The sequence below is a fragment of the Castor canadensis genome, chromosome 6 (genome assembly GCF_047511655.1).
Source record: "Castor canadensis chromosome 6, mCasCan1.hap1v2, whole genome shotgun sequence".
Classification (NCBI taxonomy): domain Eukaryota; kingdom Metazoa; phylum Chordata; class Mammalia; order Rodentia; family Castoridae; genus Castor; species Castor canadensis.
Window position 1 is genome coordinate 141,423,910 of NC_133391.1, and position 255,723 is coordinate 141,679,632.

The 255,723-nt window shown below is 36.3% G+C and overlaps 1 protein-coding gene, 1 long non-coding RNA gene and 1 pseudogene across 6 annotated transcripts; 1 reads left to right on the forward strand and 2 right to left on the reverse strand.

The window, feature by feature from the left end:
• Positions 1 to 2,652: 2,652 nt before the first annotated feature.
• On the reverse strand, positions 2,653 to 87,133 carry LOC141423933 (uncharacterized). Of its 2 annotated transcripts, XR_012448700.1 has the most exons (5): positions 86,997 to 87,133; positions 50,455 to 50,570; positions 5,336 to 5,394; positions 4,534 to 4,615; positions 2,653 to 3,740 (listed from the first exon to the last, which is right to left on the reverse strand). It is a non-coding gene; the product is annotated as an uncharacterized lncRNA (long non-coding RNA). The 2 variants fall into 2 exon arrangements; XR_012448699.1 differs by having other exon boundaries at positions 2,653 to 4,615.
• Positions 87,134 to 108,213: 21,080 nt separating this feature from the next.
• Positions 108,214 to 108,679, reverse strand: LOC109680203 (calmodulin-1-like; annotated as a pseudogene).
• Positions 108,680 to 110,548: 1,869 nt separating this feature from the next.
• Positions 110,549 to 170,730, forward strand: C6 (complement C6). Of its 4 annotated transcripts, none has more exons than XM_074077546.1 (19): positions 110,549 to 111,099; positions 114,676 to 114,764; positions 115,122 to 115,283; positions 116,606 to 116,762; positions 118,045 to 118,189; positions 123,357 to 123,498; positions 130,400 to 130,538; positions 134,676 to 134,876; positions 139,307 to 139,547; positions 143,943 to 144,065; positions 149,200 to 149,366; positions 150,827 to 151,052; positions 152,000 to 152,171; positions 152,434 to 152,545; positions 156,573 to 156,705; positions 157,627 to 157,815; positions 161,150 to 161,240; positions 164,636 to 164,877; positions 169,998 to 170,730. In XM_074077546.1, exons 3-19 carry the CDS (start codon positions 115,141 to 115,143, stop codon positions 170,177 to 170,179), a joined length of 2,805 nt encoding a protein of 934 aa, XP_073933647.1. In that variant the 5' UTR covers positions 110,549 to 111,099; positions 114,676 to 114,764; positions 115,122 to 115,140; the 3' UTR covers positions 170,180 to 170,730. The 4 variants fall into 4 exon arrangements, with proteins under 4 accessions (XP_073933647.1, XP_073933648.1, XP_073933646.1 ...); XM_074077547.1 differs by having other exon boundaries at positions 114,679 to 114,764; XM_074077545.1 differs by lacking the exon at positions 114,676 to 114,764 and having other exon boundaries at positions 110,551 to 111,099.
• The last annotated feature ends 84,993 nt before the right edge of the window (positions 170,731 to 255,723 follow it).

The following is a 255,723-nucleotide window of genomic DNA, read 5'->3' on the forward strand; positions in this document are numbered from 1 at the left end:
AAGGGGTTATGAGACCCTAGAGCTTCAGCATGCCATTGTCAGAGAGCATTTTCTCCTAGCTGTTTCTATTATTCCAACATGGTGAATGCCCTTCCAGATTTTACTTGGTCTGAGATATTTTTAGTTTATTCAGTTTATGAGTGCAGAAATCCAATTCAAATTAATTTGAGCCAAAAACAGAGGGCAGGGTTACTTTGCATACTTATTGGAACTAAAAGAAATGTAGCTTTGGGCATAGCTACACCTGGAGCCTCAAACAGTATCATCAGAGTTTGATTTTTTTCTATCTCTCATATGACTATATTTTGGTAGGATATTTCCATACTGAGTCAAGATGAATAAATATTTTTCCCAATACTTTCAACCTAGTAACAGAATCAGTGGTCTGATTTGGGTCCAAAGCCAATTTCCCAAACAAGAACCACATGTGAGAATAGTCTAATCAGGATACCTTTCATGTCCGCAGTTTCTAGAATCTGTGGGTTCTGGTTTCCGTGCATTCAACCAACCACAGATTGTAAAGATTTGAAAAAAGAAATGCATCTACACTGAACATGCACATACTTTTCTCTTGTCACTATTTAATGGTAGATAAGAAGCAGTGAGAGTGGGGAAGGGGGAGGCCAGGGATTTGGGGTGGTTCTGGAAATTTTTAGAGGTGGAGCCTAGTTAGAGGAAGTAGATCACTGAGGGTAAGTCCTTGGGGTATCTTGTCCCTAGCCTCTCTGTCCCCCACCCTGCTTCCTATCTACCATTAGGTGAACAACTCTACTCCATCATGTGTTCCTGTTTCTATGATGTTCTGCCCAAGCAAGCATGGACTAAACCGTTTAAAATTGCAAGCCAAACAAAATCTTTCTTTCTTTTAGTTGTGTATCTTAGACATCATGTCACAGCAGTGAGAAAGCTCACTAATACACATTGGCTCAACCAAATCTGCCTGATACCTGATGTAAGACATGTCTGAGTTATGGCACTGTGTGTAGGGGATGTGTGTGTATACACTTATGTTTAGGAGTTCTATAGGATTTTCTGAAGGATGTCCTTTTCAAAATATTTTTTAAAATATAATTTAAATGCTCCAATCTAAACAGGTCCAACCCAGGCCCCAAATTTTGGCTACTGTTAAAGCAACTGTAATTTATACAATTGTTAGAAGAAGAAAAAGGTCTTCCAAGTCAAAAATATACCAAGTAGAAATGAGTTTTTAAACTAATACTGAAAAATACCAGAAGATGATCAGTAGCCCTATGAATACAGGAGGAGTTTTTTTGGTCTTATTTACAAGTGAATTCCCAGAACCTAGTTTAGTAACTGCGTATCAGTTTCCTAGGGTTAGTGTAACCATCTGGATAGCATAAAACAACACAAATGGATTTTTGCACAGATCTGGAGACTGGAAGTCTGAAATTAAGGTGTTATTGTTTTAATATAAAATATCCCCACAGGCTAGTGTGTTGAAAGGTTTGGTCTCCAACTGGTGATACTATTTTGGGAAGTAGTAAAATTTAAGAGGCAGGCCTACTTAGCGAAAGTAGGTTCAGTTGCTGTGTGTCCTAGGAAAGTATATCTTGTCCCCAGTCCCTTCCCCTCTCTCTCTTTCTGCTTCCCGGCCACTATGAAGTGAGCAGCTCTGCTCCAACTGCCCTAACGCAGTAATATTCTGCCTCAGCAGAGGCCCAGAAACCATGGAGCCAGCCAACTATGGACTGAGACCACTGAGACATGATTCAAAATAAGTTTTTCCTCCTTTTAAATTGTTTCTCTCAGGTATTTTGTCACAATGATGAAAATCTGACTAACACACAAGTGTTGGCAGGGTGGGTTCATTCAGGAGGCAAGAAACTGTACCATGGACACTCCTCTCTCTGATCCCATCTTCAGATCGCACATTCCTCCATGTTTATTTTTGTGTCTTCTTCTCTTATAAGTCGTTAGGGCACATGCTAGTGCAGTATGACTTCATCCTAAATAAGTATATCCACAAAGACCCTATTATATCTGCAAAGACCCTATTTCTGCACTACATCATACTCTGGGGGGGAGCTGTGTGGAGGTTTCATTATTCAATCTACTAAAAATTGGTACGTAGCTTTAAAAAAATGCTATAATAGCCACTGGTGTAACAATATATTATATAATCTACTTTGCTTTTGGCAGATCCTTGTGCATTGAGTCAGCTAGTTGTTCTTTGAAATTAATTCAAAATAATATAAAATGAAATTCAAATTACAAGACCATAAGAAACAATTTGGAGCTGACAATGTAAAAAAGAAACACAGGACCTGGGCACCATTAACAACATCTTCATATTTGTATAATTTTGAAGAATAATGTCTATAGCACACTCTGCTCAAATAGTGTCTTTTACCCCACAACTTCTTCATTACATTTTTCTACATACTTCTCAAGTAGAATGATTACATGATTGATATCATTTTTATTTATTTTTACCAATTTTTGAAATGCTTTACTTCAAGAGATATAATAGAATGGGCCCTGGATTAAAAACTTTACAGAGTGAAATCCAAACAGAACAGGTGTGTTGTGTCATTGTCCCACATAAATAATGATAGACTCTGGTATCTATCAGAATCAAATACAAAGGCACATTAATTTGCATTTATTAATTCAAATAATACACACATTTATTTGAATGGGAAAAATTTGATACGTAATTATTAAACATAACAGGGAATTGAAGTAATGAAGTGTTTGTTAGCATGAAGTAAGGACTCAAAGTACAAAGAATTTAAGAACAGGAGAAACAAGAACCACTCCCCACGCCAAGGCTGAGACAGAGCACCCAAACAAGAGGCTGTCTCAGGGCTGAGATCTGCACTTGGTTGGAAGGGCACAGCTGTGGCTCACTGGATATTAGAGAAATCACTGAAATGCTTTGCCATTAGAACTTGATGAAATCTACCCTCTGGAGAAAGCCATCCCGAGAAAGATGTCATGCTTCAGCATTCACTGCAGTGCTGCACAAGAGGAATCAGTGGAAATCTTGACCCCTGGGATGCTCTGATGCAAAACTATTTAAGGGGCTCCTGGTGGCACTGCTCACCACTGAGTTCTTCTGGACACTATGTACTGCAGGATGCAGGACCTGGAGAAGCAGGCCATTGAGAAGCCCATCACTAAAGAAATCTTGCCTAACAAGAGAAACAATCAGGAACCAGGAAGACAATAGTTCTTTCTTCTAACTTTCCTCGAAAGCCCTCCACTTATAAAACCGAACATTGTGCCAGATGACAAACAAAATCTATTTAAAGAGCCCAGCTATATTTTCACAAAGCAGGCAATGAAATGTAATATGGGACAGAAACAAGGCAATAAATTGATAGCTGCCACATCTATCTGCCAATTTCTGAAGTTTTCAATTGGAATTATTAATGATATTCTAGACTTCTAGAACCCTAAAGTTTTTGGAAAAGAGAAAAATTTCTTTAAATTATGTAAGGGCTAAGTAAATAAGCACCATAAGACTAGAATGAAATATGTCATCTGATATCTTGCATTTGTGTAACACTTAAACTTTGTGACCTTCGGTGCTTACCCCAGCACAAAGCTTTTTAACTTTGGTTTGAATAAAATTGCAATTATCATTATGTAGAATTATTTTAAATAAAAAGCCTTTGGCTGGGCATGGTTGGACACACATGTAATATCAGCATTCAGGAAGCAGAAGCAGGAGGATCAGAAGTTCAAGTTCAACTGGAGCTGTATGTAGCAAGATTCTGTCACAAGAAAAAAACCAAAAATTAAATTTAAAAAGAAAGAAAAATTCTTCCTCATATCTATTTTAAATTACTTTTTTCTTACCTTATGCTTTTTTTGCCATTTTTTTACATTTGTCATTTCATGATAAATATAAACACCAGAAGGATATAACCTAAATCAAAAACATTTTATTTACTTCTGTTTTCTTTATATCTTCTTATTTATTTGTCCAATATTTACCCTTGAGATTAAGTTGTCATACTTCTTTTACAAATAAAGAAACCAAAGCTTAGATGTCTAAATTCAATACAAGCTCACTGAAATCCATACAAGCTAACAAGCAGTTGAACCAGGATGCACCAGACATAGGTATATCTAGTTCAATGACTCATCAGTACTGAAGAAAAATAATTGTACCATTTCTTTCTTTCTTTCTTTCTTTTTTCTTTTTTGCATTACTGGGGTTTGAACTCAGGGCCTTCATCTTGAGCCACTCCATCAGCCTTTTTTTTTTTTTGAGATAAGGTCTTGTGAACTATTTGCCTGGGCTGGCTTCCAACCTTGATTCTCCTGATCTCTGCCTCCTGAGTAGCTAGGAGTACAGGCATGAACCACAAGCACCCAGCAAGTGGTACATTTCTACTTGCAGAGAATATTGTTGATTCTTAAAGAATTGGAATAGGTAAAGCAGATCAGTAATAATTTTAACAGCATACATCATAATTTAGGATGCTTATGCATATTTATGGGTTTTAACAATATTTTTTTTCATTTCACTTTACTGTTTCCACATTTCATTTTTTACAGAACCTGGTATTCATAAGCCATCTTCTGCTATCATAAGCCATCTTCTGCTATCACTCTCTGATTTACTGGGGCCGATTGTTAACATCTGGAAGAGGACAGAACAAAGAATGAGCTTGTTGACAAGTCTTGTGATTGCTTCCATAGAGATTTAATGAAACAGGTCAATAAAGTAAATTACAAAAGGCAATTTGGAAGAATAAAGAAGCTGTGCAAATAAACATCCCATGGATTGGTGGGCATGAGCAAATCTTCTTATTTAGTAATTTGCTTTAGGAACTACTTAGGAAATACTGCACTCAATCATGTCCTGCTTAAAATATTTGATCATTTGACAAAATAATCACATGATCTATACATTGATTAGAATGTTCCATGCAGGCTTAACATGCAGCATGAAATTTCGTGGTCCTAGTTTCAAAAACTGTTATGAATAATTCAGCAACCAAATAACTATCAAATGCACACTATAGAGTAGCATAGGCATACAACTATGAATAAGACAGGCCAAAATCACAGATCTTGGAGTGCTTAAAGTCTGGTGAGGGAGATTGGCAATAAACAAAATAAGTACATACGGTGAGGAAAGGAAATAGGGAAAATATAGGAGAATATAATTTTTAAAGGGAGGATTAGGAAAGACCTCACTGAGAAAGTGGCACTTGGAAAGAACACTTGGAACTATGGATCCAAGTAAAGTGAGCCATAGCAACATCTGGAGAACATTCCTGTATTAGTCAGTTTTTCATTTCTGTGGCAAAATACCTAAGAAAGACAACTTAGGCAGGAAAGATTTATTTCGGCTCACCGTTTCAGAGATTTCAGCTCAGTAAGCAGTTGTCCTTGCTAGGAACACAGACATCTCATCTACAAGAAGGAAGTAGAATATAAGGGTACAAATGCTGACTGGTAAGTAGATATGGTGTGAGAACTTGTAGACCTTGTCTTCTGATTGCTACAGTTTACTCACTGAAATGGAAAGCAACTTAAATCAGCTGATGAAAAAAATGAGTAAGTAGATATTGAAAGTAAGAAGAGAGATGATAGGGCCTTAAGTAGTCACCTCATTCTGTTTTCTGCATTTCTTTAACCTGAGACATCTACCCCACATTTCAGTTACTCTAGTTACCAGTGTTGAATGATAACTAGAGAATTCAGAAAGTGGTCTCACAGTGAGCAGAACCTAAAGAGGCAAGTGACTGCCCAGTCTATTTTACTATGTTCTATGGGGCCACCGGGATGGGGCTAAGTATGGACTTTGTTCCTATTAATTGAAATATTTCTAGCACCAATTTATCCATCTCCATGTCCAACCCCAGTGGCCCAATAGACATCAAATCAGTTTCGAGGTAAAAGTGGAGTAGAGCCTCTTCTCTTGTTTGGAAAACCTGCCTGAGAAAAAGCTGGACCAATTTGTTCTTGTAGACTTCCAGGGGATTCTGGATGTTTTAATGATGAAGGATGTACATAAAATTCTGGATGTTTTAATGATGAAGGATATACAAGAAACCAGTATACAGGATAAGCATGAGTTGGAGTTTTTGTGCCCATGAAATTCAAATACATGAATAAATATTGCTTTTCTTCTTCTCTTCCTGCTTTCATTTGGCTATTTTTTATTATATTCTTTCCCAGATACATAACCAGACCCTTTTTGCTATGCAAAAAGGCCTTTGGAATTGTAAACTACACTTAACTTTCTCTTGTGACAATGTAAATTACAATATTTAGAGTGCTTTATCTTAAAAGAAACTACAAATGCATTATCTCACTTAACACAAAAATCTAACCTGAAATATACCCAAGATTATGAATGAAGGAACTGAGATTCAGAAGTTTTAAATGATCTATTCAAGTTTACATAACTGATGAGCAAAGGATGGTTTTAACACAGATTCTTTGACTATGGATTCCATGATCCTTTCATGCTACATTAGAATTGCCCATCTTTCTCTTTCTCTATGCCATTTCCCTTCTTCCCCATTATAACTATAACTCTATGTTGGACCAATATAATTCTAAATGAATTCAACCAATGTAAGCTCACAATATCCAACTAACAATAATCAAGTATGAAAACATGGTATATTGAAGAAAGATTCTAAACTCTTTGGCTCATAGAAATAGACCCTTCATCAATAGAAATAGAAAAACAGATTTTTTTTACTAGTTTCTAATATATTTAAAGAAAGTTTTCATTTTCGTGAGTTTTAGGATTCTGGAAAATCTGCAAACCAATATTTTCACAAGGCAATATGCTGAAAATTAAAGAAAATCATTAAGAGCCTCATAGATCAGGAAAATTGTGACAAAGGAGTTCATGAGGTTAGTAAAGGGGAAAATTACAGTGTGATGTGTTGGAAGAGAAGCTAACATTTATCTAGTTTCTGTTATCTGCATTTTATACATGTTAATTTTGTTAAATGTGGTGACCTTGAAGTAGAAAGAGGACCTCCTGAAGGATAATAATGATTTTGGCCTTACAAAGTACATGTGAGTAGGATTTATCCCTGAACTGTATGATTCTAAACCTCATGCTTTTTGCACTAAAATAGAAGGGAGAAAGGGAGGGAGGGAGGGAGGGAAGGAGGAAGGAAGGAAAGACAGAAGGAAGGAAGGAAGGAAGGGAGGAAGGGAAGGTTATTGTGTCTGAGGAGTCCTAAAACACTTACCAATTACAACAGTTTTAAAGTAAATGTATTTAAGCCTAAAACACAACTAAAGTGGCCTGAAACTGTCAGACAATATGAAATCTATATCACCTTTTCTTGGAATTGCTCTCAGTCATGCTTATTGATTTGAATTGATTGGTCTGCATTTTCCGTTGATAGTTGCCTAGTTATGGCTCTCGGCGATTAACTGCAGCATGTGTCTGCACAACAATATATAAACACATTTATTGAAGCACTTAAAAAAATAAGGTCTGACTTCCAGTGATGTGCCAATGTAGGCAATTAACTAACACAAGTTCAGAATCACAAGACCTTTTCTTGAAAGGTCCTGAGTAGAGCATGCTGTCTTCTTATTTATGCTACTTTCAAGTGTGAAGAGCTTCTTACCAAGGCAGGTAAAAGGAAGGCAATTTTACCAAAATGATTAATGTGTAGCCCATGTTTCATTCTTTCATTAATTTAGCCGTGGTGTTGTTAATTGCTCACCTAAGCCTAAGTTAAAATTTCAGTCTCAAGTAATAACTGAAAGACTGGAGGTTTGGCTCAAGTGGTAGAGTGACTGCTTTGCAAGCTTGAAGCCCTGAGTTCAAACCCCAGTTCCACCAAAAAATTCAAGTAATAACTGAAGTCTCACAGAGAATATATATTCATTCATTCATTGAATGAACATGTTAATTGAATACCAGTATTTGTCAGGTACCCCCATATCCTATAGACACAGAGGAGAAGAAGATATAAACATATTTTCCAATTGGCTTTTGGTTATGATTTGGATGAATGAACCAGATTAGCCTGATTAAAAGACATGGAGATGGGGGAGCTCTCAGATAGGGAGACTTGGTGATTATTAACCAAAGGGATAAAATAATCAGATTAGTATTTTAGAAAGAACATAACTGGGTTGTGGTGAAAGAGTATATATATATTGTGAACAAGTGTTGAGGGGGGCATTTTTTCTTTTTTCTTTTTTTTGTGAAAGTGTAAGAAAGAGAGCGTTGGTAAAATTTCCAGCTAGTGTAATGCCCTGGACTGGCATAATCTCATTAGGAAGGGAAAGATAATAGGATTCCAGAGAGAAAAGCAAACCTTTTTCAAGTTCATAGGCAGAACAACTAGAATTTAGCTTGGTGCTGAGGAATGAGAAAAGGACTCCACATTGGAAGGAAGAGCCAGCAGAACGTTTTATGGGATAGCAGGTTTTTCAGTCTCCCAATTCCGGCCCCATCTGACATTTTAAAAAATTGCACTTGCTTCTGGGATGAGCTCCAAGTCTTGGAAAGAATTTGTAAGTGGGTGTCAATATCATGTAGGTTACAATTAAGAGTCCTGTAGCTTTCTACCTTAATCATTTCTATAAGTTCCAGAACAAAGGCCTAGCATTGGAAAGCAATACAGTAAGAGCTGGTCTGTGACCTTGAAATTAAACAAGAATCTACTGAGAAATTTTCAAAGCCTATACCTATTATACCTCCTCAATATGAAACCTTCTCAAATGTGACTGCTATTTTGCCCAGTAGTATATACTATTGGTTAGTGTAACGAACAGACAGAGCCATGTGTTTGCTAAACAACCAATGAAAATCATCTTGCAACTGGAAAAGATGGCTGTTTGTCAAAACAAAAACTGATTGGCTTCAGTATCTCCACACGGAGCTGCAGTGGTTTCAACCTAGACATTCTTCAGGCTGGGAACTGCTTTTTAATGATTCCATTGATGTCAGCTGGCATCTATTGCAACCAGCTATCAATCAATTGAAAATGCAGCAACTATCTTTCCTCTGAATTAGATCACAGAGCAACAATGAAATGTGTGCCTCAGCCATAAGGTAGATGAACAGGCACTCTAAGTTATGTTAAAGGGAACATGACTTTTCCTCAATCTGGCTGGGAGCAATAGTTGCAGTAGTCAATTGTACAAATCACTGGGTGCTTTCACTTGGAGTATTTGTGAGGAAGGAAGAAAGGAAATATCTTGCTTTGCTGATCTGAGAGTAACTGCAAGAAAGTTGAGCATAATAATATGCAGCTGATCTTTATGAGAGGAATGGAATTGTCAATGCCAGATAATAAAAGGAGTGACCATAAAATCACTGCTAACAGTTTCATTTCTCAATCATAATGCTGATTTCCTTGATGAAAAATGGGCTGAGGTACAGCCAAGAGATAATTGGGGTCCCAGGCTCTGTAGGACACTTTTGAGGTTCGATTTCTAAATAATTCCTAAACTTTGACATATTCTGATGCAGTTTTACTGAAAATAACTCTTGATAATACCAGATACAAGTTCCTGACCAGAAAATCATATATAAGCACACAACAGCATCATAATTATTTTTTATATTCTAAGCAGAATCTTGAGTAGCACTGACTTTCATATTTTTATAATGTTCCAATTTTTTATTTTATATTATGTCTTGACAGTTTTTATTTTTAACTGACACATCCAAACATAAAAACTGTACATATTAATGTGGTACCTTGTAATGTTTCAACACATGAATACATTATTTAATGTTCAAATCAGGGTAAACATATCTGTCTCCTCAATCATCTATCACTTCTTCATGGTGAACACAGCCAATATCCTTTCTTCTAATGTTCTGAAATATACAGTACATAACTGTTATCTATGGTCACCCTACTGTTGACTATCACACCAGAATTTCTTATTCTTATCTGACTGCATCATAGTACCCATTGATCAACCTTTTCTCATCCTCCCTCTTCCCCTCTCTCATCAGTTTGATTAAAAATAAAGCAATTAGGTACCAGTAAACATCACATGGTACATGTTCAAGGGAAGTCTCTTAACAATGGGGAAAGATCATGTAATTGATTTTTAAATCCTCCTATATAAAGTCAACTTTTTGTATATTCAGTTTTATTTGTGCAGAAGGCAAAAACTCATTCACTATTTTATAAAACTTGAGTATGAAATGGGGAAGAGTAAGCATTAAAATCCAAAACTGTCAACTTTTTGTGACTGTGTTCTTTTCCCAGATAAGTACATATATTTCAATGAGGCTTTCGATTGTGCTTCATCATTTCTTAATTTTAAAATGCAAATGATAATATCAGCTTCCAAATGTCAGCCATCGTGATGAATTGACTTTTCACCTTTTTAAGTCATTTGGTTTTCTTGCTTCTAAAATGTCAAACCTAAAATCTCATGATAACAAAACTGTGCAAAGCATGTTTTTGTTTCCCTCAGCAACCATAACACTTCATAGATAATTCTCAAGCTTGTTTCAGATGCAAAATCCTGTGGTCTTTGTTTGGTCTTCTAACTGTACAGATTAAGTCATCTTTTAACTAAATTAATCAATAAAATCTAACCCTCCAATATAACACATTAGAAATGACTGATTTCACACCTCTACAGTGCTAAAACCTACATTTTAAAATGTCCACTAAATGCTTAATGAATCTCTGGTTTTAGTTTGTCTTTTGTACCAGATAGCATGGATGCTCTTGCACCATTTCAGAAAATAAAGGTAGAGCAACTGAAAAAAATAGGAACTTTAAGTCTTATAAATTTTTCTTCACTTACAACTTAATCTAGAAAAACTGATATGACTCACCATCCTGAATGTTATGGAATGATGCCATAGAACAGTACTAAAAACTGGACTGTTAGTCTTTTTCTCAATTTCAATCAAAGCGCAAATGGAAATAGTCATTGTTGAAAAACAGAAATCAAATCATTGGCTGTTTGATGAGTTGGTTGATTTATTTCTAAATGAATTTGTTTAGTCATTCATTCAACACATATTAGGAAGCATCTATTATACCCTCAGCATTAGACAATACAATGATAAATAAAGCATAGTTTGTCACATTCAGGAATTAGAATATAAGTGAGGAACAGGTTATATCATAGTCATAGATATTAAGAATTTAATAGGTCAAAGTAACTTTGAAATTAAGTTCCTGAAGCTCCAAAAATGAATATTACACAATAATTCTTGAAAAACTTACTTCAATTACAATCCAACATAGCATTAAAGGATAGTCCTTCTAGCCTTATGTCACATGGTTATTATGGTATTATCTTTTTTACTCAGCTAGGCCTCCTCTATTTTATTGTATATCCAATCACAGGCAGGGAACAATACCTTTATATATTCCATGGTACAAACAAACACAGATACCTAACAGTGAATGTATTTTCATTCTAATCTCTCAGGAAAATGAGTTGGAATAATGCCAATTCTGATGGTCTAACTTGTCTCTTATCCAGAAGAAGCATATCACTTTCAGTTGGCTTAGTGATAAAGATGTCAACACTAAAGACTCAAAAACTCTTCCTCTATATGAAGAGAAAAAATGTAGTTATATACATGTATAACGTATCTCTGAAAGTGTTAACGGCAATGGTGCAGTTTGTGATCAAAAGACCTACAAAGTCTTTGCATCCCGTGTGGAAGAATTTCTAGCAGGACATGTGAGTATAAATGGAATTTATTAAAAGGTAGGGAAGGGAAATACAGATGGAAGCCAGGAAGCAGAAAAAGTATACTTCTCTTCTTTGGGTGCTTTTAAAACTTATACTAACCTATGAGAAGGGAGGAACCAGGTGATTCCCATCCAAAGATCAATGAGTGGGGAGGGCCACATGAGTGTTTCCTGTCTGGGTGAGGGCCATCTGAGCCACCCCTGAGCCAGGTGCTCAGGGGTGCCACCCCTGAGCCCCCACACACCTGAGCCAGGTGCCACCCCTGAGCCCCCACACACATACAATATTATGTCATATATTTTCTATGAATCCCAAACTTTCCCTTATTCTAGCCTGCCTCAAAAATATACATAAGAAATCTGTGACACCAGTTGCTTCTGGAGTTAGAATTGGTGGTTAAGAGGCAGTGATTGGAGGAATGTTTTTATTGTGTATCTTTATGATAAATAAAGATAAAACTTTTAAATGTTTGATATTCTTTTTGGCAGTAATGGGGTTTGAACCCAGGGCTTCATGCTTGCTAGGCAGGTGCTCTACCACTTTAGCTACTCTACCTGATCTGAACCTTTTAAATATTTGAAACATGCATATGTTATCTATTTAAATTCATACGTGATACTGTGGGGTGGTATATGCCCATCATCCCAACTACTCAGTTAGGGCAAAAGCACAAGACACTATCAGATAAATAAACTAAAGGCAAAAGGACTAGCGACATGGCTCAAGCAATGGAGCACTTGCCTACCAAGCTTAAGGCCCTGAGTTCAATCCCCAGTACCACAAACACACACATCCCAATTCAAGATTGGAAACTTCTACAGACTGCTAAATAGTTTATCTTCTTAGTTTCAAGTGCCTTCCTTGCTGTAGCTCTGTGTAAACTAGAGGTCCCAAAATTCTCAGTTATTTTCTTCCCCAGTCAAGCCAGTATTCTGTTCCTCATGACACTTCTTTCTACTATCCCATTGTTCCCAACATGTCAAATGCCTACAATTTTCAACTTTCCATCTGTCGCATCCACTTAATCATTTCTTTACTTATATCCACAGTAGTTCAAATGCTCTGGGAAGCTGCCTTTTCCAGAGGAGTGCAGCTTTTGAGAAACTGCAGGTGGTATAGGAACAATGACTTTTACTTTCCTGCCTCTGTACCTCCATATAGAAAGATAATGCTTTATAGAAAAAAATTAAAATCCAAGTGGATGTGAAAAAGAGATGAAACTTTTCCAATCCTTATCTGGTTCCTTCCAAATTAACCTGTGATCTGTGTGAACAGATCCCTGAGCAAGTATGACAACAAAACAAATATCATCTGTGAAGGGTGTCAGCCTCTCTCATGTGTCCCCAGGATGCCAATAAAGAAGGCTGCCTTTTTTTCCTGGTTAAGGATTTCTCAAGGTTATGTAATTTATTCCCCATCCCAACCTAAGTAACCTAAGAAGGTATCTTTTGCTTCTCCTGCACAAACAGTAGCTCCTTTTCCCTGCCTTCATTTTCTTTTATAAAGAATCTTGCTACCTTTGGCTCTTAGGAATCTGACTATTACATCTTAAAATGACATTTTAAGTGAAATATTAGTCATCTATATCAGGAAAGAAATGCCTTTCTTTTAAGTGATACTCTTATTTTGAGTGACTACCAAAGTCAGTGAATCTAGGATATGGGGTAAAAATCTATTATAATAACCTTCAAAAAGAGAAAATATCGCTGCTTAATAGGATTCAGGTTTATCACCTTGTGAGTCTCATTCTAAAAGAAAGTGAATCTAAGGACTGGTGGAGTGGCTTGAGTGGTAGAGAACCTGCCTAGCAAGCCTGGCAAAGGTGAGGCCTTGAGTTCAAACCCCAGTATTGTCAAAAAAAAAAAGAGTGAATCTACTGTTGCTTTCCTTTCAAAAAACATAAGAAGATGCCTTTCATTCAAATACTAATAAGAAATTAGGGATAGCACAATTGTCTCATTACATTACGTCTGATATATTTACCTTTTTAAACCTTTTAACAGGCCATGCAGTAGGGAGTTTATGTGTATTTTGAACCATGATTTAAATTGTGTGTTGTGAATTTTATGTCCTGTCTTTCCAAATATACTACATGCTTCTTGAGGAAGGAAACCAAATCTTATTTAATCCACAGCATCTGTCTCAGTGTCTGACATATAATAAATCTTCTAAAATTGTTGTTGAGAGAAACCTTAGGGATGTAGTAATATACAACCTGGAAGATAAATGTTTTGGCTCATATGAATAAGCCATTTCAATTAAATATTGATATCTTTAAAAGGAAAATCAAGTGAGGTTCAAAAATGAGAAGGTAGAGGAAATTATTAAGTCCATCTGATTTTAAAAGTAAAAATGATCTCTTTCTAGATATATGTAATAAATTCTAAGAAACAGGGGACTACTATAGTTCTCAAATCATGATCAATTAAAGTAACAGATCTAAAAAGGTAGAAGAGAAGAAAAGAAGGGTGAGTTAATGATGAAATGAATGAAAGGAATAAGAGATAGAGTATTATACTTTTAATTAAGTTTTATTTAATTAAGTATGTATTTAATTAAGTATTGTACTTTTAATTAAGGTGAGCATAAAGTGTGGCAGAGATTTCCAGGACATGGTTAGTAGTACATTTTTATTGTTCATTTAGCTTGTGAAGCTCAGAGTAAATTATTATCAACCAGAATCCTGAGCTATTTCACATTTTAAGAGAAAGAATGCCAGCTTTCCTTTGTGTTGAATTAGTTAATTCACTACTGTTCAGTATTAATCTGCTTGACTTCTGCAAGGTTAGCTGCTGCCTTCTGACAGCACAGAGCTAACTGACCTATCCCACAAAGAAGCTGTACTATCTCTGCCTTTCCCTCAATACCTTCAGTTCTGAAGGCTTCTGCATTCAGATGAAAAACATTATTCAACAAAGGAATATTTTCAACAAGAAAAGCAGTATCAATTGAAGAATTTTAATAACAACACCTAACACTTTTTAAATGACTGCTACATACTGATTAGCAGGCACTGTGCTTTGTCTTTTACATTCATCATTTATTTTCATCCTTCCAAGGGCTCGTGTGTGTGTGTGTGTGTGTGTGTGTGTGTGTGTGTGTGTGTATGTGTGTATGTGTCTGTGTCTGTGTGTCTGTGTTTAGAATCTGTTTTTATATTATTGTTGTACTGAGGGTACATTGTGACATTACAAAAGTTCTTATAATGTATCATAGTTGAATTCACCCTCTCCATCATTCTCCTTCCACAAACCCCATTCCTGGAATAGTTTCAACATGCCTCATTTTTCTGTTTTCATACATGAATCCAGAGTATTTCTGCCACATTCAGCCTCCTTAACCCTTTCCTTATATCCTCTCCCATCCCACTGGTACCAACCCCACCAGACTTGATTTCATTGTTACAATCCCAAAAACAGGCTTTAGACCAAAGATAAGCCAGTGAAGTCATGCATCCACATATGATATTAACTGTTATCCAGCTGTGCAGGTCAACACACTATGAATAAGCTGCAGAGGTAGGGGACAAGAACACATTATTACACAGTGTTTGAACACAGAGAAGCCAGTAAAGTTAATAGGGGCTGAGAAGGAATTAGTGAGAATAGAAGTGAGAATAACAATGCCAAGAAAATATCCCCAGAGGTATGGTGGCTAATGGACTTTTCACCCAAAGGATGTATACTACTTAATTTAAATTTTGTCCATATGTATGTGATATACTCTGATATAGTTCAGGAAAGTCTGACTCGCAAAACTACCTCATTCTTTTATATTTGGTTTGCATTTCTCTCTCCCTCTCTCTCTCTCTCTCTCTATCTCTTTGTGTGTGTGTATGTGTATAGAAAATAAGAAAAATATTCAAGTCCTATCTCAGGTTCCTTAAAACACAAGAGGGGAACAAAATGAGCAAATCAATCCATAAAGACAGAGCCAACTGATGCAAACAGGAGTCCAAATCCAGAGGAGAACATGAGAACACAGGTCCACCTAAGCTCACGGCAGTATTGGAAGGGATTCTGCCCTTCCACAGTCCAGAGAATGGGGTTCAAACCAATCATTAAAGCTAAAGGGTTAGACCTCCTGACGTCTGCATTACACATTTGCTTTGAACAAAAGACTGTCTCCACAACTAACTCATTAGAAACTACAGGCAAAAGCTCTGTGTCTCTATTTCCTGTGGGATGGTCAAAGGAATATATGACCATAGTCAGATTTTGATTAAATCTACTGAATAAGTAGATTTCTTTTTTTTGAGATAGGGTCCCACTTGTAGCCCAGGCTTGCCTTGAGCACTTTATCCTCCTGCCTCAACCTCCAGAGTGCTGAGATTATAGGCATGCATTACCACATTCAGCAATTTATATCTTCTCTATGAGAACTTTCTTTTTAAATAGTAAGTTATTCTCTAGAGAAGTGAACCATAGCCAACATGTTAAGTGTATAATTTTTTCTCTGGAGCTGCCACATTCACTTCTCTTGGAGAAAACCCTGAAACATAAGGCAGTACAGGTGCACCAATATTTGGTGATCACAGGACTTTTTTCTCTTGATCTGCTAATACGTTTCTATAAAAGCTACACTTAAATATTCTCTAAAACTGTAAATACATTGTCCATTTTAATATTTCCTGTCTGTACAGAGACTATCAGTTGCCTATCAAATACTTGTAGATTTATACACTACAACCAATCCAGGAAAGAACTACATTTCTCAGACAACCCTACAACCTTACATAATGTAGTCCTGTGACCAAATTGTAACAATACAACAGATGCTGATATGTTACATGAGACTTTTGGAAATTTTTCTTAAGTGGAAGGGACATATAACTGTGATGGCTAGTATCCCATCAACCATGTTGGTCTCCAAAACACATTGAGAATCAGTCAAAGTTTCACAAATCTTGAAGAGGATGGATCAGAACACAGGAGAGCCTGGGTCATGGATTACACAATGAAGATTCCCCAAGCTAGTGTAGAATTCCCTAGTTTCCATTAAAGGCAGCAAGTCAACATCTTACATAAAAATATGCATTATAAGTTTTTTGTACAGTTTAGTATTAGATAAAATAACTTCTTTAATAGATGTACATTTACATTATATCTCACTGCCTTTTGTTTTTCTGGTTGTTTCTTTTACTGAAAACCAAAGTTAAATTTTGTGGTGGCTACTCTTACTCTAGGTTACTGGTATATTGACTTCCATCTGTTACTTCCACCTCTGCATGGTTGTCCCATATCTTCTGATAGTTTATTTATACTTGGATACTCCATTGCATATTTTCATAAGCTTCTAGGAAAACTTTTAAATATAATCACAAGAGTTTGTATGATGTACTGGTTAGGTGGCATATTGCATTTCATAATGGAATTGCAGGAAAAGGGAGCTGTAACTCATGTCAATGATATTTATGTATTTATTTTTGGGTGCTTACTAGGGTTTTAACTTGGTTGGGAAGGTATTCTACAACTTGAGCCACACTGCAAGGTTCTTTTTGCTCTAATTATTTTTTGAATAAGATCTTGCTTTTATGTCCTGGCCAACCTGAACCTGAACCTATTTATGCTTCCCAAGTAGCTGGTATTACATGTATACACCACCACCATACCTAGCTTTTCATTAGTTTTGGTAGGGTCTCACTAACTGTGAGACTGGGCTGGCCTCAGACCATGATGCTCCTGATCTCTGCCTACAAAGAAGGTAGGATTATAGGCATGAGCCACTGTGCCTGGCACATCATTGATATTCAAATTCTAAAACAACTTCATCTCCCATAACTTAAGGTCATTTTCTCTCTGACCAACCAAAATATCAGCACCCATTGAAATCTACACATATTTTCTAAAAACAATTTAGACTATAAGTAAATATAGTTCTACTACTGTTTCTTCCTTTATATATACAGAACTTAGGACACTGAGACATGGCTATTTATCCATATTAAATCAATTGATGTTGGCTAATGATTTTTTATCAGACCAACTAGTAAGTGGCAGAGCCAGGATCCAAACCTACTTGTGTGCACTCAAATTATCTGCTCTCTATCCTATTCTGATTCCTCTATGCAGGAAATAATTATTTATTATGAATTATCTATTTAAAAAAGACCTAGTAACAGCCACCATCTCTTTTCTTTTCTGGAGTATTTTTAATTAGAAAGATCTGATAACAGAAAATAGACATATACCAGTTCCACAGCTGTGTCTCTGCATCTGGTTTGAGGTCTTGGCATCTTGAAACCAGTGACCTCAGATCCACACACCTCCTCTCCTTCCTGGTCTCTTTCTTCCTGCAAGATGCCATGGAAACATCTCAGAGACTTGCTTTGAGTAGAAATACATGAGAGAAAAGAGTGGAGTGATTTTTACTGCATTATATAAATAAATTCAGAAAATAGAAACCTTGTCTTTTACTAGAACTTAGGTATGACTCTAATATCTTTATGGGTAGATAAAATTGTGTTCCCAGTAGATGATTTTGGTAAACCTGCTGTCAATAGGGAGATAAAGTTGTATTTCCTTCAGGCAATCTCCTACTGAAACATGAAAAAATTTTAAACCAGATTACTTGGGAAAAAGTAACTCAATAGAGCAATGTATAAATACTTTTTCCTAATATCCTGAAATAGCCTTTGAAAAGCCTAAACAGAAATGGCTTAACTTCTCTAGGCACAGGTCCCAGTTTCCAGAATTGCATTGACCCTCCCATCCACTCCTCTGTCAGTATTGGTCTTAGGGTAGAGATGCTATGTTTGTTTTCATAGGTATTCCCTACTGTCGATTCTTCTGGGGTAGGCAGTATAACACAGTGCCAGAAATCCATACAGTGGGGATTCAGCAAGTGCTGAAATGAAACAAGTTTCTAATTTTGGTCCTTCTTGCTGTTTCCCTAGAAGTTTTTGTTGTTGGGGTTTTTTGGGGGAAAATGGGTAGTGGGGATTGAACCCAGAGCTCCTGCATACCAGGCAAACAACCACTGAGCTACATTCCTAGTCCTGCCATTTCTTTGCTCTGAACAAAATAAAAGATTTTATTAAGATTACAATCCTTTCTTTTACTTGAAATTTTATAACCTCCTCCTACATTCTTTTCTCCAAGTCACTAGTGTATGTTTAATTACATTATTCTATCCTAGTTTCATGTGGTTCTTAGTCCTCTGAGTTGATCCCCTGTGAATGAGTGGAAAGCTAATTCCCTCCTTCATTGACAAGCTAAAATCAGTTCCAACAGCTACAAAAATAGATCATGAGAAGTAAAATGTCCAAGAAGTTTTAGTAGACTGGCACGAATGGCAATCTCCCACAAGACCTGATCTCATTACAGAGCACTCAAGATCTAAACATGATTCTACAGTGTTCTGGACTCCCTGGTACATGGAGAGTACAAAATGAGTTTTCATTATTAATCAAATATTCTAATTAAGAAGCATTAGTCTAATTAGTCTAATTAGTTCTTAAATGGACTGCCAGTTTCCAAAATATGTAAACACAAGAAAAAACACAATATAAAAAGGATACACTGTGTAGAAAAAGTTTCAAAATCCAGGAAGCATTTCAGGATTTCAGGTAGAGCATTATGTATAGCCCCCGGAACAAACTGGGTCCTCAACCTTACATGAAATAACTTTCTACAGCAAAATGGCATTGTTACATATGGACATGTAGGTAAACAAAAGGGTTCAGATAAGAAAGCAGTTATTACAGTTAACCAGATTTGAAAAGTCATTTTGACAACCTCTTCAAGTCAGATTGGATGCAAAATAAGTTATAACGTAGAAGGCCCAGGCTAAGGAATGAAGGCATGATAAGGCAGATATCTAGTTTTAAGAAACTCCATCCATAACAATTTACAATATGGAACTATTAAGATATCCAAGATACTGAGCTAGAAACTCTGAAAGAATTATTGTGGACTAATATCGGACTCTAAGTTATCTTGAGTGATAATCTACATATAAAAAAACAGTAAGCAAGCTGTATAAGGCAAAACATAACAGCAAAATTACAGGAACAACCACAAAACTCTTTATAGGTCAGAAGCCCAAAAGATTTCCTCTCAGATCACCTAAACATTTAAATAATTCTATCTATGGGAAGACAAAGTTCCCAAGAGTCAGTCTATCTTCTGTCTCATGTTCCAGTTCCTACTTCCATCCTAAACTTAACTTTATCTTTTGTCCTTGTCACTGAAAAACCATATTTAACTTCCCAATTCTATCATCTAGAATTCAGAGATTGTATTACAGATTCTGAAATGGAGAGTAACAGGTAAGAAAGGCTTAAGGGGTAAGGCTAATATATACACTGTGGGGAGAGAAAGGAAGCACCATTGGACAGAAGGTAAATGTATGCTTCATTGTGTTCAAATCTAGGCCTCAGTTTACCCTACAGGAAGCTCCAAATTTTGCCAGAAGTTTATAAGAATTGTCTCAAGTTGGGTTAAAACAGTTATATCCTCAAGCCAACCAGTTAGTGGAGCAAGCTACCCTGAGAAGAAGTTTTGACTTTGGGCAGATTGACTTTCTAGCCAAGCAATCCCAAAAGAGGGCAGACAGCATACCACAGCTAGGAGAATCAATCTTTCAGTGCTGGAAGGGATTAGAGTAGTATTAACTGGCAACCACACAGGTATACATTTTTTCCAATTAAATCTTCCAAAGTAAATTGATATTTTTAGAAATGTCCCTACTGGCTTTATGTGCCTACTCAATATAGATGTCTCCTGATTAGCATTATAATTGCCAAGTCTAAGTAATAAAAAGTATAATAACTTTATAGATAATGAATCTCAAAAGTATCAAATTGGTTGTCATGTTCGTACCTCTTTTTTCAGAGTAGGTCTCCTGTTCCTCTTGTCAGCTGTTGTCAAGCAATTTACAGCTCATAAAAGGGTACTAGAGGTATAAACAATGCACAGATTCGCTCTGATTTCCTTTATTGTGTTCCTGTGGAAGGTGTTATGGAAATCACTTCTTGGTTTATCCAGAGTTTGTTGAAAAGGTTGATCAGATGAAACAAGTGTGTTGCAAACAAAGAGAAGTGTTATTTTTCCCATCAGATAAAGTGATTATAGAAACTATGTCAAGATTCCATCAGAAGCTGTACTTTGGAGCAAATGTTTCTATAGAGTATTTACCTTGGACACATAAATAATCATCGGTATCTCAGAGTAATCAGAAACATAGCAGTGCCTGACTGAGTTTCTTACCTAATAACCATTTATTCACCAACTAATTTCTGTACACCCACTTAGAACCTTGGAGACATAGCAGTAAATCCATCTGAGAGAGTTGAGGAGACAGCAGAAGAGTGGAGTAAATAAACACTTTAGCCAAGAAAATAAAATAAAGTGTAAAATGTCACAGAAGCAGAAGCAGTGATTCTTTCTTTTTCTGTTTTCTTTTATTTATTTTTTCTTTCTTTATTATTGTGCTGGCTAGGGGTACATTATAACATTTATAAAGGTTCTTTCAGTGCATCAAGTATATCATACAGTTTCAACGGGTATCATTTTTGCATTTACATGCATGTGTACACATTATTTGCACCATATTAACCATCTTACCCCTTTCAATGCCAACTCCCCACTCCCACTGGTGCCCCCACACACAGAAGCTGTTCTGCCCTCCTGTTCTCAAATTTTATAGAAAAAAACCCATAAAAAATAGAAAGAGAAATATGACATTTTTGCTAGTTTTAGATAAAGACAGCTACACAAGGAGATTCCTTGTGTTGTTTCCATATGTATATGAGTTACAACCACAATTGGTTTATCTCTTCTAGTCCTCTTCACTCCTCCCTAGTCCCTTTCCCATGGTGGCCCCAGGCTATTTAAGATTTCTACATTCATTCCTGAACAGTGAGCTCACCAACCATATTCAAGTTTTTAGTTTCTTTCCCTTGCCTTATCCCTCCCATGAGAGACCACCCCTTAGTGTGACCCCTGTCCCATGATATTGCTGCATTTGTTGTAGGTCTATAATCTGCATGTGAGGGAGAAAATGCTGTTTCTGGCCTTCTGAACCTAGCTAACTTCACTTAAGATGATGTTCTCTAGTTCCGTCATTTACCTGCGAATGACAAAATTTCATTCTTCTTGTGGCTGAGTAAAATTCCATTGTGTATAAATACCACATTTTCTTAATCCATTCATCAGTAGTGGGGCATCTTGGCTGTTTCCATAGCTTGGCTATTGTGAATAGTGCTACAATAAACATGGGTGTGCAGGTGCTTTTGTAGTAACCTGAGTTGCATTCCTTTGGGCATATCCCTAGGAGTGGGATTGCTGGATCATATGGCAGGTCTATTTTTTAGTTTTTTATTGAGCTCCATATTGTTAGTCATAGCCGTTGTACTAGTTTACATTCCCACCAGCAGTGTATGAGGGTTACTTTGTCTCACGTCCCCCTCACAAATATTTGTTGTTGGTGGTGTTTTTTTTTCTTTTATTATTCATATGTGCATACAAGGCTTGGGTCACTTCTCCCCCCTGCCCCCAACCCCTCCCTTACCACCCACTCCGCCCCCTCCCTCTCTCCCCCACCCCCTCAATACCCAGCAGAAACTATTTTGCCCTTATTTCTAATTTTGTTGTAGAGAGAGTATAAGCAATAATAGGAAGAAACAAGGGTTTTTGCTGGTTGAGATAAGGATAGCTATACAGGGCACTGACTCACATTGATTTCCTGTGCGTGTGTGTTACCTTCTATGTTAATTCTTTTTGATCTAACCTTTTCTCTAGTTCCTGGTCCCCCTTTCCTACTGGCCTCAGTTGCTTTTAAGGTATCTGCTTTAGTTTCTCTGCGTTAAGGGCAACAAATGCTAGCTAATTTTTTAGGTGTCTTACCTATCCTCAACCCCTCCCTTGTGTGCTCTCGCTTTTGTCATGTGCTCATAGTCCAATCCCATTGTTGTGTTTGCCCTTGATCTAATGTCCACATATGAGGGAGAACATATGATTTTTGGTCTTTTGGGCCAGGCTAACCTCACTCAGAATGATGTTCTCCAATTCCATCCATTTACCAGCAAATGATAACATTTCGTTCTTCTTCATGGCTGCATAAAATTCCATTGTGTATAGATACCACATTTTCTTAATCCATTTGTCAGTGGTGGGGCATCTTGGCTGTTCCCATAACTTGGCTATTGTAAATAGTGCCACAATAAACATGGGTGTGCAGGTGTAACCTGTGTCACAGTCTTTTGGGTATATCCCCAAGAGTGGTATTGCTGGATCAAATGGTAGATCAATGTCTAGCTTTTTAAGTAGCCTCCAAATTTTTTTTCCAGAGTGGTTGTACTAGTTTACATTCCCACCAACAGTGTATGAGGGTTCCTTTTTCCCCGCATCCTCGCCAACACCTGTTGTTGGTGGTGTTGCTGATGATGGCTATTCTAACAGGGGTGAGGTGGAATCTTAGCGTGGTTTTAATTTGCGTTTCCTTTATGACCAGAGATGGTGAGCATTTTTTCATGTGTTTTTTAGCCATTTGGATATCTTTCTTTGAAAAAGTTCTGTTTAGTTCAGTTGCTCATTTCTTCATTGAGTCATTGATTTGAGGGGAGCTTAGTTTTTTGAACTCCCTATATATTCTCGTTATTAGTTCTTTGTCAGATGTATAGATAGCAAAGATTTTTCTCCCATTCTGTGGGTGGCCTCTTCAATTTATAGATCATTTCTTTTGCTGTGCAGAAGCTTTTTAATTTCATGTAGTCCCATTTGTCCATCCTTTCTCTTGGTTGCTGGGCTGCTGGAGTTCTACTGAGGAAGTTCTTGCCTGTGCCTATTGCTTCTAGTGTATTCTCTGCTCTTTCCTATACTAGATTCAAGGTTTTGGGTCTAATATTAAGGTCCTTTATCCACTTTGAGTTGATACTAGTACAGCGTGACAAACATGGATCTAGTTTCAGTTTTCTTCAGGCAAATATTCAGTTTTCCAAGCAACATTTGTTGAAAAGACTGTCTTTCTCCATCATATGTTTTTGTCACCTTTGTCAAAAATTAGGTGGGCATAGTTGTATGGATTTATATCTCTATTCTGTTCCACCTGTCTTCATATCTGCTTTTGTACCAGTACCATGATGTTTTTATTGCTATGGCTCTGTAGCATAGTTTGAAGTCGAGTATTGTGAAACCTCCAACGTTGCTCTTTTTGTTCAGTATTCCCTTGGCTATTCACAGTCTTTTGTATTTCCAAACAAACTTTAGGTTAGATTTTTCAATTTCCATGATGAATGTCATTAGAATTTTGATAGGAACTGTGTTGAGCATGTAGACTGATAAGCAGCACTTCTAATCTGAACTAAGGGATTCTTACAGGTTTCCAGAAGGAAATGACATTGAAGCTGAGATGTGAAAAAATGAATAGGATTTAGATTTTCAAAGAGGTCAGAGAAACAAGATCTAAATAAATGAAAGAGCATGTGCAGAGATCTAGAGAAAATAGAGAGAATGGCATACTTGAGAAACTAATCAAGAGAACATTGTATGTTGAAAGAAAATAGTGATAGCTGGGCATGACAGTGCATGCCTATAGTCACAGCACTTGGGAAGCTGAGGTAGGAAAATATCAAGTTCCCAGCCAGCCTGGGCTTCATTGCTAAACCTTGCTTCACAAAATGTGAGAGTGTAGAGGGGATAGTGAAGGAAGAAGTTGGAAGGAAGGAGTGAAGAAGAGGGAGAGACTGACGACAGAGGGATCAAAACATGAAAGATGCTGTAAGTCCTGTTAAGAAGCTTGGACTTTATTGTAATGACATGGGAAAGCCATTGAAAGATTTAAAACAAATCAAAGATATTGTTATTTAATTTTATTAAAAAATTACTTTGGAGGCAGAATGGAAATAGATTGAAGGGAAAGGAACAAGACTATGGGCAGAAAGCACAAAAGGGGAAAGCAATGATAATGAACCTTAGTAGGATAGCAGAGATGGACAAAAAGAGAAATGAGATTTAAGAAAGATTTTGCCATTAGAATCACCAGAGATTAATGATTGAATGATGAAGGAAAGTTGTAGGAGTTAAAGGAAACCATCTGGGTTTCTAATTTGGGGATGACTAGAAGGAGAGGAGATTCAGGATGGAGTTAAGAGTTCATTTTTGTACATTTGAGGGGACATAACCTTGAGACATTGGAGGTTAGAGGTTCAGTGCAATTGAACTTTGCTTTTGGGGTCTTCTGGGCTAGGGATGCACCGTAAAGCCATGTGGAAGAATGAGACTGCCCCAGGTATGTGTGAAGGCCAAATAGAGAGGAGACTTTAGAACACAGCCATGAGGAAAATCAATGTTTTAGGGTTGGATTAGAGAACAAAAGTCACAAACAAATCTGAACAAGAGCAAGAAAAGAGTTAGATACAAGAAGGAGGACTTGTTAGGCAGAGTGTTAGCTGAGTGTCAACCTGCTTACTTTCTTTCTAGACTGTTTTCTAGCCTCCTAGGCAGTTAGGTATTGCCTTTGATTGAGCTCTATTTAATGAGATGGGAGAGCAGTGATAAAGAACACTTTCAAAGCTGATACATAAAATTCTCCCTTAACAATCTCTCTCTTCCTCCTCTAGTGGCTCAATGTCAATTTACCAGAGGAAGCCAGAAACCTTCCTCATTCCCTGGAGGAAAACACTGTTGGACTTTACATGAGAGAAAAATAACCTTCTCTTGTATTAAGCTGCAATATTACCTTCCCTTGGACAGTGTAGAATCACAGAAGCCAAGAGAGGGACTCTTTCAAAAAGGAATGAATATTTACCAACATCAAAAAAGCTGCTGAAAAAGTCAAGCAACTTAAATACTGAAAAGAGTCTCTTAGGTTAAACAACACATAGGTCCTGAGTGGCCTGCATGTATCAGTACTTCATTTAGAGGTTTCCTTTTCTGCAAGTGGAGATTGTAGGCTAAACCCAAGCCTACGTTTGATCTTGGCAGGGTTCGTGCACTCACAAATCAATTTGACTATCTTGACAAATTTTATATATGGATTGTTTTAAATGTCATTTTCTCAGTCAAACAAGACTTCTGAGATTAATTACACAACCAGATTTTGATTTATTGATTTATTCACCAGTTTTTCACTGATCTAGTAGATAACTTGATTCTCTTGACTCAGTTTGGATAAGGAAACAAATCTTATCCAATATGTAATAAAAAAAAGCCCTGTATCTATAGTAAACAGTCAATGGCTTTTTTGCCTGCCATGGTTTCTGTGAATTTTCTGAACTTTCTACATCAGTGATTTAGCCTACATTTTACACACACTAAACTTTAGTATGTATAAAAGTAATGAAGACATTGCTACTAATTTAGAGATCTAGACCCTCACATCCAAATATTCTAATTTATCACATAAGTCTGGAGCCCAAGAATTCACATTAAAAAAAACGAGAAGAAGAAGAAGTGCAGCTGTTACAAGCATGATCATAAGCCCATATTTTGCTAAATACTGATATGCATCTACTGGAATGCTTTAAAAACCAACTTCGTTCTCAGAACAGGAACTATAACTCTCTGGTACTTGACATCAGAAGGAAAAATTAAGTAATCAGAAAAGCATTTTGTTATAAAAGAATGAAAGGGAGAACTATAAAAAGTAATGCCATGGATTTTTTTTTATCTTTTAAACATACATTATTTTCAAAGTTTTTATATTCTCTCTTCATTATGAAATTTCAAATAGAATGCTAATTCAGTGATGAAATTTCTCATTCCAGAGCCCCAGAATACAATCAGAGGGGGGTGGCAAGCTCTTATAATTTTTTTGTTGCATTATAGACTCATTATGAAAGCAAGAGTGTTTTTCACTAATCTTCAGATTCACATAAAGTCGCCTACCACATTCTGCTAGTGCTTAAAGCCTGTGCTATAGTCAGATCACACACAATGCCTGCTTCCCACTAAAATTTCATTTGCTCCCATTAAAGCAGTTGAAAGAATTTCTCTATATGAAATAATTTCATATGGAGCTTTTTAGAAGCTATAATACAATAGGTTTATGGGGTTCTCATATTACACGCCTGGTCTGATTTTATGCTGAGCTAATCTCAGAAGCTAATCTACTTTGGGAAGGAGAAAGGAAAAATGGAAATTGTAGTTAATTAAACCCAAGTGACCAGAGCAATCAGCTTTAGGATAGCACTGACAATAGTCCATTGCACATAGCATGGCTTTGTATGTAGTATCTATTGATAACTTCATCAAAAGCTTGAGAAAAGTACTAAGTGCCTCACTGAGTTAAAAAAGGGAATGGGTTATACATGTAAATTTGTGCAGAAAAGCTTAAAACCAGTTCCATCAAGTAAGGTTGCATGCTGTCTTCTACATGATAGCATCATTCTGATGGAATCTTATTTCCCAGCAAACTCGCATTTTAAGATTGCTCTCTGCTGACCTTCCTTCCACCTCTCACCCCATCCAGATTCTTGGCCTCTTAAAACACTCATTTTTCTATTGTTAACTTCTTCTCTGGTCTAGTTTTCTCATTTGTAAAAAGGAGCTAATAGAAAAACCAACCTCCTTAAGTTGTTCTGAAGATTAAATGAGTTAACTTATGTATAATATTGAGAAGATGACATATTATAAGAACTTCTGTAAATGTCTCAATGTAACCCCAGCATAACAATAATATGATAATAAAAGAGATGTTACTTTTGAAAAGAAAAATGTCTTGTATTTATAAGTGTATGCAGATGTTACTTAAGAAAAAATACTGGGCACAGGTGTTTCTGCCACACCACTATAGATACACATTCCTACATTGTGTAAAATCATACTACTAAACATAACAGGGATCCTGGGGAAAAATAAGCTTAGAAACAGATCCTTCAAAACATAGGTCAATAGGTCACTTTTTAACTAGTCAACAGTCCGATAGCTGATAGCAGCAGTTTTTTCTAATTAGCCTTTGCCCCTAAAACCTAAATCTGTTTACCTTTGATGTCTGGAATCTTTGGAGATGTAGGTCTTTAAAAACATTCACTTTAATACAGGCAAGCTACATCCCAAATGAAAATGTGATTCTGGAATTAATTCTTTTTATTGTTATCATTTTGTTTCCATACAGGAAAATGATTTGCCAGGTTCTAATCTGCACTTGCAGTTTCCTTGGACAATTTAGCATAATAGGCAGTTATTTAGCGGGTCTTATAGAAGTTAACCAGATATTTTCCTAAACTAAACACAAGACATTTGGAGACATTTTAGCTTTATAAAAATATAAGGCAAATATCATTAATGGTTTGTTTAACTGAAATGTTGAAAAGTTCACCTTTGATCACTAAAACAAATTATGAGGATCTTGGGAAAAGTCATGTTTGAATCAATCTATTTTATTAGTGATGCTGATATCCTTACCCTAATAACTAGTTGCATGTGAATTGATTTTCATTAAAATATGTATCATAGCAGAACAGATTATAGATATAAAGAAAAAGTCACAGGATTTGAAAATTGTGCTATAGTATACATTTACTTATAGGTTCAACATCTCTGAGCAGTTTTTCCAGAGGTCACTAGAACCCAATTATTAAGGTCTAATAACCCTGATATTGTTTGAAATTCAGAATAGTAGATGTGTTGATGCACACTGATCAAAAGCAAAGGACAATTAGACACTGTGTACCTGGTTAATATATTAACTAGAGAAGGCAGCTCTACTGTTCCTAATGCCTTTACATCTCATCCAATAATAAAGAAAAAAACTCAACTCCGAGCTCCTCAGAGGACAAGTTGTTGTTTTCCTTTCTCCAGTCATTGCTTGTTTTTTGTCTACTCATTTCTTCTGAATGGTGATAGAAAATAAGCAAAATTTTCTAATATTCTTATAGAGGCAAGAACTGTTCTTGTGGAAGGGTGCATGGCCTTGGCTCCTTGGTGCAGAACTAATGGGAATGTGTTGCTACAATAAGCAGTGGTTCCATGCAGCGTGTAGAGCCATTAATGATGACTGTGTCACACACAGTACTCCTGTTCATCAGTATACCAAGTAAAGGACAAACCAAGCATTGTTATGAGTGAGAGAACAACTGCTGCCCACCAAGGAAAGAAGTCCTGCTACGTGTGAGTTATTTGTTCTATTAGACATGTGGCCACAACCTGCATAGAAGACTCTCAAGTAAAGACACTCTGAGGTTCTTAAGGGTAGATGAAAATCACATTGCAACATCTAGCTTACTTCACTCCACCTTTCCACAGATGGATGGCTACATTTATTACTTTGAAAAGTAAAATTTCCTGAATTCCTGTGTCCAATCGTTTTAATACATGAACAGTAGTAAGACTAAAATAAGGACTTGCTGAGTTTTAAATACATGAAGTCAATGGAATATTACCACCATTAGTCGTGGTCATTACAGAAAGAGAAAACAACAAATCTAATTTTAGAAGAGTGGATTGGTTAACTTGCTTCTCACATTAGCAGTTGAATAGAGGAAAAGGGAGATCATCTCGCCATGATCTACTTAGAAAAAAGCAGCTCTTTGAACATTTGGAATTTCCTCATTCTTGCAGTCATTTCTCATCGTCTTGCCAATTGATAGAATGTCATCCCTACCAAATAAGCTTCAAATGCTTTTTTTTCACAGACATTTCATGTAGCCTCAGAACTCCCAATAATAGCATCTGTACTCTGGCCACAGGGGGCTTAAGAAGCATTCTTTCTAATGTCAGTAATGACTGACACATCCAAGTCCCTGCCTGTTGATGTCTTTACAGAATTTACCCTGATTGTCTATTCCCACATCCTCTTCCTAGAAATGGTTTTCTCCCCTGTGATTCTTTTAATGGGTTGCCTACACTCAAATTTTCACCTGATTGCATGGTCCTTCCTTTCTGTCAGCATATCCTATCCACAGACTCATCAAGGTTTACAGCATTTCTGCTATGCAGTGTTATTAATTTCCTTCTGATTCTGGTTGACCATGAAGATAGAATTGACCCTGGTCTAGATGATCATTTGATCCAAGTTACCAAGCTATGACCCAGCACAGTCACTGAACATATCTCTTAAGGCAAATGTCTGAGGTAGCCATATATCCTAAGGAATATAAGCAAGCATACAATGAGACACCTGCATACCCATGTTTATAGCAGCCCTATAAATATTAGCCAAATTATAGAATCAGCCTAAGTGCCCATCAAGAAAAAGTGAATAAAGAAAATGTGTACATATAGTCAATGGAGTTTTCTTCACTCATAAAGAAGAATGAAATTATGTTACTTGCAGGAAATGGAATTACAGCTCACCATGGTAGCAAAATAAGCCACATTGAGAAAGACAAATATCACATGTTTTTTCTCATACATGGAATCTAAACCTAAAAAATGAAAAGAAGAATAACATAAGTACAAAACAGGGACTGTTTGAAGATAGCAACCAGTGAGATGGGCGATGGTAAAGCAAGAAGGTGAAGGGTGGTGAATATGATCAAAGTACTTTATATGCATGTATGTAAATAGAATAATTAAACCCATTGAAATTGTTTAAAAGGGAGTAAAATAAAGAGGAATATGGGGGTAATTTGATCAAGGTACATTAAATGTATGTATGGTAATATATCACAATGAAGCCTCTTTGTACCATTAATATAAGCTAATAAAAATAAATTTAGAACAGAATCTGTTTGGTTATGATCAACCAAAAGATGAGCTGGCTGTTGCCAGGTACCTTCTTCCTCTGGTCTGAGTGGTTGTGAACAGTAGTGAGCATGTTACCCACCAAGTAGGCCTTCAGGAAGTACTAGCAAAGGTCAGTTCACAACATAAGAGTTCTCTCTGTGTCCCCAACCATTTATACCACAATCCATTACTTATCTCTCATTATTCCCTGTTCTTCCCTTTCAATCCTTTGCTATATCCGCAATAGAAATATTGCAAATTTTCCCTTACTTTTTAATGTCTTTGCAGATGTCATTCTCTCTGCCTAAAATGACCTAATTCCTTTCTTTTTAAAAATTTATTTCTTTTTTAAAAATGTTTTTATTAGTATATGATAGTTATACAGGGTTTTTTTTTTTTGAGCATGTAAAATGGTATACTTATTTTATTTTTTATTTGTTTTATTATTCATATGTGCATACAAAGCTTGGGTCAGGGGTACAGGACTTTTCATTGTGACATTTCCATATATACATATATTATACCCTGGTTTGGTTCATCCCCTCCTTTATTCTCCCTCTTCCCTGAGCCCCTTCTTAAAGTGACTTTGCCAGGTTTCAGTGTTCCATATTCATACATGTATAGAAAGTACCTCAACCATATTCACCTCCTTTACCCTCTTCATCGCCCTCCTGCTATTAACTCCTGTTACCATCACCTGTTTTATATTCCTGTCCTCATTGTTTAGTGGGGCTTTGACTTGGTGTTTTACCTATAAATTTACTTTCCTTTAATCACTCTAACCCCCTCTATTACTCTTCCTTATCTTTTTTGCCCTACCCTGTACTGTTGTGTCTCGTTTGCACACAGATGTAATGTATTTCAATGTTATTCACTCTATCATTCTTTTCTTCTTTTTTTTCCCTCCCTTAGTCTGCCACTTTTGGAAACATGTTCTATATATAGGTGTATATATGATAATGCTTGTATTTGTATTTGCACTATCTTCCACATGTGAGAGAACGCATGCAACCTTTGTCTTAGGGAAACTGCTTACTTAACATGATGTTCTTCAGTTTCAACCATTTACCTGCAAATGAGAAAATTTCATTATACTTTGTGGCCAAATAAAATTCCATTATGTGTGTGTATATGTATATATAATCACATTTTGTTAATCCATTCATTAGTTGTAGGGCATCTGGGCAATTTCCATAGCTTGGCTATTGTGAATAATGATGCAATAACATGGGTGTGTGTCTTTATTATATACTGACTGTCCTTCAGATGTATGCCTAGGATTGGTATTTCTAGATCATATGGCAGTTCTATTCTTAGTTTTTTGAAGAACCTCCATACCGCTCTCCATAATGGCGTACTAATTTACATTCCCACCAACAGTGTGTAAGTGTTCCTTTTTCCCTCATCCTTGCCAACACTTGTTGTTTATGTTCATAGTCATTCTAACAGGAAGGAGGTAGAGTCTTAATGTAGTTTTGATTTGCACTTCTTCTATGGATAGGAATATTGACCATTTCTTTATATGTTTTTTGGCCATTTATATTTTTTCTTTTGAAAAAGCTCTGTTCAGTTCATTTGCCCATTTTGTCATTGGGTTATTGATTCTTTGAGAGATTAGTTTTTTGAGCTCTCTATAAATTCTTGTTATTAATGCCTTGTCAGATGTCTAACTGCCAAAGATTTTCTCCCATTCTGTGGGCTGTCTCTTCAGTCCGGTGACCATATTCTTTGCTGCTGTCCCATTTGTCAATCCTTTCTCTTATTTGCTGAGTCACTGGAGTTCTTTTTAGGAAGTTATTGCCTAGGCCTATATGTTCCAATGTAGTCACTACTTTTCCTGCAGTAGTTTCAAAGTTTTAGGTTTTATATTAAGTTCTTTGATCCACTTTGATATTTGTGCATGGTAAAAGACATAAACCCAGTATCAGTTTTTAAGATGCAGATATCCTGCTTTCCTAGAAATATTTGTCGAAGAGTCTGCCTTTTCTCCATGATAAGTTTTGGGTGCCTTTGTCAAAACTGAGGTGGCCATAGCTGAATGGATTTATGTATGGATCTGTTATTCAGTTCCATTGGTCTTTGGTTGTGTTTTTGTGCCAGTACCATGCAGTTTTTATTGCTATTGCTCTGTAGTATAGTTTGAAGTCAGGTATTGTGATACCTCCAACATTGTTCGTTTGGCTCAGTTTTGCCTTGACTATTCGAAATCTTTCATGTTTCCATATGAACTTTAGGGTTGAATTTTCAATCTCTTTGGGGAATGTCATTGGAATTTTGATGGAAATTTCATCAAGCAACTAGATTGCTCTTGGTAGTATAGCCACTTTCATAATGTTATTTCAGCTGATCCACAAGCATGGGAGACCTTTCAATCCTTGGATGTCTTCAATTTCTTTCTTTAGTGGTCTGTAGTTTTCCTTATAGAGGTCTTTTGAGGATCCAAGATGGCAGACAGGGTAGGGAATTGGAATTCCTGAGCTCTGTGACCCCAGAAACCACTTTGAGATGTGGCAGACCCACAGGTAATTCTGATTGTTTCTAGCCAAAAAAATAACCACCAATTAGGTGCACATAAAATTCAAAGACTAACCATTAAAAGAGCTTTTTTAAAAAATTGTTTTATTCATTTATTCACATGTTCATACATTGTTTGGTCCATTTCTCCCCCATGCCCCTGCCACCTCCATTTTCCTCTCCAGCTCCCTTGCAACCGGGCAGAACCTTTTCTGCCCTTTTCTCCAATTTTGTTGAAGAGAAGACATAAGCAATAATAAGAGACACAAAGCATTTTTGCTAGTTGAGATAAGGATAGCTATACAGAGAGATTCCTAGCATTGCTTCCATGTACAAATGTGTTACAACCCAAGTTGATTCATCTCTACCTGACATTTTCATTGGTTCCTGATTCCCTTCCCATATTGACCTCTGTCACTTTAAGGTTTCTGTATTAGCTCTTCTGCAGTGGGGACATCAGACACCTTCATGTTTTGAGTTTCACATCTATCCCCATTCCTCCTGTATGTGCTCTCCCCTTGTCATATGACCCAAGTCCAACAACATTGCTGTATTCGCCCTAGATCTTAAGTCTGCATTTGAAAGAGAACATACGGTTCTTGGATGTCTGAGCCTGGCTAACCTTGCTCAGAATGATGTTCTCCAGTTCTATCCATTTACTTGAGAATAATATTTCATTCTTTTTCATGGCTGAGTAAAACTCCATTGTATATAAGCGCCACATTTTCTTAATCCATTCATCTGTAGTGGAGTACCTTGGCTGTTTCCATAACTTGACTATTGTGAATAGTGCTGCAATAAACACGGGTGTGCCGGTGCCTCTGGAGTAACCTGTGTCACATTCCTTCAGGTATATCTCCAGGAGTGGGATTGCTGGATCATATGGCAGATCTATGTTTAGATTTTTAAATATCCTCCATGTTGCTTTCCATAGTGGTTGCACTAGTTGCATTCCCACCATCAGTGTACAAGGGTTCCTTTTTTCCCACATCCTTGCCAACACCTGCTGTTGGTGGTGTTTTTGATGATGGCTATTCTACCAGGGGTGAGGTGGAATCTTAGTGTGTTTTGATTTGCACTTCCTTTGTGGCTAGAGATGGTGAGCATTTTTTCATGTGTTTTTTTGGCCATTTCAATTTCTTCTTTTGAGAAAATTCTGTTTAGTTCAGCAGCCCATTTTATTATTGGTTCATTAATTTTAGAAGAATTTAGTTTATTAAGTTCCCTATATATTCTGTTTATCAGTCATTTGTCTGATGTATAGCTGGCAAATATTTTCTCCCACTCTGTGGGTGGTCTCTTCAGTTTAGAGACCATTTCTTTTGTTGTGCAGAAGCTTTTTAATATTTTTAAATCCCATTTGTCCAACCTTTCTCTTAATAGCTGTGCTTCTGGGGTTCTATTGAGGAAGTTCTTGCCTATACCTATTACTTCCAGAGTATTCCCTGCTCTTTCCTATACTAACTTCAGAGTTTGGGGTCTGATATTAAGGTCCTTGATCCACTTTGAGTTGATACTAGTATAGGGTCATAAACATGTATCTAGTTTCAGTTTTTTGCAGATGGATAACCATTTTTTCCAGCAACATTTGTTGAAGAGTCTGTCTTTTCTCCATCATATATTTTTGGTGACTTTGTCAAAAATAAGATGGGCATAGCTGTGTGGATTCATATCCGGGTCTTCTATTCTGTTCCACTGGTCTTCATGTCTGTTTTTGTGCCAGTATCATGCTGTTTTTATTGTTATTGCTTTGTAATATAGCTTGAAGTTGGGTATTGTGATACCTCCAGCACTGCTCTTCATGCTGAGTATTGTCTTAGCTATTCTCAGTCTCTTGTGTTTCCAAATTAATTTTAGGGTAGATTTTTCAATATCTGTAATGAATGTCATCAGGATTTTGATGGGAATTGCATTAAATATGTAGGGTTTTTTTGTTGTTTTTCTGTTTCATTCTTTTTACTGAGGTTTTCCATATCATGGGTCATTTATTCATCTCTCTATGATGTTCTCTGTTTCACTTTGGTGTTTATTTAGGGCTCCTGTGCATTCATTTATTATTTTTGTGTCTTCTCATATTCTTTATTTTTGCTGTCCTGGAATTTTTTGAGTGCCTCTTGCACATTTTGGTTGACCATGTCTAGTAACATCTCCATGAAATTCTCAGTGATTACTTGCTGGATTTCTTCTTTCCGAAAGTTCTTGTGGGCTGCATTGGGTTCCTTAGCATAGTTTATCTTTGTTTTGTTGGAGTCTGGAAGTGGGTATCATGGTCTTCATTTCCTTCTGAATGCTGTATTAATTTATTTTGGGGGAAGAATTGTTTCCATCCCTTTTTCATCTTCCCATTGCTCTTCTTGGTGGTGTTTCTGTCCCTGGTCTGTGTGTAATTTAGTAGTAGCTAACTTACAATGGTAAAACTAACAAAACAAAGAAAGCAAGAGAAAAAGAGAAAGAAAATGAAAGAAATCAATAGAGAGAGATGGTGGACAAACAAACAGGGAACAAAACAAACAAGCAAACAAACACATAAAAAAATTCTGGGTTCATGAACAACAGAATTTCAGTCTTAGTAGTTCTGGTGTTACACCTTCAGCATCCATTCCTGGTGTTGGTATTTAAGCAGAAGCTCTGTCTTAGTCTTGCCAGGTGGTTTGAGAGACTTGCCAGCTTTTTTTCCCCCATTTTGCAGCAGCAGCTACTTAGTCAGCTCCTCCCTCATTGAGGTGTGGCTTGTCCTCAGGTTCTGCAGATCAGCTCTGTGGTTCACCAGCCATCCTGCTTTTACCTTGCCCCCTTCTTCTGCAGCAAGGTCAGAGGTCTGTTGGCTGGCTCCTTGCTGTCAGCATGTTATGCTGGTTTGCTGATTATTTTTCAGTTTTGCAATGTCATTTGACTTTGGATGTTGCTCACTGTCTCAGGATATGAGCTTTGTGGACCGCTATCTGCCCTATTTCAGGCAGCAGCTTATCACCCACCCACTGTCAGCCCTTCTGCCTTTCCAGTCTTTGTTTACTGAAAGTTCATGTGGAGATCAGCTCCTTGTTTCTTCCCCCTTCTCCAACTCACTTAGAGCACCCCACCCCCTCTGGTGAGTGTTCCTTTTCAGTTCCTTGTTTATTATTCACTTTTTTTTTGTTTTTTTTTTTGCAGGGCAGGGGGTCAGTCTGTCTAGGGGACTATGCTGGTTTATCACAGGGGTGACTGTGGGAATACCATGTGCTGCTTATTTGCTCACCTGTTGGTCTGCTTGTTGTCTCCCATGCAGGTTTGAAGCCAGTGTCTGGTGGTGCAGGAGCCCTCCTGATTTCTCAGTGTAACATGGTGTGGAGAAGCTTTGGGTGGACTGGGTGTTCAGGGTGTCGAAGCCTTGATTCCTCTTGGTGCATTTTTTTCTGCCAAGTGTAGCTCCAGAGTCCCAGCAAAATTTTTGATTTATGGAGCTCACACTGTCTGTTTCTGCATTCTAGACACCATCATGGATCTTCCTAAAACAGCTTTTAATTGCACCTTAGAGCCAGAAAAATCCCAGTATGACACAGCCAATAAGGCATGTTGGCCCTGGGGAAAGAAAGGCCACTGACTATTTCTCCCTTTTCTTTTTTTTTTTTTTAATAAGAAGATAAAGCATCAAACTCTGTGACATCCTAGACCCCTAACCCATAGAAAGCCTACAGGTTTCTATGCCACACTGAACCCAGTCCCAATAAGTGTCTGCATTTCTCCCTACCAGCCAGTTTCAAAGCTGCCTGCATAAGTCTGCAGACCCAACAGATGAGCAACACATACCACACATGACTCTCCTACCCACCCTGTGGAAATATAATCCAGTGCAGCCCTGGGAAAATTAAACCATGTCTCCCCCAGAACAAAACTGAAATGTATAAACAGTGAATTGTAATCTAGCACCAACAGTGGGTGTGGGGTGGAACACTGAACCTGCCGTGGAGAATATGGGAGTGGGAAAAGGAGCTGAACTCTCAGCCAATGAATGCAGAACAAGTAACAAAGGCTGAGGATGGGTGGAGTGACAAGCCGACTTACAAGTAGAGCCAAACTAACAGTGAGCAGAGTTGGGTGAAGCTACAAACACTGAGAGTGGGGGTGGAGCAACAAGCCAGCCTCCCCAAGAGGGGCCATGGTGGATCTCTGAGCTAGTCTCATGGGACTGAGGGTGGTACTCAAAACTGAATTGCCCCACCTTGCTGGGGGAGGAGCTGACCATACAGAGTTGCAGCTGTAGGAAATGCAGCTCCCACCTGGTGTAAACAACATCAGATCTGACCACCTTGTACAAACTGGCAGTGACTTACCTCAGGTCCCAATTGCAGCCTGCCCTGTGGAGAGAAGGAATCAAATACTGCTCACAAGCCAGTCACCTGGTGAAACCACTTCAGAGCTCCAGCTTGCAATGGACAGCCCATAAGACCAAGGAAAGTGGGAAAAAAATCCCTCCAGCTGTCTTCCTCCCTCCAAGCTGTCCAACAAGAGGGGCAGCACCATCCACCACAAAGTCCAGAACACCAAATGCCAATACCAAGATTGGATGCCAAAGGAATAAGTCCAGAACTTTTACCAAGCAGAATGAACATTTTGTTGTTGTTATATTTGGTTTTCTATTTGTATTATTAACTTTCCATCACTATTTTCTTATCCTTGTTCTTACTCCAATCATTTCCTTCCTTTTCTTGTACTAAAATCCATTGTTCAGCTACTCGTTCTGCCCCTTCTTATTCACTCTCTCTCCCTGTCTTCATCTCCCCCTCCTATCATTCCCCAACCTGTCACTATCCCTCCCTCCTACACACTCACTACCCATTGAATAGCCTACTGTACCACCCATAAACACTCCCAACCCCCTGAAATCCCTGATACAAGCACCCTCCACTACAACAGCGGAAATACACCCAAACACACACAAGGGCCACAGAACCTAGGAGCCTCCACACCTCTTTCCCCAACCACAACCCCTTTCTGTCCTCCTTTTAGCAACACCATTACCAATTACCAAAGTTTCTATCTCTAGCCAAACAAACATTACCCTGCCAACTCCCATGGTCTACAGATATTCTCACCAAGGAGTTTTCAATATAATATGTAAACAACTGGTTGACATTGGACCCATTGCTAATTTATGCCTCCAGGCCAGTGACAGAAATAGTACATCAACATAGCTAAGAACTAAGCCAGTCACAATACAAATCAAATCAAGGGAAAGAAAACAGGCAATTAAAACCACCAACTAGCCAATGAAGAACATAGTTGCACAGCACCAGTTGGAGCAACAGGGAGAAGAAAGGAAGGAAACCACAATCCTCAAAAAAAAAAGAAAAGAAAAAAAACAATTCAGTGGAGGATTTAGTGAGAAATGAAGAAAATGGATACCCAGTTCCTTATCCCACAAAACAATGATAAATGTCTTTAATGAGAAACTCATGGAGAAGCTACAAGACAAGGTTACCAGAAAGTACAAAATGCATTCAAGAAATTTCTTGACACCACAAATAAAAACCTTGAAAAGACACAGAAACAACTAAATGAACACAGAGAGGACTTCAACAAACAACAAAGTGAAACAAAGGAGACTATATATAAAAAAGAGACATATGAAATAAAGAAAAGAATACTAAGGTATGGAAAACCTCAGAAAAAAAGATCCCAACAGAAATCCTAGAAATAAAAAGTCCCTTTAGTCAAACAAAAAACACAGTGGAAGACCACTTCAGCAGACTAGAACAAGTAGATGATAGAGTCTCAGAGCTCAAAGATAAAATAGACATTAAAGGAAAAACAGAAGAAATCTTAGTCAAACACCTCAAGAGCTGTTAAAGGAACATGTAAGAACTCAGTGACTGCATCAAAAGATCAAACCTGAGAATCATGGGCATTGAAGAAAGAGAAAAGGTGAAAGCCAAAGAGATATGTAATATATTCAATAAAATAATAACAGAAAATTTCCCAAATCTTGAGAAAAATTTTCACATTCAGATACAGAAAGCCTCGAGGACACCAAACAGACTTGACTAATATAGAACCTCTCCACAACATGTTATCATTAAAGCAACTAGCACAAAGAACAGAGAAAAAAATATTGAAGACAACAAGAGAAAATAATCAAGTAATTTATAAAGGTAAACCCATCAAAATAACAGCAGATTTGTCAACAGAAACCCTCAAAGAAAAAAGGCATAGAATGAGGTATTTCAGGCATGGAATGAAAATAATTTCAGCCCTACAATACTCTACCCAGCAGTGCTATCATTCAAAATTGATGATGGAATAAAATTCTTCCACACTAAACAGAAACTAAAACAATATGTGAACACCAAGCCACCACTGAAGAAAATTCTATAAGGAATTCTGCACACAGAAGATGATACAAAACAAAACCATGAGAGGACAGGCAGTATTAAACCACAGGAGAAAAAAAGACAAGGAATTAGAGAGTAACATTGATTCATCTGCACACACTCAAATCCTTAAGCAACAAAAACAACTAAATGGCAGGAATCACCACATACCTATCAATATTAACACTGAATGTCAATGTGTTCAAGTCCTTTATCAAAAGACACCATTCAGCAAGCTGAATTAAAAAGAAGATCTGACAACCTGTTGTTTACAAGAGACCCACTTTATTGACAGAAATAAACACTGCATTGGGGTGAAGGGCTGGAAGAAGATTTACCAATGTAATGGCCCCCAAAACAGGCAGGTATAGCAATACTTACTTCAAAAAAAGTAGACTTCAAATCTACATTAGTAAAATAAGACAAAGAAGGTTACTTCCTACTAGTAAAAAGGGTAATTCATAAAAAGGAAATAATAATTATCAACCCATATCAATCCAATGTCAGCGCACCCAACTTCATCAAACATACACTAAAAGATTTAAAAGCACGTATAGACTCCAACACAGTGGTAGTGGGAGACTTTAATACCTCTCTATCACCAATAGATAGATCATTTAGAAAAAAAATCAATGAAGAAATCCTAGAACTAAAGGACACCATAGATCAAATGGTCCTAACTGATGTCTACAGAATATTTCACCCTGCAACAGCACAATATACATTCTTCTCAGCAGCCCATGGAACTTTCACCAAAATAGGCCATATTGTATAGCACAAAACAAGCCTCAACAAATATAAGAAAAATGAAATAATCCCCTGCATACTGTCTAATTACAATGCAATGAAACTAGAACTCAACAATAAAAACAACAGCAGAAAATACACCAACAATTGGAGGCATAACAACACATTGCTCAACCATCAGTTGGTCATAGAAGAAACAAGAGAGGAAACCAAAAATTTCCTGAAATTTAATAAAAATGAAAACACAACATATCAGGACCTAGAGGCCATGGGAAAGGCAGTTCTAAGAGGAATGTTTAGAGCCATGAGTGCTTATATTAAACACATGGAAAGATCTCAAATAAATGACCTAATGCTACATCTTAAACTACTAGAAAAAGAAGAACAACCTAAACCCAAAACAAGCAGAAGGAGAGAGATAATAAAAATATGGGCTGAAATTAATGAAATAGAGACCAAAAAAAAAAAAATACAAAGAACAAACAAAACAAAAAACTGGTTCTTTGAAAAACTAAATGTGATTGACAAGCCCCTGGCAAATCTGACTAAAATAAGGAAGGAAAAGACCCAAATTAGTAAAATCAGAAACAAAAACTGGGAGGTAACAACAAACACCAAGGAAATCCAGGGAATCATCAGGGACTATTTTGAAAACCTATGTCCCAATAACTTAGCAAATCTTGAAGAAGTGGAAAAATTTCTAGATACTTATGATCATCCAAAACTGAACCAAGAGGATCTTATGCACCTAAACAGATCTATAACATTTAATGAACTTGAAGCAGCAAAAGAGTATCCCAAAATAAAAGTCCAGGACCTGATGGATTCTCAGATGAATGCTACCAGACCTTCAAAGAAGAGCTAATACCAAGACTCCTTAAGCTTTTCCATGAAATAGAAAGGAAAGGAACTCTACCCAACTCATTCTATGGAGCCAGTATTATACTCCTCCCAAAACTGGACAAGGACACATCCAAAAAGGAGAACTACAGGCCAATCTGAACATTGATGCAAAAATTGTCAATAAAATATGGCAAACTGAATCCAACAACATATCAGAAAGATCACTCACCATGACAAAATCTGATTCATTCTAGGGATGCAAGGATGGTTCAACATATGAAAATCAAAAAATGTAATACAGCACATTAATAGAAGCAAAGAAAAAAACCATTTGATCATCTCAACAGATGCAGAAAAAAGCCTTGGATAAGATCCAACACCACTTCATGATAAAAGTTCTGAACTAATTAGGAATTGAAGAAATGTACCTCAACATTATAAAGGCTATATATGAAAAATCTATAGCCAACATTATACTTACTGGAGGAAAACTGCAACAATTTCCCCAAAGTCAAGAACAAGACAAGGGTGCCCACTTTCCCCACTCCTATTCAACAAAGTCCTAGAATTCCTAGCCAGAATAATAAGGCAGGAAGAAGAAATAAAAGGAATACAAATAGGTTAAGAAGTAGACAAAATATGCCTATTCGCAGATAACATGATCTTATACCTTAAAGACCTGAAAAATTCCACCCAAAAACTCCTAGACACCATAAACAACTTCAGCAAAGTAGCAGGATACAAAATCAATGTATAAAAACTAGTAGCCTTTCTATAAACCAACATTGAACAGACTGAGAAAGAATATAGGAAAACAATTCCATTTAGAATAGCCTGAAAAAAATCAAATGCCTAGGAATTAACTTAACAAGGGATGTAAATGACCTCTACAAGGAATACTAAAAGCCATTGAAGAAAGAGATTGACAGCCAGCCTGGGTAAAAAGTTAGCAAGACTGACATTCTCAATAGGTAAGCCAGGTGTGTGGCAAATGCCTCTGATCCCAGCCACACAAGAGGCTATACATAGGAGGATCATGGTACAGCCTTAGGCAAAAATGTGAGACCTTACCTGAAAAATAACTGATGCAGAAAGGGTTGGGAGCATGGCTCAAGTGGTAGAGCACCTTCCAAACAAATGTGAGTCCCTGAGTTTAAACCACAGAACCACAAAAAAGATGATAGAGAGATGATACATGATAGATAGATAGATAGATAGATAAAGTCCTACTATTCCACAGCACAGTGGGTGAATATACTTCACAATTGCCTATTATATGTTTTTTTGAAGAAACAGAGTAGAGGAGCTCAAAGTCTCCAAACATAAAGAAATAATAAGGAGATGGAGATTCTGGTTACCCTAATTGACCAGTATCCACTGTGTACATGTGCTCACATTGTACCCCATAAATATGTATAATTTTTACACATTAATAAAAATAAATAATAAAAGAAAGAAATGAAAAACACTACATAAAATATTGAAAATAGATATGAAATGATTCCTTCTTAAAATAAAATAATTTTAAGTAGTTTATGAGTAAGATTTTGGAAAATGCACTAAGACAGATCCAAGAAAAATGAGGTATCAATAATACTGCCTTTACCAAAAGGGTGAATGATGAAACTATGGGATTTCTATTTAATTTTGTATGTTAAAAGAAAAGGCAGACAAATATATGTGCACCTTACAATACTGACCACATCCATAAGTATAGAAGGGATACAGTATGATGGGAGAGAGGTGCAAAATAAAATTTGAGAATTAATTTATCTGTTGGACTAGAGACACTTCCCTGGTTGGTCAACGCTAACTCAGCCAAAATGGATTATTGTATCTAATTTATCAGTGGACCCACACAAAGTGGAGGCCGAACATAGATTAAAGACAATGGGCCAGACCCATCTTTGTGTCACAGTGACCAAACGGGCCCCTCCCTCTAAAGAAAACACACCCTTTGTGACATTGTATTAGGACTCTGAAAAAGAGAATGTTACTCTGAAGGGCTGACTTATGTGAACCTTATTTTTTAAATTCTTTCAGAATTCATTTTGAAAATAGCTACAGATTAGCTTCCATGGCTCTGAAGTCTTCAATAAAAATTTCTAAAATTAAAAAAGAAAAAACAAAGAGACTGACAAAGACTGCAGAATGTGGAAAGCTCTTCCATGCTCATGGATTGGCAGAATCAACATGGTAAAAATGGCTATACTACCAAAAGCAATCTACATGTTCAATGCAATTCCCATCAAAATCCCAATGACATTCATCACAGAGATTGAAAAATCTACCCTAAAATTCATTTGGAAACACAAGAGACCATGAATAGCCAAGACAATACTGAGCAAAAAGAACAATGCTGGAGGTATTACAATACTCCACTTCAAACTATACCACAGAGCCATAGTAATGAAAACAGCATGGTACTGGCACACAAAGACATATGAAGACAAGTGAAACAGAATAGAGGACCCAGATATGAATCCACACAACTCTGTGCATCTCATGGTAGACAAAGTTGCCAAAAACATATGTTGGAGAAGACAGTCTCTTCATGAAATGTTGCTGGGAAAAGTGATTATCTGCCTGCCGAAAACTGAGACTAGAACCATACCTGTCACCCTGCACTAGTATGAACTCAAAGTGGATTAATGACCTTAATATCAGACATGAAAACTTGAGCTAGTACAGAAAAGAGCAGGGTATACACTGGGAGCAGTAGGTATAGGCAAATACTCTCTCAATGGAACCCAAGTAGCTCAGCAACTAAGAGAAAGGATTGACAAATGGGACTATATGGAATTTAAATCTTCTGCACAACAAAAGAAATGGTCTCTAAATTGAAGAGAACACCCACAGAACGGGAGAAAATCTTTGCCATATTATACATCAGACAAGGGACTAATAACCAGAATACATAGGGAGCACAAAAAACTAAACTCCCCCAACACCAATGTCTAAATGGCAGAAAAAGAAAAAAAAAAAAAAACACATGAAAACATTCTCATCATCCCTGGTCATAAATGAAATGCAAATCAAAACCACACTAAGATTCCACCTCACTCCTGTTACAACAAATTCTGGTGAGGATGTGAGGAAAAAGGAACCTTAACACACTGTTGGTGGGAATGAAACCTAGTACAACAACTATGGAAAACAATATGATGTTTCTTAAAAACTAAACATAGAGCTGCCATATGATCCAGCAATACCGCTCCTAGAGATACACCCGAAGGAAAGTGACTCAGGTTACTACAAAGGCACCCACACAGCCATGTTTACTGCAGTACCATTCACAATACCCAAGCTATGGAAACAGCCAAGATGCCCCACTACCAATGAATGGATTAAGAAAATGTGGTATTTTATTCAGCCATAAAGAAGGTAAATGATGGAACTGGAGAACATCATCTTAAGCAAAGTTAGTCAGGCTCAGAAAGCCAAAAAATCATGTTCTCCCTCATATGCAGATTATAGACCTACAACAAATGCATTAATATTATTGGACATGGGTCACACACTAAGGGGAGAACATGCACAGGTGGGATGGGGAAAAGTGAGAAAACTAAAAACTTGAATGTGGTTGATGTGCTCACTGTATAGGAAGTAATAAACTGGCAGAGAAAGGGGTGGAAAGGGGACTGGGAAGTAGTAAACAGGTCTGGTAGAGATGAACCAGTTTGGCTTGTAATACACATGTGCATGGAAACAAGATTCTCCCTGCATAAGCTATCCTTATCTCAAACAAGCAAAAACGTTCTTCAATAAAATGGAAGAACACAAGAGGGCAGAACAGGTTCTGCCAGGAGGTGTTGGGGGGGGAAGTGGTCCAAATAATGTATACACATGTAAGTAAATATAAAAGTGATAAAATAAAAAATTTTTAAATGTCATTTTTTTCTTTTACAAAATCAGAAAACAGGAATGTGGAATAAGTCCTACCTGGGGTGTTTGGTACCAGTGGAAGGGGGAGGAGGTAGAAGAAAGAATGTAAATGGAAAAATGATACCTGTTGAAACTATTCCAGGAATGGGGGAAGGGTAGGATAAAGGAGAATAATTGAGGGAAATAATTCAAGTATGATATATTTGATACATTATAAGAACTTTTGTAAATGCCACAATGTACCCCCACCCAGCACAATAAAAAAAATATTTCCTTTGTTAAGCTTATTCCTAGGTATTTTATTTTTTCAAGGCTATCATATATAAAATTGTTTTCTTAAATTCTTTCTCAGCCTATTCATTGTTGGTGTACACAAAGGATGCTGATTTTCATAAATTGATTTTGTATCCTGCTATTTTGCTGAAGTTATTTATGATGTCTAGGAGTTTTTATGGTTTTTAGAGTCTTTTAGGTTTAAAATCACATCATCTGCTAATAAGGGTAATTTGACTCCTTCTTTTCCTATTTGAATTCCTATTTCTTCTTCCTGTCTTACTGCTCTGCTTAGGATTCCCAAAACTATGTTGAATAAGAGTGGAGAGAATGGACACCCTTATACCATCTGTGACTTTAAAAGAAATGGTTTCAGCTTTTCCTCATTTCTCTCTACCCTTTCTTTGTCTGAAAATTTACTTTTTAAGCCCCAACTTCATCTTCTTTGGAATAACTTTCCTTTAAGTGCTGTTTTTCATCTATAAGTTTCCACTCACCTTTGCACTTATTTTCATTTTAGTAATTATTTTATCTTATGACCCCCATTTATTCATGTTTGTCTTCCATAAAAGAATACATGTTCCTTGAAGGACAAGTCTGTCTCATAGTCATCACAGTCTCATTGGCAGTGCCTAAGTTTAAGTCAGGCAGCAAGGACCATGAAGATTTCCTTAAACAGCCCATACATAAGTGAATGAGGCATTGGACATGACCATGCAAACAGTAAATCAGCAATTAGGAAAAGAAGAGAACAATAATGGGATTCAGTCTGCGTGGAGCATTCTCTCAAGATTTGTGACTAACACCTAGGCTAGCCAAAATTTTGCTGCTTTGATCAAATACCCTATAAAATGTAGGGCTAGATTTATGGAGAAAGAAGTTGATACTACAGCTTATATACCAGGAATTACATTTAAACTTCCTTTATATAAAATAAAGAACTTTGTTAAGATTTTCTTAATGTTTATACCCTGGGAAAATTCTTCACATAGAGAAACTATTATATCTCATATTTTATCTGCCATGAATTCAAACAGAGGCCAATTGTGTGATTCTTTTTGGCTACACATGGCATCCCCAGACATGTGGTCACTTGTGATATTTAGCTTGAAGGTGAGCTAGTCTGGAAAGTTTAAGATAGTATTCTTCACATGCTTGTACCTGGGCAAGACAACTCAGAGTGTGGTCTCAGCTGTGCTTCTCTCCCTCAGCAGGTATTCTCAGGACCTCTTCAACATTAAGGGCAAACTATATATGGAAGTCTGGCCTCCAAGACCAAAGCTGCTATACTACATATTAAAATCTGGCTAATAATATAGAGTGACAATTGGTGAAAGTAGTGGCAAGCTTAGCTATATTCAAAGGGGTGGAGGAGGAGACTTCATCTTTTCCTGGGGGAGTAGCATGTGCTATCAGCAGAGGAAAAACATAGTTATTTTGGGGAGAGCTACCACAGAAATATAATTTTATTACTTTTATCCACTCAATTCTATTTAGCCTACCTTAAAGTCCTAAGAAGTTCAATTTTCATAAATAGATGTCATTGTTAATGACACTTTTTAGTAAAACTATCTCAGTTTGGTTCTAAAGAACCAGATCTCCTTGGATTGGGTCTCAGAAGAGAAGCTCCATTCTATTTACCTATGTGACTTTGACTTTGAGCACTGTAGCAGACCTTTTCAGGTTTCTTTTTTATCTGAAAATGTGCTTAATTAATCTTTATTTACTACATATTCTATAGCTGTACTGGTCTAAGCACTAATGATATAAGGCTATTATGTCCCCAGTGAACTTTCAAGGAACGGGCACATTCTCAAGTACATTATGCAACAGATCCACAGTGACCATCTTTTTATGACTAATGTTAAATGACTTTATGAGTTTTAGCTATTAAATAATTCATATGTAATTGAATGCCTTTGAAGAACTTATTCACTTAAGGATTTAAAATGTATCTATATAATTTGTTTATATTATTAACTTATAATTAACAATATTTTAATTTGTTCTTACACTCATAAAACTTTACAACTGAAAGTAGTTCAGGAGGTATCCACCTTAATCTCTTCTTTTATATACAAGGGAACTGGGACACAGAGAGGCTAAGGAACTTGCTTATATCACAGAGCTTGTTACTGACAAAGCAGGCCCAAGCATTGTGTTCTCATTTTTCTCAAAGACCAGCTTACCTGCAAAGACTGTTTAGTGCAGCATCTCCTTGCTTACTGATGTGCTAAAACTCAAGAAACTTGTAACTTTTATTGCATTTTGTTCACCTACTCCATAATTCTTGTGCTATGTTGATGAAGAGAACTTCAATCTCTGTACTTCACACTGGTGGAAATTTTAAGCAGCTTTTTGGCACACACAATTATTTGGTCATAGAGGAAGGATCCTAGCGATATATACACTAAGACACATCACCATAAATTCTACTTGTTCTCTGGAATTCTAACCAGACATTAGATAAGAAAGCATAATTGTTCACAAACACAAAAATTCTGTGATCACCCAAACCATGGTTTCATCCTTACTGTATATTACCCATAATCAATAAACATGGTTACTGGGAGTCTCTCCTTTCTTTCTTTGCACTGTCAGAGAAATACATATTTCCAGAATTTTGGCACTGGAAGGGATTTTAGAATACCTGTATGTTTTACAGATGTGGAAGTTGAAGGCAACGGTTAGCAATCTTTCCTAAGATTCTATAGTCACTAAGGCTTAAACCATAGTCCAGCCTTACAATTGCCAGATGGCCCTCTTGTCTAATGAAAGAGCGTTAATAGTATATCCTAAGAAAACTGCTGTATTCCTGCTGGGTGTGGTAGTGCATGCCTGTAATCTCAGCACTTAGGAGGCTGAAGCAGGAGGATCATGAATTATAGGTCAGCTTGAGCTACATAGTGACCTCCAGGCCAGACTGGGCTACATTACAAAATCCTATCTCAAAAAGCAAAACCTGGGCCCTAGATTTCCAAAACAAACAAACAACAACAAAAAATACTCCCCAAAACATTATATTCTAACTTTGGATGAATGTAAGAATGTAATTAAACATATTCTCCTCCAAAGAGAAGAACCGCTAGGGCTTGCTATGCATCAGAGAAAATCTTTCAAAATCCCCCCGCCCTCACAAAACACAGACACGCTCTGAATAATACGTAAATATTCACTTTGTCTTAATGAAAGTAAGACAAAGTAGATGATACATTCATGTTTGTCTCAATGATGGATTGCCAATAGCAAAATGACTTGCTGTAAAAGTCCCTTGAGCTATTATTTTCTGCCCCCAGATGCTTTCCTCAATTGTTCCAGATTTGGGAATTTTTGACATTATATTTTAAAGATTAATGTTTGTGCAAACCAGATCTTCTTTTTACTTCAGCCAAGACTAATGGGTGCAAGAACAGAAATTGGTGGGAGACAGCCATTCCTCACAGCGTTTGTAAGTATATTAGCAGTCAGAAGTGGCATAACCAGGCTTTTCCTTATTTCTTAGTATTTAGTCCTACATGACCTAAGTCTCCTCTTATTCACTCTTCTCTCTAAATATCCATCCATTATTTTAACAAAGCTTTTTTCATATTTTCTTTCTATTCAAGATAGAGCAACTTCAGGAATGACAAGTGTCTGTATCATTTAAATAAACCTTGTAAGATAAAAAGTGAATGCTTTAAGTTTCTTCTTTATTGCCTGAGTTTACTTGTGTTTTAAGTTTGATAGGAAGCCTAAGGTGACTGAAAGCATGAGATCCCAGAGAGTAGAGCTTATCTCTTTTAAACTAATTATGAAGAAATCATCTATAATTTAACAAAATATTCTGATTCTGACTCCCAGGCAGAAGTGCTATTGGGATGACAACACCTAAAGCTGTCACTCACTCTTCTCATTGCAGTTTGTTGATATTTTCCTCTGTTACTAAAGTAAACTAAAAGAAGTCTTTAAGATAGTTTTTAAAAATTACACAGTAAAAACAAAAAGCTAGCCTCAAGAAGATAAGCAAACAGAGGCCAGACACATCCTTTTGGGAGGCCAAGAAATCTCCATTTGCTTGTGGCATTAGGCCTAATGAGAAGAAAGCCATTAATTAAATAAACAGAACATTGCAGTTTGATAACAGGAAGCAGTACAGACAGCAGCACATCAGTCAACTCTGCCCTTTCAAGAATGGAATTGTACATGTACTAAGAAGCAGCTTGGCTCAAACTCTTGAGCACTTTCTGAGAAGGAACTTCAGAGTATGTGTTTCTGAATGCTCCAGCTCACCCTGAATATTGGCTCTACCTTAGAGCTCTAGGCTTACTGAGATATTTGACTGTATTCTAATTTTCCATAGTAACATGGTGGGTGACTAAAAGATAGAACTGTGCCCATCTCTGGGTTTTAGGGGATGTATAACCTAGAAAAGTTCTCTGGGGCCTTTTCCTTAGATGACTTGCCCTACTGGTTGCCACAATCCGGTGTCTCATAGTTGAGCCAGAGAAGTTGAGTCTACCTCATTCTAGGTCTTCTCTCCACTGCATTTTCATAGTGGAAATGGATGATGTGAAAAGCCCCAAATACTGTTGATTCTCTATTATCTGGTCCCTAGCACAGCTGTGGTGCCTTACTGGACTCTGGCCTAATGGTTTTTATGGAGTCAGATAATTATTCACAGGACTTATCTTCATTGAACACATGCTAGAGGGAAAAATAATAGCTGGATACAGGAAACATTTTCTGCCTCAGATTGAAAATTGGCTTCCAAGTATTTGAATCTGTTTCATGTTATGAAAGGGAAGTGAATAGTCTGCTTTTTGTTGCTATGAATGCTTTTTCTTAACCCCTAAAACTTCATAATCAGACATCAGAAAAAGTGTCTCATGCTATTTTCCAATGATGAGAATAAGTAATAGGACCATCCACAGTATCTCTGTTGGTTGGTACCAATGGCATATAGTTGTGCCAAAATATTAAGGGAATAAGGTCCAGTATTATGTCAGCATAGATTATATGTTCTGTCTCCATCTTACCTCTGTGAAAATGTGTGTTACCAGAGGAGAACCTGCCGACCCATTGATACCCCAAAGGGCACTCTAACAGGTTTGGTGAAAATTAGGTCATCTGAGTTCAAACCCACAAAGAGAGGCAAGATTTTATGAGAGAAGAGCAAACTAAGAAAGATTTGTTAGCAGTTCAGATTTCTGTAAGTTATAAAAATAGGAACACCATACACTTGGGGGCTGTCATAGAGATGCTGAGTACCTAAGCAATGTTTAGAAAGAAACAACAGAGAAGCCCAGAAGGAGGGGAACCAGAGGCAAAGTTGGGAGGAATGAAAAGTGGCAATGAGAATAAAGTAAGAAAGATCCAAGGGCAAATCTTCACTGAAGCTCAGCTTTGGTTTGAATTTGAACTTTGAACTTTGAAGGAAATCAAATAATAAAAAAGTAAATCAATCTTAAAAGCAGCAAACATCTTGGAACAAACTTACTTGAAGTTTTGACTCATCCTTCTCAAATGGGAACATTGGGAAATTCAGCCTATAAATCACCAAAACATGGTCACTTATTTTGTGGTTCACTTTAAGACATCAATACCTTCCATGGTAAATGTTGGGGAGGTTCCACTGTGAAATATGCTCCTGCTTCATGGTTTATTTCCATTTTGGTCACTCTGCACCCATCAGTGACTTCATGCTATAATTTAGTCCCGACTACAAAAACAAAGACAAAATTCACTAAGCTATATACTCCAGTATTTCATATTGTAATAACTTTTTTCTTAGATTGTAGCTAAGAAAAGATGAAAACACTTTATCTAATATGAAAAAGAAAGCTATTTATTTTACCACATGACCCATGAGTAAAAGCACCAAGTGCATAGGAAATCCCTCTCTTTGAAGGAATGCTTTTCAGATAGTGGGTAAAACTAATTTATTTTGCAACCTAAACCTTGCATTGGAAGTTCAAACATATTTCCTACTTAATTAAATCTTTTTATAACATTGTATTACTTGTTTTCAAAGTGACTCCAAACAGCACTGTCAAATGAAGTTCTGTCATAACCAAATGGATCACAGTACACAGAAAAGCAAAATTCCTAATAATCTCAGTTTTTGTAAATGAATTTTTACTAGAAATGCAAGCACAGTAAAAGATTAAATTGCAACCCTAAAATTGGGAGATGAGTTATATAGCCCCTGTCCCCAGACATATTTATAAAGTCTTGGAAATGGTCTTTAAAATCATCCCAGGAAACACAGACTTCCTGGTCACTGGAGATGCTCTAAGAGAGCTAAACAGTGGAATCAATAGCCCTTCTTGATGAGGTAGGAGTCAGAATATGGACCGAGAAGACAGAATAGTCTCAGGTGATGAAGTTCTCCCTGATTATCGCACCACAGTACAAGCCTGAACTCCCACCCACTGTAAATTACTTCAAAAACTATTGCTGCCTTGTAGTGTGACTGGAGGCTGGATGAACTATCTGTATGCTACAATTTTATCTCCGCTCATGTTCACACTTCCCCTCTCCTCCCTGTCCACCTTAGTTCTTCAATTCTAATTTTGTGGAACATACCTTAAGAAAAATGGATTTGGAAGGAAGGAAAGATGAAGAAAAAGAGGAAGGAGAGAGGGAGAGAGAAATAAAAAGAGGAGAAAGAACTTGCTTGTTCACTTATTGTATATAGACAGGGTTGTTATTATTTTCTGAGAACAGTTTTCCATCCCGTAGGAAGGTATCTTGCATATTACAGCATTTAGTATGCTTCAATCAGTAGAATGATTTTAATTCAATCCCTGTGTATTCCAAAAGTCTGTCAGAAACATGATTTGAAAGGAATTTTGAAAGCAAGAAAAATTATCAAATTCTGGTATAGTGATATTACTATTTTAAAAAGACAACCACATTAAAATAAAAATAAAACATGCTAAAAATTTTGGGTTGATAAGTGACAAGCAGTTCTTAAAATTTTTATTTTATTTTTGAATTAGCATGCATTAGTAATATGAGAGTATTTCATTGCAATAATTCCATGCACACATACGATGTACTTAGAACACATTCACCCCTCCATTGTATAGCCTTTCTCTCTATTTTTTCAAAAATGCTTGTTTGGTTTCATTATGCTCTCTTCATGTGTATATATGTAGCATACTTTGATCCTCTTCACCCTTCAATATCTGTTTTGTCATTTCAAAAATTCATGTTAAGTGAAGTAAGCCAGAAACACAAAGGACACGTGTTTTCTCTCATACATGGAAGAGAGATCCAAAAGATAAACATATATACAAAAATAAACACAATCATATATAAATATGTAGTAGTGGATCTATTCTATGGAACTCAGGAAAAGAGGAAAAGAAAAAGAGAATGACAGAACATCAGTAATATCATAAAACATAACATCTGTGAAGGTAGAGGATATAAGGATATGTATTGAAAGCTGTTAAAAATAGAGGGTTGGGAGGTAAATTGGTAAGAGAAAGTAATGGAAGGAGTTGAACAAACCATAATAAAGTATAGCCACAGCAAGGATACATTAACAAACCCTTTTGAACATCAACTAAAGTATTAATAACAAGATACAGGACTGTAAAATAAGTATAGTGTGTAGGGGGTACTAGTGAGAGGGGGGAAGGTGAATGAAGGAGATTAAGGTGAGAGTATATGGTTGATGGACTTCATATACCTATGTGAAATAGAACAAAAAAACCTCTGCAATTACTTGAAGTGGGGCAGGGAGGAGGTCGAGAGTGTGGAGATGATGGGGGCAAAATAGCTAATGTAGCATATAAACCTAATCATAATCATCACTATGAATCCCCCCTGATAACAAATATATCCCAATAAAAATTTATAAAATAAAAAAATTTAAATTTAAATTTAAATTTAAGATAGACCTTATATATTTAAATGAAACTCCATTCTTTTCATAAATTCATTGTTTTTAAATATTGAAGTAGAAATTTTTTCATGATTGATTTATATTTGTTTAATAAACTCTACAATTATTAGAATTTAGTAATTATTAATAATTATCAACTTATTAATGAACTTAGCAAAGTTTCAGGACACAAAATCATCATACAAAAATCAGTACCAGGGCTAGCAAAGCAGTTCAAGTGGTAAAGCACCTGCCTGGCAAGCATGAGGCCCCTAAGTTTAAACCCTAGTACCACAAAAACAAAACCAGTAGTATCACTATATGTCAATATCCAATTATCTGAAGTAAAAAATGAGAAGGCAATCCCATTTATGATAGCTACAAAATAATACCTAGGAATAATTTTAAAATGAAAATTATACAATGAAATTTTCTACACTTAAAATTATAAGACATTGATGAATGGCTGGGTATGGTGGTGAATATCTGTCATCCCAGATACTTGGAAGGCAAACAGAGGGAAGACTGTGGCTCAAAACCAGCCCAGGCAAAAAGTTAGTAAGGTCCCATCTCAATAAACAAGTCAAGTGGCTGGTGGAGTGGCTCAGTGGTAGAATGCTTGCCTAGCAAGCATGAGGCCCTGAGTTCAAGCCCTCGTATCACCAAAAAAAAAAAAAGAAGAAGTCAAGCATGGCGATGCATACCTGTAATCTCAGCTACATGGAAGATGATGTAGGTAGGATGATTACAATCTGAGGCTAGTCCCAGGCAAGAAAATATGAGACCCTATCCAAAAATAATTAAGTAAATAAAAGGCTGGAGGAGTTACTTGAGTGGTAAAGCACCTGCCGAGCAACCATGAGTTCAAGCCCCAATATTGCGGCCAGAAAGGGAAAAAGGGAAAATGACATTGATGAAGGCATAAGAAAGTGGAAGGCCATCCCATGCTCATGAATTAAGAATTAATATTGTTGAGGAGAATCCAAGATGGTGAGTAGAGGGAGGAAGCAGACAGCATGAACTCCAATAATCAAAAATCTTACTGAGATGCTGGAGTCACACTTGGCAGAAAAAAACCACCAAGAAGAAGCAAAACTCCCACACCCTGAACCCCAGGCTGCACAAAGCTTCTCCACACCACATTACACTGAGAAACCAGGAGGGCTCCTCCGCTGCCAGATGCTGGCTCCAAACCTGCTTGGGAGACGCAGACCAACAGGTGAACAAATGAGCAGCACGCAGTATCCCACAGCCAGCCCTGGGATAAACCAGCATAGGCCCTGGACAGACCAACCCCTGCCCTGCAAAAAAATAAATAAATAAATAACTGAATAATAAACAAGGAACTGAAAAGGACACGCAGCAAAGAGGGCAGGGTGCCTTGAATCCACTGGAGAAGGGGGAGAGGCAAGGAGCTGCTCTCCACATGAACTTTCAGTTAACAAAGCCTGCAACTGTAGACGCCTGGCAGTAGGCAGCAGATGAGGCACAGCCTGAAACAGGGCAGACAGAGGTTCACAAAGCTGCTCCTGACCCAACCACCTGGCGAGACTATGACAGAGCTACTGCTTAAATACCAACACCAGGACTGGATGCTGAAGGAGCAACACCAGAACTACCAAGAGTGGAACTTCATTGTTTTCCTTTTTTTTCTTCTTTCTTTTTGCTCTTCCTAAGTGCATGTCTTGGTCACTATTGCTTTGTACACCATCTCTTGCTGTTGATTTCTTTGTTTCTCTATTTTTTTCTTTCCTTTCCTTTTCTTATTTCTCTTTCTTTCTTGGTTTCATAACTTTTACTATTGTAAGTTAGCTAATACTAAATTACACACGGAAGAGGGACAGAAACAGCACCAAGTGGAATAATGGGAAGAAGAAAAAGGGATGGAAACCATTATCCCCCCAAAAAATAAATTAGTACAAGATTCAGAGGGAAATGAAGAAAATGGATACCCAGTTCCAGACTCTAACAAAACAAAGATAGACTATCCCAAGGAACCCAAAGAAGCCCAAAGAACACCCTGACAGAAGAAATCCTGCAAGAAATCACTGAGAATCTTATGGAGATGTTACTAGATAAGGTCAACCAAAACACACAGGAGGCACTCAAGAAATTTCAAGACAATAAAAATAAAGAATATGAGAAGAAACAAAAACAAATAAGTGAACTCATAAGATCCCTAAATAAGTACCAAAGTGAAAGAGAGAACACCATAAATAAAGAGATCAATGAATTAAGGATGAAAATTGACAATATTAAGGAGGAAGTGACCCATGATATGGAAAATCTCAGAAAAAAAAATGAAACAGAAATACAAAACACAATGGAAGGCCACTCCAGCAGACTAGAACATCAGAAGGCAGAATCTCAGTACTTGAAGATGAAATGGAAATTAAAGGAAAAACTGAGAACTACTAGTCAAACAACTCAAGACCTGTGAAAGGAATGTGCAAAAACTCAAGGACTCCATCAAAAGATCAAACATGAGAATTATGGGGATTGAAGAAGGAGAAGAGGTGTAAGCAAAAGGAATTCATAAAATTTCAACAAAGCAATAACAGAAAATTTCCCAAATCTAGAGAAAACTGTGCTCATTCAGGTATAGGAAGCCTCCAGAACCCAGAGTTGACCAAAATAGAACTACCCCATGACATATTATCATTAAAACAACAAGCACAGAGAATAGAGAAAGATTATTGAAAGCTGTAAGAGAGAAAAAACAAATAACCTACAAAGGTAAACCCACCAAAATCACACCAGATTTCTTAACAGAAATGTTAAAACAAGAAGGGCAAGGAGGACTGCAAAAGCAGTCCTAAGAGGAAAGTTTATAGGCATGAGTGCATATATTAAAAGGACAGAAAGATCTCAAATCAATGACCTAACAATACATCTCAAACTTCTAGAAGAACAAGAACAAGTAAATCCAAAAACAAACAGGAGAGAAATAATAAAAATAAGGGTTGAAATCAGTGAAGTAGAAACAAATAAAGCCATACAATGAAAAGAAACATACATGAAACAAAAAGTTGGTTCTTTGAAAAAATAATAAGATTGACAGACCCCTGGCAAACCAGACTAAAATGAGGAGAGAAACAACCCATATTAGTAAAAACAGAAATGCAAAAGGGAAGATAACAACAAACACCATGGAAATCCAGGGAATCATCAGAGACTATTTTGAGAACCTATATTCTAATAAATTTAAAAATCTTGAATAAATGGACAGATTTCTAGATACTTCTGACCATTCAAAATTGACCAAGAGGGTATTAATCACCTGAATAGATCTATAACATGAAATGAAATTGAAACAGCAATAAAGAATCTCCCAAAAAAGAAAAGTCCAGGACCTGAGGAATTCTATGCTGAATTTTATCAGACCTTTAAAGAAGAACTAATACCAATTCTCCTTAAACTGTTCCATGAAATAGAAAGGGAAGGAACACTGCCTAACTCATTTTATGCACCCAGTATTACACTCATCTCAAAACCAGACAAAGACACCTCCAAAAAGGAGAACTATAGGCCAATCTCCTTAATGAACATCGATGCAAAAATCCTCAATAAAATAATGGCAAACTGAATCCAACAACACATCAGAAAGATCATTCACCACAACCAACTCAGCTTCATCCTAGGGATTAATAGAAGCACATTAATAGAAGCAAAGACAAAAACCACTTGATCATCTCAATAGATGCAGAAAAAGCCTTCAACAAGATCCAACACCACTTCATGATAAAAGCTGTAAGAAAACTAGGAATAAAAAGAATGTACCTCAATATTGTAAAGTCTATATATGACAAACCTATAGTCAACATCATACTTAACAGTGAAAAACTGAAACCATTTCCCCTAAAATCAGGAACAAGACAAGGGTGCACACTATCCCCACTCCTACTCAACATAGTACTGGAATTCCTAGCCAAAGCAATTAGGCAAGAAGAAGAAATAACAGGAATACAAATAGGTAAAGAAACTATCAAAATATTCCTCTTTACAGATGATATGATCCTATACCATAAAGATACAAAAAACTCTACCCAAAACTCCTAGACATGACAAACAGCTACAGCAATTGGCAGGATAAAAAAATCAACCAACAAAAATCATTAGCTTTTCTATACACCAATAATGAACAAACTGAGGAAGAATATATGGAAACAATTCCATTTACAATAGCCTCAAAAAAAAAATCAAATACCTAGGAATAAATTTAACAAAGGTTGTGAGCGACCTGTACAGGGAGAACTACAAACCCCTGAAGAGATCGAGGAAGACTACAGAAAGTGGACAGATCTCCTGTGCTCATGGATTGGTAGAATAAACATAGTAAAAATGGCTATATTACCAAAAGCAATCTACATGTTTAATTCAATTCCCATCAAAATCCCAATGACATTCATTACAGAGATTGAAAAATCTACCCTAAAATTCATTTGGAAACACAAGAGACCACGAATTAGCAAGGCAATACTCAGCAAAAAAGAGCAATGCTGGAGGTATCACAATACCTGACTTCAAACTATATTACAAAGCAATAGCAATAAAAACAGCATGGTATTGGCACAAAAATAGACATGAAAACCAGTGGAACAGAATAGAGGACCCGGATATGAATCTACACAACTATGCCCACCTTATTTTTGAGAAAGGCGTCAAAAATATATGAGGGAGAAAAGACAGCCTCTTCAACAAGTGTTGTTGGGAAAACTGGATATCCATCTGCAAAAAACTGAAACTAGATCCATATTTATCACCCTGTACTAGTATCAACTCAAAATGGATCATGGACCTTAATATCAGACCTGAAACTCTGAAGTTGGTACTATACGCCAATAACGAACTAACTGAGAAAGAATATATGGAAAAAATTCCATTTATAATAGCCTCAAAAAAAATCAGGATAGAGCAGGAAACACCCTGGAAGTAATAGGTATAGGCAAGGACTTCCTCAACAGAATCCCAGTAGCTCAGCAACTAAGAGAAAGGTTGGACAAATAGGACTTCATAAAATTAAAAAGCTTCTGCACAACAAAAGAAATGGTCTCTAAACTGAAAAGACCACCCACAGAGTGGGAGAAAATCTTTGCTAGCTTTATATCAGACAAGGGACTGATAACCAGAATATATGGGGAGCTCAAAAAACTAAACTCTCCCAAAATCAATGAACCAATAACAAAATGGGCAACTGAACTAAACAGATCTTTCTCAAAAGGAGAAATTCAAATGGCTAAAAAACACATGAAAAAAATGTTCACCATCATCTCTAGCCATAAAGGAAATGCAAATCAAAACCACACTAAGATTCCACCTCACTCTTTTTAGAATAGCCATCATTAGCAACACCACTAACAGGTGGTGAGGATGTGGGGAACCCTCATACGCTGCTGGTGGGAATGCAAACTAGTGCAACCACTCTGGAAAAAATTTGGAGTCTTCTTAAAAATTTAAACATATGCCATATGATACAGCAATACCATTCCTGGGGATATACCCAAAGGAATGCAACTCAGGTTACTCCAGAGTCACCTGCACACCCATGTTTATTGCAGCACTATACTTCACAATAGCCAAGTTATGGAAACAACCAAGATGCCCCGCTACTGATGAATGGATTAAGAAAATGTGGTATTTATACACAATGGAATTTTATGCAGCTCTGAAGAAGAACAAAATGTTATCATTCACTGGTAAATGGATGGAACTAGAGAGCATCATTCTGAGCAAGGTTAGCTAGGCTCAGAAAACCAAATATTGTATGTTCTCCCTCATATGTGGACTTTAGATCTAGGGCAAATGCAGCAATGTGGTTGAACTTGGGTTACATAATAAGGGGAGAGCACACATGGGAGGTATGGGGATAGGTAAGAAACCCAAAACATGGTAGTATTTGATGTCCTCACAGCAGAGGAGCTAATACAGAACCTTAAAGCGGCAGAGGTCAATATGAGAATGAGATCAGGAACTAGTGAAAAGGTCAGGTAGAGATGAATCAATTTGGGTTGTAACATATTTGTACATGGAAGCAATGCTAGGAATCTCTCTGTATAGCTCTTCTTATCTCAACTAGCAAAAATGTTTTGTCATTCTATTATTGCTTATACTTTCTCTTCAACCAAACTAGAGATAAGGGCAGAACAGATTCTGACTGAAAGTGAGGGGGTTTGGAGGGCAGAGGGAGGAGGTGGGGGGATAGGGAGGAGAAATGGCCCAAACAATGTATGCACATATGAATAAACAAATAAAAAAATTAACGTTGTTAAAACATTCTTACTACCCAATTATTTATAGATTCAGTGAAATTCCTCCCAAAATATGGCATTATTCACAGAACTAGAAAATGTTCTAAAATTTATATGGAACTACAAAAACCCCAAGTAGCCAAGGACATTATAAGCATAAAGAACAAAGTAGGAAGCATTACGGTATGGACATAAAAATGAACACACAGACCAATGAAACTGACTGGAGAGCCTGGAAGGAAACCCACACTCCCATAGCCAAATGATTCCAGCAATGATAAGAATATTTATTGGAGAGAGGACCATCTTTTCAATCAATGATGCTAATAAAATTATAATCATATGCAGAGGAGTAGAACTGGATCCTACATATCACCAGTTACAAAAATCAACTGAAAAATGAATAAAAGACTAAACTATAAGAGTTGAAACTGTGAAAGTACAAGAAGAAATGGATGTACTTAAATTCACCCCCTCCATCATTCTCCTTCATCCTCCCTCCATTTCTGGAAGAGTTCCAACAGGTATCATTTTTCCATTTACAAACATCTGTATACAGTATTTGCACCATATTCACCCTCCTACACAATCCCCCCCCCCCCACATCACTACCAACAGCCCCAGGCAAGTCCTGTTCCGCCCTCCTGTTCTCTGATTTATAGAAGAAAAAACTGACATGTATGCATATTTAAGATAGATACACAGGGAGTTTCCTTGTGGCACTTCCATGTATATATGTATTACAGTCCAAATTCGTTCATCTCCTCTATTTTTCTTCTTTCTTATGGTCGTTTCCAGCAGTTTAAAAATTCTCTATGTAGCATCTTTTCATTACTAATTGAAAGGAAATCTTGTCAATCTAACTCATTCATGCTTTTATTCATTCATTCCATTGTTCTCATTCACTTAGTTCATGTGTAGTATTTAAGACTACAGAAATTGGGGTTGTGGTTATTGGTTTTATTGAACAATTATACAGCATGGGGTGGGAGAGTATGAAGGTATTTGATATTGTAGAAGAAAGAGAAAGCAATGACATTTTGGTTGTTTAAGATAAAGATAGTTGGCGGGTTCACTACCAGCAGAAAAGGGGAGATGGTGGAGAAAGAGGGTGAATATAGTGCAAATACCATGTACACATGTATGTAAACGCAAAAATGGTACCTGTTGAAACTGTTCCAGGAATGGGGGCAGATGAGGATAAAGGAGAGCAGTGGAGGGGGCGAATTCAAGTATGATATATTTGATTCATTGTAAGAAATTTTGTAAATGCCATAGTGTACCCCCAGCACAACAGTTAAAAAAAAGAAAGTTCCTCAAAACACATTATATGCAAAGGAAGAAAAGTTTTGATATTACGTGTTTGAAATTCAGTGTCTCAAATATTTGCAGTTTATTCTTTCTCTGAAGAAATTTAGGTAGCACACACAAAGCCTGTGTGTGTGTGTGTCTGTGTGCATGCACACATGTACATACTCGTTTAGGTTACTAGTAGGTCCTTACTTCATTTGCCCAGACATTGTTATTTTGAAAAACATCAACTTATATTTTTAGAGCTTTTAATATGACTGTGTTAGTAATATTAGCCTAAATTACTTCAGAAAAAACAACTAAAGGAAACTTTGGCTTTAATTTATGTTTAACATAGAAATCCCCACCTGTAAGTGTGTAATAAGGATACACTGAAAAATTACTTCTTCTGTCTCAGAAGTTAAGGTTTCCAGCTGGGAGTGTTTTGCTCTCTTGAGGACATTTGGAAGTGTGTGGAGGATTTTTATTATCATAATAACTGGTGACAGCTTCAGATTTTTGGTATGTTTAAGCCAAAAATGCCAAATAAGCACTTTGATTCCTATGCCATTCCTTACGCCATTCTGGCATAAAGAAGAGCCTATCACCACAATGCCAACAGCTTCTCTGTTGAGAACTGATGGTGTCCTTATCCTTAACGGGTATCACGAATGAACAATATCAGGAAAATAAAAAAAGCTAATTAGGAAACTACCACCCACTCTAAGCAATTAGTGATTCAGATTCTCAATATATGTGTTCAGGGGTTTTCTGGCTTTATGTAAGGTGTTGATATGCTAGATAGTGTTTAAATGTTATTACAGGAAAAAAGTACCAGAAAACCAAACATCAAAGATTTTCTGTAATTCTGAGAATTCCAAATTGGGACAATTCTGGAGTTTTTAAGGGAATTGAATCTGACCTAAAAAAAGTAAGATTTTAAAATCCAGAGTAACTCGTGAAGATGCCAGACATCATTGTTTATATCCATGATGGATTTAAAACTTATCAGGAAACAGAAGATAAAATAAGACATGTATTTCGTTCACTCTAAGTTAAATATTTTACCCTTTGTTTTCTCCATTAAGAAGGTTGGATTCATATCATTTTTATCTCATTAAATGTTTAATGATTTTTAAATCAAAGAATTATCTTTCTTTCAAGTCCATTAGAGAAAAATACCCTAAAGGCAACACCAATTTATTATGTTCTTTTAAAAAGCTTCTTAAATTTAATTTCTCATCTATGATGACCCAGAGTTAGTTCTTTATTACTGAACTTAAAGCCTGTGACATTTCACTGTTTATATATTAGATGTGGTTACTTTCATTCAACCAATCTCTAGTTTCATGACCTACTTAAGGTAAATATGTCTTTTCAGAGCCTTCAAAAATAGGGGATTAGGTGGGTTTTTCTTGATATTTTGTTTTTGCTGGGGTTTTTTGTTTGTTTCTTTTCATATGGAAATAGCATCTGAACACTTAAATGACTGGGTCCTGGGGTGTATCATCTAGAAAGGGACAAATCTGCCTTCTAAATTGAAGCTTTTCCTCTGTTAACAAATAACCTTCCTAGCTTCATTTTAAAGTTGTTTCCTCATATTTTGGCCAATAAAATCACTAAATAAAATAATGAAATTACTATAATACAGTGTCATGAACCTATAAATGTTGAGTAATGGTTAGAATCTTTCTTCTTCATTCCATGTATAATGACGTTTATAAAATTCAATTTCATGAGTCTCCTTTGGGTCTTTAGATCTGTGTGGCAATACAATAATGATTTTTAGATTTGTTTTTTACAAAATATATTAATAAGATCTTTAAATCAAGATTCAGATGATGTCTGAGAATCACTCCTGGTGTTTTTCTTCATTTTTTTGAAAGTCATAAAAAACCAAGTTTTTTATGGTGGAAACATAATGCTTTACATAAAAAGTTAATACTTATGTTAAAATATATTCTATATGCAGTTTTAAATTTTATTTAAGTTTTTTATGCTAATAGTTTTTAACCTTTTCTTTAAAAAAAAAATCAGATAGAGATGGGAGTAATCCATCAGCAAAGACAGAAAATTTGATGATGAATAAAAGAGAAGTGAGGTATGCCAGAGGAATCTTTCTAATCCAGTAACATGACTCTGGTGTTCTTGTTGGCCTTGGAAGAGAAAACAAATAGTTAAAACTATCAACAGCTGAAAGGGCAGAACATGTACACACAGGTGCAGTTAGTTGAGTGGATGTAGTAGTAGCTGTTTGTGTATATGCTATCCTGATGGTTTCTATTTTCTTAGTAGTAGCTATATGTTAAACTTAAAGAAGGCTGCTTTCTGACACTTCACTCACGTGAAAGTGTAACAACCGATAAAGGACTGAAGTTTTACACACTGATATTTATAGTAAAACAAGATGAAAGCCACCATTTAAATGGTGGAAAGCCCTGGTCAGACACCAAAAATAACCAAAGTGGACTTTGGGGTAAAAGGTGCTAAAACTTCCCACTGATATAAGATAATGAGGCAATTGTTCTTTCACCCATTTGTTAAACCTATTCCATTTTATCAAGGAGCTGGTTAGTCATCACTGTCCCTAATAAGAGGTCAACCTGCATATAAAGAGCAGTCTTTTAAGAAAACAGGCTGTTTTAAAACAGGCTGTAGTCATTAAGATTATTGTCACTAGAAATTTAAAACCAGGAAAGCTTCATACCAATATTTAACACAATACTTAAGCTTCATACAGATATTTAAGACATCTTTCACAAAGGTTTTTACCTTCTCTGGAAATGGCTCCCTCTGAAAATGCTAACTGTAGGGGCCCCTGGTTCCCTCTGCTTTCTTTCTGTGCTCTGATCAAAAATCACAGAATACCTTGTTCCATTCTTTGGTTGAGTCACCTGAATCTTTTCCTAGAGCCTTGACTATTCCCAGGCATTGGTAAAGGTATGCAGGTTGTTGTCCAAAATGCTGAAAGAAACTTGTACTGGCCTTGAGCCAGATTCCTTAAGCCATCAAAAAACTCCATAGTCTGACTCTATTGCTGTGTATATATGTAGCCTGAACCACCCTTTCCTCCCCACCCACCATGACAATGTGCTGTAGCTCTCAGTAAATGCTTCCAACTAATCTCCCTGACATTTAGTGCTTTTTTCTTTGAAATACCAAACCAGTTTCATCAGGCCACTTCATTCTACCAAGAATATAAAATAAGCAAAGTAAATCTGATGGCAGTATCTCAAGTTATCGATGCCTTTTTAAAAGTAATTTCTGGCCCCTAAAAGCATTCATTCTCTAGGAAGACAATGTGGATGACCAGGGGTCAAACATGATACTTGCATTGAACAATAGGTTTTCCCCAGTTTCCTGCAAAATTTGGAGAGACTTAGTATTTCTATACCTGGCTACTCATTTGTAAAATTATTTTAAAAAACTAAGATGCAGTAGCAGAAATTATACAATCCAAGACAGGACAAGTCACCATGTGCTCTCTACAAAGCTTGCTTTCAGGGTTGCTGCTGTTCTTCAGTCAAAGATTCTTAAAAATTAAACCTTATCAGGGTGATTAAAATCTATTGCAACACTGTGTTATGATTTCCTAACCAAAGGAAAGTTCTTAACTTTTGCATTGAACTAAAATACACAGTGATTATCTCTGATCCATCAAACAATGATTAAAATAAGTTTGAAATTGCCATAGAGTAATCAATTTTCTCTCTCCTTGATAGCAAAACAAAGTTGGTGCCATAATCTATGAGTAGTATTTTAGTTAACTTTAGGAAATGGAAGCTATAGGTGTAAGTACTTCTATGGGATCTTGATTTTACTAGCTGAGAGACATGCTATTCTTTCTCCTCTATGTTTCATATATGTTTCTATGTTTCATATAGAGTATAGCTAGAGACTTACTTTCATACACAAAGCAACTCCATAAATATGTACTAAATAGAGTCAACTGTCTGAAATTTGCTCATATTTGCTACTTTTTAAGATTGGGAGTATTGGATCTATGCTTAGAGAATTTAAAATGTTATCAAATCCTAAATTACATATTACTTTTTTGGGCACAATCAAGAATTACATTTTTTTTCACTGCAATATACAATGCATTTTCCAAAGTGCCATTAGGAAGCACTATCAGTTTAATTTCAGGTTTGGAGAAACAACAACAAAAACGCTTTACTTGAATAATACAATTTTTGTTGTTGATGTTGTTATAGACAACAGAACAAATTATTTAATTACATCCTGGTTTGGGCCAAGAAGGAGTAACAGAGAATACCTGAAATAATGTTAAAACAAACTGAGTGAAATGATGGATTTTCAGATATTGAGCCTCTGACAACCCAGGACAGTGACCCTGAGAGACAGAAAGCAAATGAGGTGATCCCCACAATTGTTCCAGCTGACAACATAGATAAAGTTTTCTAATCCTCAACATAGGCAAGGAAAACTCATGCAGAGTCAGAGTCCCGGAACTGAGAAAACAGAGGAGGGAGTCCAGGGTCATCAAGACCACACTAGTTTCACAGAACTGCCTACCAAAGAGGAGAAGGCTATGCAGAGAGAACGCTAGGGTGATCTGTCCAGGATGCTCCTCTTGTCTTCAGCTACATACTGATATGAGAGAACACTACTCAAGTCCAAGCGAAGAACTGCACAGGAAGATGAAAGAGCTAATCTGAGCACTCACACCAGGCTGGGATTATCTGTACTCCTCCCAGCCAGAAAGGAAAATCCCAAGCAAATAATTAATAAAGAAAAATACACCATATCAATTCATGGGCAAATACTTATAACAATTACATATAACTCATAACATAAGTATATTTTATTCCAAGCCCATACTTTCTTTCCATTGCAGAATCTTTGTCAACCAAAAACCTAACACATGCCTTTGACTACCCTGTGTTCATGTTTTCCAATACTTTAGGGATATTCATTTATAATGTGTAAAACAGGACTAAGTTTGAAGGTCAATCACAGAATATTTAAAAACCACCTTTAAACGGTCATGGGTATCTGTATTTGCATATTACCAAAAATCTAAGATAAATGCAGTGGTTCGTTTCTATAATCCTAGCAGCTAGGAAGGTTGAAATCAAGAGGCTTGTGGTTCCAGTCCAGCCTGAACAAAAAAGTTTTCTGTGGTAGTAAATAGTTACCTTCCAGCATACTCTCCTTACTCCTCTATGTAGTTTTAAGTCTACAGTTAAAAATTGCTGTCAGGGTGGCTTGACCTCTACTTCCGATTTACAAATTTCACCGGATAGTCAAAACAGGTCTTTTGTCACAAAAAGCAGTGTTTAACTAAAACACAATAATTGATTTGTGGCTTTTACATAATTGAATAAAAGCTTACAGTAAAAAAATTACATTTTTCTCTGGTGTTCTAGTAAAATAAATGACTAACTTCTACTATTTAAAAACCTTTAGAGTTGTGAATTAAAACTGAATCATCACATTTCATAATTGAAAACATAGGCTGTTTGTATTGAGCTGCTTAAAAATACCACGTGATAACTGGAATGGGAATAAGGCATATATAGATATCACAGAGAGACTTGGAAAGTTGCCTGAGAGTGTCTGATCTGATGTCATACATGGTCTTGTTATATTCAGTCCAGTGAGTCACAGTCCCTGGTTACAAACAGCTGGTGCCTGAGGAGCAACACCATCTCTAGTGTGACAGTTTCACCATGAACTTTAATACTGAAAAATATCAAAGAAAGAGTAACTTTGTAAGAGGTGAATTTTCCAAAATGTTCTATCATGGTGAGCCTAGACTGGCCAAAGCTACCATTCTCAGATTTTTGGGCTGTCCTCTCTGAATTTCAAGTTTTTCAGCTATAAAGTAAAGAAAAAAGCCTGACAGAATTACTGGGGAGTAACTACAATAATGTAGCAGTATATTAGTTCACATTTAGAACTTTATGAGTTTTAAACATGGACTCTTTCTATATTACATTAAAATTATTTGTGAAAAGATGACTTTTTTCCTTACTAGATTATAAAGCATGTATTAGATAGTTTTTGATACAGGCAAAAGCAAACACAAAATCTCATTGGCATACAACACCAAGTAGATTTCTTACTCATAGTTCTGAAGGCTGACTATGGCCTGGCTGAACTCAGGTGGGCTGGACTCAGGTTCAGGTTTGCTCCATCTGCTCTCATTCTAGGACCAGGTAGAGGGCCAGTGGCCCAGAGGCACTTGAAGGAAGATTCATGTATAGTGAATGGTAACAGTAAAGAAGACAAGTCAAACCTTATTAGAACATTTATAGCCCACTCAGATGTGATGTACTTTAAGTCAATTTTCATTCCATTGACTGGTCCCAAAATGGATGGGACAAGGAAGCATTCTCCTTACACAAAGGAGATAAATGAAAAGCGAATATTAGCTGAACCAGAATACAACCTACCACAACTACTGATAGGTGTAGGCACTATTTCTATTTATTCATCTCAGAGTCTAAAATGTAAGTTGGCACAAATTAAATCTTAAAAGGCTTTTGCTGAGTGGAATCATGGATTCCAGGACTATCGATAGATAGGCAATAGGACTAGAAGAGATCTTAGAAATCATTCAATCCTTCCAGCTAATTTTTAAAAACTGAAAGCCAAGACTCATGAGGCTATGTGATATATATAAATTCTCAGGTAGTCAAATGACTACCTAATGATTATGTTTGTGATCAAATATCAAGTGAATTATTAAATGTCTCTTATAATTAACTATAGATAATTAGCCCCTAGTTAAAAGTTGTTGACCATAAGGTATAAAAGATGGCTCCCTCCACAGAGGGACAGGAGTTGAATAAATTTGTCCTTCAAGAATCTACCCTTACTTCAAGAATTAAGAACATACAAGTTTTTCCATTTAAGATGGTAATACATGCTTTACTGAAAGCTGACTTCCATGATTTCCCTACTTCTTATTTTTTCCTTTTTGTTAGCATGACTCTTTGAAAGACATACTTGTCAGTTTACTTACTAGTACTTTTGGGGTAAGAAAAAGAGAGGAAGGGCACTGGGAACCTTGAAAGAGGGATAGGACATCTGAAAATCACAGAGAAAGAGAAAGGTGGTAGGGAAATTAGGAAACAGTCTGCAGCTCCAACCCTAGTTCCTCCCACCCACCCACCCAGGCAGGAAAGAAAGCCAAAGCCTCTACCACAAGATAAGCAAGGTGGCTCTGGCACCAGACTGGCATAAGTAGCTGTGGGACAAACACACACCTTCCTCAGGCCTTAAATCCAGTGTTGGCATTTGATAGGACCATGACTCCCCTGCATCAGACAAGAAAAATATTCCTTTATTTCCCATATATCAGAGAACTATAATAAGGCACCATCTTCAGAGAGGGCCTATTGCCCAACATGAGTTAATCAAGGGACAAGAAAACAGAAACAATCATGGCTCAGGAATTCTTGGGACATACAGAAATGGGGTCTGGGAGGAACACAGCCACGAGAGTCAATCGTAGAGAGATGGAGATGGTCTGACATGAACCTATGAAGAAATTTAAGTATCCAGAAGATTGGGTAGTAAAGGGCCTGGTGGTTGGTGGCCCTTTCCTCCCTGGTGAGAGCAACTCCTACTGCCTAAGGATCACATAATCAGTTGATTACAGCTTGGCCTCAAATGTGCAAATCCCAAAGCAAAAACTCAAGAAATGTGAGAAACAAAAAACCCCAAAGTAATTGACGTTAGTGACAGTGAAGTAAATAAAACCTTAGATAAAAACTCAAAAGAATGATTATAACATGACCAATGAAATAAAAGAGGTTACATAAAAACACATGAATGAATTCTAAGAGACTGGCAATGGACAGCTGAATATGATAAGGAAGATATTGTAGGACAAGAAGGAGGAATTTAATAAAGGTATAGAAATCCTCAACTAACATCAATGCTTCTCAAGTTACTCCATAAAAAAAGAAGGAAAAGGAATGCTACCAAAATTCTTTCCATGAAGTCAGTATTACCCTGATACCAAAGCCAGGTAAGGACTCAACAAAAAAGAAAACTATAAGCCAATTTCCTAGATGAACATGATGCAAAAATTCTTAATAAAATCTTACAAACCAAATTGAATACATTATAAAAATGATACACCATAATCAGGTTGGTCTCATTTCAGGGGTGCAAGGATAGTTCAATACACAGAAATCAATATGCATAATACTGCACATAACAGAATAAAGGCCAAAAAACATCATATGAATATCTCTGTAGGTAAAAAAATTCAGCATCCCTTCATTATAAAAGCCATGAGTAAACTAGGAAAAGAAGAATGAGCCTCGATGTAATAAGCAATACATACAACCCTATAGCCAATATTGTGTTAAAGAGGAAATATCAAAGCCATTTCTTTAAAAATACTTAGAAATACATGTAACTAAGGAGGTGAAAGACCTTACAATTATGAAACCTTGAAGTCAGAAATTGAAGGCGACACTAGGAAATGGAAAGATATCCTGTTCATGGATCAGCAGTATGAAAACTGAGAAAATGGTTAGATTACCAAAAGCAATCTATAGAGTCAATGTATTCCACATCAAAATCTCAATGTCATTTTCACAGAAACAGAAAGATCAATTCTAAAATTCATATGGAAGTATAAAAGACCTAGAATAGCCACAAAAAAAAAATCTGGAGCAAAAAGAGCAATACTAGAGCTACCACAATACCTGACTTTAAATTATACTACAGAGCCACAGAAACAAAAACAGCTTAGAACTGGCACAAAATGGATACTTTAACCAATGGAATAGAACAGAGGACTAAAAAATAAACCCACAGAGCTATCTGATTTTTAACAAAGGAGTAAAAACATAAACTGGAGAAAAGACAAATGGTGTTAGATAAAATGGATATTGACATGTAGAAGTCTGAAACTAGATCCCTATCCTAGTCCAGTACAAGAATCGATTCAAAATGGAGTAAAGATCTTAATGTAAAACCTGAAATTTTGAAACTACTACAGGAACATACAGGGAAAATACTTGAATACTATAAGCAATGACTTTCTGAATAGGACTCCAATTGCTCAGGAAATAAAAACAAGGATTGACAAATGGGATTGAATCAAATAAAAATGCCTCTGCACATCAAATGATATAATTACCAGTATGACAAGCCAACCCATACACTGAGAGAAAATTTTTGCAAGTTATTGATCAAAAGTTGGCATCTATAATATATAAAAATCTCCAAAGATTAAACACCAAAAGAACAAATAATCCAATCAATAAGTGGGAAAATGAATTAAATGAACAGTTCTCAAAGAAGAACAAATGACCAATAAATACAGTTCAACATTTTTAATCATAAAGGAAATGCATTAATTCAAAATGGCATAGATATTCTATTTCACTCCAGTCAGAAAGACTATCATCAAGTAAAGAAACAACAAATGCTGGCAAGGAAGCAGGGGGAAAGGTACGCTTATACATTGTTAGTGGGAGTATAAATTAGTACAGCCACTATGAAACTCAGTATGGAGGTCCTCACAAAGCTAAAAATAAAAAAGGAACTGGGAACATGGCTCAGAAAATAGAAGAGTGCTTGCTTAGCCCTGTGAGGTCCTTGGTTCAAATCCAAGTACTACAAAAAAAAAACTGGAACTAGCATATGATCATGCTATATCATTCTTGGGTACATAACTAAAGAAATTTAAGTTAACATAGAACACCCATATTTTTTTCAGGCACTATTCACCATAGCCAAGTTATGGAATTTGCCTAGGTGCCCAATAACAAATGAATTGTTAAAGAAAATTTGGTACATATAGACAATGGAGTATTACTCAGCAATGAAGAATGAAATTATGTTATGTGCAAGAAAATGGATGGAACTGAAGATTATCATGTTGAGCAAGATAAGTCAAGCTCAGAAAATGAATATCACAATTTTGCTTGTATGTGGAATTTAGACTTAAAAATAATAAGACATGGCTATTAAACAGGAACATTAGGGGAGAAAAACTGATGTGAGGGGGTGGGAAAGGAGGGGTGTTGGGGTAAAGTACCTTTCATATGTGTATTAAAATAGCATAATTAAACCCACTAAAAGCTGTTTAAACAGTGAGGGGAGAAGAAAAGGAGTCTAAGAAAAACTAATAGAATAGGTTAATCTGATCAAAATACATATGCATGTGTGTAAATACCACAATGAAACTCCTTTGTACAGTTAATTTACACTAAGAGAAAACAAACTCTAGAAACAAAAAATATGAGTTCTCTTGTAAGTTCATCATTCTATCCATACTATCAGTTGAAGTTCAGATGAGCACATTTGCTCTAAAACTTCTGATGACTGGAGTAAACAATATGCATAGTTCTATTCAATTCGACTCCTTGCACTAATACAAAATATACATTTTCCTCAAATGTAAAGCTTCATTCAGTCCATCAGCAAGGAATAAAGCAGAAGGAATGATAAATCAAGTAATGAAAACAGTGTATCTGGGATATGAAACACATCTGGCTAATCTGTAGCACTAGTATCTCACTAGCATTTTTGCTGGAGGGTATAGTGGAAAGACTTGGATAAAGGAAAATTCTCTGACTGGGCTCTCAAAATCAGAACTTTAAAATGCAGTGTTTTACCACAGCAAATCAAAGATTGGATTTATATTACACTATAATTATTGTATAACAGAAAATATGAATGTGATAGTTCTAACTTTTCCAGTGTTATCAAGCAGTTGACTTTATTATCTTACTGTAAGGAAAAATAATACTAAAATATTTTTGTTTTGTTTTAAAAAAATGCCTTCTTTAGAGAAGAAGAATCAACATAAATCTGATCCATGGCAAGATAAGGTGAGGATGTGAAGGACCAAGTTCCCAAGGAGAGGCAAAGTGTAGACATGATCCTGCTTTTGGCCTTAAGGTATTTGTTGATTTATAAGCAGTAGCCCAGAGATTGATATGCACAAAATCAAGAGCAGAGAAGAGCACCACCAAGCAATGAGAGTTTCAGCTGATTTTCCACTTGGAGAGAGGAGAGAACAAAGGTGAAGTTCATAGTTGCCAAGGAGGAGGACCTTGGCGAACATAACAGGAGTCAGGTTAACTAAGCCAAAGACTAATTCTTCAAATCATCTCTATCTTGCAAAGGTTTAAGATTTACTATTACCTTTGCTACCTTTCTAGAAGGGAAGTTAAGCCCTGTTCAGAAAAAAAATGTTCTTTCCCCATTCATTTAGGAGGCCAGAATAAATTTGACAGAAAAACTACAATGAGTATGTTACCAAAAAATGGAAAATTACAAGTCAATGCTTTCTCAAGCGTAAAAGTATGAAACTCTTAAATAAAATATTATCAACCAGGATCTGCAAAAGTTTGAAAAGATAGTACACTCAACCAAACTGGGTTTACTTCAGTTTTCTAAGTTTGATATAAAGTTCAAAAATTGTCAATCAGACAAGGGACTGATAACCAGAATACACAGGGAGCTCAAAAAACTAAACTCTCAAAAAATCAATGATCCAATAAAGAAATGGTCAAATGAACTGAGCAGAGCTTTGTCAAAGGAAGAAGTCCAAATGGCTAAAAAACAGATTTAAAAAAAATGCTCACCATCCCTGGTCATGAAGGAAATGCAAATCAAAGCCACACTAAGATTCTATCTCATTCCTGTTAGAATAGGTACCATCAAGAACACTAACAACAATAAATGCTGGGGAGGACGTGGAGGGAAAAAGGAACTCTCATACACTGCTGGTGGGAATGTAAATTAGTACAACCACTATAGAAAACAGTATGGAGGCTCCTTAAAAGTCTAAAAATAGACCTGCCATATGATCCAGCAATCCTACTCCTAGAGATATACCCCAAGGAATGTGAGTCAGATTACTACAAAGGCACATGAACACCCATGTTTATTGCAGCACAATTCACAATATCTAAGCTATGGAAACACTAAGATGTTCCACTACCAACGAATGCATTAAGAAAATGTGGTATTGATACACAACGGAATTTTACTCAGCCACAAAGAATGAAATCTTGTCATTTGTAGGTAAATAGATGGAACTGGAGAACATCATCTTAAGTGAAGTTAGTCAGGCTCAGAATGCCAAAAACCTCATGTTCTCCCTCATATGTGGATTATAGACCTAGAACAAATGCAGCAATATTATGGGACTTGGGTCACACTAAAGGGAGGTCACACAAGGGAGGGATAAGGTAAGGGAAGGAAACTAAAATTGAATGTGGTTGATGTGCTCACTATACAGGAAAGAATATAGAACTCTTAAACTGAATGGGGCCACCATGGGAAGGGGACTAGGGAGCAGTGGAGAGGATTAGAAGAGATAAACCAGTTAGTGTTGTAATACACATATGCACGGAAACAACACAAGGAAACTAGCAAAAATGTCATGTTTCTCTTTTTATCTTTTGTTTTTTCTTCTACAGAATCAGAGAACAGGAGGGTGGAATAGGTTCTGCCTGGAAGGGGTGGGGAGGGTTGACATCAGTGGGAGTGGGAAGGTGGCGGGGAAAGGAGTAGGAGGGTGAATATGGTGCAAATAATGTATACACATGTATGTGAATGCAAAAATGATAGCTGTTGAAACTGTTCCAGGAATCAGGGGAGGGAGGATGAGAGAGCAGTGGAGGAGGTGAATTCAAGTAAAATATATTTAATATATTGTAAGAACCTTTGTAAATGCTACACTGTACCTCTACCCAGCACAGCAATAATAAAATAAGTAAATGAAACAAAAGAAAGAAAAAATAATGGCAGAACCTATTAAAGTACATGGAAGAATGGAGTGCTATACGTTGAGAGAAAACTCTGGAATTAGGTAACTTGGGTTTAATACAGGACTAGCTGAAGGCTTATGTGTTATAATGAGAGCTATAGTTTGTGTGCCTTTTCTCCAGGGGTTCATGTGTTGCAAGTTAGGACCCCAGAGTGGGAAGCTGGGTATTGGGACCTTTAAGAGATGGGGCCTACCAGAAAGTTGCCAGATTTGTCCCACTTTGCACTCTAGCTTCTTGTCTGGCAATGCGATCGCTCCCTCTTATACCCACTACTGACATTGTGATACTATACCCCATGAGATGAGGTGGCCAGTGGAACCCTTTTCAGAGCCAGAACAATGCTATTTATATTTAGACTTGCAGCCTCCAGCAATGGGAGCTAAATACATCTCTTTTCTCTGAAAGTGCTCAGCTCCGGGTATTTCATTATAGTAGCAGAAAAGAGATTAATATGGTGGGCAAGTTTTTAACCTTACCAAGACTCAATTTCTTCATTTGCAAACATAGAATAATTTTAGTCATTATCAGAATCAAATGTACTTTAAAAATATAATGTTTGGCTGTGACTTCTTTTTTGTTTTCCTGCTCCTATCTCTGACTAAAGAAAAATCTCAAACTTTTCAATTAATGTTGTTCAAGGTAACTATTAAGTTAACTCAAAATTTAAACTTCCACTGAAGACAATTTTTATCTTGTTACAGAGTTTCTACTCTATCTTATTTTTAAGAATCTACCATAAAAAGAGAGACTCATCCAAATACTCTCGGAGGTGTTAGGGGGGTGGAGCTCTGATCTACAGACTGTCATTTCACACCATGCTGGCTGCCATGCTATGCTTTGTACTACCTCGTTACTATACATCCTTAACAAGTATTCATCTTAAAGTCTTGCCATCTGGTATTTTAAGGTTTTATAGTAACACTCATTATGAAACCTGTGCTCTCTGTCATAACATCTAGTCAAGGCCTCTTCTATTTTATCAGTCTTCTCAACATTTTCTTACTACCCCATCTGGTCACACAAAGTTTGAGAATACAACATGTAATTGATAAAACTATCCCAGATCCACTCACTTCCTCCACCACAGCTGCTTCCTCCCTCCCTAGCTATGTTGTTTATGATGCCATTTAGGATTCAGGGTTTTTCTGCAAGGTCTGCAGTCTCCTCAGTATACATCCAGGGAGTCAAGAGTTTAAGGTCCAAAATTTTATGACTCCTCCAAATTTGTTTGAATGTGTTTTTCTTCCTTCTAGGGATTCTCTGAAAAAAAAAGAATGAAGACAAGATCCAGTGGGGTGCTGAAGCCATTTTGAACCAGCTCATAGAGGTTGATCATTACATTTTTAGGATTTTTTACAACCAGATTGCAAACACATATATTATTTTAGGTTAAATTATACAAATTTATTTTTTTAACAAATTATACAGAAAAGTGTAATGACTACTCCAGTTCATCATATCCTGATAATTTTAACCCATCTTTACTAATGTTATTGGTATCTTATTAATAAAATGGATTTCACTATTATCTATGACCTTCAAGTTATTTGTGTATATTGTATCTTTCCACTACATTCAATGACATCAAATCTGTAACTTGAAATTATCCATGATAAGGAAATTTACACCACAGAAATTAACAAATGCTGTAATTGTTAAAACATTGACCAGTACATCATTGCTCAAGTCTTGTCTCTTGTCCATCACTTCCTTGATGTCTTTGTCTCTTTTTTTCTCCTCTTTTATCTAGGGACCTAAGCGTTTTATTATTTCTGCTTCATGTGTGAAAAGACTGCCCTCCATGATCCTCTTTCTCTGTGTCCAAAAAAGACAAGAGTGGCATTTGTTATTTAATAATAAGGAAAGACAGCAGAGAATATGAGGTTTAAAATTATTATCCTCATTGCTGGAACACTAATGTGCTTTACAAGTCTCATCTTCAGAGTAAATAGAAGGATAGATCTCAGACAAGACTCCAAATCATCCCAAACTTCAAATTAACAGGGCTCCATTAGTGAGGATTTATTAAATCAACAAGATGTAATACATTGTTTAAATTGACTTCTGAATAATTCACAATTGCAAATGTGCCTCCATATTTTGCCACCTTGGCATTTTTGCTCCTCATGACTTTCTTAGTTTCTGATGGTAATAAAGTGATTAGCAATTACTGAACATGAGTAAGTGTGTTTCCTCGACATCTTTAGCAGTTGGACCATCAGTTTGAGGCTGCTATACTTTGTCTTAAGGGCAGAGAATTTTGTGCTTTTCTGTTTCCACAAATGGTACTGAGGAGGTAGGTGATTGCTTCATTAGCCACTAATGATCATTTATAAAATTGCAGAAACCACAGACTAATGCTTCTTCTAGTTCCTACACTCAGTACCAGTCCAATTAAGCTATAGAGTAAATCTCTATTTTCTCTCTGTTGATTAAATGGAAAATTTGCCAGATAAAATTTAAAACAAGCACGTGGGAAATATATTTATGGCAAAAATCTCTGATGAAATGACTTCAGTTCCCCAAGTTATGCAACTTTTTCCAAGCCAAAAAAGAAAAAAAAGTAGAACAACAAAAATTTCTTTATTGGAGAATGTTAGGTTTTTTTGCTTGAACATTATGAGGGAGTGAAATTTCTCTTGTTAGAACAAGAAATCTGGTTAGTCAGGGAAGGATCAACATTGGTATCTTGCAATTAGGCAGTACTTTCTACTTTTTCCCTCCAAAAGAAATAATGTGAAGTCCTCCTAGGAAAAATGATTCTGTGGAAAGTATTCCATAGATGATACTATGTAACTAGATTTGCAAATTTTGGCTACTGAAACTTTGGCTGGACTATTTAAGCAAAATCCTCCCATCCATGTATGATTTATATAGCAACACTTAAAGGTTTCATTTTAATCCCAGGAATTTGTCATGGGGCCAGAAACATTTATGAAAATTATTGAAACAATCTTTGATACTGAAAATACTTCCATATACCTAAAAGATCAAAGTCTAATAATAAAAATGTTTAGTGAAAGAATTAAATGAATTAAATGCAAACAAAGATGAGGTTCTCTTGGCACCTGACAATGATCCAGTATAGCTAGAAGAAATTATCTGTTCTCATCTGTGTTTTTCTGTTTGTCTCATAGTGCTATCCTCTCAAATATTCTAAGATGGACAGCTCTTTGTTTTCCTTGTCAGCCCTTATTAATCATTTCAATTATTTTTTCTCATGCATTTACTTAGAAGCAACTGAGTGTATTTCAGCAGATGTGTCTACCTCCCTCCCAAGTGCTCTATAGAAGCTAATTGCCTACTTTGCTGTAACAGGAATAACTACATCTTGTTTTAGCTCTCTATGTTTTTCTCACTTGATTGCTCCATGATAGTTATCCCTTGCTATACTATAAATTCCCTATGCATTAAGAACTTCTAAAAAAAATCCAGTGGGAAAAGTCACCCACTGCTATCATTGTAAATGGTCCACAGAGTTTTCCCACTGAGTCTTCTTTATCTTTGCTATTCCTTTTATTTACTTATTTTTCACTTGAGGATGGTCAATCACATAAGCTTTTATAATGATCACACCATTCCTAACTTCAGTTTTACAGCCAGTTTGCTTTGTGATTTTATGCAAAATCAATATTATTGTTTCTTACATGATTAATATTACTAAAGAGGATTGAAAAGTGGAAAAAAAGAAATGCATCTATTGTGAGAAAGGAATGTTACACCTCCCTTAAAAATCTGAGAAAACTGTGGATTCCACATCATGTAGCTTAATTATACTTCTGTGGACCTTTATTAATGCAATAATAGTAGCAGTTTAACGTATAGCCGTTAACAACTTTATGTCTAAATCTGTTCCCACTACAAGTTCCTTGCAGATCTGTGGTCTCATCTGATTATCTGAAAATGATCAGAAACAGTAGTTACAGCAGTTATATGCCTATTTTAGAGTGAAGGAAGATGACTATTAAACTGTTAGTTGACATTTCTAAGGTCAAATAATTAGTGACTGATTTTGTATTAGAAGCAAAATGGATAAACATGATATGGTGTCAATTTTTTTAAAAGTACAGAACTACAAAAATTGCATATGAAGATTATATAGTAATAAAATCTTTACTGAAAATGTATATGTACAAAGAAGAAATGCTGGTAGTCACATACTTTTTAAAGTCACACCCATTTCTTAGATGTCATAAAAACTACTAGCTTTACAGAGATGTGAAAACTTGGTTCTTGCCATAGTAGAGCTAATAATTTAATGAGAGAGACAAATGCTAACCAAATAAACCCAAGTGCACATATAACAGCACATGGTACAAAGCAGGAACAAAAAAAGGTATTATGAATAGTATCTAAGTATAAGTGATAACTGATTCAACACTCTGTGCAAGTTAATTGAGGCTAAAAACAGGAAAGTGGATAAGAATTAACCAGATGAAGATAGTGAAGAAAAAGACCATGATATTTTTTTTCCCTTTCTCCTTTCTGACTTTCCAAAATTTCTGCAAAACATGTTACTTTACTAATCGGAAACAACGCACGATAGCCATTTGATAAAACACCCTGGTGGACTTCTGGTTCTGTCAGAGCACTTTCTATCAGACCAAACCTTTTACTTATACCATGCAACTATAAAGGCTGAAACCAAATCAAGAATTGCTTTAGCAACCAAGAAACCTGAAAAAAGAAAAACCCATTACTCTAAAACAAATTCTTGTCATTTTTCTTTCAAGGAATTTTCTAATGTATAAGTGAAGTGGACAAGAAGACCTAGCAAAAAACAGCAGGACAGAGCCTTCCACTTTCTGTAGTGGGAGAAAGACAAAAGGTAAGAAGGATTACTGTGAAACCAGAACTTGAAAAATAAATGGAAAAAGCAAAACAGAGAACAGGGTCCATATTTGACTGAAATTTTTCTCTTCAGACTTTTCCTCTAGTCTGAAGTATTCATGGTAAGAGTTGAAGAAATCAAGCAGAGAACAGTAAATATATCAAAAACCTAAGAAAATACTTTAGAAATTTCATGATTCTGAGGCTATAAAAAGAAAAACAGTGAATTGCTTAATAAACAGAATGGACTTTTAATCAAGACTCTTAAAAGACTAGACCCTAGGAAAACAGGAAACCAAATATAAACCACTCCCACAGACAGAAAAATTCAGCTCAAATCATCTCCATCACTTACTGTAAATTCATGCCAAGAACAAAACTTATCTGGAACAAAATTATGTCCTTTAGAGAATATGAATTTTTATGCACAATATCTAGAATTTGATTTAAAATAGCAGACAAGGGTCCCAATGTGGGAATGATCAGACACAGACTTTAAAATAGTCCTGAATATTAGTGTGCTCAAAAAAATAATTGTCAAGCAGCCAAGGATGCAGCTCAGTGGTAGAGTGCTTGCCTATCAGACATGATGTCCTGGGTGCAATTCCTTATGCCATAAAATAAATAAATAAGTATTTTGTCTCCCAAAAAAGAATTTATGGAAAAATACTCAAGCCAAAAAAGTAGTTTGTTAATAACAAAATAGATGGCTTTCACAACATATTAGCTAACATATACATATCATCATTGTAAAAAGATAGAGGGAAAGCAAAAGTGTAGAGATTTTGTAGGTGACTAAAATTAAGCTGTTATCAGCTTAACATAGGCTGAGATAACTATAAAATGTTTTCTGTGATTCTCATAGAAACCAGGAATCAAAAGTCTATAGTAGGTGCCCAAAAGAATGTAAAACAAAATAAAAAACCTGAAGAGAGAAATAGATAACAATATAGTAATGATAAGGGACTTTAATAACCCACTTTCAACAAGGAAGAGATCATCCTGACCACAGAGAGCATTAGTAAGGAAACAGTTACTCTGAGCACTACTATAGTCCAAATGGAACCAGAAGACACATACAGAATATTCCACTCAATGGCAACAGGTTATACATTCTCAAGCACATCAGAATTTTCTTCAGCATTGATCATATGATAAACCATAAAATAAATCATAAAAATGTAAGAAGACTGAATCATTTCAAGTATATTTTCCAGCCACAAGAGTGTGAAAAGAAAGAAACAACATAAGGAATATTGGAGAACTCATGAGCATGTGGAAATAAAACAAAACCTGAATAAACAATGGATCAAACAAAAAATCAAAAGGTAAGTAAACCATTTTGAGACAAATGAAAACAAAAACACAGCATACAAAAAATTTTGGAGTGCAGCAAAAACAATTCCAAGAGGAAAGTTTATAGTGATAAATATCTACATTAAGAAAAATAAAAGTCCTCAAATAGATATCATAAGTTTAACTCTCAAGAAACTAGAAATAGAAGAAAAATTGAGCCCAAAGTTAGCACAAGGAAAGAAATGAGCAGAAATACATAAAAAAGTCATTAGAAAAATAATTTTCAAAGGTCATGAAAACTAAGAGTTGGTTTTGTGAAATGATAAACAAAATTGACAAATATTAAGTGACTAAGAAAAAAGAGATAAAATTAGAAATGAAAGAGGTGATATTATAGGCAATATCACAAAAATAAAAATATCATAACAGATTACTATGAAAATTAGATGCCAAAAAATTCTAGAAGAAATGGGTAAACTTCTAGTAACATAAAATTTACTAAGGCTAGATCATGGAGAAATGACAAAATCTGGATAGATAAAAGCAACCGAATCAGTATCAAAACTTGCCAACAAAGAACTCAGACAATGTGACTTTACAGTGAATTCTATTATAAATTTAAGAATTATTATTTTTTTCAAGTAATTGAAGCTAAGGAAAGCCTTTCAAATTCGTTTTATGAGGCCAGAATTACCCTGAAGCCAAAAGCAGACCAGACTGCAAGGAAATAAAACAACCAATCAATATACATGATGAAGGTAGATGCAAAAACTCCTCAGCTACATACTAACAAATCAAATTCAGCAGCACATTAAAGGATCATAATCCATAATCAAATAGGATTTCCTTTAAGAAACAATGAAAGTTCAATGTTTATAAATCAATAAATGCAATGCACTATATTAACAGAAGGAAGGACAAAAATTATACTTACTTGTCATTGATGCAGAAAAAAATATGACAAAATTCAGCATTCTCTCACAAAAACTCTCAAAAATTTTAATGGATTTCATTATGCCCTTTTCATGAATGCCTACTGTGTACTCTGATCATATTCTCCCCTGACCGCCACTCTCCCTCTTTCTCTTTCCCACCAAATTGTAAGAAATATTTTTTTAAAGGAAGTAGATGGGAGTATAGGAAAGGACTAGAGAGAGTGAATCTGATCAAGGTGTATTATATCCATTTATCAAAATACTGCACTGAAACCCACATTGTATAATTAATATGTGCTAATAAAACATGTAAAACAACCAAAAAAAAAAACAAAAAATTAAAAAATAAAATCATAATTGCTCAGAAGTATGTAGAGACAGAAGGTAGATTAGTGGTTGCCCAGGGCTGAGGTTGGCAGGGTAAGTGAGGACTGGGGATTGATGGTTAAGTGGTACAAGGCTTCTTTGGGGGAGTAATGAAAATGACCTAAAATTATGGTAATGGATGTAACTTTATAAACTAAAAGCAGTGAGTTGTACACTTTAAATGGGTAAATAGAATGGAATATAAATTATATTTTGATAAAGTTGTTAAAAGAACTAATTTTAAAACTTTAGTTTCCATAAAATATCAAAACTGAAAGCTAGACTAAAAATATTTGGAAATCACAGACTATCTTACTTGTGTTTCTTAAAAACTTACAATAAAGCTCACACACACTCTATGTCTGATAAATATTTAATTTCATAAATTTAATAAAAAATAGCTGAAAAAGCAAAAACAAAACCCTATTTAATAAAAATATATATAACATAATCCTAGCTACTTGTAAGGATAGTAGTTAGAAGACAACCTCAGGGAAAATCCTTTCTGCCAAGTAGGCAAAGTAATATTGTGAAGGTAGAACAAGGCTGGAGACACCACTCTATGACGTCTATGCCTATTTTACAGCTATAGAACTCAAAATAGTATCATACTGTTATAAAAACAAATGCCTAGACACAACAGAAAGCTCAGAGATAAGCTCATGCATATATATAGTGAAATAATCTTTAACAAATGTGTCAGGAATGCACAATGGGGATAGGACAGTCTCTTCAATAAATAGTGTTTGGAAAACTGGATGTTCACATGTAATAAAATGAAATTGGGCCTCACCTTACACCATGCACAAAAATAAACTCCAAATGGAACAACTTAAATGTAAAATTTGAAATCATAAAACATCTGGAAGAAAACATAGATGGAAAGCTTTTTGACATTGATCTTAGCAATAATTTTATGGCTATAACTGTAAAAGCAAAACATCAAAAACAAATATAATTAGTAGGACTACATTAAACTAAAAAGTTTCTACACAACAAAGGAAACAATCAAAAGAGTGAGAAGACAATCTACAAAACAGGAGAAAACAGTAGCATACCCTCCACCTGGAAGATAAGAAGGTGACTATATAAGAATGAATATAGAATTTTTAAACTTGTTGAAATCACCATAAGAAGGGGATTAAAGGTAGAAAGAAGAAAAATAGAGAGGATGAACCAATTTGGGTTATAATACACATACACATGGAAATGTCACAATGAAACTCCCTGTATAGCTATCTTAAACAAACAAAAATGCTTCTTCTTTTTTTTCAAAAACAGAGAAGGGAAAGGTAAAACGGGTCCTGTCCAGTGGTTGGTACTAGTGGGAGGATACAAGGAAAGGGTGAAGGAGGGTAAATGTGATGGAAATATTATCTACTCGTGTATGAAAGTGGAAAACTGAGACATGTTGAAATTATTCCAGGAATGGGGTAAGAAAGGGATAGAGAGTAAAGGAGGGGGTGAATTTAACTCTGATATATTATAAGAATGTTTGTAAATGTCACAATGTACCCCCAGTACAGCATTAATATGATAATAAAAAACAAAGAGAAAACATACAAGGAACTTACACAACTCAATTACATCTCAAATTGAAGGCTACTTTTTAAAGGAACTGAACAGACTTTTCTCAAAAAAAATACCAATGCCAAACTAGTTATCATCACTAAATATCAGGGAAATATAAGTTAAAACCGAAATGAGATATCACCTCAAACCTGGTATGGTGATCACTATCAAAAAGTTGAATGATAGAACTGGTGGGAGTACACTGTTGGTGGAAGTATAAATTGGTACAGCCATTGTGGAAAACAGTATGAAGTTTCCTCCAAAAAACTAAAAGTGGAGAACCACCATAGAATCCAACAATTCTACTTCTGGGTATACATCCAGAAGAACTTAATTTAGTGTCCCAAATGGATAATTGTACTCCTATGTTCATTGCACCATTATTCATAGTAGCTGAAATATGGAAACAATCCAAGTTTCTGCTGACAAATGAATAAAGAAAATGTGGTATAAAAATATATAATGGGATACTATTCCATTTTCAAAAGAAGTAAACTCTACCTTTAATAACATGGATTAAACTAGACAAGATTATGTTAACAGAAATTAGACACAAAAAACAAATTCTGAAGGATCTCATTTGCATGTGCAATCTAGTGAATTTGAACTCAAGAAGGCAGAGAGTAGAAAGGTGGTTGTCAGAGGAGAGGGCATGGGGAAGATGGTTGGAGGGAGGGGAATTTGGTTGATGAGTAAAGGAACACTTATACCCTAAACTGAAAAATGTAAATTATTAAGCTGGGTGCCAGTGTCTCATGCTACCTGGGAGGCAGAGCTCAGAAGGATCATGATTTGAGGCCAGATAGGTCAAATAGTCCACAAGACCCCATCTCAACTAATAGTGAAGTACAGTGGTGTGTGTCTGTCATCCTAAACTATAAGGGAATTTGAGATCAGGAGGATCACAGTTCCAGCCAGTCTGGGCAAAGAAAAATTGGTTCCTGAGTCCCTCATATCAACAGAAAAAAAGCTGGGCATGGTAGTGAGTGCCTGTCATCTGAGATATAGTAGGAAATGGTCCAAGGTAGCCTGAGCCAAAAAGCAAGACTTTATCTCCAAAATAACAAGAGCAAAAAGGGCTGGAGGAGTGGCTCAAATTGTAGAGCATCTATTCTTCAAGCACCAAGCCCTGAGTTCAAACCCTGGTACCACTGCTAAAACAAGCACACAAAGAACAAGAGAAAACAATCCTTATAAAATTTTAAGAACAAAATTAATCAGCATTTTAAACAAATCAGGAGCAAGTACTAATGAACTGAAAGACAGACAACTGAAATTGAGAGGCACAAAATGAAAAAGGAAGGTGTACACATGCAAGAGAGCTAGGGTATATTTGATTAAGGTTGCAGAAAATGAAGGGATAGAGAGAGAAAGAATGGAACAGAATCAGTAGTGTAAGTTATAATCACTAAAGAATGTACCAAATTAAAGACATTAAATTAGTAAAACCACAAATTCAAAATGAGGTTACAGACTATCATTAAAAGAAATACTAAAAACTAATTTTAGGTGAAAGAAAATTATTCCACATAAAAACATAAAAAGGAGGGATGGAATAGAGAAGACTGAAAAAGGTAAATGTGTATGTAAATTTAAGTTACTATTGACTGTCTAAAGCAACAACATAATAATAGTTATATCTCTCAGGCCTAAAATCAATGTAAAAGTGAAATAAAATATAATATTATAGAAATGCTAAATTAAATAAGACAATAGGGCATGCTGCTATTTTCAGAGTAACCATTGAAAGACTAGGATAAGGATGTATAATTAAAAACTGAGAAAAAGCAGAAAAATAAAAACATTTGAAGTATTCAAAAGAAGTTTTTTTAACAAAGGAGAAAAATAGATGGTACAAATAGAAATTAAAGAGTAAGACAGTAGATTTAAGCCAAAATTGTGTAAGTGATTGTACTAGATGTAAGTTGGATATAAAAATCCCATTAAAATATAAGAACTGTCAAACTGAATAAAAGTGAACAACTTTACACTGCTTTCAAGAGACATAACAAATATAAGAGTTCAAACGAGGCATGAAGTAAATGAGTGGATAAAGATACACGACAGTTACTTAAAGAAAGACTGAAGAAGGACTCACTAAATATTTTACTTTCATTATGATACAAGAGTGATCCTAATGCAGTAAGCTCTTACAATAATAGCTACCAACTATGACAATGACAATGTAGTACAGCCTCCAAAAAAAAGGGGCGGGGGGGAGAAAGGCACAACTCACACACAAACATGTTTGAAGTTTTTTGAGGCACTTATCACAGTAACTTATAGAACAAGCAAACAAAAACCAACAGAGATGCTAAGATTGAAAAATGCTATATAGAGGTTTGGCCTAGTTGAAATAGGTAAGAAACCACAGCTAAAACTTTTTAATAAATTCTTTTTTAGGCAAAAACTTTCCTTTATGTGATTCAAAACCCAAAAGCAATTAAAAGAAGACAGTAATATATTACATGGTAAAATCATAAGCAAGGTCAAAATACTGAGCAAATTGGGAAAGGTTTTTACAACCTACCACAGATAAAGTACAATAAATACTGATTTGTAAAGAGAAAAACTTAAAGAAAAAGATTAAATAAGCAGATAGAAAAAAAGTCAAAGATATGGACAGATAGTTCAAAGAATACTAATTACAAAAGGCTCTTAATCATAAGAAAACATGTTCAATTCTCAATAAAATTTAAATATAATGAAATAGCAGACTGGCAAAAATCCAGAAGTTTAATAACATTCTTTGCAATCAAAAATTCAAGAAAATAAGTATAGCTGGCTGTCCAATATCTGCACAATTCAACCAACCATAAACCAAAAATGAAAAACAAAATGCTTCTATACCGAATATGTACAGGTTTTTTTCCTATCATTATTCTTTTTTCCCCTTATTGTTGTGCTGAGTAGGAGATGCATTGTGGCATTTACAAAGGTTCTTACAATGTATCTAATGTATCATAACTGAGTTCACCCCTCCACTGCTCTCCAACATCCTTCCTCCCCTAATGCCTGGAATAGTTTCAACAGACATCCCTTTGACACTTACATACACTGGACACATTATTCGCACCACATTTATCCTCCTTTCCCTTTTCCTCACCACCTCCCCCTCCCACAAGCGCCACTTCCACCACTCAGAACCTGTTTCGCTTTCCTGTTGTCAGATTTTGTAAATGGAAAAAGATAAAGATATAAAGAATTTCAAGTGTATGTGAAACATTTGCCGTGTTTGGGGGTCATAGTGCAAGTCGTAATAGTTTAAAGGGAGATGGGCATATATGTGTTCTCAAACAGCAATGGAGTTTTGCTGTACGTATATTCCAAAATGTTTGGAAACTAAGTGATACACTTCTAAATTAGTTATGGATCAAAGAGATAATAAAACTGTAAATCAGAAAACATATTAGTTTGAAAAACAAATCTCAAATCCTAGAATACAACTAAGTCAGTGCTTACAGGGGTATTTAAAACCTAAAATATATGCATTAGGGGGATAAAGGCTGAAAACAAAATGATCAAAGTATATAATATTTTTTCAATAATTAATCTTAAACTAAATAAAAAGGAAATAAAGAAAAGAGCAGAATTAATAAAGCACAAAAAATATGCTAAAAGAGAAAATCAACAAAACATAAAGATGAAGCTTTAAAGAGACTAAAAAATTGAGACACCTTAAGCAAGACCGAGAGAACAACTATTGGCAGTAAATTTTTCACATCAAGAATAATTACAGAAACATACTTTGAGCAACTCTGTGCCACAAAATAGGGGAAGAGAAAAATAAACAAAACACTTACAAAAATGACTCAAGAAAATAAATAGAAAATCAGTATAGTCCTGCTTCTAGGATCTAATTTGATTAAATCTTAAACTCTTCCACAATCCAGATAAGGAAGAAAGTAAATACTGACAAATATATTTAAATATTGGAAAAGTACTGGCCAATCTTTCTCATAAAGACAGACACACAAAAAAATATATATTTCAAATTAAACACAGATGTTGCCAAACTCCCCTTTTTCTCAAAATGTGTTGGTTACTGACATTCAAAAATCTGTTGATGTTTTCTACAGATGGAATAAACTTGTACAAACATAAAGTGAAAATATTCTAAAAACACGTATCTTTATTCTTCAAAATCATCAGTGCCTTGAATGACAATGAAAATTTAGGAAGTTCCCCTATATTTTATAAAGATGTAGAACAACATAATAACTAAATGAAACATGTGATCCTAAGCTTATTCTGTACTGGAGAGAAAAAAATCAGTAAAAGATATTATTAAAACATATAATGCTGAAATATGAACTATAGAAACTATAATAAATTAAAGTACTCTGCCAGTTCTAAATTTGAACTGCTTTTGGACCAAGAGATGGTTGCATAAACTGAAATTTCTTGCAGTGAGATATATCTTTTTTGTCTTCCATACATCTATCTAAAGAAAAAATTATAACAAATTTAGTTACAGGTCTAATTAGCTTGTGTTTATGATTCATGAATGGAGTCAGCCTCCATTCTACAAAACAATGGGAGCTCCCACTGGGTGTGAGCAGAACAGCCAGAGTTTTGTAAGGTGGAAACAAGGAAATGGAACAATAGGAGGAGATGGGAACCTGATTGACATCAATTTACTTCAGGCTATTTCTTTGTGAGGATTTAGCAGAAAGGACTGCCTTATTACTTAACTCAGGTAGACATGAATTTTGTGTTTTCAGAGGCAGAAAATCTGTTTTGGGATCAATCTGCTTTCTTAATTATGTGGCATTTAATATGAGCAACTCCACTTTGGTTTGATCTGGTCTATTGAGGCCTTTTACAGGAGTTCAATCCCAAAATGAGAGCCTCTCATAGTTTTTGTTTATCACTTCTAAGCCTAAGAGAACATTGCTTTTATTAAAATAAAGCACCTCCCATCCACCCTAAACTTACCAATTAGCAAAGTTTGAGCCAATCCAATCAAAAGGTCAATTAGGCATAATCCACAGATCAAGAAAAGAAACCACGTGGCAGGGCTGTGAAAGTATCCTGTCCAACCAATCTTGAGAGTTTTGAAGGATGAGCTGCCACCTGGGTTTTCTGCCCAATCAGTCTGTTGTGTAATTGTTTTTCCCTGTTGGTTTTCTCATGAATTACTCAATTATTCAAGCACAGTTTCACTCAACCATCTAGTCCTTGTAGAATCATTAATGAAATAACAATTTTGTGACTCTAATTCTCTTGTGCTTTCTTTGTTTTCCTGCCTCCTCTGACATATATCTCTCTAGTGCCCAGTGTGGTAACAATACCTGCCAATCCCTAAATGTGAGCTATAGGAGAAACCATAAAAATCAAAGCATTTGCTCATTGCAGTAGTGCCTGGGAGAAGTTCAGCTTCAAGCTGAATACATGTCTTTCCTACACAGTAACATAAATAGTGTTCTTTATATCTGTGATAAAAACAGATTAGAATGTTAACTTTAGATATTTAAAAGTTTCCTAAGGTGGGAGAGGGGACAGGGAAAGTAGTAAAACAGATAAAGTTATTCTTAAATTTTATTTTATCATTTTTATATCTACTTACATGTGTATACATTATTGGGGCCATGTCTCCCCTGTCCCCACTCCCCACCCCTCCAACCTCACCCCTGCCTCCAGGTAGAAACTGTTCTACCCTCTTGATGTCTGATATTGTTAAAGAAAAAACACAAAAGATAATAAGAAAAACATACAATTTTTGCTAGTTTGAGATGAAGATAGCTGTACAGGGAGATTCCTTGTATGGTTTCCATGCATATGTGTATTACAACCCAAATTGGTTCACCTCTACCAGACTTCTTCACTACTTCCTAGTCCCTTTTCCTTAGTGCCCTCTGCAAGGTTAAGATTACTATATTCACTCCTATACAGTGAGCACATCAAACACATTTAAGTTTTTGGTTTCCTTCCCTTCCCCTATCCCTCCCATGTGAGGGCTCCCTTTAGTGTCCAATAATACTACTGATTTTGTTTTAGGTCTGTAATCCACATATGAGGAAGAACATGTGATTTTTGGCCTTCTGAGCCCAATTAACATCACTTAAGATGATGTTTTCCAATTCCATCTATTTTCCTGCAAATGACAAAATTTCATTCTCCTTTGTGGCAGAATAAAATTCCAATGTGTATAAATAACACATTTTCTTAATCCATTCTTTGGTAGTGGGGTATCTTGGCTGTTTCCATAGCTTGGCAATTGTGAATAGTGCTGCAATAAACATGGGTGTGCAAGTGTCTTTATAGTAACCTGAGTCATGTTCCTTCTGACATATCCCTGGGAGTTTTGATTTGCATTTCATTTATGGCCAGGGATGGTGTTCATTGTTTCATGTGTTTTCAGCTATTTGGACTTCTTTCTTTGAAAAAGTTCCATTTAGTTCAGTTGCCCATTTTTTATCAGGTCATTGCTTTTGTGGGGGAGTTTAGTTTTTTGAGCTCCTGGTATATTCTGTCTGATATATAGCTAGCAAAGATTTTCACCCATTCTGTGGGTGGTCACTTAAATTTAGAGACCATTAATTTTGTTGTACAGAAGTTCTTTAATTTCATGTAGTCCAATTCATCGATCCTTTCTCTTAGTTGCTGAGCCACTTGAGTTCTACTGAAGAAGTCCTTGCCTTTTCCTATTGCTTCCGGTAAATACCCTGCTCTTTCCTGTACTAACCTCAAGGTTTTGGGTCTGATATTAAAGTCCTTAATCCACTTTGAGCTCATTCTAGTACAGGGTGACAAGCATGGATCTAGTTTCGTTTTCTGAAGTCAGATAACCACTTTTCAGAGCAACATTCACTGAAAAGGCTGTCTTTACTCCATTGTATGTTTTTGGCACCTTTGTCAAAAATTAGGTGAATGTAGCTGTGTGGATTCATATCTGGGTCCTATGTTCTGTTCCACTGGTCTTAATATCTGTTTTTGTGCCAGTACCATGCTGTTTTTATTGCTATGGCTCTGTGGTGTAGTTTGAAGTCAGGTATTGCCATACCTCCAGTGTTGCTCTTTTTGAGCAGTATTGCCTTGGCTATTCGTGGTCTTTTCTGTTTCCAGATAATGTTTAGGGTAGATTTTATAATCTCTGTGTTTAATGTCATTGGGGTTTTGATGGGAATTGCACTGAACATGTAGATTGCTTTTGGTAGAATAACCATTTTTACTATGTTGGTTCTGCCAATCCATGAGCATAGGAGATATTTCTACCTCTGTACTCTTCTTCCATCTCTTTCTTCAATAGTTTGTAGTTCTCCTTGTAAAGGTCATTTACATTCTTTGTTAAGTTTATTCCCAGGTATTTGATTTTTTTGAGACTATCATAAATGGAATTGTTTTCCTATATTCTTTCTCAATTTGTTCTTGTTGGTGTATAGAAAGGCTATTGATTTTTATAAGTTGATTTTGTATCCTACTTTGCTGAAGTTGTTTATGGTGTCTAGGAGTTTTTGGGTCTTTAAGGTATAAGATCATGTCATCTGTGAATAGGGATAGTTTGACTACTTCTTTACCTATCTGTATTCCTTTCATTTTTTTTTTTTTTTGCATTATTGCTCTGGCTAGGAATTATTGCAGGACTATGTTGAATAGGAGTGGAGAGAGTTGGCACCCTTATCTCATTCGGGGCTTCAGGGGAAATGGTTTCAGTTTTTCCCCATTAAGTATGATGTTGGCTATAGGTTTTTCATATATAGCCTTTACAATGTGGAGGTGCATTTCTTCTATTCCTAATTTCCTAAGAGCTTTTATCATGAAATGGTGTTGAATCTTATTGAATGCTTTTTCTGCATCTATTGAGATGATCAAGTGGTTTTTGTCTTTGCTTCTATTAATGTGCTATATTATGTTTATAGATTTGCATATGTTGAACCATTCCTGAATCCTTGGGATGAGGCCAGCTTGGTCATGATGAATGATCTTTCTGATGTGTTGTTAAATTCAGTTTGCCATTATTTTATCGAGGATTTTTGTACCCTTGTTCATTAAGAAGTTTGGACTATAGTTCTCCTTTTCGGAGAATGTTGGACAAGGATGTATCCTTGTCTGGTTTTAGGATGAGTGTAATACTGACTTCATAGAGTGAGTTAGGCAGTGTTCCTTCCCTTTCTTTAAAGGTCTAGTACAATTCAGCAGAGAATCCTTCATGTCCTGAACTTTTCTTTTTGGAAGACTATTTATTGCTGCTTCAATTTCATTATAAGTTATAGCTCTGTGTAGATGGTTAATATCCTCATGGTTCAGTTTTGGATGGTCATAAGTGTCTAGAAATTTGTCCATTTCTTTAAGATATTCCCACTTATTGGAATATAGATTCTCAAAGTAGTCCCTGATGATTCCCTGGATTCCCATGGTGGTTTTTGTTACCTCCCCTTTTGCATTTCTGATTTTACTGATTTGGGTTTTTTCCCTCCTCATTTTAGTCATATTTGCCAGGGGTTTGTCAATCTTGTTTATTTTTTCAAAGGTCCAGCTTTACATTTCATTGATTCTTTGTATGGTTTTTTTGGACTCTATTTCATTAATTTCAGCCCTTATTTTATAATTTGTCCTCTTCTGCTTGTTTTGGGTTTGCTTGTTTTTGATTTTCTAAGAGTTTGAGATGTAGCATTAGGTCATTTATGTGAAACCTTTCTGTCCTTTTCATCTATGTACTTATGGCTATAAACTTTCCTCTTAGGAATGCCTTTGTTGTGTCCCATAGGTTCTGATAGGTTGTGTTTGCATTTTCATTAAATTCCAGGAACTTTCTGACTTCTTCTCTTATTTCTTCTATGAGCCACTGATTGTTGAGCAATGTGTTGTTTAGCCTCCAATTATTTGTGTATCTTCTGCTGCTACTTTTGTTGTTGAGTTCTGGTTTTATTGCACTGTGATCAGATAGAATGCAGGGGATCATTTCAATTTTTTTAATATTTGTTGAGGTTTGCTTGCACCTTAAGATACTATCTATTCTGGAGAAAGTTCCATGAGCTGCTGAGAAGAATGTATATTGTGCTGTTGCCGGATGAAATGTTCTGTAGACATTAGTTAGATCCACTTGATCTATGCTGTCATTTAGGTCTAGGATTTCTTTGTTGATTTTTTTTGTCTATTTTTTTATCTATTGGTGATAGAAGGATATTAAAATCTCCCACTACAACTGTGTTGGAGTCTACATGTGCTTTTAAGTCCTTTAGTATATGTTTGATGAAGTTGGGTACACTAACATTGGATACATATAGGTTGATAATTATTTGTTTGACCAATGTAAGTTTGAAGCCTACTTTATCTGATATAAGTATTGCTACTCCTGCCTGTTTTGGGAGCCCATTAGTTTGGTAAATCTCCTTCCAGCCTTTCTCCCTAAGCCAGTGTTTATTTCTGTCAATGGGGTTGGTCTCCTGTAAGCAACAGATAGTTGGATCTTCCTTTTTAATACAGTTTACCAAACCATGTCTTTTGATGGGGGAGTTGAATCCACTGACTTTCAGTGTTAAAATTAATAGGTATGTGGTGATTCCTGCCATTTAGTTGTTTTTGTTGTTTAAGAATTTGAGTATGTGCAGCCAAATTAATGGTACTCTCTGATTACTTGTCTTTTCTCCTCCTGAAGTTTACTACTTCCCATCCTTTTGTGGTTTTGTTTGCTTTCATCTTCTGTGTGCAGAATTCCTTGTAGAATCTTCAGTAGTGGTAGCTTGGTGATCACATATTATTTTAGCTTCTGCTTATCATGGAAGACTTTTCTTCCTCCATCAATTTTGAGTGATAATTTTGCTGGATAGAGTACCATAGGGCTGAAATTACTTACATTCAGTGCCCAAAATACCTCATTCCATGCCATTCTTGCTTTTAAGGTTTCCATTGAGAAATCTGCTGTTATTTTGATGGGTTTACCTTATATATTATCTTTTTTTCTCTCTTATAGCCTTCAATATTCTTTCTCCTTTCTCTGTGCTAATTGTTTTAATGATAATATGCTGTGGAGAGGTTATATTTTGGTCAAGTCTGTTTGGTGTCTTGGAGGCTTTATGTACCTAAATGGGCAAATCTTTCTCAAGATTTGGGAAATTTTCTGTCATTATTTTATTACATATCCCTTTGGCTTTCATCTCTTTTCCTTCAATGTCTATGATTCTCAGGTTTGGTCTTTTTTTGATGGAGTCACTGAGTTCTTGCATATTCCTTTTACAGTTCTCTATTTTTTCTTTAACATCTATTTTATCCTCAAGCTTTGAGATTCTGTCTTCCACCTGTTCTAGTCTGCTGGAGTGGTCTTCCACTGTGTTTTTTGTTTGCATAAAGGGACTTTTTACTCACAGGATTTCTGTTTGATTCTCTTTCTCCATATCTTTGTTCAACTCTTCTTTTGTTTTTTATGTTGTCATCTTTATTTCATGTATCTTTTTTTATATTGTCCTTTGTTTCACTTCAGTGTTTGTTGAAATCCTCTCTGAGTTTATTTATTTCTATGTCTTTGTAAATTCATTATTTGTGGTTTCTTGATATTTCTTGAGTGCCTGGTTAACTTTCTAGTTAACTTTTTATAAGTTTCTCAGTGATCTTTTCCATGATTTCCTCTTTGAGAGATTTTTTGTAAGTCTCACCAGGCTCATTAATGATATTTATCATTATTTTGTTGGAATTAGGAACTGTGGATCCATTTTCTTCATTTCCCACTAAATCCTCTATTGAATTTTTTTTTGAGTAATATAATTTCCTTCCTTTCTTTTTCTCTCCATTGCTCCAATTGGTGCTGCATCACTGTGTTCTTGATTGACTAGTTGGTGGTTTTAATCGTCTATGCTCTTTCCCTTGACTTAATTTCTGTGTTGTGACTGACTTAGTTGTTACACAGGTTGATGGACTATTTCTGTCCCTGACCCGGAGGTATAAATTAGCACTAACAAATCCACAGGTTCAATGCCAGACCAGTTGTTTACATATTATAAAGATACCCCATTGTGATAATACCTCTAAACTGTGGGAGCTGGTGGGGTAATGGTTGTTTGGCTAGAGAAAGAAAGTTGGGTAATAGGTAAAGGTGACACTAAAGAGGGGGTGATATGGGGGTGTTAGGGGGAATAGGTATGGGAACTGGTTGTTTTTGTGGCCTCTATGTGTGTTAGGGTTTATTTTGAATGTTGTAGTGGAGGGCGCTTGTGTCAGGGATTGCAGGGGGCTGGGGGTGTGTACAGTTGGTACAGTAGGTTAGTCAGTAGGTGGTAAGTGTGTAGGAGGTAACAACTATAGTGTTGTGACAGGTTGGGGAAGAGGTGAAGAGAGGGGGAGAGAGTGGATGAGAAGGAGCAGAAAGAGTAGTTGGGAGGGAGAACAATGGATTGTAGCACAAGAAAAGCAGGGAAAGTGAAAGGGGTGAGAATAAGGAAAACCATAATGAAAAAACCATAATTAAGAAAACCATAATGGTAAAGTTAATGATACAAAAAAAAAAAACAGGGACAGCAACCACAAAAATTCAGTCTGCTGAATAGGTTCTGGACTTATTCCTTTGTCATCCAATCCTGGTATTTGTGGTTGGTATTCTGGGCTTTGTGGAAAGAGTGCTGCCCCTCTTGTCAGACAGCTTGGTGGGGTGATGGCTGGAGGGTTTTTTTTCTTTTTTTCTGCTTTCCTTGATCTTATGAGCCATCCATTATAAGTGGGATTTCTGAAGTGGTCTTACCAGGAGACTGGCTTATGAACAGTTCCTTCTGTCCACAGGACAGGTTGCATTTGGGATCTGAGGTAATTCTGCCAGTTCATGCAAAGTGGTCAGATCTATTGCTTTTGCCAGGCAGCAGCAGCAACTTTGGCTAGTCAGCTCTTCCTCCAGCAGATGGGTCGATTCAGTTTTGAGTATCATCCTAAGTCCTGGGATACTAGCTCAGGGATCCACCACACCCTACTTTGGGAGATTGGCTTGTCACCCCACCCCTGCAGTCAGCCTTTGTTATTTTTCCCATCTTCATTCACTGAGAGTTCAGCTCCTTGCCCCATTCACCATTCTCTGGAGCAGATTCAGCATTCCACCCTACCCTTGCTGTCAGTGTGAGATTATAAACATACTTTGGTGTTTATGCTTTTCAGTTTTGTTGGGGAGGGGCTTCAACTTGCCCAGGGGCTGTGCTGGATAATGTTGCTGGGGGTTGGGTAAGGGAGTCACATGTGGCATGTGCTGCTCACCTGTTGGGTCTGCAGGTTTACACAAGAAGCTTTGAAATCAGCTGGTGGGGAGAAATGGTGTGCCATATCTCAAAGTAAACACTTACTGAGACTGGGTTCAGTGAGGTGGGGCATAGGAAGGCTTTTCAGTTAGGGGTCCAGGATGTTGCACAGGTCAATTCAGTTTGATGCTCTATCTCCCAAGGGTGACTCCTGTGTCTTGAGATTGTTTCTGGAGTCATAGAGCTCAGGAATTCTTATTCCCTACCCTAGCCACCATCTTGGATCTCCCAGATGCAGTTCTGAGATTAAATTTATTCCCCATTTAAAAGATTATATGAATTTCTATTGAACATGGTTACTGAGCATATGGGTTTATTTAGTCATCCTCCAATTATGACTGGAAAGAACAAAATGTTATAAACCAAAGGACAAGGAAAATAGAAGCGATCTCAATAGGCATAAGTGTTCAATAACTTTTGGAAAATAGAAAGAAGTTGGAGGAGTGGTATCTGACTCAACAAAGCAGGGGAAACTATACACTGAAAAGGCATATGGAGGTGAATAATGAAGGAAGAGATCCAGTTTCCACTGGCAGATACCTGTAGAGACAAAGGACTTGGAGATAGCAGGTTACCTCACTCAGACAGTCAGCCACCTCCCCATCAATGAAGATTACTCAAAAAAATAAAAATAGAACTACTGTCTGATCCTGCTTTGCAACTCAGGTATATTCTGAAGGTGCATAATAGACATATCTATATATCCATAGTTTTTGCAGCACTATTCACAAAAGCCAAGCTATTAAACCAGCATAGGTGCTCAACAAAGGATGAATGGAAAAGAAAATATAGTACAAATACAAACCTACAAGTCATGGTTATAGTAGGAGAAGAGATACCGGCTAAAAGCATAGAAAATATTTTCAACAAAATAATAGCAGAAAACTGCCCAATATTGAGAAAGAGTTATCCAAATACAAGAAGGTTTCAGAACATCAAATAGGAAATATCAGAAATATACACAACAACAAAGAAAGAATGTTGAAAGCTGCAAAAGAGAAGAAACAAGTAACATATAAAGACAAATCCACAAAGCCAGGTGTCAGTGGGTCACACTAACCCAGGCTGGTGGAGTAGTTCAAGTGGCATAACACCTGCCTAGCAAGCATGAGGCCCTGAGTTTAAACCTCAGCACTACAAAAAAAAAGACAAACCCACCAGAATTACAACAGATTTTTCCCCAGAAACTCAAAAAGCTAGTAGGAAATGGAATGATATATTCCAAGCTCAGAAAGAAATAACTGTCAACTTCAGATTAGTGTATCCAACAAAGCTATCTTTCATAATTAAAGAAGAAATAAAACCTTCCATGGTAAACAAAAACTTAAGGAATTCATCACCATTAAGCCAGCATTACAGAAGATACTTAAAGGAATAATACACACAAAAGAAGAAAAGAAATGCTACCAGAAAAATATAAGGAAAAATTCCAAAACTGGATGAGAATATATTTAAAAAAAAAGAATTATAGACCAATCTCTTTAATAAATATAGACACAAAAATTCTCAGTAAAATACTTGCAAATGAAATTTAACAATGCATTAAAAATGATTATACACCATGATCAGGTTGTTTTCATTCTGTGGATGCAAGGATGGTTCAACATATGTAAATCAATAGATGTAATACAAAACAGAAACAAAATCAAGGATGAACGTCACATGATCATGGTGATTGATGCAGAAAAGCCTCTAACAAAATTCAGCATCCTTTGTGATTAAAACTCTGAAGATACTAGGAACAAAGGAATGTGACTCAACATAATAGGTTATATATGACAAATCTATACCAAACATCATATTAAAAGAGGAAAAACTGAAATCATTTCCTTTAAAGTCAGGAATGAGACAAGGGTGTCCACTCTCCCCACCCTTATTCAATATAGTACTAGAATTCCTAGCCAGAGCAATAAGGAAAAGAAAGAAATGAAAGAATTCAAATAGGGAAGAAATCAAATTTTCCATATTTGCAGATGATAGGATCTTATATCTAAAAGACCCTGGAGATTCCACAAAAAACCCTAGATATAATAAACACTTTTTGTAACAGATCAGGATATAAAATCAACATACAAAAATCAGAAGCTTTTCTATATACCAACAATTAATAGACTAAGTAAGAAATCAAGAAAGCAATTCCACTCACAATAGCCTCAAAAAAGAAAACCTGGGTATAAACCAACGAGGTGAATGACCTCTACAATAAAACCTGCAAAATTGTGAAGAAAGATATAGTATACACCAGAAGATGGAAAGACTTCATGGATTGGCAGAGTTAATACAGCAAAAATGGCTCTACTACCAAAAGCAATCTACAGATTCAATCTAATGCCCACCAAAGTTCCTGTGTCATTCTTTGCAGAAGCATAATAAAGCAGTCTTAAAACTTATATTGGAACATGAAAGACCCTGAGTAGCAAAAGACCCCGAGCAAAAAGAGCATCACTGGAGGACTCATAATGCTAGAATTCAAACTATTCTCCAGAACCACAGTAACAAAAGCAGCATGGAATAGGCACAAAATACAGACATGAAGAGCAAAGAACAGGACAACCATAAATAAACCCACACAGCTTTAGCTGTCTTATACGAAAAGATAGCCTCTTCAACAAATGGTCCTGGGAAACATGATTATTTACTCACAGAAGACTAAAATGGGGCCCTATCTCACCCTCTGAGAGAAAAAACTCCAAATGGATAAAATATCTTAATGTAAGATCTGAAACACTCATAATACGTGATCTTTTACAGTTTTAGCCTTGAGAGAGCATTGCATATAGGAGGGAATGGGTAAGAAACATGACTTTTTAAATCCAAAATTTGGAATTACATATTTTAAATGAATTGTTAATAAATAAGGTGTTTCATACTCTAGCTCTGAGCTAAGGAAAATGTCTACACTCCCTCTGTTTTCATTTCTGAACCAAAAATGACAAATTGACAATTCAGATTTCAGCCCATTTTATTTCATTGATAAACTGCTAAAATTCAGCTTTAAAATATGTTTGCTTTCTGACTGTTTGAATGTTGCTTGAAATGTTTGAAAAATTGACACCAGATTTGCTTCTAAATGTCTTGATATAAATGTGTTTGGGGAAAACAACTGAGTGATTATACTAAAATGTGAAAAGATGAAAAAAAAAAGATCTGAAACACTAAAACTACTCTAGAAAAACACTGAAAACATGAGCATAGGTAATTATTTTCTGAATAGGACTTCAATCATCCAGAGAATACAAGCAAGACTGGGCAAATGGGACTGCCTCAAGTTAGAAAATGTTTGTACATCAAAGGAAACAATTACCAGGATCAAAAGACTAAAAACAAAATGGGAGAAGATGTCCACCAGCAATTCAATCAGTGATGAATTAATATCCAGAACATGCAATGAGATAAAAAATCAAGTAGTGAAAGAACAAATAATTCAATTAAAGTAGTCAAATAAACTGAACAGACAGTACTGAGAAGTTTAAATGATGAATAAATACATGAAGAAATGTTAAAAATCCTTAGCCATAAAGGAAATGTAAATCAAAATTACATTAATATTCCATCTCATTAGAGTCAGAATGGCCATCATCAAGACAAGAAAACACAACTAATGTTGGTACGGATGAAGGGATAAAGAAATCCTCATACACAGCTACTAGGAATACAAACTAGTACCACCACTATGGAGATCAGTATGGAAATTCCTCAGAAACTAAAAATACACCTACAGCATGATCTTCCCCATACAATTCTTGTGCATAAGGAGTATAAATCAATATACAAGAGAGATACATGCATACCCAGGTTTATTGTTAGCATCATTCATAATAGCCAAGCTGTGGAATCAGCCGAGGTACCCAACAACCAATGAATGGATAAAGAAAAAATATATACATGTATACAATAGAGAATTACTTAACCATAAAGAAAAATGAAATTATGTCATTTACAGGAAAATGGATAAAAGTGGAGATCATGATGTTGAATGGGTTAAGCCACACTTTAAAAGCCAAATATCATGTCTTTGCTCATCTGTGCAATCTAGACCTACAACGATTCATGAGACATGAATTTAAAAGGAGAACTGTCAGAGGTGGATCAACATGAGGGAAAAGGGGGAAAGGAAAGGCTACTTAGCAGAGAAGAAGACTGAGTACCATACACGTGTATATATATGAAGACAGCATAATGAAACCCACCAAACTGTTTAAAAATGGAGGAAGGAGCAGTACGGGAATATAGTAGAATGGATTTCTTCAAAGTATACTGTATGCATGCATCTATGGACTTACTGTAATGAAAACCCCTTGTACCATCAATGTATGCTAACTAAAAATAAAATAAAACTAAGAGAAGTTTTAAATATTTAAAAATATTATATATAGTAGAATATTAGTCATAAAGAAAATGAAATTATATCATCTACAGGAAAAGGATGGAACTGGAGATCTTCATGTTGACTGAGATAAGTCAAGCCCCCAAAGCCAAATATTGCATATTCTCACTCAGTTGTGAATCTAACCCTAAACTGATGATGATGGTGATGGTGATAGGACATGAATGTGAAAGAGGCACAGTCTGAAGGGGATCAGTGGGAAGGAGGCTGTGGAAAAAGGATATGGAGGGATGAAGAGGATCAAAGGTAGCAAGTGAAACCCACCAACACTGTTTGAAAAGTGGGAGGAGGTGAATGGGAATGTAATGAAGGGATGAGCTTGTTCCAAGTACACTGTGTGCACGTATGAAATTATCACAATAAGCGCCCTTGCATTATCAATGCATTAACAGTACAATTAATAATAATGTATTATTAATGAAAGCTAATTGAAAATATAATAAAAATATTTTTAAAAAGAAAAACTGTAGCCCTGATTTGAAAGTGACTGGTACTGGAGAGAAGACTAGCATGGTAAGAAAAGAGTAAAATAGTAGCTTTAGTTTGCTCCTTTCAGTTCCTCTTTAAAAATTATATTAATAGATTAGTTTAATAAAATAAAGAAAATATTTTAATGAAATATTAAAATTAAGCTACCAAGAATGCATATTGGATTCTTGTTCTTTTTTAAATCTACTATATAAAAGGTCTTATCATGAATATAGAATTTTTAAACATGTTGAAATCTCCATAAAAAGTGGACTAAGGTAGAAAGGATAAAAATAGAAGGCATGAACAAATTCAGGTTATAATGCATGTATACATGGAAATGTCACAATGAAACACCCTGTAAAGCTATCTTAAACAAACAAAAATGTCAGTTTTTTGTTTTTTGTTTTTTTTACAAAAACAGAGAACAAGAAGTTAAAACAAACCTTATCAGGGAATGGGGGATGGTACCGGCAGAAGGGGGGAGGATATAAGGAAAGAGGGTAGTAGGGTGAATATGGTGGAAATATTCTGTACACATATATGTAAATAGGAAAATGAGACCTATTGAAAGTACTCCAGGAGTGGGGGAGGCAGGGATAAAGAAGAATGATGGAGAGGGTGAATTCAAGTATATATATATTGTGAGAACTATTGTAACTGTCACAATGTACCTCCAGCACAACAATAATAAAAAGGAAATAAAAAATAGAAAAGGAAAGAGTGAAAAAAAAGCCTTATTTCTGATTCTACAGAACTAAGTCTACTGAAGGAAAATAAGTATAATAGGACAGTTTAGGTGGTCAGCAAGTATCAAAGACAATACAGAACAAATTAGAAGAAGTCCTGCCAAAAAGCAAAAGACCTCTAATTCCTTTCTACCATTTCTTTATTGCATTGATCTGGATAATTGCTTAAGTATCCAGGGACTTAAATTCTCCTTTATTAGTAATATCTCACCTACATAAAAATGGAACTGTCACAGTGAAGGTTTCAAAGTCCTTTCTAGTTTGAAGAAAATAATTCTGTCACTCCCACTCCTTACCTGACTCACTCTACATCCTAAACCATTTTTACCTGTTATATCTCAATCAGATGTTTGTCTTCTACTCTTTCCTGACATACAACCCTAATTTCATCTTTCCACTTTCTCATAGCTCCCGATTACTTTTTGCAACTATCAAATTTATTCTACAATTTTTGTAGTTGTTTAGTAATACCAGTTTTGGCTAGAAGACTGCAAGATGCTTATGAGAGCAAGGGTAATATTTATTTTATTCATAATTATATTCATGGTTTAAAAGAAACCTGAAAAACAGGCTTTCCAATTTGAGAGTGCTTGGGAAATAGTTTGAGCTCATTTTCAACTTTAAGATCAAATGTTGAAAGATTAGGAAGGAAATGTGGCTTCTTTATCAAGTCAGAGAAAGAAAAAATACAGGTAAAATGATCAGCTCCATTTTTGTAAGTGTTGGGAAAGCATGTCAAGATATCAGGAAACTCATTCCTATATCACACATCATCCCTTGTCTACAGAAGTTGAGTTTTTTGTTATTGTAAGATTAGTTTTTGTCATCATTTATAAAAAAAATACTATTCAACACAGTTGGTTCTTTTAAAATGTCCTCCTCAGACATTTTTTAATTTGTTTCTTTTCTTTCATTTTCCTCTCTTCTCTGGCTGCAGGACTGCTAATTTGTATAAGGGTGATTGGAAACTGCCATCTTTCACTGACAGAATAAATATAAGGTAATGAGGTTGTCAGATTTCAAGTGTTTGACCTTAACAATCTTCCTCCTTGGAGAACTTGAAAACAATTGAAATTTATTCATGTAACTCATGTCTTAGAGAAAGAGAGCACATTTTACCTCTCATTGCCTTTCACCTATGGACTACTGTTAAAACTTGGAGCTGTTCTATGAACCAACATAACATTTCTTCCTTTGCCTTATGGTAACAAACTTAGCTTAAACCCAGTAATCTCTGATCTGGACTTATTTCCATGCTTCAGAGATTGCCCTCTGCCCAGAGGATCACATTACTTGTTATCATTAGCTTTCAGTGGTTTTCCAGTTTCAAAATTCAGAATAAAAATTTTCCTTCAAAACACTTTGTCAGAGCTTTTGTAGGAACTTCACATTTCCTTTCATTGATCTTATTACCTCACTTATTAGCTGCTCATAGCCCAGAGAATAAACTGCTCTACTCAGCCCACTCCAGGCTGTCTCAAGAGCCACACCTGAATCTAGAATGGCCTTTCTTTCTCAGCTTGTTCTCTCTCACTCTGTGTACTTATCATAGATGCCTCGTCTCAAGGAAGCTGTCCTGATTTGCAGGCATGATTTTAGCTTTCTCTTTCCATGCCACTGAAGGAGGTCAAGCATTTTTAGGAATAGTTAACATTAATTTCTACAACTTCTGGTCCCTATATATAGCTCATCATATGTACACAATTGACATAATTGCACACAGGGTTCAGGGTTGACATCAGCCAGGACACATGGCTTAGCTGAACTGGACAGCATCCATTCTGAATGAGCAGAGCTCTGTCAGTGTTTGATTTCTTTTTTCTCTTTGTTTTTTCTTTCTTTCTTTCTTTCTTTCTTCCTTTCTTTTCTTTCTTTTGTTTTTGTTGGTGGTGGTGGTCCTGGGGTTTGAACTCAGAGTTTCATGTTAGCTAGACAGGCACTCTATGACATGAGCCTCTAGCCCATTTTGTTCTGGCTATTTGGGGGAGAACACTTTTTGTTCAAGCTAGCCTGGACAGCTATCCTCCAGTTTTATGTGTTCCACCCACATAGGGAGGACAGGCAAGTGCCAAATCTGCCCAGCTTTTTGCCATTTCAAATGGGGTCTTACAAACGTTTTTGCATGGGCTGGCTTCAAACCAGGATCCTCCTGATCTCAGCAAACCAATTAGCTAAAATTACAAGCATGAGCCACCAGCATCTGGCTGAATATTTCTTCTGAAATTACTTGCAGTTGTTTGAAAATCACAGAGCAAATCTTAGGGATCACTTGTTGGTAAAATAGTGAAACAAATTCAAAATATCATAAACAAAAATTAATTTAGTGAAAGGAAAATATATATCTAATGGGAAAAAGAGAAAGGGGTGCTCCTGGGCCTTATGAGGGAAAGCAGTTATATTCTCTGTAGCCATGTGGTCACATATCTATCCATTTATTCATGTCCCCACCTCATTCTTCTTTCTCTCTGCAGAATGGCACTCTGCTCCTCCTTGCATGTGGCTTAAGCAGGCTTCACATTGTATTTAACTAGAGTCTCTGAGTTCCACTCCTGAAAACCAAATGAACCACACCAATTCTGGCCCATCAGCCTTGACCAAGGGGCAGAATCATGAGATCTGAAACCAGCTGAGAAAGCCCTGTTGGATGAAATTTTCTGAAATCAGATTGGACAGATTTTCTCCAAGAAAGCACAGAGCTAGAAGGAAATAGAGCCAGAGAGAATGACCTCCTTTTTAGATAACACAATGTTTAAATAAATATTAAGAAATACTTTTAAAAATCAACAATTGCTTATTTCATTCATTTTTTCTCTTCTCAATTCAATAAATTGTAAATTCCACAAAAGCAGGATTTTTTTTGACAGTGTTTTGTTTACTAGTAAAGCGGATAGTGGTTGAAGTACAGTTTTACAAAGTGAGTCAAAAAAAACCTTTGGATAATAATGGTGGCAATTATAGTGAATATGACCTAAAGATAAGAGAATAAGTGACTGCATGAACAAAAGAGGCTGTGATTTCTGTGATAAATTTCTTACAATTTTCAGTACTTCTGAAATGTTCAACATCCCTGACCAAAAAGGAAATACAAATCAAAACCACATTAAGATTCCACCTTACTCCTGTTAGAATACCTATCATCAAGAACACAAGCGACAACAAATGTTGGCAACGATGTGGGGAAAAAGGAACCTCATACACTGCTGATGGGAATGTAAATTAGTAAACCACTATGGAAAACAGTATGAGGCTCCTCAAAAAACTAAAACTGCTGTATGATCCATGATATATATGAAGGAATGTAAGTCAGGATACAATTAAAATACCTGCATACCAACTTTTATTGCAGAATTATTTGCAATAGCTAACCTATGGAAAAAACCCAGATGCTCTACAACTGGTAAATGGATTAAGAAAATGTGCTATTTTGATACAATGGAGTGTTATTAAACCATAAGGAAGAATGAAACCATTGGTTTGAAGGTAAATGGATGCAACTAGAGGATATCAGGCTAAGTGAAGTAAGCCAGGCTCAGAAAGTCAAAGGGTACATATTTTCTATCATATGTGGGAGATAGACACAATACAAATACAAGCAATATTATGAAAAAACAGGTTACACTAAGGGGAAGTCACAAATGGGAGAGAGAGTATAAAGGAAGTTAAGAAGGTGAATATGGTCAATGTACTTTCTATGAAAGAATGAATGTAGAAATTTTACACCTGTTGAAATCACCATAAGAAGATGACTAAGGTAGAAAGAAGAAAAATAGAGGGCATGAACCAATTTGAGTTATAATACATAAAATGTCACAATGAAGTTCCCTGCATAGCTACCTCAAACAAACAAAAATGCCTTTTTTCAAAAACAGAGAACAGGAGGGTAAAGCAGGTCCTGTCTAGGGGTTGGTACCAGTGGGAGGGGACAATATAAGGAAAGAGTATAGGAGTGTATTGTGTGAACAATGTGGAAACATTATGTACTTGTGTATAAAAATGGGAAAATGAGACCTGATGAAACTATTCCAGGCATGGGAGGGTAAAAGAAAACGATGGAGGGGGTGAATTCAATTATGATATATTGTAACAATTTTTATAAATGTTACAATGTACCTCAGTATAACAATAATATGATAATAAAAGAATAAAAAATAAAATTTAACTCCTATATGATCTACAATAAATAGGAAAAAGAGAGAGAGAGGAAGGAAGGAGGAAGGAAGGAAGGAAGAAAGGAAGAAAGAGAAAGAAAGAAAGAAAGAAAGAAAGAAAGAAAGAAAGAAAGAAAGAAAGAAAGAAAGAAAGAAAGAGAAAGAAACTAGACCAGATTTAGAGTAGAAGCCTGTTGTAGTTTGGATGTTGTTCTCCAGGATCATGAAAAATAGTTAGGTCATTGAGAGGCAAAGCCTTGTAGAAAGTCCTTAGGTCATAGGGAGTGCATTCTCTTTTCCTTTTTTCTCCCCCCACTCCACTGGCTCATGATGAAGTGATTTTACACCATCACATATGTTCTCTGACCACGATGCACACTGTCTCATTACCGGTTCAAAACAACAGAACCAATGAACCAAGGAGTGGACTCTCAAAAAGTATGAGCCAAAATAAACCTTCTCTTGTTATAAATTATCTCAAGTATTTTGTTATAGTAACAAAAAGTTGACTAGCACAGAGCCTACAGAGTACTTTATTTTCTTTTAATTCTTAAGATTTACCATTAAGTTTATAAAATGTAATATAATCATCATGCATCATAGAAAATTCAACACACATAGGAATAATTCTTAGAGTATTTTGCTGCAGGAAAGGTCATTGCCTGTTTTTTTGAAATGAAGATTACAGAAATGTTTATTGAATACAGTGCCAGGTTCATAAATAAAACTTATTTATAATTTTCTTAGAGTTAGGCCCCCATCAGAGAGGTAGTCAAATCTCCAAACAGTTTATCTCAAGATTTGCAGAAATGTTCAAGTGCATCTCCTTTTCAAATAGCCATTGTGAAGGGAAGCTTCAGTAACAAAAGAACCACCACCATCTTTGCTACAGAAGTGTTTAATGAATATTATAATAGATTTGGAGAAAGAACACACACTCCACCCAAACCACTTACTCTGAGGGATAGACAGCAAAGAACTCTGTCTTCTACATGACAACTTCCAGGGATTAAAAAAAACAAGAGTAACTGCCAGCTGAGGGGCAAGATTAAGACATGCTAGTAGAAACCCAGTCACTGTTAAAAGGAGAAAAATATTTGGGATATACAGTAAATAATTCAAATGGTTAAAAGAACTGAATAAACTAAAGTAGACTTGACCAAATTTACATTCTTTATTCAGGAAGAACTTCCCAAGATGCTAAAGGGATAATAATACGCTATCCCTTTGATGTGACAGTAGCATTAGGCTTACTGGACAGCTACTCATTGCAATCTTGTTACAAGTATAGTTGGACATTTATAAACAGAATATAAAAATATGTACAATAGCTCATCTTCAATGTGTTTAAACTCACCGAAAGATACCAATTAAAGTGTGCAAAAATGTGTTGAAATAATCAGAAAAAGCCTTCCCTGGCAACAGTCCATCAAAAGCCCATCTGAAGTATGGAGATCCATTTGCCCAGCTCAACACCTACCCCAAACAGATGGAGAACGAAACTGTGAAAGGGTTTGCCAAGGACTGAGTGTTTCTTATGGCAAGTCTCAGGCTAAAGCACAATGTCAGTTAAACTAGTCACTTTATTCATATAAATATACTTATATATTTATAGAGTAGTGAGAAGTAGGGGCAAGAGTTTGCAGGAAGGTGCTACTCAACTTCAAGGGTATGGCCAGGACAACCAGGTCTTTCCATTCACAAACTCACACAGACTGCTAATGCCAAGCCCTGGGCTGGTGTGGTTCCCAAATGCCAGGGGGAAAGCTGCAGTGGACTCTGCCTCACTCCTACTCCAACACGGAACATGGCATTCCCTGGAGGGAGGAGAGGGGTCGAGGGGTTCTGGTTCCCATGCAGGATCCTGGCCACACAAGAATACTGTTTCATTCAGTCTTGTAGGACAGGCTGTGGGACTGCTAACAGAGTCCACCCAGCTTCTAGAAAGACTTGGTAAAAGGGTAAGCTAGGAGGTTAAGTTTTTTAAAACAAGTCATCTGGCCATCAACCCCCTTTGAAACTACCAAGAGGTCACTGAGTACAAGCCTAAGGCCAAGTCAACAACTTGGCTATTCAACCACGCCCTACAACAAACCCCTAGGCCATTCACTTATGGGAACCAGGAGAACTCAGAACTCCCTATCTCACCAGAAGAGGAACCCCTAGGTATTCTTAGGTGTTCCTTGAAGATTCAGGGAATTACAAAACCAACCCTTAGTTCATGGTGTCATCCTTTCCTCTAGCAAGCACCCAGTCCAAGGACTAGTAGCAGAAGCACATGGGCAATGCCTCCTCTCCACTGCTCTGCTCTCCCCTCTGGAAGAAAATCTAACAAACTACAAAATGCCAGAAAGACAGGGAGTAGGAGAGGGAAGAGAAGCCAAGGGTCTCTGTAAATCAGCCCTGAACACACCCGTTTGGCTGCCAAGAGAGTCTCACTGCCTTGATAGCTACCTGCCACCGTCCCCTGGCAAATTAAAACCACCCACATGAACTCAGAACCCAAATCTCCTTGCTAATAAGATAGAACCAGTTAACACTATGAAAAATGCACATCCAGCCTTCCTTTCAAAACAGCTCCTTGCTAAAATGCAATATGCTTTTAACAGGCTTTTTAAATGGATCCGTGCCACTGCAAAGACCAGCATGTCTGAGCTAGGGTTAGGGGTTTATGATTAGATATGAAATTCACTCTGGGTTAGGATTTTACTTTCAAGCCTGAGGCTCCATATTAGTTCTACTTGAGGGCTGGAGAGCAAAGTCAAGTCAACTTAGGAAAAAAATGCAAAAGGAGGCTAAGGTTAACTATAATAATAAATTAAGAACTGTGAATCAAAAGCTGGCTGGTAGTATCTTTTAGTCATGAAGAGACTGGCTTAGAAAAGGACTATTGCTTCTACCACACATAGCAAGGATTGAATTACATACACACTAAATCATGTCTGTTGCACAGTTGGTCTCAAGTAGATACATAAAATAGGTAATCAGCAGCACAGTTGAGAAGAACCCCTAAATACATGCTCAAGAAAGTGGATTTTGTCCTTTGTTAAGTGCTTGACTGCCTGAATGATTTGCCTCCCCCTCCTCCAAGAGAAAATGAAACTAGACTTTCATGGCCCTAAGTGATAAAGCCATCAGTACCTGCTGTTTTTAGGCAAGGTCTTAGGTTCAGAGGTTGGTTCTGGCACCTCAGGAGGGAAGGAGACCCAATACTGGGCTGTGAGCATTTAACTGTACAGTGACCTCCCCTCCAACTGCCTTGTCCCCCTTCACATCTCAGCTTTACAAAGCATTTAACACCAGTTTAAGTTAATGGTCTTTTTATTGAAAAAAAATTTAAAAGACTAGCATTTACAACTTGGAATAGACGTAAATTATACTTTCGTGAACAGCAATGTTGATAGTTGTGCTGAAGTCCACAGCCACAGCCTACTCTGCTGGTTCTGAGTCATGGTTCAGAAGATTTTAAAAACAGAGAGTCCAAAAATGCTCTCTTGGTAAAGACTTCTTATTAAAAATTTGTGTGATTGGTGACAACCTGACACCCATTTCACACTAGCACAATGCAGACAATGCTAAAAACCAAGATACCCAGGTATGCACCAGGGTGTGTCATTGTCGCTATGGGTCGGAGCACATGGAAGTACAAGAGGACCATCCCTACTGTTGGAGCTACATCTCAAGTTTATCCTTCACCCATTTTCTGAACATCATCCTGAGGTAAACCAATTTTAAATGTGTTTGCTTTCAGTAAACCAGCTATGACAATTTATACTAACAAATAAAATTAGAACCCTCCTGAATAGGTTTTGAGTGTTTTTTCATTTTTCGGTTTTAATATAAATGCCTGACTGAGCTCAATCATCAAGCTGCATACATGAAAAACTGGACCAGCCCAAACACTGTATTAATCATTACCAAATGGAACTTCAAGGAATTCACTAAGTGCTTCCTTATCATTAAGGTAGTACAAATATTTATATGTAAAACTGATGTGTAACTTGATCTTTAGAGGACAGGACCACCAACCGGATTTTGGGTGCGTGGACAGAAGGTGCTTTTGACATTCAGTTTTGCTATACAGAAACAGAATGAATAAATGAATTTTTTCCTTTTTTTTTTTTTTTTTTTTGCAAGAGGTAAGTAAAAGATTCAGTTTATTCTTCTACTGGGGAGAAAAGCTGAAAGTAGGTCTTCATTTTGCAGCCATCAAGTGCACGAATTCTTCATAGTGGACTTGTCCATCTCCATCAATATCTGCTTCTCTCATCATTTCATCTACTTCTTCATCTGTTAGTTTTTCTCCTAAGGTGGTCAAGACGTGACGTAGCTCTGCTGCACTGATGTAACCATTTCCATCCTTGTCAAAGACTCGGAATGCCTCACGATTTCTTCTTCGCTATCTGTCTCTTTCATTTTTCTAGCCATCATAGTCACGAATCCTGGAAAGTCAACGGTGCCATTACCGTCAGCGTCCACTTCATTGATCATATCCTGCAACTCGGCTTGTGTTGGGTTTTGTCCCAGTGACCTCATGACAGTCCCAAGTTCCTTTGTTGTGATGGTGCCATCGCCATCTTTATCGAATAGGGAGAAAGCTTCCTTGAATTCAGCAATCTGTTCCTCTGTCAGCTGATCAGCCATGGTGCAAGCAAAGGGAGACAGAGCAGAGGGAGCGAGGGTGGCCGCACCAGTGCAGGGGCTGTGACAGCGGGGGTGCCTCGGCTGCTGCGCCTAACGCGCGGTCACCCACTGGCCGCGAGTAACGGCCCCGCGTCCACGAGACGCCAAGCGCCGCTGCCTCCACCCTTGCCGTGTATGCTAAATGGATGAGAACCTACATAGTGGAATTTACCTAAAGGCACATAAGCGTTGACATAATGTAAAATTCAGAGATTTTCGCACAAATTCATTATGTGCACACAACTCACTAGTATTTAATTTCTATGTTGATCAAATATAAAGATGAATATTCTGGTCAATTCATGAAGGGCCTTCGAATATACGAGGTGAAGCAAAAGAGAGTGGTCAGTAATGAAGGATCCTAACAGTAGTCATAATACCTGGCGGTATTAGGTGTGTTCCCTGTGAGAGGTTCCATAAAGAACCATGTAGGGTTAAAGATACAAAAGAGGCGTGTAGTATTTGACCTAAAGCATAAAGGTCATTATGAAACACAGAAAAGGCTTAAGAAGGAAACAATTTGGAATGACCCATGAGAAAGAAATATGCATTTGGAATTGGGGAAGAAAAAGATTCAAGTAAAATACAATGGCAAGGGATTGGTGGTGTGGCTCAAGTGGTAGACTACCTGCTTTGCAAACACCAAGACCTGAGTTCAAACCCCAGTGCCACCCCAAAAAAACATACAGTGACAGAGAAACTGTAGTTTATTATAGTCAACAAAGGGGCTAGTGGTGGAGTACATAAAAGAAAGAAGTGAAAATATGTCTAAAGAGGTAATGTACTATCAAATTGCTCAGGGTAAAAGAAAACAGACAACAAATCAGATAATTTGACTTAATCTAGCCTTGGGAAAGTTGCTACCAAGTCTGTTTATTTCCTTTGAGTGGTGGTTTTCCAGCTATGCATCAACAAGCCTTTTTACCTGTTAAGATCACTTCCCACTGCTTGGTAGAAATTTCAGTATTTTAGAGGAATGTTTGTTTTAGCTATTATCCATATTGAAGACACAATAATTTTTAAAGTTTTCCAGTGTTTTGAACAAAGTTTGGAAAACTGTTATTTTACAAATGAGGAAACAATTTCAATGAGGTAAAGTACCTTGTTAAAGATCACATAGCCAGTCAGTGCAGAGTCAAGATGATATAACTCTCCACACTCTCAATCACTGTTTGTTCTGCTTCAACTTAGTATAATATCCACATCAGTCAATCTCAACACATACGGTGAGTCTTTTAGAAAAGTATAATCATCTTTATTATAAAGAGCTCATTGGATAATTATTTCAATGTTTTCCACATTAAATGTTCTATTTTATTTTGCTTTTATATATATAGAAACATTTTTCTACAATAAACTTGCACCTAGCAATCTTACTAAACTCATTTATTATTTCCAGTGCTTTTCTATAGATTCTTTTGAGTTTTCTGCATACACAATTGTGTTGTCTCAAATCCTGTTTGATCACTCTTTCTTAATAAGTATTCCATAATCAGAAAAAGCATATATATATATATGGACACATATATATATAAATTAAATGGACACATTCCTAAGGGGGAAAGAAATTTAAAGCCATTATTCTGTGGGTTTTTTAAAAAAGGAATCAGATATTTGTTTAACAACCTTGAATGGGAAAAATCACTGAAAATTCAAGATACAGAGTGAAATCTCATGCTTAGAGTTTCTGCTGATTGGAGTAATCATTTGCAAAGTCCAAGTTTACACATGATGTTTATTTTGACAACACTAGGTTACTTTAAGAATAGGATTGCATTGCCTTGTGTTAGCTAACAATAGGGAGAGGTGGCTGATTTTAGCTGTCATATATAAACCCTTTTCACTATGTGAACCCATTGTTTCTTCAGTCCTTTACAGATTAAGTCTGATTAAGTCAGATTAAGTGTGAAGTGAGTGACATAATAATTTCATTTTCAATCTTAGTATTTCAAAATTATAGAATGTTTCCTGTTGAGGAAACATTCCTTTTGATGCATGAAAATACATCACTCAGAGTATAGCCCTTTCTTTTAAACTAAAAAATAACTACTTCATTCAAATTTCAAAAGAACTGAAGGGTCATTTTTTTTTTAAAGAAATGTCCTTTCAGAGGATATTTGAGATGAACTTTCTCCATGAGTTAAACTACAGTTAAAAGTAAAGCAAACATACTCTTTAGCCACAGTCAATCATTTGTCTGGACTGCCTGGCCTACTCTAGCAATAATAAACATCATATTTGAGCCTCTGGGGCATGGACAGAAGAAAAACTAAGAAATAAGAAATTTACAAGTTGATGGAAAGGAAGAACTTACAGTTGAGAATAAACTACAGTATCCTCTGAAGCCTGTTGGGTCAGATGTGCTGAACTGCCTTGCAGACTATTGTTCATGTGAGTAAAGCACACTGGGAGGTGACAGAATAAGATAAACTTCCCTTTTAACTAGAATTCTCTAATGCTGTAAGTCATCTTCAGTGGTTCACTGAGTTTTAGCTAGTTCATGATGGAATAGTAATTATGAGAGAACTACAGTGTTGCTTCTTCTATTGTGGCCCTGAAGTGGAAGATTTTCCCCAACTAGCTCCCTCTATTCACTGAGCATTCTGTTGTTCTATGCTTCTGTGAAAAGTGTATGATAATGTGTTAAATTACATGTGTATGTAATATTTGTTCCTTCCAAAGTATCTAGAGACATTGGAAATTAATAAGGAACTATAAAATATTATAGTCTGGGCCATGGTAACAAAAAATTAAGTGATTTTCTTTATTTGAATGAAAATTATCTTTTTAATGTAAAACAATTTTTCTTCATAACAATAAAATGTTATAAAAGAAGCTACCAACTAGCTCTTTTATTAGCAGTTTGTCAAATAAGTTTTGATGTTAACCATTTTAATTTACATAGTTTTCCAAACTGCCTTAAAAGAATTATAGCCAAAGAAGGGATCAGAATATTTTATAAGGATTATGTTCTTGCAGTTTTGGATGCTAATTGGAATAAAATTCACTTATACTTTCAAGCTATTGTAAATTAAAGCAAATAGTGTCTGCTGAGAACTGATAATCTCTTTCTATTCTACTTCTTCTAATCATTTACGTGCTATGACTACACAGATGACTTAGGAATTTTTTTCTTTCTATTCTAGAAGATATCTGTCTCCTCCAATATTTAATTTTAAAAAGCCATAAGATAAGCAACAACAGCAAACATCTATTTAGATTTTCTTGCTGAAAGAGTACCTGTATGAGATCAGTTTTGGCAGCAGGGCATGACAGATGGGAGTGGGTTTCCAATCTGTCTGTGGTTAACAGAGAAGTTTCACATTGTTTAAGAGACTCAGATTCCAAAGATCCCCCAAAGCCAGTGAAAACTCACCTAATCTAGAATTTAAGGATAGTTAGGACTCATGCCAGTTAATGTGATGCAGAGGAAAACCAGGAATTAAGAATTGCATACCAGGGAACTGTAATTGAGTAGGCAAGTGGAGCAATCTTTAAAGGAAAATCTCATTTTTATGACTGAAATAGCCTAGGGTTGTAGCAGCTTATCTATGAGTTGTATAAACAAAAACCTTGGATAAAAAGCATGAGTAATATCTTCAATAACTGTCTGCCCTCCCCAGACAGTGATAATGATTTCTATTTCCTTATTTCTTACTCAATGCTCACTCTTGGCTTCAACCAAGATTATAAAACGACTAACCCTATTTTATTTTTCCTGAAGTATTCTTTCATCACAACTAAGATACAAAACCCAACTACATTAACATATAATGAGAAGCTCACCCTCTGAGACACATAAGAGCGTTATAGTTCAATAGGGCAGGTAATATTAAAATTGTTAAATTTATGAATCATTTGACAAAGCCATTTTACTGCTAGAAATATACTGCCAACTCCATGAATATGCTACAAAAACAAGCTAAGATATAAATGTAGTTAATGCAGTACATTTACTAAATGTCTACAAGAAGGAAAGTGGTTAAACCCAGTGGAGTACATCCATATGGTGTAAAACTATTCGGTCATTAAAACAAACGAGGTAGATATGCATCTATCATTATGATAAGATCTTCAAAGCATATTATGACTAGAAAAATTACTATGTCCAAAGTGTTATGTATCATGTGTTCTCTTTCACCTGTATTTATTGAACATGCATACATGCATATAGTAATGCAATGGATGGAAGAATTTTCCCTTCATTGAATACCTATAAAAAAGAGAAAATATCAATTATTTGTGGGGAGAGCAATCTGGTGGCAGGTAGACAAAACCCAAGATATTTATATTTCATGTTATTCTGTTTAAGTTTTCAAATAGAAACTTACATCATTTGTTTTAATGCCATCAGAGGTTTTCTATTTGGTTACATTATAAGCTATCTCAATTTTCTTTGTAAATTTCTATATTTTTAGAACACAATAAATGTTATCAAATAAATGAAAAATGGACTAAATAAATTATGTTTTAAAAATAAATCTGAATTTTAAGAGATCTAGTTTTTTATTTCAATCAGCTCTTACAATAAACTAGAGATAAGCAAGTTATGCTATAATATTTACTCTTGCAAAAATAACAGATGACAATTGGGCAAAAAAGTCCAATTCTAAAGTCTACGAAATATACGTAACCTGACTAGAGGCACGGTTCATGCAGTAAAGTGCCTGCCTAGAAGTTTGAGGACCTGAGCTCAAATCCAAAAACATGCATAATATGGCAGAAATTTTAAGAATACTACTACATTGAAGTGGCAGTAAGGACAATTCCAAATAATATTATTCAGATTTCATTAAAACCAACTTTTAAAATGTATCCTGGCTCAAAAAAATGTAACATTTATTCAATGTATACTGTCTTTGCCTTCATTTTTCTAAATGCTGAAGTGAAGAAAACTGACAAGAAAAGATCAGTCATCATGGATATTTATATTCTAGTAAAACAAGATAAAGGGAAAAGAGAACATGTGTATTTAAGTTTTAAATAATATATATGTATATATGTACATATGTATTACATACGCATATACATGTATGTTATAAGATGTATAACAGACAAAAAAACAGTGAAGGGAGATAGAAACACTTTCAAATGTGATGGTCAGAAGTTGGTTTTATTTATAATATGCAAAGTGATGAAGACCATATTGCTAAGTATTTTGTATATAAATAGCTTTATTTAATATCAAAACATATTTTAATCTTGTAATTTAGAGAAAGCCTAATTTTTTAAAAATGGCATGAATATTACTAATAAATTTACAATACTCTTAAAAGTTATTCAGTGAAAAGCTTGTATTTATCAAGTGATGATTCTATGCTAAGGATTATTCTAAGCATTTTGCATCAACTTTTTTACTGAATCCTAGCAAAAGCATAATGATGTAGGTAACTATTATAATAATTTTATAAATAATGAAACTGAAGAAGAGAAGTGAATGGGATTTTTTAAATGAAAGTTAGTATATTAATTGCAGCAGCATTGTGTGTACATATATATACATATATAAATATATATATAAACTTATAAGTTGCAATTTCATGATAGGAATCCTGTATTTATGAATATATATATGACTGTGCTGCAGGTTTTTTTAGAGATATAAAGGTCAAATTGTCAGTACTAGTGGTAGGTAAGTGGTGATTTTACAAATGATTCATGGATGCTCACAAGTGGGAAGACTGGTCAATGTTTTTGCTGGCATTATCTAGACAAAACCCCCTGTGGCCTGGCACCCTTATGCTTCAGTAACACAATAATTAGTGTTATTAGAAACTCAGCAAAGGGATGAACTTCATCTCAAGAACCTGCTGTTGTCATGCAGCCTGAATGCCATTGCATCTCCTCAAGCCTCATTTCTATTAACATAACATGAAGGAGTTTGAACTGGAGATTTCAAAGAGCCATTCCAGTTCTAACTCTATGACTCTGTGTATGGAGGAGTAGGACAGTAAATTCTCTCTTTAGCAGGTTGCTGGGATGTCAGGGGATTGAAAGAATAGCCCAAAATCCTTCCCTAGGACCAGAAAAGGATGAAAAACTGGAATATGCTTAAGGTAACTGCCCACACAAAATGAGTAGTTGTGAGAAGTATATGATTATATAAATCTCAATATTTTGCAGAATGAAATGACTTGCAAACACATACTATAAACTTTATCTTGTTCCTACTACTACCGTTCATAGAAAGTTAGTATACTAAACTAGGAGCTATTACATGGTAATCTCCACCCTAAAAAAAAACTTTTAAACTCAGACATATGTGCATGAGCATATGAATTTATGTGTTAGTTTGTCTTAAGAAAGGTACAGAGATGCGGATGTTTCCTAAATCATATTTGAGTCTGACTCATAATGACTTGTAAAGTTTTGTCTCAAAGAAGCATCAGATACATATCGTCATTCCGTCTTAGGACCTGGAGGCCCTCAGGCATGCCTGGACAACCAATCTTATATTTCATTCTGCTGAGTACTCTGATCAACAAGGGCCAACCTTGTTTCTGTGATCACTTCCCATGGACTCAGTGGTCCAGCTGCTCAAAAACATGCAATTCTGGAACTCAGAACAGACAGAGGTAGGTATGAGCTATGTAGCTTTTCTTTGTGTCCTGGAAAATCTCAATAATAGAGTTAGCAATATCAGAAGTAATAGGGAAAACTATATCTCAAATAAGAACTTGTAAGAATTTGTATGAAATTTAAGATCTTTTCCACATAATGTTGAAGTCTACTTTTGTTGTCTCTATGAAAACAGAGTTTCAAAGAAACTGAATTAAGAATCTTTGCAATGTTTTCAGTTGACTGACTTACTTAGAATCACTACTCAAGCTTCTTTTCAATCAGCATAGAACTTCTTGCCCACAGTTAGTGAGCAAATTATAGACAATTTTCTACTCATTAAATGAAGTCTAACAGGATCTCCAATTGAGCAGGACTGCTAGCTATTAGCTTGATTGTTGGTATATCCAAGATGACAAGAAAAGCATGTTTACTTGATAGCATTTATTAAGTCAGTCTTTTCACCAGTTCAGACCACTCATCTCCTGCACTTTCTGTCTGTTAGATTTTTTATGTACCATGGAGGTGCTCACATAACTTGAGGAAGAAATGCATATAGTTACTGTGTTTTGATTATTTTAGCTTTTTCAAGAGATTTATTTTAGAAAACTATTTTTACATGTGTAGTGTGAAACTCATTAAAATTACCAATTGAATTCCAATAAACTATTCACTAAGTGTGAAAACAGATTTATTTATAACACTCGTCTACTCAAGAGTCCCTCAGTAGCTCTGTACCGTGCAACAAATAAAACAAAACAGATTCAACCATGCACTCCCTGGCCAGTCAAGTCACACAAGCTCCTCCCTGGGCAGCTCATGTCCTCTTCTACCTACAATTTTTGTCATTCCCCTTGAATGCCCTTCCCTATTTACCTAGGAAATCCACATGAAATTCTCAGAACATCTCTTCCCTGTCACTTTGCCTTTGAATCTTTGACGTCCCATCATCCTAACACAATGTAGTCATAGTACTTATAAATTATGCTTTCATCTTTTAAGCAATTTACAGGAATTTCCCTTTTTCTTCTGATCCATTCAGGAGCACCATCAGGGAAAATTTTCACCTAGCACGACTGCAGGCTTAGTTTAGCAATCTGCTGTTGCTGGCTTTTAAGTCTTCATTTTGGAATCCCATGTTTATTTTGGCCTAGACCCCATATGTTGTTGGTCCTGAGTTCCATTAAGTTGTATAGATTGTATATATGACAACATGTCGAACTTTTCCATGAAAATATTCTTTTCTTTATTCTCTGTAGTTAATATTTTATGATATTTATTGAGAGGGTTGGAGCCACAGTGAATACATTTCTTCTAAGCTACATTTTTCCTATTATAGACAAATAGTCATGGATAATTACTATTGGGATAACTCATGTGACCAACTTTGCACCAAGCAAGAGACCAGAGAGTGCAACTGGCAGACATGTCCCATCAACTGCCTCCTAGGAGACTACGGGCCATGGTCTGACTGTGACCCCTGTGTTAAAAAACAGGTAGGTAAGCTGGGTGCTGGTGGCTCACACCAGGATACCTGAATCACTATTAAGTCTCTGATTCCCTGACAGTGCCAGTCCAACAACACAGAAATGATTAATTTCTTTAATTTCTGAAAATAAACTGTCCCAGTTGTCACTAAGGGAAAATTTCATTTAACAATGTTTTGTGGGGAAGAAGATTCATTTTACATGCTTTACTGTCATATGAACACAAAAAGAAAATTCTTCCTCCAATATCAGTATTATCCTTATCCATATCTAAATTCAGCTGCCTGTGCCTTCCCAGAATTCTGAAAGCAAAAACAAGTACTAAAAACTGGAGATTTCAGTCCAATGTTTAAAACTAAACAGAAATGAGGGAAATAAATCAAAAACATGACTCCTTGCCCTTCCTCTGAATTCCCTCTCTCCATGGGAAAGTGCCTTAATTTGTTTGTTGTTCCCAGCTGCAATATTTACCTACCTCATGCTCATTCCTGTAAGGGCACTGACCCATGTGAACCCCAGTCAGGGTGGTGTCTTCTAAGGATGCACGCATTAGAGAAGAAAATGAAACTCATTTGTAAAACACCCACACTCTGAGGGGGACTGTTGTTGGCCTCTTACATACTTCATTTCACTGAAAATTCACATCATATTGTGCTCTTTTACACAATTAATAGATGAGGAAGTAACAGCTTATTTGGGGTAAATAATTTCCCCAAGAATATACCACTAATTCATATAGTAGTTACATTTTGAACTGAATTTTTCTGACTTCAAAGTCAGTATGTGTTAGTCATGTCATACTTCTATCCTTCCACGACTCTCCATTTTACTACTTACCAAAATCTTTCCAAATGTAGAGAATATGTCAACCTTGGTTTCCATGGTGACATCCTTATGCAAAAGAAACTTGAAATCTTTTTACATTCTCCAACTTCACACTGTCTTTGAGATATAGAAGGGCTAGTGTTATTGCCCAGAAGAATTTATTGCACTCACAAAACTCTCCATAAACATTTGTGGATTTGATGTTGATAGAATTCAAAACCATATGATTTCAAGAATTAGAAAAGAGGCCTTAGAAATCTTTTTGCTTCACTTCCTTATTTTGCAGCTTGGGAAACTGAGGTCCAGGAAGGTGTGGCTTTCCTAAATATACACAGTAATGAAATTGAAAGAAATTTCAGTACAGATTAGGAGACACCACCATTGGACAATCACCACTGTGACTGGGAAGTACAGTTTTCTTAGACCTTACCTTGGAGTTACTCATCTTTCTCTTCTTTCCTTTCAGTCTAAGGTTAGATCTGTCTTGCGCCCTAGTCAATTTGGAGGACAACCATGTACTGAGCCCCTGGTGACCTTTCAACCATGCATTCCATCTAAGCTCTGCAAAATTGAAGAGGCTGATTGCAAGAATAAATTCCACTGTGACAGTGGTAATGTGCTTTTGAAAAATGTTCAGTCTCCACTAAAAGTTACTTGACTAAATCAAGCTATTCTAATTGTGTACAATAAAATCTAGGATAGAGAAGTTCCAGCCCTTCTTAGCATGGGGAATAGAACTGCTACAGTATAAATTACTAAAGAATTCATGTGTGAAATTACAGCTTTCGAGATATAGCCATCTTGACCACTTACCTAATTCATTTGCTCATCAAAGAATGGTGCTCAGATCCCCACATTGTTATAAAGTAGGAAGAGACAAGAGGAAGAAGAAAATATGTTGGCAAATATTTTTTTGAAATTGTCTATAAATAAGCACAAGTTTATAATGAGACTAATTAAAAATGTATTGATTTAAAAGATTTTCAATGTAGTTTATTAAGAGAAGTTTATTAAGAATATTGAGATATTATGTCAGGGAAATGACTAGAAATTATGAAGCAAATTTTCTTTATTGGCTCCAAAGGTAATTCCAAAAGACAAGATCTAAAATGCTGGTAATACCTTCAAGACCAATATTTACTCAAATGTTAAAACCTGGTATTTAGGTTTCATTAGAACATAATCAAATATTGAATATATTAATCATATGTACCTTCTTATTAGTTGACAGATCTTTAATACTCACCTTTTTAAGAGCCTAGATCTGAGTTCTGTAAATTTTTAGTCAAGGTCCAGATGACAAATATTTAGCTTTTGTAAGATGTAGTAGTCTGTCTCACTACTACTCAAATCTAGCATTATGGTACCAAAGTTGCCATAGATAGTGTATAAACAAACAAGCATGGTGTGTTTCAATAAAATTTTATTTGCAAAAACCAGGCACAAGTCAATTTTGGAACATGAGCCATAGTTCACTAACTTCCTATCTAAATAGTCCAACAGATGTTATAATAAAATTAAACTTCAGATAAACTCCACATCATTTTTGTGTACTCTGAGGTATTTTGAAAAGTATTACATTAGCAAATTTCAAATGTCATAGGAAACTGACCCAAGATGTTAGAACCAAAGTTTTTTCCCCTTTTATACTCTGACTCTTGCATTCATTTTTACATTTTCTGAACATCAGATAGGAATGCTGGTGTTGGGGGTTTTTCCCTCTATGCTGCACCAGCCCTGGGAAAGGAGGATGGGATTTGTGGAAGAAGATATGCATTGTTCCTATATGAGTAAGGTCATATTACAAATTGACTAAAGAGAAATATGAATAAAATCTTGACAACACTGGCTCAGGATGATACAGCATTACATTCAGAATAATAAAATCAGCCAGGCACTAGTATCTCAGGCTTGTAATCCTAACTACTCAGGAAGCAGAGATCAGGAGGATCACAGTTCAAAGCCAGCTCAGGCAAACAGTTCATGAGACCCTATCTTGAAAAAAAGCCATCACAAAAAGGGAGGCTAGAAAAGTGGCTCAAGATGTAGGCCCTGAGTTCGAACTCCAGTATTGCAAAAAAAAAGAAGATTAAAATCAAGATTTAAAACAGAAGTGCAACTTTTTGAAGGTTGAATGATGTTTTCTACAGCTCCTTGATTCAGTAAATGATAAACCTATGAAATTAATTACAAAAGACCTCTAATTACTTTTGACTTCTAACTGTAGAGGTCAAAAATATTCACAAGTTTTGGATTCATCCGTGGGTTGTCAATACATAATGAGTGATTTCAGAAAAGTTAGCAGTGCAAGCATAGCTGATTTTCAATTCATCAGCAATATGTCCATAGCCATAGATAAAAAAACTGAATTATAACAATGAGTCTGTAATGGTTTCTAAGCAGATGTGACCCAAAAGCTCCCTGCTCCCCAGGCCACTTCACCCAAACCCCTAGATGTTCCCGTAATCCAGTCACTGACTGAAAAATCCCTGGCCCAGATTGTTTGGATTCCTGTTTGATAGGGTGATTCCATAGACTTCTGGTTGTTAAATATTCCTTTGAAGATGATATGCTTGTACTTTCTGAAAAACATCCACTAATGCCATGGTGAATGAGAATGAGAGGTTGAATGGACAATTGATTTGCCTGACTCAGGATGATATTTAGCCCTCATTTGTAGAATTAGAACTAATAATCTGTGCTAAATAGACTCACCTTCTTTTATTTCCTCCTTCATGATTGCTATTCAGAGTTTCTCAAGAGTTCCCCAAACTAAATATATTATTTTAATGTATACATGGATTTTTGAGAATTACCTGTGAGACTAATTCTATTGCACTCTGCCAACTTATCTTTTGAAGTCCTAACTTTCAGTATAGAAGACTAGAGAATTTGTAAGTGGCTATAAAAACAATATGTTAATATAGTAACACAAGTCAGTTAAAGTAGACAGGAAAGACATGCACAATTTCTAAATAATGGCATAGCAGCAAGCATTAGTATACATAGTAATCCTCCCCTTAGCTACAGTTTCAATTCCATGGTTTCAGTTACTCATGGTCAACCACAGTTTAAAAATATTAAATGAAAAATTTCAGAAAAAATATAAGTTTTAGATTGTATGTCAGAGCCTAGCAGTAAAATCTCATGTCATCCCACACTGCCCTACTCAGGGCATGAATCATCCCTTTGTCTAGCGTATCCACACTACATACACTACCTGCCAGACAGTCTCAGTTGCAGGTGAACTGTATGTGATGACAGTGCTTATGTGTACAAGTATTTAGTTTACTTGCTAATGGCCCCAAAGCACAACAGCAGTCATGAAGCAACTTTCATAAGTTAAAGAGAAGCCATAATATGTTTTCTTTAAACAAAAATGTGGAAGTTCTTGACTTAAGGAAATTTTAAAAATACTGTGCTGAGATCACTAAGATCTAGCATAAGAAGGAATATTTTTCCACAAAATTATGAAGTGGTAAAACTAAGTCTATGCTAGTTTTGCTATCTCAACTTAAACTGCAAAGTTATGACCACAGTGTGACAGGCACTTCATTAAGCCAGAAAACCATTAAGGTATAGGTTTTGGTGTTATAAGAAGTTTCAACCATCTCTTGGGGGGTCTCTGAAACTGTCCCTCGCAGATAAGGTGAACTACTGCTTATGCACATGCTATATACCTCTACAAATCCTGCAGTATTCACCCTGCCCTTCATCATTTCCCCTCTTCTTTCATATAGGATATACTTATGACTTGCAGTAGCCTATCTGTTGTGTTTCTATGGCTTATAGTCTTTCTCAGTCATGTCTCCTCAGGCTATGTCACTCCTATCACCTATTCCTAAACATCACTCAAGAAATGTCCTCTTTTTTCACCCCTGTGATTGAGAATAAGCTCCTCCCAATGTCTACAAGCACCAGATGGATGGAACTGTTTATATTCTCACATATCTGATAACCTGCTCACGTGTTTGGCTAACAAGAATGGTACCCTGAATGACTATCCCTACCTCTAGCTAATAAAACAGGTTGTTCTAAAATGAAACTAAAAATTTCATTTAGCTTCTAAAATGAAACTAGTATTTTTCTTAAAATTTAAGTACCAGGTTTAGAACTTTTTTAAATGCAATATGTCAAATGAAAATATTCTCTATTTCAAATGAAATTACTCATTCTCTCTGTCTTTTAAAAGATATATTGTTTAAAAAAAACAGCACAGCATCTTCAGTTTATATCTTGAGATTGAAAGAAATTCAATTTCATCTTATCACTCTTATGTGATGTTAGTGCTCATAGGTATAATTACAATAATGATCTGGACATAATGAAAAATCTTGAATAATCAAAGGAAGACAATCATTTTCATTACACTCTAAGTGTTATATTCTAAGTGAAAGTTATAATCAAAAGACTTGAAATAAGTATTTGGGGGAGCATTGTATTAATAAAAAAAATTTAATTCAGCAGAATACCAATTTCCCCCAGGCATTTTAGTCAAAAGAGAAATACATGGCTATAATGAGATGCTGATCACAACTTAACCTAGTGGACCAGATGATCTTAAGTAAGTCATTTAATTTTTGTCAGTGAGACATACACATAACAGCACAGATGCCAACATCCCTGAACACAAGCAAGAGACTGGGCCACAGAAGAAGGAATATCTGTCTTGTATCCAATGCATTTCAATTTCTACAATATAGATTACACACTGATTCTAGGAGTCCTTAGCAAATTCAGCAAGACAAAAACTAGGAGGACTTATTTGAGTCCATGGAGTCTGTATAATTTTCCAAATTCATTTACTTAACATGCTGCCTCAGCACCTAACTTATCCAAAATATAATCAGATATTACAAATTATTTGTAGTAAAAACAATTATGGACAGTAATTATATGTAGGAAAATATATGGAAAATATATTTAATAAAATTAATGGTAGTTATATCACAGTTAAATAATTATGTATGCAAAACGCACAGCTCCACAGGCTGTAAGTAGAGTACCTCCTTAGCAGGCATGAAGCCCTCAGTTAAAACCCCAGTGTGACAATATAATAATAATAATTTTAAAGCAAAATGTGCAGATCCTAAGTGTGCAATTTGATATTCACAAATGTATATCTAACAACGTAAACAACCACCAATGAAGATACAGAAAATTTTCATAAACACAAATTATTTCCTTGTTTTCCTTTCCATATAACTTCCTGCCTTATTCTTATGCTTGAACACACTATAAAGGAATCCCACGGCGTGACTCTTGCATGTCTGGCTTTTTTCACTCAACATAAAATTTTAGGGATTCAGCATGTTATTGCTTGTAACAGTAGAGTGCATATGTGTAAAATTATAGTTTTTTCAATAAAAACAATAAGCCAGACTTTGCCATCTGAATAAAAAAAATTCTGAATCTACTGTTAATTTTTTTCTGCAGAACATTATCTCTACAACAAGCTCACTATAATGTGATTATATTAATCATATTATTAATAGAATATATCAATTAATAGAATATATTAATTAATAGAATTAATTCTCTCTTTAAAGGCAATCAGCCAAATATTAACTAAATAATTCTAAGGTGACTCTTACAATCTTGAAAACTAAAGAAAAATATCGTTATCACTCCACTTCCATACATTCCTCACCTTCACAAAAAAATAATGAAAACTCTTCTCAACTTCCCCTTAAAATTTCAAGCATATGTGTTTTAACTTAATAAAGCCCTTCCTTAATGATAATGTGTTGCAATATTGTTGTGTAATTTTTTAACCAGGGCGCTGCATTCCCAGCAAGTTAAAATGCAATGGAGAAAATGACTGTGGAGATAACTCAGATGAAAGGAATTGTGGGAGAACAAAGGTGGTGTGCCCAGGGCAGCGGACTCCCATACCTAGTGTACACTCTATGGGCACTGGGTATGTAGCATCTTTTTATCACTTGGAGGAGAAAAGGTCTTTCAGAACTAATGAGTTAGAAACAGCAGCACATCATTGTCTCACCTCCTTAGACCTTCGTACTATCCCCACTGCCCTGTCTCTCATATTTACTCATCATGGCCATGATCCTCCCTCCTAGGAAAAAAGCATTTAGCATTTATTTCTACAGTCATGTGATGGGCCCTTCATAAACATTTCTCATACATCCCTCTGGAAGTTCTGGAATGGATCAGGGCAGATTAGAGCAAGGCACACCACATTAGGAGGGGCCAGCCTGGGTTCCTGGGGCTAGGTTTTGAATGGGTAAGTAACTAGTCAGACATGCCAGGAACAAATTGAAAAAGAGAGTATCAGAAAGGTATGCCTATGGATGTGTTGAAAGTCAAACCCCAGAAAAGCATAACCAGTTTTGTGGTATAGGAAGGAAGCTCAGAGTCAATAATGGGAGAGAAAATCAGAAAGAAAGAAGTTAGGCAAATAGAAAATAGACAATGATTACAGACACTGATGTGAAAAAGTAAGGGTAGTAAGGGAAAAGTGAAAAGGTTAGGGATGCCTTCCCATATGATGTGTGAGTAAGTCCACTTAGTTTAAAAGCAGAAAGTCAGACTTACATTACTATCTCATCTTACCTGAGAAAATGAACCTCAGAAAATTTAAATAAGCTATCCAAGTCTACCACGTAGTAATGGTAAAAATGGGATTCATATCTGGACTTCAAAATCTAGGTTACTTCCATCACATCATGCTGATCCCATGCACTATCCTCTTAAGAGATAGGAAAAAACTGGAAGAAGCCTCAAGAGACCATGCAGCCCTCTATTTGACTGGTGCTCAGAAATTTCAATCTTTCTATTTCAGACATATTCAGTCAAGAGGGCATTAGGAACTTAGTAAGAGGTTTTCAATTCACTAGGCTAGGCCAGCGTCTTGGAATAGTTTAATAAACATAAGAGAAGTAAGAAACAAGAAACGAAAGCTTAGTTTGAAGCAAAAGGAAAATCAGTAAAAATAGTCTGTTGTACTTTTCATTTCCATGATAAAGAGCCACCCTTCAATTTTTTGGCCAGAGGCAGAGAGTTTACTATCAGTTTCTACTGCTTCATATTGAAAATTTTAAAATTTTAAGTATTCATTTATGCTGCCAGAGTTGCATAATATGAAATCTTGATGCCTGAAAGGCAAAAAACAGCCACAATTGCAAATATGACCTCTTTGCTTTAGAATAAAAACCAGAAGCCACTGAACGAAACTTAAAGGCACCTGTGAAATAGAAAGTAAGAGGAGATGGGTTCCAGACCTCGTTCTGCATTAACTCACTGCAACATAGCCAAGTTAACATCCCCTCGGCCTCAGTTTCCACATCTGCATGTTGCTTGACTATAAATTGATCTGAGGTTCTGTCCTAAAAGTGTCTAATTATTGCTGACTTCAACAAGAGTACTTGAGCATGTTATTTTTTTCCTTTTCCTGGAAGAAAACTGCCAAGAATCCCCCTGATAATTACATTTTTTTAATGTTCTGATTGATGAAGGGTGACATTATAAACTTACCTTTTGTTCTGTTTGTCTAGACTCTATATTTACAAAAGGGGAAGACCACATGCTATGTGTACTTTGGCAGGAGGACTGTGTGGCCTTCTGCCAACACTGCTGTTGTCCCAAAGATTCTCAGAAATGAGCAAAAGCTGCTGGCTCAGGGACATCCAATCTTCTCCTTGCCTCCCCAGGGACTGTTTTGAGAGTTGCAAACTATAATTTGTTTTTAATCTGCTGGCCTTAGAATCTTTGCCCTCCCCATTCTGCCTCCCAACACATTTTTACACTTAAAATATGGCTTCCTAGGTGGCTTTCCCTTTTTATAAATGGCATTTCTCCAAGAAAAAATTTTAATAAGGCATACCAAAATTCCTCTGTTGTTAACAGCTCCTATATCTGAAGCAATAATAAGACATTAAAAGCATGCTGTTTGGTTTTTTATCAGGATTAGCCAAAGTACACAGCAATATACACACATATTCATATATATATGTATACATATCTTTTAATTTTATGCTTTTTAATTAGTAGCAGAGCACAGAAAGCAAAAAAGAAAAAAGAAAAAAAAATTCAAAATAAAGCAAATGAGATAAAAGAACTTTAAAAAGTTGAAGTATTAAATGTCAGTATGTATTTGAAACATGAAAACACTTAAGTCAATCTAAGCATCTCAGAGGAAAGAAGAAAAATTAGGGCTAAAAATTACTGCATAGTTGTCTTACTTCCCAAAAGATTCTGCAGGTGTGGCTGATGGAGCCACCTACATAAAAATCCCATCTTTAATGCTCTGCAAGCAGCTGCTACCTTTCATAGATTCCAACCATTTTTCTTGAACCCTTCTTGTTTGTGATAAACATAAGTACATAGTATAAGACAGTATAAGATTTTTATCCTCATCCATTCCTCTTAACTTATAAAATACAAATGAATGAGTCTCAAAACACTTGTCTTTGTCATGTTAACATAAATAAAAAGTTCATCCCAGAGTAGTTCTCATATTTCCTCCTTAAAAAATCCAATGAATGGAAACAAATCTCAAATTGTGCATGTAGCTGTTTGAGTATGCTATGAATCTTTTTAAAACAAGCTTTAATGAGATATAATTCACAAACCACACAATTCAGTCTTTTAAAGCTTACAAGTAGCTGTGAGTGATGATTCACACCTGTAATCCTGGCACCCAGGAGGCTGCAGCTGAAGATTGTAAGTTGCAGAGCAGTCTAGGTTACACAGTAAAGCCCTGTTGAAAGAAAGAGAGAGAAAGAGAGAGAGAGAAGGAAAGAGAGAGAAAGAATGAAAGGAAAAGAAAGAAAAAGAGAAGGAGGGAGAAAGATAGAGAGGGAGGGAGGGAGAGAGGGAGGGAGAGAGGGAGGGAGGGAGGGAGGGAAAAGAAAAGCAAAGCAAAGCAAAAGAAAGTCAATTTCTCCTCTTGACCAACATTTACTTTTGTCTTCTTGATTAAAGCTATCCTAGTAGGCGTCAAATGATATCTTATTATAGTTTTGATTTGTATTTCTTGAATGACTAATAATGACCATTTTCCACGTGCTCGTTAGTCTTTTACATATCTACTTTGAAGATATAGCTATTCAAATATTCAGATCCCTCCCCTGCTTTTAATTGAGTAATTTGTTTACCATTGAATTCTAAGAGTTCTTTGTATATTCTGGATATAAGTTCCTCATCAGATGTATGATTGATTTGTAACTATTTTTCCCATTATATGAGTTGTCTTTTCACTTTTTTAATGGAATCATTCAAAGTATAAAAATTTTTAATTTTGATAAAGTTGAATACATTTATTTTTTATTTTGTTTCATATGCTTTTGGTATCATATCTAAGAAGGCTTTGCCTAATCTAAGATAAAGAAGATTTTGTCTGATGTTTTCTTCTGAAAATTCTATAGTTTTAGCTCTTAAATTTTGGTCTGTGATCCATTTTGAACTAATTTTTTTTGTCATGTGAGAAAGGATTCCAACTTCATTCACTTACATAAAACTATCAATTGTGCCAGAACCATTTGTAAAAAAAAGGCTGTTTCCACCCATCAAATTGCCTTGGCACCCTTATCAAAAATCAGTTGACAACAGATGTTTAAGATTATTTCTGGCCTCTTAATTCTATCCTATTTATTTATAGTTTCTGTTTATGCAGGTACCACACTGTTTTGATTACTCTGGTTTTAAAATAAGCTTTATGTCAGGAAGTGTGATTCTTTCAACTTTGCCCTTTCTCAAGATTGCTTTGGCTATTCTGGGACTCCGGTACTTTCAGATGACTTTTAGGATCAGCTTGCCCATGCTTATAAAAAGGGCAGATTGAATTTTGTATTAGTCAGACTTTTTGTCTCTGTGACAAAATACCTGACAGAAATAACTTAAGGGAAGAACAATTTATTTTGGCTCAAGTTTTCAGAAGTTTCAGACCATAGTCCTTGAATGTGTTGGTTGAGTCTGTAATAAAACAAACCATCATGGTGGTAAGAGCATATGGCAAAGGCTATTCACCTCATGTTAGACAGGAAGCAGAGAAAGTGAGAGAGAAAGGCCCTTGAAAAATGTACACCCACAAAGGCATGCTCTCGGTGGCCTTCTTCCTTCATTGAGGGACGATCTCCTAATATTTTCAGAAACTTTTCCTAAAACAGTACCACCAGGTGGGCTCAAACGTTCAAAACAGGAGCCATTTGGGGGGACACTTCATATTCAAATCATAGTGATTTTGATCAGGATTGTTTTGATTCTATAGAACAATTTGGAAATTACTGTCATCCTAGACTATAAACTCTTCAAATTCATGATCATGGGATGGCTTTCTATTTGTTGAGATTTTATTTAATATCTTTCAACAGTTTTTGTACTTTTAAGTATGTAAATTTTAGAATTCTTTTTAAAAATATATTTCTGAGGATTTTATTTCTTTTAGATGCTATTGCAAGTGGGATTTTTTCTTAATTTTATTTTGGGATATATAAATACACTTTTAATGTTCAATAAATATTTACTCTATTTTTAATTGGCTCATAGGATTGTGACTGTTTATGGGGTACCATGTAGCATTTCAACACAAGTATACAGTGTGTAGTTATCAGGTCAGGGTAATTGACATATCTATCATCTCAAGCATATATCACTTCTTTGTGTTGGGAGCACTCAAACTTCTCCTACTGGCTATTTTGAAATAGTCAATTAATTGTTGCTAACCTTAGTTATCCTACTGTTCTGTAGAACATTCAAAGTTTCTGTGAATGACAGATTTCATTCTTTTTTGTAACTTAATAATATTTCATTGTGTAGATATGCCCTTTTGTATGTAGTATATTTTCTTTACCCATTCATCTGCCAATGGACACCTAAGGTGACTCTGTATCATGGCTATTGTGAATAGTGCTGCAATGAGCAAGTTAATTTAGATGACTCTTTGATATATTGATTCAAATCCTTTGGATTTATACTGAAGAGTGGAATTTCTGTGTCAGGTTATGATACTTCTAGCTTTTTCAGGAACCTCCATAATATTTCCTGTAATGGCCGTACTAATTTACATTCCCACAAAGAGTGGATGAAATTTCCTCTTTCCCTGTATCTTTGCTAGCATTTCTCATTGTTTGTCTTTTTTATAATAACCATTTTAACTTAGGTGACATGTTATGTCATTGTGGTTTTGATTAGCATTTGAAATACAGTTGGTTTTTTCTATTGATCTTGAATACTACAAGCAATCACTCTCATAATTAATATGCAACTCATTTAATGAAATTAAGGTACAATTTCTCCAAATAGGAAAGACAAATATGCATTATTTCATCATATATGGCAGACTAGGCCTATGCTAACAATTATTAATTCCCACAGCTAACATGTAAGCATTTATTATTTCCATTTTTCAAGTGAGGAATAATTTCGGAAGCTGAAAAACTGTGTATGTGTTTACATTAGTATAATTATATGGGTAGAGAATTTGAAAGTGTTTATATTTTAATGTTCTAAAATTATTTTACAACTTTTTAATTATCCTTGCTCTTTTTGATAGAAGCATGTTATGTCAGTTGGTTAGAATATGTGCCTCAATAACTGATTGAATTTTCTGCTTTAAATCCAAACACCTAATAGCAAATCACAAAAGTTTCAAATAGTGAACAATTTCTTGATGTCCTCCCAAACAAATCAGTCAATTTGTCTTCTCTCAAATCACAGTAATAGTTATGGAAATTAATGATGCAACCTCTGCATCATAAAAGGATAAAACCTTTTAGGTACATTTGTCTTTTGAGTTATAGTGGTATAGAGGTTAAGAGAAACAAACATATAGGTGGTACATGGTCTTCTTGAGGGTGTGTGGAGTCCTTTGGGTACTCGTCCACTATCAGAACTGATGAGTGTATTTGTGGATCTAGAGGGAAGCGGAATGGAATGCTCTTGCTTCCACCACATGGACTCTCCCAACAGTGTTCTCTAGAACTGTGTGTTATGGGTATGGAAAACAAGACTGTCAGATAAAATGTATGTGGAGACTGACTGTACTTTTAAAGGCTCTAGTTTGACACTGAGACAATTTTTATCATCTATATAATATAGTGATACCAAACTTTTTGACAAAAAGCAATTTTCTTTCACTGAGTACATATTATATTATCTAAGAATCTAGAATAGTATTTGCATCTTAGAGATTTTTTCACCTGTCACAAAATAACTTCTTAAAACCGTTTTTTGTGATTAATCTCTATATGCCTCAGTTTCCTCATTTGTAAAGGGATATAAAATTATATCTATGTAATATGGTTATTGTATGTGTTGAATAAGTTAATATTTATAAAATACTCCAAGGTAATACTTGTGAAGTGCTTACTATTGTGTGGTCTGTAATAAATGGTATATAAGCAATTTCTAAGTAAAATATACCTTAAATATTAAAATTAGACATTAATAAAAACAATTATACTATTACAATTCCATTAAAATATCCATATTACTATTTCATAACTAAGCTTCTATCAGTATTACCTTCGTGTGTCATAGTGAAGGGAATGAGCCTAGAGTGGCACTTACTATACAATAATATATTTCACAATCTGCTTCCACAGTTAGCACTGGTTTTGTAAATCACAAAAAAACTATAAACCCAAATTTTATTTCATATTGAAAGATCAGAAAAATTGAGTGGATTAGAAGAAACTTAGCAAGTTAATGGGGCAGAATTTTGGCTTCCAAAACTTTGACTTTTTTTCAAGTCATTTGTCATGAATCAAAAATGTCTACGAAAAGGAGTTTCTTTCATATAGGTAAGATAAATTTTGATTGCACGACATCTATTGAATTTTTGAAAATTGCTTTATTCCTAGGTTTCATTTTCTGGCAGGAGAGCCCAGAGGAGAAGTCCTTGATAACTCTTTCAATGGAGGAATATGTAAAACTGTCAAGAGCAGTAGAGCAAGTAATCCATACCGTGTTCCAGCCAATCTCGAAAATGTCAGCTTCGAGGTATGACAGTCTGTCATGGTGGTAGCTTCAGCACCAAGTGATGATAAGCTAAATTTCTAGTGAAGAAATTTAATGATAATGAAGAAACAAAGTAACAGATAATGAACAATTTAATGATAATTAAGGCACAAAGTAACAGATAATGAACAATTTTAATCACCTATTATGTGCTTGCATTTAATCTTCCCATAACCCAGGGAGGACAGGGTTATTTTCATTGATTTACATACTAAAAAAAAAACAAGGTAACTAATTTTCTTCATAAACATACAGGTCTAACTTTCCTCCCTAATTTATTAATTAGTTTGGTTGTTTTTGTTTGTTCTCCTAAGTAGCAATGAACAGCATATTATCCATCCTCAGTGCCTCAGACTTAAAATATTCAGTATTGAATAGGCTTTGCACAGAAGTAATCCCTAAATATTTATACATAGTTTTTGCTGGAAGATTTTTTTCTTGCTCCTAAACAAGCAACCCATGTACTTACTTTCAAAATATTGCAATTCCCAATGAAAGTCATACTGCTTATTATCTCAGCAAAAATCTATTTCATATAGTTTTACAAGTAACAAATTAAATGCAGCATAGGAGACTGAGGGAAATTTGAGTTAGATAACACTTTATGTAATATTTTAGTTTCAAAGTACTTCCATATATTGTTTTACTTGATTCCCAAAACAACCTCTCCAGAAAAGTAGAAAATTGCTTACATTCATCTTATTGGCAACTTATGTAGGAAACACAGCCTTAAAGTCCTCACTCAAGGCAAAATAGACTCATTGTACCATCAGTGTAGCTCTGAAAGGTGCCCAACATTAAGAAGCTAATTGAACTTATGAGGAAGATCATGATAATATCTTTTAATGACGGAAATAACCATCCCTACAGTCACAACCTCTGGCTTATTTTTTACTGATCTCTATATTACTTTCTTCATACCTTGAGAAGGTACCTGTATAAATCTAAGCTATGCATTCTTAAAAACAATAGAGGAGGAGAAATGAAAATAATAGAGGAGAAGCATTTGGCAGGCGTCTGACTTCCCTTCAGTAGCATTAGAGCTTATTTAGACAGATGAAATAATGGGCTGGCTTGGACATAAAATTTACAGAAGCTAATAAAGGGAAGGAAAGGCAACTGGACTTTATCTATCAGAATAGATGAGGTTATACTATGATATCAACTCCAAGAAGTCAGGGTCTTAAAACAGGTCATCCATTCGACATATCCAGTGGAAGTTAGCATGAATTCTGCTCAAAATACTCTTTCAGAAGCACGGAGACTTATGAGATCTCTTCTTGACACATCTTTCCATAATCAATTTCCAAACACAAAAAAAAAGGAGAGTGACATATACTCTATTCACTTTGAAAGTTGACCAATATCACTTAAACTCACATTTCATTAGCTAAATGGAGTAGGAAAATGCAAGTGGTCCATGTCTCCCAAACAAGAGGAGAACTGAGTTAAGTGTGTAAACAGATCTAATTACTGATAACACAAGGCTCAGTCAGGAGGTAGACTGCATTGGGGGTTTTGGTAGCATGCAATGGGGACCAAATCATAGAAACTGGGACCCTCAGGTCAGACTCCGGTCTCTTAAAAAAGTATAAAACAATCTTAAAGCAAGAAAACAAGGTGAGAGTTGGTTTAAAAGAACAATCCTGGATACCACAACTATGGTTCCAATTATAAGAATGCATTTGAATTGTGTCCTGTTGAGGATCTTCTGGGAGTCAGATGAAGAGACCTGTGCAAGGATGTGAAGTCTATCAAGTCAACAATCACATTCTTAGCTGTTACTCCATACTTGCAAACAACATGTTGAGTATAAATGTGCCTGCTGTGTTTTTGTGTGTGCTTTATTCTCAATGTTTTGCATTTTGTGTGAGGACTTTCAAATGAGGCCACATTAGCAATGACACTAGAATAATGCCCCTTAGAAACTCCCCAACTGCTGAATGCAGGGATTAGTAACTGTCAGATACCTGAACCAGTCCCCAGAGTAATATCACTTACTCAGCAATCCCCCTCTTTCCCTTGGTGCCATCACTTCACTACTGGCTGACTGGCTGCTCAGCTTTTGCTGTCACAAGCAACTGCAGAGTGCAGTTACCAAATGTCTTTCCAATATGCTGACCTATCCAGACACCGCCTCTTGCTGCATCTTTTTAAAGTTTTAAGGCATCTCAGTAGCCCTGCAATCGTTCACAATCCTCTCTAAATGCCTTAAATGCATTATGAAATTCACAACTTCAGATTCTGTATCTCACCCTTACACTAAAGGAATCTGCAATATACCAGATCCTCCATTCCTTATGTTTCTCAATTCTTTTCTGCCTCTTCCTACAAACTCATCTTCTTTCTTAAACGTAAAGTGTCAACATGTATATTTTGACTGAAGGAGTTTATCAGTCCCTCAGATACACAGATAGTCAGGGTAGGCTCAGCTGGAGTAGCCACTGTGATACGCAAAATAAAGAATAACACTCCCCTACTTCTGGTTAACATCTCTTCCTGGGGAAATGTGGTTAATCAGCACCCACCTGCTGTTCTTTGCACACCACTAGGAGAACTCATCTTCCTCCTTTCAGAAATTGTCTTAGATTTCTGCATTCTCTATACAGAGCAGCATTTCATCATCTTCTACCCCATCTCTTCCTCCTCCTCTTCCCTGTATGTATTGGATCAAGAACTTCTGTTGATTTACCTCCTAAGTATCTTTCCAACATGAACTTTGCAAAACACAGATGTGATAGACACTATGAATATTTATTTCATTCACTTAACATTTCTTAAGAACTTGTTATATGCGAAATCTTGCCTTTAGAATTAAATCCAACTATTTTAGCAGGATATCCAAGACCTGGCCCCCATTTCCATGTATAACTTAATTTTTTACTACTGGTCCCTACCCCACTTTTAACTTTTGTCCATCCTGCTCATGTGAGTCCCACCAGCTGTTTTTTCACCTTCCCAGATGAAGTCGAAGAAGACTATTAATCATCCACCAGGAAGAGCCCATTCATTGTTTGTCCTCCATCTCAGAGACATGGCCAGGAGAGGGTTGAAATCCAAGGTCTTAGTAAAACAACAGGGGTGGCTGTGGAGGTAAAGCAGCAACAGACAGAATCTCCTCCCCTCTTTTTTCTAGGCATTAGTTTTCTGAAAATTTCTTTAATTTAGATCATACACTGCATTAAAATCAGAAGTCTGAAAAATAGTCTTCATTGCTTCTCAACTCTAAGTTTCAGCGTAGGCCTCATTTTTTTTAAACTTTTTTATTAGCATATTATAGTTGTACAGGAGATATGTTGTGACATTTACATATGTACTTACTAGATACCTTAATTAGATTCCACCCCCTCCATCATTCTTCTTTATCCCCTGTCCTCTCCCCTTCTTAGAACAATTTTCAAGAGTCTTCATTATTCTATTTTCATATATGAATGCAAAATACTTCCACTGTCTTCACCTTCCATGAAGGAGGTACATTATAACCTCCCCCTTCTACTGGTACCCCCACAGACAAGATCTGTTTTACCTTCCTGTTCTTCACTTATTAAAAAAAGGAACATTTTTGTTAATTTATGATAGTTATGCAAGGGGTTTTGGTGTGACATTTCCATATATATATGTATTATATACCCCAAATTAATTCATCCCCTCCATTATTCTCCTTTCAGCTCTATTCTCCTTCTTATGGTGATTTCAACAAGTTTCAGTGCTCCATATTCATACTTGAAAATACATCAACAATGTTCACCCTCTTTTCCCCTTCATTTAATGCAATACCCTTAGATTGACCTGTTTTATATTACTGTCCTTCATAGACCTCATTTCTTGAAGGGAGACTCTCTTGATACTGTCCCTCTGGGTCTTATATTTATCTGTGGAATCTCGTTGGCAGCACAACACTTACCATATCAGATTGTTTGTGGTTATCTCTCTCCCTGACTAAACTATTAGCTTCCTGAGTTTAGGGACTAACATTATTCCTTATTCTCCAACAATATGAGTCTTCAATGCATATTTGCCAAGTAATATAAATGAATGAATGATAATTACATTAGATACTCACAAATAGCTCTGGTATATCCCAGAGTTATGTTTTATTTCACATGAATTTTTTTCCAGGTAAAAACTGAAGAAGATGATTTGGAAACAGATTTCTACAGGGATTTAATTGATCTTGGAAAGAATGAAGATCAACAATCCTCTTTGTTGGGTGCAGAGAAGAGCTCTTTTCATGTGCCAATTTTTTATTCATCAAAGAAAGCTGAAAGTGTCACACGTAACTCAGCCTTCAAACAAGCGATTCAAGCCTCCCACCAAAAGGTAATAAAAATGATTCCCAAACTTTTTATTCTTTATTTGATGATTAACACCAATGAAGCAATCAAGCAGCAGTTTTGATATATTGGTAGAATTTCTAACACATATTTAATAAGATTTATTTTCTTTTTATTAAATTCTACTTTAAAAATTATAGAAGCAAAATGTGTAATGGTGCTTTCTTTCTGAATTTGACTTTGTTTTTCATTGTGGATTTTTATTTTCAATTTTCTGTTGTTGGAGTTATGTTTCTTATAAACCACAATAACAGAAATTTGTCTTTTTATGTAATCTTACAGTATAAGGACTTTGATAAGGAAATTTAGAAACTTACACTTAGATAGTCACTGAAATAATTGATCATATACTATCTTCTTTTTTTCTTACTTCCCTGTGATTGAACACACTGTGTATATTCTTATTCCCTTAGTTTTGCTGCATTTTTCACCCTTGCAATTGAACATTTTGGATATTCTGCTATACTTTTAAGTTCTGTGTGTGCTTGCTTTCCTCTAGCTCATGAACATAATTAAAGCTGTATTTTTATCACATAAAATAACATTTGCAACTCACCCAGAAGATGTTTTGCTTACTATTCCCCACATGACAGTCCTGCTTGTTTTTTGAGAACACATTTACTTCCCTATTCACAGGCCTCCAACACCATAGTTCTAGTGAAACAGTTAAAAGCCTTCGTGTTCCAAGCTACTCCTAGAAATCATTATGTATTTGTTTTTATATTTTAAACATTGGCTTGTATTTTATTCTAACTCTTATCTTCTCTATTGAAAGATTTTGTACATACTATAATTTCTACATTTATAGTGTACATTTAATATTTGTGTTATATTTAATATATGCATTTGTATTTATCACCATTGCCTTTCTTCTCATTTTCTTTTTCTTGACATCTCTGTCCTCACTCAGTTGTCATTGTTTAGTGCATTTCTCAGATAAGATACATCGAAAAATTTTCCCAAAGTACACAATTCCTCACGTATCTCGAATTCTTGCCTTTTCACTGAGCAGTAAAGATACAGAAGAGTGGGATGCACCACCTTCCTCCTCTTTTGGTGGTCAGTGATGTTGTTCCACTGTCCTCTAGTTCCCATTGTTGCATAGGAAAAATCAGTTACAAAGCTGATTTTTTTATTTTTTCTCTGTTGGTAAATTTACAATGGTTTTTTTACACTTGAAATTTAGGTTATGTCTATGTATTTTTTTCCCCAGTTATCTTGTCAGAAACTTGTTGAACCCTTTCAATGTGTAAGGATACATCTTTGTTAATTATTCTATTTGTTTTTCTCCCATTTACATGGTAATTTTCTTAAATATGTCTTCCAAATCTTAATTGACTTAGGATACATATTATTATGAGGCGTTTTCAGACATTTCAAAAGAGGTTTTTCTTTGGAGTTTTTTGGGTTGTGTTTTGGGGAAGTTTTTTAGCGGTACTGAGTTTCAACTCAGGGCCTAACACTTACTAGCCCACGTAAGCAAGTCCTCAGTCCTTTTAGCTTTAGTTAATTTTTAAATAGCGTTTCATGGGACATTACATTTCCCCAGGGCCAGCCCTGGACAGTGGTCCTCTTACCTAAGCCTCCTACATAGCTGGCATTGCAGATTTGTGCCACAAAGTCTGGCTTTGTTTCTTAAGATGGGGTCTTGCTAACATTTTCCCCAGGCTGGTCTCAAACTGCAATCCTCCCGATCCTTACCTCCTGAGTAGCTTGGATACAAAGGTTTTTTTTTTTTTTTAAATAGCATCTGTTCTTTGCTACAACTACCACTCTAAATAGCAGTTGTCCTTTTCCAAGAGGTGAATGGGGAGAATGAGCTCAGAATCATGGAAGCTGAGAGGGCACAGGTGAGAGGAGACAGAGGCACCAACACTGGAGTCAATGGGACTGGTACTGGGGTATCCTCATATGGTTCTTCCTACTTTTACCACACTGTCCCTCAGATTTTTATTTATTCATCTATTTATGTACTTATATAAAAATGAAGGCTAGGTATGGTGACTCATCCTTGTAACCCCAGCTACTTGAGAGGCAGAAATTGGGAGGATTGTTGTTCAAAACCAGCTTGAACAAAAAGTTGGTCAGAATACATCTCAACCAACAATCTTGGCATGGTGGTATGCACCTATAATTCCATCTATGTGGGAGACACAGATGTAAGGCTAGCAGTTGGATGCCAGTCCCAGGCAAAAATGTAAGACCCTACTGAACAATAAAGCAAAATATTAAGGCTAGGAATGCGGTTGACTTAAGGCACCTGCCTGGCAAATACAAGGTCTTGGTTTCAAAAACCTCAGTACCACCAAATAATAATAACACTAATACTGTATAGCCCTTTATACATAGTTCTCTGAAGCATTTCATTCATTTATTCTCAAAAGAACCCTAAGACCTCCACAGAGCAGATATTCTAGCACTATTCTACAAATGAATAAATTAAAATTTGTATATTTATTAACAATTCAACAAACATTCACCAAATACCTACATGTATAAAACCCTTCTATGTTCTTTAATCCCTAGTAGTCTGTCCTAAGGTAGAAACATTTAGAGTTATTTACAGTAACAGGTTGGAACATATGAAACTGCTGATATTCAACCATTTTTGCCATACAAAATTGTCAGCTTCATATGGTTAAACCCAATATCAGGACTGTTGTCTTCAGTTAGAACTGAACAGTATGAAAAAATCTCAGTCTAAATAGAAACTATTACAGCAGCCTTTCCTAGTCTTCAAGTAGTGAAAATAAGGTATCACATACTAGAAAATTAATCTGAGCCCTTCAGTTGAACTGAATACTTTATTTGTTTTGTCCTACTTTTACCACACTGTCCCTCAGATCTAACTAGACATTTTTTGGGCAGACAGTCTGCTGAAAGCAAAATACCAATCAACTCTGTAAGTTTCAATGCTTTTATAATTTCCTTTACAAAATTTAAAACACAAAAATATGATTAAAAATACAGCAAGATCTCATAAACTGCTGAAATAGGTAATGTATGGTTTAGTAACTTACTATACCATAATTTCTTAGTCTAAAATAGCAGTTCCAGCCCTCTCATGCTAGAAAGTAGAATACTATGCCTGTGCTAAGTGGAATTACCAAAGTTTTACTTATATTTTTCCATGATTTAGCTTTTAAAGAAAAATAGAACTATTGAACCTCCCAGAATAGGCATTTCAGATACTCAGGGAGAACATACACTTCTTACTAAAAGCAGAAAGACCACCAACTCTTGAAAGCTATGTTTCTGACAGCACTCAAGTGTTATAGTTAAAAGTACAGTTAATGAGCACGTACTAAAGTGTAAGTTCCACAAATGCACAAACACTTCTATATCCACAGCATCTAAGAGAGCTGAGCAATAAATGAATTGAAGGCAAGAGGGAAGGAAAGAGGGAGGGAAAGAGATAACTAAAGAGGAAGAAGGAGTGTGAATGATGACCCTTTTTGATCCTTGCTATTTTTTGTTTTGTTTGCATAAGTGGTCATTTTATACCACAATTATAGCAAACAGAAAGATAGCTGTTTAACAATTAACAGTTACAATACATTTCTTTTGCTGAAATATGATCCTCCCTTTGCTACTATTATTCAAATGCTACAATTTGTTAAAATTGACAGATAAATAAAATATATAATTTTAAAATTCAGTATATATAGGAGCACTCAAAAACCTCAATGGAATAAGATTGCAAACATAGTATCAGCCATCTAATCCTAAATTAACCTAACATGACAAAAAAGGTTAAAACAAACAAATGGGTTTGCAGAAAAACAAAAATCTCATATTTCTGTATGTGCATAGAGGAGAGAATATACATACGCATAATCTTATTTAACTTAATTCCAAAATAATTTAGAGTTGTACCATTTGGCATTGAGTGTAAGAAATGTCACTTGGTGTGCATCCCTCATCTTGTCATTGGACAACTGAAGTCTAAAGAATTAAGTGCTTTTTCCAGTTAATGGGAAACCTACAAATTCAATCTCAGTTGCACAACTTCCACTTGAAACTTTATGTAATGTTTTCTTCCAATTATTTACATTAGCAAGTCATTATAAATAAAAACTCAGTGGGATGCAGCCAGGACTGGAAATTAAGAAAGACTGACTTTTCTCATCATTTATCTTTCATTTGATAGCAAACATATGTCTCAGACACACAGTTTAAATTACTGAGATAATCTCTTCTGTTTGGCACTTTGAACATCTCTAGAAAAGGTTCTAGAATGTAAAATGAAAATTACAATTCAGTATATGAGAACATACAATAGCGAGTTAAAATTGTTTTCATACTATGGTAAGAATGAACTGAATGATTAATAAATGGCATTTAAAGACTGGATTCCCCATGTTTTCATTACTTTTAATTCTCTCTTTTTTAACTCATTTTGCCTCTTTCATTTAGGATTCGAGCTTTATTAGGGTCCATAAAGTGATAAAAGTCTTAAACTTCACAATGAAAGCTAAAGATCTGCAGCTTTCTGATGTCTTTTTGAAAGCACTTAACCATCTGCCTTTAGAATACAACTCTGCTTTGTACAGCCGGATATTTGATGACTTTGGGACTCACTACTTCACCTCTGGCTCCCTGGGGGGCGTGTTTGACCTTCTCTACCAGTTCAGCCGAGAGGAGCTAAAGAACTCAGGTATGTTTTCTTTAGCCCTCACTTTTTCACTGGAATAATAGCATGCAAAACCTATTTTGTCTTACTCTATCATTTTAATTATTCTTGTTTGACTTTATTTAGATCTGCTTTATTTCCAGGATGAGATGAAGAATAATGAAAAACATATGCATTTGAGTAAATAAAATAACAGTAGAAAATTAGGACAGAAAAAATAAGCACACTTAACCTCTCTGGTTAGGCATTATATTTGTCTCTGAATTTCCTGACACCTGAGAACATAAGCTTTATAGTAATGATCTCCTAAAAAAGAGAACTGCTTGCAATACCTAAAGAAAAACATGGGTTACCCTGGAACTAAATTCTAAAAGATAAGATGCTTGCAGCATTTTATAATAGATAACTTATAGTACAAGTATTTATACCAAATTCAATAGCAATGATTTTCTTTAATGATTTTAAGTAAAAGCCAAGGGCATAAGATGAAAGAGCAATTAGGGACTGACAAGGAACTAAGTCAGTGTTGGCTAAATACTGCACCACTAGTGAAACTTGAAACCAAGTGGGAGGCACTTTTATTTGAGGAATGACTACAGTGTTATGTCTTAAGGTATGGAACAGATATTTTTTGCTTGCGTAAGTGTTATCTGAAATTGCCAATATTATCATTATAGTTTAAACACATTTGGATAAATTTGTTTTCAGTCTCTTGTGTGAAATGACACAAGGTCCTTGTGATAACCTATCATTTAACTCTTTAGAACAAAATGAGGAAACTTTATGGTGACCAAAATTAAGCTTATAAATTTCTTCAAATAAATAAAAATTATTTATCATTAAGCCTTTACACAAAAGAAACAATAAATTCATTTTAAATCACAATAACAGACCTCCTTCTTGATATCTCATTATGGTAAACAGTAATGTTTTGATAAGGCTGCTCTGAGTCCTTCCAAATCTTAAAGTCTTCCCTAAAAAGGGAGGGGGGATGGGATAAATTATTCTCAGAAAGAATTTTTAGTAAGATGGTCTTAATTTTTTAACCTGGAATTTTTACTGAAATTTTACTGTGACAGGCTGTCCATACTGCCTTATGTTTCATTCCATTTATCCTTTCCACTTGGACAATGCTTGTACAATGAATTTGATGTCTTTTGCCACTGTGTATAGCATCACAGTTAATGCAGAGCAAAAGTGGTTGGGGGAAACCCCTGGCACTTTACTTGGTTTCATTTCACACTTCAGATGAAATATTCTGGTTACTGCTGCTACAGCCAGGCAATAGTTTTCCATTTGGTCATGCATTTAGAGCAAAGCCTCTCAATGCTTAGTGACCAGCTTAAAGAACTGCATGAAACTTTAATCAACCACACAATATTTCAATAACTGAAGCCCTGTGACCAAAATGAAGAGTGACAGGCTATACTTTCCTACTAAAGAATTCTCACCTTCCACCTTGTTCTCTTTAAACTCCTTTTGTTAAGAAGTCATCTTCTTCCCTGGATTTGAGGTAAAAAATTATTCACTCCACTACTTATCTCTTTCTAGAGCTAATGAAAGAAAAAAGTTTGAGATGTGACAGGAAACTGGAAATAAATACATATACAGATCCACATATATACACTAGATACACATACATACTCACTATACATATGCTCACATTATATAGTATTAACAGCATATGTGTAGAATATGTATATGTATATATTCAATGATATTATATTCAATATTCTTACATTTATTCTGAGTATTATTTCGGTAAATATATATATGTGTGTATTTCTCTGAGTCACAATATTAAGATTGATTTGTGATTTTAATTGTGGTTAAAACAAAACACACCCAGACAGAAACAAAGCCCAATAAAATGGAACTCTCCAATGGATAATCTTGCCTTGTCGAAATGAACACATATTCTGGACTCCTCTATTTTCTCTATTTCTTTTCCCTTTACCTAGACATAAAATAAAACTAGAGTATAGATTTAGTTTTTGTTATACCATATTGAATAAGAATTATACCCTTGTCATTAAATAAAAAGATGACTTGGATGTTTCATGGTATTTCTTTTCTCCTGAGAAGAATAAAATTAAATTGCTTTTTGTTTACACCCTTCATCTCCTACTCTATTGTTCAGTGTCCCATGGTCATATTAAAACCTTGAATAAAAGTTGGTATTACTTCAGTGTGCAAGGTGAAAAGCACTTCAGAAATACAGGGAAAACATTAAGCAATTGAAATAGCATAACATACAAGACAGAAATTTTAAACTCCTTTTGTTAGTAAGTCATCTTTTGCTTTGGATTTGATGTGAAAATTATTCACCCCGCTATTTACCAGTATGGTATTTCAACTAACACTATCGACTTACTCAGTGAGTGAAGCTAAAGATGTTACTGAACTACTGATCTGGTGCACAGCAGAGGGGTGCTCAGGTGTGCGAAGCCGGGTACCACAGGTCCTCAGTTAATATAGGTAGAGGTCAGGCAGCAATCATCAGGGCATAACACAGAGAAGAAAAGGTTTGTACAGAAATTCATTGATGTAGCCCTAATATTTTAATCATCTTTCAGCTCTTTAAGGATTTACATGTAACCCTCAAAAATAGAAATTAAGTTAAACTTTAGTTAATTCACTGCGTTATAGTTAAGTAACTGATCACATAAAATTTAATTTTCACTTATAAATGATAAAAACCCTTCAGAAAGAGTAAGAAAAAGAGTACTTCTCAGTAACTACATAAAATTCCTAGAATGGCCTAAAACTTTGACCTGCTTACAGAAACAGAAGAAAAATGAACCATCTTTATTCAAGCCAGTTTGAAATAGCCATCTTTTTTCCTCAAGATGAAGATGCAAGGTAAAAATGAGAGTTTCAAACCAATCTTTTTTTATTCTCAAGTAACAAACTAATAATACATCTCTTCAAATGTGTCAAACTGTCAAAAAAAATCCTGAAGAAGGCAGACCAAATGTACATCTTCCAGCCTCATCTCTCAGCCACCTGAACCTTCAGTTTTCTGGTTCAGCATCACACCTGATCTGTACCTCAAGCTCTGAAAATACTATTTCCTGCTCATTTTGATAAAGTACTTTGCTTCATGGTACTTAAGGGCTGAAAATAAGGCTGGCAGATTGGCTAAAGTGGCAAGAGCACCTGCCTAGCAAGCATGAGCCCTAAGTTTACACCCTAGTGCCACCAAAAAATAAAAGAACTTATTAACAGCTGTATCTCTTGTGTGCTTGTATTTTTGCGAGGCAGCTTTCAAGTAAGTATCAAAAGGCCTGGACTTTAATTTTGATGTCTCTGGCAGTGAGTCAGGTGACCTAAAGTGCTATCAATAAAAAGGAAACACTGATTCCTCTCAAATTACCTGGGTAGGTGGTACCAAATCAGCCTACAAATGTCCTAGATCTGTTTCTCTGCATTGTGCTTCGCTCACATAGATTTTGAGGTCACTGAGGGTGACTATAGACATACAGGTGGGAGTGATTCAGATGTCAAAAGCTTCAACAAACGATGACTTAGAGTTTGATAAAAAACAAGAGCAACAAGAACTAAAAACTTTCTAACTGACGGGGCTGAGCCTCAGAGCATCAGGCTTGTTACTTGACCTCAGAGCCTGTGGAGACCAGCCAATGGAAGCAGTGCTGAGAAATGAGAAAGATGTCAACCCCAGCTCCCATACCTGAAGAGATGGGAATGAAGCAGTAACATACTCCCCTAGAGTCAGCAGGGAAATAGCATCAAATACAGGCTTGACTTCAGAGAAGAAGCAAAATGGATAGCCAAGGAGGAGACTAAAGAGTTCATAGGTCAGGAAGTCAGCTTCTCTGATCTTAAAATGAAAAGGGTTTAGAGACGGAGGAAGAGTTGCTCAGTCAGGGAGAGGAATCACAGAGAAATATGAAAATGAGTATTGATGGATGGAGAGATGACCAAGATTCACATTTTAGGTGATGCACAAGTGACTGTGGACTCAAGTCTCACAGAATCAGCTGTGGCCCAGAAAATAGACCTTACTGTGAAGAGCAGAACAGAGCATGTCTTAGTCTCTTGATGTGCAGGGCCACACAGTGGCAGTGGACAATAGAAATGACAAATGTAGAAGTTCATTTTGTCCAGTGGCAGCAAAGAGGCAGACAACAAGCAGAGTACAAGGTCTCCACAGATGGGCCTTGGGTCTCATGGGTGCTTCTTAGGGTCAGCACTGAAGAGGAAGATGACAAGGAATCACAGATGTGTTTCTCTTCAGGATCATCTCTGGGCCTGGGAAGGGCTGAATCTAGAAGTAAAGCTGTCTGCAGGAACTGAGGAGGACAGAAGCTGATGGATAGTTTTCAGCTGATGAAGTGATCAAAGTTCATGTTTGTCTCTGAGTCCTCAGAGGGTTTTCTTCTGTATTCTATTTCTTAGGCTTAAGAGAAGAAGAAACCAGAAAGTGTATCCAAATTGAAACAGAGAAACGTATTCTTTTTGTTAAGAAAACAGAAGTGGAACACCGGTGCACCACTAACAAGCTGTCAGAAAAATATGAAGGTAATGGTACTCTCTCTCAGTAGCTTGTCCACTATGTCTTGTGGCTGCCTATAATTTAAATACCATATTGTACGTGGCTGTGCTATTTTTAACTTTTCACTTATTTCATTCTTCTGCCTCAGAGACATTATGTGTGGTAAGTGCAAGGTACAAATAAAATATCATTAGCACTACTTAAAAAGTAGAAATGGCTACGGTTTTCTTTGCTGTTCAATTTAATGAAAAATTCATTGATTATGCTCATGCAGAACACAATATTAGGCATTGTGAAGTAAATACAAGAATAAACTAGACATTCCCATTAAGAAACTTACAAAACAAGGATATATACATAAGCAATTAAAACTATAGACTGACAAGGATCTAGGAGAGGGATTTTTAAGGCCCTGAAGGTATGATGGGCAGAAGAAAATGGTCAGACAGAAATCCTGAGAACAAAATTCATCAGACTTTGTGGAGAAAAAAACACACAAAAAAATTAGAAAAGCCATACATTGAAAATAGCAGAAGACACTGGCAAATGGAGCAAAAGAGAAAGAAATCCAAACTACTAAAGTAAAAAGACACAGGTTAGCTTGCAGAGTGATTTTATGCTTTTCAGTTTCAGGCACTAATTTAGGACTTTCACTCTTGCATCCTAATACCCTATCTCTTCCCAGCTCTTTACAAGTGACCACTAAGCACCTCTACCTGAATGAATATGAACACCAATATTTCACATGCTCTGTCCTTGTACAAGTAATTCTCATTACTAACAGCATAGTCTTTAACTTGTAGTCCACTAGGAGATTAAATGACATGCTGTTTATAGTGAGACTAGTATAGTGATCAGCAGCTCTTGGTTCCCTTGCCTTCCCACTCCTTTAGTTGTCCTGATCTTGATAAATGACATTGTCATCAACTAGGGCAATTGAGCTAGTAACCTGGGCTTTGTCTTTGATTTTGTCTTCTTTCTAGACTTCATATCCAATAAGTAACCATGCAAAATCCCTTTCACCTCCTAAATACCTCTCCAAGTTGTCTTCATTTCTTTTTCATTGGAATATCTACCATCATTATTTCCATCCTAGACTATCACAGAAATCTCCTTGTTCTAGTCTTGCCTTCTTCCAATTTATTTTTTTACCAGAGTTTTCTACATGGCAAATCTTATTCATGAAACCCTCATACTTTAAACACATGATGGTTCCACGTGGCCTTAAGGATAAGCTCTTGCCTCTTCTGATGCACAGCTAAACTATCTCTAATCTCCTAAACAAGTCATGTTCTTTCTCTCTTGTGCTTCACCATTATAAAAGACTCCTTACTCTACATAAAATCCTCTTCTTCCCTTTCTTTGCCTGACTGATTCTTACTCATTATGACTCAACAAATGGAAGTAGCATCATAGAAACTCTCAAAGTTGAAGCTTGTGCTCTCATGAGGAAGCTAGACAAGGAACAAAGAAAAATACAATACTTACTATAATAAATAGACAATTATACATATAGTATCAGAGCATATACCTGGTTTGTGTATACATACCTGTGTTAAACATAAGCAAAATGAGAATTGGCTTGATAACTGCATTCTTATTATATCAAAAGAAAAAGAGCAAGAAGGAACAGTACACCAAACAGACAATTTAGTAATGTAAACTAGATATTTATATTAAAAAATCAAAGATTCTGCACTGGCTTACCATGTAATAGAATATTTTAACAAGAGCATGAATTCAATAAATCAGGGCTCAGAGTTTTAAAAATTAAATGTAAGAATTAAAGGAAAAAGGATATTTCAAAGCTAAGGCACAAAAACAAATATTGAGAATCACCATTATAATTATAAATAAAATTAAACACTACAAGGACAAAATATAATTTTCCAAAAGCAAAATAAATAAAGTTAATCACATATAAACAAAAAGATCTAAAAAAATCACAAAAAGTTTAGAGAAAAATTCAAATATGATTAAAGGAAATCTAATGAAAGTAGAATAACCAACATAAATTAATGCATGGGAGTTAAAAATCCAAATGAAGAAACAAAAAGTGTACTCAAGAAAACACTATCTTAGAACATATCCCTAAAATAAATGAAGGTTTATTGATTATATGTATCAGAAATACTGTTCAAGTATGCAACTCTAAGATAAATTCTGGTTAATTTACTAAATCCAAAGATTTTTTTCAATGAATTCTGTAAGTACTTAGGCTGAAAATTCAAGTCTACTGCAAAGTCCTTCTGGTCTCATACTTTCTCCATAACAAAATTCCACATAATAAGACAATGGCGGAAGGTACACAAATTTCTGAAATAGGAAAAAAAATGCTTCCATGTGAAAAAGTAATAGGAAGACATTCTCATAAGAGTATTCTGAGAATATACATTCTTGAGTACTTACTGAAAAAAAGCTGCTCAACTGGGAAATCCATGTAACAAAGAGACAAATTAAAAAACAATTGGAATAATTCACGTTTGAAGATAGGATTTTATTTCTCTAAAATAGAATTCAGCATAGCTCTCAAATCCCCATTTCTTCTAAGTAGTAAAAACATAAAATTTTCAATGTAAGGCAACTCAGTCATCCTGAGTTTCAATTTTCATTCAGATGGAGGATACTCTAGCTTTTCTCTTTTGCTGCTTCCCAGGGAATGTTTCCCAGTGAATGTGTAAACCTGCATGTTAGCACATGTTGTGGAAAGAGAAAGGTGCACCCTAACATCAGAGGAATATAGGACCCTGTTGTCCTTTTCCTTTGCTGGCCTCAGGCTAATGTGTCATTTACCTGCTCTGGTTCTTGTTGTTATGCATTGGCAACTACTGCCAATATTGATGATCCTCCCTTGGCCATGGATTGTTAGGACCATACCCTTGAAATCTTCCTCATGCCAATGAAAATCATGTCCCTTTGTTTCAAAACCTCTCTCTCAAGACTTCCTCAGCTTCAGGGTTTAGCAAACTCCTGGCTGTTTTCTTAAACATCGAGTAAAGCATGAGGGCCTTTCACCCAAGGGACCACTTACTTGAGTGCCATGTTGGATATAAAATATGCACATTCTATTACTAGAGAAGATTTAGGTACAAATGCATATGTGTTTCTCTCAGATTTCTCTTGTAGCACACGCCTCCCATGACTCTCCTCAAAGTATCAAAGCCCTAGGACTTCACTGAGGAATTCACCAAGTCTAAATCTTGTGCATGTCAAACAGTTTCCATTCTCCCTAATGCTAAAAAAATCATTTCTCCTTTTGAGAGGAAAAATGGTTCTTATGGCATTATACATTTCATCATTCTATGATTGATGTCATAAATTTTAAGTCCTAGCAAGATTGACTCTTGATATTTAAATTCAAGAATTCTTTTAAAACATTAAGTACTGAAGAATTCTCTTTTGTCTCAAGAGCCTGTCCCTTAACCTTGAAAACTGTGGCCTTCAAATTTATGATTTCTGCTAGATTTACAAAAAAAGTACTTGAGTATTCAGAAGATGTAGCTTGATTCCTTTTCTCTCCATCTTCTTTAACCCAAGGGTGTACATAGAAAAAGCCCAGATGCAACTTGAATTATGAGAGGAGTGGCAGAGACAAGAGTACAAAAACACATAAAAATATTAATATCAACATATAAATCCAATAGATAAATACAGAACTCAGGAACAAAGAAACAGTGGGCAATGATGAGTCAATGACAACTCAGTTTATTATATAAAACTCACATGAAATAAGGGGAATAAGGAGTATGCTTTTCTGAATTGCTTAAGTTTTTAATATGCTAAAGATACAATATTTATTTTAAAGTAACCAAATCCTGAAATTATAATTTTTAGCAGGTACTCCCAAAAGAAATTGTTCTGTTTTTTACCTCCATTGTTACACATCAGCAGGGCTAGGTGCCAACCTGTTTATTCTCTTTGTAGCCTGTATGCATAATACCATAGCCCTCACCACACTGCATTGTGTTTACTTTCTATTTCCTCCACTAATTTGTAAACAAATTGAGGACATCAACATAATCTTTATGTCCTTTGCACTTAGCACCATTCCTAGTACATTATAAATAGTGAATTGATATACTCAAATAAACACATGAATGATTAAAAGGAAAAAAGAATAAATAATAAATCAGCATTTATTAAGTCTTTACTATGTTCCAGGCACAAAGTACCATTCATGTATGTGTAAACTCTTAATTCTCTCAACTGGTACAATTACTACACTTGTTTTAAAGATGGGGAAAAGGATGCACAGAAAGGCAAAGAATGAGTACATAAAAGAATAGAACATTTCAGTTTGGCTTAACATGAATTTGCAAGATAAAGCTGTGAAGGTTGGTTTGATCTATATTAAACCAGACTTACATGCCTTGCTAAAATATTTGGAAGACTCTCACCATCTTATTTACAATCTGCATGATTTCAATAGATGTTAAGTGTGAGTGAAGTCCATCTTAGATTCGAAAACTCTGAGTGTGACAGAATTAAAGAGAACTCTTAACTTCTAAAATTATAAAGTGGACTGTGTTTTTTTTTTCAAAAAGTTGACATGGTATATAGTTTCTCCACTCCCCCCCCCCCAAAAAAAAAAAAACTTTGCCAAGAAATTCACAGGTTTAGTTTTGGGAAGAGCACTCTGCTACATTCAATGGGAAATAGTAAAAAAAGAAAAAAAATTAAGTAGGGGAGTAAAATGTCCTTTATAGATATTATTTCTATTTGTGATGCATTAAACATATAGAATATGGATTAAGTTGCTATATAGATCAACATTAAATATCAGTACCTCTAAAGAAATACTGAGCCAATTCTTAACCTGAGTGTTTTTTCCTTCATGTAATGTGTTTTTATCTTGCTTCAAGTTTAAAAACATTCTATCTTTCTTTTTGCAATTGAAAGTTTCAATCATTGCAAATCAATAAGTTGGATATCAGAAGCTATGTGGTTTATGTTATTCCAGTTGTCAAAGACTTCTACCAGTATAAATCAAAAACAGTAAAAGGCAAAGTAGTGAAGGACAATGTATTTGCATCTCAGTGTTGACTCTCACTGTGTGTTCAGGACAGAGTGCTTTCCCCTTCACTATCTACATTGAAACTACTCTCTCTCTCTCTCTCTCTCTCTCTCTCTCTCTCTCTCTCTCTCTCTCTCTCTCTGCAGGTTCACTTGTACAGGGAGCAGAGAAATCCATATCCCTGGTTCAAGGAGGAAGGAGTGAGTTTGCAGCAGCTTTGGCATGGGAGAAAGGCAACTCAGGTCCAGAGGAGAAAGTCTTTACGGAGTGGCTAGAATCAGTGAAGGAAAATCCTGCTGTGATTGACTTTGAGGTAAGATTAAAAAGTATTGAGGTAAGAGTGCTAAAGCAGTGTGCCAGAAACCCAAATTCCACACCCTATGATTCCTTTTCCATATTCTTCTCAGGTTATAATGGAAATATCTTTCTTTAATATGTATGCACAATGTACCTTTAGAAAAAAAAACAGCTCAAACTTGAGATGAACTGCCCCTTCTGCAGCCTAAACGGCAGCTGGTCTCATCCCTTGCAAAACAAAGCCCACTGTTCCTTATCTCCTGCCACCTCTCTTTGTCTGTCCCTAGCCCTTGCTTTCTCCAAAATGCTACTTAAGGCCAGACCCGCCAAGAGAAGCTGCTGCGCCATTTTCTCTTGGCCAGCCAGCCTGCTTATTAAACTTTGGACATGAGAAACCTCTTGTGAGCCTCCTTTGTGTGCCGTGTGCAGCATTTTCCTAACAATCTCCCCATGAACACAATAAATTCAGTTTCTGTGATTTTCTTACAACTCTATCTGATGAGCACTCCAAAATCTTCATCTGTAGCTCTGTGGGATAAATGGGATTTTAGATCCATTCAACTTCCTGTTTCTATCACCACTGATTCAATTTACCAGCTCTGTATTTGTTGTAATTACATAAAAAGGTGATTTTTGTTATTTATGGAATACTTTCCCCATATATCAGTCATATGCCATTTAGAATCAGTTTTGTATATAATATAACTACATTTTGAAAGGCCTCCAAAGACGTTATTAAGTTTATTTCATTCAAATGAAGATAAAGGAGTTCAATCATTATGAAAATGGAATCATTTACATGTAGCATGAAAATATATTGAACTCCATGGGTTCTGGTAGGAAATGAGACCCAGATGCCCATCTGGACAATTTTAAGTAATACACTACATTAGATAGTCATTTCTTTGGGCTTTAAAGAAGTTAATAAAATAAGCACTCTTCTTTTGTTGTTGTTAGCTCCATTATTTGTTACTGTAATTTTTCTATTCATCTAACTGGCAAGTTCAACCCTCTATTTTCTCCCACCCCACATATTGTTATCTGGCTCTACCAAAAGCCAATACTATCCCTAGAAAAACAAAGAACAAGGAAAACCTCTCTTCATCTTCTCTAGATTTTCCTGCCTGATTGAAACTTAATGAGATTTCAGCAGAACATTAATGAGCATTGATGACTCTCAGTCATCTTTCTCAGCATTTTGATGTATGCACTTGATGTTTACTAAATAACATGATGCGTTTCCAAGAAAACAACATCTGACATAAGGCTTCTTTCATAGTAGAACCGCAGGGAAAGTAAGTTCCACACAGATCATCTGCCCTCAGGTACAAGGTTTGACTCTACTGGCTCAACAGGCTTTTATAATACTCCCTTTCAAGTGTGGTGTTTTCTGGGGCTGACCTTTCATTCCATAAGAACTAGGCAACATTTGCCAAAGGGAATGTGACTGGGCCTCCTCTCTATCTCTGCTCTTAGCTTGCTCCCATTATGGACTTGGTAAGAAACATCCCCTGTGCAGTGACAAAACGGAATAACCTCAGGAAAGCTTTTCAAGAATATGCAGCCAAGTTTGATCCTTGCCAATGTGCTCCATGCCCTAATAATGGCCGTGCCACACTCTCAGGGACCGAATGTCTGTGTGTGTGCCAGAGTGGTACCTATGGGGAGAACTGCGAGAGGCGATCTCCAGACTATAAATCTAGTGAGTATCGGTGACAGGTTGTGAGGTGGGCACCTTTTTCCCTCCAAAAAAGATGTTTTGGATTGGTCAATTTAAACAAACAATACTTATTAGCAACTTCCATCTTGCTCAAGCTTACAAAGATAATAAGCCCTCAAAAAAGCCCTAGGACTGTGGGTGTGGCTCAAACAGTGGTAGAGCACTTGCCTAGCAAGAACAAGACCCTGAGTTCAACTCCAGTACCACCAAAAAAAATGTGTCTGTAAAGTCAAACAAGCCTGTGTTTGTCTCATCTGTATCAGCTACCTGATGTTAGAAAAGTTATCTAATCTTTCCATACTGCAATCTGCTCATCCATAAAGTGAGGATAACACCAGTATCTACACCAGGATTTAAATATACATTTATTCACTTGTTTTATGACATCTTTAAAGCATACATAGCATATCTGTAGCATTAAATAAATAAATATAAAGTAAATATATAATGCTATTATTATAAAATGCTTACATAATATAATGTATAAGGAGAATAGCTTTATAAGGGATAAGTTATGCCACAACCAAAGTTTTCATGTTCATAGTTATCACATTCTCCTTAGAAAGGGAATAAGTCATGGGAGTAAGAATATGTCCTATTGTCATTCAAAATGTAATTTGATATATGTTCTATTCAGAGGATCTCCATATTTATACATATATGTGTACACATGTACATACATGTGTGTACATATGTACACATACATATTTGAGATGGTGAACCTGATTCACAATTGTTGCAATTTTAATCAGGCCTCTGAGAACAGAAAAAAGAATTCAGGCAATGTATCTTTAACCCTCACTGTAACACTGTAACATTCCACAAAGCAGATCACAGAGTAAAAATTTGAAGAAACCATCTTGTCCTGTCTTCAAAACCTAAATTCTCTCATGTGCACCATGATGACAGGCGGGTCTTCTCTGTTCCAGATACAGTGGATGGGAACTGGGGTTGCTGGTCTTCCTGGAGCACATGCAATGCTGCTTATAAGAGATCAAGAACCCGAGAGTGTACTAACCCTGCCCCCCAACAGGGAGGGAGACATTGTGAGGGCAAGCAGCGGCAAGAGGAGGACTGCACATTTTCAATAATGGAAAATATGTAAGGCTGGGTAAGAGGACAGAACGGGTTATTTCTCCCACTAGCATAGAGAGTTCAGCTATTTATTATCCCACTGGGAAGTAAAAAGATATTTGGAATTTTACCTATGCCAACAGCATGTTAGTGAAGTATTGAATTTGTTGCTGTGCTTATCTCATATTTAATATGTATGTAATTAATATATATGAATACAGGCTATTCATGTACATACTCATGTAAATTTGTGTACATAAATTTGCAGACATTTATTTTTCCTTTCTAGTGGGCAACCATGCATCAGTGATGACGAAGAAATGAAAGAGGTAGATCTTCCTGAGATAGAAACAGATTCAGGGTGTCTTCAGCCAGTTCTTCCAGAAAATGGATTTATCAGGGTAAGCATCCTGACAATCACTTTTGATTTGGAGATTAAAAAAAACAGAACCTTGAATTTGATTAGTGAAAAAAAAGAACTTGAAAGTATGAATTTGGGACTGGTACACTGGCTCAAGTGGTAGAGTGCCTGCCTAGCAAGTGTTTAAACCATAGTACTGTTAAAAAAAATAGTAAAAAATAGATTTTTTAAAAATTGGAACTATTATTTTCCCATTTTAATAATCTGTTAACTTAAAAGGTATAAAGTAATCTTGACCATTCCTTTTTTAAGTTATTTTTTGTTACCATGTTATTACTGTACTGGGGGTACATTGTGACATTTATAAAAGTTCTTACACTATATCATAGTTGAATTCACCTCTTCCATCATTCGCCTTTATCCTCCCACCCCTATTCCTGGAATAATTTCAACATGTCTCATTTTTCCATTTTTATACATGAGTACATAATATTTCCACTACATTCACCTTCCTACACCTTTTCCTTATATCTTCCAACTCCCACTGGTACCAACCCCCAGACAAGATCTGTTTTACCTTCCTGTTCTCTAGTTTTGAAAAAAAGCATTTTTGTTGTTTATGATAGCTATACAGGAGTTTTATTGTGACATTTTCATGCATATATGTATTGCATATGCATGCATATATGTATGCATGCAATACATATATGCAATGCCTGCATTGGTTCATCCCTGTATTTTTCTCCTTTCTACCTTTGTCCCCTTCTTATGGTTATTTCAACAGACTTAAAAATTCTATATTCATTCTTATATAGAAAGTACGTCAACCATATTCATCTTCTTAACTTCCTTCATTTACCCTCCCTCTCCCATTACTGTAACCTGATTTTCATATTTGTATTGTGTCCATCTCCCACATATGAGAGAAAACATGCAGCCTTTGTCTTTCTGAGCCAGGCTTACTTCTTTTAACATTATGTCCTCTAATTGCATCCATTTACCTTCATACCACATAGTTTCATTCTTCCTCATGACTGAATAAAACTCCATTGTATATAAATACCACATTTTCTTAATCCATTCATCAGTTGTAGGGCATCTGGGTTATTTCCATAGGTTAGCCATTGTGAAAAATTCTGCAATAAACATGTCTGTGCAGGTGTCTTTATTGTATCCTGACTTACATTCCTTTGGATATATCCCTAGGAGTGGTAATGCTAGATAATATGGCAGTTTTTGTCTTTTGAGGAACCTCCATACTGTTTTCCATAGTGGTTGTACTGATTTAGATTCCCACCAACATGGTATGAGATGGGAGGGTTCCTTTTTCCCCACATCTTGACCAACATTTGCAGTTTGTGTTCTTGATGATGGCCATTCTAACATCATTCAACATCTGTGAGATGGAATCTTAACATAGATTTGATTTGCACTTCCTTTATGGCTAGGAATGCTGAGCATTTCTTCATGTGTGTTTTGTTGTTGTTGTTTTGTTTTTGGTTTTTTTGCCATTTCAATTTCTTCCTTTGAAAAAACTCTGTTCAGTTCATTTGCCCATTTCTTTATTGGGTCACTGATTTTGGGGGAGTCTAGTTTTTTGAGCTCCCTGTATATTCTAGTTATTAATCCCTTGACAAATGTATAACTGGCATAGATTTTCTCCCGTTCCGTGGCCTGCCTCTTCAATCTGGTGACCAATTCTTTTGTTGTGAGAAACTTTTTAGTTTCATGTAGTCCCCTTTGTAAATCCTGTCTTTTGACCTCTTTTTCATCTTAAATTTCCTGGAGATGTCTTCATGCCTGTGTCTCATGGTACCGCTTAGTTCATACAAAGATGATATATTTGTGTTAGTAGAGAATGGAACTTCAGCATAATATAGAGTTGAGGAACTTGTAAGAATCTGAAACTGATGTTTGCCTGTTAATGTCTGAGTCTGAGAAAAATAATGTCCTTATCTAAGACATAACTATTCTCAGAGAGATTAAACAAGACTTGACCATAATCATAGGAGTATTGAGTCTGTATTGCCTTATTAGGTTAGAAATCTATAGAACCCTTAGAAAGTGAGTATAATTGTAATATCCTTTTAATTTCTTCTTTTTCACAAAGCTACAATATGTTTCCATGCTTTTTATACAAATTGAATACTTATTGCCAGACAAATCTATGACTTTAGATATAAATCTTTCAGGAGATACATAATATTAAAATTGATCACAGAGGCATGCTCCATATCCATTTACATTTCTTAAAGTCAGTAAAATCCTTAAAATAAGATTTTTCCAACTGTATCATATTTATGAACAAAAATCAATAACATTCAATTCTCAAAGGCCAGCACATAAGTATCTACGCATGGACCATCGTCCGGGCTCATGTATCTTCCCTGTTCTGTCTTCTGCCTATATATATAGATATTTAAGGGAAGAAACTATTTTAGAGGGGGATAATTTCAATTAGTCTTTATTTCAGAATAGAAGCTCTCAAGCTCACCAATGTAGTGGAGAGCTTGTTAAAACAGATCTGTGGGTTCCAATCCCACTGTTTCAGTAGGTATTGAATGAGGCCTAAAAATGTCGCTATCTAGCATGTTCTCACACAGTCCTGATGCTGCTAGGTCAGGAGTCACACAATGGAGACTAAAGCCAGGAGTCAGCAAACCATGGTCTAAAGACCAACTCTGAAGTGTTACATTTTTAAAAACAAGATTTTATTGGAATGCAGCATATTCATTTATTTACATATTGTCTATGGGTACTTTAATGCAATAATGGCAGAGGTGAGACATTGTGACAGACACTTTATGACCTGCAGCTGACTATCTGGGCCTTTTGTTGGCTTATTCCATTAATACAGGTAGAACAAAAAGAAAAAGGGTGTAGTAGCACTTATCCTTTTATCAGGATAGTGGCATTGATCCATTAATGAAGACACAACCCTTATGACTTAATCACCTTTTAATGCAACCACAATGGCAATTAAATTTCAATATGAGTTTTGGATGGGATATTCAAACCATAACAAAATGTTTTTATTTTTATAAACAAATTTGCTCCTTATTTTATTTTTCTTTATTAAAAGCCTTATCTCTTAACAGCCAATAGTACATAAGGATCAATGGGTTACTAGGAAATGAGTGACATTCTTAATTGACATTCTTATTTGTAGTCAATTAGTCACACTTAACAGCTGCATATGTTTGCTGTATATGTAGGAAACATTATTCAGTTTATAGTCACAATATAAGTATATAGTTTTTCTCTTCTAGCACTAGTAAGCTATCCCTATGTAAGGTGGAGTAAGTTTTTAAGTAAAAAGAAATTATAAGAAATTTAGAGAAGTGATGTGGAAAACAGATTCAAAGAATGACCAGTTAGAAAGCTGCTGTGGTGAGAAATAATAAACACCAGGAAGAAAGACTGTATACTGTGATTGTCTCCCAGTCACTCCAAGTTTTGCAACTCATCATTCTGGTTTAGCTGTGACACATGGTCTACTCTAGCTGACTTTTGTTGGTGTTATTACATGGAATTTCCTTGTGTACCTGGATCTTAATAGTAATTCACTTCTGTGCCCAAATGCTGACATGTGTCCCTTACTCCACCCCTCCCCACTCGTCCATCCACAGTGAGCATCTGCTGGGTTGGAGCTGTTAGAAGCTGACCCTGAAGTCCTGGTACTGTCCAAAGCCATTTTGAGAATGTATGCACATTCGCTCACTTAAGTGCTTCTGGGAGAAACTACTCAGTGTGATCCCTACTCCTTCCTGACTTTAATTTTTTGAAAAGTGCTCTTAACTCCTAAAAGCAAAATCCATCTTGTTTTATACATAAGAATTTTTTAATGAATAAATCAAGCACTACCCACAAAAAAAAAAGGACTAGATGATGAAGAAAGGAAGGAGAGAATGTTGGGAGGTACTTAGGAGTAGAATTTGAGAAAACTCTATGAGTAGATATAGAGGTGGTTGAATAAACTGAATTCAGGATGATGCTATAATGTTTAGAGATGGTTATTCATCACATTAGTAATTTTAATAATTTTATGGCATCTGTTTTAATTTTAGAATGAAAAGAAACTGTACTCAGTTGGGGAAGAAATTGAAATTTCATGCCTTACTGGATTCAAAGCTGTTGGATACCAGTACTTCAGATGCTTACCAGACAGAACGTGGTGGCAAGGGGATGTGGAATGCCGACGTGAGAACTGGGCAAACATTTTGTGTGACTACTCTACACAATGAACGTGCCCAATATAAATAGAGAAAAATCACACCCTTGCATCAGTACATTTTACTATTTTTTAGTAACTATGGTGAAAAGACTTAGTGAAGCAGTAAATGGGGCTTATTTGCTAAAATTAGATATCAAAATATCTCCATATTTCAGTTCTCCTCCCTCTGCTTCAAACACAAAGTATGTGAAGTATGGTCTTAAAAAGAAATCCAGGAAGTCTGCAAACTGTATTTAACCACAGACATCCGCTCTGCCTGATGTAGAAATTGGTGTAAACTGATGAGTCCCAAGAAGGTGATACTGAGAATCTTTAAGTATCAGAACTTGGATTTTATGTGAGATGCAGTTTTCTCCAGGCACTGTTCCTTAGAGCACATTGACATTCTTCACTGAAAAACAGTTCATGACCTTGTAGGTCCTGAGGATACACATGATGCAGGAAAGAATAAATTGAGATTCAAACAAGGATCAAATGGAGACCTCCAAAAATTGTTATGGGACACCTTGAAGCAGAGTTGAGACCTGTGTCAATTAGAATGTCCTGCCTCTGTGCCACTCACAATGTGGTAACTTGTTTGGGGGAAAAGGTAGAAGAGGAAAGGAAATTATTTCCTAAAAGGAAAAGGTCCCAAAGATGTAATCAATGTTGAATATGTCTGGAACCAATTCCTTAGGAAGGAAACCTCAGCTATTAGAACTAAAGGGAGTTTTTTGATGGAGTCTCTGGAGATCCTTAAACCTGAGGTTTCCTGATCAAATTGGGTATGAAAGCTGAGTATATGCAGTAAATCTCTTTAATGTCACCTATTGGGTGCATAAAATCTGCCTATCTTCCCTGAGTTTTCTCCTCCACTAAACACAATTGAAATGTTGCTCTCCCTGCAGGGACAGAGTGCCTCAAGCCAGTTGTGCAGGACATCCTGACACTCACACCATTTCAGAGAGTATATAAAATTGGTGAATCCATTAAACTGACCTGCCCAAAAGGCTTTGCTGTTTCTGGGCCATCAAGGTACACGTGCAAGGGGGATTCCTGGACACCACCCATTTCAGAATCACTGACCTGTGAAGAAGGTGAATAGCAGCTCAAAATTGGGGATTCTAACAAGTCAGGTTCCCTGAAACTGGCAGTTCAGTAACTACAGCAATGCTGTTTCTTACCTGTGTTTTGGAGAGAGAAGGCAGCAGAGTCCACTGGAGAACTAAGTTTTAACTCGTCCTATTTAGATGATGAGAGTGAATAGCAAGTAATAGGTTATTAGTCAAGTAGATTTTCAGACTTTAGAAATTGAGTCTAATTTTTCATTTCCAATATAAAACTTTTATAGAAGTTCAAAATCTTTCATCTAACAAGATCAGAACTGATGTTCAACTGAAATGTTCAGTTCAAGTAAAGAACCACAAAAAGTAGCTAACACATAATTAGGCATTTTCTTACTACCTAAAACAAATTTTTTGAAGTTCTTTGAATAAAACAAACCCAGTATATCAGTTTCTCTAAACGATAGTTTTAAACTCTGGGTGGTATCTGCCTAAATAGACCTGAGTATGTGACTCAAGTGGTAGAGCACTTGCCTACCAAGTGTAAGGTCCTGAGTTCAAATCCCATTACCTCTTGCCCTCAGAACGTCAAACATTAAAGAGTGTTCTCATTTCTAGGTTGGCCCTGTGCTGGGTCTTGTAGACAGCTCAGTGTCAGCACTAACTTCATCCTGAGGCTTCAAGGAGAGATCAAAGACTCATTGCATGTAATCACTGACCATTTCAAACCAGCAGTGACAGAGCAATGCTCTGTGACACTTGATTCTCTTTGGGGAAAAAAAAATGCATAGTTTGGGGCCTCTCGCTGATGAATATGTAGACTTATTTACAGAGGGCAGAGGAGCACAATCATAAGAAGCCAAATAAAACAGTCCAATGCCAGTGTAAATCTTAGTAGCTGCAGCTTATCCAGAGCTATAGGTCTCCAAGTTTATGAAGGTTCTGGATCAAATTTCACCAGCTGGAATGAGAATACTAACAAAGAATAACAGTAGGAAATGGCAATAGCAGCAAACACCATGTTGCTGAACATGAACGCAAACACCATGCTGATCCTGTGGATGCCTGATGCCTGATGAGTCAGATCCAGAACGGGGAGTTTGTTTCATCCTACATGCCAAGGCATCAGTTCCAGATCCAACAGCCAGTCTGAAGGTTCTTTGGGTGGACCTCAATGTACACAAAGATGACCAAGGTTTTCTTTACATACAACATATCCCAAGTGTCATTCCTCCACTTTACTCCCTCCTCCCTCACATACTATTCTATGCCTCATCTTAATTCAAGCATCATTTCCTCAGGCATCTTTTCTTAGTTTTCCCAATTGAAGCTTTCATGGTATGTGGTCTCCTAAAACCATTACATTCCCTTTCTTCGTAATATCTGCTTCATCCCTTAATTATAAATCCATTATTAGACTGATTGTTTGTTTTCCTATTATTTCAATTGTCTTAAGAGTATCCACTTCTTAATTTTACCTTTGGCACCTTAATCCAAATTACTATCCAAACTTTCACCTGAATTACTACAGTAACATCCTTCAGAATCATGAAAAGGGACCACTGCTGTTTTCTTCAACTTCTTCTCCCTCCACACCTTTTTCCTTCCTTTCCCTTCCTCTTCTAACCTTCCTTCCACCTTCATTGATTCCTTTGTCCCTCCCTTCCTTTTTCACCGTAATATTCTAGTGTCCAGGGATAAGTATGTACATTTAGAAGTTACATTTCTCCATTGATCCTTCTTGCAAGAAAATCTAACTTTCAAGTCATTACTCCAAAAAATATGTGTACCATTATCATAGTTAATATCTATATTACTAGATATAGTGAACATCATTTTCATCCTCATCTTTTTTGATCCCTCAGCAATGTTCAACAGTGTTGCCTACTGCACATAAGTTCTTTTCTTGGCTTCAAAGACATAAATCTTATTTAACTCTCTGACCACTGTCCTCTCTTTCAGGCAGGTTCTTGCCCTTAGTAGGACATTAAATGTTGGAATCCCTTGAGACTCAGATCTTTCTTATCACCTAATACTACACTTTCCTGGTGAGGACTCCTATCTGCAACTATAGCATCAGTGAGTCTCCCATGGACTTAATGAATTTGAATCTTTAGTACAGACTTCTCTACTGAGCTTCAAACATGAATTCCCAAGTTCCTCTATGTCTATCTTATTTGAATGTCTTAAAGATACCATAAATTTAACATGTGTGCAGAAGAACTCTTGATAGATCTTCTTTTCCTCCCAAAATTAAGAATCTTTTAATATTTCCTCTTTCAAATAAGCACCAGATCTCTTCTCTTATGCAAACTAGAAACGTAAGGATTATATTTATAGCTCTAATAACTTACCACCGTACGTAATAATGATTTTAGCCTGCTATATATGTTTCAAGTTGATACACTTCTTTCCTCTTCTATATTTGGTCCAGAATACCATCCCTTTTCATCTTAATTACTATAATAACCCCACAGACCACCTGCCATATATCATCTGCCATATCCCTCTTGACCCTATGACTCTCTAAACCTACTCTTGGCACACAAGCCAGCATCTAATTCTTTTTCAAAATCCAAGCCTGATTTTGTCACACTACCCCTGATTAAAAAGCATCAAATACCTTCTGCTTCTTAGGAAATGAAGGGTAAACAACCTTATGAGACCATGCACAGCCTAACATATGCCTACTTCTTGGGCCATTTCTTTTTTACATGCTTTTATTTTTCTGCACTTCTTCTACACTGGCCTCCTCTCAGTTCCAGGAAAATTACATGCTTCCTCCCTTTTGAGCACTTTCATACCTGATGTGCTGCTTCAAACAGTCTCTGTCTTCCCCATCCCTCGCCAATTTACCATTCCTAATCCTTCTAGATATATCAGTTCTCTTGATTATATGCTTTCTCTTTAATAGCACTAATAATGGCAACAATTCTATATGTATTATCATGTTTGTTTGATCAATGCCTGTCTGCCCCCTTAGAATATAGGTAAGATTTTTCTCAATCCTCTAGACTCAGAACCTAGCAAAATGATGGGAACATCAAGGATGTTCAATAAATATTAGAAAAACAAATGAACAAAAATTTCACCAATTTCATTTTTTTAGTTCTCTGAGGTTAACAGAAATTTTAGTTTGCAGAATGATGGCATATGTGAACTGGAAAGGACATCTTAGATGGAATATTTCATGACATTTATTTGGAGAAGCTAAAATGAATGATCTAAATCCAGGAGATAAATGAGAACCCTATGCCACTGTTTTTTTTGTTTTGTTTTGTTTTTGTTTTTCTAAATTCAAGCTTATCACTGAGAAGTCATGCTATGACTTTTCTTTTCTTTTTTTCTCTCTTTTCTTTTGTTTCAGATATTCTGACAAAATTAAAGGGCCATTGTCAGCCTGGACAAAAACAATCAGGATCTGAATGCATTTGTATGTCTGCAGAAGAAGACTGTAGGTATGAGATACTCTATGGACTGTGTTTCCAAATTGGGAAAAACAATCTAGTGTAACCAGCTTGATGGAAAAGCTGAACTACTTGAAGCATAAACATGAAACATTAATTTTCACATAACTGATTACTCCTTTACCCTTTTCCCTATTGGGAAACAAGTTTTTTAAATTATCTTTCAGCCTGGTTTCCTAAGTTTGTTCATTTAAACAGTATAATTTTGGTTTTAAAGACTTACTCTCTTGTCCATTTAAAAATTTCAAACTCAACTATATCTAAGCCTACCTTTCCCCTGCTAAATATAGGGGAAAGTATAAATCCCAGTAGCTTAGAGTAAAGGAAGTATTGTGAGCATGGACTTTAAACACACACACACACACACACACACACACCACACACCACACACCACACACACCACACACACACACACACACATACCTCACACCACACACACATACCACACACACACACACACACACAAACCACACACACCACACACACACACATACCACACACACCACACACACCACACACCACACACACCACACACCACACACACCACACACACCACACACACACACACACACACACACAACACACACAACACACACATACCACACACCACACACACATACCACACACACCACACACACCACACACCACACACACCACACACCACACACACCACACACCACACACACCACACACACCACACACCACACACACCACACACACCACACACACCAGACACCACACACATCACACACACCACACACACCACACAGACACACATACCACACACCACACACACCACACACACCACACACACACATACCACACACCAGACACACCACACACACACACACACACATACCACACACACACACACACACACACACATACCACACACCACACACACCACACACACACAACCACACACACACACACCACACATACCACACACACACATACCACACACCACACATACCACACACACCACACACACCACACACACCACACACCACACACACCACACACACCACACACACCAGACACACCACACACACCACACATACCACACACCACACACACACATACCACACACCACACACACCACACACACATACACACCACACACACCACACACACACACACACATACCACACACCACACACACCACACACACCACACACACCACACACACCACACATACCACACACACACACACATACCACACACACCACACACACCACACACACCACACATACCACACACACACACACCACACACACCACACACACACACACATACCACACACACCACACACACCACACACACCACACATACCACACACACACACACACACACACCACATACCACACACACACACACACACACACACACACACCACACACACCACACACACCACACACACACACACATACCACACACCACACACACCACACATACCACACACACACACACACACACACACATCTTTGCTGGTTAATTCTTTTGTGCTGGGGAAGAAAGCATAAAGAAGAGAAACAATAAGTTCTCATGTAATTTTCATGACTGGTTTGGATATCTTTCTCAGTATAACTGTCTTTATTGAACAAACCCAAGACTGTCAACATAGTTCATTCATTTATGGATTAATTTTAGATGAATTTAAAAAGCAAATCCAAAATAGCATTCACTCAAGATAAAATTTTGTTTCTCTAGCTCACAAAATAAATTCAGAAATGGGCTAGCATGGTGAGCTTCTCATTTCAGATAAGACAGAGGCTCCCTCCTGTTCTCTGTATTGCCAGCTTTAAAGTTATTTCATGGTCTAATTTTGCTTTGCTGGAAAAGGAAGGAAGAAAGACTACAAATGGGTTATGTTCTTTCTTTTTAGGTTTTCAAGGAAGACCCATTATCTACTTCCATCTCTTTAGATTGGTTTTATTTTCATAGCCACATGTATCTGCAAGCAAGGCTGGGGAATGCAGTTCTTTGACTGGATACATATTCATTCTGAATAAAATTAGAGTTAAATTACTGAGGTGAAATAAAGGATGTTGAGGAGCAAGCCGATATGTAGTTGTGAATATTTCATTTTTAACAACTGATTGGTGCTCATGTTCCTCTGTGCTACAGGAAAACAAACATTTGTAGGGAATCAATTATTGTCTTTTTGGAGAGCACAGCAGGGTTTTCTGTATAATAGTATCAGCACAATTCAGCCCAAAGAGGCTCTATCTACCTTCCTCAGTGTACATCACAAGGGGTTCATCAAGTTGCTTCTTGATGTGGAGTGCCCTCACCAGCAGAGATGGCCTTCTGCGGACTACCTATATCACTTACATTGTTTACTTGGCAGTGGAAGCTTTTTTCTTTATCTGTGCAATACAAATCTTGAGAATACAAGCTGTCCCTTGGAAATTCTATTGCAGTTCTGCTGTAACTCTGCACTCTCTTTCTACGTATCTTGCTTCTCTTTTATGCAGGGTTGAAAGTGTTTATGGGAGTGGTTGTCCCACATCCTAAATTCTCTGAACTTATAAAGTAGTCATTTGTTCTCAGTTATTTCCTGGCTCTATTTCCTGCAAAGAATCTTCTACACAAGGGCACTGGTTGCTAACTCTAAAGTGACATTGGAGAAGAAACTCAAATTTAGAGTAATCAAAGAGATCTTGTCCTCTAAGCAAGAGAAAAACTATGGTCACTTGTTCCCTCTTAGTAACAGAATGCATTCATTACTCAGAGAGACTAAGCAAGTTACACAGAGAATGATCCCAAGGCACATGCTCTTAATCACAGTACAAACACACTTGCAACACTATATAATGATATAGACTCTATATGACATGTTCTTAATTGGTGTTGCAAATTATGAATATTTTTGAGTTTAGAGGAGATACAGAAGACTTTGGGCTGGGTTGATCAGGGTAAGCTTCAAACTGTTGCCAGAAACTAAGGTTAGCATGGACAGTAAGACAAGAGAAATGATACAATGCTGATTGAACAGAGCCTAGAAGACAATAAGGGAAGAATAAATTTATTTGCTTAGATATCAAGAAATACAATTGTCAGGTGATTAAAAAGAGATTTAGGAAGATGGGAAAATAACAATAGAAAGAAAAGCTGATTGGAATTTCATATGGAGGATCTTGGCTATTCAATTCTTCAGGCTTAAATTTGAAGTCAATTAGAAATAACAGCAAGATTAATATAAAATTTTAGGAAAATAAGTCCCAGGCAGCATGTAAGATGAAAGCAGGAACTGAAAGGAGAGAAAATGGGTGGAAAAAAATTAGGGGAAAAACTGGGTGGTGAGTTAACATATTAAATTGGCTACAACCATCTGTTTTTTTCTGGTCCTAAAATGTAAATGCTTGCTTTCTTTTCTTGGGCAGCCATTATTCCGAAGATATTTGTGTATTTGACTTCAGTTCCAGCCATTACTTTACTTCATCTGTTTGTAAGTTTTTGGCTGAGAAATGTTTAAATAATGAGCAACTCCATTTTCTACATACTGGTTCCTGCCAAGATGGTCCACAGCTAGAATGGGGTCTTGAAAGGACAAAACTTGCATCCAATAGCACGAAGAAAGAAGTTTGTGGCTTCAACATCTGCTATGACTGGGAAAAATGTTCAGGTAAGCTACAATGGTGATCATGTACTAGAAATGTCCTCACTCAAAAGTCATACCAGATGGCATGATACATTGTCTTTGCACTTGCATATCTTCTTTTTAAAAAATAACTTTTCCTTAATACAAGATTGATTCTCTTTTACTGTAATTTTCTTAAATGGTTCAAAGAGAAAAGACAAAATATTAACACCCACCTCTACAAATACTCACCTCAATACTACTAGTGTGTATCTTTCCTTTCCTCCCGATGCACACGTAATCATTTTACATTTAGATCCCAGTAAAAAGATCATTTGTCCTGATGTCAAGCTTTATACACCCTCTTCCCATACCTAATCTTGAAGGGCTTTCATCAGAATTGTCTAACATTTCTCCTGGTGATTGGGATTCACTAGGGCCAATACTGCTGTTGAGATGGGACTGAATTTCACATAAATACCAATTGACAAAAACATCTTCTTAAATTTCTTTAGGTATTCTGGACCAGTCAGGACTGGCTATGTTACTTAAGCAGGAACCTTGAGCTTAGACAAGTCCCACATGAACCAGGCCCTGTAGAACATCTCCCACTTTATGCTGTTTCTCGTTCCTATCATTCATAGCATTGACTAGATGCTCCAAAAAGCTCTGTGTCATTTCTGGTCTAGAAGTTAGATTGACCATTAGTCCTAGAGAGCAGCTCAGTGAGAAACAGATTGCTCCTACTGGCCAGCAGGGTCTTCTTGCTCAAGGTTGCTTGAGATTGGACTACCAGTATGGTTCTCATACTCTAATTTGGGTGATTAATTATTTATGTATAACTACCACCATAAAATTTCTCTCTGGGGCTTCACACATTTCAGAGGTTGCCCTGCATGTACACATTTTTAAAAGGTAAAATGGGATCATATTCTATGTGATATGTTATAAATTGATGTTTTCACTTAACATATCATGAAATTATTCCCATGTCTTCATCTATTATTCTACCACATAATTTTCAGTGCCTTCAAAAGTGTATACAGACATGTGATTTACTTAATCATTTTTTGGACAAGCACTTGAAATTTCCTCCACATTTTGCTATTATAAACAGTGTTGTAATAGATAAATCTATAATCTAAGATTATTCCATAGGATATACCTTAGAAAATGGAATTTACAGGTGAATTTTATTTTTAAATATAAAGTTTTTACTGATACGATGTATCACCTTGCTTCAAGACATGTTTTTAGCGTATTATATTTCAATCTGTACATATGATAGCAATTTCTCCAAGCATTGAGGTTGTCACTCCTTTATATCCTTGGCAATTGAATACTTAAGAAGTAGCGTTAAATTTCCATTTTCCATAAGTATATTGCTATTAGCATTACATTTGTGAGCTGCTTAAAGCAGGGACTTCACAGCAGTACATTTGCTCTGTTTTGAAATCTGACCTTGAAATAACCAAACTAAGCTCTATATAATACACAAGATGGTTGGAGATTAGGATTTTACAGAACTCAAGTAGACAGCTAGATTTCCCTTGCAATATATATTCAAAAATGTATCTTAAATCTATATATAAAATATGCAATGGAAACTTTTAGAGCACCTTATATTTAAGAAGAAAAACAAAACCTTGTTGTTCTCTTTGGATTCTCTTTCATTTTCTGGCCCAAAGTTCTCCAGCTCAGTCCTAGGAAGAAGAGAGGTCCTTCCTGATCCAGTTAGAGCTGTTTATCAAGATTCATCTTATTTGACAGACCACAAGATTAACACACAATAGAGAGTAGACACAGTGGCACAGTGAACAGACAATCCAATGGCAGCAACTCAGGAGATGGACACCTGGGATTTCTAATCCTCATGCCACATCTGAACAAAGCAGTACCACAAAGAGATAGAAAACTGGGATCTGATACATATGTTGCCCAACTCTAATCTCTATGAAAACATCTTTAGATTAAAAACTCTACCTTTCATTTTTTGGATGTTTGGCCAACAGCATTACCCAACTGACATCTCTCTCAGAAACAATAGTGTGTGATGGGAAAGAGTTGCAAATGTTATGCAACATTCTTTTTGTATTTAAATGTAGTCATTTTCTCTGAAAAATGTAGTATAAGAATACTTGCAGGAAAAATATAGAAAATGCAAAAATACATACAGAAAATAAAAGGAATTTGGACAGTGGAGATGGAGGAGGCAAAAAATTGCCCCTAGCTATAATAGGTAGGTCAGCTGTTTGGAATTGTGTTAAGGGTTGGCTTCCCTTCTTCCTTATTTGTCATAAAGATCTTCATGGAACTCTTCCATTAGAAAAAATTTCTGGTTCTGAAGATTTGGGGCATTTTTGCCATTTTCCACAAATTATTCTTTTCAATTCTGTCTTAACAAATTAATGATTGGCTACATACAATTTCATCACAGTATCTGCTTTACTATTCCCCTTCGCTGTATATGCATTTACGTGCCCACAGATTTTAGGAATGTTAGTTTGTCCAAAAGAAAAGATGTTTAAAATTTTGAATACTTAACCAATATTGCTCTGATTAGCAGAATGATTTGGATTAATCAAATTAACACTTAAGCATTTCTTAATGAGATATATATTTAAGTAATCCAAGATAATTTTGGTCCTGCACATACTCAGAAATCTCAAAGCATGCTTTTCCCTAAAGATACTGTCTGCCTCTGCCAGCCTTCCTTAACTGGCAAGCAAAAGTCAATGTCACAGAAAATTCTGTTTGAGGCAGTGCTGTAAAACACCACCATTATGCAAACTAATCCATTTACCAAGAGAAAGCTAGAAATGTATTTTATACCTAACCAACTCGTGGCGAGTTGTGATATTAGTAATTTTGAGTTGAATTGAATGCCACCTTGATTAAACTGTGCTCTTGATTACATTGTGATCTTTGCTACTCTTTTCCTTCCCTATCTAAAATGCAATAAAAAAATTTAAAGTGGAACTTCAAAGTAACAGGAAGTTCACTTTTCAAAAGTGGGAAGTGGAATGGCTCCCTTAGGGAGCCTATTTTTATGGATATCAAATGTTCTGTCTGAATTTCAAAAACATCCACCACCAACCAATAAAAAGGAGAAATCCATTTAGCTTCCAGCATGTGGAAGTAACTGTACAAAGCATGGTGAGGGGGTTGAAGATAAATTGTTCACAGTTCTTGAAGGAGTTACATTAAATAATAGTTACATGAATCACCTTAATGCAAGGCAGTGTGTGATAAAAGCTGTAAGAGAGAGAAAAATGTCTTTTGACCTGGGTTTCATAGGCATGGCAGGGTAAGTACTGAGTATTTAAGGATTAATTACTGGAAGTGGTACACAGAGCCTTTTTGTGCTGATCATCTGAGAGAAACCAGACTACAAGATTTTAAGATAATCATACAAAAGAGTAGTGACCATGGCATTTGCAAATGCCAGGAGAGCAGATTTCCTAAGCAGAGTTGGAACAGACCCTTGGCCTTCTCCAAACTCCATCCCTTCCAACAATGAACAAGACTTTTCACAACTACAATCTTCTCTAACTAATTGACAGAGAACATAGAAAAGAAAAGCATGTTTTATTCATGAAATGTTTCATACCATGGGCGAGGTGCCTGTATGTGTGGTGCATATGAGAATCTCCCCAATTCCTTCCTTGACTTCTCCCATAAGAGAAAAACTGACATTTGCTTAAGTTATTCTTAATGGCATCACTGCCAATCCTCAGGCTAACTCTCGTATCTAGTAACATTATTATCTCAGATCCATCTAATGCATTTCTTCTTGTATACTTATACTTACACTCAAAACTCAGGATTTGAAAGCAATTGATCCAGTTAATTTAGCATCTTGTTAAGAACTAAGTAAGACATAGAAGAGGATAATCCATACTTAACATTCTCAAACAAAGTACTTATAACTCTTGGAGAAAAGACGTATGGAAATCTAACAAGAAACCATTAAAATGACATATATGGTACAAAAAATTTTATAGTAATATGGTTGAAAGATAAAAGTCAGAGGGGATAAATAGTCATGAAATGGTTTGTGAGTCTTGTAGAAAATGAATATTTGAAGAGATGCTAAAAAAGAGAGCATAGTAGAGCAGAAGAAGGAGACGGCATGGTAGAAAGGACAAAAACTGGAACACTCTGAGTCTTGTTTGAAACACTAAGGAGAGGATAATCTTTCTTGGAATGAAGAAAGTAAAAAATAATAATAATGTTGGAAAGGTCAAATTGTGGAAGAACTGGAATTTTGACTAAAACATGCATATACGTTTATGTGTGTATGTGTGTGTGTGTGTGAGCTAATATCCCTTTACTCTAAGTTTAGCTAATGTTCTTGATGTTAAACACTTTATCCCTGAATAACTGTTTTAACATAAACACACAAGGTTTATATGAGTTATGAACTCTTCAGGTTGCTCTAAAAGCAGACATCATAGGAGAATTATCCCACTAACTGCTTACTAACTATATAGATCCCAGGTATAACTCAGTAATATTTTAGAAATAAATAAATAGCTATAGTATATAGCTATGTTAAAGGGCTCTGGCCTGTGGGTCATTTATTACAAAACTCACCTGTAACATTTACTAATTATATGACCCATACGCAAATTGCTTAACCTCTCTTTGCTCAGTTTCCTCATCTTGCACTAGTTATAATGACATAGTTCATACACTTGCTGTGAAGAGTCAGTGAAATAAAGGATAAAGTGCTCAACACATCATGTGGTTTTAGAGTTCATGCTCAGTTAGTAGTAGCTCTAATGTCCTTAAGCAGTGCCAGTAAAAAAAGAACAGAAAGGACTAAGACATTAAGACATAGTAGAAATGGATTAACAGGCCTAGTGACTGAGAGTGGGCAGCAAACAAGAGGGAGATGATGGAAGTAGCTGAAATCCTGATTAGATATGGGCAGTGAGACAGGGAAAGAGGTCAGAAGTAGCCAAACTCTTAAATGTTACGGGCTCTGCTGTCTTTCATGCAGGTCTCTCCAACAATCATATTTGGCTACTTGGGGCCATTGTCTTTGTTTCAGCTTTCGTATTCATTGTCACCAAAGAGCTCATTGCTGTGGGAAGAAATTAAGTAAAGCCTGGCATAAAGTACCATAAGTAGTCACACTGTCTCTCTCTCTTTCATTGCAGCTTCTACTTCCAATTGTGTCTGCCTGTTACCTCCCCAGTGTTTCAAGGGTGGAAACCAACTCTATTGTGTCAAAATGGGATCATCAACACATGAGAAAACTGTGAACATCTGTGAAGTGGGAGCTGTGAGATGCGCAAACAGGAAGGTGGAAATTCTCTACCCTGGGAGGTGTTTGGTCTAACTAAACTACTGATAGAACAGATTCACTATCCAAAAGCAATCCTTACAGAAGGGTATTCTTGTACAGAGAGCAGGATGGCATGACCACAAATTACTGACAGAAATTCTTTTGTGTTAGTTACATACCATTATTCTCCCCAACTCTTCTGTTTCTTCATCCCCGAGCCAGTTCCAACCCATATCACCCTATAGTATACCTCTGGATTATGACTTACCTATCAGTGTAGTAAATTCTCTTGTTCACACTGCATGAAAATAATGGGACTTCTGAGGACTCGATAAAGCATCTTCACAATAAAAACAAGAGCAAAAACTATAATTTTCTTCAGTGAATCAATAAATGTAGAAATATATAAAACCTTAAGAGCATTTTGGAAACCCAACCTTTATATATTCATTCCACAAATAATTTTCAAGTACCTACAGTATGCTTGGTACTATGCAAGGTCTTGGGAAATCAGCAGCAAATAAAACAGACAAAGACCCCTTACTTTCATGAAGATGATATTCCTGTGGGGGTAGATGTACAATGAATAAAATAATCGTGTAACATATGTAGTATGTTTGATGTTGATCATTGCTAGAGAGGAAATAAAGCAGGGAAGTATGAGTTCCATCCTTAAGTCCCATCTCATGCAAGGAACTATTTCATAGTAATAAACATTACTGTAAACATGAATGGACTCAAGCAAAAACACCCTGTTTAAAATGGTTAAGAATAAACTTATGTATTTCCAGGATTCTCTGAGGGAGAAGAAAAGAGATTCTCTTCACCTCAGCAAAAGTAACACAAATGTATATGAAACATGGAAAATCATCAGAGACAACAGGGTGGATCTAGGCAAACTTTTTCTGTAAGAGCCTGGTAATAAATACTTTTAGGTTTGCAGACCACATGGTCTGTTACAACTCCTCATCTCTACCATTGTAGTGTGAAAGCAGCCATAGATAAGTGTAAATTAATAGGTGTAGCTGTGTACCAATAAAACTTTATTTATAAAAATTAGAAAAAAAGAAAATTGTCAAAGAATTTTGAAGGGATAATTTGTAAAGTAAGTCAAATCCTTTTATTAAGCCATTCGAATTAGACACATGCTTTTTAGAGAAGTCAGGGTGTCATTTTGAATTGAGGAAGAGAAGTGTCACTAGAACAACACTTCTAAAATATTAGGTACACCAGAATAACCTATAGGATGTGTTAATACGGATGCCTGGGACCCACTCCCAGTTTCTGATTCAGTAGGTCTGGCGTATGGCCTGAGAATTTGTATTTCTACCAACTTCCTAAGTATTGATGCTGATGACCAAGGTCATTTTTTGAGAACATCTAGTTTAGAGATAAGTCATCAAACAGATGTACCTGATTTAGTAATTAATCTCAAAACTTTCCTTCTTCTACAACTCACTAGAATTCTCAACTCATGGAAGGAAGCAATGATCCATAGCCACCTGGATCTAGACTTTGCACATTAAAGGTAAATCCTCCTCCATCTAAGCACAAAATGTTGGTGAAATCTAAACTACCTCATCATATCAAAGGAGAAAAATGAGAAAGTAAAAAAAACACATAGATAATAGAAATTGAAGAGACTTCTCCCCCTTTTCCACTTCCTCCCCCAGAATTCACTAACCAAACACTTTTCCAGTCATGCCACTCACCCATCCCCTTCTCACTATGAGAGTGGTGCAGGCCAAACTTGCAAACTTCCTGCCTTCAGTATTCCCAAGACACCTGATGTATAAGAGGCATTAAATATTCACACGTCCTAAGGAGAGTCACTAACAATTGATGAAGAAACTTACTTCAAAACTGCGTTGACTCTACTCTACCCAACTCTCATACCAGCCCCACAACCAGGCCATAAAACAGAATTCAGAGAGGGAAGGAAGAGAACCATGAGAATCTATATACAGTCATGCACACACAGTGTTCATAGCAAGAGTTCTACTCTTCCCCTATGTCCTTTTCCTCTCCTAGTTGAGAACAAAGATGATGAAAGCACCCCCTGAAGCCAAGTGACAAAAATCCCAAGCTAATCACTTGTGGGTTATGTGATTACCTATAGTAAGGATATGTGGTATTGCCCTGACTGGGAGAGTGCTGTGGATTAGAGCTGCTGCTGACAAAGTTCCTGGAGGGGTCCTGCAGGCTCTGATCCATGCTGGAGCAGTTTTCTCCCTTGAGCAGAAACAACTCTCTGCCTAGTACTGAAGGTAAGATGGTACAAAAGTGGCCTGTATCATACTCAAAGTGAAAGAAGAGAGAGGTGATTTGCAGCCCTTCCTGAATCTGAGGCACAAGGCAAGGGAAGAAATAGAGAAATCTGTCATTACACAAAAAAAATACGGAGAAAAGGCTGGCCCTGGCTACAACTGAAGGAAGAGAAAGAGATAAAAATCAGATCTGAGATTGGAGACTTAAACTGGATCAACTTTTAAAAACAGAAATGAACCAGAAACCTATGTGATCTGTTCCAGACTTGATTAAAGGGAGAGAAAAATTAATTTGGCAGAGCACAGTGAAGTCTGGGGTTGTCATAACAAAATACCACATTTCTGTTGGCTTAAAACAACAGAAATCTATTGGCTCACAGTTCTAGAGGCTAGAAATCTGAAATGAAGATGTCATCAGGACTTTGTTTCTTCTGAAACCTGAAACACGTAGGGGAGAGACTTCTTCCTTGTCTCTTCCAGCTCCTAGTGACTGCTAGCAATTCCTGGCATTCTTTGGTTTGTAGAAGCATTCCTCCATCATCACATAGCCTCTTTCACTTTAATTCTTCTGTGCATGTCTGGGCATGATTAGGGACACTAATCCTGTTGAATTTAACCAACTCTAATAACTTTCTTTCAACTTAATTACGTCTGCAAAGACCCTATTTTTATTTTTATTTTTTATTTTTTTTCCTTTTTCTTTTATTATTCATATGTGCATACAAGGCTTGGTTCATTTCTCCCCCCTGCCCCCACCCCCTCCCTCTCCCCCCCCCCGCCTCAATACCCAGCAGAAACTATTTTGCCCTTATTTCAATTTTGTTGTAGAGAGAGTATAAGCAATAATAGGAAGGAACAAGGGTTTTTGCTGGTTGAGGTAAGGATAGCTATACAGGGAGTTGACTCACATTGATTTCCTGTGCGTGGGTGTTACCTTCTAGGTTAATTCTTTTTGATCTAACCTTTTCTCTAGTACCTGTTCCCCTTTTCCTATTGGCCTCAGTTGCCTTAAGGTATCTGCTTTAGTTTCTCTGCGTTAAGGGCAACAAATGCTAGCTAGTTTTTTAGGTGTCTTACCTATCCTCACCCCTTCCTTGTGTGTTCTTGCTTTTATCATGTGCTCATAGTCCAATCCCCTTGTTGTGTTTGCCCTTGATCTAATGTCCACATAAAGACCCTATTTTTAAATAAAGTGGCATTTAGAGATATTAGAGCTAAAGACTTCAATATACCTTTTGGGCAGGCAATATTCAACCCATAGCATTGTGATTGACCAAAAAATAGTATTTCCTGTTTATAGCCCAAAGGGTTGTATAATCAAAGGCTTACACTAGCAATTAGATTCTTTTGTTTGATTTAAATCAGTCACACTTGCTTTTAAGTTATTTGTTAGTTTACTTATAGCAGTCTTCCCCTTTAATGGTGATTAGTTGGACTCTACCACTTCAGTTACTTTTGTTTCAAATAATTTTTTGAGTGCACTAATCCTTTAAAGTTTGCATCAGTCTAATTTGCATACCATTTACCAGTTGAATTTTTCACACTCTGATATTAATATTAATATAGCAATTTAGTACAATGGGTGTTAAGAGTACTAATAAAATTATCATTGTGAAATAGAGAACAAAACTGGAACATGTTAGATACCTGGAATTTGGACCTAGAATCTCCAACTCAATCCTAGAAGATTAAATAAATTATTGATAAAAGATAAAATCTTTTTCCTCTTAGACTATTAAAGAAGAATACTAAGCATTCAAAGCATGTGTGCTTATAGCTTAAGTAACTATAAATCATTTCAGGTCTTTTTAATATAGATTTTAATCTTTGTTGGTTCATCAAAGTACTAATAGAATAACTGATCTCAGTTTAAAGAGCTTTAAGAATAAGCATGTTATATATTACAGAATATATTACAGAAGTTCTGGAAGCAGAAGCACAAGCATGACTCTAAGACTATGAGCTTAAAATTCCAGAGCTCCTGTGAAATGACCTTCAAGCTTAACTAAAGATTTCTTCTTTTTGATAATCATCAGTAAAGATCACTGAATTTTAGAGTATGCTCTTGTTTTTTTCTTTTTCTGCAACAGCCTTTGATTCCCACAATCAACACTGCTTAGTTTTGAAAGTCAGGTTCCTCAGTTGTTCCCAAAAGAGTGCCCACAGCCACACCTAATACACGTCCCTTGCTAAATTCTAATTTTGAGTAACAAGAATCTGATGGATCATGATGTTTCTGGTTGGTGCTGAGTGCCAAACTGCCATGGCACCTGATCAATTGGATTCCAAATGGCAGGCTCTCTCTAAGGTCACCTTCACTGTTTGGGAATACACAGAGAGTGGAATCAATGAGGCATCCTGCTTATAACCAAATAAATGGCCTGCAAAATCATAGTTGCATTCACTCAGTTTTATGAACATGAGACAGGCCACTGCTACACTATTTGTCTTCTTGACAAGTTCTGGCTACACAGTTTTAGTTCCACATGTCCAGTGTCAGTTAGTGGAAGTGTGTGTCACCAATCAAAGGACTCTAGGGGACAGATGGTGCATTGAAAGTCATACTTACAAGATTTATATAGAACAATGTTTATCATGATATTATTTATAATAGCACCCATGACAGACTTTAAAAATCCAATAATAAATTATGGACCCTCCAGATGATGGCAAACTATGAGGTCACAAGTATCATTTAAAAAAAAAAGATTTTTAGGAACATAATAAAAAGTTTAAAACCAGACTACAAAACTATATATGATTATGGCTATGCTTTCAAATGCTTTAAGAAACAATGACTGGGAAAATTATTTCTTGCTAAAATTTGGAGTAACTTTTATTTTCTTGTTTATTTTATTTTTTACAACTAAACATGAAAGTCATTTAAATTTTTTTCTCTTCTATGTGAGAACAGACAACTAATTCTGTTTATAGATACACACTGATGGCTTGTATGATACAGACCTCCCTGGTAGGATTTACCCACATGAGGGAGATTTGGCACGTTTTAGCCAAACTCGTGAGTTCACATGCACCATTCATTCATCTATAAGCATTTACTGAATAGCTACTAAGTCACAGGAGTTAAGTTTATAGTCATACAGAGATTATGGAAAGACTTATGGTATAAAAGGGAGATTATGAATGTATTCTTAAACCAGAATTATATAAAATAGAAATTGATGAATGACTAATAAAAATTATAGGTATAGAGCTGGGCATGGTAATACATGCTTATAATCCAAACTGCTCAGAAAGCAGAGCTAGAAGCATCACAGTTTAGTGCAAGACCTTATCTGAACAACAGACTAAAAAGCAAAAGGACGAGAGGAATGGATCAAGTGGTAGAACACTTGGTAGCAAACTCATGGCTCTAAATTCAATCCCTAATACTACAAACAAAAAAAAAAAGGGAGAAGTTGAGAGAAAAACAGAAGGAAAACTGGGTTGTAAATTAACGTACTAAATCAAAAATCACGGGTATAGACAATGTCTTAAAGAAATAGGTTTTTAAAACTAGACAGTTAATAAAATAAAATCAAGTCTAAATCCTCACAGTATAACAGTTGGAGATACTGAGTAGCTGTTTAAAAATAGAAAACCTTTACCAGTTTCAATTTCCTCATGTGAAAAAAGAGTAAAACACCAGCTCACACTACTTGTTCTGAGTTGTGGATGGAGTGAAAAAAGAAGTGTGCATTCGACTTCTTGGGTATGATTATTTTTAACACCAGCAGGAGGAGTGGTTAAACTTCAAATATTTTCTGCCACATAAGACACTTTCACTATTGCCTGTTTTGCCATTGACACCTGATTTATTCAGGAGCCTGTGAGCTTACTAAAGAGTTCAGCGAAGAAAAATGACTATAATATTCAGAATCAATATCAAACTAAGCTGAAGAAAAATGCTTGTTGAATGTGCTTATGAAAGCACAACCATTTTGATCAGCAACATCAATAAAGTTTTTGGAGTTTTTGGGTTTTTTTGAATTTTTCTATTCATTTATTCACATGTGCATACATTGTTTGGGTCATTTCTCCCTCCTGCCCCCCACTCCCTCCTTTTCTCCCCAAACCCCACCATTGTTTCCAGGCAGAACCTGTTGTGCCCTTTTCTCTAATTTTGTTGAAGAGAAGACAAAAGCAATAACAAGAAAGATATAGCATTTTTGCTAGTTGAGATAAGGATAGCTATAAAGAGAGATTCCTAGCATTGCTTCCATGTACAAATGTGTTACAACCCAAGTTGATTCGTCTCTACCTGACCTTTTCACTAGTTCCTGATCCCCTTCCCATATTGGCCTCTGTTACTTTAAGGTTTCTGTATTAGAACCTCTGCAGTGGGGACTTCAAACACTTTCATGTTTTGGGTTTCCTACCTTTCCCCATTCCTCCCATTTGTGCTCTCCCCTTAGCATGTGACCCAATTCCAACAACACTGCTGCATTTGCCCTAATAAAGTCTGCATATGAGGGAGAACATACAATTTTTGGTCTTCTGAGCCTGGCTAACCTCGCTCAGAATGATATGCTCCAGTTCCACCCATTTACTTGCAAATGATAAGATTTCATTCTTCTTTGTGGCTGAGTAAAATTCCATTGTGTATAAATGCCACATTTTCTTGATCCATTCATCAGTAGTGGGGCATCTTGGCTGTTTCCATAACTTGGCTATTGTGAATAGTGCTGCAATAAACATGGGTGTGCAATTGCCTTTGGAGTAACCTATGTTGCATTCTTTTGGGTATATCCCCAGGAGTGGGATTGCTGGATCATATGGCAGATCTATGTTTAGATTTTTAAGAAGCCTTCATATTTTTTTCCAGAGTGGTTGTACCACCTTGGGGTTTCTTTTTCCGCACATCCTTGCTAACACCTGTTGGTGGTGGTGTTTTTATAATGGCTATTCTAACAGGGGTGAAGTGGAATTTTAATGTGGTTTTGATTTGCATTTCCTTTATGGCTAGATATGGTGAGCATTTTTGCATGATTTTTTTGCCATTTGAATTTCTTCTTTTGAGAAAGTTCTATTAAGTTCAGTTGCCCATTTTTTAATTGGTTCATTGATTTTAGAAGAGTTTAGTTTCTTAAGTTCCCTGTATATTCTGGTTATCAGTCCCTTGTCTGATGTGTAGCTGGCAAATATTTTCTCCCACTCTGTGAGTGCTCTCTTCAGTTTAGAGACCATTTCTTTTGTTGTGCAGAAGCTTTTTAATTTTATTAAGTCCCATTTGTCCATCCTTTCTCTTAGTTGCTGTGCTGCTAGGGTTCTATTGAGGAAGTCCTTGCCTATACCTATTAGTTCCAGAGTGTTTCCTGCTCCTTCCTTTAGTAACTTCACAGTTTCAGGTCTGATATTTAGGTCCTTGATCCATTTTGAGTTGATACTAGTACAGGGTGATAGACATGGATCTAGTTTCAGTTTTTTGCAGATGGATAGCCACATTTCCCAGCAACATTTGTTGAAGAGGCTGTCTTTTCTCCATCATATATTTTTGGTACCTTTGTCAAAAATAAGGTGGGCATAGCTGTATGGATTCATTTCTGGGTCCTCTATTCTGTTCCATGTCTGCCTGTCTGTTTTTTAGCCAGTACCATGCTGTTTTTATTGCTATTGCTTTGTAATATAGTTTGAAGTCAGGTATTGTGATACCTTCAGCATTGCTCTTTTTTGCTGAGTATTGCCTTGCTAATTCATGGTCTCTTGTGTTTCCAAATGAATTTTAGGGTAGCTTTTTCAATCTCTGTGGTGAATGTCATTGGGGTTTTGATGATGGGAATCGCATTAAACATATAGATTGCTTTTGGGAGTATAACCACTTTTACTATGTTGATTCTACCGCTCCATGAGCACTGGAGATCTATCCATCTTCTGTAGTCTGCCTCGAACTCTTACTTCAGTGTCTTGTAGTTCTCCTTGTAGAGGTCATTCACATCCTTTCTTAAGTTTACTCTTAGATATTTGATTTTTTTTTTTGAGGCTATTGTACGTGGAATTGTTTCCATGTATTCTTTCTAAGTTTGTTCGTTATTGGTGTATAGAAAAGTTAATGATTTTTGTAAGTTGATTTTGTATCCTGCCACCTTGCTATACCTGTTTATGGTGTCTAGGAGTTTTTGGGTAGAGTTATTTGGGTCTTCAAGGTATAGGATAACATCATCTGCAAATGGAGATATTTTGACAGTTTCTTTACCTATTTGTAGTCTTTTTATTTCTTCTTCTTGCTTAATTGCTCTGCCTAGAAATTCCAGTACTATGTTGAATAGGAATGGGGATAGAGGGCACACTTGCTTCATTCCTGATTTTAGGGGAAATGGTTTCAGTTTTTCAGTATGATGTTGGCTGTAGGTTTGTCCTATATAGCCTTTATAATATTGAGGTACTTTCCTTCTATTCCTAATTTTCTTAGAGCTTTTATCATGAAGTGATGTTGGATCTTGTCAAAGGCTTTTTCTGAATATATTGAGATGATCAAGTGGTTTTTGTCTTTGCTTCTATTAATGTTCTATATTACATTTATAGATTTGGTATGTTGAACCACCCCTGCATCCCTGGGATGAAGCCAGCTTGGTCATGGTGAGTGATCTTTTTGATGTGTTGTTGGATTTGGTTTTCCATTATTATATTAAGGATTTTTGCATAGATGTTCATTAAGAAAATTGGCCTATAGCTCTCCTTTTTGGATGTGTCTTTCTCTGGTTTTGGGATGAGTATAATGATGGCTTTGTAAAATAAATTAGGCAGTGTTCCTTCCCTTTCTATTTTGTGGAACAGTTTAAGGAGGTTGATACTAGTTCTTCTTTAAAGGTCTGATAGAACTCAGCACAGAATCCATCAGGTCCTGGACTTTTCTTTTTGGGGAGACTCTTGATTGCTGCTTCAATTTCATTTTGTGTTATTAAAATCTATTCAGGTGATTAATATCCTCTTGGTTCAATTTTAGATGGTCATAAGTATCTAGAAATTTGTTCATTTCCTCAAGATTTTCAAATTTATTGGAATATAGGTTCTCAAAGTAGTCTCTGATGATTTCCTGGATTTCCGTGGTGTTTGTGGTTATCTCCCTTTTGCATTTTTGATTTTACTGATTTGGGTTTTTTCTCCTCTCATTTTAGTCAGATTTCCCAAGGGTCTGTCAATCTTATTTTTTCAAAGAACTAGCTTTTTGTTTCTTTGATTCTTTGTATTTTTGTTTGTTTGTTTCTATTTCATTAATTTCAGCCCTTATTTTTATTATTTCTCTCCTTCTGCTTGTTTTTGGTTTTGCTTATTCTTGTTTTTCTAGGAGTTTGAGATGTAGCATTAGGTCATTGATTTGAGATCTTTCTATCTTTTTAATATATGCACTCATGCTATAAACTCTCCTTTTAAGGCTGCATTTGCTGTGTCTTATAGGTTCTCATAGGTCATGTTTTCATTTTCATTAACTTCCAGGAACCTTTTAATTTCCTCTTTTATTTCATCAATGACCCATTGATCATTGAGCAATGTGTTGTTCAGCTTCCAATTGTTTGCATATTTTCTGCTGTTTTTGTTGTTGAGTTCTAGTTTTAATGCATTGTAATCAGATAGAATGCATGGGATTATTTCTATTTTCTTATACTTGTTGAGGCTTGCTTTGTACCCTAAGATATGATCAATTTTGGAAATAGTTCCATGGGCTGCTGAGAAGCTTCCTTTTTAATCCGGTTTATCAAACAGTGTCTTTTGATGGGGGAGTTAAGTCCATTAACATTCAGTGTTAATATTGATAAGTATGTGATGATTCCTGTCATTTAGTTGTTTTTGTTGTTTAAGGGTTTGATTGTGTGCAGCTGAATCTATGTTACTCTCTGATTTCTTGTCTTCTTCTGTGGTTTCATACTGCCTGTCCTCTCCTGGTTTTGTTTGCTTTCATTTTTTGTGTGCAAAATTCCTTGGAGAATCTTTTGTAGTGGTGGCTTGGTGGTCATATATTGTTTTAGTTTCTGCTTATCATGGAAGACTTTTATTGCTCCATCTGTATTGAATGATAGCTTTGCTGGATACAGTATCCTAGGGTTGAAGTTATTTTCATTCAGTTCCCAGAATACCTCACTCCACGCCCTTCTTGCTTTTAAGGTTTCCATTTAGAAATCTGCTGTGATTTTTGATCAGTTTACCTTTCTATGTTATGTTTTTTCTCTCTTATGCCTTCAATATTCTTTCTTTATTGTCTGTGCTTGTTGTTTTAATGAGAATATGCCATGGGGTAGTTCTATTTTGGTCAAGTCTGTTTGGTGTCCTGGAGGCTTCCTGTACCTGGCTGGGCATAACTTTCTTTAGATTTGAGATATTTTCTGTTATTATATTGTTGAATATATCGCAAATCCCTTTTGCTTAGACCTCTTCTACTTCTTCAATGCCCATGATTCTCATGTTTGGTCTTTTGATGGAGTCAGTGAGTTCTTGCATATTCCTTTCTCAAGACTTGAGTTGTTTGACTAATAGCTCTTCAGTTTTTCCTTGAATTTCCATTTTATCTTCAAGTTCTGAGATTCTGTCTTCTGCTTGTTCTATTCTGCTGAAGTGGCCTTCCACTGTGTTTTATATTTTTGTTTCATTCTTTTTTCTGAGGTTTTCCATATCATAGATCACTTCCTCTTTAATATTGTCTATTTTTGTCTTTAATTTATTTATCTTCCTATTAATGTGTTCTCTGTTTCACTTTGATGTTTATTTAGGTCTCCTATAATTTATTTGTTTCTGTGTCTTCTCGTATTCTTTATTTTTGGTGTCTTGAAATGTCTTGAGTGCCTCTTCTACATTTTGGTTAACCATGTCTAGTAACATCTCCATGAAATTCTCAGTGATTACTTGTAGGGTATCTTCTTTAAGGGTGTTCTTGTGGACATCATTTTGGGTTCCTTGGCATCATTTATCTTTGTTTTATTGCAGTCTGGAACTGGGTATCCATTTTCTTCATTTCCCTCTGAATCCTGTATTTAATTATTTTTGAAGGGGGGAATGGTTTCCATCCCTTTTTCTTCTTCCCATAATTCCTGTTGGTATTGTGTAACTGTTCTTGATAGGCTAGTTGGTGGTTTCAGTTACCTATTTTCTTTCCCTTGGTTAAATTTTGTTTTGTGGCTGTATTGGGTTTTTAGATAATTGTTTGTGTGTTGTTTCTGTTCCTGGTTTGGGTGTAGTTTAGTATTAACTAATTCACAGTGATAAAACAAAACAACAATAACAAAAAACCCTAAAAACAAAACAAAATAAACAAAAAAGCCCAAATAAATAAACAGGGAGAGATGAGCAAACAAACAAGAAACAAACAAACAAACAAAAACTCCAGGTTCAGGATCAATAGAATTTCAGTCTTAGTTTAAGCTCTGGTGTTACTTCTCCAGTATCCATTCCTGGCGTTGGTATTTAATCAGAAGCTCTGTCTTAGTCTTGCCAGGTGGTTGGCCTGTGGTTAGTGTTTTTTGTTTTTCTTCTTTCAGCAGCTGCTGCTTGGGCAGCTTGTCCTGCACTGAGGTGTGGCAGCTCTGCGGTCTACTAGTTGTCCTGCTTTGGAGTTGACTTATCTCTGTGCTTGTTTACTGGGGGCTTGTGTATTTGCCTTGCCTACTTTCCCTGGGGCAAAGGCAAGGTCACTGATCCCTCAGACGGCTGCTGATGTGTTGTGATGGTTTGCTGTTTGTTCCTCAATGCTGTGGAGCCATCTGACTGTGGGTGCCCAGCAACTGGGCCATGTAGTCTGCGGCCTTCGCTCTTTCCCTGCTTCAGGCAGTGGCCTATCATCTGCCCACTGTCAGTCCTCCTGCCCTTTGTTTACTGATGGTTCACTGGAGTTGGGCTCCTTGCCCCTCCCCTCTTCTCTGGTGTGCTTTCAGCAACCCCCACTCCCTCTTCTGTGCACTAGTTTTCAGTTCCATTGTTTATTGTTCAGTTTTCTTTTTTTTTTCTTGCAGGGGGGATCAGTCTGTCTAGGGGAGTTGTGCTGTTTTATCCCAGGAGTGGCTGAGGGATATTATCTGACACTTGGTGATCACCTGTTTGGTCTGCCAAAGGTCTCCCAAGCATGTTTGGAACTGGCAGTGACAGCTTGGGGGTGGCAGCCTGCCTGTTCTCTCAGTGTATTGTGGTGTGGAGAAGCCTTCCATGGGCAAGGGGTTCAGGGTGCCAAAGTTTCAACTCTCTCTGGTGCTTCACCTCTGCCAAGTGTGGCTCCAGCATCTCAGCCAGGTCCCTGATTCGTGGAGCTCACACTGTCTGCATCTGTGCCCCAGTCACCATCTTGGATCCTCCCAGCAATAAAGCTTTTAAGTTCCCTTTAGACTAGGACATCATTCATGCCAAATATAGAGATGACCCAATGTTTGAAACTGAAATAATTTTAAATCCCTAATGACTTAAACACCAATGATGTTAATATGGGTAGAGGATCCATGAATACAAAGTGAGTGGTAAATTAGATTGGGTTGTTGTAAATAGACCCCCAAGGATTGCTCCCTAGTAAGGAGGGGCATAATAGATTTAGAAAAATCTATTTTTTCTCAAAAAGGACTCTTAACATGAGAGTGAAGCCACAGTCACAGTTCACAGTTATGAGGCTAGAAGCTGGTGTTATCCCTCATTGAACTCCACTTATAACACTGGGCTCTACAGCAACACCCTAAGTGAAGCATTTCTATTTTGCTTACTACTTGTAAAAATTATTTTTGGGCATGTTTCCCCTTCAGTTGAAATGCAGTGTTAAACACTGATACAGCTCAATAGTTATCAAAGCATTACTTACCAATGTTTGGCGACTCTCCATCTCCCAGGGACCTAGCAGGATCACACTTCCTAGCTTTCATAGGTTAAGGTGTCATGAAATTAATTTGAATCAATGAAATGTGAACAGAAGCACATATGTACATTCTGTTCCAAGCATGGAATTGCTGCAATGACAATTCACCCAGAGTTCCCTATCTCTGTGACACACTGAGATGGCTACTCTATCAGCCTAAGTCCCTGAGTCACTAACATGAGCAGAGACCCTGGCACTCCATTGAACTTCTGTGGATATGTATATGAAAAGAGTAATAAATAAACTTGTATGTTTAATCATTGAAATTTGGGGGTGATTTATTTGTTTCACCATTACCTAGCCTGTCTGATAGTAACTGTGAGTATAATAAATGACAGTATGCCCTTAGAAGCTGATTTCTCAAATTGCATCCCAGAATTTTTTTTTATTTTCTCTGTACATTACTGAGTAGATGGGAATTGCTACTCCCTTGAACATGGCCTATAGTCATTAACATACTTAGGGGAAAAGAGAAAAACAAATTTAAATTAGAAGTAAGAAGTGATTATATCTAGTTCTTAAATATATTCTGAATTGCATCCATCACTTCATAAAGAAAGTGATTAGGGGACATTAAAGTTACAATGACAAAATAAATCTTTGTATATAGAATGTACCTGCAAGGACTAAAAAAAATATAAATATAAAGATGGTGACTACACTCCCAAGAAAATGTTATAGTTGAGTAATTTTATGGAACCTTGGAAATGTTTATTATACTTAAAAGCATTTCAAAGTTAATTGAGTCTGCTTTATGTTTTTTGATTACCAAATCATTCTCATTATATTTTGCTCCAAGTGCTTGTCAGAGCTGCATTTTAAAGTGCTCCAGGAAATTACTAATGATGCAAGCATCCAAAAATGAAGTTTCCATTCCAATTTCTAAAGCTGTGACATAACTTAAATCTAAATTGTATGTTGTAATAAGTACTATTTAGTTTCCCATCCTCCCCAAAATCTATTCATCTCCTTCTCAAAGGCCTGTATTTCAGGAGAAGCCAGTCTTAGACTCAACCATAGACCCAAGAAATGAACCCAAATTATTTTAAGTTAGTTACAAGGGTCCCATTTCCCTTCCATGTGGTTTAGACATGTGTGTATGTGTGTGTGTGATGGAAGTCGGCTGAATGAGAGGTGAGGGGCATCTTCTGGAGGACTTCTGAGAATGGTTTTCTCATTCTTCAAGAGTTCCCAAAAAGAAATGGTCTCTTCCTCTGTATTTTTTCCATGTCTGCATGTGATGCCTAAAAGAGCATCAAGCATCTTACCTTAGCTCCATGAGATTTCCATGGTCTAGGTCAACATGGGAGGAGACTTCAGCAGAACCAAAGAAAAGAACTGGGCACTTGATGAATTCACAGGTTCCCTGAATTGACCAACTCTGGACTGCCCAGGCTTCTTGTCTTATTGTTATAAAATAATAAATTTTCTCACATGTCTAAACTATTTGGAGTTGGATTTTTCTACTACTTGTAGTTAATGGTATCCTGCTTCATAAATGACTTGTATTCTTGAGGTTTGTATGTTCATAATGTTGATAGATTAACAACACAAATTTTGTTCTTAAAATGACTAAAACTTGTGTAAAAATATGGAGGATTCCTGTCTTAGTTGAAGATACTTATCTTGCATCAAACAAAGGGAAGATAAATCCTCAGAAATTTAACCAAGTAGGTCAAAAATATAAATTTATAATGATCTCTTCATTGTTTCCTAGAAAGTCAATTACCTCTGAAGCTTCCCAAGCAACAAATAATTAAGTATAGGTTACTGAGTACTCACTATCATGTTTTATGCTCTGAGGAGGAAAACCCAAAATTTAGTAAGCCACTACTAGATGACAGAGTCAACACAGAAGTATTTTATTTAGCCCTCACAGCAACTCTAAGAGACATAAATGTTATATTTAAAGATTAGAAAACTGACGATCAGAGACCAGAGTTCCTTGCCAAATGTTATGCATCGTGTAAAGGGTAGAGATAGAATTCAAACATGTCTAGTCTAACTCCAAAACTCTGGTCTGACTATACAGTATAAATGTTATATTTATTTATTTTATAAATGTGTTGTGCTTATTGTAATATTCAAAAAGATGGCTACAAATTATTAGGCACTTTTCCCATAGAGATGTGGATTCTAATTTCCCTCCTCCTTGAATCTTGGTGGGCTTATGACAGCTTTGACTAGTATGGTGTGGCAAAAGTGATACTGTGACTCAAAAACTGTGGAAAAAAGACTGTGGAGCTTCTCCTTAATCCCAGAAACACTTGTTCTTGGTGCCCTGAATTACCATGGTAAAAGTCTAGGGACCCTGAAACCACCATACTTAGTATGGAAGACAAAGACACACGAAGAAACCCCAGGGAGAGGCTCTGGCTAACACTCACAACTTAGTCAGGTTTTGACATATCATAGTCCAAAAACCAGATATGTGAAGGAAGATTTCAGATGCTTCCAGACACCATCCTGCAACAGCACAATATGCATTCTTCTCAGAAGAACGTATGACCACAACACAAAAAAAGTAGAGCTCATCAAAAAATAAACAGCAGAAAACACCCAAACACCTGGAGAATGAACACCACATTGCTCCATGATCAGTGGGTCACTGAAGAACTAAGGGAGGATATCAAAAAGTTACTGGAACTTAATGAAAATGAAAATACAACCTATCAGATGCTAGGTGGAAGAGCGCAGTGAGGAGCGCCCCGCACTCCCCTCGGCCGCAGGGTGAAGCTGGGGTCCCGGGGACCGGCCGCAGCCTCTGCTCTGCTGACACCGAGGCCTCGCTGCGGCTGCCCAGCGTCCGGCCCAGCCGCGAAGCATGGACGAACCCCTCCGCCCCACCACGATGACCTGATGGTGGCGGTGACCTCTCGGAGCCTGGACCCTGCGGGCCGCCGTGTCTCCCAGCCCAACCCTGCTGGGCCTTGGCCAAGCTCCGGTCAGGCCACCGAGGACGTGGGCCTCTGGGTGGTGAGAAGAATGGCGGCCGCCCGAGCACCGCGGGGGCCGGGAGAAGGCGATCTGCGCTGCACTAAGGCTCACCGTCCCTTTAGGCCATCCAGCCTATTTTGGGGTCCTCCTCATTGTTGGGGCCCTGGCTCCCAGGAGGAGGAAATGCCCAGAGTAAAGCTAGTGTGTGTAGTGAGGAAGAGTATACATGGCCCCATGTCGTTCCACTTTGCTGTGCAGATAGTATAAAGGACAAAGGAGTTCTGATGTCCATCTAGTCTTTCTAGATGTTAGAGAGGTTGCCAGTGTATGACAAAAGTAGAGTTAGGAAACTAACAGATTTTGTACATTTTGTGCTAAAAAGGTCTTTCGAAAATCTTAGCATCGCAGCCCACTGGGTTGGTGGAGAAAGGTTCTCGGCCATAATGTATTTTGAAGACACTTTGAAATGATCAGTTGTTAGGTGTTTGCAGTCATTGAGGACTGCTGTGTATCTAGTGGACAAATTGAGTCCTTACTTGAAGCGTTTAGTCTATCTAGATGTTTAGAAGTGCCCAATGTATGTTAAATGTAGAGGTAGTAAAATAACACTTTGTAAATAGCCTTTTTGCAAAAGTTCATATGAAAATACTGTCTTTGGGGAATGGGATTGTGAAACCACCTCCAGCAGTTCTGTAGGTGCTGTCTTGTTCAGTGGGTCTGGAGGAGATGAGAGGGAAGCACTTGCAAAAGGGAGTATGCTAGTGTGCTCATACTTGGACATTTTCAGATGCCATTTTTTTCTGTTTTGTATATTTTGTTTTGCAGTGTATATAATGGTCAAATAAGTCCAAATTTTGCAACATCTAGTCTCTAGATGTTAAAGAGGTTGCCAGTGTATGACAAAGTAGTTAGTAAAATTAGCACATTTTGTACACTTTGTGTTGAAATTCATAGGAAGGCTTGTCCTCTATAAATGACTTTTAGATATGAACTTTTCAGCTGTATCTAAGCATTACATATTATGCCTATACTTGTCCACTGGTTTGAAGGCAGAGAGAAGGAAGTGAGGAGGGAATGGTTCAAGGCCAAAATGGTCACATTGAGAAGATATCTCAGATTATAATCATTGCTGTCCGTGCAATTTTATTTACCAGTGCTGTGTGCATAACAGACAAGTTCAAATAAGAAATATCTAGTCCTAGATATTTAGAATTGCTTGATGTATTTAAAAGTAATAATATATGTAAATAGCTTTTAAAAACTTGGGAAAAACTGTGTTTGGAAATAGAACTGTAAAACCACCTCTGAACAATGTACTGTCTGGACTTGTTTATTGGGTTGTGGCAGGTGGGAAGGAAGAAACTACAAAAACGTATTTTGTTAGTGTGTATTAGAGAATTTCAGAATATCCATTACCCTATATGCTGTGTATTTCATTTAACTCTGCTGTACTGTATATATTGTGTATATACTGGACAAATGAGTCCTAATTATATAGTATCTAGTCTCTAGATATTAAAGAGGCTGCCAATGTAAAAAAGAAGACACTATGTGACACAGCAAAGGCAGTGCTAAGGGGAATGTTTATAGGCACGAATGCATATATTAAAAACACAGAAAGATCTCAAATAAATGATCTAATGCTGCATCTCAAACTCCTAGAAAAACAAGAACAAGCTAAACCCAAATTAGCAGAAGGAGAGAAATAATAAAAATAAAGGCCAAAATCAATGAAATAACAAAAATACAAAGAATCAACAAAACAAAAATTTGGCTCTTTGAAAAGATAAATAAGATTGAAAAACCCCTACCAACTCTGACTAAAATGAAAAGGGAAAGGACCCAAATTAATAAAATTAAGAAATGCAAAAGGAGAGATAACAACAAACTCCAAGAAAATCCAGGGAATCATTAAGGACTACTTTGAAAAACTATATTCAAATAAGTTGAAAAATATAAAAGAAATGGACAAATTTCTAGACACATGTGACCATCTAAAATTGAATTTTATCCAAGAGGATAAGAATCACCTAAATAGATCTATAACAAGCAATGAAATTAAAGCAGCAATAAAGGGTCTCCCAAAAAAGAAAAGTCCAGAATCTGATAGATTCACTACTGAATTCTACCAGACCTTTGAAGAAGAACTAATCCCAGTACTCCTCCAACTTTTCCATAAAATAGAAAAGGAAGGAACACTGTCAAACTCATTCTATGAAGTGGGTATTACACTCATCCCAAAATCAGACAAGGATACAACAAAAAGAGAACTATAGGCCAAACTCATTCTATGAAGTGGGTATTACACTCATCCCAAAATCAGACAAGGATACAACAAAAAGAGAACTATAGGCCAATCTCTTTAATGAACATACAAAACTACTCAATAAAATACAAGCAAACCAAATTCAACAACAAATCAGAAAGATCATATACCATGATCGAGTTCATTTCAGCCCAAGGATACAGAGATGGTTCAATATTTACAAATCATTAAATGTAATACAGTACATTAACAGAAGCAAAGACAAAAACCACATGATAATCTCATTAGATGCAGAAAAAGCCTTCAACAAAATTCATCTTTTCATGACAAACGGAGGGGAAAAGGAACCCTCATACACTGCTGGTGGGAATGTAAGCTAGTACAACCACTATTGAAAACAGTGTGGAGGCTCCTCACCTAAAAATAGAACTGCCATATGATCCAGCAATACCACTCCTGGGGATATACTTGAAAGAATGTAAGTCAGGCTACAGTAAAGACACCTGAAAATCCATATTTGTTGCAGCATTATTCTATTGGGAACAGCCAAGATGCCTCACAAATGATGAATGTATTAAGAAAATGTGGAATTTACATACAATGGTTTATTCAGCCATAAAGAAGAATGAAATTTTGTCATTTGCAAGTAAATGGTTGGAACTGGAGAACATCATCTTAAGTAAAGTTAGCCAGGTTCAGAAAAAACAAAGACATGCATGTCCTCTCATATGTGGAATATAGACCTAATACAAATACAAGCAATATTATGAAAAACAGATCACACTAATGGGAGGTCACATTTGAGAGAGGGAATATCTCTGAGAAGGTGAATATGGTTGATGAACTTCTTATACAAAAATAAATATAGAATTTTTAAACCTGTTGAAATCATAAGAAGGAGACTAAGGTGGAAAGGAGAAAAATAGAAGGGATGAACTAATAGGTTATAACACATATGTACATGGAAATGATAGTCATAATAAACAAAAAATGTCATTTTTTTGTACAAAACCAGAGAACAGGAAGGCAAAACAGGTCCTGTTGAGGAGTTGGTACCAGTGGAGGTGAGGGATAAAAGGAAAGGGTTTAAGAGGGTGAATGTGGTGGAAATATTATTTACAGATGTATGTAAATAAATAAATGAAATCTATTGAAACTATTCCAGGAATGGGGGGAGGATAAAGGAGAATGATGGAGGGAGCGAATATAGCTATGATATATTCTAAGTGCTTTGTAAACATAACAATGTACACCCAGTACAATAATAATAAAAAAAAGGTGAAAGGTCTTGAATTGGGATAAATAAGAGACATTATTACACTAAGACCTGGTAGTGGCCCCACTGTTAATCAGCTTTCCATCACTGTATCAAATACCAAGATAATCCTTTTATAAAAGAAGACATTTATTTTGACTTATTTGAAGGTTTTAGTCTGTGATTGGTTGGCTCATTGCTTTTGAGTCTACAGTGAGGTATCATATCATGGCAGAAACACATGGTGAAGCCAAAAAACTCACCTCATGGCCAGGAAGTGAATGAAAGAAAGAAAGTGCCAAGATTCCATGATCCTCTTTGGACACAGACTCTCTAGAATCTAAAGGCCTCATACTAAGCCCATCGCAAAGTCTCTACAACCTACTGATAGCAACGGGGTGATTTTATGTGGACCTCTGGGGGATACTTATCCAAGCTCTTGTAGTCCCCAAACCTGTGGTTATAAAAATTATTTAAAGAACTTTTTAAATATACTGCTTCCCAAGTCTCACCCCAGATCTACTAAAACAGAATCTCTAGAACTTCAATAATGATGAAATCCCAATTAAGAAAATTGTTTCATATCTTGGCTGATGCAGATTTTGTGTCAAAAATCATATATATTGCCTGCTTTGAATCCTTCAACACTGGCCCTAGTCCAAACTCAACACCTCATCTGTTTCCTTATACCCACTTTAAAGCTTCTATTCTCATTCCCAGTTATAATCTCATCACATGACTACTAGTACTTTTTCTAAAAATGTATTCCTTTAACTATCATATCCAAGTCTCCTAGTTTGACTGACTGCATTGGTCAACTCTAAATAGCTTTAAGATCAGGAATCACAAAAATCTGTATGCACTTCTTAAGTTAACTAATTTCTTTCCTATTAATTATTTCTGCATTGTTAATTGCTTTATGACACTGAAGAATAGAGGAAAAATAAGAGAAAAATGGTGGAGAGTGAGAAGAATGAGAGTGCTATGACAGATGGAGGTGTTGAGTTCAGGGATGTGCAGTTTATGCTGCAAGTTAGTATTTCTCCAAAAATGGCCAAAAGACCTAGAAGGTAACACACACACACACAGGAAATTAATGTGAGTCAACTCCTTGTATAGCTATCCTTATCTCAACCAGCAAAAACCCTTGGTCCTTCCTATTATTGCTTATACTCTCTCTACAACAAAATTAGAGATAAGGGCAAAATAGTTTCTGCCGGGTATTGAGGGGATGGGGGGGAGAGGGAGGGGGCAGAATGGGTGGTAAGGGAGGGAGTGGGGGCAGTGGGGAGAAATGACCCAAGCTTTGTATGTACATATGAATAATAAAACAATTAAAAAAATGGCCAAAAGATCATCTGTATAAAAATCACATCAAGTAGTGCCATTCTAAGTGAAATCTGCACATTATTTACTATGGTCCCCAAGAAGATAATGAATTAGCACCAGAATTAAATTAACAAGCCACCATCTTTTTCCACCAGGTCTTGCTATAACAACAAAAAGTCAGTTAAACCAAGCAGTATAATTTCATGATGAAGTTCATTTTTATGACAGTTGATTCTCTCATCGGTGGCCCCTGTCTCATAAAAACTAGCAAAAATCTGTCCTCTAAAGGTACTATAAGTGTGCTTGACCTAGGATGAGACTACAACAGTAATAATAACAAATTCAGCATTTACTATATGATAGGCACAGTTCCAAGTACTTTACATAGGGTAATAAATTGAAACTTAGATATGGCCTTATGAGATAGGTAATATTTTCCTCATCTTTAAGTATAAGTAAACTAAAACACAAATTCAAGTAATTTGCTCAAAAGCACACAGGGATCCGGATATCCATTGCTGTTATTACAAGTTTAATGAGTCCAACTCTCTTATTTTATTTTATTTCTATTTTAACTAGATCTCCAGGCTGAAACTCTATAAAAGGAATCCTAGAATATGTTAACCCATGGGATAAGAGGATTTGAATTTTAGATTAGAACGTTAACTCTTGGCCTAATAGGAAAGGCTAATCTAAAGCAGGAAAGATTGGATATACTGATCTATTAAAGGACTATTAGAATAAGTCCATGAGGGCAAAAGGAGAGTCTCACCAAGGCAATTGAAATCAAAAGCAAAGCATATCTATCAATGAGTGCCAAAGACAGAATAATTGAGTTGAATACTTAAGTATTCCCCATATGCCAAACACTGCATTAAGTGCTTTATGTGTATAACCTTGACAGTGACTAGATTCCATGATTATTGTGTGCCCACTTTGAAGCTGGATAAAGTACACTTTACAGAAGATTTAGCAGGGCATTTGGTGCTATGTCTTAATCCCCTAGAGTCTAGACAGACCAAGAGATAATCACACCTATACTCTCACAAAAAGCTATAAATGTTGTTCCCATCTGGCCACAGTCAAGACCCTGTTTGCTGAGCCTCCCACAATTGTATTCCTCCCTTTCTATGTTTATGATGGCAGTGCAAAATGAATACAGAGGATCAACTTTCACCAGGCTGTCAGTAGACTGCATTGGTATCCCTCAGCACTCCTTTTCCACATGGCAGACATGCTCATGCTTTTTTCCTTGGGCACAATCTGATTCCTGACTATCTCTTCATCTAAACCTTAGAATCTCTTTTCCATAGCTTAACATGGACCTACAACTAAATGGTTGTGGGAGACTCCACAGGTATTCATGATTGGCCTCAGACTACAATTTGACCCCTGTGCAGTTATTTACAAGAAAAGCTAGAGATGCCATTAAAAATCCAATTGATTTCTATCCTAGCTTAGGTCAAAGGGGACATTCTGAAAAGAAACAAGCAAGGCTATCTTCTGAATGATACTAGAGGCTCAATTTTTCTTGTAATGTACTGATCAACACAGGGAAAATACATGTTCCCCCAGGCAGCCCTCATTTAATTTCTTCCAGTTAGCAGCTGGGGTTCTCAGACATGAACCATTTGGGCACCTAAGACCCTGTAGTAAGTTATTTGCAGACAATATTGTCCCCATGGAAATGTAGAAAGACAAAGTAAGAAAAGGAAAGGAAGGGGCTGGTGGATTTGTGCTATAGGACACCTCTACACACTTCCTATGCTGAACTTGTACTAGTAATTTTGTACAATAATGTAACCTTTGATACATCAAGCACTTGCCTTTATTACCTTGCCATACCCAGGAACAATATTTTTCTCATATGTTCTGTATTTTTAATCCACATATTAATTATACAAAATGGATTTTGACATACTCAATTTTATAGGTAAAGTTCTAAGAAGATAACATTCCCAAGCCCATGAATGGTTCAATTAGGATTCTAATCCAGTTTTTTTTAGAATTTGAAGAATGAGAAGGAGGGCTAATGATGGCTTAGAGGTGTCTTGCTTTAGAACAAGGACAATGATTTGCATAGAAATACAGAGTACAGAAGGAACAGGATGAAACAGAGTACAGGATGAAAAAATAAATTTAGTTTGAGACCTCTTGAGTGCCATGTATAAAAGAAGATTGTAATATGTTCTGACTGTATCCCCTAAAATTGATGACACTATAACAAGGAAAGTAGCTATGTTAAAATTCTTCCCAATATAAATCAAAATAACTGGCATAGAGCTATTTACACAGCAAATTATTAAAGTATATTTAATTGATTAAAGTAAAATAAAAAATATTAAGTTAGAAATATACATTTGGAAATTATCTACCAATAACAAAAAAACTATATAAGTAAATAATTTCCCACAGAAATTAAGGCCCAATTTTCTTTTTGAATTATTCATTCAGTAATTCATTTAAGCATTTATTTCTTTATTAAATTGAAAGCTTATTAAAAGAATTATTACAGACATGTGTAATTCTCATTCTTATCTTCTCTTTAACATGGAGGAGGTAAAGAAATATATTATTAATAAAGTATTACAAACTACAGAGTATACTATGAAGGAAAAAAACAGAATGATACGATGGAGGATAATGAGAGGTAACAATAAGAGAAAACCTGCTTTAAATAGTAGTCAGGAAATGTCTAAGAGAAGGAGATATTCATATTGCCCACATTTTTCCAGTGCTGAGCAGCAAAAGGAAAGGAACAAGTAAGAGGTGAGAGCCCTTGGGGAGTGATAAAATGACCTTAGCAATATCCAACCACCTTTCTTCACAGAGACATTTTCCAATATGCAGATATCAGCATATCTAGAGCCTGAAAGTTCAAGCTGATGTGCCATCAGCGAGCCAAAGGTAAGGGACAGAGAAGCCTGTAGAGATTCTGGCAGTTCTATAAGGCAGAAGAGACAAAAATGGAGACTTATGCTGCATCAGCATAGGGGAAGTCTCTTCCTCAAGACACCTGACAGTTATGAAGCTACTTGGGGTGGGATGCTAAAGAACTAGACCCAAAACTTCTCAGAAGTTCTAAAATTGGCTGTGGGAATGGCTACACAGCACTGTAAATATATTAAAAACCATTGCACACTAAAACAGGCAAATTTTATGATTTGTAAGTTATTCTTCCATGAGCCTGTTTAAAAAAAAAAAACCTCAGACTTAAGAGTGAAAATGCATACCATGCCTCACCACTGAAAAGGGGAAATCCTACAAGACTCTCAGTGAAAATTCCTGAAGGACCAAGACCTAAAAACAAGGGTGACCTAGAAGTAAATCGCATCCTAGCCTCCACCCATCTTCAGTCAATAAGTAACCCTACATTCTATCTGCCTAGCAAAGGAAAGGGTGAAAATTTACTGGTGCATAACATATCAACTATAATACCTACTTTTTGAAACATATAAGGTGTGATATTTAATTAAGACATTTAATCAAAAATTAGCATGCAAATGGAAAGGATCATATAATGGTTATAGATCTAATAACCTAAAGAAAAAATAATAAATGCTGACCACCATGTGACTCAGATATTGGAGTTGAGAGATAGGTCATTAAATTTGTGATTACTATGTTCAAAAATATTTTTAAAAAGAAGATGGAAATAAGACCAATTTGGATAGACCATATAAAAGTGAGAAATGAAATTAAAGGCAAGTTGATCACACAAAGGACTACTAGGTCATGATTTAAAATTTTTATTTTATTCTCGGACATGGTGTTAAGCAATAAAGTAAGATAATCCATTTTGTATTTTAAAAATCAGAACCAAAGAAACCATCTAGGAAATTATATCTCTTTATAAAGGTACAAGTTCCTCACACTGAGGTTGTTGAAGTGGATATGGAGAGTAGTTAGATTCAAAATACATTTTAGAGATAGAATCAACAGGGCTTGCTGATAGATTGAATATAACTGACAGGAGAAAAAAGGACACAAGAAATTAACTCTGAGAGTTCTGGATGAAGTGAGATGAGGTAGAATTGGAATAAAATATTTTAAGTATCCATGGGGAATCCTGTTGAATTTCAGTTTTCCAGTGATTACTAAATGGCAGCAAAACAAGGACTAGAATCTAGATCTCATGACTCCAATGCTCTCTATCATACTAAATAAACTTCCTTTAGAAATTATATTCAGAAGTAGCTTGCCTATATTATACAGATACTGCATGGAAAAATTTTGCAATTAGAAGTCCAATTCCCAAAAGTGGTGAAATGTTAATTTTGTGGCTTACAACATGGGTGACAAATGCCTTCAGAGCCAGGAAATATAAAATGAGTGAAGATCAAGTTATACAATCAGAGAGAATGGAGGGAGGGACTCTTTTGATGACCTACAGTATAGAAGCCACCTGAAGGCAATCAGATTCAATTTTTAAAATATTTTAATTTCCCTGGCCAATTAACACACATTTATACATTTATTTAAATTTACTAACACCTGCTAATTAGATGCAAATATTTTGTCAACACATTATTTTGCCAATGTACATAAGCAAATAATAGATGAGTCCTACCCAAGAACCCTCCTCTTGTTCAGCCACTTATTAAAAATGACGATGTGCTTCTAATTATATGAATATTTGTATTCAAAACAGAAATCTAAATTTGATTCCATAAGCAAACAAAAAAACAACAGAGGGTAAAACCTAAACTAATGACTAGAATGTATTGTGGTCAAGGGATTATTATGAATCCTATATCATACAATGGAAACACAAATAAATTAATTGGATTATCTCAGTGGGTTTATTGTGCCACTGAGATTGAACCCTCAGCCTCACCACCTAGGAAGAGACAACAGAAGCAGAAGAAAACTACAATCACAAAGTAGAAGTGCCAGTGGTGCATTACCCTGAACAGATGGGTATTTAACAAGTAACTATTTGGAAAAAAATTGTAACCTAGTTCATTGAATTGATTTACACATTTAAGAAGTTTAATTTTATGTGTTTCAGATGGAAAACCATTCATCTGAAGTGTTTCTGACACTTTTGTAATTTCTAAATGTATTAACATAGGATGAAATTTAGCAGAATGCCAGTGTAGTATGCCATTGATAAAATTCCTGAAAGTCTTTTATATACTTAATTTTTGAAAATGCATTTAATGAACAAAAATCAATCAATTAACTCACAAACTATGCAACTAACAATGGAACATCATGAAAACATGAACCACAGGACTTTTACTATCAAATGAACATTTTAGAAGTTTTCTTATCACATTCATATCTTTGTTTTCATAACTTTTGACTTTTTTCATGCTCAGGAGATAGCCATTACGACTCAGTTAATTTATTTCCTTTCCCATGCCTTAGTAAAAGTAGGAAAATTTATGAGTTTTATTTTTACTAGTTTATTATAAATAATATCTTTTATATGACTATATGAATAAGCCATTTTTTCTCCTTCTGCTTAGAAAAATATAGAATAAACATCAAAAATATTGTCATGCATATAGAAAATCAAACACTGGCTTTGCAGACTTTTAGGTGATGACAAGTTCAGTGAACCAATACTGCAATAATTACCATGACTGTTTCTTCCACTAGTATTACCACTGATAGTAACAGCTTGATTCTGGTCAAAGTAGTAATATAATTTTGTCCAGTACATAAATTTCTTTGTTATAAATGCATAATGATACATAAAATATTTTCATAAATATTTTAAAGTTTTATTTATGCTTAAAAAATGAGTACCAGATATTCGTGACCTAGTGTTGAAAAGATCTCTGGATTAATGAATAAGACTCAGGAGTCAGTCAGCAAAGCAAACAGTTTTGCTTCTGCAGAAGGGTGTGCAACCAACAAAGGTCTGGTAAGCAAGCACACCAAGTGGGAAGCCCACTTGGTTTTTATCCTTGATATAAAACTGTCTCCTTCTCCTATTGGTAGGAGTCAGGGTTCACAGCCTTTCTCAATTAACTATTGATGAGGTAAAGGGCAAGGTTAACATTTAACATTCCAGGAAGCATCAAACTAAGCAAGTATAATGGCTGCTGCTTTAAATTGGGTCTACCTGAGTTGAGTATATAATTCTATTTCTTTAAAGGGAAAGGCAAGTTATCCTCCACACCCAGAAAGAAACTATGGTGGGCTAGAACTGTGGACCTACTGAGCTTCAGGATAGAACAGAATAAATACCTAAGTGATGATATTCTAGATGACTAATTAGAAACTATAATGTCACACACATTTTAGACCACTAGGGTCAGTTTTGCATGATCCAGAGGTGATCAGGGGTTTTCTGCCATAACCAAAGTCTTTATAAAAGTGTCCATACCAACTGGAAAGAGCATCAGCAGCTGAGATCCCAAACCTGGGTCAAGTTAGCCTACTAGCTTAGGAAATGACTCCTTCATATTTCCATAATATGAAAGACTCACTAACAAAATAAGGTCTTATTACAGTCTGAGAATTCCAGCATAGTAGTTGAATACAATTACAAAATACTAGCACAGAGACATGTGCATGGAAAGAGAAAGAGAAAACACACACAAGTGTACATAACCATATGCATACATCCTACACAAGATGAACTTCCACAACAAAAATATCAAGGAACATGAGAAAAGTAAACATCATAAAGACCCCAAAGCAGGGTAAGTTACTCTAAAATAAGAGCAAATACTAAAACATTATTCTCAGAAAGACTTTAATATCCTCATAGATAGGAGGATAAGGAGAATATAATAATTATATTAACAATATCATCAACAAAATAATGACAGTTGAAATGTTTTCAGTTCCTATGTCACTCTTATACAGTGTACTAATTCATTAAGTGCAACAAATCACTGAGGGAGGAAAAAGGGACAAAGTGAAGTTTTTATTATTAATTCACTTAAAACTGCCTACTTCCTCAGCTTCTTTACTTTGAAATCAGGAAACAGTGTCAGAGAAAATAAATGGTGCCAAATGCAGGACCTCTCTCTGTTAACTCTCCCCTCTCCTGAATCTTGCTCTTTCTTTCCAGGAAAAAGCAAAATTACAAAACAAAGCCATGAAAATGTGAATGAAGGATAAGTAGAGCTGAAGGAAAAATGAAATCATGGAAAAAAAAAAACCTACAATCACTGAAACAAGAAAAAAAATAGGATAAAAATCCAATTAGTGAGAGAATTAATGAATTACAGGAAAGTGGTTAGGAATGTATTCAGAAAAAAAACTGTAGAGGTTAACAAAGGGGAAATGTATACATAATGATGATACATTGAGAATCTTCAATGTATGTTTTATAATTGTTCCAAAACTAAAGAATAGAGAATGTGGTTTATAACTTTCCTAAACTAAAGAAAGACAGAAGTCATTGGCTCTGCACAACAGAACAAATTAAAATAACCCTACCCCTATGAGTTTTACTAGATTGAGTGATATTTTCAGGGTGTGCACATAGCTCTGATTACTTTACGTTGGAGTTTGCTTTAGGCAAGGGGATTTTCAAACTATCCTTTCAATTGAAAACAAGTAAATCCAGTTAATTTTTTAGAACCTTATACAATGGTTCACTCACTCTTTACAAGTGAATGAGGATACATGGTATCAAGTTTCAGGGGAGAGAGAGGCCCAGAAAGATAAGATAGTTCTTTAGTAAAGCCAACTCTGAAAGCAGCTGAGGGTTTGAGAAACTGAGGCTACAAAAATTTGAGTCGAGGGACCATGCAAAAGGTCCTGATAGAGCTGTCAGAGTGGTTCAAGTGGTAGAGTGCCTGCCTCACAAGTACATGGTCCTGAATTCAAACCCCAGAATCAAAAAAAAAAAAAAAAGAGTTCTAATAAATACCCATGGTTGTACTGAAACTTGTAGAGCTGGACAATAGGAATGAGACCATAATGTAGATACATTATAAACAGATGAAAACCAAAAACAAAAGAAAATCAAATACCCTCCCAGCTAAGAGGGAGGTAGAAGTAGGAAAAGCTCAGTCCCAGGCCAGCCTGGGCAAAAGTCAAGAGCCCCTATGTGCAAAATAAACTAAAGCCAAAAGGGAGAGATATGACTCAAGGCCCTGAGTTCAAATCTCAGTTTTAAAAAATAAATTGTGAAGCTAGGTGATTTGTTCAAGGTCACAGGGCTGATTAATTGGCCCAAGAAGACCAGAATTTAGCTTTCTGTTTCTAAAACCAGCACTTCATTCCTACTACCTCATTCCTGGATCAGGGTTTGGATCATGTGTTACTGGTAGAGGAAACCCAACTAGCAACAGAGCAAGAAACCAGCCCAGCTTGGCAGAAAAAAGGCTGTCGATGGTAGCATAAAGCACTTAGGAAAATGCTGGCATAAAAGTGCTGATGTATCAGGGACTTTTAATTCACTTGACTTGGCTAAATGGGATTAAGAGTCTGGAAGAAAAGTACGAGGGAAAGGAATAGAGCTAGAAAACCAGGAGACACTCCAGGCTGTCAGAGGAAGTCCCTGAGGAAGGAAGGTACAGGGAGATCCCACACGCCCCATGTGTGACCCAGCAGCAAATTGGACTCTGAACTCAGAAGTTGGTCCTCAATTCCTCCAACACTGAAGTGGTTGTGTGCATCCCCTGAGGGCAGAAGAAGAGGCACAGGGAATTGAAGGCAGCAGGAAAAACTGAGCAGCCAAGAAGTCCTACCTCCAACTGAAGCCTGGCCACTTCCCCGCAGGCCCCAGGACCTACGCAGCTCTGTGGAGGCTTGTGATGTGCTTCTCGCTGACAGAAGTTTGTTGAAGATTTTTGCAGGCTCACAGTTTTCCAAATTTAGAGTGAGTTTGGTCTTGGTGGGCATTAGAACCAATAATTAGATTTATTTTAATAAGCACTGATTGAGGGACTATGAGTTTGCTCTAAGGCAAAAGGCCAGAGGTGAGAAAAAACCCTACCTTTGTGGCAAGAGTGCCAGCTCTCTACCTTCCCCTGCCAGTTCCTATCTCTTTCTTTACATGGACCTTATCTCACTCTACCTTCTGAGGATGCTTTGCACATGCTGTTCCAGCTCTCATATATTCTTCCTTTCTCCCAAAGCCCAACCTCTAAAAACACCCAGCCTTTCAAGATTGAGCATTATAAATGATTCATGTTTATTGAGGACCTACTAGATACCAGGCACTATGCTAAGCATTTCATATTAGCAGCCATAGAGCTACTGCTAGCACCCCATTTTATAGATGAGGAGAGATGGGGCAGAACTAGGTTAAAAACCAAGGCTACTGGACTCCATATCTGTGTCATTACTGGACAACCTCTAGCACCACAAAGGAAGTAAGATTATTGCAGCACCCTGAAATGCAAGTAATTAATGGACTCAAGCTCAGAGTTCTCTCTCTCCTTTCCATAAGTGGCATTGCTAGTATATACTGAATTCCAGTGTACCTGTTTTTCATAAACCTTGTTCCACATAGGAGCTCCTGCAGTCATTTGATTTTCATATTTCCAGGGCCAGCAGAGTGCCCAATATTTAAACATACTCAATAACCATTGACTAATGTTAAATGAAAGAATTAAGGTACTTACACAAATAACCCACCAGACTAAACAATGAGAAATACTAAAAAAAGGATCTGAACCAAATGAGATAAGGAGTTTAGAGAAGCCGTAACACTTCTGGGGAAGAATCGGAGAGCTTTTTCTGAGGGAAGAGGAGGTGGCATTTGGTCTGAATATTGGCCTGGTTGAATTTCAGCACTCAGTGTAGGAGGCAAGGAGAAGGGACTCAGCTAAGGGAATAGACGAGCAAAGGTTCAGGGACCCAAACACAGGAGACACTTAATAGAGAATTACAGGGAACACTGCAGCAGGTAAGGGGGTGGCAGGAGAGGGAAGCATGGTGTGATGGGACGAATTATGCTCACTGTAATTTTGCCCATGAAGATGGTAAAGTCCTAATCCCCAGTATCTCTAAAAGTGACCCAATTTGGAAATAAGTTCTTACAGATGGTCAAGTTAAAATGAGGTCATTAGGGTGGTGTCTAATCTGACTGTGTTCTTATAAAAAGGAGAGATTTGGATCTAGAGACATATCCACATATATGGAGAAGCCAAGAGAAGGTTAAGACAGAGAAGGAATGATGTCAAAGATTGCAGCAAACCACCAGAAACTTTGAGAGAGGCATGGAACAGACCCTCCTTCACAGCCCTCAGGAGAAACAAAGTTGCAGACACCTTGGTCTCAAACTTCCAGCCTGCAAACTGTGAAACAATAAAAAAAAAAAAAAAAAAGCAAGCAAACAAAAAACATCCAAAGGAACAAAATTAACCCCTAGCTGACTTCTAATAAAGAATAGTGGAATTCAACAGTGAATCCATGAGGTCCTGGACTTTTCTTTTTTTGGAGACTCTTGATTGCTGCTTCAATTTCTTTTTGTGTTATAGATCTATTCAGGTGATTGATATCTACTTGGTTCAGCTTTGGGTGGTTGTAAGTATCTAGAAATCTGTCCATTTCCTCAAGATTTTCAAATTTATTAGAGTATAGACTCTCAAGGTAGTCTCTGATGATTTCCTGGATTTCCGTGGTGTTTGTTGTTATCTCCCCTTTTGCATTTCTGATTTTACTGATTTGGGTTTTTTTCTCTCCTCATTTTAGGCAGGTTTGCCAGGGATCTGTCAATCTTATTTATTTTTTCAAAGAACAAGCTTTTTGTTTCATTGATTCTTTGTATGGTTTTTTTGGTTTCTATTTCATCGATTTCAGCCCTTATTTTAATTATGTCTTTCCTTCTGCTTGTTTTAGGATTTGCTTGTTCTTATTTTTCTAGGAGTTTGAGTTGTAGAATTAGGTCATTGATTTGAGATCTTTCTGTCCTTTTAATATTTGCACTCATGGCTATAAACTTTCCTCTTAGGACTGCTTTGGCTGTATCCGATAGATTCTGGTAGGTCATGTTTTCATTTTCATTAACTTCCAGGAAAGTTTTAATTTCCTCTTTTATTTCATCAATGACCCATTTGTCATTGAGAAATGTGTTGTTCAGCTTCCAATTCTTTACATGTTTTTTACTGCTGTTTTTGTTGTTGATTTTGGACATTTAAAGAAGAACTAATACCAACTCTCCTTAAACTGTTCCACAAAATAGAAAGGGAAGGAACACTGCCTAACTCATTCTATGAAGCCAATATAACTCTCATCCCAAAACCAGACAAAGACACCTCCAAAAAGGAGACTTATAGGCAAATTTCCTTAATGAATATCAATGAAAAAATCCATAATAAAATAATGGCAAACTGAATCCAACAACACATCAGAAAGATCGTACACCATGACCAAGTCGGCTTCATCCAGGGATGCAGGGATGGTTCAACATACGCAAATCTGTAAATGTAATACAGCACAGCAATAGAAGCAAAGACAAAAAACCACTTGATCATCTCAATAGATGCACAAAAAGCCTTCGACAAAATCCAACACCACTTCATGATAAAAGCTCTAAGAAAACTAGGAATAGAAGGAATGTACCTCAACATTGTAAAGGCTATATATGACAAACCTACAGCCAACATCATACTTAATGATGAAAAACTGAAACCATTCCCCTTAAAATCAGGAATGAGACAAGGGTGCCCACTATCCCCATTCCTATTCAAAATAGTATTGGAATTCCTAGCCAGAGCAATTAGGCAAGAAGAAGAAATAAAAGGAATATAAATAGGTAAAGAAACTGTCAAAATATCCTCATTTGCAGATGGTATGGTCATATACCTTAAAGACCCAAAAAACTCCACCCAAAAACTCTTAGACACCATAAACAGCTACAGTAAGGTGGCAGGATACAAAATCAACCTACAAAAATCATTAGCTTTTCTAGACACCAACAATGAACAAACCGAGAAGGACTATAAGGAAACAATTCTATTCACAATAGCCTCAAAAAAAAAATCAAATACCTAGGAGTAAATTTAACAAAAGATTTGAATGAACTCTATAAAGAGAATTGCAAACTCCTGAAGAAAGAGATCAAGGAAGATTACAGAAGATGGAAAGATCTCCCGTGCTCATGGATCAGTAGAATCAGCATAGTAAAAATGGCTATACTACCAAAAGCAATCTACATGTTTAATGCAATTCCCATCAAAATCCCAATGACTTTTCATCACAGAGATTGAAAAATCTTCTCTAAAGTTCATTTGGAAACACTAGAGACTGCGAATAGCCAAGGCAATACTCAGCAAAAAAAGCAATGCTGGAGGTATCACAATACCTGACTTCAAACTATATTACAAAGCAATAGCAACAAAAACAGCATGGTACTGGCATAAAAACAGACATGGAGACCAGTGGATAGAAGATCCAGATATGAATCCACACAACTATACCCACCTCATTTTTAACAAAAGTGCCAAAAACATATGATGGAGAAAAGACAGCCTTTTCAACAAATGTTGCTGGATAAAGTGGTTATCCATCTGCAAGAAAATGAAACTAGATCCATGTCTATCACCCTGTACTAGTATCAACTCAAAATGGATCAAGGACCTAAGTATCAGACCTGAAACTGTGAAGTTACTAAAGGAAGGAGCAGGAAACACTCTGGAACTAATAGGTTTAGGCAAGGACTTCCTCAATAGAACTCCAGCAGCCCAGCAACTAAGAGAAAGTATGGACAAATGGGACTTCATAAAATTAAAAATCTTCTGTACAACAAAAGAAATGGTCTGTAAACTGAAAAGACCACCCACAGAGTGGATGAAAATATTTACCAGCTATACATCAGACAAGGGACTGATAACCAGAATATACAGGGAACTTAAGAAACTGAACTCTCCTAAAATCAATGAACTAATTAAAAAATGGGCAACTGAACTTAATAGAACTTTCTCAAAAGAAGAAATTCAAATAGCAAAAAAACACATGGAAAAATGCTCACCATCTCTAGCCGTAAAGGAAATGCAAATCAAAACCACACTAAGATTCCTATTAGCATAGCCATCATCAAAAACGCCACCAACAACATATGTTGGTGAGGATGTGGGAAAAAAGGAACCATAGTCCACTGCTGGTGAGAATGCAAGCTGGTGCAACCACTCTGGAAAAAAATTTGGAGACTCCTTAAAAATCTAAGCATAGACCTGCCATATGATCCAGCAATCCCACTCCTGGGGATATACCCAAAGGAATGTGACACAGGTTACTCCAGAGGCACCTGCACACCCATGTTTATTACAGCACTATTCACAATAGCCAAGTTATAGAAACAACAAAGATGCCCCACTGCTGATGAATGGATCAAGAAAATGTGGTACTTGTACACAATGGAATTCTACTCAGCCATGAAGATGAATGAAATCTTATCATTTGCAGGTAAGTGGATGGAACTAGAGAACATTATTCTGAGTGAGGTCAGCCAAGCTCAGAAGACCAAAAATCGTATGTTCACCCTCATATTCGGACTTTAGATCCAGGGCAAATGCACCAATGTGGTTGGACTTGGATCACATGATAAGGGGAGAGCACATACGGAAGATATAGAAATAGGTAGAAAACCCAAAACATGAAAGCATTTGATGTCCCCACTCCAGAGGAGCTAATACAGAAACCTTAAAGCAACAGAGGTTATCATGAGAAGGGGATCAGTAACCAGGGTAAAGATCAGTGAGAGATGAATCAACATCAGTCATAACACATGTACAGGAAAACAATGCTAGGAATATTTCTGTATAGCTACCCTCAACTCAACTAGCAAAAACGCTTTGTCTTCCTTGTTAGGCTTGTCTCTTTTCTTCAACAAAACTAGTGATAAAGGCAGAACAGGACCTGCCTGGAACTGAGGGAGGAAGGGGGAGCAGGTGGGGGAGGGGGAAAGGGGGGAGAAACGACCCCAATAATGTATGTACATGTGAATAAAAAAAATTTTTTTTAATTTACATTCCCACCAAAAATAAATAAATAAATTTAAAAAAATGACAATTGCCTTAGAAACCAATGGACACTAATATTTTGATGGGCTGACATCACTGTTTCTTTGCATGGATGTCTGCCCATTTGGAGGGTTCTGGTTTTTCTGGGACAGTTTTATTGCATTTTCCTGGAAAAGTCAGATATTTTATTAAGATTATCAAATTAATTTGAATAAACTGAGCTGAGTAGATTCTTTAAAAAAATGGAAGACAAAGACAATAGAATGGAGATTTTAAAGTACAGAAAGAAAATATCTACTAATACAGAATTCTATATTCAGCAAAAACAAAAGAGATAAAAATATTTAAGAGAAGTACAAACTGAGAATTTGTCATTATCACACCTGCACTGAAATAACAGAAGTTATTCTTTAGATAGAAGGGAAGCAATCCCAGTGGAAAGGCTAATGTGTGAGTAAGTAAATATGGACTACACAGGGGTAGATGTGGGGATATATTTTATGGGGATTAAAATAAACTATGAAGAATAATGGAGAGAGGTGTGGAAGCAACAGTGCACAATTTGAGAACAGGAAAAATCAAATTAAAATATTCTGCAGTCCTTGCATTGAATGGAAAGTAGTAGGTGTATTGATTCCTATTAGATTTTAATAAATTATAATCTCTCTATAATAAAAACTGCATGAATAATGAGTCAATAAAAGAAGACAATAATAATTTTAAATATAATTTAAAAGAAGCCAAAAGGAGCAAAATAGAATTAAGAATAGTTAGAACAGATTGAAGGCAAACAATAAGATAATAAATAAATAAATAAATCAGTGACTACATTAAATAGAAAACAAGTATATTGCATCAGTTTATGTCCTCCAGGAAGAAGGCACAAGATGGAATGCAAAATACGAAAGATTCAACAGCAAAAATGGAAGGGAAGGACTGAAGGCATGGCTCAAGTATCAGAGCACCTGCCTAGCAAGCATGAGAACCTAGGTGCAATTCCCAGTACTGAAAAAAATTTAAAAAAGAAGAGGAAATAGAAGTCTATAGGTAGAGTCTCAGACCATAATGCAGGTTTGATATCAGTTAAAACTAAGTGGAAAGAAGAACTGAGGAGGAAGAACCTCAGGCTACAGGGTAACTTTAAGAAAGTCTCAGCCAGGCTGATGGAGAGGCCCAGAGCAAATGAGAGACTTGGCTCTAGGACACTTGCCTGCAGTGCTTATTCATTGGCTGGGAGCAGTCTGAGTTAAGAATGACCACAGGCTGACTGCAGTGGCAGCTCCCAAAGCAATTGCAGGCTGTTACCTAATAGTACTCCTTTGCAGCAGGTTGTGTCTTAAGGACAGATTTGAGACACATGCCTCATAGATGTCGCAGCCTGATCTTTGTACGGCATACATCCACATCCCCATACACTTACAAAGCAACTGCTTGTAGGACTTTTTTACTTGGGGAAACAGAGAAAAGGATACTTCGTGAGACAAACTGAAGCCCCCACAATTGTTGGTAATCTTGGAGTTACAACTGGTACTGATTTTCTCCCTACTCCTCCGTCCATTCTCACTCTCACTGTCAGCTATGGTCTCTGCAGATTTCAGTGTTTATCTGGAAATGCTACTCAAAGCCTCAACCCTGAAAAGTATGGGACCTTGGTAATCATACTCTTCTCAGATAAGATTGCTGCATTTGTCCATTCATAACAACTGGTAAAGAGAGAAGCAAAATGAACACAATTGGATCACTTATTTTCTACACATGTTCCTCATTCTCATTGTATAAAAGCAGCCTTATGTGCTTGATCCTGAATATATTATTTTGACCTCTAGAGTCTCAGTTCTGGACTTACTATGTCAATCTTATAATAGATAGCTGCTGGGCCTTTCTGGCCTTAGGATTTAGCAGGTCTAACCAAACTCAGATTATAATTTTAAAAACTAGGCTGGGTGCATAGCTCAATAGGTACAGCACTTACCCAGCCAGAACAAGACCCTAGAATCAATCCTTAGTACCATAAGATTCCCAGAACCTTGCATACAAGTCTAGCATGGGCTGGGTGTGATTCAAGTAGTAGAGCACCAGACTAGCAAGTGCAAGGCCCTGAATTCAAACCCCAGGACCTCAAAAAAAAAAAAAAAAACAAATCAGGATGCATTGTCTCTTGGTACCCATGATCAAGTTATTCTTCCAGGGCTCGTACCAACCCAGGAGCTGTTTCCAAAATTCATGTAATTCTTAACTGCAGATAGTTTGATATTTCTCCAAACATCAGAAACCTGCATTGTAATTCTGCATTTGGGCCATGCCATAAATTCCAGGATTAATTTTTTTGTTTTCACCTGGAACACTTGTAGCACCACAGTTTTAGCTAGATCTTATTGCACTTGTGTTCAAGCTGCAAGCCTTTGTGTTACTATATACATTGTCCAGACCATCATTCCTAAGCATAGAATACGGTGCTTCTGGAACCTGAAGAGGATCATTGGGTATTGTGCAGTACTTTGTACTTTGAAAGGAATATCCTGACATAGACTTATTTATAACCCCTAAAAAGTTTTCTGAAGTGTTAAGTCCCCGGAATTTCTATAAGATGCTATCTCATCCGTCTTCTACAGTACCAAGGCTCTGGTATACTAATGAACTTTTTCTCAGCTTGCTCAATCGGCATTATACCACCAGTGTATGGAGCAGATGTCCAGGTGGTATAGATACCACTGTTATGTTATGACAGAAAGTGGTAGAGTTAACACAGCCCTGAGGCAAAATTGTTAATGAATTGTTTTCCACATGGCTGCAAATTGTTTCCATTCTGCCAAGAATAGAAAAGAATACATTTGCTAAATAAAAGGCATTTGGGGCATTACTACTTTGTTCTATCAATGATATATCCGGCATAGCAGCTACAATTGGAGCTACAGCTTGCATGAGACTGAGGTGATCTACAATGATTCTTTAGCATTCATCTGATTCTGCAGTGGCTAGATTGGCAAATTAGATGGATATGATAAGTGCCACCCCATGTAGCCTTTAAGTTTGACACTAATTTCTACAGGTATCCCTGGACTGTTTTATACTTAATATTTTCTCTGGGATTTGTAGCAGTTTCAGTATCTTATATTTGTCCTTCCCAATCACATTAGCTCTTAAGAAAACAAAGTCAAAAACTCAGTGTGAGTGTTACTTCAACTTTCAAGAATGCCATTCCTAATTATACACTCAGTGAAAGGAGTGGGCCCATCAAAAGATGGACTTAGCCTATACTCCATTTATTACCTGACTCCCATGTATCTCTATCAGAGAAGCCACAGTGATGCTTCAAGTCTTTAGGTATCAATGTCTTGGTCAAATTCTGTGTCTAATAGTACTCAAACTATTTGGACATTCTTATTTCTCCAATTTGTAGTGTACAGTGATCCAAGTAAATGGCTATAGGTCCCTTCAGGGAAGACTAGAGATATTTTTATTATATGTACTTGTCATGTAATATCCATCCTTTGGATGTTGTAAGGTCATCCTTTTGACCTGATTGCCCCTAGACTTACTGAATTTCTTACCTGACAATTAGCACAGCAGGGAGAATTTGTCTCTTGCCTTCTTCTGGCAGTAGATACAAGCAGCACCTTCTGTGCCTCCCCCAATTGGCTGTCCCTGTGAGCCAAACCCAGTGGCCTTCATGAATGGAGTATACTCTAGGTTGTCTCAGATAAAGCAGTCCTCTAGCATGTCTTCTAGCCTCACAGTGTGTGCATACCAGCATGCTCACCTCTCTCAGCAATTTGGTTCATCCACAATCTGCCTGAGCAACTCAAGCATTTCAGTATCACTCAGTCAGACTGCTACACTCTCCAGACTTCTAAGAACCACCCAGCAGCTAATGTCTGCATCTTCTTGGGATCCTTGCCAAGGTGTTAAATCTCATGTTGAGAAAGTGCCCATAGTCACTGGATTCTTGCTTATGCTGTCTTACATTCTACTCCTCTAGAATAAATCATCAAGGGGATAACATTTAAGGACTTATAAAAAAAGATTCAGATACAAACTATTTACAACTGAAATGTATGATATTTATCATTCTTTTTAAATACTCCAACAAAAATATAAATAAGATGTGCACATAAAATACCAAAACATTGGGAAGTATTGAAGCTGGTCAAGAGAAGTATGGAAGCATATATGTGATCGTTATTATATATTCTCCTTTTTGTGTGTATATTTAAATTTTCCTGTAATAAAAAGATAACAAAAAGACGTTAAAAAGCTTCAGATATTTTGTTTTCCTGTGGAGTTTCAAGGTGAAAAGATTTCTTTAAAATGGAAGACAGCAAAGAAAGTTTAAACGTAATAGAATTGAGCAATATGAGAGAGAAGGAATAAGCAAAGGAAGAGAAAAAGAAAGGAAAAAGGAGGAAGGAAACTTTCATATAAAGGGAAATGGTGGAGATCCTAAAGTTAAATGTAACTTAAATGCCACCTGTCAAACATTTCCTGCCTGCCTCCACTTTAATTGAAAGACTTTGTTCCCACATATGCAAATTCCACATAAAAGTGATGATGTCACTCTACTTGCTTTGAGATACTTTAGACATTGTTTTGAATTACTCTTTAGAAAAAGTGAATTCTATGACTGAGAGAAAAAAGTAGCAAATAACATCCGTAGCTGAAGTTAATAATGAAACTAATTTTAAACAGCTACAAAAAAGCTTTCCTATCTCTTTGCCCCTCAGTGTTTCTTTAGCAAACATTTTTTATTTTCTTTTGTAGTTGAAAAGTTATACTAGTCATATATTCTACCATTCTTATTATAAAAAAATTTAATCCAAAAGTTATGAAAGAGCTTGTTGTTCATTTTTTCTTTATGCTCACTTCTCTTTCATTAGGTAATTAATATCACAGAGGAGAGAAGGTAACATATATAGGTATAAAAATAGACAGTGATACAATAGACACATAAATTATGTATCTAAAAACTGATACTTTTGCTCACACATAGGATCATATTTATTTGTTTGTCTATAACCTTGGCCCCTGTGAACACAGATCTTAAACATCTTCATCATATCAACTCATACAGGTATGCTTCATGATGTTTTGTAGTATAATTATGACATGCTTAATTTATTTTCAAATACATGAATTTGTGTGTTGAATTATACCCCTGAAAGGGATATGCTAAGTCCCAACCTTACTCCTTATGAACATAACTATTTGGAAATAGGTTCCTTGTATAAATGGTCAAGTTGAGGCCATGCTGAATTAGGGCAGACTAATATAACTGGGGTCCCTATAAGAGAAGAGTCACAAGGATGCAGACATTGGAGGGAGAAACCATATGATGACTGAGCAGACACTGAAGCACTGCTTCGGCAAAACAAGAATGCCAACGATTGCTGAACAAGCACCAGAAGCTTAGATAAGCAAGGACAGATTCTGTCCCAAAGGTTTTGGTGGGAATGAGGTTCTACTGACATCTTGAATTCAGACTTCTAGCCTGCAGAACTGTGAGACAATGGATTTTTTGTTGTTTTAAGCCACCATTTTGTGTGATTTAATTATGCCATCCCTACAAAACTGAAAATGAATGTTCAGGTTGTTTCCAGATTTTATACTTAAATATGGTCTAAGTGAATAGGGAATGTTTCTTTTCAGCTCATGATCCAACCCTAATTAACTGACAATTCCAAAACATTCTAGCAAAGAAGAAAAGGACTTATGACCCAGGTGAGTATCATAAAGATCACAGAGGAAAATTCATGTGATTTTTATTTTCACTATCATAATAAAAAATAGACAAATTGAGAGTTGTTCTGTAGAGTATTTAAAGAAAGTATAATTCATTCATTGTGAAGAGATTTCTTTTTTAAATTGTTATAATTTTTTAAATGCTCTGGAAATCTCTTTATGTAAAACAAATATCTCATCTGATCATTTTAAAGGAAAATATTCTTATAGATTGCAGATATTTACTAAATTATTTTCATTATAATGTTTAGCACAGGTGATTTTCATTCCAATTCCTATGCTTTGGAATATAAATTGGATTATAATATGACATATTTAGTTCTGTGATTTCATTTTTTCACTCACAATATGTTTTGGATATTTTTCATGAAGGAATATATCAAGTGGACATTTTTTCTTCTACCAATTACTATATTATTAGTCATTAACAAAGCTTTGGCTATTTCAAAGCCAAAGATTGATTTAGTATTGAACAGAATTTTTTATACACATCTACAGGTACCCTTTAGCATTAGGTTCCTAAAAGTTGACTTTCTGGGTCAAAAATGTGTGTAGGGTAAAATACAGATGGTAAATAAGCATATGAAAAGATGTTCTGTATCATATATCATTAAGGAATTGTGAATGAGCTATTACTACATACATGTTAGAACAGCTAAAAGCCAAAACACTGACACCACCAAATGCTGACCAGGATAGGGAACAAGAACTCTCATTGCTGGTAGGAATGTAAAATGACATAGCTACTTTGGAAGGTAGATTGGTAGTTTTTACAATGCTATGTCTTACAAAGCTAATGTTTTACTTTATAATCCATCAATCACGTTCCTTGGTATTTTACTAAAAGGAGGCGAAAATTTATGTCAACACAAAAACCTACAACAAATGTGTGGACCTTTTGCTAATTTTTGCCAAAATTTCTAAGAAATCAAGATGTCTATCAACAGAGAAAAACAAGCTCAAACCATGAAATGACATGGAAATCCTTAAATGCATATTACTAAGTGAACTAAGCCAATCTGAAAAGGCTACAGTGTATGATTGCAAGTACATGACATTGTGAAAAAGGCAAAGCTATGGAGATAGTAAAAGATAAGAGGTTGCTACGGAACTGAGGAGAGGGAAAAGGGGATGAGTAAAAGGAGTCCAGGGGAATTTTAGGGCAGTAAACTACTCTGTACTATGCTCTAACGGCAGATATATAACATTTGTCAAAACTTGTGTACAACATGAAAAGTGAATATAAAGCAAATACTTGAACTAATAGTAAAGTATCGATATTGGTTCATCAATTTTAACAAATGTACCACACTAATAGAACAATAGGAAGAAAAACTAGAGAGAGAAGTAAGACAACTCTATGTTTTCCGTTCAATTTTTATGTAAATTCAAAACTGCTCTAAAAAATCTTTTATTTTTATAAATTCATGTATTTTTGATTGATTCTGCCAATTGTCTTTCACTTTAAAGGTTTTGATTTGCAGTCAAGTGAGAGTTTATGAGCGTTCATTTTTCTTCTCCATGTAATATGGCATACTATAACCTTTTTAAACTTGGCCAATCTGAAAGCAAAAGACATCAACTACTGTTTTGGTTGTACTCTTTATCAGAAAGACATTTGATGTATAAAAGAATGAATAAGTTACAAATGCTGGTCACGTTAACTTTTATTTTTCTAATTATGTGCTATTAGAGAAAAACAAATATAATTGATTCTGCTTTGTAGACTCAGCAATTAAAAAAGACCCTCAATTATCCATCTCCATCAACTGCTTACTAAAGCTGTAATCAATAGTGGCACAAAAATAAACTCCAAGAAGATTAAAGGACTAAAAATATTTTTCATTATAGTTACAGAAAATATTGGAAATTATTTGAGTGGCAAATAACGTGTAAGCATAAAATCAATGAAGAAGTTATGAAGACAATGACACTTTATATTTCATATATGTATATGCATACATACACATTCACACAAACACACAATTGAATATTACTCATCCATAAAGAAAAATTAAATTAAGTTCTTTATAGGAAAATGGATGAACTGGAAACCATTAGGCTGAGGAAAATAAGTCAAGCTCAAAAGACCAAATATCACATGTTCTCATTATTTCTTGAACCTAGACCTAAAATGATGATGATGAAGATGAGGATGATATTAATAGTAATGGACATGAATGTATTTGGGGGACTGTTTGGAATCAGATCATTGGAAGAGGGCAAGGAAATGACAAGATACAGAGCGTGAAGAGAATTGAAGTACATTACATATATACATATGAAGACAGTGTAACAAAACCCACCGAACACTGAAAAAGGGAGAAAAGGAAGAGAGAGAAGGAAATATATTGAAGAGGGTGAACTTGTTCAAAGCACATTTTATGCATGTATGGAAATATCACAATGAAATCCCCTCATTTTATTAAAGTATGATAATTCAAAAATGAAACTTTATTTTTAAAAAAATAATAGAGAAACTAGGGAATATGTGAAATGGAAGCATGCCCTGAAAGTTAGTACAAGGGCAATACTAAGTGAACCCTGGAAGGTGTACTTGTAACTGATCTTTGTTATTACCACAGTGCAGTTCTTTATCTCATATAAATAAGAACTAAGTAAATTTTGGGGGGAAAGACACTACATAGAACTGTAGCAATAAAAAATAAAAGCTAGTTAAACTTTTCATATCAATTATTTTATTTTTTAGTTTTTTCATGGTGTTGGGATCCAATCCAGACCTCATGCATCCTAGTCAAGTTCATTACTACTGAGGCATACAAGCCAGACCTTTGTATCAGTAGTTATAAAGTGCAATTTTCATACACTGAAATTTTTACATTAGCCCATTTTATCACAACTGACATGTCAATGTTACAAGAACTCTTAAGGGATATTTTTAGGATAGTTTGAAATTTTTTTCCTTCATTGTGCATAGAAGCAATATTCAATATTTTGTAGGCTTTTAAATATGTAAGATTAAAAAGGAAAACATACCACAACCTAATACCTTATGCCATGGTTGGGAATGGGGGTACATAACTAACCAGCTACTGCAGCAAACCTATTAAATTGTTAAATAACAATAGTCCTAAAACTCAGTGGCTTGAAACAATAGCATTTATTTTCACAAATCTGTAGATTGACTGAGAATGTCCTAACTAGGCAGGGTGTGGCTGGATGGTACAGGTGGTCTTGACTACATTCAGCTATGTGTCTCAACTTGCTGTGCTCACCTGATCCAGGCTGTGAGGGTTTGTTTCTTATGTTTCTCATTCATACCTCTGAGGATCAATGAATATTTCTAGTGGTGCTGTTAGTATAAAAGGCCATGCCTCTTTTCCAGCCACTGCTTGCATTATGCTTATTAAGATACCATTGGCCAAAGCAAGTTACATGGCAGAGACTATCACTGAAATGAGGAGGTCCCTCTCTTCCCACAGTGAAAGGGCCTTATAAAATTATATGGTAAGGGCATGGATACAGGAAGAGGAAGCAGTGAAGAGTGGGGAGCATTAGTGTAGTCTACCACTAAAAGCTAGACCACACCCTTTTCCAACAAGGACACTAGATAGACCAGGCTATAAGGATTCATGGTTTGGGAACTAAAAAAGCTTGATGTCACCTTTTGGCTCTGCTATTTATTTGCTGTTTTTATCAGCTCTAAAATGGGGATAGTAATAATACCTGCTTCTTATGATACAATACCTACTTCTCATCATTGCATAAAGTGCTTGGGATCAGGCAGGGTCTTTTTCTCTCTTTTTTTTTTATCAGTTCTGTGCTACTTTATTAGCTAAGGCAACTAGAAGAACTTATAATTTTTAAAATTTTTTTATTTTATCCTTGTTGCATTTATTTACATGTATATACATTATTTGGGCTACCTTCTCCCAGCCTACCCCTCCATCCCAGGGCAGAATCTGTTCTGCCCTCTTGTTCTCCAATTTTGTTGAAGAAAAAACATAAAAGATGAAAAGAAAAACATAGTGTTTTTGCTAGTTTGAGATGAAAATAGCTACACAAAAAGTTTCCTTGTGCTATTTCCAGGCATATGTGTGTAACAACACAAATTAGTTCCTCTCTACCAGACCTTTTTGCTACTTCCTGGTCCCCTTCCCATAGTGGCCTCTGCCAGTTTAAGATTACTATATTCACTTCTAAACAGTGAGCACATTAATCACATTTAAGTTTTCGGTTTCCTTCCCTTTCCCTATTCCTCCTTTGTGCAGTCTCTCTTTACTGTGTGACTGTGTCTAATAATATTACTGCATTTGCTGTAGGTCTCTAATCCGCATATGAGAAAGAACACGTGATTTTTGGCTTTCTGAGCCTGACTAACTTTGCTTAAATGATGTTCTCCAGTTCTATCTGTTTTCCAGTGGATGACAAAATTTCATTCATCTTTGTGGCTGAATAAAATTCCATTTTATATAAATATGACATTTTCTTAATCCATTCATCGGTAGTGGGGCACCTTGGCTGCTTCCATAGCTTGGCTATTGTGAATAACTCTGCAATAAACATGGGTGTGCAGGTAAGTGCCTTGTAGTAACCTGAGTCACATTTCCTTAGGGTAGATCCCTAGGAGTGGTATTGCTGGATCATATGGCAGATCTATGTTTAGTTTTTTAAGGAGCCTCCATATTGTTTTCCATAGTGGTTGTAAACCAGCAGTGTGTGAGGGTTCCTTTTTCCCCCGCATTTTTGCCAACATTTGTTGGTGTTGGTGTTCTTAATGGTAGCAATACTAAGAGGAGTAAGGTAGAATCTCAGTGTGGTTTTGATTTGCATTTCTTTTATGGCCAGGGATGGAAAGCATTTTTTCATGTGTTTTGGCCATTTGAATTTTTTCTTTTGAAAAAGTTCTGTTTAGTTCAATTGCCCTCTTATTTACTGGTTCATTGATTTTTAGGCAGTTTAGTTTTTTGAGCTACCTGTATATTCAGTCCTTTGTCTGATGTATAGCTTGCAAAGATTTTTCTCCCATTCTGGGGATGGTCTCTTCAATTTAGAGACCATTTCTTTTGTTATGCAGAGGCTTTTAAATTTTATGTAGTCCCATTTGTCAATCCTTTCTCTTAGTTGTCGATCCACTTGAGTTGTATTGAGGAAGTCCTTGCCTTTACCTATTGCTTCCAGTGTATTCCCTGCTCTTTCCTGTACTAACTTCAAGGTTTCAGATCTGATATTCAAGTCCTTAATTCACTTTCAGTTGATACTAGTACAGGGTGACAGGCATGGATCTAGTTTCAGTTTTCTGCAGGCAGATATCCACTTTTCCCAGTAACATTTGTTGAAGAGCCTGTCTTTTTCCACCATATATTTTTGGCACCTTTGTCAAAAATAAGGTGGACATAGCTGTGTGGATTCATATCTGGGTCCTCTATTTTGTTCCATGTCTTCATGTCTGTTTTTGTGCCAGTACCATGCTGTTTTTATTGCTATTGCTTTGTAATATAATTTGAAGTTGGGTATTGTGATACCTCCAGCATTGCTCTTTTTTGCTGAGTATTCCCTTGACTATTCGCTGTCTCTTGTGTTTCCAAATGAACTTTAGGAGAGATTTTTCAATCTCTGTGATGAATGTCATTGGAGTTTTGATGGGAATTGCATTAAACATGTAGATTGCTTTTGGGAGTATAGCCATTTTTACTATGTTGATTCTACCAATCCATGAGCACAGGAGATCTGTCCATCTTCTGTAGTCTTCCTCAATCTCTTTCTTCAGAGGTTTGTAGTTCTCCTTGTAGAGGTCATTCACATCCTTTCTTAAGTTTACTCCTAGGTATTTGATTTTTTATTGTGAGACTATTGTAAATGGAATTGTTTCCATATATTCTTTCTCAGTTTGTTCTTTATTGGTGTGTGTGTTTGGTTATATTTCTGCTATTGTAGTGGAAGGTGCTTGTGTCAGGGATTGCAGGGGGTTGGGTGTGTATATGGTTGGTACAGTAGGCTAGTCAGTGGGTGTGAGTGTGTAAGCAGGAGGAGTAGTGTGGTGACAGGTTGGGGAAGAATAAGGGGGGGCAACGACGGGGAGAGAGTGGATGAGAAGGGGCAGAAAGAGTATTTGAGAGGGAGAACAATGGATTGTAGCATAAGAAAAGGATGGAAAGTGAAGGGGGAAAGAATAGGGATAAGAAAATAGTGATGGTAAAGTTAATAATACAGAAAAAAAACAGTTATAGCAATAACAAAAAGTTATGTCTGCCCAGTAAAAATTCTGGACTTACTAATTTGGTGTCCAATCCTGGTATTGTCACTTGATATTCTGGGCTTTGTGGGGAAGGGTGCTGCCCCTCTTGTGGGACAACCTTGGGGGTGGAGACAGCTGGAGGGTTTTTTCTTTTTTTTTTTCTGCTTTCCTTGGTCTTATGGGCCATCTGTTGCAAGTGGGTACCCCGAACTGGTCTCACCAGGTGACTGGCTTGTGAACAGTATTTGGTTCCTTCTGTCCACAGGGCATGTTTATGCCCTGTGGCAAGGTGGTTAGACCTGTTGCTGTTTTCACCAGTCATCACTGTGTTGCCCTACAGCTGCAATTCTGGTTGGTCAGCTCCTCCCCTGGCAAGTTGGGGCGATTCAGTTTTGAGTACAGTGCTCAATCCCATGAGACTGGCATGCCTGCTTTGGGAGGCTGGCTCGTTGCCCCGCCCCCACTCCCAGCCTTTGTTACCTTTCCCACGTTTGTTCACTTAGGGTTAGGCTCTTGCCCCACCCCTGTTCTTCAGGGCAGGATAAGTGTTCCACTCACCCCAGCTGTCAGTGTTAGATTACAATTCACTGTTCATGCCTTTCAGTTTTGTTGGGGCGGAGTGCAGTCTCCCCAGGGCCAGCACTGAATTATGGTCTCAGGGGGTGTGGAGGGGAGTCGCGGTGTGGTGCATGTTGGGCCTTCAGGTTCATGCAGGCAACTCTGAAACTGGCTGGTAGGGAGAAATGGCCTGCTGCTTTTCTCAAGACAGACACTTGCTGGTACTGGTACAGCGGAGTGTATGCTTTCCACGGGTTAGGGGTCCAGGGTGTTGCAGAGTTAATTCTGGTTAATGCTCCATCCTCTTTCAGGACACCAGTACCTGGCACAGACTATGCCACATGTTAATGTCTTCATATGCTTTTGTTGAACTAAATTGAAGTCCTGTCAAGCAATATCGACTTCCCATACTGCTGTTCTGGCCACTTTGCTGGCTGAACTGGCAGAGTCTTAATGAATGCTGGATTTCATCTTCTTCATGCATTTTTTTCTCTCAAATATCTTTTTATCTTGCTTTATGGACTGCAGTTTATTTATCAGACTCCTTTTATAATCTCTATCTTTAAAGAACTCCTCAACTGCTATTGTTTGATGACATAAATAAAATACCTACAAGGACAATTTTAATTTTACAAGAAAGATACAGATGAACATATTCCACTGCTATCATACTCCTACTCCTCAGGAATTGTTCCTTCAATTATTTCAAAACATGCTCATTGAAACTTTCCTGGCATGAACATTTTTGACAGAACACGAGTCCAAACAGGGTTAAGATAGATTTGTGATTTCTAATGAAAGTCCTATCAGTCTAAAAATAAACACGAATTACAGACATACCGCAGTGATCTCCGAGCCTTCAGCAGATTGAATTCTAAAATAACAGGAAGGTTTCATGCTGTCAGTGCATGAGGTGATGTGTTTGAAGCCAAATTGACATTAGCAACTGGATGGAAACAAATTGTTGTTATGGCAGAGTTGTCAAATTTTTTAAAAATCACTTTTTAGAAGGAATATTTTCAATGCTGGCAAATACAGGCTTTGGTTATGAAAGGATGACAGTTTGTGTAGATGAGCCAGAATGGAAGGATAAGGCCAAATGAAAGTTCCACCTAAAGTAAAAAAAAAAAAAAAGAAACTATGGGAATATATGTACCATATTCTCTACATGGATCATTAGGAAAATTTATCAAATGCTTCTCTTGCAAAACACTGCAATTTTTATTTATTTCCTACAATCTGAATGGAAATGATATAATGACTCATGTTAGAATTGAAAAGAATTTATGACACTTTGTCTAAGCTCATCAGAAACTAGAGTATTAGTGTACATGGAACAGATGTCACCTGACTTTGAAGATAGTATGGCCATAAAGTCAGTGTTAGCTGTCAGTGGCTGTTTCTGTAATGTCACAGTTTTTCATATATATCATATTTCTTTATCCGTTCATAGGTTGTTGAGCACCTTGACTGATTCCAGTTTGACTATTTTAAAGATAGCTGCAATAAACATGGGTATAATTGTATATTGATTTACACTCCTTAGGATATATACCAAAGAGTGGTATGGGGTCCTCATCTCTGAGGAACCTCCATACTGACTCCCGTACTAATTGTACTAGTTTACATTCACACCAACAGTGTTGAAGGTCCTTCCCCCCCCACATCCTCTGTTGTTTGTTTTCTTGGTGAATGCCAATCTGACTGGGGGGTGGGGTAAGATAGAATTTTAGTGTAGTTTTGATTTGCATTTCCTTTTTGTCTGAGGATGTTAAACATTGCTTCATGTACTTATTAGCCATTTGTATTTCTTCTTTTAAGACCTGTCTATTCATTTGTCCATTTATTACTTGCATCATTTGTACATTTGCTGTTTGGTTTATTGTTTTGGGTTTTTTTTGAGCTCTTCATATAGTCTGAATATTAATCCTTTATCTGTTGAATAAATAACAAAAATTTTCTCCCATTCTGTGTCTTATTTGTTGATTCTGGTAACTCTTTCTTTTGATGTAATGAAACTTTTTAATTTGATGGGGTTCCGTGTGTCAATTCTTGCTCTTATTTCCTCAGCAATTGGAGTATTATTCAGAAAATAATTACCTATGGCTATATCTTCCAGAGTTTTCCCTGTTTTTTTCTTGTGGTAGTTTCAATGTTTCAGATCTTATATTAAGATCTTTGATCTAAGCTGGGTGCCAGCAGCTCACACTTGAAATCCTAGCTATTTGAGAGGCTGAGACCTGGAGGATTGCAGTTCAAGGCCATCCCAGGCAAATAGTTTGGGAGATTCCAGTGCCAAATGGACTGGAGGTGTTGCTCAAGCTGTAGAGTACCTGCTTTGCAAGTGTGAAGCCCCGAGTTCAAACCTCAGTTCCCCCCAAAAAGAGATCTTTGCTTCATTTAGAGTTGATTTTTGTACAGGGTGAGAGATAAGCCTCTAGTTTCTGTCTTTAAATGTAGAGTCCATTTTCCCAGCACCATTTGTTAAAGAGGCTGTCTTTACTCTAGTGTATGTTTTTGGCTCCTCTGTCAAAGATCAGATGGTTATAGTTGTGTGGTTTTATTTCTGGATCTTTTATTCTCCATTGGTTTTTGTGTCTGTTTTTGTACCAATACCATGCTATTTTTGTTGCTGTGGCTCTGTAGTATATAATTTGAAGTCTGATTCTTGTAATCATGCTTTTGAATTCTTTGTCTAGGCTTCCTTCCTCTTTATGATCCTTAGTGTCTATTACTGTGGGGTTGATGAACTATGGGCTGTCATGTCATGTTGCCATTTTTACATATTTCTTGTGTTTCTGCATTTAGATTATTTATCTGAGGCCAAATTCATTGGTTGGAAGTTTCAATAGCCAGTAGTATGCAGTTGTATTATACTCAGTGATCAGGCAGGACTGTGTAGTGGGAAGTTGGAGTATAGTTTCTAACCACTGAAATGAGGGATAGCACTGTGAGCAAGCTTTTGCCCATGTGTGCAAGGAACAAAGCCTGGTCCTCAGCACTACTCAGATAGAGAAGTAGCTAGAGTCTTTTGTGTCTGCTTGTATACAGGCTGATTTTATATGTAGGTTGAGAGTGGGGCTGATCAAATGACAGTTGTCCAATTCTTTTCCGTTTTCATCTTAGAAGCTTCCTTTCTTTCTGTACTAGAAGCCACTGCTGGCTGTACAGTGTCTTATTAGTCAATAGGTCAGACAATTTCCCACTTTCTACACAGGTCCCTCCATTTGTACCCTGGGCAATACACATGAAATCCTCAGGATATCCACAAAATGTACCCAGTGGTAAGGGGAACAAATAGCATGCTGAGCTCTCTACACTGGGTTACAGAACTGAGGAACTCAGGTGTTCTGTCCACAGGTCTCAATTCTTTCAGACCTTGTCCGGTAGTTCGTGGACCTGTGAAGGATTGATATGGGGGGATGATACATGAGCCATGGGTCCTCTGCTCATAGCTCTCAATCACTCTTGGCTGCAAGCCCCCAAGGCCACCAGGTAGCTCCTGGATGTTGAGCTCTGTGCCAGCTACAGGCTTAGTGCTGTTTCTATAGTGATTCCCTTGCACTGGGGCTTGCTCTAGACTGGGAAGGTGGGGCTTCCCACCACCAGGCCCTTTACTGCCTAAACTCCTGGTGCTTCCTTAATTTCTCATCTAACCCATGTCAAAGCCCCTTCCTCTCCTCAGCCACTCTCCTGACTGTCTATCTCCCAACACTGTGACTGTGAGCTGCGATTATTTCTTATTTTCTGAGTGTTTGGGTTGGCTCAGTCTCAAAATTTACCTGGCCACCTACAGGTTAGGGGAGCGCCTATAACCTGAGCTCTCCATCAGTAGAGGCTCGGTGCCTTGTTTTTGAAATTGCCCTTATGCAATATTGCTGAAGTCACTAGGCAGAAGACAGTCACTAAACTTTGGGCCTTTTGCTGCTCTTTAGGCTCCTGCTAGGAACTCTCATCTAGCCCCATTCAAAATCTCTCTCTATATATATATATATCCACCTCTGGTGGCAGTCTCTCATGCAGATGCTGTAGCTGGAACTCCCTGAGCTTTGATTCTTCAGATCCCCAAGTTTACTCGGTCTTAAAGCTTGCCTACATACAGGCAGTTTGCAGGAAGCTTCTGTCACCTGAGTTCTCTGCCAGTAGGTGCTAGTGTATTATTTTTGAAATTTTCTTCTGGCAATGAAGCTGCTCTCACCAGTAGAGTGGAGCTGCCAAACACTACTACTTTCTCTTCCAAGGATCACATTAGTCTTTCAGTTCACCCCAAGTCAAAGCCTCTCCCTCTTCACAACCCTCTTATGCCCATCCCCTCTCTTACGCTGAGCCAGGTATCTCAAGATGATTACTCCTTATTTTTAAGAACCAAGCACTTCAGTCTCCATTAGGAGGCCCTCTGTCAAGATAGCAGTTTTCAGAGGTATGGGGAATGAAAGGTTGTCATGTCTGGTGTTGGCCTGTTGCACTGGGGATGTCCCTGCCTCATCAAATCCCCACACTGTGATTAAGGATAGTGGGTAGTATAGTTTTTGCTCCACAGCCAGATCTGCCAACAAGAGGCTGCCTGGTTTATCTTGAGATGGAGGCTTCAGCCTCCTCTCCTTCCCAACCCTCCACTCCACACCAATAAGAGTGGATACTGGAGCTCCAAATTCTTTCTTAATTTACTCTGTTTTATCATATTTTTCAGCTATTCTATCCCTCTTTCATGGTTCTCAGTGTTCCCCATCTCTTTTTCTTCTGTAAATGTAGATTCTTCTTTATTATCCAGACTCTTCTCATTCATGGAGTCCAATGAAGAAAGTTTCTACTCCTCTGTCATTTTGCCCCTTCTCTGAAAAAAATCTGTGATCTGCTTCTAAGAATATATCTTCTGGCTATGTATAAACTTTTATCCATACTTTGAGACTTAGCTCCAATTTTGTCTCTTTAAAAAAGATTGCTATAAACCGTACTCTATATCATAGTAACTTGCTACTAGCCAAAAATAATCTCTATTCCTTGACCATTTTTTATAGTATCTTAACACTTCCCAATTGAGCTTTTGGGCATTTTTATGCATTTTGAATCTCTGCTATGCTATAAGTCACAAATTGAATTGTTTTCAACAACGAAAATGGTACTGAAGAGTAAAAAGAGCTGACAAATGGCAATCTTGGGTGGTAACGGTTCTAGCTAACTGAAAGAGTGTATCCTATCTGAAATGAGAAAGTTAAAATCAGGTTTACCTAATTTTCGCCAGTAAGTGAATACAGTATCTTAACTGACCAATCTTGCAATTTTAAGGAGATTTGAGGATCCACATTTTATGTAAAATGTACCAATTTTATGTGAAAATCTCATTTAAAATTTTTACTGTGGCAAATTGTTCTGAAATCTTCACTCTGTCCCTGTGATGGACTTATACAGCCACTCCCTTGGGGCAGAGTATAATTCCCTACCTTATTAAGAAAGGACTTGGCTATGTGCTGTGCTCCATGGCTAATCAGAGCTTTAAATGTGTCACTAGCAGCCTCTGTTCCCAAAATGAGAGACACAAAAAGCAGACCTGAACCCAGATCAGCAAGCAAAATCATCCCAGGGCAAGACATACATGAGCAAGAAAAAGAAATGTTCTTTGTATGCCACAGAGATTTCTGCAGGTGTATTTTACACAACATTGTATCTGAAATCTAGCAAAAACAATCAGCTATAAGCTAAAGGAAGAATTAAAACTCAAAGCTCTCTGGTATGCAAGTTGGGTTCACAGACTTTTCAGTTTTGGCCTTTATCACTGGGCGAAGCAGAGTCACTGCAAGATAGTTACCAACTTGTCTGAGTCTAGTGAGGCAAGAACACACTCAGGCAACAAGTTAATATGGCATGGATTCATTACTAACAGACAGGCAGTAAGGAACTACAAAAGCTAGGACTCGTTGTGAACCACTCACCCAAGGTTCAAAAAGCTGACTGGGGCAGATGAAGTCTCAAGTGCATGTGCAACACAGACAAAGGACCCTGGAAAGCAGCTTTCCCTTCTTTGATACCTAGGGAAAACATAACATGTAGGACTAAAACAATGAAGGAAATCCATTTTGGAGGGAGTAGCACAGAGGGCTGGAGAGTGAGGAACTGGAACAGAGCCTGGGTTGTTCCAGCCAGTCTTCTCTGTCTCGGGACGTTGTGTTCCTAACATACTCTTCAATTACTCTTGAATGAGCAAGAAAGTGGGGAGAACACCAGAGGACAGTCCTATGTGAAGGGCATTCATAGTGAGTGCATTTCCATTTAATTCCCCTATTTCCCATCATTGAAATATTGAATGTTTCATCCATCATGGCAAAAATGAATTTTTACTTGATGATAACTGTCACTTATATCACATTTCTCTTTTATTATAGAAATTTCTTACCCAGAGTCATTAAAGGCAGGTCATTCTAAAAAGAATGAATTATCACTAGAAAAACTTGCGTTTCTGTACACTATTCCATGCATAAACCCTACAAAAGTAAGGAAAATGCTCCTCTCCAGCACTGGCTTAACTCTCTATTGAAGATTCTGAGACGAACAAGAACCATCTCACTTAGCAAAAACTTGATAATTCAAAGTTGGCTGCAGTCCTAATCCAAGATAACTTTAAAAGTTATACATAGAGAAGTTTATTCCTTTCTAAAGGTTTTGTTTGGTTGTCCTGGTTGGTATGTCAACTCAACAATATCAGAAACAGCTTCTTCTACAACATTACTCTGCCATTATTAGATGATCCTCTTATCCTCAAGCAAAAAATGACTCACTACAATAGCCGCATTCTAGCCCACAGGGATATGACAAAGCAGAGATCAGCCTCCCTTCTTTTTAAAGGTATGATCCAGAGTCTGCAAAGGGTATCTCTGCTTGAATATTACTGGCCAGAATGCTGTCACATGACTCTGTGGTGTACAGAAAGCTGGAAAATGTAGTTTTATGAAAATACTGCTAACTAGCTAAAGCGTTGATTACTGTTGAAGTACAGACTATATAATATAGAGAAAACAGTCTCTATAACATGCAGATAAAGTGGAAACATTTTGACAAATATGTAAGCATTGATTCTGCTTTGATCAGAGAATGTAAATTTATAAATAAATCTGCCACTATGTATACTTCTTTAATAAACACTACTTTCCCCCTTACTTCCATGAAATAAAGATATTTTTAAAAATAAGCTTAAAACAGAACTATAATTTTTTTCTACCTGAAATAGAGTATTTAGTCATTTTTTTCTTGTTTGTCACAGAACTGACATTAAGTAAACCTAGTATGAAATAAAAACATGCAAATTTCACAAGTTATAGTCTAGCAGATGAACTGAATTTATTCATTAAGTGGTTATGGATTACCTATTTATTAAACAACAGCTGTGGCCCAGGCATTTTGATGGACACGTGGAATGCAAATGTATTGGCAAAGCATGCATGGTCCTTGTCTCCATGACATTAATCACATAACCACCAAATGGAAACATGATTACAAGTGGAAGTGAGTTCAATAAAGTTGAAACAGAGTACCTGCCAGTACATTGGAGTATGATGATAAGCAGTCCTTAGAGAACACAAAGCACTGCTCCTTTTGTATTTAAGCTCCAACCCTTGCTCTCTTTGCAAATTTTTTATGTGGCAGGGAAATAACTATTCAGAGATGTGTTTGTCCCAAACATGCTCTCTGCTTCTCTTGTGAAAGTCTCCTTCAGCTGCCAAAATGATAATCGACTTCACTAAAGGTATTCCAACTTGTCAATGCTCGGTAGAATTTGAGGAAAATGCTGGGAGATTGGTCCTGCTGTGCCAGGACACTGTCTAAATAAAACAACTTAGGTTTTCTGTGACAGGAAGGTAAGACACAAAATAAAATAGCAATTCTCAATTAATTTTTATTATCTAGGATTTTTAAGAGAACTGTTGTTTCTCCTTTTGAGGTTTTTCATTCCCCATATTAACATTTTTATATCCTATTATTAAATAATTTGTGACTCTTGCTCTCACAATGTCCCACTCTATAGTCCCTATCTCTTACCCCAGTCACTCTCTCTCTCTTCAGTGTTACCTCTTCTGTGACACCTAGATGCTCCAGGATGACATTCAGCTCTCATTTAGGCCTGCAGAACCACCCTTCTCCACCTCTCTTCCTCAATGGTCAGCAAAGTAACAAAACTTTTAAATACTAATAATTCCATATTCTGACACACATTGAGTACCTACTGATTTTAATAAAGAAAGTATGAAGTCAAAAGATCTTAGACAACTTGTCAGGCCTATGGGAACTCTGGTCTCCTTGATAGTAAACGTAATTTAAAATGACTGACTATTCTTGCTATGTGGGTTTTGATGAGATGAAGCATAGGAAAGTAATTCAAAGGTGAGAACATACACTAATTAAGAAAAATGCATGAAGATTGGTCCCTGTTTTTACAGGTCTTGAAAGCCTTGTTGTCTTCATGATTTCACTCCTCCCCCAATTCTCAATATAACCTAGTTTGTGATATCTGAAGTTTACACTCTTACCACTGTCGCTTTAGATTTCATCTAAGTCTCCAAATACCTCCCTTAAAAAAAAAAAAGGTCAACAACAAAGTGCACAGATCTACCCAGTATTAGAAACAACTAAAACTTGAGGAAAGATGCAGAGAAGAGTTTATCAGATTATTCCATTTTGGTCTTGCCAAACAACATTGGATTCCTTAAAAAATAGGATAGAACACCAGTAAATTTGGACTAAGTAGAGAAAAATCACACTGCTGTATGTTGATGGGGTATAAGGAAGATGGGAATTTGGACTGATCCCAAAAGGGAAATGAGGAGGATAGTACTCCAGAGAAACTTCTACTTAACCATTTGACTCAAATCTAGACAATAGCGTGAAGACGAATCAGCTCTCTTTCCAGATCCCTTTCATCAGATCCTCTGTAAATCGTGGCTTCTAAACTTGTGAAATGTGAATGGTAATGCTCACCTTAAAGTTATGTTGGAGGATTGTATATCAAAATAATGAAATGCAATAAGACAATGCCTGGAACACATTGTACAGAGAACAAATGTTTCCATGCAAGTTTACTGTGTGAAGTTTTCTATCAGGGATTCAGAACGAAACATTGACACAGGATGTTTTAACAACATTTAAATTCTTCCAGTGATGTCATCTTTCTTCCCTTCTTTAAGAAATACAAAGCCCAGAAATTTCATGTAGTTCATGTAGTCAGGGCAAATACAAAACAGAGACAAGAGAACCTAAGAATTGTGTAGGGGTGCACAAAACTCAGAAGGCTATGAAGCATGCAAGCATGAAAAAACACAGACTTTAAGGCTGTGCTTAACAGAGGGCTGAGATAAAAAGAGCGAATGCCACAGAAGATTCATTGATAACAAATGAAAAGAATAAAGCAGATGACTTAACCATATGTGGCTTCCAATCTCTTCATGAATGAGAATTACTTATGAAGAAAAAAGAAGCAAAATTAGGCAAAGTAGATGAGACTAGAAAGCAAGCACCTAGCCATGTAAATGGAGATCAAAGTTTCAATCCAAGTTAATTTACATTGCAGTGTACTGAGAAAAAAAATCACAGCTGTGTTCCTGAAACCATCCTTCACATTTAAGAAATTTTCAGAAGAGAGACATGAAACAAAATTCTAAAGAGAAAAGAAGATGTTCTAATTTTCTAAAGGGGGAGGAGAATAAAGGCTGAAAACTATAATTTGATTCCACTGAAATATTTAAGGAGGATTGGTAAATATATAATTAATAAACTCTTGGGAGAGAAAGATGCAATGGCTGAGAATCTGAAGTTCCTCTGGAGCCTTCTGAACATCTTTTAATGATAGGATGCTTAATACTCATTAGGAATGCCATAAACAGCAGGATTTTATTTCAACTGAGCTCTTGACAAAAATTCTCACAGCCCTATAGTCAAGAGAGAGAATTATATGATAAACACATACAAGAAGGACAATTTGTAGAGTAATTGAATATCAATCCTCAAATAGCTAGTTCATCAATGTCAACAAGGGAGGAATAATCCAGGGGCTCATTTATAGATTTCAACTGCTGCTTGAATTTCCTTGCTTCTATCTGCCACTCAAACAAATAAAGCTAATTTGAAGAGTAATACATCAACTTACTAAGGTGTAATATTTTTATATATAAACTATATATATGTGTATATATATATAAGTATGGTCTAACATATGATGTGTTCATATGTGTGCACTATGAAACAATGAAATCATACTAATTATCATGTCTGTCACTTCACATACTTTTCATTTTTGTGGTGAAAACATTTAAGATCTGTTGTAGCAATTTCAAGTAAAAATTCATCAATACTAACTATAGTCATCATGTACATTATGTCTCCAGAACTTAACGACCTAAAAGAAATTTTGAACCCTGTGTCAACATCTGTCCATCTTCCCACCCAACCCTGGCAGCAACCATTTTCAATATATTTTAATTAACATGTCATAATTGTGCATATTTATGAAGTACAGTGTAAAATTTAAATACATGTGTGCAATGTGTAATGAATAAATCAGGGTAATTAGTGTTTACAACTCTTATTTCTTTGTAATCTTCAATCTCCTCAGCTTGTGCTGGGTCAAACCAGGAACCTGAGGCTACAAGGATAGGCCTGTGTCCTTAATCTAAGAATACTGGGTCTACCCATGCTTCCTGGAACCTGGGTCCATGGGGAACAGCCTGGATGGGCCTATCTCGAAAAAACCCTTCACAAAAAAGGGCTGGTACAGTGGCTCAAGGTGTAGGCCCTGAGTTCAAACCCCAGTACTGCAAAAAAAAAAAAGTCTTCAAAAATGGAGGACAGGAAAGTAAAACTGGTCCTATCTGGGGATTGGTACCAGTGGGCGGGGGAGGATATAAGAAGTGTGTAGGAGGATGAATAGGGTGGAAATATTACATGCTCATGTATGAAAATGGAAACAATGACCTATGAGACCCGTTGAAACTTTTAAAAATGAGGGTGGGGAGAAATATGAGCATGATGAAGAGGGTAAATTTAAGATATATTGTAAGCACTTTTGAAAATATCATAATGTACCCCAATATAATGATAATATAATAATAAAAAAAGACTCAGACAAGCCTGATGATCTTTCTACAGTGAAGAAAACTGCCAAACAGCACAGTCAGCACAAATTGTGACAAAATGGCCTCTATGAGAACTGCTAATTTAATGAATTCAAAAGAATTCAATTTAAGTATACATAAGGTACTCATTTAATAAACTTTAAGTGTGACATTTATTGACAAGCAAGAAAGATATTTAAGTGCTAACTTCAGAATCAAATCTGTCTAAATATTATAACTTATGAATAAGATAATACAAATAGAGTGCACACACACATTTTTTAAGGATTTTCCTCTTAGATTGTATGTTTGTCTTGTAAGTAAGTGCTTATAAATGAATTGTACAGTGTTGATGTCTTTAATCTTATTTTCTACTCTTTTCTTTAATACTGAATTTTTGCACTATGATTGTTTCATTCTACCAAAATGTGCTTATATGTTACAAGTAGCACAAAAAAACTATCTAGATTTTATTGACTGTTTAGTTCGGAGACAATAGTTGATTTACTTCAACTCTTTAAACAGAAATCAAATTAATAAAATCCTATTTAATATCTATAGTCTCAAAAAGATTTCAGAGATATAACTAATTTCAATGGATAGGACATAACTGGCTTTATTTAGACACAAAGATGCTATGAGGATGGAAGGAGTAAATGATATCTTGTACAGACCTTTGTAAATGTCACAATGTACCACTAATACAACAAAAATATGACAATAAAAAATAAAGATGTTATGGATAAATTAGGCTGAGACAATATATTTGGTGATATTAAAATTTCAAAACATCCAACATCATCCCTAAGTAAAACTCTTAGAAAAATTGGAATACACAGAAACTGCCTCACCAAAATAAAGAACACCTGTGGAAAACTTACAGCTAACATCATACTTAATGATGAAAGACTGAACTCTGCACCTCAGATCAGAAACAAAGTGTTATGGTCACCAGCCTGTGGTGCTGTTTGGAAGGCAGTGGAACCTTTAGGAGGTGGACCTACTAGGAGGAAGTTATACCACAGGAAGCATGCCTCTGAATGGGATATTGATACCCTGAGTCCTTCCTCTTTTTCTCCTTCTTTCACAGTCACCCTGAGGTGAACAAGCCTCCTTCACCACGTATTCTTGCCATAATGCACTGTGCCCCAACAGGTCCAAAGCAATAGAGCCAAGTAATCATGGACTAAAACCTCTAAAACTATAAACCAAAATAACCTTTTCCTTAAGTTAATTATCTCAGAATTTTTGTCACTTTGATGGAAAGCTGATTAACACAAAGTAATTTTCCCTCTGGGTACTTCTAGTAACCCTTGTAATTAGAATTCTAACTAGTGAAGTAACTCAAGAGAAAAAAATAAGGCAAAGAAGCAAAAGTGTATTTACTTTTTACATAAAATTGTCAGCTAAGCCAGATGTAGTGGAACATGCCTATAATCTCAGTACCCAGGAGCCTGAGGCAGAAGGCCAGCCTGGGCTATAGAGAGAACCTGTCTCAAAAAGAATGACAAGCCAGGTGCCAGTGGCTCACACCTGTAATCCTACCTACTCAGGAGGTAGAGATCTGGACGACTGCATGTTGAAGCTAGCCTAGGAAAATAGTTCCACAGGACCCTATCTCAAAAAATCCTTCACAAAAATAGGGCAGATGGAGTGGTTCAAGGTGAAAGCCCTGAGTTCAAGCCCCAGTACCACAAAAAAAAAAAATAGTTTCCCAAACTTCAGGATTCAAGATTAATATTTTAAGCATATAGTTTTTCTATAGACCAGCAATGAATCATTGGATATTGAAATAGCATAACAATCTAATTCACTTCTGACTAACCTTGACAAAAGCTGTGCAAACCATGTATATTAAAACTTACAAAATATTGCTGAGATAAAGAAAACCTGCATAAATACAGAGTAACACCTTGTTCATGGATTAAAAGACTTGTTTTTAAGATGTCAATTCTGTCCAAGTTTATGTATAAACTCAATGCAATATCAATCAAAAACATGCTTTTTGTTGATTCTAAAAAGTAATGTGGAAATGCAAAGAACATGAAAAATTCAAAACAATTTTGCAAAGGAACAAAGTTGCAGGAGTTACACCAAATTATAAAGCTATAGTAATCAAGAGAGTTGGATACTGGCTTACAGATAGAAATAGATAAATCTTAAAAAATACAGTCTTGAAATAGATCCAAGAAATATGATCAAATGATTTTTTTACAAAGATATAAACACAACTCAGTGAAGAAGAGAATATATTTTCAGCAAATAATTCTGGAACAACTAGATACATGAAAAAAAGGAATTTTGATCTATATCTTGTGTCATATACACAAAAAAATGAACCAATTACCTAAATGTAAAGCCCAAAATCACATGAAACAAGAAAAAGTGTTGACCTTTGGTGAATCTAAGGATTTCTTAGATATTACACTAAAAACACTATTCACAGAAGAATAAATCAGATTTCATAAAAACCAAGAACTCTTCTCTTCAGAAGACACTTCAGAAAAAGAAAAGATAAACCATAGGCCATACTTGTTAGCAGCATCTAAGCTGAGAGACACTCCAGGTTTCCCAGCCTGGCCACTTTGTGCCCCCCTGACTGTAGGAGCCTAAGGAGGACACCAGGTCTCTCAGAAAATGAACCAAAAAGTTACTGAAGAAGGCAACGAAGTCACAGAACCAGAAAGCATGAGCTCTGTTGTGGGAAACCCTCATATTAATTCCAACACAGTGGTTGTGGGAGACTTTAACACCCCATTATCATCAATAGATAGGTCATCCAAACAAAAAATCAATAAAGAAATCCTAGATCTAAAATATGCAATAGAGCAAATGGACCTAGTTGATGTTTATGGAACATTTCATCCAACTTCTACACAATATACATTCTTCTCAGCAGCCCATGGCACCTTCTCCAAAATAGATCATATCCTAGGGCACAAAGCAAGTCTCAGCAAATATAAGAAAATAGAAATTATACCATGCATACTATAAGATCACAATGCAATAGTACTAGAACTCAACAACAAAAATAAAGACAAAAAACATACAAACAGCTGGAAACTGAATAATTCATTATTTAATGAACAATGGATCATCGATGAAATAAAAGAGGACATTAAAAAGTTTTGGAAAGTCAATGAAAATGAAAACACAACTACCGGAACCTATGAGACACAGCAAAGGCAGTCCTGAGAGGAAAGTTTATAGCCATGAGTGCATATATTAAAAAGACTGAACGATAAAAGGGGAAATAGACCAAAAGGAAATAATAATCATCAATCTGTACACATCCAATGTCAACGCACCCAGTTTCATCAAACATACCCTGAAAGACCTAAAAGCATATATAAATGCCAACACAGTGGTTGTGGGAGACTTTAACACCCCATTATCATCAATAGATAGGTCATCCAAACAAAAACTCAATAAAGAAATCCAAGATCTAAAATATGCAATAGATCAAGTGGACCTAGTAGATGCCTACAGAACATTTCATCCAACCTCTACACAATATACATTCTTCTCAGCAGCCCATGGAACCTTCTCCAAAATAGATCATATCCAAGGGCACAAAGCAAGCCTCAGCAAATATAAGAAAATAGAAATAATACCGTGCATACTATCTGACCACAATGCAGTAAAAGTAGAACTCAACAACAAAAGTAAAGACAAAAAACATGCAAACAGCTAGAAACTAAATAACTCATTACTTAATGAAGAATGGATCATCGATGCAATAAAAGAGGAAATTAAAAAGTTCCTAGAAGTCAATGAAAATGAAAACACAACCTACCGGAACCTATGGGACACAGCTAAGGCAGTCTTGAGAGGAAAGTTTATAGCCATGAGTGCATATATTAAAAAGATTGAAAGATCCCAAATCAATGACCTAATGATACATCTCAAACTCCTAGAAAAACAAGAACAAGCAAATCCCAAAACAAATAGGAGAGAAATAATAAAAATAAGAGCTGAAATCAACGAAATAGAAACCAAAAAAACCATACAAAGAATTAATGAAACAAAAAGTTGGTTCTTTGAAAAAATAAACAAGATCGATAGACCCCTGGCAAACCTGACTAAAATGAGGAGAGAAAAAACCCAAATTAGTAGAATCAGGAATGCAAAAGGGGAGATAACAACAAACACCATGGAAGTCCAGGAAATCATCAGAGACTACTTTGAGAACCTATATTCAAATAAATTTGAAAATCTAAAAGAAATGGACAGATTTCCAGATACATATGATCATCTAAAACTGAACCAAGAGGAAATTAATCACCTGAATAGGCCTATAACACAAAATGAAATTGAAGCAGCAATCAAGAGTCTCCCCAAAAAGAAAAGTCCAGGACCTGATGGATTCTCTGCTGAATTCTATCAGACCTTTAAAGAAGAACTGATACCAACCCTCCTTAAACTGTTCCACAAAATAGAAAGGGAAGGAAAACTGCCAAACACATTTTATGAAGCCAGTATTACACTTATCCCAAAACCAGGCAATGACACCTCCAAAAAGAAGAACTATAGGCCAATCTCCTTAATGAACATTGATGCAAAAATCCTCAACAAAACAATGGCAAACCGAATTCAGCAACACATCAAAAAGATTATTCACCACAACCAAGTAGGCTTCATCCCAGGGATGCAGGGGTGGTTCAACATACGAAAATCAATAAATGTAATAAGCCACATTAACAGAAGCAAAGACAAAAACCACTTGATCATCTCAATAGATGCAGAAAAAGCCTTTGATAAGATCCAACATCATTTCATGATAAAAGCTCTAAGAAAACTAGGAATAGAAGGAAAGTTCCTCAACATTATAAAAGCTATATATGACAAACCTACAGCCAGCATTATACTTAATGGAGAAAAATTAAAACCATTCCCTCTAAAATCAGGAACCAGACAAGGATGCCCACTATCTCCACTCCTATTCAACATAGTACTGGAATTCCTAGCCAGAGCAATTAGGCAAGAAGAAAGAATAAAAGGAATACAAATAGGTAAAGAAACTGTCAAAATATCCCTATTTGCAGACGACATGATCCTATACCTTAAAGACCCAAAAAACTCTACTCAGAAGCTTCTAGACATCATCAATAGCTATAGCAAGGTAGCAGGATATAAAATCAACATAGAAAATTCATTAGCATTTCTATACACTAATAATGAACAAACTGAAAAAGAATGTATGAAAACAATTCCATTTACAATAGCCTCAAACAAAATCAAATACCTAGGTGTAAACCTAACAAAAGATGTGAAAGACCTCTACAAGGAAAACTATACACTTCTGAAGAAAGAGATTGAGGAAGGCTATAGAAAGTGGAGAGATCTCCCATGCTCATGGATTGGTAGAATCAACATAGTAAAAATGTCGATACTCCTCAAAGTAATCTACATGTTTAATGCAATTCCCATCAAAATTCCAATGACATTCATTAAAGAGATTGAAAAATCTACTGTGAAATTTATATGGAAACACAAGAGGCCACGAATAGCCAAGGCAATACTCAGTCAAAAGAACAATGCAGGAGGTATCACAATACCTGACTTCAAACTATATTACAAAGCAATAACAATAAAAACAGCATGGTACTGACACAAAAACAGACATGAAGACCAGTGGAACAGAATAGAGGATCCAGATATGAAGCCACACAACTATGAGCAACTTATCTTTGACAAAGGAGCTAAAAATATACGATGGAGAAATAGCAGCCTCTTCAACAAAAACTGCTGGGAAAACTGGTTAGCAGTCTGCAAAAAACTGAAACTAGATCCATGTATATCACCCTATACCAACATTAACTCAAAATGATCAAGGATCTTAATATCAAACCCCAAAATCTTAAGTTGATACAAAAAAAGAGTAGGAAATACTCTGGAGTTAGTAGGTATAGGTAAGAACTTTCTCAATGAAACCCCAGCAGCACAAGAACTAAGAGATAGCATAGATAAATGGGACCTCATAAAACTAAAAAGCTTCTGTTCATCAAAAGAGATGGTCTCTAAACTGAAGAGAACACCCACAGAGTGGGAGAAAATATTTGCCAACTATACATCAGACAAAGGACTGATAACCAGAATATACAGGGAACTTAAAAAACTAAATTCTCCCAAAACTAATGAACCAATAAAGAAATGGGCACGTGAACTAAACAGAACTTTCTCAAAAGAAGAAATTCAAATGGCCAGAAAACACATGAAAAAATGCTAACCATCTCTAGCAATAAAGGAAATGCAAATTAAAACCATGCTAAGATTCCACCTCACCCCTGTTAGAATAGCCATCATCAGCAACACCACCAACAACAGGTGTTGGCAAGAATGCAGGGAAAAAGGAACCCTCTTACACTGTTGGTGGGAATGTAGACTAGTACAACCACTCTGGAAAAAAATTTGGAGGCTACTTAAAAAGCTGGACATCGATCTACCATTTGATCCAGCAATACCACTCTTGGGGATATACCCAAAAGACTGTTACTCCAGAGGAACCTGCACATCCATGTTTATTGCGGCACTATTTACAATAGCCAAGTTATGGAAACAGCCAAGATGCCCCAGCACTGACGAATGGATTAAGAAAATGTGGTATCTATACACAATGGAATTTTATGCAGCCATGAAGAAGAACGAAATGTTATCATTCGCTGGTAAATGGATGGAATTGGAGAACATCATTCTGAGTGATGTTAGCCTGGCCCAAAAAACCAAAAATCGTATGTTCTCCCTCATATGTGGACATTAAATCAAGGGCAAACACAACAAGGGGATTGGACTATGAGCACATGATAAAAGCGAGAGCACACAAGGGAGGGGTGAGGATAGGTAAGACACCTAAAAAACTAGCTAGCATTTATTGCCCTTAATGCAGAGAAACTAAAGCAGATACCTTAAAGCAACTGAGGCCAATAGGAAAAGGGGAACAGGTACTAGAGAAAAGGTTAGATCAAAAAGAATTAACCTAAAAGGTAACACCCACGCACAGGAAATCAATGTGAGTCAATGCCCTGTATAGCTATCCTTATCTCAACCAGCAAAAACCCTTGTTCCTTCCTATTATGGTTTATACTCTCTCTACAACAAAATTAGAAATAAGGGCAAAATAGTTTCTGCTGGGTATTGGGGGGGGAGAGGGAGGGGGAGGAGTGGGTGGTAAGGGAGGGTGTGAGGGCAGGGGGGAGAAATGAACCAAGCCTTGTATGCACATATGAATAATAAAAGAAAAATGAAAAAAAATAAAAAATAAAATAAATAAAAAGACTGAACGATCCCAAATCAATGATCTAATGATACATATCAAATTCCTAGAAAAACAAGAACAAGCAAATACCAAAATAAATAGGAGAGAAATAATAAAAATAAGAGCTGAAATCAACGAAATAGAAACCAAAAAAACCATACAAAGAATTAATGAAACAAAAAGTTGGTTCTTTGAAAAAATAAACAAGATCGATAGACCCCTGGCAAACCTGACTAAAATGAGGAGAGAAAAAACCCAAATTAGTAGAATCAGGAATGCAAAAGGGGAGATAACAACAAACACCATGGAAGTCCAGGAAATCATCAGAGACTACTTTGAGAACCTATATTCAAATAAATTTGAAAATCTAAAAGAAATGGACAGATTTCTAGATACATATGATCATCCAAAACTGAACCAAGAGGCAATTAATCACCTGAATAGACCTATAACACAAAATGAAATTGAAGCAGCAATCAAGAGTCTCCCCAAAAACACATTTTATGAAACAAGTATTACACTTATCCCAAAACCAGGCAAAGTCACCTCCAAAAAGGAGAACTATAGGCCAATCTCCTTAATGAACATTGATGCAAAAATCCTCAACAAAATAATGGCAAACCGAATTCAACAACACATCAAAAAGATTATTCACCACGACCAAGTAGGCTTCATCCCAGGGATGCAGAGGTGGTTCAACATATGAACATCAATAAACATAATAAGCCACATTAACAGAAGCACAGACAAAAACCACTTGATCATCTCAATAGATGCAGACAAAGCCTTTGATAAGATCCAACACCATTTCATGACAAAAGCTCTAAGAAAACTAGGAATAGAAGGAAAGTTCCTCGACATTATAAAAGCTATATATGACAAACCTACAGCCAGCATTATACTTAATGGTGAAAAACTGAAACCATTCCCTCTAAAATCAGGAACCAGACAAGGATGCCCACTATCTCCACTATCTCCACTCCTATTCAACACAGTACTGGACTTCCTAGCCAGAGCAATTAGGCAAGAAGAAGGAATAAAAGGGATACAAATAGGTAAAGAAACTGTCAAAATATCCCTATTTGCAGATGACATGATCCTATACCTTAAAGACCCAAAAGCTCTATTCAGAAGCTCCTAGACATCATCAATAGCTATAGCAAGGTAGCAGGATATAAAATCAACATAGAAAATTCATTAGCATTTCTATACACTAATAATGAACACACTGAAAAAGAATATATGAAAACAATTCCATTTACAATAGCCTCAAAAAAAATCAAATGCCTAGGTGTAAACCAAACAAAGGATGTGAACGACCTCTACAAGGAGAACTATAAACTTCTGAAGAAAGAGATTGAGGAAGACTATAGAAAGTGGAGAGATCTCCCATGCTCATGGATTGGTAGAGTCAACATAGTAAAAATGTCTATACTCCCCAAAGTAATCTACATGTTTAATGCAATTCCCATCAAAATTCCAATGACATTCACTAAAGAGATCGGAAAATCTACCGTGATATTTATATGGAAACACAAGAGGCCACGAATAGCCAAGGCAATACTCAGTCAAAAGAACAATGCAGGAGGTATCACAATACCTGACTTCAAACTATATTACCAAGCAATAACAGTAAAAACTGCATGGTACTAGCACAAAAACAGACATGAAGACCAGTGGAACAGAATACAGGACCCAGATATGAAGCCACACAACTATAACCAACTTGTCTTTGACAAAGATACTAAAAACATATGATGGAGAAAAAGCATCCTCTTCAACAAAAACTGCTGGGAAACTGCTCGCAGTCTGCAAAAAACTGAAACTAGATCCATGTATATCACCCTATACCAACATTAACTCAAAATGGATCAAGGATCTTAATATCAGACTCCAAACTCTAAAGTTGGTACAGGAAAGAGTAGGAAATACTCTGGAATTAGTAGGTATAGGTAAGAACTTTCTCAAAGGAACCCCAGCAGCACAGCAACTAAGAGATAGCATAGATAAATGGGACTTCATAAAACTAAAAAGCTTCTGCTCAACAAAAGAAGAAATTCAAATGGCCAAAAAACACATGAAAAAATGCTCACCATCTCTAGCAATAAAGGAAATGTAAATTAAAACCACACTTAGATTCCACCTCACCCCTGTTAGAAAAGTCATCATTAGCAACACCACCAACAAAAGGTGTTGGCGAGGATGCGGGAAAAAGGAACCTTCTTACACTGTTGGTGGGAATGTAAGCTAGTACAACCACTCTGGAAAAAAATTTGGAGGCTACTTATAAAGCTAAACATTGATCTACAATTTGATCTAGCAATACCACTCTTGGGGATATACCCAAAAGACTGTGACACAGGTTACTCAGAGGCACCTGCACACCCATGTTTATTGCAGCCCTATTCACAATAGCCAAGTTATGGAAACAGCCAAGATGCCCCACTACTGACAAATGGATTAAGAAAATGTGGTATCTATACACAATGGAATTTTATGCAGCCATGAAGAAGAACGAAATGTTATCATTCACTGGTAAATGGATGGAATTGTAGAACATCATTCTGAGTGAGGTTAGCCTGGCCCAAAAGACCAAAAATTGTATGTTCTCCCTCACATGTGGACATTAGATGAAGGGCAAACAAAACAAGGTGATTGGACTTTGATCACAAGATAAAAGCGAGAACACACAAGGGCAATATGAGGATAGGTAAGACACTTAAAAAATTAGATAGCATTTGTTGCCCTCAATGCAGAGAATCTAAAGCAGATTCCTTAAAAGCAACTGAGGCCAATAGGAGAAGGGGACCAGGAACTAGAGAAAAGGTTAGTTCAAGAAGAATTAATTTAGAAGGTAACACACATGTACAGGAGAGCAATGCGAGTTAACTCCCTGTATAGCTATCCTTATCTCAACTAGCAAAAACCCTTGTTCCTCCCTATTATTGCTTATACTCTCTCTTCAACAAAATTAGAGATAAGGGCAAAATAGTTTCTGCTGGGTATTGAGGGGGTGGGGGGAGAGGAAGGGGGTAGGGTGGGTGGTAAGGGAGGGGGTTTGGGCAGGGGGGAGAAACAACTCAAGCATTGTATGCACATATGAATAATAATAAATAAATAAATAAATAAATAAATAAAAGAAGAAGAAGAAGAGGTTCAAGCAAAAGGGATTCATAATATACTCAATAAAATAATAACAGAAAAATTCCCAAATCTAAAGAAAGTTATGCCCACCCATATACAGGAAGCCTCCAGGACACCAAACAGACTCGACCAAAATAGAACTACCCTATGACATATTTTCATTAAAACAACAAGCACAGAGAATAAAGAGAATATTGAAGCCTGTAAGAGAGAAAAAACAAATAACATTCAAAGGTAACCCTACCAAAACCACAGATTTCTCAATGGAAACCTAAAAATCAAGAAGGGCATGGAGTGAGGTATTCCAGGCACTGAAAATAACTTCAACCCTAGGATACTCTACCTAGCAAAACTATCATTCAAAATAGATAGAGCAATAAAAGTCTTCCATGATAAGAAACTTAAACAATATATGACCACCAAGCCACCACTACAAAAGATTCCAAGGAATTCTGTACACATAAAATGACAAAATCAGGAGAGGACAGGCAGCACCAAACCACAGGAGAAGAAAAGGCAAGAAAGTAGAGAGTAGCATTGATTCAGCTGCACACAATCAAACCCTTAAACAACAAAAACAACTAAATGACATGAATCATCACATACCTATCAATATTAACATTGAATGTTAATGGATTAACTCCCCCATCAAAAGATATTGTTTGGCAAACTGGATTAAAAAAGTAGGTCCAACAATCTGTTGTTTACAGGATACCCATCTCATTGACAGAAACAAGCATTGGCTTAGGGTGAAAGGCTGGAAGAAGATCTACCAAGCCAACGACCCCTGGAAACAGGCAGGAGTAGCAATACTTATCTCACACAATGTAGTCAAACATACATTGATCAAATGAGATAAAGAAGGGCACTCCATACTAATAAAAGGAGAAATACAACAAAAGGAAATAACAATTATCAACCTATATGCACCCAACGACCATGCACCCAATTTCATCAAACATACTCTGAAGGACTTAAAAGCACATATAGACTCCAACACAGTGGTAGTGGGAGACTTTAATACCGCCCTATCACCAATAGATAGGTCATCCAAACAAAAAATCAATAAAAAAATTCTAGAACTAAATCACACAATATATCAAATGGACCTACCTGACGTCTACAGAATATTTCATCCAACTTCCACAAAATATACATTCTTCTCAGCAGCCCATGGAACTTTCTCCAAAATTGATCATATCTTAGGGAACAAAGCAAGTCTCAGAAAGTATAAGAAAATAGAAATAACCCCATGCATTCTATCTAATCACAATGCATTAAAACTTGAACTCAACAACAACAACCAAAAAAGGACAGCAGAAAATATGCAAACAATTGGAAGCTGGACAACACATTGCTCAAAGATCAATGGGTCAATGATGAAATAAAAGAGGAAATTAAAAGGTTCCTGGAAGTTAATGAAAATAAAAACACAACCTACCAGAGCCTATGGGACACAGCAAAGACAGTCCTAAGAGGAAAGTTGATAGCTATGAGTGTGCATATTAAAAGGATAGAAAGATCTCAAATCGATGACCTAAAGCTACATCTCAAACTCCTAGAAAAACAAGAACAAGCAAATCCCAAAACAAGCAGAAGGAGAGAAATAATAAAAATAAGGGCCAAAATTAATGAAATAGAGACCAAAAACCATACAAAGAATCAATGAAACAAAAAACTGTTTTTTAAAAAAATAAACAAGACTGACAGACCCCTGACAAATCTGCCTAAAATGAGGAGAGAAAAAACCCAAATCAGTAAAATCAAAAATTCAAAAGGGGAGATAACAACAGACACCATGGAAATCCAGGAAATCATTAGAGACTACTTTGAGAACCTATATTCCAATAAATTTGAAAATTTTGAAGAAATGAACAAATTTCTAGATACTAATGACAATTCAAAATTGAACCAAGAAGTTATTAACCACCTGAATAGATCTACAACACAAAATGAAATTGAAACAGCACTAGTCTCCATAAAAAGAAAAGTTCAGGACCAGATGGATTCTCAGCTGAATTCTATCAGACCTTTAAAGAAGAACTAATACCAACTCTTCTTAAACTGTTCCATGAAATAGAAAGGAAAGGAACACTGCCTAATTAATTCTATGAAGCCAGTATTGCACTCATCCCAAAACCAGGCAAAGACACCTCCAAAAAGGAGAACTATAGGCCAATCTCCTTAATGAACATCATTGCAAAAATCCTCAACAAAATAAAGGCAAACCAAATCCAACAACATATCAGAAAAATCATTCACCATGACCAAGTCAGCTTCATCCCAGGGATTCAGGAGTAGTTCAGCATACACAAATCTATAAATGTAATAAACCACATTAACAGAAGCAAAGACAAAAACCACTTGATCATCTCAATAGATGCAGAAAAAGCCTTTGATAAGATCCAACAGCACTTCATGATAAAAGCTCTAAGAAAACTAGGAACAGAAGGAATGTACCTCAACATTGTAAAGGCTATATATGACAAACCTATAATCAACATCATACTTAATCAAGAAAAACTGAAACCATTTCCCCTAAAATCAGGAATGAGACCTGGGTGCACACTATCCCCACTCCTATTCAACATGGTCCTGGAATTCTTAGCCAGAGCATTTAGGCAAGAAGAAGAAATAAAAGGAAAATAAATAGGTAAAGAAACTGTCAAAATACCCCTATTTGCAGAAGACATGATCCTATACCTTAAAGACACAAAAAACTCTACCCAAAACCTCCTAGACACCATAAACAGCTTCAGCAAGGGGGCAGGATAAAAAATCAACTTACAAAAATCATTAGCTTTTCTATATACCAACAATGAACAAATTGAGAAGGAATATATGGAAACAATTCCATTTACAATAGCTTCAAAAAAAATCAAATACCTAGGAGTAAACTTAACAAAAGATGTGAATGACTTCTACAAGGAGAAATACAAACCCCTGAAAAAGAGATCGAGGAAGACTACAGAAGGTGGAAAGATCTCTCGTGCTCATGGATTGCTAGACTCAACATAGTAAAATTGGCTATACTGCCAAAAGCAATCTACATGTTAATGCAATTCCCATCAAAATTCCAATGACATTCATCACAGAGATTGAAAAATCTACCCTAAAGTTCATTTAGAAACACAAAAAGACTGTGAATAGCCAAGGAATACTCAGCAAAAAGAGCAATGCTGGAGGTATCACAGTACCTGACTTCAAGATATATTATAAAGCAATAGCAATAAAAACAGCATGGTACTGTCACAAAAACAGACATGAAGACCAGTGGAACAGAATAGAGGACCCAGATATGAATCCTCACAGCTATGTCCACCTTATTTTTGACAACAGTGCCAAAAACATGCAATGGAGAAAAGACAGCCCCTTCAACAAATGTTGCTAGGAAAAGTGGTTATCCGTCTGCAAGAAACTGAAACTAGATCCATGTTTATCACCCTGTACTAGTATCAACTCAAAATAGATCAAGGACCTTAATATCAGACCTGAAACTCTGAAGTTGGTACTCTGGAAGTAATAGGTATAAGCAAGGACTTCCTCAATAGAACCCCAGCAGCTCAGAAACTAAGAGAAAGGATGACAAATGGGACTTCATAAAATTAAAAGCTTCTGCACAACAAAAGAAATGGTCTCTAAACTGAAGAGACCACCCACAGAGTGGGAGAAAATATGTGCCAGCTACACATCAGACAAAGGACTGATAAGCAGAATATACAGGGAACTCAAAAAACTAAACTCCCCCAAAATCAATGAACCAATAAAGAAATGGGCAACTGAACTAAACAGAACTTTCTCAAAAGAAGAAATTCAAATGGCCAAAAACACATGAAAAAATGCTCACCATCTCTGGCCATTAAGGCAATGCAAAGCAAAACCACACTAAGATTCCACCTCATGCCTGTTAGAATAACCATCATGAAAAATACCACCAACAACATGTGTTGGCAAGGATGTGGGGAAAAAGGAACCCTCATACACTGTTGGTGGGAATGTAATCTAGTACAACGACTCTGGAAAACAATATGGAGGCTTCTTTAAAAACTAAACACAGGTCTGCCATATGATCCAGCAATCCCACTCCTGGGATATACCCAAAGGAATGGGACTCAGGTTACTCCAGAAGCACCTGCACACCAATATTTATTGTCACACTCTTCACAATAGCCTAGTTATGGAAACAGCCAAGATTCCCCTCTACTGAAGAACAGATTAAGAAGATACATGATAGAATTTTACTCAGCCATGAAGAAGAACGAAATCTTATCATTCGCAGGTAAATGGATAGAACTGGAGAACATCATCTTAAGCGAAGTTAGCCAGGCTCAGAAAACCAAAAATCGTATGCTCTCCCTCATATTCGGACTTTAGACCTAAAACAAATGCAGTAATATTATTAGACATGGGTCACACACTAAGGGGAGAACACTTACAAGAGGAATAGGGAAAGGCAGGAAACCCAAAAGTTGAAAGTGTTTGATATGCCCACTGTAGAGGAGCTAATACAGTAACCTTAAAATGACAGAGGTCAATATGGGAAGGTGACCGGGAAGTAGTGAGAAGGTCAAGTAGACATGAATCAGTTCGGGTTGTAATACACTTGTGGATGGAAGCAATGCTGGGAATCTCTCTGTATAGCTATCTTTCTCATCTAGCAAAAGCGCTATGTCTTCTTGTTATTGCTTATATCTATTCTTCAACAAAATTGGAGAAAAGGACAGAATAGGTTCCGCCTGGAAGCGAGGAAGATGGGGGACAAGGAGGGGGTGAGGGGCAGAGGGGAGAAATGGCCCAAACAATGTATGCACATATGAATAAAGGAATAAAGAAAAAAAGACAAACCATAAATTCAGAGAAAATATTTACAAATCAAATGCCTATCAAGGATTTTGTAACCAAAATACATAGGAACTCAAAACATAGGAAAACAACCAACCCAATAAAATGGGCTAAGATTTGAGCAAATATCACCAAAGCAGATAGATATAATAAGTAAACATGAAAAAACACTAAATGTCATTAGCCATTAGAGAAATGCAATTTAAAGCCAGCATGGCATATCACTTTAGAGCTACACAAATTCCTAAAATTAAACATATTTTACATATCAAGTGCTATAAGCAACTAGAACTTTTATATATTGTTGGTGGGAATCTAAAATGTTTCAATCACTTTTGGAAACATTTTCTCAGTTTCTGAAAAATCAAGCAAAGATTCTTCACATAATCTAGCTATTACATTCATAGTTATTTAAGAAAGAAGAAAGTATTATGCCCACAGAAGGACTTGTACCCAAATGTTTATAACTGCTTTGTTTACAATAGCCAAAAACTGAAAATAACCTAAATGTCATCAACAAACAAATTATAACATATTCATATGGTATAAAATCTCACAGTGACAAAAGTGATGAACTACTGATACACATGAATAAATCTTATAATTATGCCAAGCATAGAACACCAAAAAAATTACACACACCCTCTTGATGCACTTACATAAAGTCTAGAAACTGTGGTCACCTCGGGACAAAGGCACAGGTGGACAGAGAGGAGCAGTAGGTTTGGACTACAAAGGAGAAGAAGAAAACTTTTGGGGTAATGGATATTTTCATTGCCTTGATTATGGTAGTAGTTCCAGAGATGAATACTTTGCTAAAACTTTTCAAGTATAATATTTAAAATATATATGATTTATTGTCTGTCAACTGTAACACAATACAAGCTTTTTAAAAGAATCTTTTCAATGTATGTATAGTTTGTGCAGAATCCTCCTAAGAGAGCGCCCTTAATCTTTTCATACATCACACACCATTTTACAAATTTGAGATCTTTTTTCCCTTAAAGCCTTCCTTTGGCGATTTTTTTGAGCTATGAAGTAACTCTATGTTACTTCATAGAGTCTTAGAACAACACTTTCTCTTAAAATCTGAAACCATAAATCTAAGGCTTCAATAAACAGAATGTTGCAGAATGTCTCCTTAGTCTGTTGTTTTAGTTGTTATGAAGACAATAATAAGAACAATAACAACAGCAGAAAAAAAATAACTTAATGCTAACCTGGTGTAACCTCTTTTACTGGTATTATTCATTTCTCTACATTACTACAGATGATATGACTAAGGCTTGAATGTACTAAGTAACTTCATTGTAAATGCCTCTGATATTTATTAATGACTGTGGCTACTTCTCTTCTTTAGTAAGCACAAAATTCTGAGATGGCCTCCAGGTCTCTTTTCTAGAGCTTCTGTACTCATCACGGTGTACTATGAAAGCAGATGAAGAGTTATAGATGCTAACAGTAGAACCAACCATCAAAGTTATGCTGGGTTTTTCAATACTGGATCCATATGATGATTTTGTGATTTTTCTCATTTCCAACAAAAATCTTTGAACCACAGTCCTCTTATTTATGCCTCCTACATAACTGGGATGACAGTCATGTGCCAATAACATCCAGGTTATTTGTTAAGATGTGGTCTCACTAACTTTTTGCCTGAAACCTCAATCCTCCCAATCTCTGCCTCCCAAAAAGTTAGAATTACAGACATGAGCTGCCTCACCTGGCTTCCTATTCCTTCTTAAATTAAAATGTTTTTTAACGCTTTCAATTTATAAATTGTTTTCATAAATTCATTAAACATTTGGAGGAATCTAAAATTCTCTGTCACATGAAAATATCTACTTTTTTTTTCTCTGCAGACTACGGAAACTAACAAAATCAGGAATTATTAGAGTATTCTTAATACTATACCAACAAGTAAGTATCCAACAAAGATGCTTGTTTCTTATCTTTAAAAAAGGATGATTTTTCTTTCTAAATGTAAGATAATCATTGGGAGACAAAGAAATTGTCTTTTAATTCTTAAAAAATATGATACCAATGACTTTTTTTCCTAAGATTTACTTGACCTGTTATAATATCCAACTCACTTATCATGAAAACTTGAGATAATGAAGAATTTATGTTATGTAGTTCCCATTAAAGAAGAGCTTACAGTCAAAAGATAATGTTTCATTTCTCCTCAACATGATCTGAGAGCTGAAGACATGAAAAACAGTTAAAACATAGTCCTAAAACCTCTGAAAGGTTGAATGAGTTCTAGAAAGCAGTAAGACAATTCCCAGGAGACCAAGCCACCAGGCAAGCCCTTCCCAGGTAAAGGACTCTAGTGGTTTCTCCCAGGATTCCAAATTACAAGTCAGGCTGGTTTCTTCTCTTGGAAACTGTCAGTAAAAAAGATACATCTAAAGTGGTTGTATAAAAAACTAAATTCTCCCAAAACTAATGAACCAATAAAGAAATGGGCACGTGAACTAAACAGAACTTTCTCAAAAGAAGAAATTCAAATGGCCAGAAAACACATGAAAAAATGCTCACCATCTCTAGCAATAAAGGAAATGCAAATTAAAACCACACTAAGATTCCACCTCACCCCTGTTAGAATAGCCATCATCAGCAACACCACCAACAACAGGTGTTGGCAAGAATGCAGGGAAAAAGGAACCCTCTTACACTGTTGGTGGGAATGTAGACTAGTACAACCACTCTGGAAAAAAATTTGGAGGCTACTTAAAAAGCTGGACATCGATCTACCATTTGATCCAGCAATACCACTCTTGGGGATATACCCAAAAGACTGTTACTCCAGAGGCACCTGCATATCCATGTTTATTGCGGCACTATTCACAATAGCCAAGTTATGGAAACAGCCAAGATGCCCCAGCACTGACGAATGGATTAAGAAAATGTGGTATCTATACACAATGGAATTTTATGCAGCCATGAAGAAGAACGAAATGTTATCATTCGCTGGTAAATGGATGGAATTGGAGAACATCATTCTGAGTGATGTTAGCCTGGCCCAAAAAACCAAAAATCGTATGTTCTCCCTCATATGTGGACATTAGATCAAGGGCAAACACAACAAGGGGATTGGACTATGAGCACATGATAAAAGCGAGAGCACACAAGGGAGGGGTGAGGATAGGTAAGACACCTAAAAAACTAGCTAGCATTTGTTGCCCTTAACACAGAGAAACTAAAGCAGATACCTTAAAGCAACTGAGGCCAATAGGAAAAGGGGAACAGGTACTAGAGAAAAGGTTAGATCAAAAAGAATTAACCTAGAAGGTAACACCCACGCACAGGAAATCAATGTGAGTCAATGCCCTGTATAGCTATCCTTATCTCAACCAGCAAAAACCCTTGTTCCTTCCTATTATGGCTTATACTCTCTCTACAACAAAATTAGAAATAAGGGCAAAATAGTTTCTGCTGGGTATTGGGGGGGGAGAGGGAGGGGGAGGAGTGGGTGGTAAGGGAGGGGGTGGGAGCAGGGGGAGAAATGAACCAAGCCTTGTATGCACATATGAATAATAAAAGAAAAATGAAAAAAAAAAGAAATGGAATCTAAAAATGACAAAAATGGAAGAGAAATTTGAAAATTCAGCCATGTAGAATATTGGGTACTGAAGATGGCAAGTGAAGGAACATATGGACCCTGTTTTCAGAGCTCATAGTTCCAAAGATTTTCACCTAGGTCTTTAAATGAGAGACATTAAACTATTAAAAGGATCATGCTTCTATGTCTTTGATTTTGAGAGGAAAAAAAAAAAAAAAGAAGGAAACAGTTGAATTCCAGGATGGCAGGAAAGCTGTTGTCTCCATCTACTTCATAACTGGGACACTTTTAAGTTTATTTCTATTAAATAAAAATTTCAGGAGGCCATCATTTTGGAAAAGGTTCTTCCACTGGGCCCCAACAGTCCATATTAAAAATCAAAATGGAGTCAGTCATGCATAAATTCCATATCAAAAACTGAGCCCTTTATCTCACTTTTCAAGAAACCAAGAGAAAAAAGAGATAGCAGCAAATTTCCCATTTCAACGGGCATGATAACGGTGTTCTTCCGCCTTGTTCCTTACATTAAAAAAAAAATGTAAAAAAAAAAAATAAAATAAAGTGGTTGTACTAGTTTGCATTCCCACCAACAGTGTAAGAGGGTTCCTTTTTCCCCACATCCTCGCCAACACCTGTTGTTAGTGGTGTTGCTAATGATGGCTATTCTAACAGTGGTGAGGTGGAATCTTAGTGTGGTTTTAATTTGCATTTCCTTTATTGTTAGAGATGGTGAGCATTTTTTCATGTGTCTTTTGGCCATTTGAATTTCTTCTTTTGAGAAAGTTCTGTTTAGTTCACTTGCCCATTTCTTTATTGGTTCATTAGTTTTGGGGTTTTTTTTGAGCAGAAGCTTTTTAGTTTTATGAAGTCCCATTTATCTATGCTATCTCTTAGTTGCTGAGCTGCTGGGATTCCACTGAGAAAGTCCTTGCCTATGCCTATTAGATCCAAAGTGTTTCCTACTCTTTCCTGTGCCAACTTTAGAGTTTGGGGTCTGATATTAAATTAAGATCCTTGATCCATTTTGAGTTAAAAATTTGGAGGTGTCTTAAAAATCTAAACATAGATCTAACATAGGATCCAGCAATACCACTCTTGGGGATATACCCATAAGAATGCTACTTAGGTTACTTCAGAGGCACCTGCACACCCATGTTTATTGCAGCACTATTCACAATAGCCAAGTTATGGAAACAGCCAAGATGCCCCACTACTGACAAATGGATTAAGAAAATGTGGTATCTATACACAATGGAATTTTATGCAGCCATGAAGAAGAACGAAATGTTATCATTCACAAGTAAATGGATGGAACTGGAGAACATCATTCTGAGTGAGGTTAGCCTGGCCCAAAAGACCAAAAATCGTATGTTCTCCCTCATATATGGACGTTACATCAAGGGCAAACACAACAAGGGGATTGGACTTTGATTACACGATAAAGCAAGAGCATACAAGGGAGGTATGAGGATAGGTAAGACACCCAAAAACTAGATAGCATTTGTTGCCCTCGATGCAGAGAAACTAATGCAGATACTTTAAAGCAACTGAGGCCAACAGGAGAAGGGGACCAGGAACTAGAGAAAAGGTTAGTTTGAGAAGAATTAATTTAGAAGGTAACACATATGTACAGGAAAGCAATGCGAGTCCACTCCCTGTATAGCTATCCTTATCTCAACTAGCAAAAACCCTTGGTCCTTCCTATTATTGCTTATACTCTCTCTTCAACAAAATTAGAGAAAAGGGCAAAATAGTTTCTGCCTGGAGGGGGTGGGTGGAAGAAGGAGGGGGCAGAGGGGTAAAGGAGGGGGCGGGGGAAGCGGGAAGAAATGACTCAAACATTGTATGCACATATGAATAAAAAAAATTTTTTTAAAAGATACATCTAATCTGACAAACTCTGAGAAACAATTTGCTAGTAAACTACTTCTTTGCTTGATCTGTCTGTGGCTTCAGAGTGAAACAAGGGTACAAATCATCTGCAAATTCTAGAGAGAATAAATTCTTAAGCTCTTTCTGAAATCCTAGAGGGATACTTTTAAAATCATGTTCTTAATTTTAAAATGTAGTATGCTTAGAGATACACAGAAATGTAACCGCTGCATATACATGTTTCATGGTTAATATCTCTTGAGGATTTTTAATCAAGAAGCATTAATTGAAATTCAGTCCTTGCATTAGGATTTGAGGTACATTTATCTTCCTTACCTCACCATCTACAGTGCTGGCTTCCTGTAGAAGGAAGACAGATCTCTGTTTCCTGTCCCTGCATCACTGTCTGCTGCCACCATGGCAGGAAGAAGGAAGATTTCATGCTGGGTTTGTACAGGGAAGAGAATAAGAAGCTCCTTACCCACCAAAGGTTCTATACAAAACTTAATTTATAATTTTGTTGCTTTGGAATTAGGAATGGCATTATAAATCCTTTTGGAATACCAAGAAAGTAATAACAAAGTTGCTTGGCAAAGGCCAGCTAATCTGAGCCCTTCAGTTTTTATGACTGAGAAATCAAATTTCAGTCCAGGGACCTGGTTGATTTTCCCAGAATAATGCAATGAGTATGAAGTGGAATCCAGATACAGTCAAGTTTCTGAGCACTAAGCCTTGTACTATTTCCTCTTCTTTTTCACTTCATTCATGAATCCTGCTGGGAGGTAGGTTATTTTGGACATATATTTTATCATAGCTGCTGAATGCTATATATTTGGAACAAAAATATTTAAAACAAACTGTATAAATCTTAGTAAGTTAGAAAAATTGAGAATGTTTTTTTTCTCTGATTATGCTGAATAAGAAAGTAATTGGAGAGTCTTCAGTCGTCTACTTAGAAAAGGAAAAAGACAAGTTTCTCTGAGTGTAGTAAAGTGAACTCATCTCCACCACATAGGACCAGCTCAAGTACTGCTCTGTGCTTTGTGGACAGAATTCACAACCTTTTTATGCTCTCTGTTTGCTCCTCTATCATAGCAATCTCCATTGTTCATTTTTTTATGTCAATGGACTGGCTTCTCCCTGGAGATTGCAAGGTCCATTAATTACGAAATGTCCAAATGGCTCTATCATGGGGCTTCTTGTCTAACAAGTTGTCAACTAAATTGAGTGATACTTGAAATTACTCTTGTTATTTGTTTGTTGTCTACTATAAGCAGAAAAGTAAAGAAGAAGGATTTCTTCCATGATGTTGATTTAACTTTTTTTTTTACTTTAGAAATTTTATTTTATTTTTTCCAAGGTATTTTTATTACCACACATTAGGTGTACAGAAGAAATTCATTATGACATTTCTGAATATGCTTACATTGTACATTTGTTAGATTCACCCTCACCATCTCTTTCCCTTATCCCCCTACTTATCTACTTAAAATGACTGCAAGAGGTTTCATCCCTCTATAATATGCATGGACCATATTTGCCCTCTTTTATCCCCTCAGTACATCCTTCCCCTCCCACAGGTAACCACCATCTCACAGGACCTATTTTACAGTCCTGTCCTTCATTTTTAACTCCAATGTCAGTATTCAAAGGAGTCTCTTAATGTAAGGAGAAAGATTTATTATTATTATTATTATTATTACTATTATTATAGTTGTGTTGGATGAGGTACATTGAAGTATTTGCAAAACTTCTTACAAGGTATCAAATATATCATATTTGAATTCACCCCCTCCCTGCTCTCTTTCATCCCCTCTCCCCCACCCCACTCCCGATTGCTGGAACAGTTTCAACAGGTATAATTTTTACATTTACTTATGTGTGTATACATTGTTTCCTCCACCACTACCACCCCCCACATTGTGCCACTCCCTGTCCCCCACCTCTGGGCAGAACCTGCTCCACCCTCTTGTTCTCCAATTTTGTAGAAGAAAGAACATAAAAGATAAAAAGAAAAATATGGTATTTTGGATAGTTTGAGATAAAGATATAGCTGTATAGGGAGATTCCTTGTGTTGTTTCCATGCATATGTGTATTACAACCCCAATTGGTTCATCTCTACCAGACCACTTCACTACTTCCTGGTCACCTTCCCATAGTGGCCTCTGCTAGTTTAAGATTACTATATTCACTCCTCTACAGTGAGCACATCAGACACATTCAAGTTTTAGATTTCCTTCTGTTTCCCTATCTGTCCTGTGCACGTTCTCCCCTTAGTGTGTGACCCATGTCCAGTAATATAACTGCACTTATTTTAGGTGCATAATCCACATATGAAGGAAAACATGCAATTTTTGGCCTTCTGAGCCTGACTAAGATGATGTTCTTCAGTTCCATCCATTTACCTGAATTGACAAGATTTCATTCTTCTTTGTGGCTGAATAAAATTCCTTTGTGTATAAATACCACATTTTCTTAATCCATTTGTTGGTAGTGGAGCATCTTGGCTTTTTCATAGCTTGGATATTGTGAATAGTACTGCAATAAACATGGTGTACAGGTGCCTTTGTAGTAACCTGAGTCACATTCCTGCAGGTGTATCCCTAGGAGTGATATTGCTGGATCATATGGCAGATCTGCTTAGTTTTTTAAGAAGCCTCTAGGAGAAAGATTTTTTAAAATGCAAGCATAGCCAGGAGTGATGGCACATGCCAACAATTCCAGTTACTTGTGTGGTAAAAATAGGAGGGTTATAATTTGACGTCAACCTAGGCAAAAGTTAATGAGACCCAATATTAAAAACAAGTCAGGCATGGTGGAATGTGCCTGTAATTCCAACTACTTGGGGAGTAGAGGTAGGAGGATCATGATCCAAGACTGACCTGGGCAAAAGTGTAAGACCTCAAATGAAAAACAAACCATAAAAGACTGGACACATGGCTCAAGTAGTCAACTGGTAGAGCACTTGACCTAGAAAGTATGAAGCTCTTACTTCAATCACTAATACTGAAATAAATAAATAAGGAAACAAAGAAAGAGAGAAAGAAAGAAAGAAAAGAGAAAAGAGAGGTCAAGAAATAGGAAAAGAGAGAGAAAGACAGAAAAGAGAAGGAAGAGAAGAAAAAAGAAAGGCAGAGGAAGAAAGGAAAGCAGAAAAATGGAAGGTTACAAGGCATGTTTATTTTCATATGGAATTGTCATCCACTGTTTCTTACCTTTTCATATGCTGAAACACAAGGGATTAAGTTTATCTCATGGAACTGACTAAACACAGCAGTGCCTAATTTTACTTTTAATGTTTTTATAATATTAAACACTTCATTTGAAGAATAAAAGGACTGATCTCAAAGTTTAAATTAATTACCCTCTATAATAAAACCATTTACAATAAAACCATTAAAGCCATAAAGCTTAAATTTCTATGATCTTTCCATGTTTTGTGTCTATTTTCCCATAGCTTTACTACCTTAGCACATTCTTGTCTGATAGTACCTCATTTGGGAACACTGTAGTCCTGGGATTGGGTAGTAATTATTTGACAAATTACATGAAAAGGAGATAGTTATCACATACCCATGGAGACATCCTAGTTCCTGAGCAGGCTGAATTTAGGTTCCCATGCAAATAAATATTTAGCAACAACACTCCATCCTCTTAGCTTTGAGAGTTAATGGTTTAGCAAGCTTCTAAGACCTCAGAGGAATCAAGTGCGTATTAGGTTGCCTAATGTAAAGAGAAGAAGAGGAAATGAAGGGAAGATGCCACAAGGAGATCCTCTCCCAAAGTGGAGTAAAATGGTGACAAGGTACTTGTTTTAAGGATTGAGGGTTTTTAAATTTCTCTGAATTGGCTTAATCTAAAAAGACTTCAGTGAAAAGATGTGTTTTGATTGTTCTGATGAGTAAATCACAAAGTTATTATATGTCAATCATCTTCTAACTTGTTTAATTTCTATGAAATCAAGGAAATCTTTATGCACAGATACTGAAAAATCATTTGCTGCCATTCACAAAAAAAAGAAAATGATTCTAACAATTACCTAAATAGCTAGATTTCTAATTACTAACTTTATTGCTCATTGTTCTTTCAGATTCTAAGAGTACATAATTTCTAGCATCTATTTCTTTCCTTATAAGGCATTATTATTTTCAGGCTACAACCAATCACCCCAGTACCTTTCTGACTCACAAATTCTCAGCCCATTCTCCAACAGAGAGTGAGTCATGGTGCTGGAGAAAAGTAGCTTCTGTTGTTGCCAGCTATAACGAACACTCTTAGTTAACTGCTAAATTTTCACTCATTTGCTAATAAGTAATTGGCCAAGGATCTTGGTTAGTGCTTCTTAGCCTATAGTGATCCTAAGAATTACCAGAGGTAATCATTTAAAATGCATATTTCTGGCCCCTTGTTCTAATTTGCAAGGTCTGTGGTAGAGCTTGGACATTGCCATTTTAAATAAGAATACCAGGTAAATCCTCTAACAAGGTGCTTGTAGACAATGTGGGGAAACAGAGATGCAGACTTGGGAAGCTGAGATTGTCCTTACCCTCAGCCTGCTGAGGACTAAAATATCTATGAGAAGGATGATGAAGTCAAAGGTTTACATGTAAGTACTTGACCTTTGATTCTGAAGTAAACTTTCTTAATGAAGATAGCCTCAGAAGCAGATAGGAACCTTCATTAGTACCTTTCCTTGGCCCCTTTTGCATCCTGCCTTATGTGTTGCTAGCACCCCCTTCCCATTCTGTCCTCTGCCATATATCAGAGACTGTGATCATATAGATTCAGGGTTAAGTGGCAGTGGGAGTAGATTTAGGTTCATGCTAGTAAAAGTGAAAGTGTTATGGCTGTGAAATTTGTATTGAAAATGATTTGAAACCAAATAGAGAAAACAGGATCAGAGAAAAACCCTGATCCTGGAGTAAGACTAAGATGCTGACCAAGCCAGCAAGGGAATAGTGGAGAGAGAGGTAGAAATGGCTGTGCTATGCAGCTAGCAGTGTCAGTTGGTCATTCCATGCAACTGCCCATGATGGGCATTCCGGTCCACTGAGCATGCCCAGTTTGTGTGACTGACTTTCACCAAATAGAACAATCAACAAGATCACCTAAAGGCTTTACCAACATCAGGCCAGTAAAGTGACTAGTGAAAACTATTCTCAATGTTTTGATCAATGGACCCAAGTTTGGGAAGAGTAACTCCTTTGGTCTATAAAAATGGTTTGAGTCCTAGTCTCTAATTTCTTCCTCTTCAAGTACTCTGGTCTCCACCAAAGGGACAATATTCAGTGAGATGCAGCTATCTTGTTGGTCGGCAGGAGTTCAGAAGCAAGAAAATGTCATAGTGGTAGAACACAGCATCTTCCTACTTAACAGCAAACCCATCACTGGAAGCTCCCAGATCACTGTGCCAATCAAGTGGAGGAGAGACTTTCATTTAGGCAACCTTATGTGAACCTTATATGAGAAACTTGCCAAACTGCTTTGTTGATTTTTAGCATTATTATTTCTGGTACTTAAGTGCTGACTCTTAGAAAGACTAAAACAGCCAAACATAACTCCCATCATGGAAGAATCCACAGGTAAGCATCACAGGATCCTAAGGAATTAAGGCTTTGCTGTGTGTTTTGTGTCTGAGTAATAATGTACATATGACAGTCTGGGGGATGATGTGGAAGATCTATACACTTAAAGATTTTGTTAAATGTTTTGTTAAAGTCAGGTTGTTTCCCTGTATTCTTCCTTTATTTCAAAGCAATAAATTCATGCTGATTGTGAAGGACCAATGATAGACTAGAAGCCTGAGACATGATTGTGCTCTATCTGCTTTAAAAATGTATAATCTACCGAAGAAAATGTCTGCATGTCAAAGAAAGGCAGTTTCTTGTTTAATTTTAAATATTTCATGAATTCTTTTGGAAATATTTTCTCCCAATTTTCAAAGATGGCTGCCTTTCTGCTTTGCCAATGGGATGTTGTTTGATTTGGAGGTTCATAGAAAGTCTCTACCTCCAAAAGCATCCCTCCTGCCAACCTGAAAGTGTTCAAGTCTTTCAACTCCAGTTTTGTTGCTGCTGCTGTTGTTTCCTAGAATGTTTCTGACTGAAGGACATATGTGCCTAGAAACTGCAAGTCAAACACTTAGGTCTTTGTCAGGAAAGAGCAAGGTTTTATGATCATAGGCCCAGAAGAAGGACCTAATGGGCAGGGAAGGATAGATAGAGGGAAAGAAGGCCTGGTGCCAGGGGAGGGGGGGAAGACAGGGAAGATGTTAAGGGAGGAAGAGTGGGGAATAAAGTAGTATCTTTTTTTACCATTGTCTTCTATTGCTCAAGATAGGAGTAAGGACTGCATCTCATTGATCCTTAGAGCCAGTCCTAGCTAGGGAAGACATATAGGATGATGCACACTTGATTGGAGAGATACATAGAAATCCAGTATTTTTTATCTCATCAACATTGAATTCAGGTTTCAAAATAATTATTAAGCATGGGCTAGTTTCTAGTGTATCAGGTTATGAAGTATGGATGATACCATTCATACATCAAAGAGCTAGCTAAGAGTCAAGGAAGAG

Bases quoted from the DNA above. Each gene is read 5' to 3' on its own strand.
- C6 (XM_074077545.1), top strand. The intron at 130,539-134,675 runs GTATGACAGTCT...ATTTTTTTCCAG, and splicing joins TCGAAAATGTCAGCTTCGAG to GTAAAAACTGAAGAAGATGA. The intron at 157,816-161,149 runs GTGAATAGCAGC...CTTTTGTTTCAG, and splicing joins ATCACTGACCTGTGAAGAAG to ATATTCTGACAAAATTAAAG.